At 32.5% G+C, this 288358-nt stretch overlaps 2 protein-coding genes and 1 long non-coding RNA gene across 8 annotated transcripts; 2 read left to right on the forward strand and 1 right to left on the reverse strand.

The window, feature by feature from the left end:
- Window positions 1–10614: 10614 nt before the first annotated feature.
- On the reverse strand, window positions 10615–138649 carry LOC127701136 (adenylate cyclase type 2-like). Of its 5 annotated transcripts, XM_052204929.1 has the most exons (25): window positions 119639–119747; window positions 109918–110091; window positions 108457–108933; window positions 83453–83593; window positions 68337–68687; window positions 56212–56361; window positions 55494–55624; window positions 48897–49011; window positions 46818–46945; window positions 33883–34041; window positions 32761–32902; window positions 31814–31945; window positions 30855–30898; window positions 30480–30569; window positions 29615–29779; window positions 28981–29062; window positions 27041–27172; window positions 24744–24797; window positions 23533–23684; window positions 20800–20869; window positions 20087–20245; window positions 17561–17695; window positions 14661–14871; window positions 12429–12553; window positions 10615–11181 (listed from the first exon to the last, which is right to left on the reverse strand). In XM_052204929.1, exons 3-25 carry the CDS (start codon window positions 108709–108711, stop codon window positions 11065–11067), a joined length of 3240 nt encoding a protein of 1079 aa, XP_052060889.1. In that variant the 5' UTR covers window positions 108712–108933; window positions 109918–110091; window positions 119639–119747; the 3' UTR covers window positions 10615–11064. The 5 variants fall into 5 exon arrangements, with proteins under 5 accessions (XP_052060889.1, XP_052060890.1, XP_052060891.1 ...); XM_052204930.1 differs by lacking the exons at window positions 109918–110091; window positions 119639–119747 and adding an exon at window positions 138524–138649; XM_052204931.1 differs by lacking the exon at window positions 27041–27172 and having other exon boundaries at window positions 119639–119746.
- A 25170-nt stretch (window positions 138650–163819) lies between these two features.
- LOC127701194 (uncharacterized) lies at window positions 163820–176589 on the forward strand. Its single transcript, XR_007981855.1, has 5 exons — window positions 163820–163953; window positions 167047–167173; window positions 171366–171477; window positions 171941–172111; window positions 173998–176589. It is a non-coding gene; the product is annotated as an uncharacterized LOC127701194 (long non-coding RNA).
- A 32266-nt stretch (window positions 176590–208855) lies between these two features.
- On the forward strand, window positions 208856–276511 carry LOC127701160 (uncharacterized). Of its 2 annotated transcripts, XM_052204981.1 has the most exons (4): window positions 208860–208885; window positions 257219–257465; window positions 270906–274804; window positions 274845–276511. In XM_052204981.1, the coding sequence occupies exon 3, from the start codon at window positions 270962–270964 to the stop codon at window positions 272396–272398; it is 1437 nt and encodes a 478-aa protein (XP_052060941.1). In that variant the 5' UTR covers window positions 208860–208885; window positions 257219–257465; window positions 270906–270961; the 3' UTR covers window positions 272399–274804; window positions 274845–276511. The 2 variants fall into 2 exon arrangements, with proteins under 2 accessions (XP_052060942.1, XP_052060941.1); XM_052204982.1 differs by lacking the exon at window positions 257219–257465 and having other exon boundaries at window positions 208856–208885.
- The last annotated feature ends 11847 nt before the right edge of the window (window positions 276512–288358 follow it).

The raw sequence follows: 288358 nt of genomic DNA on the forward strand, positions 1-288358 counted from the left end.
AAAAGTGATATAAATATATAAAATATCAGTTTAATCAGATAAACTCTAATCAACAGTCAAAAAATCAGCCGTAAACAGTAAAATTATATGAATAACATAGTTTTAGTGAAAAAAAGCAACAGTAAATAAGATAACATAGTTTAATAGTATGAAAAATAGTAATTTTTATGTTTAGTACGGACATATTTTAAACTGTTAATTTTTAAGATGAATTAATACACAAACTATTATCCAAATACTGAAATAGTTTAAAAAAAAAATTTTTATTACAGATACTGAACCATACTGTTCCCATATTGTACATGGTGTAGTACCATAGGTTCCATAGTTTTGTGTAACACAGGACCTTTGTACCTTATACATGGTAGGTTTTTGTCTCACCTGCGACAAAAGTTGCAGTATGCAATGACAGGGATTACTATCTGGCGGTGGCAGCAGCAGTGGCATAAACTATTTGTGTAAAGCTTTAGAATTCAGAAGGTAGTTGCCCTTGATGCTGCAGATACCTAATATGTTACAAAGTTTCAGAGTGTTGTATGGTTTTTAGCTCACCGTTCTGCAGGAACTGTGAGATTTAGCCATCACTTGGCATCCGTCATCGTCCGTCTAATGTGTAAACTATTTCAAACATCTTCTCCTCTGAAACTACTAAACCAATTCCAACCAAACTTAAGCTGAATGATCCTTAGGGTATCTAGAATAAAGTTTGTGTTTTATTTTCTGTTTCGTCAAAAAACATGGCCGCCATGGCTAAAAATAGAATGTAGGGGTAAAATGCAGTTTTTGGCTTATATCTAAATATCTAAATAACCAAAGGAGTTAGAACAAATCTGACATGGGGGTTAAATTGTTCATTAGTGAAGTTCTATCAGCCCTTAAAATTTCAGATGAATCTAATAACCCATTGTTGGGTTGCTGCCACTAAATTGGTAATTTTAAGGAAATTTTGCAGTTTTGGTTATTATCTTGAATAGTATTAATGATAAAGATAAACTGTAAGCAGCAAATATGTTCAGCAAAATAAGATCTACAAATAAGTTTATATGACCAAAATTGTCAATTGACCCCTTAAGGAGTATTGCCTTTTGAGGACAATTTTACACAATTTGTTTATCATGTTTTCTAACTTTAAAAAATCTTCTCCTCTGAAACTACTGAACCAATTCCAACCAAACTTAAGCTGAATGATCTTTAGGGTATTTAGAATAGACCTTGTGTTTTATTTTCTGTTTCGTCAAAAAACATGGCTGCAATGGCTAAAAATAGAATGTAGGGGTAAAATGCAGTTTTTGGCTTATATCTAAATATCTAAATAACCAAAGGAGTTAGAACAAATCTGACATGGGGGTTAAATTGTTCATTAGTGAAGTTCTATCAGCCCTTAAAATTTCAGATGAATCTAATAACCCATTGTTGGGTTGCTGCCACTAAATTGGTAATTTTAAGGAAATTTTGCAGTTTTGGTTATTATCTTGAATAGTATTAATGATAAAGATAAACTGTAAGCAGCAAATATGTTCAGCAAAATAAGATCTACAAATAAGTTTATATGACCAAAATTGTCAATTGACCCCTTAAGGAGTATTGCCTTTTGAGGACAATTTTACACAATTTGTTTATCATGTTTTCTAACTTTAAAAAATCTTCTCCTCTGAAACTACTGAACCAATTCCAACCAAACTTAAGCTGAATGATCTTTAGGGTATTTAGAATAGACCTTGTGTTTTATTTTCTGTTTCGTCAAAAAACATGGCTGCAATGGCTAAAATTAGAACATAGGGGTAAAATGCAGTTTTTGGCTAATATATCTCAAACACTTAAGCAATTAGAGCAAATCTGACGAGAGGTTTAAATGTTCATTAGGCCAAGTTCTATCAGCCATGAATTTTCAGACGAATCTAACAGTCCATTGTTGGGTTGCTGCCCCTAAATTGGTAATTTTAAGGAATTTTGCAGTTTTTTGTCTCGCCTTGACGGAGTCAAAAAGCGAGACATAGGTATGCTGTTTACGGCGTCGGCGGCGTCAACAATGTATAAGTTTGTGATTAGGTCTAGTTCATGGTGAACCACTAGTGGTAGGTCAATGATATTTGGTATGCAGTTGTATTAGCATTGGCACATCTCATTACCATAGAGATTATTTGGCCCTGCCCCCTCAGTCAAAGTCTATATTGACTTTGAAACTTTTCATAGTTTACATGTATTAGTTTGTGATAAGGTCAATTTATGGGGAACCACTAGTGGTAGGTCAATGATATTTGGTATGCAGTTGATTAAGCATTGGCATATCTAATTTCCATGGAGATTATTTGGCTCCGCCCCCTTAGTCATGGTCTATAGACTTTGAAAATTTTGCTAAGTTAATATGTATTAGTTTGTGATTAGTTCAGTTAAAGGGGAACCATTAGTGGTAGGCCAATGATGATTGGTGTTCAGTTGTATAAGCATTAGCACATCTCATTTCCATGGAGAATATTTGGCCCCGCCCCCTCAGTCATGGTCTATTTACTTTGAAACTTTTGCTTAGATTACATGTATTAGTTTGTGATTAGATCAGTTTAAGATGAACTGCTAATGTTAACTCAATGATATTTGGTATGCAAATTTATTGGCATTTGCAAGTATCATTTCCATGGAGATTATATAGCCCCACCCCTGATCATGGTTCATTGACTTTGAAACTTTTACATAGTTTACAAGTTAATATTTTGTGTTTAGGTTTGTTTAAAGGGAACGACTTATAATAAGTCAATGGTATTTGGTATGCAGTTGTATTAGCATTGGCACATCTCATTCCATGGAGATTGTTTAGCCATGTACCTTCAGTCATGGTTCATCCACTTTGAATATTTGCATAACTTACATGTTAAAGTATTGCTATTTTAATTTCAACATTTGCATTATCAAAATTACAAAAAGGCGAGACATATCTCTGTGATAACAGTTTATGGTTATTATCTTGAATATTATTAATGATAAAGATAAACTGTGAACAGCAAAAATGTTCAGCAAAATAAGATCTACAAATAAGTTAATATGACCAAAATTGTCAAATGTGTCCTTAAGGAGTTATTGCCCTTTAAAGACAACTTTTCACAATTTGTTCGTCTAGTTTGCTTACTTTGAAAAATCTTCTCCTTTGAAACTGCTGAATCAATTTCAGCCAAACTTGGGCTGAATGAGTTTCAGAGTATCTAGTATAAATTTTGTATTTTATTTTCTTGTATGTCAAGAAACATAGCCACTATGGCTAAAATGGAACATAGGGGTCAAATGTATTTCTTTGCTTTTGAAGAAAATATGACAGATACAAAGAACATTTCAGTGGAATATTTAAGCCACTCATTAATATATATTAAAAAGCAAAAATAATGATTGATGAAAGATTTAAGCAAAAAATTACAGGTGAGCGATTCAGGCTCTTGAGAGCCTCTTGTTGTCCTTGACCTCATTTTCATGGATCAGCAACTGCTTGAATAAAATACAGTTCTTTTGACGTGTGGATTTCTCACTTATTATGAGTAATAGGATAACTATATTTGGTATATGGGTTCCTTGCAACGTTTACATGTCCGTCAGACAGTGTTCAACTGACCTTGGCCTCATTTCATGGAAAAGTGATCAAGGTTAAAGTTATGTGATTAGGTCTGTTTATCGGATACTATAAGCAGTAGGTCAACTTTATTTGGTGTATGGAATGATTGAAAGATGTACATGTCTTTCTGGCAGGTATCATATGACCTTGACCTCATTTTCATGGTTTATTGGACAATGTTAAGTTTTTGTGTTTTGGTCTGTTTTTCGATTACCATAAGAATAAGAATAAGAATAAGAATAAGAATTTTATTAGTTTAAAATCCAAACAATAGGATTGTTACTAAATAAACAAACCAATACAAAACCAAAACAAAACAAACAAACAGACAGACAGACAGGCATATTCATGACAAAACGATAGACATTAAACAATACAAACATGTAGCATTGAAAAAAAAAAAGATTATTAATATTAAGTATTATACTATTTTTGACAGCATGCCTCCTCTATAAAATTATCAATTCAAATATTATGTTTATATATAACATTATAAGTTAAACCACCAATCACACACAGTTCATATACTGACATTATAATTGTTTCTCTCATTATACATTTCACTTATATTGTTAACAATGATAAGTAAAATATCACATTCTTCACAAGAAAATATAAAATCAAATTTGTTTTCTTTACTCATTGAATTAAAACTGGGGACAATACTAGAAATTTCATTAAACATTTTGATCCTAGTTTTATTAATTTCTGTACATGTTATGATAAAATGGTATTCATCTTCCACCTCTTTATGGCATAAAGGACATATTCTATTTTCCAAGGCTGTTTTGTTGTATCTACCGCGTTCATCAGCCAGCATACCATAAGCAATTAAAGTTACGTGATTAGGTCTGTTTATCAGATACTATAAGCAGTAGGTCAATTATATTTAGTGTATGGAATAATTGTTAGGTCACTGGTGTACATGTCTGTCTGACAGGATTTATCTGAGTTTATGTGATACTTTTATCCTTAAATATTAACATAAAATCAATGGTCAGTAAAAAAGGCAAGACAATTCAGCGTGTGCACTCTTGTGCATTCTATTTATATGTGTGTTTTTGTGCTTAACATGTGTCTTAACTATGGCATTGATACATGTTTTATCAAGCTTAGTGTGCAATGTTGCTGTACCCTTTGCTTTATATGTGTACTGATACAATGTTAATGATTTTAATGGAATGACCTGAAGAATATTTGGTAGAATTTAATATTTTAAATATTAAAATTTATGATTTATGATGAAAACAACATTTCTTATGGTTTACATGCATTATATTTCATAAAGCAAAACATGGAAAACTACAGTTTTCCAAAAGGAAGATTTGAGTACTGTATTTTGGATATTGTTATCCAAAATAAATAGAGTTATCTTTCTTTGTACTGAATGATAAAAATTACTAGGCAATAAACAACCTATCCATTGACCTGAGATGTTTATTTTATTATACAACCAAAACAGCCTGGTTACATATAAATATTTTTAGAAGTATTTTTATGCCCCTGCGACAAATTGTCGAGGGGCATATTAACTTACCCCTGTCTGTCCGTTTGTCCATCCAGATTAGGATACATTGTTTGTCCGGCTATCTCCTCCTACAGTTTTGGGGGTACAACTTTAATATTTTGTAGGATGTTCATGCACATAATATAGGTGTGCATAGCCACAGGATTTTGATTTTTTTTTAAATATTCTGAAAATGACAGGTAGTTGGACTTTTTTCCATATCTAGTTAGTTGTTAAGTCTAATTCATATTTTTATGTTTTTATGTTTTGCAGGAAACAAATGGACAATCTTCAGAGTAAAATGCATAGAAAAGAAACACAAAGACAGCCAATGAATGACATAAGGAGAAGCAGTTATGAATTTTGAAATTTGTTTAGAGGAGAGGTCATACACACAGGCACTTGTCTCAGAAAAAAATTTCCTATATACCTTAATATAACAAAAGGTACTTAACTCTCATTTTTGAAAAATTTCACCTGGTCGCGAAATTCCGTTATATTTCGATTTCCCGGTTGTCAACCCCACTAAAACTTGTTATGCCGTAAATTTTAATTGATTTATCTACACAATGGTGTATAACACACGTACCTTTATTGTTGGAATCATTAGTAGCAGGCCTACCCAAGTATGTCAACCGTAATTACACATTTTGGCTTATTGTAACTTTGGCTGTTACTTTTCAAGGAATGTTATGATAACCATTAAATATTGAAAATAAAAACTACAACTTCAAAATTGGTTTAATGCGAATAATATTTCCATGTTTGATGTCAAAAATTTGTGATCTTCTTTTCAATGTTCAAATTTTTATTCTTCCATGCCCAGTACTTCATGATCAAAAATCTTTTTGTCAACTTACAAGTTTTTCGTAGGAGTAGCTAACACTGGGTAGGCTAATTTAGGTGGCTAAGGTTGGTATAGATTAGAAAGAAATGAAGGGAGGGAGAAATAGGAAGAATTGAGAGGGTGAGAGTAAATGAGTGGTATATGTAAAGATGCATGTTCTAGAGGGAGTAAAAGAAAGAATTGAGAGGATGAGTAATATTGAGAGTTGTATATAAAGAAGTAAGTTTTGGAGGGAGTGAAAGCGGGGGAGAACATCAATTTCTTTGTAAGACTTGCTGTACTGGTTTAATGGAAGTGCAGTTTTCTCTTTTCATCATGTAGTTTCTATTTTCTTCAGAAATTTGTTAACATTTCAACTTCTGAAATTACTGCTGTCTAAAAATTTGCAAGTTAACAGCCTTTCTTGTTACTGTTTATGTGCTGCTTATATATAAACATTGTAGCACTTCTCGGTGACTAGATAGGGTTGCAGCTTTCCGTCAATTATAATAGCATCCTCTAACAGTTATATATGTAGTTATAAACACTTACACTTTATGAATGTTTCTTTCCTTCTGAGAAATTTTACTTTCCAGTCTTTTGCTCAATATCTTTTATAACTTTCTTAGTCTTTAGTCTTCTTAGTGCATCTTTGCTGTCAAGTTTATTATTCATTCTTATCATATTGGTTTAATATCTTTGTATCAATGAAAGACTTTTGAAAAGGTTTTTAAGTAATTTGTGGTAATGAAATCCTTGACTAATAATTTAGTAATACAAAGATTATACATTCATTGACATTCAAAACTTCACTACAGACACAGGCATACGAGTTGGAATATATTAATACCGTTACGGTAGATGGTGCCAAAGGAACATCTTCATTCCAAAAAGGACAAGCATTCTGAAAGTATTGCATGGCATACATAGTCCCCTACCGGTTAAATTTTTTTCTATGTCCAAGGACCATTACTCTGCACAAAATCATCAGACCGGAACAAAATTCGAAATTGATCAGTAACTTGTCATGATAAAACTATATACCAATTATCAAATCAAGATTTTCAAGCATGACGAAAAAAAATGTGGAAAACTGATTATTTTAGTGAATTTTCTAAGTCCAAGGACCATAACTCTGCACAAAATCATCAGACCTTAACAAAATTCGAACTTGATCTCTAACTTGTCATGATAAAACAATACACCAAATATAAAATCAATATCTTCAAGGACAAAGAAAAAAAGTGTGGAAAACTGATTTGCCGGACTGACGGATGGACAGACTGACAGACCGACGGAGTGTAAACCTAAAGTCCCCTTCGACTTTGTTGGTAGGGGACTAAAAATTAATAATTAGGAAAGAAAAATCATCCCTTTTGTCTTTAACTGTCATGTAGAGTTTGGCGTGCAAAACTGAAATGTCTTAATCTAGGAAACCAGTTATTGCTGTTTATATTTGATTGATTTAAAGTAAGTTCCTTTAGGTAAATTTCTGCAGTATATTCAGAAAGTTCTTGTTTATTTTACAAAAAAATATCCTCAAGATAAAGATAAGTGTTGTAGAATTTATCCATTAAAAGGAATTTAGACGGGTCTTTACTGAGTTTGGCCATAAACTGTGATTCATATCAGTACAGAAACAAGTCTGCTATTAAAGGGTGCAATTGATATCCATAGGAATACCTACAATATGTCCATAAACTTTATTGCCAAAACTTATATAAAAGTTTTCAAGGAGAAAGTTTACAGCTTTAATCATTTCATCACACCTCCAGGTGCACTCAACTCCAATCTTAATTGACTAGGATTGTCAGTTTTCCTACCAAAGGTCGTGGTTCTCTCCAACTTCCTCCACCAATAATAACTGACCGCCACGAAATAGCACAATAGTGTTGAAAGTGGCTTTACACACCAATCAATCAATCAATCAATCAATCATCACACCTCTAGTAAGTATATCTAATAGAAAAGAATGGACTTTGAGATGAAAAATTTGTAAGTGTCAACATAATTTCAAAATATATAAAAGATAAATGGGAAATGTGTCCATGGGACACAGATGATGCCCCCCCTCCCCCCCCCCCCCCCCTTGCATATCTAATAAAGTTATAAAGGGATAAAACTGAAGAACGGTAAAAGTGACGCTACCCTAATTTGTACTTGATCTGAGTTTTGTGGTCATAAGTATTGTGTATAAGTTTCATAACATTTGGTTGAGGCAAACTAAAGTTAGAGAACGGAAACGAAAAATTCAGCAATTTTTATGTTTATAAAGGGGCATAACTCAAGAACAGTAAAAGCGACACCACCCAATTTCAAACTTGATCTGTATTCTGTGGTAATAAGCATTGTGTATAGGTTTCATAACATTTGGTTGAGGCAAACAAAAGTTAGAGAACGGACGCTGCGGCGGGGGCATAAAAAGAAAGGATACAGGCCTAGGGCAGTCATCCATGACAAAGGAACAGTGCTTTAATTGCTGTTCTTCATCTCAAATTTAGTAAGGCCTTCAACACAAAGCAAAACTAGATATAGAAGATAACCCCAGCAGCCCTGCTGCATGCATAAATATATGTTTGCAAACAACAGATTTAGCAAACAGTGATGCAGAAGTACAACTTGAAATGGTTGTGTCTGTAAGACACGTTTTGATGTCCCAGCCATAGTTGATTTATTCTATAAAGTAGGCCATATACAGTTTTTTTGAGAAAAATCAAAATCCTGTAGACATGCACACCTCCATTATGTGTATAAACATCCTACAAAATATCAAAGCTGTAGCTCCTAAACTGTAGGAGGAGATAGCTGGACAAACCATGTATCTATATCCGGACGGAAAAATAGGGGTAAATTAATATGCCGCTCGACATTTTGTCACTGGTGCATAAAAACTCTCACCTCACTGCAAGTTTAAGACGGCCCCTAGCACCGGTTTGAGCGGAATTCTTTGGTAACTGAGGATTCACTGCACTTTCTTTCTCATTAGAGAAGAAGGTTAAATATGAGTTACAGCAAATAAATTTGCAATCAGATTTTTCAATAACTGACAGACCTATAAGAAGATGTCTGAGTTTTAATGTCAATAGACATTTGGTAGATCTAACCATTTTAAACATTTTTGCTCCTGTCAGATTTTCTCTTTCTAGAGTGGTCTTCAAAATAATGGACAAAACTTGCATTTTACTCCTATTTCCTTGCTCTATTTTTAGCCATGCTGGCCATGTTTGTTGGCAGGCAGGGTACCTGGACACATTTGTTTAACTAGATACCCCATTGATGGTTGTGGCCAAGTTTGGTTAAATTTGGCCCATTAGTTTCAGAGGCGATGATCTTTGTTAAAGTTAACGAACAATGACAACAGACGCCAAGTGATGGCAAAAGCTAACATTGGCCCTATGGGCCAGGTGAGGTACAAAAGGACACACTGTATTCCCCACTGCATATTAAGACTTGAAAACTTCTCAATGTTTACCAGTCCTTCTGTTGACTTTTTGTCCCCTGTGTGTGACACATCAATACTTAAAAAGACTGTTGGACAAAAAAAAATCCGAGTTTGTAGGATGATAATATGTCGTCATATTTTTTTGATCAAGCTGTATTGTCAGTTTGATTTCACAATTTTTATGTGAGTTACGAGACTATGACTATTTTTTGGACTATAAGATCACTAAACCTTGTGAATGCAACTCATCTGAGACCATTTGACAGAAAGCTCTCATGCTTAGTACTATTGTTTACCATCATGTGTAGTTGACCATAAAGTACCACCATTTTGATCTGACCATTTATTACAGGAGTCATGGGACTTAGACCATTTGTTGGGATAATTGTAACAATAACACCTTGTACACAAAATTCCTCCAAGACCATTTTAAAGATAGCTCTAATACTAAGTTGGATTGTTTGACATCATGTGTACTTGACCAAATTATATTGTCATTTTGATTTGACCATTTTAACAAGAGTTTATAAGGGACTTTGAAAATGAAATGTTTTTAACTATTGTACCACAATGACACTTTGTGAACGCTAATCCTCTGCGACAGTTGGACAAAAAGCTCTCATACTTGGCAAGATTATTTGCTATCATATTATGTTGACTATATTATACTGTCATTTTAACCATTTTTACAGGAGTTATGTGACATTTACTTTTTGGGGCAACATTTCTGTGGTGAAAGTAAGACATAGTGATCCTAGATTCAGTTGTCATGACAGGCATAAACAAGAGGTCCCTAAGAGCCTGAATCAGACCTATGATATATATTTTCATGTGACCTTTATTTACTTGGTTATGTAGCTGATTATTTTTGCTATTACCTGTTTTTCTATTATTTTTAAGAATATATCTCTGGAATGACAAACCAGAAAATTATCAAAATCAAAAGCAAAGCCTGCGTTCACCAATCCCAACAACAAGGTAAAGTTTGTAGTAAATTATTACTGTCAATCTTATGTTATATAATATAATATAATGTTGTGTTAAAATTTTATGCATATTGATGTTATTGAGGGAGTGTTGACATGACATGCAGGAGGACAGACAGATGGTCGCATGAGTGAAAAGAGAGTGGTATACCATAAGATGGGCATTTAAGAAATAAGAAGTTACTATCAGTTATGCAAATGTTTTGCTTTTAAATGGCACTCTCTTATGAGTTATTGTCCAAAATAAAAAATACAAAGTATCATTTTTATATTTATCATAAACATTATAAATCATATAAACTTACCAAAAATGTAATTATAAATACATGTACATTGACAAAAGACATGGGCAGTGCTAATATTTAAAAACTACAGTGTTTACTATGTATTGATTTCTATTGACAAAATACTTCACTAGAATTAAGGTCATGATCATCTCTTATAATCTCATGAATTTCCAAAACTAACACAACTATATCAATCTTTTTGCAAGAATCTTACAAAGACATTTACTTAACACGGAATAAGTAGGAAACTTCCAGTGTATTATCACAATATTGTTGTCTCATTTTTACTTTTGAAAGTACATTTACCATATCAACATCTCAACATTTCTTCAGTTCATTGTTCTGACTAGACTCACGACTGGATTTGGAAATCCATTGCATAAAATGATTTATAGATGTCAGACTATTACACTGTAATGCATCAGGATGGGGTAACCATGTATGTGACAACTTCACCCTTTCCTTTCAAAAGTGTCATTCCTTTTAAATGGCAATTAAACCCTGCATCTATTAAAATTTCTGCATTCTTCTCTGTAACCTGAAAGAAGAGATATAAGCAAAATGAAAGCTAAATGATTTACTTAATTTTTTAAGACCATACCTTTTTTTTATAATTCCCTCAGTATGACTTAAAGAAGAAATAAATGCTGTTCGATTCTTTTTTTTTTATTTATAAATATGAAAAATTGTTCAAGAAAAGCTTCCCAAGCGGTCTCCCATTTTTAAAAATTCTGTACTCATCTTCACTTTTAATCAGTTGAACTCAAAATAAAGACAATATCCTGGTGGGGTTCGTGTTGCTCAGTTATTTGTTTTCTATGTTGTTTTATGTACTGTTGTTTGTCTGTTTGTCTTTTTCTTTTTTAGCCATGGCGTCGTCAGTTTATTTTTTCAACTTGTGAGTTTGAATGTCCCTTTGGTATCCTTCACCTCTCTTTCAGGATGTCACTTAAATGACAGCATTGTACAAATGTAGCACCAAACCAAAGCTCAGAATTACATATCTTAAAATCTTTGTATACCATTATTTATTTTATTTTTTAACACTTTATTTCAAAGTTTTCATTTTTGCTTAAATTTACAGGGTCAGATTAGCCAAACAAACTATATCCTTTCAATTGTTTTCTTAGTCAATTTCACCTAACTAGTATTTATTTATAATATATATACAGTCAAACCTGTATTAATCAGTCACTCTTAGGAAGTATCAAAATTGACTCCCTAAGAGAGGTGACCTTTTAAATGAGGTTCCGAAAACAATTCTGATTCCGATATCGCCTGTGGCCAGGATCGGGGCAAATTGTTTCAGTGCTACATCAGTGAAATAAAATATGGGGGATTCAGGCACTGTAAATTTAAAGAAAACATTAAAAAATAAATTAATATTCGTGGAGAATTAAGTCGGTGATACAGTTTTCAATGGAAATGGAAACGAGTGGAACAAGAGGAATTCATAAATTCACCTCCTTTTGGGCAATCTTGGTTACACATGGGTTCTGATTTTCCTTTTGATTTCAATACAGAACACATTTATTTTTTGTCATGATTACTTCGGTAATTAAAAACATTAAAATGACTGTTGTTAAAAGTTGAAATGAAGATTTCGTACAAAAATTAGGTGACTGCTGATTTGAATTAAATCATATAGAGAAATGTTTGGATCTGAAAGTGACCGTTGGAGGCAGGTGACTGCTGAAAAGAGGTGACTGTTAAGGCAGATTTGACTGTAGATATATGATATTTATATACCTCACAAAATTAATATTACTGTGTGAACTTGTTTACCTGTATATTATCTTCTTCACTTGTTGAATCCAATCTGCTTGCTACATTAACAGCATCTCCCCATATGTCATACAATGGCCTTTTAGCACCAATAACACCTGCTGTTACAGGACCAGTGTTTATACCTTAAAAAGACAAATATCTCAGTTTATTGATTATAGCTCCTATAGAAAATAAACTTAAGAGACTTACTGCAAACTTTTTTTATGTATAAATATATTTCAGTCCTTACATCCTGTTGATATCTATATTTTGCCATTACGCAAGGTCATGCTTTTCCAAGACTGCTTATGATCTACATCATTTGGAGGTGTACTGATTGAAGTTTTAGGCTGGGAAAACAGGATATATTTATAAGTTGAATTTGGGCTTTAAAAGAGAGGCTAAAGATAACAAAGTGACATTCAAACTCATAAGTTGAAAATCATCTTCGCTAGACAAGGGTTACGATCCAGTCCCTTCCTCTCCAGCCTTGGCGGATTAAGATAGAATATCGGATCCATGAGATAATGATTTGCATTGGTCGCAGTAATAACTGCCTGCATCCAATCAAAAAGCGCCTTTAAGATGATCATGTGTAAATGTAAACAAGTGCCACATGCTGATTGTGCAACAAGTCTTTACCCCCAAAACATAGGACGATATTTAGTGACAATTTTAAAATTCTTAATCAACTAATTGGAGTTCCTGGGTATGTTTCTTGCGCAAATGTTGGAATGTCGACGTATATTTCCATTACTGCTTCACAAAATTTGTAAGCACTAGACACAACCATTTTTAAACCTCCACATTGAAGAGAGTTCAAGTGCTGCCATCGGTATAAAATAATGCAGTCGGAATGGACGTGACTCTTGTCTACCCGTAGATGGCGCAGCATTATAATCACAAATGTTGGCTTAATCCACCAAAGGTGGAGAGGAGGGGACTGGATCGTAACCTTGGCTAGCAAAGATGGTTGAAAATAAACTGAAAGTATAAACCCAGTGGTAAGTCTAATTCGGTATGTCACATTCAGGGAAAAGGGGACGGGATTGTAGTTACCACAATTGGAACATATCAGTCGTCATCTGTCAAACAGATATTCCATTACAGTCAACCAACTTGTGATGGCGTCCGTAAAATTTGCAAAGGGATGATTTCAACTTCACCACTTGGAATTATTGGTTTCATAGCTATCTTGTAAGCAGCAACCCCTCTATCAAAGAAATCATGATAGGAAATAGAAGTCCTGGAATATCTTATCAACTAGGAGATATATACTCTGTATGCAGGCACCTCTGGAATGTTGCTAAATAAAAATGGAAAGTTCACAAGTGGAAAGCTGAAATCATCTCTTTTGTCATAAAGTTTTGTTTTCAACCGACCATCGTCCTCAATTTCTAGATGTAAGTCAAGATATGCGGCAGAACTGTATCTGTTGTATCAGTTATCTCAAGTTAGATGGGATAGATGTGTTCATCATAGTCACCTAATTTTGAATTATTTAGTGAGAGAACATCATCTATTATAGCAGAAAGTAATGTTAAAGGATACTGCTAACTTCTTTTCTTTCTTCCTAAGAAGTTCCTTTATGAAGTAGCTTTAAGTAACTGAGTACTTTTATGTTAGTTGTTTTTTGTGCTTAATACCAATCTGATAGTCTATGCCCTAACCAATTAATTTCTGATTTATTCTGGGTTTTTTTCTATTGTTGTACTGTTACACCACTCATTTCTTGTTTACTTTTTATTTCCTTACAAATTTAAATCTCCTTTTTTTCATATTAGAACTTTTCTGTAATATCAATACCTATTTAGCATATCTTTCAATGCAATAGAAATGGAACCTTCGGAAAAAGATAAAAAAAATACACAATATTGCTATAAAGACTTCAAAGATGCTCCTCCAAAAAGACAGCTCTTGTAGCTGCTCACCAAACACACAGAAAGACGTGTTACTTTTCATATATATGAATTAAACTCGGTTTATCTTTGATTGACTTATTCACAAAGTTTTATAGACTGGATGAGTTACAGCTTGACATATTGTATAGACACCTATTTATGTTGAATAAAGAACTTTGACCTCCACATGACCTTTGGTCTTTTGTGTTTTTGTGTTGCTGTCTAAGTGACATATACTCCACATGTCTTTTGGTCTTTTGTGTTTTCGTGTTGCTGTCTAAGTGACATATCCTCCACATGTCCTTTTATTAATATTATGATTAGTTGTTTTACAATATGTCTTCTTTACCTGCTCTTAATTTAAACTGATATGTATTAGTTGTAATAGTCTCTAGCTCTGACATCATTTTCAATGCAAACTTGGTCATGGTAACAACATTTGACCTGTGTGAGGATTCTGGATTAGAACTGTGATCTGGTTTTAAGCCTGTCACAGCCATGTATGTACTTCCAATAACTTTGATTTTTTCTACTTTAGAAAACTCTGGCAAAAGTAACATCTGAAATCAAATGGTTTTTCTTTTAAAAAGACTTATTTGAAACATTCAGAAATCGATCAAATGATGACGAAAAAACATCTACCAGTAGTTTTATACTAAATGTAGGAAAATAGGAAAATTATACAATCCATGATCAATAAATTTCTTGAAATACAGTAATATGTCTGCATTCAATATTTCAATTTTTTTTGTATTAGACTGACATGCTGAGAATAATTTTGAACACTAGTTAACAGTTACAGGATAATATGTTTTATAGATTTACCCTTATCCATCATTCCTTCATTCTGTCATGAACAGATATACTGACTTCACATATTGAGCGATTCTATTAAGATGAGTTACAGATCGAGTTTACGTTTGGTTCCTCTACGCTAATTTTTTCCAAAATTACAAGCCATGGACTTTGATAATTATGTGAAAATAACAGTTATCCTACACAGACTTTTTTTTCTAAACGCCTTCACATATTGATCTGATTTTTAGTATGTGAGTCTACCATGATGAGTTACAGAGGGATTTTACGTTTGGTTCCACTCCGCTGATTTTTGCAGAAATTACAGGCTTTGGACTTTGAAAACTTCGTGAAAATAGCAGTTATACAGACTTTCATTCTCAAATTTCCTTTCCTAAAAATGGCTTCAAGTTTTTTTTGGCGAGTGGAGCCATTTGTGTTGTTTCGACACACCTAGTTTAAATTTTGGTTGACATGGGATTGAACTAATGACCACACATTTACATGCCAGTATGCTACCATGATATCACCAAGGCTTTTCATTTAAAATAATAATGATACATGCTTAATATATATTGAAACAAATTAACTGCAGGAGTTTTAACTTGCAGCTGGTTTTTTTTTTTACTTATTTAAATATGATTAGCTCTGGGGCTTTTTTTCATTATTAACTTCATAAAAAAATTCCTAATCTAAGGAACGTTGGATTGTTATTATTCTCGGGGTACTTATTCCTGGATTTTGTGGATACAAGTGAACTATGAAAACACACATTTCTTAAAGGCTTGTATAGACTTAGTAATGCTGTAGAATCTGTTAATATGTAATGATCGCAGAATGAAATATTACTGAAAAAAACAAACAAAAAACAAATGAAAATAAAAAAAGGCAATCAAAAACATTAAGTTGAAGACAAAACACTAAATAAAAATCTAAAAATTGAAGAGATTGAAAGCTTGAAACATGAACCCTCACAACAAACCAGGGGTAAAATCAGACGCCCTTGAAGAATAAATAGTTCCTGTTCCACTTATGGCACCTGTCTTGTTTGCTCCTGGCATGTAAAAACCCTATGATAAATCACATTTGGGGATGTTATAAATGAGGAAAGACAGACTGGATTGTGGGAGCAACAAGTTGATCTCAACTGTGGTCAACTGTTAGGGACAACCAAATCATCTTTAAACTTTCCAAGAGATGGCTTTTAACTTAGCATTAAGAACCCTTGGTTCAATAGCTTCTGTGTAAGCAGCATTAGCATCATCAAGGAAATTATGATAGGATACACAATCCCTGGAATAATGTATCAACTGGGAGGTTAATACTCCCTATGCGCTGTTGGACTGATGTATCTTATAATATAGGAGGAATGTGTCTGAATACACGAATGCCCCCGTTCAAGCTTGCATCTGATGTCACTGCTAGTAAGATTGTGAAAACAAAAAATTTGCAATTTTCTAAGTTATAAAGAGGCATAACTCTAGAAGGGTAAATGACTCACTGCCCAAATTCTACCTCTGTCTGTGAGCTTTGGTTCTTAGCATTGTTTTAGAGTTTCATACAATTTGCATCAGGCAAACTTAAGTTAGAGTGCAGAAACCAAAAAATTTGCAATTTTCCAAGCATAACTCTAGAACGGTAAGTGACCTGCCTGAATTCGAACTCTGTCTACAAGTTTCATTTCTTTGCATTGTGTATGAGTTTCATAAAATTTGCATGAGGCAAACTTATGTTAGAGTGTGGACATGAAAATGGGATGGACAGATGGAAAGACGGAAGGACAGATGGTAAAGGGTAACATTTAATAACCCCTTCCCTTACAGAGGGAGCATAAAAAGACCTAAAGGCTAAACTACACTGAAGAAATAGTAAGACATGAATATTAGTGAACAAAATGTTAGAGAACTGCATTGTACTTTAAATGAAGACTGTAATGGTTAATAGATATTTGATATTTTAACAAGAATGTGTACATAGTATACGAATGCCCCACTCGCACTATCATTTTCTATGTTCAGTGGACCAGGAAATTGTGGTCAAAACTCTAATTTGGCATTAAAATTAGAAAGATCATATCATAGGGAACATGTGTACTAAGTTTCAGGTTGATTGGACTTCAACTTCATCAAAAACTACCTTGACCAAAAACTTTAACCTGAAGCGGGACAGAGGGACAAACTGACGGACGAAGGATAGAAGGAACAGACGCACAAACCAAAAAACATAATGCCCCTCTACTATTGTAGGTGGGGCATAAAAATTTTTAAAAAAATTACACACAAACTGACAGAGTGATTCATATGTTGCTAAGCAGAGTTTTATTACAAATAAAGATTCCAATAATAAACCCGCAAGAGACTTATGGCAACATGTTTCCAATCTATCCACAACTTTACATTGGATGATTGATCTTTATTTCAAACTAAGTAAAGAGTAGATGTATTTAAAGAATACCTGATCAAACTTTGCAATAATATTATTGAGTAGCTCTATACACTGTCTTGCTGCACTTTCTTGGTAGAATTCCTTAAAATTTGGTATGGAGGCAAACATAATACAGACATTTTCATGGCTTTCACTGTATAATTCCTGAGATAAAATAAAATACATTACTGCATTAATTGTGTGCACGAAAAATGTTGTATCTATTGGATATTTCTAAACTGTAACTTTTTCTACTTTTAGTTTTAATAACTTTTAATAGAAAATGATTACTAAAATTTGACAGGTAGAAACTAACATGTTCTTTTTTACTCAAAGACTCAGTCCATAAAGATATGGTTTCAGTTGAAAAAGTTTAGAGTGTTAAAATTTTGTAATTCCACATTCAGATGTATCCAAAGTACAATAATCAATAAGAAGAGTCGGAATATTAATAGCTATAACTTTGCAACTAAATGTTTGGCCCCTAAAATTGCTTAATAGGAAAATTCTTCAATCCTTTCACTATCAAACAAGCACTGGGAATAAAAAGAAGCTCAACAAATCTAGCTGTTAGAAATGAACTAGGATTTCTGTCATTAGAAACTTTTATAAAAACCCAAACCCAAACCATGATGTACCTATCTAGATTAAAAAATGAAAATCTAAACCCACTTCTTAATGAAGCATTTAACCTAACTAAAAATTTAGATACTGAAGGACCATACTCTTTGTATACTTTTGCAAAACTTAACTAATAAACTTGCGATTATACTAAATCCATCAACACCCAATGATATAAAAGCAGTCATTTCTTTTATTAAAGAGTTATATTAGAACTGAGGAAAGGAGAAAAATAACTGTTTTTAACATGTACATTATTGTTGCTGAGTCATTCTTATGTTTGCTTTGTGTCTGTATTGCTATGACCAAAATTGTTGCTTAGATATTTGGAATATGATATCGAACAGTTATTACACTTTTGAAACTGACACTGCGTAACCGAATACTTTTCCATATAAGAGTTATCTCCCCAAACACTGTTTTACTTGTTATTTCTAAAACTTCGCAACCTTACAAGTAACCGACAAATTTATTTTTCCAAATTGCTCGTTATATCCTCAGGATGTTTTGTTTAGTTTTGACCGAAGCTGTATAGAGATTCCATATGAGAGTTATTTCCCCTTTTGTATTTGATATAAATGAAATGTATATGTAACTGGAAAACCATAAGAGATAGAGGCTTAGGGTCTTTTGATTTGAGGTCCTTGGTCCATAAAAATGAAAATGAGGTCAAGGTCAAAGGTCAAGGTCATGTTCAAAATTTTGATTTTGACTTGTTATCACTAATTTTCAGAAATCTTGTAAGATATCGACAAAATATTTTTACAGAATTGTTAGTTGCGGCATTTCGTAACACATAAATTTTAGTTGAAAGGGTACGTAGACATTTAATGGGAGTTTACGCCCCTTTTATATCTAATATTAGTAGTATGGTAATATAACTCATTAACAATATATAGTACAGGCCTAGAGTCTTTTGATTTGAGACCCTTGTTTCAAGACCTTATAATTGGGGTCAAGGTCAAAGTTTGATTTGACGTTCTAGATTTTGACCTTTGCTTTAACTTTTAATTTATACATAATAAACTTATGGGACTTTGTGCATTAAGTTGCAAGTCATATGACCTTGAAGAAAGTAACTGGAAATGATCTTTTGTAAACCGGAAGTAGCCATTTTTTGTACTCATTTAATGTAAAAGTACATAGAACCATATAATTTTGGAATCAGTGTCAAGTAAACTATCAGATGAGACCGAATTTGACATTTTTCAAACCGGAAGTAACAACTTATCTCCCTTATTTCAAACAAAAATGTGTAGAAACCATGTATTTATAAATTCAATGTACAATAAGCTATCATTTGGCACTGAAAATTACATTTCTAACCAAGTTTTATTATTTTTAACGTCAAAATATATTGTATTGGGTGGAAAGACCTTCAATTGTTCTCTGAACAATTGGTTTTTAATTATTATTATAATTCTTTTGGATAAATGAATAGGATGTTAGAATATGGACAGTCTTCAGTACAGAATGTCAGTTGTGATATCACCATAGACTCATATCTTGTGTGAACATCTGAAGGATATTATTTGATAGAAAGATCATTTTTATCTTAGAATTAAATCAACCATAAAAGTGGCATTATCATCCTTTCTTCTTTTTAAGCCAAAATACTATAGTGATGCTTCTCCTAAACTTTACATTTGGGAATAGTTTTTGAAAAACAGCAGCATGGTTATCCAAAACTATTTCATATTCTTTAAGACTGGGTCATAATATATCAGAATCTGTACTTTTATGGTGTTCATTATTGCTGGATAATAAGCTATATTCTAAAACAATTTAGAATAAAGTTTACCATGGGTACTCCCAAATATTTTTGTATGTTCAGATTTTCACATATATATGTATCAAATCTATCAGGAAAAGTAACACACTATCAAATTCTTTTGACTATAGTAGACAGGAGAAAATTTGAAGGAACAGAATTACCTGATCCTTAGCCTGATCAGTTAGAAAATATTCAGCTACATGTGATGGTAGAATATTCTCCAATAACTTCATATTAAGTGAGGCAGAATTCTCCGATAACCTGGCCTCTGTTCTACACTGGTCTTTCAACAGAAAGTTAAGTCTATTCATAAACTCTACCTAAAACAAAATATAAGGTAATGGAGCTGTTGACAAGTTTTCTGTTTGAAAAAAGCATATATATCTTGAAAGAAGGCTAAATTGTGATTTGTAAAGCATTTCTTAATTTTGTTCTTGCTTGGAATTGGAATATGATTCTTGTAACTTTAAATCATCACAAATGGAATTCATTCTGTATGTGGCTGTCCCAAGTCAGGAGCCTGTAATTCTGTGATTGTCATTTGTTGCTGTATATCATATTCATTGTTTTGTACATAAATCAGGCCATTAGTTTTTTTGTTTTTGTTTGGAATTATTTTACATTTGTCATTTTGGGGTTTTTATAGCTTACCATGCGGTATGGGTTTTGCTCATGGGTGAAGACAGTACGGTAACCTATAGTTGTTAACTTCTACATCATTTGGTCTCTGGTGGAGAGTTGTCTAAATGGCAATCATAAACCATCTGATCATTTTTTATATTGTCTAAAAAGGAGCTACTTTTCTGAATTGCACATTTTTATTGAATTAATGAACAAAAGCTTAACATAATGTCATATAAATAAATACACATACCTGTCTACAGAAATATACTAAAGCCACAAACATAACTCCTGTATATACTGAACCCAATACTGACAGAGACCTGCAAATAAAAAAATATCATATACTTTTCCTCCATTAAAAGTTTATCCTGCATGGTGTTATGTCTTCATGGTATTATGTTTACCGAGTATGAGGAAGAAGGAAATAATAAATCATTGGCAGATTAAGAAAAATAAGATTGCTACACTGTAGTTAAATGTCTTTAGCCACTATATATGTACTGTGGAATACAGTTATAAGTTGTGAGCAATAGGCAGAGGATAATCAAGGTCAAATAACTCCAGCAGAAAATGTCTAATCAATTTGACAGAATAGCAGAGTCAACTTCACAAAATAACAAACAACCTTGAATGTTTTTTGGGCAAATGGTCTCAGAGGAATTCTGTTCACAAGGTGCATGTATCGATGTGCTACAATAGTAAATAAAACTGTCAAAGTCCTATGACTCCTGCATACATTGTCAAAATGGCTTGGGAAACAATTAAGTGAGAAAATAAGATAATGAATAATTATACCATTTGCCAAAATTGGTGAAATCAGTGTGAATTTTTACTTTTAAGTAAATGGAGAAATGTAGGGTTATTCTATATGTTATTGCAACCCAACAAATCAAATTAATCAAAGAAGACATTGGTCACCATAAAACCTACAACAATGGACACTCCTATGACAAGCTCCAAATCGTCCTAATTTAGACAAAATAAATAAGTTATAACTATTTGAAACTAACAACAAAATCTCAATAAACAAAATTGACATAGAAACAACAACAACAACTGACTAGATTCCTGACCATTTACAGATACATCATAAATATTTTGCATAAATAAGGGGAAATAATCCTGCAGATACACAGAACTTAAACACTTTAGATGACTTTCAGTTGTGGATTTGATGATTACATATTTATATTTATTACAACATTTTGTACAAGATTTAATAGGACAATAACATGCATGTCCATGCTTTGTTATGGTAGTTACTTAAAGCCTATCTCTGATTTTTATTAACTGAGTCTGTGTGGAACAGGATGTCAAATACTATCCCAGCAAGTCATTAACGATACTTACACAGTACCCTCTGTCTGAAATACTGAGTCTGTGTGGAAAAGGATGTCAAATACTATCACTGCAACAGTCATTAACAATACTCACATTGTACCCTCTGTCTGGAATACTGAGTCTGTATGGAACAGGATGTCAAATACTATCACAGCAACAGTCATTAACAATACTTACATAGTACCCTCTGTCTGGAATACTGAGTCTGTGTGGAACAGGATGTCAAATACTATCACAGCAACAGTCATTAACAATACTTACATAGTACCCTCTGTCTGGAATACTGAGTCTGTGTGGAAAAGGATGTCACATACTATCACAGCAACAGTCATTAACCATACTTACATTGTACCCTCTGTCTGGAATACTGAGTCTGTATGGAACAGGATGTCAAATACTATCACAGTAACAGTCATTAACCATACTTACATTGTACCCTCTGTCTGAAATACTGAGTCTGTGTGTAACAGGATGTCAAAACAGTCATTAACGATACTTACATAGTACCCTCTGTCTAGAATACTGAGTCTGTGTGGAACAGGATGTCAAATACTATCACAGCAACAGTCATTAACCATACTTACATTGTACCCTCTGTCTGGAATACTGAGTCTGTGTTTAACAGGATGTCAAAACAGTCATTAACAATGCTTACATAGTACCCTCTGTCTAGAATACTGAGTCTGTGTGGAACAGGATGTCAAATACTATCACAGCAACAGTCATTAACGATACTTACATAATACCCTCTGTCTGGAATACTGAGTCTGTATGGAACAGGATGTCAAATACTATCACAGCAACAGTCATTAACCATACTTACATTGTACCCTCTGTCTGGAATACTGAGTCTGTGTGTAACAGGATGTCAAAACAGTCATTAACAATGCTTACATAGTACCCTCTGTCTAGAATACTGAGTCTGTATGGAACAGGATGTCAAATAATATCACAGTAACAGTCATTAACCATACTTACATTGTACAACATTTTGTACAAGATTTAATAAGACAATAACATGCATATCCATGCTTTGTTATGGTAGTTACATAAAACCTATCTCTGATTTTTATTAACTGAGTCTGTGTGGAACAGGATGTCAAATACTATCCCAGCAACAGTCATTAACAATACTTACATAGTATCCTCTGTCTGGAATACTGAGTCTGTGAGGAACAGGATGTCAAATACTATCACAGCAACAGTTATTAACAATACTTACATAGTATCCTCTGTCTGGAATACTGAGTCTGTGAGGAACAGGATGTCAAATACTATCACAGCAACAGTCATTAACAATACTTACATAGTATCCTCTGTCTGGAATACTGAGTCTGTGAGGAACAGGATGTCAAATACTATCACAGCAACAGTCATTAACAATACTTACATTGTACCCTCTGTCTGGAATACTGAGTCTGTGTGGAACAGGATGTCAAATACTATCACAGCAACAGTCATTAACAATACTTACATAGTATCCTCTGTCTGGAATACTGAGTCTGTGAGGAACAGGATGTCATATACTATCACAGCAACAGTCATTAACAATAATTACATAGTATCCTCTGTCTGGAATACTGAGTCTGTGAGGAACAGGATGTCAAATACTATCACAGCAACAGTCATTAACAATACTTACATTGTACCCTCTGTCTGGAATACTGAGTCTTTGTGGAACAGGATGTCAAATACTATCACAGCAACAGTCATTAACAATACTTTAACTATGTATTTGATTTGTAGAAATAACACATTGGCTGATAAACTCAGAAAACTGCATAGTACAAAATACTGAAAGAGAATATAGTTCAACAGATTCGATTTCTAATCTGAGTACAATTCATTCAAATATTACAAGAATCGAGGCAATTAAGTTCTGAGGATAATATCTTTTAATGTAGCATTTGAATGTTCATGTCCCCTCTATTTAGTATACATTTGTTTTTAGATTTATGGCTGGGATCTGACAAATACATTGCTTTTCTTCTTAATAGATATCAATGCACAATTTACAATTTTGTAAATGGAAAAATAATTTGACTTCCCAACAAGAAATAACTTCTGTTCTCAAATTTTTTTGCAGCACACGACTCAAAATACTATTGCGGCACACAAGCTTAAGTCACTTATTTTGTATGTCTGTGGCGTATGTTTACAGAGTTTTGGCTGCTGGATCCCAATAATTGTCATATTAACCAATTTTGTCTGTTGGGTTGGTCATCCATTTTTTCAATACAACAAAAGCTACAAAATTATAAAATACTGTTGTACAAGTGAGAGGTTTACTTAGCTACAAAACTAGGTTTAACCCGCTATTTTCTTTGGAAAATACCTGTCCAAAGTTAGGAATATAAGAGTTGTTTTCCGTTCGTGACAGGTTGATATAGCAGAGTGTTTAATTTTGTCTGTCTTTATGGACTTCCTCCTTTTTGAATTTACCTTGGAGTTCAGTATTTTTGTTAATACTTTTTTGCTCATACTTCATACAGACAAAGTTTGTTATTTATGCTGTCGTTTATGGCAAGTTCTCTGGATATATAGTTATAATCACTTTTTTGCATGCCTTTTGGTTCAAAATATCAATTAAATGTTTGGTTGTATAAAGCAGGGTTATTCTGAATCACAAACTTTAAATTCAAAAATGATTTCTGAAAAATCTGAAAATCAGAGGCCAAATATTTACCTCACACTGTGTTAATTGTCCTTTTAAAATTCAAAAGAAAAGTGCAATCATATTTCATGAATTCTAGAAAAATATATATAATTACACACATCAAATATCAGATCTAAAATGCAGAAATATTATGAAAATTAACAAAGTTAACAAAATTGTAAAATAATAAAACTTACAATAGGTTTATTACAACCATCAGGCATCTTGTCTTTAGTCCTGTTACAACTGACCTGTTATACAAAATGCGTAACTAATAATTAATCATATTCATAGGTCAAATATAAAAAAAATGGGTCAAAGTCTTGAATGGCCGGGTTGCAATATTAGTGACTAATTAATGTAAAATGTTTACAATGCAGTTGCAATTACAAAAAGGTCGTAAAGTTTGCTGGATAATAACTAAGGTTGGTAAATTTTGCTGGAAAATAATTAAGATGTAAATTTTGCTAGAAAATAATTAAGGTTGTAAATTTTGCTGGAAAATAACAAAAGTTCACAAGTCTGGAAAATGAGAAAAAATTTCTCAAATATTCAGTAATATGTGCAATCTTCTTGTGAAGTTTCAGGGGTCGGGGTTAAAAACTGTAGGAGGTTTATTAATAAGGTACCACTGATCCATGAAATGAGGTCGAGGTCAGGTGAACCCCATGTAACCCGATATAGTTATCCTATTACTCAGAATAAGTGATTAACTCACATGGCAAAAAAATAAAGTTTTTTTAGGAGTTACTGAACCAAGAAAATGAGGTCAAGGACAATGGCAGAACAAAATTTTGTAAAATTATGCATTTATTTCTTCCCCCTGAATTATAAAGCTTTATACAATAGTTTACATTCAATTATAAAGATATTCAAGGAGGGATATCTCCATACCATAATTTCAAGATGTTAATAATAATACACTTAAAGTATGATATATAAATATTAAACCACCAATTTTAGAGGTTTCCATTCAGTGCCATTACTTTTTAATGGCAGCAACAGGAATTATTAAACTGAAATTGACCAGCACTTTTATGGGATATTTTGGGGTTCAAAACAAAATAGCAACAAACAAAAGTTATTTTTTGCGCAATAAACTCTAATTTTATACAGGATAACATCTTGTCAATTATACATTCAGCTTAAGCTGGCTTTGAGGAAGTAAGTTTGTAAAAATTAATAACTCAATTAAGTATGTTTTATTCCATCAAATCCAAACTTTACCTGTTAAACATCATATTTTTTGATCGAGAGAAGGAAGTATTTTAATAAAAATAAATTGCTTCGCCGAGCGTAGCTGGATACGACCGCAAAGGTCCAACCCTGAAAAGTTGGGGCAAAAATGGACACAATATTCGCGCTTGATACAGGTCTGAATTTGGATTGTAATTCAATATTTGACACATTATAGGTTTCTGACACAGAATAACTGTAGTCAAAGAACTTAGAATTGGTTATATGATTTGAATTTATATTCAATTTTTTGCTTTTGTACAATACACTATGCTGTTGTGAATTAACCCTCCCCCCCCTTTTTAAAAAAAAAAAAAATAAATTTGAAGGATTTTCTTTTTGATTTCTGAAATCTTGAGAAGAAAAAATTGTCCCCCCATCCCCCCCAATTTTTTTTTAACCACCCCCCCCCCCTTTATCCAAAAAAAAATTCTTTCCCTCAGTCATGGTCATAATTTCAATTCAAATTTCCAATGGAGTTTGGAACCATAATAACCCATTAAAATACATCATAAAAGTCTTAAAATAGAAAATGACATACATAATCATAGCTAAAATTAATTTATCTTAATCAGCATTTTTAAAATTATTAAAATAGTAACTTCTAAAAATGAATTGACAGCTAAACACCTCAAGACAATACAATATACATAATTTAAAAGCAGTGTAAGGGAGGTAATTCAAAGTTGTATTTGAATTACCTCCCTTACACTGTAATTTGTACTTACGTAATTGTCCATTAACCAGGACACCCTTGTTTTTTCTCACTTTTTTGCCCCTAATTTCTAAACGGTTTGAGCCATAACCCCCCAAAGCCAATCCTAACCATCCCTTTGTGGTATGGAAACTTGTGGTATAATTTCAGAGAGATCCATACACTGTTCCACAAGTTATTGTCATGAAACTAGAAAAATGCTTATTTGGGCCCCTTTTGGCCCCTAATTCCTAAACTGTTGGGACCATAACCCCCAAAATCAATCCCAACCTTCCTTTTGTGGTTATAAACCTTATGTTAAAATTTCATAGATTATTATTTACTAATACTAAAGTTATTGTTTGGAAACCAAATGTCTTCGGTTGACGACGTGATACCAATATACGACCGCAAAATTTTTTGCAGTCGTATAAAAACAAATTTTAATTGTGAAAAAAATTATGTTAAAAAAACCTGCTTTCAACACAAGAAAAACTGACTTTATAAATCAAGCATATATCAAATTTCTACATGCACACAAATAGAATTCACTGCCACACTTACCAATGGTATCAGTGAACAAATTCCAGTCAAAACAGCACACAGGCATATTGTAAAAATGTGAATAGGTGAACTCAGGAGAAAGTTTTGAGAAATTCTAGAATACCAGGTTGAAAAACTAGATTCTTCAGTGTTCTGCAAAAACAAAATGTTTCAAAAGAACATGTGTTATGAACAAGCAAGTTACCATGCATGCGTGCAAATTTATTAAAAATACAATCATATGAAAGTGCAAAGAATTTTTTTTATTACATATTTGATAAAGATCATACACTATCTTAATCTAAAAATCACCAAAAAATTGTGTTTAATTTATGAAATTATAACTATCTCCAAGTCTGATCAAGTCTATGAATAATGATCCATAATTGACATGTGAGTAACTATTTATCTTTATCATTTTCAACAATATATGCATATATGGAGAGTAACTAAGAAAAAATTGTTAAACATTCCACAGAACAATGTGTATCTCCTGTGACTGCTGCTGTACAATTTTAGGAATGACTGCCTAAAACTAAGTTTATCAGTAATAAACAGAAAGATGAATGAAAAACAAAGGACAAGGTACGATAAGGCCCATTTTTGGCCCCCCTATATTCTCATTTTTTTAATTTTGTTTTGGAAAGCTACTTATCACGTTAAAATATTCCCTTAGGTTTGAAGTTTGTTTGGATGAACTTCAAAACCATTAATTTCAGAAAATGGGTGAGGTGATGTGGGTAAAAGGGCATCAAAACCGCCAAAAGAATTGAAAATTATGATTTTTGGCCATTGTTTCTTAAAATTTAATAGCGTGCGCCTACGTGACCTGGAGAAAATTATGGCGATTTAGACAGCAAAAGCAGTTCTCATGATATTGGAATAAAAAAAATCCTTGGTCACGTTGGCGCAGGCACTATAAAACTAAAAAATCGTTGTACGGAACACCTGCAAAGTGAATAATAATTACAATATTTGAATAATAACAGAAAGTTTACCCCCTCACCTCACCCAATTGTTAAAATTAGTGGTTTTGAAGTTCATCCAAACAAACTTCAACCCTCAGGGAATATTTTAACATAATAAGTATCTTTCCAAAACAGAATTTGAAAAATGAGAAAATAGGGGGGCCAAAAACAGGCCTTATCGTACCTTGTCCTTTTGCTCAAAATGCTATCTTTTGATTATGAAGCAGCTTCTTTCCATGCTTTGAATAATTCCATGAAGGTTTGACAAAGTGATTGATGTCTAACAAAAATGTTAACCAAAGACTGTATAAGTATTAAATGCAAAAATAATCATGACCATTGATAATGGACTTTCCGTTTTGAATATTCCTTGGAGTTAGGTATTTTTGTTATTCTACTTTTTTTTATCAGTAAAATATTGAAAAATTAAACAAAAATCAAATTTTTGCACTGGATGCTGTCTCTTGACCATGATGAAGCATCTGTCCAAGTTTGTAAAATTTATAATAGTCAGACAAACAAATTGATGTCTAAAAAACTTTATCCACAAACTAATGGTAAATGTTGATGATAACGACGACAGGATCTAGGATAGCTATGTTTCCCCTTCCCAACGTTTATCACAGGCAAGAAAAAAATGTAGCTATTGTATGTATCTATTTAAATAGATTTTCCATTTTCTTTTCACAGCACCTTATATATTTCAAAAGTTCAACAAGATATTTCAGTTGTTAAGTAATTGATATATAATTTTACTATAATGAATTCAGCTAAATCTGGTTTTTACTCTAGTAAGCCTTAAATGATTTGTTTTTTAGTTTATTTTGAATTTAAAAACAAAATAATAAGTAACTACAGAAAAAATGTGAGATTTCCAGCGCAGTGAGAAATTGTAGAAAATTAATAAGTGCAATTAATTTTTATCAACTGATTAACATGCACAAAATGTATATTTTTAATGTGTCATTGACAGACAAGTCATGCAGTACTTACAAAATTTTCTCCAAGACTTATAACAATGAGTACTGTGAATACTGTTATACCAATACCAAACATTGCATAGTACTCAAATCCTCTGAAAAAAAAGTCTTTTTATTATTTGATGGTGTATAATGGTACTGTTTTATTAACAACAAAATTCTAGAGCAATAAGTACTGGATATTCCAAATCTGTGAAGACCCAGCTTTATTCTACTCTGTACGATTTTGAACCTAGTTTCAAATGCCATATGCACTTATGAAGCCTAAAGAGGGATAAAGGATAAAAACATTTCAGGTGAAAAACATGATACTGAAAGTTATAATCACGGTTTAAACGAACAGCACTTGCATTGCTTTTCTTCATTTTTAGACAATTGCTGAAATGCTTTACATTCATACTGCTGTACATTGAAATTTTCCATTCTTATGACATAATTCTATGATTTAATCAATATGTTTTTTTCTCTTTAATGTTATATATTATAAATTTTCGATGTGCTAATTTTCATCTTTATTGAAATAAGTAAGAAATGTCTTAACTGATATTTCTTAGAAACATGTCGAAATTTTTGGGTTGATGCAAAAATAAATACAAAAAGTTATATAACTGTCTTGAATTTATACAAGCTATAAAATGTGCAATTACCTGACAGATACAACACCATGAACAATCTGAATACCAACAAAAACACCAAACAACAATATAAGACTGACTTTAAACCATAAATCTGGCTCTTTATTGTACTCTAACTCTAATTCTTTACTGAATCTCATCCACCAAGGGTTGTAATCTTTATTTCCTTCCCAACTACTGAAATTACAATTTGAAATGATTGCTGTGAATTTTGAATAATAAAAAATACCAAAATAATTCATAATACCATATATATCTTTAAAACTACAATATTCTCAAATTTGCAAATTTTTAGACTCAGGTGCACAAGGTCATGTTTTTCTCTTACTGTTAAAGACATTTTTACACTAAATCCATTGGAAGCTGGATGTGTAATGATTGATTTACATTTGTCATTTTGGGGTCTTTTATAGCTTGATATGTGGTATGGGTTTTGCTCATTGTTGAAGGCCATATGGTGTTGTATAGTTGCTAACCTTATACATCATTTTGTGTCTGGCCCGGAATTGTCTCAATGGCAATCATACCACATCTTCTTATTTTTATGACTGATTGTTGGTTGCTTAACATCCAGTGGCAAATATTTTTATGCATGTTCAGTACGAGTATTTTTATGATAAAATATCTTTCATTTGAATTTACCCTAAGAAAGTTTTTGTAAACAAATATAAAGCAGCAATGTCTTAAATCTTCAATGAATTTTAGCAGGCTCAAAGAGTTTAAGTTACAAAGTTTATGCTTACTGCATACTAGTTTTTACCATAAAAAGCCAAATTAGAAATCTGCAGGCCTCTGTCCTCAAGACTGACTACATTTTTAAGTTTTTCCATGGTATGAAAAATACCATCATGAATCTTTGTAAAATTAGAGCACCTACCTTTTCCTTCCAAGAAGTCTTGATTTGTTTTCCAGCTCCATGTTCACTTCTGCATGAAATTTTTTGCCCATTTGAATGATATCTATTTCACTGAAGAATTTAAGAATACAAATAAGTTTAGCAAAAATGTATTTAACAGATTTTTTTCATCACAAAAAAATATCTGATTTCTAAAATGTTGACTGTATTTTTGAAAATATTGTTTTAAATCTTTAAATATTTGGTAAACACAAGCAAACTTGTATTACATGTAATTGCATAAAAAGGCTGAAATAATATGAACCTTAAATATAAAATTACCCAATAAGTCAACCTTCAGATTTATCATTGGTGTTTAAAAATAATTGTTTCAAAAAAGTCAAAACACATGATTACCTAGTTATTTTTGATGAACTGCTCTGAGCCAACTGTCCAGGACTCTGTAAAATACAAGCAGTGGATTATTAAGACAAAAGTAACTACTTAGATTTAGATTGTGAAAAATGTTAGAATTTACAAGACAAAGAGACATGATGTTAAAGTCAATGAGACAGCAAACCAACAATACAAAGTAAATCTCCAGTTTCCTCAGTTAACCCTGTCAACAAACACATCTTACACCCCTGTCCCATTTTTATCTAATAAATATTATATTGAAGAAAAATTAAGATTATCACTTTCTGATCAAAAATTTGATTCCGTTATTGGTCTAGTATTATACATGTCTGATGAAGGTTTTCATGTTGTAAAGTCTGTACCATTTACCATGTAAACCAATATGGCTGTATCAAATCCTCAACCACACATTATGGCAAATATTCCTACCAAGTATAAGAGCTGTCTGTTGAACTCTGTTCAGAGGAGTAGCATTCACTAGGTGTTACAGTTAAAATACCAAAAAAAATGAACAAATTCCCAAAACTTCCCTACACATTCTCATATCAAACTAAGGATATAGTATGGTCAAGAGAATAGGACAACAATATTCCAAAAAGTTTGCAAACAATCTCTGGATATTGATGTATTTCGGATGGACAGATACTAATACCATATCCCCCAAGGTGAGAGCACAGCAAAAATAAATGTTTATGATCAAATTAGTACGGTAAAGGTGGTACGAGGGAGAGAATATGGAGTAATTAATAGAAGGAAGATTATGTCCATTAAATAATAAACATTATAAAAATAAGATGATGTGGTATAATTGACAATGAGACAACTATCCACCAGAGTCTTAAATGACATAGATGACATGCTACAATTTTGTTTAAATTTAAATAAGGATTTGTTTATAACAAGTTTTATTGACCTCAGACTAATACCTGTTGCTATAAATTCTTTCAATAAAGACTAACCATTCTGATTGCCTTTGACACAGCTTTCCATTTAGCAAAAGGTTTCTCTACTTTCCATTGTAATTTAGAGATGAACATTGCCATTTTTACATAACTTCTGAAACTAAACTTTGGTCTATTTTTAGGTATTTCCTGAAAAAATAAAATAAGTGTTGTAAAAGTGTGTCTTTCAATAAGATGCAACTTCAGTGATAATCAAAAAATGACAAAAGTCAAATTAATTGGCATTCTAAAAAACTTCCCCCGAAATAAGCCATGTTTTATTTTACTATTGAAATTTGACTTCAGATTAAGCTGCTGTTATTTTACTGTTGAAATTTGACTTCAGTCTAACTTGCTGTTATTTTAATGTTGTCTTATCATACTTTGGACTTGGCTGCTGCTATTTTACTGATTTTTTACCAACTTGCTTTCATTTTACTGTTGTTTACAGACTTCTGATTTACCTGCTGTTATTTTATTGTTTTTTTTACTAATAATTTCACTCACCTGCTATTTTTTTACTGTTTATTTTACTGAGTCCTCAGTCCTGACTTACATGCTGTTATTCTATTGTTTATTTTACTGACTCCTGACTTACATGTTGTTATTTAATTGTTTATTTTACTGACTCCTGACTTACATGCTGTTATTTAATTGTTTATTTTACTGACTCCTGACTTACATGCTGTTATTTTATTGTTTATTTTACTGACTCCTGACTTACATGCTGTTATTTAATTGTTTATTTTACTGACTCCTGACTTACATGCTGTTATTTTATTGTTTATTTTACTTACATGCTGTTATTTTATTGTTTATTTTACTGACTCCCGACTTACATGTTGTTATTTTATTGTTTATTTTACTGACTCCTGAATTACATGTTGTTATTTTATTGTTTATTTTACTGACTCCTGAATTACATGTTGTTATTTTATTGTTTATTTTACTGACTACTGACATACCTGCTGTTTGACAGATAAGATGAAAGTTTCTATATTTTTCTCCCTCAGATATTCATTCCTTTCCTGACCATCACCATTTTCTACCATAAACTGATGATTATCTCCTAATTGAACCAATACGTTCTTTGTTATATGTACTTTTCTGCAAATGCATTAAAATGAAATAATTATTTATTTTCAACATTGATGTCTTGCTTTGTCTTAGTCATTTTCATGGTTGAAATAATCTGACAGATTGATGTTACTATGTCTCTTTCCTTGGTTGGATGGGAAGATGAGGACTAATAAAATTTAGTAATGTCACTGTCCCAGGAAGAGATGAAGACTGAGGGCATACACATAATAATATTGTCAGAGACAAAAAAAGCAGTATTTCTGATGTTGTCTTTGTTTATTATCATCTATATTTGATTGTGATTAAACTTTCCTTGTACAGTAATGGTTAACACTAAATACTGAATTATGTTACTTACTGCATTATAGCCTCTTAATTTCAAAATATACAATATTGTATATACTATATTTAATTCAGAAATTATTGCAAGCATTTTATTGCAATTTTGACATGACTAACAAAAACTTGAGAATAATAATTGCAATTTCAGGGAAAGTCAAATATAGATATATGTATCAGATATAAGAATGCAAGTTCTCATTATTGCAATACTTATACACAGTCACATTAATAAAAACCTTGCAATAATTTCTGAATTTACAGTATTTAATGCATGAAATATTCATTTTGTAAATCATTTAGCCTACTTTAAGTTTGAGTAGAGGCTATAACAAATATATTAAATAAATAAACATGTATAACAAATGAGATTCAGAAACAAGCAACTATAGTTTCTTAATCTAATTTTTTATTACCAGGAATGTGTATTTCTTATTTCTTAGTGACCAGATAGTTTTTTTGTAATCTAGTCATTTAAGTCCTGTATTGGTAGATACATCTGATTTGCAAGAAAATCTTAATACAAATGTATGTTATTGTCTGCCCCTGAAGATAAAAGATTTTTTTGAGAATGACCAAACTGCTGTATGTAGGTTTATTTTCAAGAAGGCCTTTTAACATTTTTCTCATGAAAAATAAAATTAAAATTAAGATAATAATATGCTTACCCAGGAATTCCACTCGCCTCCATATTGTTAGCTAATGTGACATCGTCAGACCAAACATCATATTGCCATTTATTTAACCCAATGACCCCACTGAGGACTTTACCACTATGTACACCAATTCTCATGTCAACATCAGTCTTTGATTCGTCTCTCACTTCTCTAGATTATAAGATAAGGTATTCAAAGGATTACTTTTAATGAAAACATTCATTTGTTACTTCCAACTAATTGACGATCTTTCCACCTCACATGTCCAAATAATCTAAAAGTTTAATATGAACTTTTATACAGATATGCAAAACTTTATTTTTATTACATGAAATTAACCTTTGTTTAAAAAATGCTCAGAAAATACCTCCTCATATTGCACAGATTCCAAAAATATTTAGTCTGTAGAGCTTTTCTTTGACATCAGCTACTTCCAGTTTCAAAAAGTCACTTCCAGTGTCAGCTGATAGCTTAATTTTCACTTATTCCAAAAATAAATAATTTTCATTTCAAATAAGGGAGATAATTGGCTACTGCAGGTCTACATAATACCCTTCTGGTGTCATATGATAGCATATATTACATTGATTCAAAAAAAAATATGGTTTCTATGTATTTTCCCTTGAAATAAGGGAGATAATTGGCTACTCCGAGTCTACAAAATGCCATTTCCAGTGTCATATGATGCCTTACATTACACTGATTTGAAAAATTTATGTTTTTATATACTTTTGCTAAAAATAAGAAAGATGATGTGCTACTTCAGTTCTACAAAAATGCCACTTCCTGTTCAAATGATAGGTTACTTCACAATTATAAAAACATATGATATCTAGGTACTTCTACATGAAACTTGTGCAAAAATAACTAGTTCCAGTTTACATAATCACACTTCCCATTGACTTTTTCAAGGTTATACATCACCCAACCTAAGACAAAAAACCTTATGGCTTTATTGTGTACCTGTATGAAGTTATAGCAATGGTCAAAATCTAGAACATCAAATTGACCTTTGACCTTGACCTCAATTTTAAGGTCAAAGCTCTCAAATCATAAGACCCTAATTTTCTTAAAGTATGATGAAGAAGTCATTCTACCAAACAGCTTATTTTGAATAAATAAGGGGAGAAAACTTTAAAAAGTCATCAGAGCACATCTACCCAAATTAATTATCAAAAAATGTCTTTTATGGTTTTTGAGGAGTTGTGATAACTAGCAAAGTTCAAAATTTAAAACATTATCTTAACCTTTGACCTGGAACTCAATTTTCTGCCTATAGCCCAAGGACCTCATATAAAAATACTCAATGAAATGAGATGTGCCAATGCAATTACAACTGCATACCAAATATCATTGACCTACCAATAGTGGTCCCCCTTAAACTGACCTAATCATTATCTTTTATGTAAACTAAGCAAAAGATGACCTAATCCTCATCTTTTACATGTAAAGTAAGCAAAAGTTCCAAGACCATGACTAAAGGGCGGGGCCAAATAATATCCATGGAAATGAGATGTGCCATTGTTAATACAACTGCATACCAAGTATCATCGATCTACCACTATTAGCTCCCCATAAACTGAACTAATGACAAACTAATACATTGTTGCTTAGATACTATATAATACATACATTGCCTAATATAAAGTTATCCAAATCTAAAATCAAACCTTCATTAACTGTGATGATTACTGTTTGTTCCATATTCATTTCTATCAAAATTTATAAGTTATATTAATGAAAACTAAAAGGTTATTGGCATAGAAAATGTCATTTTCATTTATAAATACGATACATGTATTAGGTTAATGTCAGATAAATATATACTTTTTAGTAATTTGGGCTTATAGAAACAGGGAAAGGGCAAAGTTTACAAAGCCCTAGAACAGTATAGTGCCGAACACAGAAAAGTTCACATCTTTCAAACATAGTCTACAATTGGCTACAATACAGGCCATTGTGTTTACATAAAAATAATACTTTTTTTTTTATCCCTAAATGAGCCCTTGATTGTGAAGGAAAGTGATTTGATTGTACAAAATTTCACTTAATAACAATATTTAGGAATAATAGACAACAGGAAGTGTTCCAGCTGCAGTTTAAAAAGAGAATATGTTTTTAGTGTATTCTTAAATATCACCTGTATTTGTCCTCTGCTCAAAACAGGAGATTATGCTCACTAAAGCTAGCCTTTCACATGTTTCTTAGCCTCATACAAATACAGCTGACAAAAACACATATTATTCTACCATGCAATTAATTTGATTAATATTGTTGCTTTAACATATTGGTAAATTTGTTTTTATGACAATTGTTTTCATTTCAAAATATTTCATTTTTGGATCGTTCCCCCATTGATACCATGCATATTACGTAATTTTTACAAAGTGAAATTGCACAATCAGCTGATGATCAGTAAGCAGAAAAGAATCACTCATATTAAATGAAAATACATCACTTCAAGTAAAAAATTATTCATTATAACCTAACAATGAATTTTAATAGTAATTAACAATAATAAAACATTGTCTAACATCGTGTTGTAATGTTTTTTCCCCAGCTTCAGCACTGTAGCGAATGATTTGAGTTGGCAGTACTAGTGTTTAAAGCAATAAACATGTAGTGTACAATTATAGCAGAGCAATATCTGTTGGGTTGTAAATGTAAAATAGTACATTCAATTGCAGTATAAATACCCATATATACAGGCAGCAATCATGACTTAAATCGTGCTTCTTGGTATTTGATATAAGATGTTAAGTGCCAACACCAAATCAGCAAGGTAACAAGAAACCAAAAAGATTTATCTTACTTGCCCTCAAGTATTATTTTGTGAAAGTTAATTAAAAATGCCATAATTTTTTTTCTTCTTATAAACATATTACCACATGAAATGGTAAGAAAACATTTGTAAGGGGTTTCACAGAACCCTGTGTCTCACCTGCGATTGCTGCTATCAGTGTAAAAGTGTAATATTGACTTAAAAAATTAGTTCATTTATCAGTAAAATACAGATTTAAAACAAGAATGTGTCCATAGTACACGGATGCCCCACTCGCACTATCATTTTCTATGTTCACTGGACCTTGAAATTGGGGTCAAAACTCTAATTTGGCATTAAAATTAGAAAGATCATATCATAGGGAACATGTGTACTAAGTTTCAAGTTGATTGGACTGCAACTTCATCAAAAACTACCTTGACCAAAAACTTTAACCTGAAGTGGGACAAACGGACTGACGAACGGACACACAGACCTAAAAACATAATGCACCTAGGTGGGGAATAAAAAATTTCAAACTTTTTTCTTTAGATGCTATTTCATGGTCTTGAAGATTAGCTTCTGTTCAAGTTTCATAACAATCCAAGAAGGTTAAAATATTTATCATGTTAAGAAAAATTTAATCCCAGACTGGATGTAAATGTTAACTGTAAAAAACTAAGTCCACCTATCAGAAAAATACTGAAAATGAAAAAAATATATTTTCAAATTTTTGCTTCAGAAATTATCTCTTAATGATAAAAAAAAATCTGCCAAAGTTTCATAAAATTCTATGAAGGTTTGATAATGTAATTGATGTGTAACAAACTCTAGACTGTATCTATTGATTAACTGTAAAAAAAAAACTAAGTCCATTTATCAGTTAAATATGGAACAAGAGTGCACAAGTTAAAATGTCTCACCTGCTTTACTGACCATTGATTTTATGTTGATAGTCCTAAATATAAAGCTTTACTACAAGTATCACATAAACTTAACATGATCCAAGAAAATGAGGTCAAGGTCAGATAAACCAAACCGGAAATACATGTACACCTTACAATCATGCCATACACCAAATATAGTTGACCTATTGCTTATAGTTTCTTAGAAAAGAACTTAACCTGGAAAACTTAACACTGACCAATGAACCATGAAAATGAGGTCAAGGTCAGGTGAACCATGCCAGACAGACATGCACACCTTACAATCAATCTATGCATTAAATATAGTTGACATATATTGCTTATAGTATCTAAGAAACAAACTTAACCATGAAAACTTAACATTGACCAATGAACCATGAAAATGAGGTCAAGGTCAAATGATACCTGCCAGACAGACATATACTAGGGACTCTGGGATTTTTTATAATAAATAAAATACGCAAAAATCATTTATTATTTGGAAATATATATATGTGGTAGAAATATACTAGGACAAGAGTTTTCATTTTCATGTTTGACCTTTGACCCCAAGCATCTGCCTGCTATTCATGAATATATACCTTTTGTCTGCCAACATTCTGAAAAACTTAGTAATATAACTACCGCAGCACACATCATACACAAAATGAGTAGAAAGGATGCAAAAACTAACTATTTTTTTATAGCGTATGACCATTGTAAGTGAAAATCTTATTTCGCACAGGAAAATATGGGAAACTGTACAAGTTAGCACAAAACATTAAAAAACGAAATTTTCAAATGTTTTGAATTTTTAATTTCCATGTACTTACTATTTGACCATATGATTTACACAAATAGTAGTTTCTTGTTTTAGAAGTGTAGCAAGTGTTAAATAAGGCTACCATTGTTGGATGCACAAGTCAGTTTGTCTAGATTGAAATAAACAATTAATTTCTCCATAGGCGACAATGATAGCCTTTTTCGAGATACAGATAAACGAAACCTTGCTAGAATTAAAGAAAAGTTATTAGGACAGTATTTTTTGGTCCAAAAAATATAGGTTCTCGTTGCTTTTCTTAGCGCAATTTGTACTTATCTCCCATGCCAATCAATTTTGCACTTAAAAAAACGCGTCTTATCCTAGCTTTTAAAAGACATCTCAGTTCCGTTAGGGCTAAGGAAAATAATTTATTTGGCCTTTGGTATAATGCAGAATGCACGAAGTCCCTAATAACAAAAAATAACGGGTGCACATATCAACCAATCAGGATTAGCTATACTCTTAATTCTGAATACCATGTTATGCTCATAAAATGGCTGCGTCCATAAAATCTAATGGTGTATTGTAACCTATACGGTATTTAATACTTTCTAGAATCATGCAATTCATAGTTCGTTAGATGCACAAATATATATGCCACACAAAAATCATCTTCAAAACGTTCTGGCATTACTCTCTGAATTTTCACAATTTTTTATCAGAGGTGACCTCAGTCAAAAAATGTGAAAAAAAAAATTCTGATTTTTTGAGTAAATGCGGTACTGCTAAAAAGGGCCTTCAGATAATGTCCACTTTCTCAAATGATTCTTTATAAGTCATCAATACTGATTATATTGATACCAAAACCGATCCAATATGTAACTACTATGGTGAATTTTGAACAACAGTTTTAAATGAAACCATTTTCGTATAAAAGTACATTTTTGAAACAGACTATAGCATTTCAAAATATGAAAAATGTGTAAATATTTGTGTTTAAACATCGAAAACTATACGTTAACTACAAAATGTCATGCCTATTCTAATTTTTATAGTCTGCCATTCGATTGAACATTTCAATGTTTGAAGGGGATCATTTCTGTACATTTTCACTGAATTTGGTAATTTCGATAACAGCACTTGGATCGAGATTGTCATGTTTAAAAATCAATTTGTATGTCCAAACTCTAGACGTGTAAATGCTTTTACAAACAAATCAGCAGAAGTTCAGAAAATGACATATTCTCTCCACAGTAAGTCAAAAGTCGAACCCACCCTTGTTTCTAAGGTAAAACGCAATACAAATATGAAACAGACTATAGCTTAAAAACGAGTTAATCAATAATTCATTTGTCACCAAAAAATACGGTTTCACATCAAATATCAAGTAAAATTACTGTTTTTGACACTTTTTGAGCACTATGATAAAGAAATGTTGACGCTGTATAGATTGAAATAAACAATAAATTTCCCCATAGGCAACAATGATAGCCTTTTTCGAGATACAGACTTTAGAAAGTTGATTTTTTAAACGAAACCTTGCTAGAATTAAAGAAAAGTTATTAGGACAGTATTTTTTGGTCCAAAAAATATAGGTTCGCATTGATTTTCTTAGCGTAATTTGTACTTATCTGCCATGCCTATCAATTTTGCACTTAAAAATACGCGTCTTATCCTAGCGTTTAAAAGACATCTCAGTTCCGTTAGGGCTAAGGAAAATAATTTATTTGGCCTTTGGTATAATGCAGAATGCACGAAGTCCCTAATAACAAAAAATAACGGGTGCACATATCAACCAATCAGGATTAGCTCTGAATTCTGAATACCATGTTATGCTCATAAAATGGCTGCGCCCATAAAATCCTATTTCTACCATTTTTTATTATGATAAAATCAAAGAAAATTATTTTCAATCCACCTTTCAATGTGAAACCCTCTACATCAACCTTAAAGGTTTCCAGATTTCAGACAGTAATAATAAATTAAGCATACAAAATCATAACTTGAAGCAAAGCTGCGTGTCTTTCTTTTTGACGCTTTTGAGTTATAATTAGCAGTGAATATGAAAAACAAATTATGTGCATAATAAATATGATACGTTCCTGGATTTGTGTTTTTAATTATTATTTCTAATTATTTTTGTGGTTACGTTGCTGTCTTGTTACTTTATACATCTCCTTTCATTCATGAGCCAAGATAAAAATTTTATTGACAATTTGTTTCATGTCCAGTGGCAAATATTTCAAACACGTTCAGGATGAGAACAAAATATAAATAGATGTAATAGCTTGGTTCTGTAATAGGGATCGACCGGGGAAAAGGAGGGGAATTTCAACAGTCACCGGCTGAAAATGTGGGTATAATGGATAGGGCATGAATTTTCTCCCTTGCATCAGGCTACCCACGGACCCATAAAAGAGTTGCTGCAAAAATTCTTAACGTGCAGGGAGCGTGGTACTCTCTCTTCACGAGGCCTCAATTCGTCCCTATTCTAACCGGCCGTGGTTGCTTATTCACACATCCTGCACACCCAAACGGATGCTCCACTTTGCCAAGGGTTTTACTTGTGGTCGGAGGAAAACCATATTTCTATACCACCAGTCACCTTTGGGGTTCAAGGATGAAGACATGCTACTGTACATGTCTTGTATGTACAGAAAATGAGAATAACACAGGCCTGTATATACGTAACATATATATGTTCAGGCACTCTTTCATACATGCAATTCAAAATATGGACTTAAAATATGAACAATTTCATTATATGTTATGAATTAATCTAATATAATGTTCAGATATTATTATGTTGGTATCTTCTTCTGAAAAAAATAAAGCTAAATTTCCCTGAATATACTAGACATCCGGACAATTTCCAAAGAGTCTTCATCATTATCAATATTTAGAGTATGGTATCTTCTTGTGTATACTTTGAAGGTCTTAACCACAACATTGTGACATTTCTTTAAAAACATATCACCTAATTATGGGTCATAGCTGCAACTTAGGTAGATTGTTACAAGTATGCACATGTACATTTGTACCACAACAATGAAGAAAATAGCATACTTTACCAAAACCAATAAAATTGAGAATGGAAACGGGGATGGCCATGGAGACAACAACCCGACCAAAGATCAGAAAAAAGCCGAAGACTAACAATGGGTCTTCAACACAGTTAGAAAATCTTGCACCCAGAGGCGGGCTTCAGCTGGCCCCTCAATAATAATGTATAATAGTTCATCGAAAAGGACGCCACACTAAACTCCAAAGTAACGCTCCTTCTTGTATTTCAGATACAAATCATTTTAGTTATTTTAAGGATGTCTTTCAATGCAAAATTTTGAATATCATTTTATAATATTTTTTTTATACATACTGTTTTAAAACTGTCCCCTACAATAATATATAGCACTGAATAACCTTTTGATTTAATAGATAGATATGTGTAAATTTTTTTGTAAAATCTTCAATATGTATTGATTTAGACTCTAGAATACTTCGGATTTGTAACCTCCAAGTAAAAAAACTTTTTAAATAATAAGATGTTATTTTTTTTAAATGTTTAATCGAAATATTACAATGCATGCATTTGAATAAATCCGTATGGTGGTGGATGAAAATGACAACTATTTCACATGAAGGAGTCAAACCAGCTAAGAAACTCTTATTTATCTGTAGATTGATCTTTATACATGACACGATATGTGGTTTATAATTATAATTGGCTTATTGTCCAGTGGCAAACATTTCATATATGCTCAATACGTTAGCAAATCAAATTATTCATGTATTCATGGTCTTCAAAAATAGAAGATCGCGGAATGAAGGGCAGGAAATAAAAACTTCAAACGTTATAGCAGGATTGTTAAGTATGTGTGTGGATTTGCCTTGCAGAAAGATAAATGCTCTCTGCAAACAAGGCTTCAAACAAGGGGGGGGGGGGGATAGTTTATTTTTTTCAACATTTTTTACAAAAACTGGACCATTCTAATTTTTAAAATAGAAAAATTTTACGTCGCTTGTATTGCATATTTTGTTTGAATTCAATTATAATAATATATTTTTTCTTTAAAGGAAAGTGTTAATTGGTTCAGTAAATAAATTATTTATACTTAACTCTTACTATTGCATTACAATTTTATTAAGTGATGTGAATTCAAGTGTACAGAATATCCTGCACAGTACCTCAAACTATTTTTTATAAACAAAGGGAATTAACCCTTATCAGGTATCTATAATGACAATATTTCATGAAGTTAGTTTTCGAGCGAATCTTTGTCGTACTTGTGCAAGTAAATATGTATTCGAATTTATAATCTGATGAATTGACAACAATGGATCGTGAATATTGCAACCATTACGTTCGTCAGTGTAAATTTTTTAGCAGAAATTGAAAGTTTAACTGACTGCATGATGATGTGAACAATGAATTAATCTAACGTTATGGCGCTTTTTTTGGTTCTTTTAATGCTGGACCGTGCCGCCTTTGACACACTGGCGCCTCGTCAATTCGTAACACATTTACATAAACTGGACATTGTTGTAAAGATAATATGTTGTAGATTGCGAGGAGCGATGGATCCTTGAAAAAACATGTGTGAACATTGGGTATCTTTTCGGGGGAAAAATAAAAATTTTGTTGATTTTCTTCAATATTAGACACCTTATTGACGAAATTGGATTAGGATACCTACAAACTTTTACTGTTCTCAACTTCAGGATGATGCATGCACAATTTTGATGTCTGTTTACGATTCTATAAATAGCGCTAGGTCCCGATAGGATATTAAATTGTTGCATATGACAGCGAAAAATAAACGTTGTGGATAATATTACCGATTTTCACATTGTTATGAAATACAGATACAAAAAGGTAAAGTCTATAACTAAAAGAGCTAAAATTCAAGTTTCCTGTGATATTTTATTTTTAACTAACATCGAATGAAAAAGTTGTATTTTATAATCTTTACCAACGTCGATTACACCAATTATGCATTACGGCAGATATGAGTTTATTAACGTGACGTTCCCACAGAGTCCCTACATATACACCTTACAATCTTTCCATGCACCAAATATAGTTGACCTATTGCTTATAGTTTAAGAAAAAAAGACTAAATCATAAAAATTTAACACTGAGCAATGAACCATGAAAATGAGTTCAAGGTCAAATAAAACCTGCCAGACTGACATGTACATCCTAAAATATTTCCATACACCAAATATACTTGATCTATTGCATATAGTATTAAAAAAAAAGACCAAAACACAAAAACTTAACTTTAACCACTGAAACATGAAAATGAGGTCAAGGTCAGATGACACCTGCCAGTTGGACATGTACACCTTACAATCATTCCATGCACCAAATATAGTAGACTTTTTGCTTATAGTATCTGAGATATGGACTTGACCATGAAAACTTAACCTTGTTCACTGATCCATGAAATGAGGTCGAGGTCAGATGAAAACTGTCTGAAAGGCACAAGGACCTTGTAAGGTATGCACATACTAAATATAGTTATCCTATTACTCATAATAAGAGAGAAATTAACATTACAAAAAATCTTAACTTTTTTTTTCAAGTAGTCACTGAACCATGAAAATGATGTCAAGGACAATGGACATATGACAGACGGAAACTTCATAACATAAGGCATCTATATACAAAGTATGAAGCATCCAATAAATATTTTCAAAATTTTTAAAATTTTGCTCTGAATACTGTATTATGGTCATAACTAAGCTTCTGTCCAAATTTCCTAAAATTCGATGAAGGTTTTAGAAAGTGATTGATAACTGAAAAAATACTTTAACCTCAGACTGTATCTACTTGTTAACTGTAAAAAAAAATAAGTCCATTTATCAGTAAAATACCGAAAAAAAATTTGCCCTGGATACTGTCTTTTGGTCATAAACAAGCTTCTGTCCAAATTTCCTAAAATTCCATGAAGGTTTGACAGTTATTAATGACTGAAAAACTTTAACCTCAGACTAAATCTGAACGTTAACTGAAATAAAAAACGAAGTCCATTTATCAGTAAAATCTGGAAAAATGAAAATAAATATTTCCAAAATTTTGCTCTGGATGCTGTATTTTGGTCATGAACAAGCTTCTGTCCAAAATTCCTAAAATTCCATTTAGGTTTGACAAATTTATTGATGTCTAAATAAAACTTTAACCACAGACTGAACCTAAATGTTGAAGCCGCTGACGCTGACGTCGGAATCTAGGATTGCTATATCTCGCTTTTGCGAAATAAATTTTGCAGGCTTGACAAAACCTAAGGATATTCAAAAGTATATTTTGACAGCAGAATATTTGTAAACATTGTGTAAAACCCACTTCAACTTAATTGCCTTTTTACCCTCTGTTTGGTTAGAAATTGAAAGTCTGTTGACAATTAACAACTTCCTTTGAAAACAAAGAGTATCAAATTAGTCTTATCACTATTTTTCCTTTTCAGACAAAATTAATCAATTTATTGTCCGGCTGTCTAAATAATTCATCTATACAGTATTTATGAAAAGCTTAAAACATCAGTACAACTTTTTTCTTCAAAAAGACTTTTTCAATATATTTTGTTCAATTTTTGATCAAAGGGTATCAAATTTATAAGCTTTCAAAATATTGAGTTAAATTTAGTTATTTTCCGACAGAGCTAACAAATTTACAGTTTTTGAAAGCATATCATCTGTTTCGTAATAACTCATAAAATATGATTATATTGAATTTTCTATGAAAAATTATTACTTTTGAAGCAAATAACATTAACCTCCCAAATGATTACACATAATTCAAAATTAATAAGTAATTAGTTTCCATCTGTAATAGATAATAAGTACCAAACTTTCTCACAAATATCTTCACAGAAACTCTTTTTTTCTTCTTCAGTAAATGGAGAGTAATGAAATTGGGAGTGTTCAGTGACAATTCATCTTTTTCTTTTTCTTTCATAGAATTTTGTTTAATTTCCTTCTATTTTAACTAAAGGGTTTTCATGTTCTATGATGTTCATTCATGTTTTCATGTTTCATTATTTTGCATCTGCCGATTTCTAAATAAATGAACACTCTACAAAACTGCAGGAAATTAAGGTAATTTTGACTTATTCATTCAGATTAAATTATAAAACATACAATATCTCAAGAGTTTATATGACAGGAGATATTTATTTTTGTTGAGAAGTAGTTCAAGGATGACAAATTTATATTTGTGAATGATGATTAGGGACTGACTACAGATTTTAGATCTATGATACATACCATAACATACCAAACAATCAGGTTAATTAAGGATTGTCTGGATTTCTAGTTATATAAATAACAAAGTGTAGGGTCAAAGCTCTAGGACTTTTAAGTGAAGGGTCAAGACCTTTATTTTAGTTTTTGGAGTCCAACAAGCCTTTGGAAATTTTCATCTTGCTTGTCGTCGCTATTAACACTGAAGAAAATAGAAAACTTCTATAAAAGTGATGCAATGACTATAGAAGAAAGATTGAGGAAGACTTGTAGAAATCCAAAGAAAAGCTGTGAGTTAATTAGCCTTCAATGCCAACAAACATGACCCCCTTGAATGGTTAGAATTATTGGGTAGCAGTTATTATATCAAACACAGATAAAAATACAAATTAAAAAGTCTTGCCACACTGTTTTACAAAATAGATCTAAGGAAGCCTATGAATCCACCTTGTCCTATTTTCTTTCAAAATTAACATAATATTTCAAATGTAAAAACTGAAAAGTTAGTACTCTGTAATCCAGTGGTAACATTGTTGTTGGTTGCTCTATGCCATAATAGTGTTTGTTTATTATTTTTAGCATAAAGTTACTGTTTTTTTCTTTTTGAATTGTTTCAAATTATGGCATTCGGGGTCCTATCAAAGCTTACTATATGAAATAGGTTTTGCTCATTGTGTCTCAAGGTCATGGGGTGAATGATCAACAGTTGTTTACATCCTCATCCTTTTGTTTCTGTTGGAAAGTTGTCTCAATGGAAATTCATATATCACACCTCCTTATATTTACATAGGTAATTTATTGTGAGAAGCTCCCAAACACAATTATAACCAAGAGCTTCATGACTAGCTAGGCTTTCTGTGTGGCGTCTACTGATTTTCTGTTCAGATTCTAACCCAGTTCAATGTATGGATAGGGATAATTTAAGTCTATAAATGTGTCAAACTTTCATTTACAGCATTTAACATATCACTACCAAAATTTATACATTGAAATCACGAGTAAGGTTAAGTTCAGGCAGTATTCTAGTTGTATTTCAATCTATCATATCTTTAGGGAAAAAGGAAATGTAAGAATAGCATCAGTCAGATATATTTAAAACAAATAAAGTTTGCATCTATGGCAGTATATTATGAAATATTACCTAATATAGCACTTAACATAAACTAACAAAATTTAAGACATAGGTAACTATCTTAGGGCATGTATAATAAATAGAAATGCCAAAATTAACACAATTCAAGCCATAGTTTGCATTTTTGCCATTGTTTATCTTTACCTTATAGCATCTATCATATCTATGCCCAAACTAACACAATTCAGTGCATGGTTTGGGTTAGGTTTTGGTACTCCACATACACATACATAGCAGTCACCAAGAATCTTTATCCTTAAGCACTGGTGTTTCTAAAAAAACACGCAAATTTGTTATTACCTATTAAATTATCAAACACCTACTGCAATTTCTGTAAACAAACATTAGAAGTACAAGTGAGTTTGTTCCTTTTGCCCAAGGAAAATGCAGCAGAATTTTTTTAAAGATAATTTCTTTTGTGAAGGCTTATATGGATAGAAATAAATCATTTTACACATGTAAAATGCTGTTTGACTATTCCATCAATACTTCTAATAACCTAGTCGAGTGTTTACCTTCATTCTTTATGTGTGAAATACAAGCCAGATTTCCTATCATTCATTATACATAAGGGCAAATTGCTTTCATTTCAGCAAGAACAGTTTTCTATTTTGTTTGGTCAAATGATTTGATTCACATGCATACCACCAGTCATTTTCCCACTTTTCAGACCTTTTAATGGTCTTTCATATGGCCAGTTTCATTGTTAAACTAACCATGAATGATTGCTGTTATCTTTTATTACTATGGATTGGGATTATCAATATATTTTGTTGGCTGTGATCATTTCTATCATTGCATCAATACAGCAATGTTCAATACATGCTCTATGATTAATATAACCATGACCAGAGGATCACCATTTCAAAATAACAACAGCAGCAGATTTATCAGAATGTAATTGAAATATACAACAGTATTGACTTTACAGAAAACCCAATATCATTTATAATTTCCTCTTATAAACTGTAAATATTGAAAATTGATATATGTTCACTGCACTCAGAAAGTAAAGATGGGGAAATCAAAGGCACTTTATATGTCATATTATTAAATCTGTTCTAGGAAACACTTTAAAGGTAGTATTGGACTAAACACAACAAAAAATGTATAAAATTTAACACTATGTCAAAAAGTTAGGGGGAGAGTTTGGTGCCTGCAAACACTATAAACCCTACCACATTTTGTATGTGCCTTTCCAAAGTCAGGAGCCTGTAAATCAGAGGTTTTTGCTTTTAGTTGCCTTTAACAGCTTGCTATACTATATAGGCTTTGGTCATTGTTGACTTATAGTTTCTAACTTCTATGTCATTTGGTCTCTGGTGGAGAGTTGTCTCATTTTCAATTATACCACATCTTCTTATTTTTATAGTCATATCATTCTGTTTCCAAATTTGTAGTAAAGTAAACTTCAAGTAAATAAGTATACTTCATCAGACTAACTTCCAGCTACAGGTTGTGCAAAATCAAAGTAATATTTGTCAAAATAAGTTCTCATATGCAGTGGAGAACCCTTTAACAGTTCTGTAATTAAAAGTTATATAAGTTTTCTCCCTCAAATATCCAATTCTTAGATCTAAGTTTTTCATAATCTCAATACTAGCTAAAATGTGAAAATATTTTTTAGAGAAGACAAGAATTTAGATATCTTCTGAGAAATGAAGTCAGAAGATCCAATGAGAATTACAAATGCCCAATGGTATTGCTTAAGTATTAGGAACAGAGTGCCTTATGATTACTCATGTCAAACCAATTTCCACAGGGACCAAAATGACAAAAATGAAAGACTATAAAACAAGGAATTATTTGAATCTGGAATAATTTTGAATTCTGGAAAATTGATTAGAAATGTATGATGAAAACTTACCCAACTAAATAGGGTTAGCCATGCGTGCATGGCTAAGGTTAATTTTACTTTCACTCTCATTTCAGTATGAACTAACTAACCCACCTTAGCCATGCGCGCATGGCTAACCCTATTTAGTTGGGTTAGTTTTCATCATATATTTCTCATCAATTTTCCAGAATTCAAAATTATTCCAGATTCAAATAATTCCTTGTTATAATGAGATTTATATAAAACTGCTAAATTTGTATGCAATTATTTCTAAAACTGTAAAATTAAGTATCCCTTAACACAAGTTGATCTCAAAGTAAAAACAATAAGTTCGAAACTTAATTCAAATTTAAATGAATTGTAATGTAAATAAAAATGTATATTACCTCTGCCAACTGGTCAAATCGTCCAAACAGCCTATTCAGAAGATCAATTAATTCATTTGGACTCTCACATTTTGCTGACAATGGTGTAAAATTAACTATATCAGCATACAGAATACTAAAAAATAGAAATTAGGATATTGATGTAAACTTTAAACATCACAAAACAGGTGATTTTGGCTTTAAGATAATTGTTAAGTATGTGCAACGTTTAAACAAAGATCTTTGAAATGTTATGGATATTCACAGTGAATTTATCTTCGAAAGATAGCATTTTAATTCCAATTTTTTACAAAAAATGACAAAATATGTATATTTTCACACATATTTGTGAGTTGGCAATATTGAGCACATGTCAGTACCATTAAATATATATATGAAATGTGTTGTTCATATTGACAAACATTTAGGAAACTATTTAGTTTGTACTTGCATGTGCTTCATACGGGCGTATTGCGTTTCCGCTAATTTTTCAAAGTTCCAATACTACGTTTCCGGAAACTTAAAGTATACGTTTCCAGAATTTGTATTTATTGCTTTTCTGGAAATGTACCTGGTAGTAAATTATAAATATTTGAATATATATAAAATAAATTATTTATTTTATTATTTTATACAAAAAAGGTTCTGATCTTATATCTACAATATACTAGATATAACCAGTTGACTCTTTATTCAATACATGGGTGTAAAAATGGTTACTACATTCCTCTTGTATTTGTGTTACCCTCACTTAAATCCGAGGAATGTTACATCAAAATGTGGGAATTGCTTATTGATGTGTGCACTACCTGAAGACTTACTCTCCAGCCCGAGGTAGTTCATATTGACTTTGAATGTGCAATGCATACTGCTGTTACAAAACATTTCATGCTGCTACAATCACTGAATCAGTTGTTGCAGGTTTCATTTAAGACAAAGTTGGTGGCGTAAAATTCAGTCGATAGGTCTTAGTGCCGACTACATGCACAAAGATTCGGATTTTGGAAAATGGCTGACACATTTCTTTGGTTTGGCTTACTTGCCAAACAATAAGATTGAAGAATGCTTTGTAGAATTAATAGCAGATGCTTCATCTGACGATAAATGCATGAAGTTTGCAGATTACATATTGGAATTTTATATAGATGGCAATTCGAGATTTCCACCAACCATTTGAGCATCACCTCCTGACCCCGAGGAAAAGAGAACAACGAATGGTGTCGAGTCTTTTCTTGCCCACTTGAACGAGCAGTTTTACGCTAGCCATCCTAACATTTTTGTCTTTGTCGATGTGCTATTAAAACTGCAAACAACATCATACATAAAGATGAGAACTTTTATCTATTAAAGCACCCGTTCGAAAATATGAAAAGGAGAAGATGGACTTCCTTGTTGAACAAAACACAAAACTTGTAAACGGTGAATGTATTACTGTGGACTTTGTACGACGTGTTGGCTACAAATATCCAGCCAGAACTGATTTATGAACTCATGTCAAGATATATCTGATTAGTGCTGATTTTTAAACATACGTTTTAATTCATTTTAATGATGAATTTTACTTGCATGTTATGATGACCTATATTAACTTAATAAATATTTAATTCATTTTCATTATGACTTTGCTTTCGTTCAACAGGTATTCCTTAATCATTTTCCCGGAAAAGTAATAATCTATTTTTTCCGGAATCGTTACTATTTTCCCGGAAAAGTAAGGTATTTATTTCCGGAAACGTAGAATTTTTTTCCCGGAAACGTCATCTTTTTTCCCAGAAAAGTAATGCCAATTTCCGGAAACGTAAAACGCCCCTTCATACCTGTGGGTCCGAAAACTACCTGAAAATTTACCAAAATCTATGCATTTTTCAAGAAAATGAAAAATGCATAGTAGAATACCTTTTCCATGATGACACAACTGCATTTAATGTGACATTTCTGGAAAACTATTTTTAATAATTTTATCACATCAACTTTGAAACAAACATAAATGGATATCTTAAATCAGTTCAAATTTCAGTCACAGACAGGCCAAATGAGGCCCTTATAACACCCTGTCCTTAATTGAAGGAGTGTTTTTTTAAACCTATATGCTTTTTTTATAATCCATGATTTTCTGAATAGGAGAAATAAAATTATACATGTATTGTAAAAATACTGAGTTAGACATGGTGCCATCAATCTATCTCTCATACATTGTAGGAAATTTAAAGAAACTATTAAACTAGATGAAATGAAGCTTGAACTCTGGGTAAGAGTAATAAGCCATTTGTAGATGGACAGTAAAAGACATTTTTAGATACATTCCAATGTTTAGTATAAATTTCAATGACTGTAGGACTGTTTGTTTCCAAGACTTTAACTGAACTTAAAAAGTAAATTGATGAACATAAATGAACATGTTTAGTAAAGTGATATCATGTTATTTATGTTATATTTGTATGAGAGTTACATTTTTTCACCTATAGTATCTGAATTCATGGAAACAGCTTAAATGGCATTGTAAGACAACAGATATCTGTCTAAAAACTCACATTCTAAACCATGTCATAAAAAGCATAAAGTTGTTTCAGGGCTATTGGTATCACTGAATCAAGGATAATTCAAATTATATAGCACCTTTAGTTTGATAATGATCTATGAATGAAGTAACAAAAAATTCTCCAATGAGTGATGGTAATTGTGTCTCAACAGTACTTAACAGCTATATTGCTATACAGATCTATCAGGTTGCAGCTTTGTGATTAAATTGCATCATGTATAATGACCCTAAAACTTATCCTGCACAATATCACTATCATCATTATATACAATCAAGTTTTATTTGCGCAGTTAAGTGCAATAACCTTTTATTATCAAAATCATTAATCACACAAAATAGAGTACACCCTTTCATTTGTATAGGGACGACCTTGGTCAAAACTAATCAACATTCTGTAAAGATATTTAATTATTATATGTTATATTAATCTTAGAAAACTATCTAAGGAAAAGAATGAAAATCACCACTGGGGAAATGTTGGATATATTAGAACTGACTTGGCAGAAAGTTCATTTACGGTGAAAACTAATGTAGCATAACAAACCCTGGAAAATAATGAATATACTATAAATGATTTGATAAGAACAAATTCTCATCATTATTTCAAGCATTTTTTTAAACTTGAGGCAGCATTTTGGCTCTGTGAAGTAAAAAAAACCTTATGATTAAAACCTTTGATCAATTCTGCCTAATGCAATGATGTATTGGATACAAACATTTATGGAGAAACACTCAAACCTTAAATGTATTTTCTGGAGAAACACTTAAACCTTATGGTATGTATTTTCTGGAAAACACTTAAACCTTATGGTATGTATTTTCTGGAGAAACACTTAAACCTTATGGTATGTATTTTCTGGAAAACACTTAAACCTTATGGTATGTATTTTCTGGAAAACACATAAACCTTATGGTATGTATTTTCTGGAGAAACACTTAAACCTTATGGTATGTATTTTCTGGAAAACACTTTAACCTTATGGTATGTATTTTCTGGAGAAACACTCAAACCTTATAGGTATTTTCTGGAGAAACCCTCAAACCTTAAATGTATTTTCGGGAGAAACCCTCAAACCTTAAATGTATTTTCGGGAGAAACCCTCAAACCTTTAATGCATTTTCTGGAGAAACACTCAGATATCAAATGTATTTTCTGAAGAAACACTAAAAACTTCAATGTATTTTCTGGAAAAACACTCAAACCTTAAATGTATTTTCTGAAGAAACACTAAAACCTTAAATGTATTTTCTGGAGAATCACTCAAACTTTAAATATATTTTCTGGAGAAACCCTCAAACCTTAAATGGATTTTCTGGAGAGTCGTTTGTTGATGTGGTTCATAAGTATTTCTCATTTCTTGTTTTTTATACAGATTAGACCGTTGGTTTTCCTGTTTGAATGGTTTTACACTAGTCATTTTTGGGGCCCTTTATAGCTTGCTGTTCGGTGTGAGCTAAGGCTCCATGTTGAAGGCCATACGTTGACCTATAATGGTTTACTTTTACAAATTGTGACTTGGATGGAGAGTTGTCTCATTGGCACTCATCCCTATATATATCTTATATCTATAAACCCTCAAACCTTAAATGTATTTTCTGGAGAAACCCTCAAACCTTAAATGTATTTTCTGTAGATTACAACTGTATCATTTTTATGTCATTATATAAAGCATTAACTAAATGTTAACCAGTAAGTACTCTATTTTTTCAAAAGTTTAAGTATGAATTTATGGCTTAAACTCACTGCTGGCCTTTTTTTTAAAAGAAGATGTGGTATGATTGCCAATGAGACAACTCTCCACCAGACCAAATGACATAGAAGTTTACAACTATAGGTCACCGTTCAGCTTTAAACATTATCCTAACTAAATTTTATTTTTTTGAAATAATTAGATCTATACAAGAGTGAAATTTGATATTGAAAACAAACACAAATTATTTTATGTTATAGTGATGTAAACAGCAGTATTATGTTCTATCACAATAAGCTAATCATAACATGTTAAACAAGGATTCTAACACAGTTAAATGACTATAAATGTAAAGCATCATGACAAATAGTTACACATTTCTTTTTTTAAGTTAAGACTTATAGTCTCGCTGACAACTGTCTGCCATATATCAAAGGATTCCAAAAGGAAAGTTCAAGACAATATTTGAAAAACTTTAGAAAACTTTTCCATCTTGTGTAATATAGACATGTACTTGTATATGTGTTGACTTGATTATAACCATTTACTGTAATTCAGATCTTTAAGCTATAAAATTTACAATCTACATGGATTTTAAAGTTTTCCCCATGCAATAATTTTCCTATAATTCTTTATTCTCTAGTAATTTTCTGCTTTAGTTTTCATGACTTTTTCATTTTTATCTAATGGGGAAATAAATTTGAAATGTGACTACAAATAATCCTGATACAAACTGTTGCAGTAAAGGGCATAAGAATAAAGTCTTTTTGTTGGCAGAATACATTTTTTGACAAAGTTTTCATTGTGCTAGTGAGTGTTACCTAGCATCCTAAGTCACAAATGCTACCTAGCATACTAAGTCACAAATGTTACCTAGCATACTAAGTCACAAATAAGAAGCAAATAATTCATATATCTGTTCTTTATATTTTTGTCTGTTTTGTAAATTCCAACCTTAAATTGTTCAAATTCATCAATACCTCAATACACAATTAACAGTTAAAATGTCTTTAAACAGCCAAATGAAAGTTATTTTTGTATAATATTAGAACATTTTTGTGAGGTTGGTTAAGTATCATGATCATGTGAAAATTTTCTTACAAGTAATTAGTATTGATGTAGTAGAAAGCAATAGATATCAATTTTTTTAGTAGGAATTATGCCAAGTCATAACTTCCTATAATTCATGATAAAAACTGAAGTAAACAAACCAAAAATAAGTTTTTACTTTCCTTTTTAGCTTTATTTATGCTGACTCAGGTTACATTTAATATCATAAATGAACTGTTAACTCAGAAATATGTCTCGCCTGTGTAACATTATCACATTCTTAAAAATTTGTTGACATCAATGCCAGAAACATAATGTTTTAAGTCTTGTTTTCACAACTATTTTAGGTGAGATAAAATGATGGAAAAATAACTTCTTTTTTTTATAACTCTGTGACTTAAGTAAAAGATTATCATACCGATCAGTCAGTGATTTAAGACAAGCTCAAAGAAGTCTCACTATTTTCACTCAATGGACATGGAAAGCAACACAAACTTTTTTATTCAACAGCATAATAAGGTAAAAACTAAAAAACAAACTTATAAAACTCATATAAAAATTTTAACTCAATAATATTTACATTTGAGGGCTGTATAGTAAAAGTGTAATTTTCATAAAATTGTACAGGCTCAATGGCCATAACAAGGTAATAACCCTGATGGACGTTTGGTAGTATGTAGACTCCCTAAAGATGATTCAGGCCAGCTATGATTCAATTAGGAACCAGTTTCAGAGAAGTTTTTTTTATCGCACAGACAATTGGAAGATGGACAAAATGTTTGATATATTTCTGAATTGTTTTTGTAATACAGGAGTGAAGGAATGCCCTTTACTGTTATGCGTCAAACGGTCATTTTTTGCTACCGTTAGCGTCAAATTGATTAAAATTTCACCGTGATTCGTCAAAATTTCCTTATCGTGATTCATCAGAGGTCTCAAATAATTATCGTTACCGTTATTTTTGGAAAAAAATTAACGTGATTCGTCAAAATCAGTTGATTTCTTTATTGTCTAAAAGAAAGTGTACATTTTATCGTCATGCACCAAAAATTACCGTTAACGTCATTTGGCAAGAATTTTTACCATTATTCGTCATGAAGGTACCCCCATTACTACCCTCATACAAAGTGTGTTGTTTTATTTGCTTGTTATTTTGATGCATAAACTTATCACATGTTTTTTTATTTTTGTATTGAGATTTCAGTTTGAATAGTTTTATCATCAATATGCATTTCTTTCTTTTTTCTCACCATTTCTTCATGTAGGTTTTACACAGATATTAACTTCTTTACATGGATTACATATAACAGTACTTCACATTCTTAAATCCACACATACCTAACATCCTGGTAATGTGATTCTACATATAACTCAGGATTTTTATTTGTATGGTTTAACATTTTCTCTGTAATATCCCCTTTCATTTCTTCTACCATATCTCCTGGTATACAACAATTTAACAATTCGTCCTGAAAATATAACACACCGCAACTACTATTAAATGATACAACAATACCCACCCATTTTACCATACGAAAAAATTCAAAAATAAAAATTTTCAATAACCTAAATCTTAATACATATGTATATCATTTTAATGCCTGATATAATAAGGTCTGATAACTGTGACTGTATAGATAGAAGAAGGTGTACTTTTAAACTAGATAGTGCAGGGAATGTTTACTGAGCTAGTAACATCACTATCACTAGGGAGACATTATAAATATAGCCTGTTATAAGTCTTTCATTATTTGCATTGAGTCATATTATCAATGCAGAGGCAGAAGTGCATTATCTATATAGTCATTTATTTTATGAAAAGTTTTGCTTACTAGTATATGGCCACTGTTTTACCATTTATATATTATATTGTATATTTTGGCGGATAAAAAATTATTTGTAGCCCGCCTGGTACATATATAGCTTTGTCTTGTGTTTTATATATGTTTACATTCATTTTTGTCTATGTGTGTTGTCTTGTATGTTATTCATTTTTGGTCAAAATAAAAATTATGTTACAGTTACTTTTCATTTTAAAAGCCTAGTAATTACATACCCTTTGATTATTTTCCCATTCAAGCTTCTTCTTGACCTGGATCATACTCCTTGCTTCCAAGAAAGTGTGTCTGTGATGTAGATCAGTAAGATATTTGTGACCAATTCCCATCATATTAGCACTCAGTAGAATTACAAAGTTTGAAACAAGCTGAAATCATTTCAATAAAAGGATATAAATTCAATTTCAATATTGTACCAATTCAAATCTGTTTATCTTATATATTCTCTTAACTGAACTGAGGGTACGGTAGGTGTCAAACACTAGATAGTCCGACTAGGAAGAAAAAATCTTTCTTCATCATACTATAAAAGGATACCAACAAGAATTTAGTTTTCTGTATAGAAACAGGACCTTACACTTGAGCATTCATACCAAGTATGAAAATGAGTATATCAAATGGTCTCCAAGATTGCAAATTTTTTATAATGGCTAGCATCTAAACAGTACTTCACATAGATATTGAGAAAGATTTAAAATCTTAGAACCTAACCACTTAAGCTTGAAAATGAGGTCAAGGTTAATCAACACCTACTAGTGCAAGGCAGGCAAAATGCACTTTAAAACAAATCTTCATACCTAATATTATTGAACTGTCATGTATGTGTAATGAGAAATATACCTTAGTAGCCAAAGTGCACAAGCTGAAATGTCTTGTCTTGCTTTACTCATTTTATTGAAGTTTATGTTGAGTTTTAAAGATCTTACTACAGGCGCAATGAAACTTAAAATTATCATTAACCCATGAAAATGAGGTGAAGGTCAGATGATCCCAGTAGAACAGATAAGTTCATATTACAATTGCAGTATTACATACACCAAACAAAGTCGACTATAGTATATATCTGAGAAAAGAACCTAATCACAAACACTTAACTTTGATCAATGATCCATATATACTTGACCAACTATTTAAAGTATCTGATAAAAGGACCCACAAACACTTAATGTTGACTTATGAACTATGAAAATGAGGTTAAGGTCTTTAACTTACCCGGTCAGACAGACATGTTAACACTACAATTATTCTAATTTACACCAAATATAGTTGACCAATTAGGTATTTGCAAGTAATTTGTCCATTCACAGGTCTTCCAAAAAGTTGTCAAGCTCATAAAGCTGAGTCTAGAAAAGTTGAAAATAAATTTTACCAGGACTTTTGAATATCTGACGCTCACAAACACCAAATTCTATTAAGGACAAATAATAAGAATATAATAAAAGACAACCACTAACCAACTTCCTTAATTTCTAAAATAAATACTTATTCAAAAACTTGAGGATGAGATTGACGTAAAGATTAACATCTGCATTATTTCCTTACCACAGATAAATATACCAGATAAACAGAAATGTTCAATAACTGAGAGACAGATATGATTTAAAAACCGAAATCTAACAAGATTCATTGTTTGTATAAAAAAAAACATGATTATGTGTCCATAAAAAGCACAATATAAACTTTGTTCTATATCACATCTTTTATTTTTCACATGCTCCATGATTTTTTGTTGATTGTTTTATAAGATCTGTAAACTTTGCCACCAACACTCAAAAGTTAATAAGCAGCCAGAGTTTTTGATCAACTATCACTGATTGTAATAGTTATTGCCAATTATATTTATTATGGATTAAAACTTTAAAGAACCAAAATGCACTTACAATAATACATATTTGAGTCAAAATCAATTATCAGTATGTACTGATTCATATAAGACTCATAAATATTTTTTCTCATAAGATATTTTTGGTAAAAAATGAAAATGAAGTGAGGATCTGTCTTCTGAAAGAAAGGTAAATACTTTTGTCAGAAGCAAAGTCCTTTGAAGAAGATTTCATTGGGGGTTGGTTCCTATATGAGCTTTGTTGTTTTATTTAACATACACTATCACAATATATCATTTTACCATACCATGGCGCGCGGAAGTAGTCAAGGAGACAGTATTAATTGTTTCAGTGGTTGACAGGATACATGTAATCGTTTTCAGCTTCAACTTCAATGTTACTATGCAAGAAAATTTCATAAACAATGATTTTATATATGTTTTTTATTTGGTTTTCACTTTACATAGGGCTTTATCTCTGATGTTATTTCAGTGTGCACAATTCTTATTCTACGTATTTCACCTTTATCGATATTAGGAAAATCTGTTTGGTCGATTGCATATACCATTTTGTTTTAGGGGTGTTCAGATTCAATGTCGAGTTAATGTATATTATTTAGCGTTGTCTGCGAGAAACAAATCATTTCTCTGATAAAGTATCTAAATTCAAATCCAATATAAATATAGTTAACATATATATTTTATTGAACTGTGTAAATTGATCGGAATGCGAATGCTAACATACACCTAAAATTCTTTTTTAGTGTATTCCATTTAACACATGACATTTGCGCGGGAACTTCTTCCATTAACATCGTAATATAATTGACATTTGGATGTAATGTGATATTATTTATTTCTTCTATAGTACATAATTTGACGTCAGGTTTGTACACATTAAGACTCTAGTCAGTGGTGGATCCAGGGACAGGGGATTCCGGAGGTTGAAACCGGGTTGAAAAACCCCCCTTTTTTTATTGACGATCAATGCATTTGAATGGGGATATTTAGTTGGAACTGACCCTTTATCCTGGGTAAGGTTCCTCTTTTTAAAAATAGCTGTATCTGACCCTGCTAGTCTAGTCAGAACCGAATAAGATGAACAGCATATTACAACAAAAAAATTCCCAGAAAGGGGGGGGGGGTCCGTTCGCCAGGATAACATGCTCCCCCTAGGTCCGTTCGCCCAGATTACATGCTCGCCCTAGGTTCGTTCGCCCTATTTTTATTTTGGATATATGTATATGTTATATTCTACAAAAAAAATGTATAGGCAACTCAAGGTAAAAATTTTAAGCAAACAATGTCATGAATGTGGTTGCAGTTATTTTGATTCCAATTCCATAATTAAGGACAGAATATTGAGTTTATTATTTTTATGTGACATCCTATTCAATGTTTTCAAACACAGACATTAAAGTCAATTCACCCAACATGTAAATAGTATATTACTGTGTGCTGTACTGCAGCAGTGTAGGGTCACAATTTACTTCATTAATAAATCCGTGTGCAGTGAATCCTGTTTTCAGACTTTTTTAATTCGCAATATAGTCTCCAAAAACACATTCTATATTATATAATGAATTTATCTGATCAGTCTAACACATTCATTTAAATCAAAAACTTGTAGTAAACAAAGCTCATCATCTATGTGGAGACAGATATCTGAGCAGGGAAATTATAGAACAGCACATTTATATGAATGGGATATGCAAAGTTCAATAAAATTTCAATTCACTGGAGAATACCAGGACATATATATACAAAAATAATAGTTACTAGAAACAATAAGCTGATGGGGATAACTTTTCATTCAATGACATTAAAGGGAGATAAAATTAAAAGAAAAGAATCATTTTTCTTTTCTTTTTCTTCTAGAATAAAGATGTGAAGATATTGTGCTCTTAACCAATAAACAATATGATGGAATGCTTGTTTCATATTAAAGCAATTATTACTGTTATTTTGAAATAGATTTCTTCTTCTTTTATAGGTACAATTTTTGGCTTCAAACGTTTACATGAATGGAATATTAAACTTAAGTCTCTATTAGCAGCCAGCTAAATGGTTCAATTTTGCCAAAATGAGAAAAAGAAAAATTGCTAATACATTATTGTCTTGCAAGACATTAATTTTACCTCATTTGGATAGGAGGATTATAACATTATTGCAAAGCAAATATAGATTTATGAGTTTAAATTGAAATCCTTTATCAAACGCTGATTGACAAAAATATAATTAATAGCAAACATAGTTTGTGCTCAAATTAAAAATTAAATACATTGTAACAGTATAGGTAATGCCAAAAATACATAATAATAACAGTGCATGATTCATCACCTGGCCCTGTTAATTATGTGCTTTTGGCATTACCTAAACTTTTTATTTGTCATAATTTATTTCCGCTGAAATACATTCTGTAATTCAGTGGTTGTCGTTTGTTGCTGTATATATTTTTTTTTTTTTGTTCATTATTTTGTACATAAATCAGGCCGTTAATTTTCTCGTATGAATTGTTTTAAATTTGTCATTTCAGGGCCTTTTATAGCTGGCTATGCAGTATGGGTTTTACTCATTGTTGAAGGCCGTACAGTGACCTATAGTTGTTAATTTCTGTGTCATTTGGTCTCTTGTGGAGAGTTGTCTCATTGGCAATTATACCACATCTTCTTATTTATATTTATATTCATATGGCTTTAACAAACAAAAGCTCCATTGGAGCTGTTGTGTTTAGAGACCTCTTTATGTCAGTATCAAAAAAATATTTTTTGAAAAAACAAATGTATATTATTTTAAAAAAGAATCTTAAGGTAAAATACCTTACTTGTTAAGATATCAAAATTTTTAATGTATTTATAAATCATATCATCCAAAATGTGGCCTCATAATGTATTTTTTTTCGCAAAAAGTGCATGAATGGGTTGAAAGGTATTCTTGCAAGCAAGTTTTGATAGTTGTATGACATATGTGCACCAAAATTCAAAACCATAAGAATCTTTTATCATTGTAGTCTTTGTTAAACAAATGATTGAAAAATAAAGATACAAAAAAAAAATTATACAATGTTGATCCAAGACTAAAATAGATCAGTTTAATTCACAAACTATGTTTATATAATAATGTATATGTTAACTATGTGTTTGATCTGAATTACAAAATATTATTTCTCATGAATGAAAAATGTATGAAACTTAGAAAAAATAGTTTGCTAACAGTTTTATAAAGCTAGTTCAACAACATATGGAACCAAACAAACAATAAAAAAACAGTTACTTATCTGGTATAACATACTATTCTTTTTTTAAATCATATCATCCTATAGTCTTTTTCTAATATCAAATAAAGTAGTTTATTTTGGAAAAGATTTCTTGAAATTAAGTAATATAAACATACACACAATAGACAAAATATGTCTTTTGTTTTGTTTTTTTATTGGATCTCATTGACTTATAACTGGATCTCATTGACTTATAACTGGATCTCATTGACTTATAACTGGATCTCATTGACTTATAACTGGATCTCATTGACTTATAACTCACATCTCCTTTTATTCATATATAATAAAATAAAATTGAGAATGGAAATGGGGAACAACCCGACCAAAGAGCAGATAACAGCTGAAGGCCACCAATGGGTCTTCAACGCAGCGAGAAAATCCCGCACCCGGAGGTGGTCCTCAGCTGGCCCCTAAATAAAATTGTGTACTTGTTCAGTGGAAATCAACGTCACACTAAACTCCAAAACATATATAAGAACTAAAATTAAAAAAAACATACAAGACTAACAAAGGCCAGAGGCTCCTGACTTGGGACAGGCGCAAAAATGGGGCAGGGTTAAACATGTTTTGTGAGATCTCAACCTTCCCCCTATACCTCTAGCCAATGTAGAATAAAGAAACACAAAGCAATACGCACAGTAAAACTCAGTTCAAAAGAAGTATGTCTTAAATTACTATGAATAGTTAATTAACTTTGTACTGTCATCCCCACAATTTTTGTAAATTACAGAAAAATGCTATCTGAATAACATGATGAGCAATTTTCCAACATGTAAATTTTTACAAAATTTAACAAATCTGAATTAAATTTCTGACACAACTATTATTAGTATTAAAATGTTATTAGGACTTATTCTCTTGTCAAATAATTGCCCAGTCAAATGTCATTTCTGTTTCCATTCTGTCTCATTTATACTTGCATTTACAGAACTAAAATTAGTTTGTCCTGAAAGTTGGTAAAAACAACAAAAATGTGATGAAATAAAAAAAAATAATCTGAATACTGCTTATCAATAAAAGGATATGTTAATACACAATGTAATAGGCAATTATTTGACACAAGAATTACTACAGTACAACAATACTAAGAACAATGTACAGAACAACAATACTAAAAACAATGTACAGAACAACAATACTAAGAACAATGTACAGAACAACAATACTAAGAACAATGTACAGAACAACAATACTAAGAACAGTGTACAGAACAACAATGTACAGAACAACAATACTAAGAACAGTGTACAGAACAACAATACTAAGAACAATGTACAGAACAACAATACTAAGAACAATTGTACAGAACAACAATGTACAGAACAACAATACTAAGAACAGTGTACAGAACAACAATGTACAGAACAACAATACTAAGAACAGTGTATAGAACAACAATACTAAGAACAATGTACAGAACAAATATACTAAGAACAGTGTACAGAACAACAATGTACAGAACAACAATACTAAGAACAGTGTACAGAACAACAATACTAAGAACAATGTACAGAACAACAATACTAAGAACAATTGTACAGAACAACAATGTACAGAACAACAATACTAAGAACAGTGTACAGAACAACAATGTACAGAACAACAATACTAAGAACAGTGTACAGAACAACAATACTAAGAACAATGTACAGAACAACAATACTAAGAACAGTGTACAGAACAACAATACTAAGAACAATGTACAGAACAACAATACTAAGAACAATTGTACAGAACAACAATACTAAAAACAATGTACAGAACAACAATACTAAGAACAGTAGAAAAAATTAGTCTAGAAAACTATTGTTTCTTTATCAGTTGCTTGCTTAAAGGGGCATTAGCTATAATTTAGACAAAAAATCAAAATATGATAATTTTTTGTTTCAAACATGTATATAGGCAGAATTGTGAAATAATAATTCTCTATTAGTAGTCAGTTTGGTTTAATTTTATTAAAATAAGCTCAAAAACATAACTGATGTGTTATTGGCTTGTAAGTCAATAATTCAACCTCATTTGAATTTATATTCATGAGACCTTTAATTTCACTCTTGGCTGGAGATGGCTTGCACATGTTCAGTTATCGAAAAAGAAAAAAATGTCAACATTGAAAAGTGAAATAAGGGAGCCATCAGAAGAACCATTTCATTGACTGATTCAGCCCACAAAAAATCATTTTTATACAGATAAAACAATGACTTGCACATTTTTGTAATCTATGACATGAAATCAAACAGACCTCAAGAAATTGTCAGTACATGATTGCATGTGCTTGTCTGTCTATTTATGTATATTTCATGTTATTGGGAGATCATCTCAATGGTTAATTAGACAGTGACTAGTCTAAATTATCTAGTCTAAAGTACAGCATAAAATGCCATACAGTATAAAGAGTCCATGCATTTTTAATTGTTTCTTTTGAACTTTTGTTATTTGGATAATTTTTTATACATTTTAGTATGTTATAAATCAATCAAATATGAAAATTTGAGTTAAATTGGTGATAATGAATTTGACTGCTAATTGCCCCTTTAAGTTCTTTGAGCTAGCTTTCAGTAACTGCAAGCATTCATAATGATATAGTTTTATAATTTAATAGTAGAAATACACTTTATCATCCCTTTAATCATTGGTCTCATTTGATATCATATCATATCACCTTACTTTTGCATATCTTACACTTTATTTTTGACACAAAATGACAGACATTTTCTGAGAGAAATTAAAATTGAGAATTGCATCATTTTGTAACTCCTATCTGATAATAGTTTTGTGTTAATTAAATCTTTTAAAAATTTATGGATCCTTGCCTGAGAATATTGCAATTAAAACTTTATTAGAAAATTTAAATTGAAAACTAAAAGTGTGCAATTAAGCTTATTCTTCAGTAAACTAAATTGAATTAGTCAAACAATCCATTTAAACCTGAATAAATATTTAAGACATTGTAACCAATAGTTTTACTGGAAACTTTTAGAAAAGGTAATCTTTTATTTTCCTATGGACTAACATTACAATTCAGTATTCTTTTTTGTTTCTGAAATTTTATGGCCATATTTTTAGCAATGGAAACATTTTTCAAGCTTTTTATCCTCATCAATCGATACAATAATCCTTATCCCACTACTTAAGTACTTCCTGGGAATGTATGGCATTTCTTAGAGATTAAATAAAAATCAATTAACATCAATCGCAACAATTTGTCTTGTGCAAGCAATGATCTTGGCTCACGAACAGCACATTTCCTTCATTTCATTTAATCATTTGTATTTTTGGTAAGATTCAAAAAATAACTTTTGACTTAAAAGTACTTTGCTAAAGGGGATTAAGTATTTAAAGCATACTTAGGCATTAAAGTTACATCCTATCAGAAGTTGAAAATAGGAGAATTTTTTATAGACCATTTAGAAATATATTTTAGGAGTTGATGGACCTTTATATTTTTCAACAGGAAATTTAATATTTTATCATCAAAAATCTTTTATTTCCATCTTTCATGCAAGAAGTAAATCTTTCATGCAATGCAAAGGCTCATATATATTACATGTATTTTAAAACAAACAATATAACACAAGCAACCAGACAGAGATAGTCTTCGGCTTATCATCTAAAATTTTTACTAATTTGCAAAACTTTAAAAAATCTTTCTAATTCAACCCTTTTTTCAATGGATTGAAGTATTATACATAGTCCCATTTCATTTAATATTCATTCTAATAAAAGAAATATAAGTACTGTATTTGATGAGTTGCAAACATCAACTAGGGATTTACAGAGACAACTGTAAAAATACAGCACTGTTATACCTTAATTATCTGATAAAAGATTAACGAGTATCAAATATAACTGCAATGATTTTTTGTCTCAAAGGAAAACATATAATTTAAGGGCAATTGGTCCTATTATAAACATCAAACGTATTTCAAAATTTCTGTATTTCTAGAAATAAGTGTTGAGTCTGTGTTTTTCAATAAAACACTGGTATGCCTTTTAAAAATATTTTCCTTTCATTGGTCATGCAGCCATAAACATGATTAAAGGGCCATAAATTCAGAAAAATTGCAAAATAACACCAAAGCCTCACCATAGTCAGGGATGGATCCAGAATTTTTTCAAAGGGGTCACAAATACAAACTTTCAAATAGTATCAAATTAGTTTTATATTATTTGATAAATCATCCAAAATATTAATTGAAGTCATGCACCGCATGACACCCTGCTGGATCTGCCTCAGGTTTACTCAAACTGCCTCTCAATGGATGTTGTTGGTTCATGTCTGTCATATTCATTTTTCATAAATTGTACTGTTAAAAATTAGGCTGTTAATTCATGGTTTTCTAGTTTGAATTGTTTTACACTTTGAATTTTGGGACCTTTTATGGCTAACTATACAGTATAGGCTTTTCTCATTGTTGAAGGCAGTAAGGTGACCTATAATTGCTTACATCCACCTCATTTGAACTCTGGTAGATAGTTGTATCATTGGCAATCATACCATATTTCCTTATTTTCATATCAATAAGTAATATATTGTTGTTTGGGGGTGTTTAACATCCTAGTTACACAGCAACTAAAGGCTCTAGAGGGATGGGTATAAATACTGTAATAGATCACAACTCTCAACCTAAACAATGTTTAGAGGATATGTACCTTGTAATTATCTGCTCTCTGGTAAAAAATTATTAAGGATAGTTGTGATTTCTGTTACTTAAGCTTAAATTTTCTTCAATTTTGCCTATTTTTCACTTTAAATTAATCTGACAAAGTTTCCTTGTTAAACCACTTTAAGCATATTGTGGTCAAATTGCTTCATCAAGCCACAACAAATGCTTTCATTTACTGAACACCTTCATCAGACCTTTAAAAAATTATGCTATACTATTTTTCATATTACTTGAATCTAAAGGAGCAAATAAGTCCCATAATGTACTTTCTCTTTTTTTTCTGTCATTGATCAACAAATTTTCTATAGTGCCATATAAATTACTGCTTTGCAGTTAACCACAAGTAATGAATTACAGATTGCAGATTCCTTCATTCTTATCACTGAAACAATTTGAAAAGTGGATTGGAAGCTGATGCTGATCCAGTCATTTTGACCCAAGAACACCATGACATGTTCACATAATTTAAAAAAAAAAAAAGGTGGGTTCCAGCCCCCAGAATACCCCACTGAATCCACCAATGGGAAGCATACAACTACTTCCTTCTTACAATAAAAAAAGTCTATAAAAATGTCCTGTTAAATGTAAGATATTAGAAATGAACATGTGAGGGGTAAACATTAATGAGACAGCAACCAACGCATTGCATTTTGATAGATCAGGGGTTCAATCTAGTATTTTGAATACTCAAGCTTCCCTTTTGTCAAATAAAATCAGGTCAGAAAAGGCATTCATGATTCTAAAAAACTGTATTACATTCATTGGTTGATTGATTGATGTTTAACACTGTTTTCAGCACTATTGTGCTATTTCGTGGCGGTCAGATTTTATTGGTGAAGGAAGCCAGAGTCCCTGGAGAGAACCACCAACCTTCTGTAGGAAAACTGACGATCCTAGTCAATTAAGATTGGGGTCAAGTGCACCTGCCACATCAGAATTCGAACACACAACCTCAGTGTTGACACACTAGTGAAATAGTAGTTCGACTACATGTACCTAGACCACTCGGCCACTGAGGCCCCATAAACTGTCTTACAGAGGACATACAGATTCATTAAAACCATATAACTATAATATATAATATTGTATCAATGAATGTTTGCAGTTACTGAAAGCTAGGTCATTATACTTAATCTGTTGAAACCATGCCTTCTTATACTGTGCTTTCAAATAGGTTTGATACTTGTAAACTATGCAAAAGTTTCAAATCAATGAACCATGATGAGGGTGTGAGGCCATAAAAAGTCTATGGAAATGAGCCTTGCAAATGCTAATACAACTGCACACCAAATATCATTGACTAAACAGTAGTGTTTCATCTAAAACTGATCTATAAATCAAACTTTAACATGCAAACTATGTAGAACATTTATAGTAAATAGACCATGGCTGAGTGGGCGGGATATAATAATCTCCTTGGAAATGAGATGTGCCAATGCTAATACAACTGCATACCAAATATCATTGACCTACTACTAGTGGTTACCCTTTAACTGACCTAATAGAAATTAATATATGTAAACTAACTGACACCCCCCTGAGGTTTACTCAAATGATTGTTTACTTCTACATCATTTGGTCTTTGGGGGAGAGTTGTTTCATTGGCAATTACCTGCATACAAAATATCAATGACCAATCACTAGTGGTTCCCCATAAACTGACTAATCACAAACTAAAACATCGTTGACATCGCCACCCCAGGAAAAGGCAAACCTTAAGTTTTGCAAATTAGACTTTGTCAAGGGGAGACAAAACCTGTCTCATTTTTATTAAGACTTCTTTTTTAGTCTTTTGAACAGAAATCTTAAATTTTATAGCCTTAGAAGAATTTGATATAAAGTTATCTTTATAATGTTTAAAAGTTTTGTCTTATTAAACAAGCAAACTGCATAACAATAAGATATACACATATACAATCCTTCATGCTTGTTTACATTCTTGCAAAAACACCTAATGAAAGGAATTGTATTCTAAGCAGCATACCCCATCATGGATTAGATTCAGTTACTTGTAAAAAAACCAACACATTATTGACCATTCAGCAGTCAACTTTGTCTGACCTAGCTAGACTAATTTCTTGAGGAGTCATTACTACAAAGATCATTATAACAATTATGTGAAAAGTCAACTTGTCAGGATACTTTAGAAAATTTCATTATGAAATTAGCCTTTTCAGGTAGAATTAGTCAATATAGATCAATCATTCTATCTTCTTTATAGTAATTGACTGTACATTTTTCTGTATACAAGTGGAAGCTTTTATGATAGTATGAACCTGAGTTTCATTTATGAGTGTTGCAATCTTATGTTTTTGAACATCTATTCAGTGCTACCTAATCTAGCTATCAAGTTTTTATTTTTCTAATGGTACTAAAGATTCTAAAGACAATGTATTGCTTATATGATATTATAGTGCCCAATATCAAAACTCAAATGTATGAACTGACAGTATATATGATCTATACCATTTGAAGGTAGATACTTACAGTCCATTCTTGGGTGGGATGAAACAACTTCAATGTGTGTGAATGGTTATTTTTTAAGACCATATTATAAAAAAAATGGAATATTACCTCAGCTACCATATTTTCTTTTGGTGATAAAATTCCTGATGTTGTTATCTGTATTACAATGGTCATTCCACCAAAACATAACGATAACATTTTAGACATTGGTAACATCACATGACACATAAAAATCAAGAAAAATGTAACAGCCACATCATCCGTAGTCTGCTTCCGACTTGGTATGTGAAAGTAAATATTGGAAATTGCTAATAATAAAATCCAAATTACTACAGATATCCATGTCGAGAATTTTAAGTATATGGAATTTTTTATCACACACACTAAAATGGTAGCAAGAGAAACTTGTCCAACAATTAGCACTGACTGTGAAATCCTATAGTCTTGGTTACTGAAACTCTGAAATTAGAAAAAAATAATAATTCAATAACTATCAATCTAAATCATGCATATTTAATATAATATTTTGATTTCAAATTTGTTTTTAAACCTGCAACTTGAAGACTACCTCAACACATATTAGTTTGATATTTGATAAACCAAAGACTATATAAAAATAAGGAGATGTGGTATGATTGCCAATGAGACAACTATCCACCCAAGTTCAAATAAAGTGGATGTAAGCAATTATAGGCAACCGTACGGCCTTCAACAATGAGAAAAACCCATACCGTATAGTCAGCTATAAAAGGACCCGATATGAAAAATATGAAACAATTCAATCGAGAAAACTAATGGCCTATTTTATAACAAAACAATTTACGAAAAACAAATACAGACACGAACCAACAACAACCATTGAACTACAGGCTCCTGACTTGGGACAGGAACATAAAAAATGTGACAGGGTTAAACATGTTTGTAAGTGCTCAACTCTCCCCTAACCTGGGACAGTGGTTACAGTACAACACAAGAACAAACTATAAAAATCAATTGAAAATGGCTTCACTCATCAGATCGATACAAAGCAGAAAAACATCTAACAAAAACACAGACCGGACACGGCAGTGTATCTATACATCCCTAACAGCAAAAGACACAAAGTACAGATCTGAGAGTACTCGCAGTTACTGACAGCTAGTTAAAAGCCAATAACAACTAATAAAGAAATCATGTATCTAAGACTAATATATCAATCAGTACACATCCAACATCCAATGGATTTAGTGTAAAGACGTCATTTAACAGTCAGAGAAAAACATGACCTTGTGCAATGGCAAAATATAGGTATTGACAGATTGTAGAACTGTGAAAGTGCATATGTGTACAAAAATACTATTTAGTATGGTTTTAATCTACTGATAACAAAATCAATATTTATACCAATAAAAACAATGTTCAAAGATCTAATTACATTGTTCAATTTGTTGAATTGGTAACCTTTTAGAATAATTTTATCTAAAGGATTGATAAGTTAAATAGGGTTGTATATAAATTTCCAGGCTTGGTAAATAACATCACCGTAAAATTTAGGATGTGCTATTTCGTCTGAAATAAGTTTTTTACAGGTACAGCCAAACTTGCACACCAAATCTTTGTATCTATGGAAGAATTTATTAAAGGTTTTGAGTAATTTGTGGTAACAAAATCCCTGACTTAATAATTTACCAGTAAAACATAGATTAGCATTTAAAAAAAAACAGAACAATGTTTATTTGGTGTTTTTTATGGACACATATTCTGGGGTTTTTTATACAAACAATTACTATGCCTAGTTTTCATATTTCTCACTAGTTTTATCTTTTATTAAACCTTATATACCTATATGGAGTTATTGTCTTTCAGAACCATAGGTAATTCTTTTTCAGAATCAACCCGAACGATACCATGTTTCAATGAAATATGCTCCAAGGCATAAAATAATATCCTATCTGAGGTCATTATTTTCCTGTTTAAAAATGCAATCTATAATTTACCTCAAAATCATATTCGTCTGATAGTTTTTTTGTTGCCGATTTGGGAATTTATTTTTTAAAGTTCAATCAATGATAGGTGTAAAAAAATCATCATTGCCCACATTTTAATTTTAGAAACATATAACGTGAAATTTGTTAATTTATCGCTACAATACAGAAACATTATCATATATGTGAGATGAATTGTAGTGTAGACTTCCATGAAATAAAGCCAGATTTAACATATTCGTGTGTAAGATTTTGAAATTCTTATTGAGGAACACTGAATAGGTTGATTGATTGTTAGTTGCTTAACGTCCAGTGGCAAATATTTAATGCATTTTCAGTGAACTTATACATCTTCGGATTTCAAATGTTGAGCTTTGAGCGTTCCTGATGAAGGTAAATCCAGAAAAGCGCTTCGGACGCAAGAAATTATTAAACGTGTTGTTTTCAATTTTCAGGACGATACACACTGAATAGGAAATCATACTGTGACCTGCATGTATTTATATTCGTCTTCATGTCAGTTCTTAACTTTTTTAAATTTATGTATACCTTTTACTCTATCTAATGATCAACTAATAAAAGAATAATATTCACGAAACTCACAAAAGGGGCGGATGGGGAGGGTATATAGTTATATACTGATTATCTGTTAAAAAAATGTATTGCTATTCAAAAGACAATCTTTCTGAATATTACATTCGATTCATATAAAATTGTTGAAAAAATAACCACTTTTCCGCGGTAGAAATGTCATTAGAAATGGAAAAAAAACATAGTCCCCCCTTTCCAAAAACTAAGTTGGTAGGATAAATTACTTACAATGTGTCTTGTATTTGTCATACACCGTTTTCAAATGGTAACCATTCATTTGTGTCCTTCTTCATGCAGTTACAGTAATATTTTTATTATGTATGGATAATAATTTCAAAGGTTTATATCTAGATTAATTAGTGAGTTTTATTTCACATTCTAAATGAGCCGTAGGGAGTATTTAAAGCTGAACGCATTAGAAAGGAATATCCCACTTGAGTGTGGTCGGTAAAATAGGATGCTAAATTTTGCAAATCTTTACAAAAAATAATATTTTTTTGACGGTATATAAGTCAGATAATACGGTCGGTCTTTCATTTGACCAATCCTGACACCCCGAGGTGTGTTCTACGACAAGAAAAACCTTAAAATATGCATTATCTATAACTAAATAAACTTTAAAAGGTTGCTAGTGATTACCACTTGTTTGGGACAATTAGGCATTCCATTATAACTTATATGCAGCACATGATTGGGGAATTTTCCATTCAAACTGGGAAAGAGTTGTTACTCAGGTAGTTGGGACTGTACATCTCACTGAGTAAGTGGACTAAAAACAAAATCAATACATTTAATCACTAGAGATAAAAACTGCAAAAGAGAGGTATTTAAAAGAAATTGTCTTTATCCAAGGGTCAATTTAACTCAGGCAATAATGTGTAACCAGACCACATGGCAACTTAATCAGCAACTTCTTATAACATTACAAATCAGTGTAATTTTAATTTTGGATATATCTATTTTGATGCAGATACACTAAAATGGAAATTATAGAAAAATGGAATGCTTTTAGTAGATATAAAACAGGAAATTATGAACTCTTTTTGATTGGATCCGGGTTCTGTGTATTCACATTATTTGTATATCTCTCTTTACTATTTTCCAACCCAAATGGTTCACCACAAACAATATTTTTATATGTTATAGTATGGTACCAATATACAAAACATCTAATCAATAGATTTAAGCATTACAGAAAAAGGTGCTGAAAAACTAACAAGTCAATCAATTTCATGTCCAAGAGCCACAATTTCTGCAAAAATCTCTCAACCAAAATTATACCTCAAATCAATCTGTAACTTCTTATGATATTACAATGCATAAAATATCTAATCAACCAAGTCAGGCAGTTACATACAAAAAAATTCTGTGAGTATTGCATGGCAATACATAGTTCCCTACCGGTTAAAAATTCAATGTATTGGAACTAAATTCTAACTTGATCTATATCTTGTCATGGTGTAAACTATATATCAAATATTAAGTCAATATCTTCGAGCATGACGAAAAAAGTGTTTAAAACTGATTATTTAAGTGAATTTTCTAAGTCCAAGGACCATAACTCTGCACAAAATCATCAGACCGAAACAAAATTCAAACTTGATCTGTAACTTGTCATGATAAAACTATTTACCAATTTTCAAATCAATATCTTCAAGCTTGACGAAAAAAAGTGTGGAAAACTGATTATTTGAGTGTATTTTCTAAGTCCAAGGACCATAACTCTGCACAAAATCATCAGACTGGTACAAAATTCAAACTTGAACTGTAACTTGCCATGATAAAACTATATACTAATTATCAAATCAATATCTTCAAGAATGACAAATAAAAAAGCAGAAAACTGATTATTTTAGTGAATTTTCTAAGTCAAAAGACCATAACTCTGCACAAACTCATCAGACTGGAACAAAATTCAAACTTGATCTGTAACTTGTCATGATAAAACAATACACCAAATATCAAATCAATATCTTCAAGCATGAAGAAAAAAAGTGTGGAAAACTGATTATTTGAGTGTATTTTCTAAGTCCAAGGACCAAAACTCTGCATAAAATCATCAGACGGAACAAAATTCAAACTTGAACTGTAACTTGCCATGACAAGAGTGCACACGCTGAAATGTCTCGTCTTCTTTACTAATCATTGATATTATGCTGATAGTCCTAAGTATAATGCTTTATTACAACTGTCACATAAACTTAACATTAACCAAGTAAACTAAACATTGACCAATGAACCATGAAAATGAAGTCAAGGTCAGATGAACCATGCTAGCAGGCATGTACAGCTAACAATTCTTCCATACAACGAATATAGTTGACCTATTGCTTATAGTTTAAGAAAAACAGACCAAAACACAAAAACTTAACACTGAGCAATGAACCTTGAAAATGAGGTCAAGGTAAAAATAAACCTGCGTGACTGACATATACCTGGTAGATCATAAAATATTTCCATACACCAAATATAGTTGAACTATTGCATAAAGTATTAGAAAAAAAGACCAAAACTCAAAAACTTAACTTTGACCACTGAACCATGAAAATGAGGTCAAGGTCAGATGAACCATGCTAGCAGGCATGTACAGCTAACAATTCTTCCATACAACAAATATAGTTGACCTATTGCTTATAGTTTAAGAAAAACAGACCAAAACACAAAAACTTAACACTGAGCAATTAACCTTGAAAATGAGGTCAAGGTCAAATAAAACCTGCGTGACTGACATATAGATCATAAAATATTTCCATACACCAAATATAGTTGAACTATTGCATAAAGTATTAGAAAAAAAGACCAAAACTCAAAAACTTAACTTTGACCACTGAACCATGAAAATGAGGTCAAGGTCAGATGAACCATGCTAGCAGGCATGTACAGCTAACAATTCTTCCATACAACAAATATAGTTGACCTATTGCTTACAGTTTAAGAAAAACAGACCAAAACACAAAAACTTAACACTGAGCAATGAACCTTGAAAATGAGGTCAAGGTCAAATAAAACCTGCGTGACTGACATATAGATCATAAAATATTTCCATACACCAAATATAGTTGAACTATTGCATAAAGTATTAGAAAAAAAGACCAAAACTCAAAAACTTAACTTTGACCACTGAACAATGAAAATGAGGTCAAGGTCAGATGAACCATGCTAGCAGGCATGTACAGCTAACAATTCTTCCATACAACAAATATAGTTGACCTGTTGCTTATAGTTTAAGAAAAACAGACCAAAACACAAAAACTTAACACTGAGCAATGAACCTTGAAAATAAGGTCAAGGTAAAAAAAACCTGCGTGACTGACATATACCTGGTAGATCATAAAATATTTCCATACACCAAATATAGTTGAACTATTGCATAAAGTATTAGAAAAAAAGACCAAAACTCAAAAACTTAACTTTGACCACTGAACCATGAAAATGAGGTCAAGGTCAGATGAACCATGCTAGCAGGCATGTACAGCTAACAATTCTTCCATACAACAAATATAGTTGACCTATTGCTTATAGTTTAAGAAAAACAGACCAAAACACAAAAACTTAACACTGAGCAATGAACCTTGAAAATGAGGTCAAGGTCAAATAAAACTTGCGTGACTGACATATAGATCATAAAATATTTCCATACACCAAATATAGTTGAACTATTGCATAAAGTATTAGAAAAAAAGACCAAAACTCAAAAACTTAACTTTGACCACTGAACAATGAAAATGAAGTCAAGGTCAGATGAACCATGCTAGCAGGCATGTACAGCTAACAATCATTCCATACACCAAATATAGTAAACCTATTGCATACAGTATAAGAAAAACAGACCAAAACACAAAAACTTAACTATAACCACTGAACCATGAAAAAGAGGTCAAGGTCAGATGACACCTGCCAGTTGGACATGTACACCTTACAGTCCTTCCATACACCGCATATACTAGACCTATTGCTTATAGTATCTGAGATATGGACTTGACCACCAAAACTTAACCTTGTTCAATGATCCATGAAATGAGGTCGAGGTCAAGTGAAAACTGTCTGACGGGCATGAGGACCTTGCAAGGTACGCACATACAAAATATAGTTATCCTATTACTTATAATAAGAGAGGATTTAACATTACAAAAAATCTTAACTTTTTTTTCAAGTAGTCACTGAACCATGAAAATGAGGTCAAGGACATTGGACAAGTGACTGACGGAAACTTCGTAACATGAGGCATCCATATACAAAGTATGAAGCATCCAGATCTTCCACCTTCTAAAATATGAAGCTTTTAAGAAGTTAGCTAACGCCGCCGCTGCCGGATCACTATCCCTATGTCGAGCTTTCTGCGACAAAAGTAGCAGGCTCGACAATAAAACTATATACTAATTATCAAATCAATATCTTCAAGAATGACAAAAAAAAAGCAGAAAACTGATTATTTTAGTGAATTTTCTAAGTCAAAGGACCATAACTCTGCACAAACTCATCAGACCAGAACAAAATTCGCACTTGATCTGTAACTTGTCATGATAAAACAATACACCAAATATCAAATCAATATCTTCAAGCATGAAGAAAAAAAGTGTGGAAAACTGATTTGCCCGATTGACGGATGGACAGACAGACAGACGGACGGAATGCAAACCTTAAGTCCCCTTCGACTTCGTTGCTTGGGGAGTAAAAAACAGAATTTGCCTCCCTCCTTTCCACATCTATGATTTGGTTTGATATTTTATTACAGAAACTAGTTACTTCTAAAGTACATTTAATCTGTTTACCTCACACAACAACTTTACTAACATATTACTGCAAAAACTATATGCCAAACTACTGTACTGGAAACCATTCATAAAAACAATAGTTTATATAATGTAGACTGGTAAAACCTTTTTGATCACTATCATTTATCTGTTGTATCAAATTAAAGTGTAAATGTTTTAGCCTACAGGGGATTGTTCCATTACTATTAATGGTTATGTGACCTAATTATTGATAGCCTTTATTTCAAAACTTTCAAAACTTTCAGCTGATATTGATTTAGAATTCATTTCTATTTATTTAAAATAAGTTAAATTAGAAAGAAATTTAATACTGGAGATTAAGTTAAAGCATTATATAAACATAAACACAATATAATTTGAACTGGAAAATTTGTCTCTCAAAAATTGAGTGAAAATTTGGTGTAAGAGTCATGTTAATAAGAAAGAAACCTGTGTTTTAGTCAGCAATAAATAGTTCATTCAAGCAAAAATATGAATAAAAAGAGATGTAGGGTATACATCAATAAGACAGCAAACCCACAACACTAATAACCAACATCTGGAGGGAAACATACTCTTCAACAATAGACAGGTGTGTGTGTATATAATATGTCAAGCTATGAATATTTGCAAATATAACATTTCTGTTCATTGTTAGCAGTAGAAATCGAATACATGTATGTTATTTTCAAAAAGTGTAAAAATCTTTAAAAATGATAAAGCTGGTGGCTGTGACAAAATAGTTAATGAATATATAAAAATTACTGTAACTTATCATATGCCTATGTACACAGCTACTTTTGCATAGGTACTATTTCTGTACCAAAAATCTTAACTACTGGAAATCTACTTTTAATATTCAGTACTATTTTGTTACTTTAAAATTATTGTAATATTTAGGTACCTGTATTTTATAGTACTTGATTTGTACTTGAAATTTAAGTGCTACAGATTTTTGGTTACATCGTTACATTTTCAGCATTTTGAAAGTCTATCTATTTCAAATCTCTTAAAGTTATGATTTTCATACATGGAATATTGTGATCACTGTTGGTATTATTTATGTACCAAAATTTTAGGTACAAATCAAGTACTGTAAAATACAGGTACCTAAATATTACAATAATTTTAAAGTAAAGAACTAGTTCTAAATATTAAAAGTAAATTTCCAGTACTACAGATTTTAAGTACAGAAATAGTACCTATGCAAAAGTAGCAGTGTATGTTAAACTTTTTAATTTAACATTACATACAGGTAAAGTTCCAGAGTTATTGTCTCTTAATTGGTATAATTATGATACTTATTTTTAAAAATAAAGGTTAAAAGGAAGGGAGGTGTAACATTAAACTTATGTTTAGGGAAAACTTTTACATTAATAATAAATGAGAGATTAATTACTTTTTCAGACGAATTTATACTGATATCTAAGTTAAACTTTGTTGATCTAACTTCAAGCAACAAATCAATGTTTGATCACTACAGAAAGATAAAACATATCTCATTACCTATTCATATTCAGTTACAATTTTTCGATGCTGTTATGGCATCTATATTATTATATTATTCAGGTTTGGGAGTTTGAAAATGAACAAAATTTTTTATAAAAATGCATCTGCAGGTCTGTAAAATATTCTTGGGTTTGGAATACATTTTTAGTAGGGGTCCACAAAACTTATGGTTCACATGAAATTAGGTCAAGTTCCTTTAGATATCTCTGTCATTCTTGTGCAGAACTGCATTAAAGCAGGGAGCAAGCAAACTGTCAAATATCCTATTGTAGACCTATGATTAAATTACATGGAGATTGAACCTACGTACCAAATTCAAGTGGATTCAATACTGTAAAATCTATTTTTGATGATATAGGTCTTAGTTTTAAGTGGATGGAATAATATTACAAAGTAGTTGTAAATATTGATTGGTTGAAGAGTATAGTTAAACAGCAATTAATAGATCAGTACTATCAGCATTGGTTATCACAGATACATAACACATCCAGGGGTGGGATACTATGCTTTAACAAACTAGAGCTTTGTTTGGAACTATATATCATGATTATTACACAGGGATGGATATTATATTTTTGAACTCCATATTTGAACTTGAAGTTACTTATTGAGACTGGAAGAAGACACCTGGGATTCTGTATGAAAATAGATGATGTACTTTATGTAATAAGGGAATAGGTGATGAGTTTTATGTATTGTTTACCTGTAAAAATGCTGATATTTCTGATCTTAGATCAATGTTTTAACCAATTGTAATTGTGTAATTTATCCAAGTATGAATAAATTTACTGGTCTGTTTCCTAAATTTATATAACAGCCAAGTGGGCAAGTGCAAAAGAAATAATCAATTTTTGTAAACAAAATTATGAAATACTTCAATTAATACCAAATGTCTTTTAAACAGCCCCCCCCCCCCCCCCCCCAAATGTATTTGTGCTTTGTCTACCCTGTCTCACTATGAATCAGTCTTCACGTTTAGCTACAGGCCCAGCAGCCCAGGCTTGTAAAATTGCTTTCGGGTCTGTAAAAATCATCTCTACAGGCCAACCGAATCTAACTAAAATTTTCAAAAAACTGAGCCTCAGACCTGTAAATTTAAAACTTTATCTTGAAGACTGGTGTATTATCTTATGTTTGTAACTATACTGTTTTCTTTTTGTACACCTGTATGTGTCTGAGGTTATGAATAAAAAATCTTGAATCTTGAATTCTGGGAGGATGAAATTGATTTGGTACAGATAAGCCACCAGTCTGCCAGGCATCCATCATGTTGAACTTCATATTATTGCAATTATCCTGTAAATTCGTACCCCTTTTCATACTTTTACATTAAAAAAAAACATCCAATAGAGTTTATACACTGTTAATAAGGTTTATTCCCGATTGTCCCACTTTTTAAAATTTTAGAGTTCTGATTGTCCAACATGAAAAGTTCTGATTGTCCCACATTATTTTATGAATAAAATGTTCTTAGATAAACAAGGTAACTGTTGTTTGTTTTGCTAAAAAAACAAGAAATAATTATTGCACATTTAATATTAATTTTATAAAAGTATTAAAAAAAATGTTTTTTAAATAATTAGATTAATGCACTTTTGATTAAACAAATATAATATTTCTGATTTATGAAATATATCTACAATGTTACGTTATTCATAAAACAAATGTCAATACCGTAATTTTAATTCCTTTTTCTCTGTAAAGTTTTTAAATAAATTTAGAAATAATGCATGCAATTTCAAAAAAAAGGTATAAACTCATTTACATTCTACACTCTACATGAACTTGTTTACTAGGGAAGTCGGAGGACATTAATACAACATTCTCTGCACTATTGAAGACTGCTTACACCCAACGTCAGATTCACCTGAACCCAACAACTGTCTTTATTGTTACGAAGCTGATGTCTATAATTTTGCCAGATCAGCCTTTCCAAGAATCACTATTAAAGGTTGTTTTTCCAATATTCCCATTGCTTTTGCAGTCAACAGGACTCTTCACCAACTATAAAGTAGAAACAGACTTCCATCAAAAATGAGAAGATGTGGTATGATTGCCAATGAGACAACTCTCCCAAAGAGACCAAATGACACAGAAATTAACAACTATAGGTCACCATACGGCCTTCAACAATTAGCAAAGCTCATACCGCATAGCTATAAAAGACCCCAAAATGGCAAATGTAAAACAATTCAAACGAGAAAACTAATGGCATAATTTATGTACAAAATAATGAACGAAAAATAAATATGTTACACAGCAACAAACGACAACCACTGAATACCAGGCTCCTGACTTGGGACAGGCACATACAGAATTTTGCGGGGTTAAACTTATTTGAAGGCGCCAACCCTCCCAATAACCTGGAACAGTGTTGAAACAGTACAACATAAGAATAAACTATAAAAATCAGTTGAAAAAGGCTTTTCTCATCAGATGGGTACAAACAGAAATACATCTAACAAAAACACAGAGTGGACGTGGACAGCTACTTATGCATCACCACAACAAAGACACTGAGTACTGTAACAGGTCTGAGAGTATTCGCAGTTACTGACAGCTAGTTCAAAGCCAATAAAAACTAATTAAAAAAAATATGCATCTAAGACTAAAATTTTATGACTTCATATTATATTCCGTGTTTGATAATACTATAATTGTACCTACTATGTGCAAAATGAAATATGTAAATATTATTATTTGTTCATGTTTTTTTCATATTTTATAAGTTACATTGTTTAGTGACCTTTAATTAACTGCAACACACTATAAAAACAAATTAATCACTATCAAAACAATTCCCAATTGTCCCACATTTAAACTTCCCAATTGTCCCACAAACATATTCCCGATTGTCCCACAAAATTTCATTACTTTTTTACCTGTAATTTCAAAAAGTGGGACAATCGGGAAGACACCGTTAATAATTATCTTCTAAAAGTTTTCAGAATAATAATAATCAACTTTTACCTATATAGGTTCTCAGAAAGACAATCAACTTTTACCTATATAGGTTCTCAGAAAGACAATCAACTTTTACCTATATAGGTTCTCAGAAAGACAATCAACTTTTACCTATATATAGCTTCTCAGAAAGACAATCATTTTCTGAAACCTGTGGCAAATTTGAGTTTTTGTAGGCTATTTATTATTTTATCTATATATTTCCTAACTTTATTTTTCAAAGAGTTTGACATAGTCAAGATCTAAACAAATTAAATTTGGTTTTAAAATGATTCTCATATATCAAACTATTTATATAGGAAGTTAAATTATATTTGAATGCTTGATAATATATTGCAATGTTTTTCTCTTTTATCAATGATGACATTTGTTAAACTAGCTGTCTTACAAAAATTTGAAATTAATTGTACATTAAAATGACAAGTGTTATTTTTAAAGGCCTGAGAAAAACAGAAGGAGAAAATTTTAATTGAAATTGCATTGGGAAAACTAAAAAAAGAATAAAATTTGAGGAGTTTAATCTCTTTTTTTTATCTTTTATTTAATTTTTAAGTACACATATCCTGAATCCTTCATCCGTTCTTTTAATTCTAATATCCTGTCTGGACAATGGTAAACCTTCCTGGACTAAGTAAACCATCAAAATATTATAATTAGCAGTTATTTTATTATACACTATAGCTACTAACTTTTCACACTTTCTACTTCTTGCTGTAGTAAACAGCCATAATCAGTTGAAAAGACTGTGACTATGTGGCTTTTAAAAAAATATAAGATGTAAGCTTAAGTCAGCTTAAGGAAAATATGAAATAAGATTTTTGTTTTGCATTAAAAAATTGGTTTTAATTGTTAGACATAATGTGCTCTGACATTAAATGACTAGACAGAGTTAACAAGATAATAATTAGTGAAATTGTCCCATGAAATTTGTTCTGACCAGTAAGTAATAATTGTCTGCTGCAAAAAATTTCAAATGAACCATCCAGTGCCTTTTTACAAACTCTGCAAGGTTTGACAACTAGTAAATATAAGAGTTGTAGATGACTATAGAGGTGAGACAAAAGTAAAATGAGATTTTTTTGCACAAAGCAATTAGACTTGATAACTTTTAGAAATTTCAATTTATCTAGAACTTATTACATAAAAAAATTACAGCTGCCATGTAGCAAAAATAAATTGCATTTATAATAATGTCCCAGTATATTAACGATTTTGATCAAGGACAATACAGGAAGGCATATAAAATACCAGTTTGATATTTTTTTAATATTGGCTTCTAATCCCAACAAACAAAAGTTATTGTCTGGAAGTAATTAATTCTGGTGATGTTTCAATTACATTTGGACCTTTCTTCTTGCCAAAGAACAATGATATTGGGTGAGCAATCTTCAGAAATCATAAAGAGTCAACTCATTTCTACTGATTAACCAGCAATTTTAATACCTAAACTCCAGCAACAACTTTTCCCTGCAAACTTGGACCAATATAATGGTTATAAACTTGCTTTTTCCACAACTGTATGTGCTTACCATATACAACTATATTTATATCTAATGTCAAGGGACAAACAGAGCTTATTTCCCTCTAAATATTTATACACTGGGATTACACATGTTTTAAATGAAAAGATAACAATGCATATTTTCAAGTACAACCTGAATTGTCTTTTATCATAAAATGAAAAGGGCTTATTTCAAAACAAAATAAAATTAAACAATCAATATTTTGAATGAATAACTTAAATTTCTAATTCATTCTTTCATCTATGTTGAGACTTTACAAAGAAGAATATATTCATGCTACACTTGATGATTCATGAATATTTTTTTTTTAAAACCCACAGGGAGAAAGACTTCCATTTTCCTTCTAGGGCCCAACCTGCATCAATATGAAAGTATTAATCTTATACATTTCTTAAGAAGATTTAAATGTTTTAAATATTTTCCAGTTAAGTTTCAAGGATCTGGGTTGAAAACTTAAGAAGAATTTTACCAAAAATGTAAGTTTTGTTGAAAAATTAAAAAGTTCTCAAGTCTTGTAAAACACCAAAACATTCCTTAAACAATTCCATAATAGCAGGTGCACAATATAAATATGTATGTATCTTTCTGATAAGTATCTAGGACCAGGAATAATGGACAACTGATTGTCAAACTTGATTACCCAAAATTGGTAAATTCTTTTGAAAACATTGCTAAAATATTACTCAATTCCCTAGTCTTGAAAAATAAGAAACAATTTCACAAAAAATTCTACAATATCTGGTTCACAAATTCAATACTTTTGAAGTCAATCTGTGAAGTGGTGAGGATCTGTGTGGAGAATTGTAGGATGCATTGATTACATAAAATAGGTACCATTCTTTTGTGAATTTTGCTGAAAAATAACTTAGTTCCCAAGTCTGGAATAATAGAGAAATAAATAGAGAATGTGTCAATGGGACACAGATGATGCTCCTGATTTCATATAACATTATAAAGGGGCATAACTAGAAAACTGTAAAAGTGACGCCATCCAAATTCGAACTTGATCTGGGTTTAATGGTAATAAGCATTGTGTATAAGATTAATAACATTTGGGAGAGGTAAACTAAAGTAATAGATCAGAAACGAAAAATTCTGCAATTTTTCCATCTATATAGGGGCATAACTCTAGAACAGTTAAAGGAACGACACCCAAATTCGAACTTGATCTGAGTTTTGTGGTAATAAGAATTGCGTATAAGTTTCATAACATTTGGTTGAGGCAAACTAAAGTTAGAGAACGGAAACGAAAAATTCAGCAATTTTCTATCAATAAAGGGGCATAACTCAAGATCAGTAAAAGTGAAGCAAACCAAGTTCATACTTGATTAGTGTTTTATGGTAATAAGCATTGTGTATAAGTTTAAAAATATTTGGTTGTTGCAAACTAAAGTTAGAGAACGGAAACGAAATATTCAGCAATTTTTCCATAGAACTGTAAAAGTGATGCCACCCAAATTTCAACTTGATCTTTGTTTTGTGGTAATAAGCATTGTGTATAAGTTTCATAACATTTTGGTTGAGACTTATAAAAGAAAGGGAACAAAAATTATTTTTGGGACGTACATAGGTATAGACATACAGACGGACAATGGTAACACTTAATGCCTCCTCCACCATGGCGGGTGCATGATAAAAATCCTGGAACAATTACATAATAGCAGGTGAGAAACTTCAATATATGAGTAATATTTGTGTGAGGTTTCAAAGATGGAAAACTGTACATTTGAAGGTTGAGACCTACTTTTCCATATACACCTGTCCAAAAATCACCATAAGCTGGTTTTTCACTTGTGGGACCCATCCAAAAATAGAGAAGATACTTAGGTATGTACTACCAACTTCTTCATGGATGGATCAAGATTTTAATAATTAAAACAAACATCACATTTTTCTGCACAACTTACACACAAACTCACCTGTACATTAGCTATGTGGTAGATTACAGTTCCAAGTAGTATGGCTACAGCTAAACCAATATATCCAACCACTAAGGGCCTCTGAATTTGTATGATATAATTCTGGTAAATTGGCTCAATCTGTAGAACCTCAAACTTTTTCTGAAAAAGCAAAGATCAAATTAGTGTTAAAATTAATTACCCGGTATTAAGGACAACAAAAATATGTATTTTATATTTTTACAAAAGATCAAGCCATAAAAACAAAAAAAAGTAAATAAGTTTTCTTTATAAAGTAAAGTTTTGATAGTCTTTTCCAAAAGTTTGACTTTGTCAATTTTATCTTGATATCATGCTTTATATTAATTATTTGATGCTGAACTATTATATCATTAAAAATTTCTGTAAATAAAACTTTTAAATAGAAAATACCATACATATTAAAATCAATAGATGATTAAAGTTCAAAATGAAAAAAAAAATATTACCATTTTAAAATGTTAAAAAATATTTCCTTTATCAAAATCACTTGATTCACATTAATTTCAGACAGACCTCTCCAATAATTTGATTGTATCATTTTAATTTATAAATATGACACAATAAATGTTATGGAAAATAAGTACTTAAATCAACTGCTATAAATATTTTTATATTAAATATTTATATTGTAATAAAATGTTTAATACAATCAAATTGATATTCATTAAAGTAAAAAGAGTACTTTTAAAAGCTTCTTACTAAACACCATTCTATGGCAAGCTGTTTTTATATTTATTCAATTTCAAGATATCTTATAAAGTAGACAAGATATCTTATAAAGTATATAAGATATCTTGTATTCTAACTGAGACATCTTATTTAAGGTCAAGTTACAGTAAGTGGGCAGTGTCACAGATTTTGATAAAAATTTTGCATACAACTTTGGCTCCTGGAACTATAACTGAAAATGAAAAAAATAATGTTTTATTTTATATCATTAAAACGGAAATTTATATATCAACCACATATAGTTTTTTAAGAAAAATTTATGTATTAGAAGTTGGAGATTTTAAGATTTTAAGACAAATTTAAGAAGGATTTTCAACGATTTTATGTGCTTTCTATAAAAATGTTCGCCTATTTTGACAAAAATTCAATGAGTAATATTTCAGATAATAAATGAGATAAATGCATTATTTTTTCGATTCTCAGTTATAGTTCAACGAGCCAAAGTGATATGCAAAATTTTGGCAAAATCTGTGACACAGCCCATTTTCTGTTCCTTTACCTTAATTCAAATTAATTATAATTTATTATTAATTTTATAAGATATCTTATAATTTATTATTAACTTTATAAGATATCTTATAATGTTAATAAGATATCTAATAAAGTAAATAAGATATCTTATATCTTTTAAACAAATATTTTATGAAATGTCTTGTATAGTTTATAAGATATCTTTAAAAGTATATAAGATATCTTATTATTATCTCTGTACATTAACCTCAGTTTCAGGTATAGAGATGTGATTTTTTTCTGTGACAAGTGCTTTTGACCATCCACAAGAACTTGCGGTCATCTGATGTTCAGTACTTCAGTACTTTGATTAACTTTATAATTAAGATATCATGAATATGGAATAAACATAAAAACAGCTTGCCATACATATTGTATATTAAAGAAAAACAAAGGATATGGGGTATCCATCCATGATACAAAATCAATAAATACACAACAAAAAAACATACAAAAAGCAAAGGAACAGCACTTTTATTGCTGTTCTTCGTCTCAAAGTCACAGTGAGACCTCAACACTGAGCAAAAAAACTCATACCTCATTGCAAGTTTAAGACGGCCCCTAGCAATTAAACTACCTCTCAAAATCATATTGGAGGAATTGAGATAACAAACAGTGCACCTTGCATTAATTTAAAATGAACAAAAATCTTCAAAGTTCAAACACACACACCTATTTTCACAAAAATTAGAATTTGTACATTATGCACACATATTATTATATAACTACTATTCAACCTATAATGTGTATTGTAAACAAACTTATTTTCGCAACTTACTTGAGGAGAATAATAACATAAATATAAATCATCATGAATATCTAAAACTTGGATCTTCCCTTATATAAATACTTCAATATTAGGAAATCACAAAAAATAAATCATTTGGAAGACAGCTAGAACTTATGTCCTAACTGGAAACAAACTATTAGTGATAAAAAGTTGGTTTACAGTAATTTCTCATTATAAGATCCCCATCTTTTCAAGAAACTTAATTGACCACTGGAGAATAAGGTCAAGGTCACATGACATTTTGGACAGCTATGTACTCCACATTCAACATACCATATACTATCAACTTTCATGGAAAAAGAGACTATTGTAAAAGAAGGGATATAAATAAATACCCAGATAATCTTTCTTTAATGAAGACAATCTTATTAACCACAACTAATCATCCTGAGGGTACATGTATCAAGAAATTGGACCTAATGAACATTTAGAGAGAACTGAATATCATGTGTACATGCATGCATATACAGTGATATTAACAAGAAAGCAAACACTGAAATGTCTTATCTGCTTCACTGATTGTGAGTGAATTTTGTGTTGAAAGTCTTTAAAAAGATAAGGTTTTACTACAGGTATCACAAAAACTTATGTTATCACATTATCAATGATTCATGAAAATGAGGTCAAGGTCAGATGAACCCTGCCAGACAGACAGACATGTACACTTAACAATCATTGCATACACAAATTATAGATGACCTATTTCTGATAGCATCTAAGAAATGGACCTAATAACAACAACTTAACAACTTTGGTCACTAATCCATAAAATGAGGTCAAGGTCAGATGAGTTATTTGCTGACAGATGTGTTTTTTTTATAATTTTATACACCAATTATAGTTGTCCTTTTACTCTTAATGACTGAAAAAAATCCATGATAAAAAAACTATACAATTTAGGATCCCTATGTTTTGCATTCTGTCACATTCATCGCAGGCAAGACAGCAATGTTTTGATTTGATATAAAAATAAGAATTAGTGGTACTATTGCTAATGAGACCAAATGAGGACAAAGCTAGCATTTAAAGGTCACTGTACTCCTTCAACAATGAGCAAAACCCTTAAGAAAATCTAGTTATTTGCAAATTTTTGCTGCTATGTTACCACAACCAGAAACACTACAGGAGGATTTGAGAATGAGAAAAAGGGCACCATATGATCAAAATAGTCCAGAAATTGATTAATTTAATATAAGTTCAGCTACCCATCATTTTGTAAAGAGCTAAAAACATAAAAAAAAAACCAGGACAATATATACACCACTGGCAAGTGGAAAAACATTTCACAGAATAAAAACTTTCTACCTTGAAGAAGCAGAGTGGACTTAACATGTATCCAAACTTTAAAGCAGACAGAGACCTACAGACAGAAATGTGGATTGAAGGAGATGGAAGAACATGGATAGAAAAATATCAAATTTACAAAGTTTAATATGAAGTTAGAACTTATGAATCTATTATGTTTTGAGAATCAAAGTAACTGAATATGTATAATGCTTTTTCAACAGGATTTGACATAGTGTTAATCAAGAATTAAGCTAAATACAGAGAGGCATTCAAACTTAATGGGAAAAAATAGGGGTAATAAACTTCAATTAACTTCATTTTTTACCCAAAACAATCTCTCAAAAAAGGTAGGTGATATTTAAAATCTGTAGATTGGATCTCAACAAGATGTTGATACAAGTGCAGCACAAGTGCAGCAATTTTTCTAGTATAAAAAAATAAGTAAAGTCCTTTTTCATACCTTCCTGGACCCATTTGTTCAAGATCTCCCATAAAATATGATGCTTAAGTTTTTGATTAGAGCATTTCAAATATTGCATTGTTATATATATAGATCACTACTGGTGTACAACTAAAACATAATCAACACAGCTCCCATGTTTCACATTTTGGCAACAATTATGTTTAAATCAGATATTTTCAATTCATTTAAATATATTTCCTGGTATTTATTCTAATTTACATAAAACTTTTAAAACTTTTTGCTGCATCCATAAAGAAATATGATGTGAAATTGTCATGTAGAAAATCATGAATTATTCAAAGGGAAAACAAAAACAAGTCTTTAATAGAAAAAAAATCATGTTTCTCTCAAGAAGTATATATATAACCAAACTGAAATATTTCTTATTCTAATTTCAATCACATAATATCAATTTAATGAAAGCAAATAAATATGTATACATAAATAAATATCTATAAAAAGTTTTAACAACTTACATCCTCTTTTCCATCAACTAAATTACGATACTGTTGTCTACATCCAACCATATTGGGTATTATTGACAAACTCCTATGTTTCAATTAGTTATGAGGAAATCATTGGCCAATACACTATTTATGATTGTATTTCACATGAGAATACTCCACATCAGAAATGGCAACATCAAGCATTCAGTATTGCATAATTATGAACATGTTTAATTAAAAGGTTGTACAAAAAAAATATATAAATTATTTCTTCGTAGATAGACAAGTTTTAAAGTTAAGACATGAAGTGGCTGTAGGGGATACATAAAACTTGTCAGATAAAAGTGGAAAGATTGGCTATGTAAGAGTAAGCACGAAAAGCCAGTAACCAAATTAATTTTTATTGCTACGAACTTGGTGTAGGTGAAAGGAGATGCCATCTGTCATTTTCAATTTTCTTGAACTCATTTCACTTAATTAATTTACTATACTTTACCCAATGTTCAGTTTAACACCATGTAGCAAAAGTTGGTAATTAAAAACCAATTTCTTTATTTTAAATCAAGTTTGGATAACAGTTCTTAAGAAAGGGGAAGATAGACTTTCTTATTTGGAAGACAAGGTTAAGTTTTTTTGCTTCTTATTTTTGTTTTTCTTATCTTCATTCATTCTTTCTCCTTATGTCAGTCATCCTTTTTGATTTTTTTTTCTCTCTCTTTAACTGTATTTTAAATGTTTGGCAAAATTTATATGATTTAAAATTTAAAATTCTTATTTATATACTAATATGAATAACAGATGTATCAGCTAAAAGTCATGAAAAGGCAAACAAACATCACACAGTCATATCATAATTACATAATGTAACAGACAAATTGAAATTGTCTTGCCTATCACATGGGATAAGAATAAGATTGAACAAAGAAACACAGAGTGAGATTTTCTCCTGTACAAATTAAAATGCTTAACATCAAAATAAAAGTAAGGAGATTTGGTATGATGCCAATGGGGTAACTATCCACCAGAGACCAATGATGTAGATATTAGAAACTATACGTCATCATACAGCTTTCCATAATGAGCAAAACCCCAAAAGGCATAGCAAGCTATAAAAGGCCCTGACATAACAAAACATAAAACAATTTAAAACAAGAAAACCAACTGATTGTAAAACAAAACAACCCTCCACTAACCTGGGACAGAGGTAAAATGATCCCAAAAATATTAATGATGATGATGATCCAGGCTTTTAGTATGCTAGTTAGCAAGAAAACAGTTTGCAGAAAGAGGGTCTCTCTTTGCCAGACACATTATTCTGACTCAGAGTCGTCCAGTTTAGCGCTTACTTCTAAATGCAGCCAAAAATATAGACATCTTAGAAATAAACACCATCCTCTGTAAATGTTGAGTATTATCATTATTACTACTAAAACTTAGACAATACATTAAATCAAAATGTGTGGTCTTGATTCTAATGAATAACAGATGCAAATTGGTTCATATATTTATTTTGTGCATTTAATTTTTAAATCACGAACAATTATTTAAAAAGAATTATTACAGAATTATATAAATTTGGCATTTATTTTTCTGAAACTGTACAATTCTTAAATGTAAATACATTATATTATGAAATATGAGTGTGAGTATTAAGCTCATGCGGGAACCACTTATAAAATTTCTTCTGGTAAATTTTGATTTATCCAATTTTTCCCATGTTCTCTTTTTTTTTTTTAAATTGAAAAATCATTTGAAAATACACCATTATCTATGGATTTTAATCAAATGCCTAAAACTGTGGTTTCACTGATGTAACAATTTCATATCTTGTTGCTATGGATGCTATTGTGGTGCATTTGAATTTTTTTATTATCTTAATCTTAAAAGTAAACTTGGACAGATAATTTTATTACATGTATAAAACAAATATATATAAATGTAATTCTACAATGTTTTTTAATGTTTCCAAAGAGAGATAATAGCTGCTATTAAACATTTCATTATCTTTTATAATTGATCTTTTTAAGGTTATGCTTTTTGACAAATTATTTGCAATCAAATATGACATTAATAATGATGTATAACATTTAACAATTATATACAAGAGCTATATATTATATATGCCATTAAAACTATCTTTATATTTCAATAAAATATTTGAAATGGATAGATCTTGGCAGCCATCAGACAAAATGACTGATTGGGGATATCATTGAGGATGTCTGTATGATAATAGTAAGAGGAGATTACTTATAAAATTGGGGACGATTTTAAAATCAATTAGAGTAGGGTCATCTATTAACTAATGTAAATTCAGAAATTATTGCTTGCATTTATTATTGTGATTTTGTCATTTTAGACTAAAATGCGATTTTAATTTTTACGATATTGAGAAAAATCCTTTTTAATTCAAAATGCGAGTTTAAATTATTGGGATTATAACCCTGTCACATTTTTCGCAATAATAAAAACATCTCAATAATTTCTGAATTTACTATTATATTTGGCTATAAAAAAGATTTCTTTTGACAGTCTTTAAATGTGGTATCACAGTTACTTCTAAAGAGTAAAAACTTGGTACTAATACCTACTGTTAGTTTCGAGTTGTTTTCTTAATCTATTCTGCCAACTTGCATAAAGGTGTCAAAGAATAATTTATTGTGCCCACTTGTATAAAGGTCCAAAAGCTTTATTTATGCTAGCAACTTGCATAAAGGTCCCATGCTTAATTTATTCTGACAATTTGTATTAAGGTCCCAAAACTTAATTCATCTGCCAAATTGTATAAAGGTTCAAAAACTTAATCTAATTCTACCAACTTGTATGAAGGTCCCAAAACCTGATCTCTTCTGAAAACTTGTTTTAAAGGTCCCACAACTTGATCTATTCTGGCAACTTGTATAAAGGTCCCAAAACTTGATCTATTTTGAAAACTTGTTTAAAGGTCCAACAACTTGATCTATTCTGGCAACTTGTATAAAGGTCCCAAAACTTTAAACCATTCTGTCAACTTGTATAAAAGTTAAAACACTGTTGTCTGTGAGCTGTGAATCTTTCCTACAGCAAACTTTGCAGATACCACAATAAAAATTTCCAATACATTCTCAGTTAAAATAATTTTATATTAATAATGACCTAGAGGCTCTGAAGGTCTATGAGCATCTTCAACAATAGACACTCTCCAACATTGTAGACTAGAATAGAATTCATAACAAACATATTTTTTTTGTTGATCTTTTATTGCTGATCATTCTTTTTTGTTACATGTTCTCTCTACCTTCTTTAGTTTTGCCAAAAAAACAAAAAAGGGTAAAACAAATTGTTGTTAAATGGCAATCACTCCTAAAAAGAGGTCTACTAAAAGTTTCAGCAAAATTTGACTTATTTGTAGAAATTGTCTTGCTGATTATTTTAGTTTTTTTAAACTGTTCATCTATCCTTTATATTTTTCAAGATAATAGGCAAAACACAAAAAATTGTAAATGAAATTGAAAATAAGGAAAATTCAGAGATAAATCTACGAGTTACTTTAAAAGGAGGAGGTTGATGAAGGGTAAAATTGGCACATACATTTTATTAAATGTATTTCAATCAAGCCAAATAAATAAAATATTACCTAGAAATAGTTGTGATAATAACTTCTTTTTGGCACATCAGATGATAAATTACAAAGTAATGAAATCTTAATTATGCATAACTTGTGTTATGACATCAGTTTTGGTCCAGTTTTCCAATTTATGCATATGAGTTCGAAGCATAATTTAGTTTGGTCCCAACCTCTGATCCAGAAAAGTTTTGTTCATAGGGATTCAATATAAACCTTGGCACCTTTTGGTTACACAACACTTTAAACAGTAGGTTGCGGCCAAGGTTTTCCCAAAACCTTTTAGGCCCAAATAAATGAAAATCAGCATGAAATGTTCTGACTTTGAAGGTACTCTTATGAAGAAATTTGTTACACCTTGAGTTCAGGCTTTAGAAATAGATCCGTTTAAGAACCAAATTGTGGCCTTGTTGATATATTATGATGAAGTTGAAATCCAAGGCCATATTTTGTTATTAAACTTCAAGCAAACCTTGTCCTTTATAATTTAGATTTTGGAACTCTGGAGGCCAAGACACCTTAAACTCATTAGATGGATTTCTTATTTAAAATATCCCTGAAATTACATTTTTAATTTTATTTATTCATGTTCTATAATATATGTGTCCTTTTTAATGTGTTTGTTTCAGGTATTTTAGATGGTCTTTAGACAAATTTCAGACTGGATTGACTTGTTAATAGACTTTTTTCATATTACTGACTTTTGACTCCAGAGTATATAATTTTCGACTAGTTACCTACTCTATGGTAGGCCATTTGGTACTCTATTAAGTGAGAGCAACTCAAAAAAGTAAAATCAAGCTTACAATCGGTGCAATTTGGATTTTGGGGAAAAAATAACTGTTTTCCAATGACTTTGTAGGATATAGAAAACATAAAACAGTTCTGGATTAAAGGAGGGAATAATCCCTCCCCCCATTGCAACACCTGTTCTGCTTTCAATGGACATTTACATTCCAATGCTTCAAACACTTTTATTTCTGGTGTTAAAAATTCCCTCTTCAATGTCAATAAACGAAAAATTCTGTTTTTTTACAAAAAAACTGAATTCAAAAAAGCATGACAGATTATTTCCCTTTGTGCTTTGTTTGCCTCCAATGCATTTTTCTTTTGGCATGGTTTTTAGAATTATTTTTGGCATGGTTTCTGATGTCTACTACTGTCTAGTATAATTTTCTACATGCTGCACCATTTAAATTTCGCTTACAGTGCTGTCATCATATATGATATGCACCCAAGACTTTGACTTACTGTGTGTGGTGATGGAATCAAGTAGACCCTAATGTTTTTCTTGGTTAAATCAAAATAAACATGTCATCTTTTTTATGCTATGTACATTTATATAGATAATTATACAAAAAAAATGTTTAGTGCATTGGAAGGTGACCTATATATGCAATGATTCCCCTTTACCAGTTTAATGCAATGTCAGATATATAGCACCAATTGTTCTGGAGAAGCTATAGTTTCAATTAAATGTATTCTGATAAGTTTTTCAAAGACAGGTACAATACTGATCTTCTTATTATATAAGTTACGTGTAAATTTGTCTTTGAAATTTTCGCCAAATTATATTTATTTTCATTTGAAAGTAAATGACTTTAGTCTCAAGTAGAGCCGTTTTCCAATTGGATGAGTCTATGTCCCAGGTCTATGCAAGGAATTATATTATTAAATTATACGTCATTGGTCTATGACCAACAAGGTGAAGACCTACCACGGGATAACTTAATTGAGATGTTTTCTTCTTTCCATATAGAATTATCTTTTGAGGAAGCATTGCAATCAAAAACAGGAAAGTTTTATTGTAACACACGAAACCGCCGTGGGGATTGCAATTCCGTAAATATTTCCATCAAACGCAGAGATCCGATATAAGATCATATAACCTGGAACATAATATATTGATATACTATTCCAATATATTACAAATTTTTGTAGACAAGGACGAAAAAAATAAGAAAAGTTTCATGCAGTTGGTCAAATAAGTCTTTGGGAGAATCTATATGTATCTATATGTATCTAATTATCTATTCTATATATATATATATATATATATATATGAATATATCATTCTACCCACCCATCTTCATATTTCCGCATGCAAGTCATAGTATTGACTTTTACGTAACATTTCAAGTAAAAACAATATTAACCTGGGTATGGTATGGATAATACTTCCTCCATGCAAAAGGTCGAGTTTCAATTTTAAATAAATCATCAAAGAATCCAGTTTCAGTTCCGTAATCAATTTCAATTTCCTCGTTAATCTTCCGTGTTTTCTTGCTTGTTCCTAATTTTGAATTTTCCACACATATTTCTGGTGCAATTTTATTGATGTCACCGGACCAATGTACTGTTTTTTTGGTCTGTTTTGCAGAGTTCATATTCCAGATTCAAACCTTTAACATTAAACATATCCGCCATTTTCTTTTATAACTTTCATTATTCCCTTTTTCGCTCGTGGCCACAGAATGATAGCAACACAACAAACAACATTCATACCTTTAGGACGAACTTTATAAATCAAATATTTTCAACTAGCGACTCAAAAGTTTAATTTTGATGGTCTGTATTATGCGCTATTATATGTGGTTTTATTGGATTGTCAATAAAAATGTTTAATCTTCTCCCATTTAACTGTATTATACTCTTTGATTTTTAATGTCGATTTTTATTTGTTCGGATATTTTAACACTATCATCCGTTGTCACCAGGAATTTGCAAGTTTCTACATCGCAAACTGAGAATCATCCGATACCGTCCCTAAAATATGCAATCTGGTGTGGGATGGAGATTTCTGAGAATTTATAATACGTTAAAATTCTGGGTTTTTTTTTCCTTCTTACAAATGTATGTATATGGACAGGTCAAATGCAAAAGTTTGTCCTCTTTCACACCTATATATTATTGATAAATATAATGCAATGGATTACCAAAACAATACCACATACTAAACTGCTTGATCCATCCAGTCTGACTAAAATTCAGATTCTCTTTCACTTTTTTTATGCTTGTCACTTTCAGAAGCTTGAATTCCCCCGCACTTTTCAGTCTACTCTTTCGTCACTGTTAAGTCGACGTGATCATTTACAATATGTAAAACATGAGATGAAATTGATGTACAATAACCAGATGTTGCTGAAAAGACTAAGATAATAATGCATTGTGTATATATATAGGATAAAAATCTCTATGTCTTACACTTTATACTATCATTTAACAAACAAACATTCTCCAAGATTACTATAATTTAGACTATCCCCCCTAAATAAAGATAAAGTCCTCATTTATTTTGCATATCCCTACATTTATACCATTATGAGGGAACTTAACCACTTAGGGCAAACCCCATGAAATTGCATACTAGTGATGGATCGCAATCTAATTAAAATATAGATCTCTGAACTCGGTATGAGATCTATATTTTAGACTGTAAAGTGCGGAGGGATTCAAGTTTCTGAAAGTGACAAGCATAAAAAAAATAGAAACAAAATTGTCTAGTCTTATAGTATAGAAGTTAATCAGTGTCCTCTTTCATTTTCATTTCATATTTTCATCTACTTTTTTAGGGGGGAGGGGGGCAATTGTCCCTTGTCCCCTTGCTACCGGCTCCTACACCCCTGCTTAATTTGTTAATAAAGGCTTTGATAATACTTATGCTTTCAATCATATCGTCTTGTGTTTTTTAGGGGGATTAAGGGATATTAACATCTGTTTGCTAATCTATATTTATACGCAACACTTCACAGATCATCGATATTACAGTTTAAGACCTAATGATTTTTGTTTCGCCTACATTTGTCGCAGTATGAGAGACAAAGGATTGCGAAAAGATAAAGATTCATGTTGCTGAAAGTAGAAAACATAGATACTTACTATCTTGTATACAGAAGCATGATTTTGTCAATAGTTACTGTGAATAATAGGTCAACTATATATTTTTGTTGTATGGAATGATTGTAAGGTGTACATGTCTGTCCGGCACTCTGACCTTGACCTTATTTTTATGGTTCATTAGTGAACGTTAAGTTTTCGTGATTAGGTCAGGTTCTCAGATACTATAGGAAACAAGTCAATTATATTTGATAATGGGGTATGATTGTAAGGTGTAAATGTCCGTCAGTCATGGATCATGAGACTTTGGCCTCATTTCAGGGACGTAGCTGTGTCCACTTAATGTGCACGCCCAGAAATTTAGTGGTACATTCTGAAGGCATTTCAAACTTAAATAAAAGACTTATTCAGACATCATTTTCGGCCAAACAAAACACACGATGGACCACAACATAACTGAATATCTTAACCATGTACATTCTCAAAGTCACTTTTTTACACAGACGGCGTCGACGGTTACCAGTTTCTCTAAAAAAAATATAAAGAAGTCTTAGTCCCCGCTGTCACATAATGATACATTTGAAAATTAACACTGTAGTTGAAATCAATTTTTATCTTTTATATAAACGGTAACCCCTTGCTCGTCACGAAAGTAAATAATCACAAAGGTTTCATCTACCAATTCCGTTTACTCAGTGCCGAATTTTAAAAATTTCTAGTTTTAGATGACTTGCTGAAAAAAATGCGAAATAAATGAAATACGGACGGATGGAAGAAAACCAGTATTCCCATATGATACCCACACTATAGGCGGATACACAGTTAAAATTAAACAAAAGAAATGGAACTCTTTGTTGGAGAAGGTAAAAAAAGCCGAATTGGTATATTTGGATTTTTTACACCTGTTTCTATGGGCTTTAAAAGTTTAATAAAAGTGCATAATTTAGGATTTTATGCATCTTATATACGTGTGTTTACTTAAATTATAGTATGGAGCTTCGAGATATTTGTAAACTTTTAAATTAAAGACAAATTTTCATAAAACAGTTGATTGTGGTAGGTGCAAATACAAGTGGATCTTTTTTGTGCATAAGCATAAATTACACCGAAAAAAAATCCACAGAAAGATAATAGATTGATCTTTCTAAAGCATTAAATTGCATCTCTGCCCCTGGCGACAGTTTTTTGGGAAAAAATTCTAAAAATGGGCAATAATTTAATCGAAAAGAGAAAGTCGAGTGCACCTTTTTATGTTCGGTCGTGTTTGAGTTGACTATTCTGTCTTGAAAACGTCTAAAGCAATAATATTTGACATATCATCTCGCTTCAGATTCTATTATTTATATATATTTTAAGCTACAGGTTGATTTAATGACATCAAAAATTTACAGTACTAAAAAATGAAATATATGGGTCAAGTAAAAAATACCTTTGTAATGAGTCATAACAACAGAGTAGGTGTGTTCGAATAACACATTTTTACTAAAAGTACTCGACGACAGACTTTACAAGTGGATCTTAAAAATGCATAACTTAAAAAAAAAACGAAGTGTTATCTAGGGTTATTAGCTAGTCTTCGACCTCTTTAATTTGTTTAGTCTGCCCTTCCACGAAATATTTAATTAGAATTTGTTAAATGTTTTTGAACTTTCGAAAATTCCACCTGACAACCGATCAGACTATAGTTTGAAGTTGACTAAATGCAGAAAAGTACATTAAATGATACTCAATAGCTGGTAGATACATTTGTCTTTTAAAATACAACTGGCATATAAGGATCGTAATGGTGCTATGTTGATAAATTTATCGGTTTCCAAGAGCTAAATTGGCAGCGCGTTATCCGTACAATGGCTTCCATTTTTACGATTGTAAAATTTAGTTGGCGTATTGGGGAGATAATTTTTGACAAAGTAGAATCCTGACTGTATAAGAATACAGTAAATAAGAAATTGAATAGCAATGTATGTGAAAACGCATAACACAGGAATTATGATACCAAATTTCAGTTTGTTCTGATCTTTAGTTCCTGTAAAACGTATTATAAGATTCATACATGACTATTATCTATAATCATGATATATAAGTAAGTACATTGTACATGTATTCTGTAAACAGGAAGCTAGTGAGCAATGAATGTAAACATGCATCACAATATACATCTTGCCCATAGCAATCTTGCTACAAAAGGTTTGAGTTCCATAGATACACAACAATTTTATTTGACGGACGGGCGGAAAGACAGACAGGGTGAAACCAGTATACACAGTTACAAATAAGTTTCAAAATTATCAATATTACGAATGAGTTCGCCAGAAAATATGATTTATTTTCGCATTTCAAATTATTTTGTTGGTTTATGAGTAACATCAATATCTGCATGTAAAGGGAATGTTTAAACATTTTTTTCCCATATTTTACTGATAAATGGACTTAGTTTTTTTACAATTAACATTAAGATACAGTCTTAAGGTTAAAATTTTCTAGTCATCAATCACTTTGTCAAACCTTGTTGAAAGATTTTTTTTGTAAGTTGGACAGAAGCTAAGATCAAAGGACTGAGTTTTTTTGCAGTTTACATGTAGATAAAGCCTCGAGTTAAAGTTTGTTACACATCAATTACTTTGTTGAACCTTCCTGGAATTCTATGAAACTTTGACAGACGTTTTTTAAGATTGAGAGATTATGTCTGAAGCAAAATTTTGAAAGTATATTTTCTCTCCTTTTTTCAATATTTTACTGATAGATGGACTTTTTGACAGATAACTTTTACAGACAGTCTGGGATTAAATACTTTTCTGACATGATAAATTTGAAACCTTCATGTATTGCTATGAAACTTAGACAGAAGATAATCTTTAAGGTCAAGAAATAGCATATAAGGAAAAAGTTAGATTTTTTTTTCTAGTTCAATTCTGTATTTTACTGATAAATGGGCTAACTTTTTACGGTCAACATTGCATATTTACACTGACAGCTGTAATCGCAGGCGAGATACAGGGTTCAGCCGAACCCTTTACGAATGTTATTTCTGTCATGTTGAAAGTTATGCAGTTTATGGCTAGTTACTCAGGAGACTGGACTCAAAAATGAATAGTAATAAATGCTCTATTCAATAAATTTATGAATTTAACCAATCAATATGTTAAAACAAAATTTCTCGGCAAATTTTAGAAGTACACTATGCGGGTCTCCCAACGACCATAATGAGTACTCTTAACTCATGCGATCGGAGCATCAATGACAGCATTGCATGCATCCAACTTATGTGAAATATGGCTTCCATAATAGAGTATCTCTCCTGCATGTAACTACACACACAGAAGGAATCAATACACTATGAATCATTAACATGAACACGATCTTTACTATTTATTTTTTCAGCTAAAATTACACCAATAATAACAACTTCATCATGACATTAACATGAAATAAGATATTAAACACACAATGAATGACTCCAAGTACCCGTCCTCCGTTCCATAGGCTGTTTAATAAAGGAGCATACAAATTTTCACTTGCTGTTTAGCACTGTCACTGACGAAGGCTATTTGTTGAGCCGAAATATTTGTCAACACGATTCTATAACATCATCTAAGTCTTCGTATATTACCATCTTATATTAGTACCGTTGCGCAAATCTTTAGACTTCTATATTTATTTCCTTATCTGCGCAGTATCGTCTATTCTAGACGATCCGGTATATATTAAATTTGCTGGTTAGTCCTTTTTATAGACTTCTATATTTATATATATCACGTCTAGATATTAGTCAATGAATTTCTTACGAGGGCGCTGGGTCGTTATGAAAAACAAACGATACTGTACACAATAGAAAAATAATATATACGCCTCAAAAAGTGTACACAACAACATCAATATTAAAAAAGGAAACAGTAAATACAAGTGTCAATAAATTGATAATGATGATGTGAAATGAATCATATCAATGTATTCTGATTAAACTGAAACGTTTAACGTTTTACAAATCAAAAACCCACGCTTGTATAATTCTAAATTTTCAAAGTTGACGAGAATAGTAATGTGCGATATGACCTGGTACAATTCTAAAATTTCACAGGGGAAGAAAGTTAAGTTATCAAAACAGAGACTGCGTATACATACATCCTCCACGAAAAGCACTGTATGATTTTATAACTGGTATAATCCTAAAATTTCATAGTTGGTGAAGATTAAGTAATTACAACAGAGGCCGCATATTCATACACCCCAAATGAATAGCACTGTTAGTTTGATCTGGTATAATTCTTAAAATTCAAAGTTGACGAAGGTTAAGTAGTCACAACAGAGGCTGCGTATTCATACATCCCAAATGGATAGCACTATGCGATTTGAACTGATATAAATCTAGAATTTCAGAGTTGATGAAGGTAAAGGAGTTACAACAGAGACTGCTTAGTTATATACAACCCAAATGAATAGCACTGCGCAATTAGAACTCTGAACTACACCTTTCATTTATCCCATTTGGTGCCAACGTTTTTAATTTTCTTTTCCAAAATCTTTCCCGAGTGATCCTCTCCTCCCTAGACCAAACAATGGTGTGGTCAATGATGGTAATAGTCAGTCGATTGAGATCTGCCTTAGTGTGGCCAGGGGATCTAAAATGTCGACTGAGAAGATGTCTGGCTTACATTCATAATCACTACGATGGCCGTTCATACGTTTGTGAAATGGCTGTTTTGACTCACCAACATATATACATTTACACTGTAGGAGATACACATTATTTGTAGTTTTGCAATTAACATTGCGAAATATGGTGTATTTCGTACCAGTGGAATGACTGTTAAAAGTCTGGCTATTCAATATTTGCTTGCAAGTCAGAAATCGTTTGATCCAACAAACCTTACATGAGCCCGCTGAAGAAGAGACTGATTTAAAGGATAAATCGGCTCTAACCAGAAAGTCGGTAAGGCTTTTGGGACTACGGAAAGCCAGGACGAATGGCTCCGGAAAGATCTTGGATAGTTTCGGATGTTTTTCGATTTCTTTCCAATTTTCGAGGATAGTATGTTATAATTTGTCAAAAAAAGGATATTAAGTCCGCATAAACGGGACTATTTTGTTGACCTTTTCACTTTATATTGTAAAAGTTTTATCTCGGCTGATGTTGTTAGCACGAGAGGAACATCTATCAATATCTTTTCTTTTGTAGCCCCGATAATTTAGGTATCCGCGAAGCTCTTGTAATTGTTTTTTTCACATGGTATCATTGGTGGAGCAAATTTGCTTTATTTTGATGGCCTGGCTGTAAGGAATGCTCTTTGTGTAGTGTTTTGTTAGGCAACTCAAGGAAGAAAGATATTGGTTTTTGTCTGTAGGTTTACAGTACAGATCTGTAAATATGATTCCATCCTTCACTTTTGTAGAAGTGTTAAGAAATGTGATATTAGAGTCAGAAATTTCACCAGTTGATTTTAATGAGGGATGGGCGTCGTTGAATTTTGAATGAAGGCATTAAGTTCTTGTTCAGTATTAACCCACTTCATGTCAATATCGTCGATGGATCGGAACCAAGAGAGAGGTTGATAAAGAGAAGTATCGAGAATTTGCTGTTCTAGTTTGTCCATAATATATTGGCATAGGACGGGCCATCTTTGTTCCCATTGCTGTTCCATTAACCTGGAGATACATATATGTCGCGTGGGATACTACATATATCTTCCAGTTTCAATAGCAAGGGGATGCCACAAATTTTAAATTTGCATATAAGTTTGCTAGTTCCAATACAAGGGTGTCAAACAGTACTCTTTTCTAAATTAAGTTTTTATATGTTTATATAATATGAGCTTACTATTTTGATCAATAAATGAATTTTATTGTCACATACTCAGATACTTGTTTATGTCTTTGCTCAAGTTCAACTTTGGGTGTGCTAATATTATTATCGGACCTCACACGATTAACATATGAATACCGTGAGTATATACTTTGATCAAAGAGAATACCACTCTTTAAGTTTATCTTACCTCCTATACATTTCTAGGAATATGATTGGTTAAAAGCGTCCGCGTGGAGACCGTGTATATTCCATATTAGATTAGTAGGGAGGCGGGGCTTATTTCAATACACGGTGTCCCTTTATAAAAACAAAACGGTACTGAGAAAAAATCTTAAAGGTTTCAACAGACGAAGAAATTGATGATGAAGATTGAAATAAATTCATAAAACACATTTAAAGCTAACAAGTTGTTATTGTTGGCTTCTGTTTTTGTATGATCAATGGAAGTAGTTTCTTAATGCTAACGGTATTGAAGACTTGCTCATTTTGATAGGTCACTATAGTCTAAATATCACACGTTAAGATAGTCGGTAAGATAAATTCGTTACATAGTGTGCTAGTGACGTAATACGGTATATATGGGGTCAGTAAATTCCATATATACCGTATTAGGTCACTAGCACCAGAGACATATAATACAATTGTATTATATGTCTCTGCTAGCACACTATGTAACTAATAATACCAGCTGCATCTTTGTTCAACATACGACCTTCCTACAAAAGAGACTGTGTTGCAATAAACATCAAAGGGAGAATCTTCCAAATTAAGAATTAGAAGCAATGTTACTGGCACATATCTTTATTCCGAGTGTTTATTTACAAAAGTTATCATTTCAAGAGGACTATTATATATGTATAAAGTTGAGTTTATCCCAATTTGGATTGTTGTACGATCTGTACACATCCTTATGCCAAATTTCCCAATAATAATTAACGGTTAATCGTCTTATCGGGCAATATTTATTAGTTGCACGATCGTGCATTTCAGAATTTCCTATTTTTTTTGTATAGGATCACAAGACATCTTATTCCAAAAACATACAATTTGATAAAGCTTCCACTCTATCTCCCAATGTTATACAAGGTTACCACTAAATGTCTTTATAATGATAAAATGACAATAAAGATTATTATAAAAAAAACATCTCTCAAAACAATTGACATCCCACATTAATCGTTATAGGTGACCCACCTCTTCCTACAAACGCATCCAAAACAGGAACACAAAGATGCTTTAATGCAACTTAACATAAGAAAGACAACCCTATATTGGTTGAAAAATAGCATGCCGTAATTCTACGTGTATGACACCATTGTATTCGTTCAATATCGCAAAGTTAATGAAACCTATTGTTCGAAAAACAGTCTAAATATAGAAAAAAAAGAAGAGAGGATTAAGATCTTTAAAAAAAAGTCTAACCCTGGGAATATTTTTGTGTCTATCCCAAGTCAGTACCATCGTCAGTGGTTGTCTAACGTCATACATAGCTTCATGTTTTTTTCTTTAATTTGAAGAATTCGGTGATGATGACAGGGACTCATTTATTGAAATAAATTGTGTCGATTATGAGTTAATCCCAGAAACCGATTTCAAATAGAGATTCCAAAGTAATTACAAATATGAAATAGAAAAATAGATTTAAAAAAAAACGAATAATAAGTGTAATCTTACTTCGAAACCCCTCGTGGTTTAGAAGTACAAAATATTTTACATTAATAACTTTTAAAAATAAATGACGGCCTATATAAAAAAAACCAGCAACCAACAAGGCACTCTATTAGTAAGACACAAAAGGTTTAATAGATTAAAGCCCTATAGCAAAATTACATTGACATGTTTAAGGAACCAGAAAGAATGCTTCAAAATCAAATAAAATTGAGTAAGGGCTCCCATTGTTACACTCCATTTATCAAAACACAAGTAATAACATATTTAGAAAGTTTTAACATAAATATTCATCTTAACCCACTTTTACAATTGTAGACTCCGAAGGAATATACACTTCGTATACATATATCAACACAATACTGGAGAAGACCATTTAAATTAATAGCATGCTCAGCAAATATTAAACAGCATTCCGAAAGATAAACTTATACTAAACGAAAAACTTGAATAGACGAAAAGGGGAAAATTGTTTTTATATAGCAAGCTTTAACGAACAAACTTTTGGGTAATAACTTGATTTAAGTACACCAACTTTAACCTGTAGAAAAAAAATATCACTAAACTCAGACTCAGTCACCACAAATTTCAAATAGAAAAGGGAAACCATCTTAATATTAAGAATATGCCACAATTGAAATTCATTAGAGGATGAAAGCCCATTCCTACATTTTTTTTTATAAAATTTATTTGGGTTTTTCATCAATCCCCTTAAGTTTCACAACATATTGCCCTGTACTTTTAGAGAAAATTGTTTAAAATTAGCCAATCAGAATAAAATATTAAACAAAATTATAAAAATAACATGAATGTACGTCAAACGCAGAACTGTACTGTGTAACAGTTTATGCAATAAAGCTTCTTTTTATTCCCCTATACCGAAAGCTCTCATGATAAATCTAACGGGCTGATAATGCTAACTACTACTAATGGACCAACGATTAAAAAACTAAGCATAATATTTAGTTAGTAATTGATTACTATACGGACGATATGATACATCCTATTTAAAAACTATACTTTAAACTCAATGGATTAAGTGACTACAGCAACGGAATTATGTACTGGTATGATTCTGTAATATCCACACAAATCTGAATAGTTAACGGAAACCACTAAAACAAGCATTATAAAAAAAACAACAAATGGTTAGGAGTAATGATGCGCTGTTTCACCATGATGAAAGATTTATTTCTACCTTTAAGATATTTCCACCTGCGTTTTCCTGATAAGGCTAAGCTATGAGCTACTGTCATCACTTAAGTCTTTGCGTTTGTTAGAGCCATTTGTTTGATCGATTTTGGTCAAACTAGGCAGATATATTTAATATTCTGAATTACATAATTATATAAATATCAAATGTTGACATTTTTACAATTTTTTTACCTTTTGAGTATGTTTATGAACACTTATTTACCGGTACATATATATGAATAAAGTAGATGTGATGTTTACACGGCGTAAATGAGATAGTAAACCAACGACGCAAATAGCCAAAGACATTATGGTCAACATATAGTCTTCGACAATAGACAGATGTCTCTACCCTATATGAAGCTCTAATTAGTCCTTAGTCTGGAAACGTTGTGAATATATTATTACATATATGCTATTTACGCCAAATTCTAAAAAAATATTGTTTAAGGTAAACTAGATGTCAGTATCGCCAAAAGTAGGCCAATCACATCCGAAAGGAAAATAAGATTTGTAAGTCAGCGACCAATACGCAGGTATATTATACAAAATTCCGCATATGTCCTAAATCCAAAAAACGTGTTTGGCGAAAACTAGGCCAATCTGAACCAAAAATAAAAGTAAAATCTGCAAGCACTGAACACGAGTAATACATTATGCTCTGTCACCTTAGCTGCGAAGACATTTACACATATGACATATGACAACAACATCAATACATTTATTTGACCAAAACGAAAGATTTCCCTCGGAGGACAATTCTTAAACTTGTTAGCTTTACAAATAATATTACCGTAAAATTCTGAATTCGAGATATCACCTTTGGTCAAGTTCCTGCAGGTTAAACATACTTCCACACTAAATCTAGATTTTGTTATAATCTTGTAAAGGTTTTACAAATAATAATTTCATGCTAGAATTTAAGCGCTAAATTATAGTAAAGGTAGCCTAGAATTGTCTTTCGAGGTTCGCCTTCCGACAGTACACTTCCGTTCAGAAGGAAGTACATGTTATGTAGTAAATAGTATATATGATCTGTATGTACTAATGTAAAGATTTTGTTACTCAACTCATATAATACTTTTCTATTGTAGATTGTGTTTATATGTGACGGTAGTTGTCGATGACAGCAAATAGGACATTAATTGTGTTTTATTTGTAATAAAATAAGCTATCTGTTCTGTCGTCCAAATAACGGTGTTGATTTTTCTTTATAAATTATTTATGTCCGTTTGAAGTATTGAATAAGAACAGAAGATATTACGTTCATCGATATCTGAAACGTCATTGCAAATACGCGCATATGGAACCAACTGAGCTATGTTCACTCTACATAAATATAAAATAAAGGAGCAAACGGAACATGACCATCAAAGAAAGGAAGAATGATTGTACTGGACAAACTTTTTTGAAAGAAATTTTACTTGGAAACGGAAATGAAATCGTCGAAAAAATATTCTTGCAAAAGTTACGAAGAACGTTAGCCAGATTGTTTTTGCAGAAAAAAAAGTCCACTTGTTTGATTTGCAATTCAACGCATAGTAGTTTAAGACGGATCTCAAGGTGAAAATATTTTAACAAAGATCAGCATTGTATAATTTGACGTTTGTTTTTCATTTACATTTAAATCAAATGAAGTAACAGTTACAACCGTGAAATTCTACACACTTAGCGTGTATTTTTAAACATGTTTGTTTTTGATTCATTTATTTGATTCTTTGGTTCGTCCTATTCTTACATATAATTGTGAAATTTGGTATATGGATGTGTACAAACCATACTATAATGCAATTGCTAGAGCTAGAAAAAATAATTCTCCTTTGGATAAACATAGTTTTATAGATAAGAGTCCTCCTGAAAAAATTCACAATAAGTTTTGCAAATTTACACTTGGAGTTCAGAAATGTGCTAGTAATATTGCCTCTAGATCTGAATTAGGAAGATTTCCCCTTTTTTGTTTCATTGCCACACATGCAGTCACTTTTATATGAAGACCGACTTTTGAGTGAAAACTCATCTGATTTAGACCCCGTTCACACTAGCATTTTTCTTTAATCGATCTAATTTGAATCGATCTAAATAAAACCAGTTAGTGTTCACATTATCATTAATCATAACGATCTCTATCGGTCTAATCTAAACCAGTGCGTTCACACTACAATTAAAAATGCAATTGATCTGACCTTATTACCCGTAAAACTGTAAACATTGTGTATAAATAGAACTAATTTATCAAATTGATGTGTTGATACACTGATACACACACTTGGAAAAAAAATTGGATGAAGTTATTGTTTCTCTTGAATAACAAGTTCACATTTTGATACTTGTGTTCTTGCAGTTTTCTTTGATTTTGAAACAAAAAAACTGTAGCAACGAAGTGACAACACGACGAAATACTGCGCGGTTCCTGAAAAGAAAAAAAATCAACCAAAAAAAAGAAGACACAGATTTCGCAAATTTATGCTACGGCGAAGACATGTTTTCAGTTTGTCACGTTTTTACGTGCATGTACACAAAGGTCTGTTTACAGAGAAATATGGGTTAAACAACGTAACATTGATATAGTTGTGCCGCTATACATGCGCATACATTATTTTCGATTCAATCGTACATAGTTAAACCGATCTCTGCGTTCACATTTAAAGTAAGATCGGTTCACTTTAGATCGATTCAAACTAAACTACCTCTTTTGGTGTTTTAGTTTAGACCGATTGAAGATCGATTCAACGCGTTCACATTGGCCCTTAAATCGATCTAAAGTGAACCGATCTAGTTTAAATCGATCTAAATGTCCTAGTGTGAACGGGGTCTTACTTAAAGAGTGTTACTCTCTTTCTAAATCACTTCATGATCAAGGTATATATTCATGGTACTCATATGTAAATCATATTAGGTCCGATAATAATATAAGTAAACCCAAAGATGTAACTAAAAACAAAAACGGAGACTGTAAGAATTTCAGTAAAAAATTCTATAAAAATGAATTTCAGCAAAGATATAAAGAAATATTTGACAATAAAATATCATCTCTCGACCAAAATAGCAAACTTCTTCTGTTTAAGCATATAAAAGCTGAATATAAACAAGAATTTTATTTGACATACCCTAATCTTGATACAAGAAAACTTATATGCAAATTTAGAATAAGTGATCATTCCCTCACTATTGAAACTGGAAGATATAAAAATATTCCACGCCCTCAAAGACTTTGTAATAAGTGCAAAGTTATGGATGATGAATCACATTTCTTTTTAATATGTAAAATAAATGATGATTTAAGACATGTCTTTTTTAATGATTTAAAAACTCAATACAAAGATTTTTCTGATAATAAAATGAAATATATACTAAATCCAACCACTAGTCAGCAAGTGAAATCTTTAGGCTCCTTTATTAAACAGTCTATGGAACTGAGGACAGGGGGGCACTTGAGGTCATTTGTTGTGTTTAATGTTTTGGTTTATTTTAATTTTTTATGTAAATTTTAATGTCATCATTATATTGTTGTTATTACATGTAATTGTCATGCCTTTGGCCCTCTTGTGGGTGTAATTTGTGCTTTAATAAATATATATTAAAAATAAATGTGTTCACTTGAACAACATACCTTACTTTTGTCTTATTTCATCTTGAAAGTATAAGGTATTATTTGACAAAGATTATTCAGTTATGGCTTTGGTATCAAACGTTTATATCAGAGACATATATACACATGTATTATTAGTTACATGGTGTGTTAGTGACCTATTACGATATATATGGGGTGAGAGCGAAGCTCGAATCCCCATATGGAATTTACTGACCCCATATATATCGTATTAGGTCACTAGCACACCGTGTAACGAATTTATCTTACCGACTATCTTCCCATGTGGTATTAAGACTAGCGGCCTATCAAAGTGATTTAAAAGACTTCAATTCTTAATTTAAACATGTTTAAGAACCTACTTCCATTTGTTTATACAAAAAACAAATGCCAACAATAACAACGTGTTAGCTTTAAATTTGTTTTATGAATGTATTTCAATCGTTTATTACCAGTTTCTTCGTCTGTTTAAACCTTTCAGATGTCATTTTTGTTTTAAAAGGGAAGTAACCCCTTACTAACCCCATATGGTTGCTAACCGTATATGGTAACTAACCATGTATTTTTTAGGACACCCTATATGAAATATATATGGTCACCACGTGTAGTCGATTAACCAATCATATCCCCATAAATCTATAGAAGGTAAGAGAAGTGTATATATGTCTCTGTTTATATATAGTCAAATAATTTTAGGATGACAAATAGCTGAAAAAAACATACGGAATTAGAATATCAAGAATATGCAAAACAAGATCTATTAGAATATTACTCCACCAGAAAAATTCATAACTTTATTAATTCTGGATTAAAAGAGTTCTTCGTATTAAAAAACGTTCTTCAACTGACGAAGTTTAATTCTGAAATACCCTTCAAACACATGATTGTATTCATTAAACCTGTAATAAAATCCGGGTAGAACAACTTCCTGTGGCTGAATTAGATGTTTTTTCTCAGTCTTCTTCTTGCTACCACTAGAATATTTTATATGTTTTCAACTGTGGTAGTAAGATGAAAATTCTGAGACTGAACATATAAACTTGATTTGACTTGTTCGCCTTACCTTAAGTGTCCATACTGAATGGTCTTGAAGATTTAACATTTGCTTCTTAATATCTCTGGTCTTGCCTGTTTCCACAGCATGTCCATTTTGACCTTTTCTTGCATTAACTGCCTTGTTATATTTCTTCGGAATCGGATTATGATTCAAACAATTACTCCTGGTAACTTTTGGAGAAACTTTATTGCGTGGTTGATTAAATTTAGAACTTCTATTATCCTTGTCATTCTTTGGTAGACAGAGTTCTGCCGGATTCATAACTTTTGTGTCGATCGGATTAAAACAAAAGTTCGTCTTTTGCTTAATTGCACTAAGTCTTTATAGTTTAACATCCACTGCAGTAATATGATTTTTGAAAGACTAAGATCAATTGAATTTTAAAATCTAATATCACACATTTGAATCAAACCTCAGATTCGATCTTTCAATGTTTTCCAATATATAGTAGATGCACTGTGCGAGAAGGCGATCATTGCCACCCTGAAATATAAATGCACAAATACACCCTTTTTATATAATAAAATTCTTGTTTTATGTTTATCTTTATACCTTGTAGTAGTATTAAATTTAAATTAATTATTGAACACCAATTTAAATCCGGAAACAGTCATTTTGATTTTAGAATTAAATACCGGTGTCAATTTTTTTAACCATATTTAGACTTCAATACAATAAACTTTATCTATTATTTACAGCATAAAGTCGATATGTTATTCATCATAGATTTAGTCCTAGACTTCCGTGTAATATATATGATAGCTAGTCTACCTATGATTTTACCTGTGGAGTTTTGAATTTAGCGGGTGAATCTAAACATCAGGTTCAATACTAGAAATGATGTGGAATATAATATCAAACACGAAAATCAAACAAAAAAGCAGCATGCAGTTGTTCTACAACCAGATAAAAAAATTGTAATTATGGGAAAAAAAAATTAAAAATTAACCCCTTAACCTTTTACATCTTGAGCATCTTAGGGTCCTTGGAAAGAATTTGAATAAGATTCGGGAATAATGTGACAAGAACTCAATATCAAAATAAAAAGATGTGGTATGATTGCCAACGAGACAACGCTCCACCAGAGACCAAATGACATAGAAGTAAACTACTATCGGTAACCAATGAGCTAAACCAATACCTCATAGTAAGCTATAAAATGTCTCGAAATGACAAATGTAAAACAGTTCAAACGAGAAAACTAACGGCCTTATTTATGTATAAATCAATAAACGATAAAAAAATGATATACAGCAACAAACGACAACCACTGAATTACAGGCTCATGGCTAGGGACAGGCACATACAGAATGTAGCGGGATTAAACATGCATGCTTATCATGATAATGTCTTTGTATGTGTGTGTGTGTGCGAGTGTGATTTTCTTTCTTTTTTGTACATTTATCAATCTTTTCGTCTTAACCTGCACTTTATGTGCCATATGAATTTGATAAGATGGATACTTACTTCAGTTAATGACTCATTCTAAACCGTGCCACATATATAAATAAGACGTTGAGAAACCAGACGTCAAGATGTTTAGTAAAGTGTTTCTTTTGTCCTGTTTCTCTTTTTTTTCAAACTGAATGGGTATCATACGCTTATATGCCCTCCATTAGCATTAAGAAACACAAATTTCCCCTGCAATATGTATATACCAAGCTTATTAAATGATATGTCTATCACTGACCGACACAAACAAAAGGCATATTCTCATTAATAACAAAATATCTGTATTGTCATGTAAGCAAATTAATTGTTTGTGATAAACACATGCAATATATAAATTCTAATCAGAACAGCACAAATTGTCTTTTTCTATAGATTTGAATATTTTAATTTCACATGGGAAACTCTATACAAAAAATTACGAAAAAAAGAGACAATTTTTCATTCCCTTTTGTTACTTCAACTTTTTACATGGTGATTTTCCTTTAGCCCCTTCTTATGCGGAACGGTATGTATATTTTCCAACTCGTTAAATTTTTCTGTGTCTGAAATGACGTTTTATATTTCAAAGAACTTAATCTATGTTTAACTGGTAAATAATACCACTCTTTAAATTTCGTGCGTCCGAAGTGCTTTTCTGGATTTACTGACCTTCATCAGGAACGCCCAAAACTAAACAAAATGGTAAATGATTAAGTCAAGGATTTTGATACTAGATATTACTGAAAATTTTGCCAAATTCCTTAATAGATATACCAATACTAATTCTGAAATGTTACCAACATAACACCGTATTAAGATCTTTGAATAATGTTTAAATTGGTTGTGTTATTGATAAATGTGCATTGTTATGAAAACTTATATGGTCCTACATTGTACATCCTCTCGATATAATGTACTTATAGTTTGCCATTGCACATGGTCATGTTTTTCTCGGACTGTTGCCATTGCACAAGGTCATGTTTTTCTCGGACTGTTTATGGCGTCGGTACACTAAACCCGTTGGTTATGATTGATTGATTGATTGTTGGTTGCTTTACGCCGCATTAGCACAACAAGGCTATATCGCGGCGAGAGCTAATTCGAATATTTTTTTTACAATTTAAAGCATATTCTTAAAATCAGACAAAAGGCCCTTCAATAAACTAAAATTCTAGATTAAAGCAAATTGATTATTTACAAATAAAAATGAACATTAAGATAACGTGATAAAATTTAAAATCGTTTTAAATATAATAACATTTTTATATTTTAGAATATATTCCAACTTCTAAGAATGAAACAATATTTGTAAATGGAACATTATTAAATAAATCATACATATTATTGACATTGAAATGCTTCTTACGAATATCAGCATTGAAGTCGCCCATAAGTATAAATGGTGAGGGTAATTGATCAGTGAGGTTTTTGAGTTTAGCTTTATCGATAATTGAATTGAGTGGAATATATATAGAACATAATGTAATTGTTTTATCTAATGATAAACGAATTGCAACTGCCTGCAGATCCGTGGTGAGTTGGACTGTGCTATGAATGACGTTGTCCTTCACAAAAATGGATGATCCGCCTGCAGCACGTTCATCTACCTTAGAAAATGTGCTATACATGTTGTATCCTTTTAAAGATACATTGTCACTTTCTTTTAAATGAGTTTCTTGAAGACAAAATGCAGTAGGTAAAAAAGACTGAACTAGAAGCGTTAACTCGAGAAGATTTATTTTAAGACCTCGGCAATTCCATTGGATGATATTAGTCATGTTTTGTTAATAGACGGGCGAATGCTATCGAGTTTTCCAGCATTCTTATTTCGCTCACCCTGAGATTGTAATCTTTCGGGTGGCGGAACACTTTCGATTTCCATTTCTGATTCGTCGTTAAGTGTTGAAAATCTGTTGTGTGAGGAGAGTCGTCGATCTCCAGGACCATGCGCAGCTGGTTTTACTCCGCCTCGACCCCTACCCCGTGACCTCGAATCAGAAGACTTCTGAGAGGATGTATTTGTTGGCTTCTTTGGGACATCCTTCTGTTCTGGAGAACGAAGAGGAGACGGGGCTTTAGAAGACTTTGTACTAGATGCAGAAGTTAAACTAGTTTTATTAGATGCAGATGAAGGAGGACTATTGGAGATGGAAGAATCATCAATGTCACTGGGAAGATCCCAGACAGATTCACCGCCCCAACTGTCTGATTTAACTGTATCTTTTTTATTTGATTTCTTTTTTTCATTTTTTTTAGATGACGACATTGAGCTCTGTAAGGAAGATTGAGTTGACTGAGTACTGGTTTTAGAAGGTGTTGGTTTTCTTGGAATTAATATTTTATCGTTAGGTTCTGTTTCAACAGGCAGCATTGTAAATGTCTCAGCATCAATTGGCCAGGTCATGCGAGTTTGTGTATGCTCGTGACTGAATGAGCGGACAACTTTGCTGGCGTACGATGGTCTGTTCGAAACAAGATCATTCGAAACAGAAGCTATCTGTTTAGCTTCTGGGTAACTGATGTTTCTTTCTGTTTTAATTTTGATAATATTTTTTTCTTTAAGGTAAACAGGGCAGTCCCTAGATGATGAAAAATGGGATTCACCACAGTTTACGCATTTAGAAGATTCAGAGCTACAGGTTGTTCCCTCGTGTCCTTCGTCAGAACACTTGAAGCATCTCTGCGTACCACGACATTGTTTGCTTCCATGACCAAACTTTTGACAAGTGAAGCATCGAATTGGGTTAGGGATAAACCCGTCAACTCTGATTCCGAAGCAACCTAAAATAATAGATGGAGGAGGAGTTGGAGTTCTAAATGTCAAAAGATATGTATTTAATTTGATTATATTTCCATTCTTTTTTATTTGAAATCTAACAACATCAGTTACACCTTGGCTTGAAAGTTCCTCACAGATTTCTTCCACGGTAAGGTCACCAAGGTATTGACTTCTGTCTCGAATGATCCCCTTACAGCTGTTCAAACTGTTGTGAGGAGAGGCAGAAACAGGAAAGTTTGTAATTGTTGTCAGTGTAAGCAAATTTGTTGATTGACTTTTGTTGGAACATTCAACCAACAAATTGCCTGATCTCATTTTTGAAACTTTTTTTACAGTACCAGCAACGCTTTGAATTTGTTTGTGAATCACAAAGGGAGATATTTTGGAAATTGGTTTTTCATCTGTTCCTTTTATTACAATAAATCTGGGCCAACTGTCATCTTCCTGACAGGGCACTGAATCATCACATTTTCTTTTTTTATGTATTAAAGCTGATTTAGAGGGTTGGTTTTGTTGTGCCATAGGAAATGAGAAAGATTCACCATTCTTGTCATCCACCCACCTCGGAGTGCCTACAAGGGCGATGCTGTGTTTCCGTGGCGAGCCGGGGTCAAGTGCTAATGCTGAAAACGAGCTCCAAGTATAACATGTATAACGTAGCTGGTCCCCAAAATTAGCACCCAAGATCCACTGCGGAAAGCACCAGATGTTCCAAGAATGGTATACTCAAGCAGAGCGTATCCATCAAGCGAAATAGAAAGCGTACCACTTGATTGACCCATGAGCCATCGCCTTCTTCAGTTATCCGAAATATAAATAGCTTTATTTAAAACACATGTGTATATCATGAAAATTGTTACAAGAAAGCTTATTGTTGAGGATTAACTGAAGGGCTCGACATGACCAGCCGATTGATCGAACCGGGTCCATCCGACCTCCCGTTTAGATGATATTAGAGCCAAAGCAGCTTATTGAACTATAGTCATGTCCGTCCGGGTATTTTCTGACCGTAAGGAGTCTGGCTACAGCCCTCATCCGCAAGGATCTCGTCAACCACCGACACGGGTAGCAACCCACGGCCAACGGGTTGGAGAGCCTATTTTATTCAAAACATCGGGCAACTCGTACGATGTTCGGATCACTTTAGTCTGGTCTCTACCCTTTGACCTGTCCAGCATGGGTAACCCTACCAGGAGACGAAGCTCCAACTGGCATAGCTCTTGGGGTCACTGAGACACGCAAGCCCCCCGACCACGGCAAGGATAGCGATCCACCGGGGGGCCCGTTGGTTATGTATTGGTTGATACTTTAGTCTAAGAGAACTTCTTTATTTATTGTAATTGGCTTTGACGGTAACTTCGAGTACTCTTAGAATGGTACTTCGTGTCTTTTGTCTTTATGTAACTGTTAATTGTGTTTTTGCTTCGTGCCAATCTAACTAATGTTTACAGTCTGTTCTTATGTTTTGTTGTTACACCACCTTCACATGTTCAACCCAGTCACATTCTTAATAAGCCTGTCCCAAGTCAGGAAACTGTAATTATGTATTAGTGTTGGTTATTGTTGCAGACCGTTTGATCACTATGGCGAATTAACTCATCACACATACCAGGATTTAACCTATTGTTGCATGCTTACTTCACGTCATTTGAACTCATTTTTAACCTTGTAATTGCAAGATATTTAGAAAAGAAAATCAGAAAACTTAAGTCTAGTTCTAATGATTGTTCTATTTATGCAGTCAAGAGTTAATTTTTTTTGTCTTTGGAAAGACACAGATTTATCTTCCCCTTTTTTAACTCCTTAAATATATCAACTCTTAATTACATTTTAGAGGATATGTTCCTCGTTTGGCATAGTTTACAAAGCCGGACTTTTCTATGAACTTTCAAATATCCACCCTTTTCTAGTCTGTGATCACTTATACTGAGTTTGGTGAAACATTTTCTTATAATAAAATGGTGTAGAATTAAGTAAAATTCTTTCTCTTATGGTTGCGGCCTGTTATCTATTTCCGGCATGAAGAGATATTTCTCGTATCACACTGCATGGAGTGTGATACAAAAAAAAATGATACGAAAATCTGCGTTAATTTGATTGGTTTATCCAGCATCATGAGACGATATTACAACATTTCCATTGGCTATGCGTTAGGTCACTGATGACTTTCAAAGGGGGTCTCATTGGTGGTTCTGATCCCGGATCCCGCTTACTGTTTTGTCAGATTCCCGTATCCCGCTTACACTATGTACGTAAGCAATTCTCATTTTTTTTGTAATTTCCCGTGTCCCGCTAGACTTCATTTCCCGTTTTCACGGCACAATAATTTGACTTTCACGTGTCACGCTTACAAAAAATCGGCAATCCCGGGTCACGCTTAGACCCCAATGAGACCCACTTTTGCAACGTCACAGATATGAAACGTCAAGATGCTTTTGGCGCGACAAAGCAAGAAAAAAACTCGACAGCAAGAGGGTTAAGACGATGTACATTTCGTCCATGGCAACGGACATATTTGATTTCTTCAATAATATACAAAACACTCACACTTTTCACCTGAAAATGTTCTTTTTCTCAAATTTTATTATATTCTGAAAAGTTTTAGAATGTCCGATGTTAAAGTTTGACACCGGAACAGGACATATATATGACGTCATACTTGTAGGTGCAAAAGACTATAGATCAACCATACGCGGAATTTTTAATTTTTAAACACGAGAGTTTTGACCATAAGAGAAATAGGTTTAACAACTTGTGAGAATTTAGATATCGCTTGATATCAACTCTCGTTATTTAATTTAAATAGTAAAAATAAACTCGCCCAAGGCTCGTTTATTACTATATCGAAATTAAATAACTCGAGTTGATATCAAGCAGTATCCAATTCTCACTCGTCATGAAACCTATAATTATTGCGACCAGCAGCAGGTTTAATATTTTTATATAAAGATAAAAATTTATTTTCAATTTGAGTTTTAAATTCAACTATTTTCAATATCTTTTAACATTTTTCAATTTTCTATTTGAATCCCTAGATCTACCAGGCAAAATATTCTTGACACATGTATCTCAATAGAAAAATCAAAGACTGAATCAAAATGAATATTCTATTGGCAATCTTCAAAGCTAGAACGTACCCAAACATTTGAAACAGTCTTTTCTATTTCCCAATCTAACAAGGGAGCTCTCATTTGATTTTTAAGGGGGGTGGGGGAGGGTGGGGGGGGGGGGGGGGGGTAGGATGAAATTTGAGTTAAAAAAAAAAAAGGCAGGATGACAATTTATGTAAAAAACGTCAGGATAAACTAATAAAAAAAAGGCAGGACATTTTTTTCATCAAAGCCCCACCCCCACCCGAGACGAGACATTAATCCACTGTAATGTATTTTAGTAGCTCGAATGGAATAGTGACATACATGTACCAGAAAGGGGAAAACAACCACACGATAGAGGTCAAGCGCGTCAAATTAATAAATTATTTCTTTATTTTGTATTTATTTTGTATTTGTAAAGAACATGGATTAACTGTAGGAGAGGATATTTTGTGTAAATTTGTTAAATTGAAGATATGCATAGAATTTTTCAAAGTGCTACTTAACTTCAAAACAAAACACCACGTTAACTGTACTTTTTAAATTGCAAGAGTAGGTGCTCAAAGGGAAAATTTAGCTGCAACACAAACACATTCAATCTTGATTACGTTTACAATTATATAACAAACACTTGATGAAACCTGGCAACTTTACCAAAGATCTTAAATATATCATTGTGCAAAGATATGAAAGTCAAAATATTATGTAATGACATTGTAGGTATAGAATGTTCCTTCTTAATTTATTTAGGAATTTCAAAACAAATATACAAATTCTTCTAATGAGATCGAGTCTTATCCTTTCTGTAGAACTGTAACAATTAAATAATCTGTTAAGCCAGATGGACAGAATGTTTTAGATATTGGCATTGTTTAGAATTAGGTGCACAATTTTTAAGTATACTTCATTCGAAGGTATTTGCTTTACTATCTGTTTTCAAACTTGTTTGTTATTTCTGCAATTAAGAGGTGTTGAAAGCATAGTACAGTGCACTCAATATTGTGTACATATAATATGGGAATAGCACACTAGCGTCGATATATTATGTCCCAATTTCGATGTTCAAAATATTTTTTTCTGCCTTTCTATCTATGGAGAAAAAAGGTGTCAGGAAACTGTGCTGAACTTTCAGCACCCACTTCTAATAATGAGATGGACTTATCAACGGGTTTCTACTAACATATCAAATTTTTGATATATTGTTATATGATATATCAATAATCAGGTGCTATAAGTAATGCAAAAATCCAATATATTAAATGTTGTGAAAAAAAGCAAACAAGAAGATAGATTACAGCCCACGTGCATGTTAGTCTTGCAGAGTGTAAGGCTACATTTTGTCACTCTACAACCCCGAATGTGTATAATGTCATGTTGTAATAATATGTCCTTCGTGCTTTTTTGCATTGTAACTGATTAAATACAATTACTTGTACTCAGAAAATGCATGATTACTGATTACATGTGATAAAATTAAAACAAACTGACAATGTCATGGAAAAAAAACGAAAACGATCAAAAGACAAACAACAGTATAAAACACACAAAATAGGTAACTAAAGACTGAGCAACACACATTCAACCAATATCTGGGGTGATTTCAAAGTTCCGGAAGGGTAGTCAGATACTGCTAAACCAAATACACCCGTCGTGTTGCTCATATAAGTAGAAACCCAGTGATAAGTCTAATTCGGTAGGTCACATTTAAGGAAAAGAGGACGGGATTGTGGTTTCGACATATCATTTGTCATCTGTGAAACAGATTTTACATAACGATCAACCAACATTAATTTTGATGGCGTCCATAAACTTTTCGAAGGGATGATTTCAATTTCACCACTGGAACTCTTGATTTAATAGCTTTCTTTTAAGCATTAGCCCTCTGTCAAGGAAATCATGATAGGAAATGCAAGCTCTGGAATGTCGTATCAACTGGGAAACATATACTCCACATGCAGGAGCTGTTGTAATGTTGCTACATAGAAATGGAAATTTCACAATTGGAAAGCTGAAATCATCTCTTTTGTCGTAAACTTTTGTTATCAACCAACCCTCATTGTCAATTTCTAGATGTAAGTCACGATATGAGGCAGAATGGTTAAATATTGATAATATTATATAAAGAAAAAAGGACTTAAAGGTGTATTCATCATTGTATTATTGACTGATCTATTCAGATAATTATTCTTTACCATATCATATTCATGAGTTATTGCAAATTTTTTGTACATCTGTATTTGTAGATGAGACTTGAAAATGATATGATAATAAAAATATAATACAAAAGAAAGTTATGCGGCATACTTAACTGTATCTGTTGCATGCTTTATTTCAAGTTCCATGGGATAGATGCGTTCAACATAGTCACCAAACTTTGAATTATTTAGTGAGAGGACATCATCTATAAAGCGGAACGTGAAGGAAGTTACTTATTCTATATATATTTTCTTTTCATTCTTTCTAATAGGCTCTTGTATGAAATCCGCCACATATGTCGGCAAGAATAGGAGCACAGTTGCTTCCCATGGGAATTCCGATTGTTTGTTGAAAAACACATCCTCCAAACGTAACAAATATGTTGTCAATTAAGAAATAACGCATCTTGGTATTGTCAGTTACAGAGAATTTTTTCTTTGAATAAGAGTGATTTTTTACAAAGAACGTTTTGTCCTTCCCTAAGACAAGATAATTGTATGTACGTTGGCTATTCCCTTTTTAGAAACAAAGCGGAACAAATTTCTTTCAATTTGCCTTTTGATTTAGAATGGGAAATACTTGTGTAAAGGGTAGAAAAGTCAAATATGTTAATACTATTACAAGAGAAATGAGACTTAGATGGTATGTACTTTAGCAGTTCTTTTGATTTTTTTTATATCCCCATCTGATTCACGCCACGCCTAGAGTAGGTATTTTCACAATAACTCTGAATCCCGATTTTTATTGCTGATAAAATTGATGTTTATAATTTAGAAAGCACTTGGAAGACCCAGCAATATATCGTTTTGTATTGAAGGAAGATCCAGTTCTTTATCTTGGTTAAAATTCAAAAAGAAATTAGAACAGATCATTGATTATTTAGGATTCCCTCCCGGGTAAGTGTCGCGGGGGTATATGTTGTGTTTCCAAGTGAATTGCCAATGCCTAATTCCTTTATCAATTTATAAAACGAATGTTATTTTACAATGGTGCAAATGAAATATTTATTTCTTAGATTTTTCAAATTGGCGCAAATGTAATACACCTGTTGTATTGCCGGATGGGAGATGTACAGGGATGACTATAATGCTATGCCCCCAATCAACCCTTGATGTCCATGAGTAACGAAGAGGTGTACAGAGTTGAAAAAGAACGAGGCAAACTCTCACTTAGTTTTTTCAGTCGAATATAGTTGATGTGTCTGTCCCAGATCCAGAACCTCGGCAGTGGTTGTCTTTAGTCTAGATGGATCCCTTTGTATTTTTTTATAAAGATAAAAAAAGGAAAGATGTATGAAATTTGTACGTTTGTTTTCTTGGCTCGATGTACTAGTATTTTAAATCTATATTCAAGTAAACTGAAAAGCATTTACTTTAGAATGCTATATAGTATCATTTGAATAAAGACACCATCTCCTTGTATAAACTGATTAGAGGGTATAAAGATAATCTGAAACCTTGAAAGTTTTGTACAAAAGGATGGACAAAGGGAAAATTATTCGTACGCACAACCATTCATCTACAACAAATACTACATTTTGATTTTTAAGTCATATTTACTAGATCTTTGATGTTAAGATAATTTCGACATTTGATATAAAAAATTAACAACGTCCGGTTATTCTTTTTTACATTTTATCTATCACCCTAACATACTACTGCTTTCAATACATAATCCTATGCTTACATACCTGTAGTTTCACCTCTACGCATAACCAGCCTTTTCCATGTTTAATCTATCAGTTCTCTGACAAAAAGTTAATTATGCATGATATTGAAAACAGATCCTATTAATTGTTGAACGTCGATACAGAATATAGCATTTCATTTCTGATCAAAATAAACGAGATAGTTTATCCAGCATCCTTTGATAATGGCCTATGACATGCTTACGTCAAGATTTCTCAGTTCAAACTTATTTAAGGAACTACTTAGATTTTTCGAGAATTCATTGATTTGCACGTATTTGTTGGCGTCTAGTAAATCGAAATTTGTAGATTTGTAGACAGGACTAAAGGAACCTCGATCTCTCCCTGAAATCCACATTTTAAAGATTCCAAACTGGCTATAAAATGTTATTGATTACGGCGTATACAGATTTGTAAATAAAATATTGTTTTTAATGCCAAAAGAGGATTCTTTTATGTGTGTGTTTGTCTCAATATACATTGTATGAAGTTAGACAGCCTAGCCTAAATCTAGACATTAAGCTATTCTAAGCAAAAAACATTAGCAGAATTTTCAAATTTTAAGTTTCAAAACATTTCACCATATATATAACTAATATTAGTTGATTGAAGTAGTGGCGTACAGAAAGAACATTATTTCTAAACATTTGAAATAAACTAAAACAGCACAAAAAGGGATCTTAATGATGTTCGCGGCTCTTTTTTTTTAAACTTTTTATCAGATATTCGAAATCCTTTTGTTTTATCCGTGTAGTGCGAACAAAAATTTGCCCGCTAACCCCTACTTTTCTGTTCACAATTTTATTACATATAGTTAAAAAAAAAAAAAAAAAAACATTTTTCAAAATCTTATAAAATCATTGTTATTTTTTTCATAGTTTTTGAAAGAAAAAAGATATTATTCTTAAATAATTTAATTTTGGATGTAACGCGTCTTCTGATTGACTGACGTTGTTTTGTTTATCAGCTCATAGACATAATTTTGTTATGTGACCGTGACGTCATCAACGTTTTTTCATGGTTTACTCCGGTTAAAAATGGAATTTAGAATTAAATTATAAGAAATGACTGTAATATTTTTTCTGTCTATTCAAAATAACATAAAAAATGTGGTGCACACTTTAAAATAACCCGCTACGCGGATTATTCAGTGTGCACCACATTTTTGATGTTATTTCCTCATAGACAGAAAAAATATTACAGTCATTCCTTAAATGTATAAAAAGTCGAGAGAATTATTCGTGTCAAACGTCTCAAAAACAAGGACACGGCTCTTTCATTTATTGCTGCTTTTTTAGTTCTGTTATTTATGTACTATCAATTTATATCCGTTTTTCAAAAAGTTTGTTATTTTGAAACAGAGTAGCGAACATCCTTAATAGCAACTAGCGAAAATGAAAAGACGCAACATTTTCGAAGCATAACTTATTCACAGTCAACACCTAGCGGATTCGATTGAATTGATTTGCCCCTTTAATGGTCCGAGGACACAGTTATCTACCTTCAATTTTCGTTGTCCACAAATGTAGTTCCCTTTAATTTCAGTGTTTTTTTTCTTATTTTTTTTCTTTGTCTTTTTTTGGAATTTTTCATTATTTGTTTGCATTTAGGTGAAAGATAAGACTTCAAATATACTGTCTGGAAAAAATCTTTTTGAAATTTTCTGTAGAAATGAGTGATTTGGTCAGGTAAATAAAGGTGGAATTTCCTCTTCTCGGAAGCTCTCTGGCTTCATCCTTACCGGTGTCCTTATGTTTGGGGTTACCAGGAGAGAATGAGCTGGTAGACTTTTCTGAATTTTTGATATGTTTTGGGATAAAAGTCAAACTTTATGCACACCAAATCTTTTTAGAATAGAGCAGGTGGAATTTTTTTTAATTGCCATTATGTTTTAATAGACAAATAGGGGAAAATAACTGTGTTCTCGGGCCTAATGCTGGTATCAGTCCTGATTTTATAATTTATGTAACGATCTAAACTCAGTAATCGATCAATATCAGTACAAATTGACTTGACGTACTATAGGGCAATGATTGTGGGATCCAGTATCATCCCTATTCCGAAATAATCATATATTTCATATCAAATACTTAATAGGTTGTTATATGATATATCAATAATCAGGTGCAAAGAAATGCAAAAATCCAATAAATTTACTGTTGCGAAAAAAAACTACCAAGAAGATAGATTACAGCCCACGTGCATGTTAGTCTTGCAGAATGTAATTGTACTCACATCACGGAATCGGATCAATTCATTAGCTTACTTAAGTGAAATTTTCGGAACGGAATTATTTGCTCAGTCGTAAAGAAGAATTTTAAGTGTCAACGAATGGTTATACATGGAATACAGGATGAATAAATATTTCCTTCCCTGAAAATCAAAGACACTGTATAACTATATGCAAATGTCAATGTGTAAATATGTCTGAAAATACGTGGATTTTGTTTTATTTTTAATGTAGATTTTGTCGTTGACAATGAGCATGTGTATGTGTGTATCGTTTATTTCCTTCATTTGTTTGTTTCTTCCTGTAAAACGTTCAGAATTCTAATCTACACGTATTTCTACTATTTAATTCATTGTGTATGTTTCGAACAGAATTATTTGTTCATTCCTGTACATCCCAAGCGCTTTTCATGATTTCTAATTATTTGTTCATTCCTGTACATCCCAAGCGCTTTTCATGATTTCTAATTATTTGTTCATTCCTGTACATCCCAAGCACTTTTCATGATTTCTTATTATTTGTTCATTACTGTACATCCCAAGCGCTTTTCATGATTTCTAACTATTTGTTCATTCCTGTACATCCCAAGCACTTTTCATGATTTACTTTCACAAGGAACGCTCAAACCTAAACATTTGAAAACCAGGGATGTATAATTACGTTTATTATACCTCAGTTATCATTTTCTATATAAAATAAGTACACAACATTTTGACTATTTTTCAAATTGCAAGCGTTAATCTATTTGACCGGTCAATAGTTTCCAACTATTGGACCTCGATGAAACTATTTGACCGCAAGCGTCATTATATTTCGCGGAATTTCAAATGCAGCTACGGGATTGGAGGATGTTGAGAATAACGCGGGAGTTGCGACGTCGCGTTTTACCTATTGTATCTAGGGTTGACGTCAGTGCAGGACGTAGCCTTAGCATTCAGAATATATATGAAGTAAACGTTAAACATTATGGTTGTGTTTCTGCTTTTTATATTACGATAGTTGATTTAGACCCGACATTTATTGTGTGTTGTCTCTTTTCAGTTGGAAAGCAGGTCACGGTTTGACCCCAAGTCTATCAGCAACAATAGAGTCACGTGACCGTGAAAATTCAGTAAAACTACAGATGAGACAAACCTCCTTTTTACTCACTAAAATACCACTTTCATGATAAAAACTGTTTGATCAAAATGATGGGCTGAATTTAAATTTAATAAAGCATCTCATTAAGACAAACACTCGATATGAATATCTAGGCAATAGATTTTTGGATACGCAAACGTCAAGTTATTTTCAACACGAAGCGGTGGTTTTTTGACGATCTGTGCAAGTGGTTATCTCCCCTTGATATCACAAGTCAAAGATAAAAACCCAGCAAAATGAATAAAAAGGAGTTTACTTTACAAAAATCAAGAAGAAAATAAAATAAATTCGATTTACAACTATGTTATTATAATAGTAAGAAGAGATACTTCCCTACTTTTCAGAGAAGGATAAGAGGTAAAAATTAAACGACAACAAAATGGTAAAAATTAAGAAATATCACCTAGAATCCTAGCTGAAATAATATAAATTAGCTCTGTCTGATGAAATTTACTTTGTAATTTTTATAATGGGATATGGGATCACTCCTATTAGATTTTTTTTCAAATGCTTCTAACAATGTTTAATGCAATAAAACATATTTTATACAATTTAACTGATGATAATCTTTCTGAAATAAGAATAATAAATAGTACTGGTCATTTATATTTTATATTCTAAAAAGTGGGACCAATAGTCACAATAAGTGTCTTCAAAGTAAAAAAGCCTATGTTTCTTAGTTGAACAATACAGTACTGACTAGATAATATCCTACAGAAAATGGATAAGTTTACAAAAAATATTGACAGAAATTCTTCTGTAAAAAATAATACTAAAAATTATAAGTGACAAAATTTTGAATTTTTGAAAATCATAATTATATTATTGTAAAATTCAATTATTAGATTAGCTAGCAAAGCTAGTAGCATTTGCCAAATTTCTCAGGGTATTTTATAGATTATGAAAGTAAACTTTTTGAAAAAAACAAAATGGGGCTTCTACTGTACTCTCAGGTTGCTATATCAGCTGGTATACATATTTATAAACAAAGTATTGTATATTGTACCTTAATAGTTGGATATTTATATCAGAAATGAAAGTTGGTGGGACAAATCTTGTGCCTTTTACTTATAAATGATCAATGGATTGTTAAATTTGACAAGATTTTGCCATTTGAATAAATTCAATTTTGTAAGAAAACATCCCTAGATCTATGATTTAATTTCTTGTTTGACTTGATAAGCTAGTTTTTGCACTTATTACTGTAGCTTACTTAGTAAAGAGATAACCAAATAAGCAAGGTTTCTAACTTAAAGATATAATTAACTGACCTTGATTTCCTTTTTCATAAGTTTTTTTCCTCCAGGAATTTTCTTTACAAGGCATTTTCTATTGCTATTTTTTGTGCTTTTGTCCATTCATAGGCTATCATTAATTTGTCAGATTTGTATCCAGTATGAATGACATTTTCTAAGACGTACAGTTCAAACGCAATATCAAAAGATGATCTTTGTTTCACTTTTCCAATGTGTAAATTTTCACTATGCACATGACCCTGACACATATTTTGTTAACGTTATATGACGTATGTTGAAAAAAGAAAACAATGTCACCGTCATTTTGTGTAGGGGATCAAGAAAGGTTTTAGTTAGTTTGAAATGGAGGTATCGTATGGAATTGTGAAAAACAACAATTTTAAATCACAATTTCATTTACATCTTTAATAAAATCAGTATTTTAGAGTACTTTGGAAACACAGTTACAGGTACAATGAAACGAGGTTGAACATTCACTGTTTTAAACTAGAAACGCAGCCAAAACAAGCAACAAATTGACATGACTGGTGGTCACTAAAATTGATGTATTACAGTAAAAAATGATGGCTTCAAAATTATGTAGAAATTTGAAATAGGTTACCCGGTTTCATTTAAGATTTTTATCGTTCTTTTCCGTATTTGGATACGCAAATGTCAAGTTATTCAAATTCGATGTTTTTGGCGAACAAAAAAGATGGCTGATAATTTTCAGAACGGACAGGATAAAGAAATAGCAAATAAAAGTTATTTTGAACAATGTTTCTATGTTGTATTGGAACTATATTGCTCACAAAACCTACAAACTTTAAAAATCAATTACAATAAAAGCATGACAAGTTGGAAAAAATAGTTTAAACGTCGATTTTTTAGCCGGTTGATTTGGCGGACTTTTTGACGTCACCGTCGACAGTAGCGCCACCTAATTAATTCCCCCTGCTATTGTTGCTGATAGAGCTTGACGACAACGGACGTTTCCAAGGACTTGCTTTCCAACTGTTTTGGTATAATAAAACACTTACTGACTGGATATTCGTGATATAGTAAGTGTATTGTCCCCTCGGATACAACTATTGCCCTCGGCTACTCCTCAGGGCAATTGTTTCACCTCAGGGACAATAAACTTACTATTCCACTCATATCCAGTCAATAATTATAAAATATTGCTCAACGTTAGGGGTATATTATTCATTTATTTCCCGTGCCGGAGGGAGATATAAAGATTTTTTCACCCAAGAATATTCATATTTCACGAGGGCTCTGCCCGAGGGAAATATGTTTTTTCGAGGGTTATCAAATCTTCATATCTCCCGAGGCAAAGGGAAATGAATGTTTTATTCCACTGCCTATGCTTTGTTTACTATCAATACATTAAAAATATTATTTTGCATATAATTTTTTTTCTTATCCGCTTGTTTTTGTAAGTCAAACTAAACACGACATACGCATTGATAAACAGTAAGGATCAAAATTTAATTATAAGTCTGTTTGTTTTATCGTCTGAAATAAATTTGAGCATGATAATGATTTTTGCTATCGCTATTTTAGGAGAATAAGAAGTTCAAAACGTTATGTACATTAACCGCGCGTAACGTCGCACGAAGTAATCCCGACATTTCAGAGGGGAATATGATCCTCAGAATGGAATATGAAGATTTGTTCAATGACACGTGGGATAGTCTCAACCAATCAAATATCGATTACACTATCAATATGCTTAAACAGTGGAATAACATCATTGACTCTATAGTATATGACCAAAAGGGACATAATAAGAATAACCAAATCCATCTAAGGTCAACTTTTCCAGAGGGAGTTAGAATCTAAGTTTCTTAATTACTTTTCAACAGGGAATTTTAGAATATAATTTGTTATGAATCATGTCAGTACAGAGACTCTTCCTACTTCAAGCTGATACTCTCGGGGATTTACTGTCCACCAGCAGAGATATCGACCCAGTGCTAGTAAATGAAATTAAAACGCTTCGTGCGTCAGATGCGCTTTTCTATATTTACCTTCACCAGGAACACTCAAACTAAAAACATTTCAAAGCTCCCAACAACGGACAAAAACCAACACAGCAAATTAAATCGTATTTGGAGAGGACAGTCACAACTACACATGAAGAAATCTCAAAAGGAAGATATGCACAATAAGTATTTTAAACGCAGCAGGACTTTGGGTTGTTTTAACTTATCTGAAATCATTTCTTTCCTTCGCATGCATTGTCTTTAATCAAACATTTATAACTTACATACAATTCCACTCAAGCCGGTGCTAGGGGCTATCTTAAACTTGCAGTGAACTTACAGTTTTTTTGCTCCGTGTTGAAGGCCTCACTGTTACTTTAAGATGAGAACAGCTATAAAAGCGCTGTTCCTTTGCTTTTTGTGTGTTTTCTGCTGTGTATGTACTGATTTTGTCATGTGTTACTACAGGTTTAACAGAAACGTATCATTTATATTAATAAGCGATGAAAATGAGGTCAAGGTCAGATGAAACTTATCAGACGCACATGAATATCTTACAATCATTCTTAACACCGAGTATACTTTACATATTACGTATAGCATGGATGCACTATATAGATTGTCAATATAGTATTTTCATGCTTTGAAAACGAACGTATTCACGAAAACTTAACATTTATCACTGAACCACGAATCGAGGCCAAGGTCAGATGAAACATGTCTGACAGATATATATATCTTGCTATAAATTTGTATACCAAACAGTTTATCCAATTTTATAATGTCCTCTGAACCATAAATATAAAGAGGTAAAGGAAAGCGAACGCATGTCGGGCGGAAACATCAGACCATGAGGCATATTTATACTAGATTGACTATCGAGTATAAAGCTGTATATATAAAGAACTTACGACACCGCGGGCTTTATGTCTCACGTTTTAATGCAGAAGATACAAAAATGTGAGAAAAAAAGGGAAATTATTTTTATCGTAGTTGCAAGTAGACGAATCGTACAAAAAAAAAATATTCTTTTAAAAAAAATAGTTACTGTCCATCGAGATGAAAATTAAACATCTCTGATCTGGTAAAACTGCAAAACTTAAAGAAACTGTATACACACAGTGGGGTTTTAATTTTCAATTCATATACGAACATTCTAGAATGTGTGAAAGATCTGTGATGAAAACTGTTTAAGTTGTTGATTTCACAAAATGGGTAGAAAACTAACCTAGTTCGAGAATGTTGTAGAAAAGTAATACCATCCCGAAAATCTACAAAGTTCGCCAAATCGAAAATAGCGCGCACATTTTTAAAGTATACACAACCATTCTATAAAATCTGAAGATCTGGTTTGAAATTCGAAGGAACATATGATTACATAAGACAGATATAACCTGGGGATATATTGATAATTTCCAACACGATAGTAATCTTAATATCAATTCGTATTAGAAAAGACACCTCTAGTGTTTAATTTATCTTTATGCAGAAAAAAAATTGGTCTGATGTATTTGTAAAAGTATTAACTTATATGACCAAAACCTAGAGTGACATATATAAAATTTCTAACCAGTTTTAAAATTTCCCTCTAACATTTCAGTTCAGTGACTTTGACATACCATACGGCTAATTAAAATTTTATATCAAAAATAATTATTTAGGATATAAATTTTGCCTGGTCGTAGGATAATAAACGGGCATTTCAAAAATTCAAAAGTTTGATATATCAACATTTAGATAAGCATAAGCACAATCTAAAATTTATTGAATTCCAACCACTTGAAACCGTTCAGAAACAACCAGGAGAATCGCACAAGCAATTTGAAAAATCACGTGAAGTTCGCGAATTATTTTGGATAAAAAGACTTCAAACAGCTTATCCTCTCGGTCTCAATGACAAAATATTAGGACAGGGGAACATATCTAAAACTTCTATCGGTGTCATTAATATTGTCGATAAACGACTTAGAAATAATAGGTATCATGGTAAACGCAAAAACCGTAATCAACGTATACATTATACACTTGCTGATCTGTTATCTATATATATATAATAAAAGAATAATGGCAGACATCAAGTATTATTCAAACTGGATCAGAGATCAATAAGTAAATTATATGCTATTTTTCTGGAGTGTGATAAAATTTCTTTTTTTAGCCCGTTGTATGAATACACCCGTATTATTACAGCCTTTTGTCATCACAGGCTGTTTCCTAGTATCGATAAACCTGAAAATCATAAACGGCATTTTCTTAAATTAAAATATATAATTAGAGGTATTGATTTTATTAACTTATCTAGTATGTTCAATGACTCTACCATCCAAAGCCAAATACCTCCATATTTTGATAATATAGAACCACCTATCATTTCGTATTCTTATAAAAAAAAAACAGCAGAAGTTTGATTTTTATTTATACGTCAGTTACATCAGACGTCAATATAGAAAATAATGTTCCTTCCACTTGAGACTGTGAAACATCTAGTTTTAGGTATGTTCCCTATGGTCATGTCATTACAGGAGACCTCAACATCGTCGAAGACCGTGAAGTCAAAACTTTTCTTAAGAAAGTACCGAAATATCGTCCTCCATCTACAATAGCTTGGAAACAGTGTCTGCCTACTGTAAAAGTTGGTGTAAACGTGAAAAATCTGATAAAAAATCTCTAAACAGTTCTTTGAATAAAATTATGAATACTGTTAATATTCGATTATCTCAATTTGAAAACAATTCTGAAATTAATAATACGGTCCATGATATTCCCATTTCTAGAATAAAAAATAAACTCCAAGTACTCGCAAAGCGGTTTGTGTTCGTACCGGCAGACAAAGCAGCCAATAATGTATAGCGGTGGTGTGACGCATATACTACACGGAAGTTCTCCAAAACGAAATTATCAATTCTTCTACATTCAGGTCCGTACGCTCCACAGAGAGTCAAATTGAAAACAAGCATATCACTGCCACTACCAAGCTTAAAGCCTCTTCCGAACATTTGAAACTCCCTACTATGTACTGGTTACCTAAATTGCACCAAAAAAAAACCATTTAAATTCTGTTTCATCTCCGCGTCTAGTAAGTGTTCTACTACTAATCTATCAGTGCTTCTAACTACCTCCCTTTCTACTATCAAAGAACTTGTTATCAACTTTTGTAATAAAGCTTATGAAAATAATGGTATTAATTATTTTTGGAGTGTTAAAAATTCTTTAGAGGTTTCGGATAAGATACGTGCTTTTGATAGTCCTTTTAATTCTGTTGACAGTTATGATTTTTCTACTCTCTACACTACACTCCCACACAATCTTATCAAGAACAGGTTTTCATATTTATATAATTGAATGGTCTTTTGAGAAATCTCGTTGCAAATTTATTTGCTGTAACTCGTTTAAAGTCTTTTTCTGTAACGAAAAAGGAAAGTATGCTAGATACACTTACTGGAAATGTGAAGATATGATTGAAGCTTTAAATTTTCTCCTGGACAACATATATGTACGTTTCGGCGATAAAGTGTATTGGCAAGTAGTAGGTATTCCTATAGACACTAACTGCGCCCCTTTAATAGCAGATTTATTCCTGTATTGCTATGAATCTCAGTTTATGACCAAACTCAGTAAAGACACGTCATTGGTACATTTGGTTGATACATTCAACAATACCTACCGTTATCTGGATGATATTTTTTCGTTAAATAATCCACAGTTCTTTAAATATACGACCGAAATTTACCCAAAAGAACTTACTTTTATTTAACTAAATCTAACATAAACAGCAGTAGTTGTCCTTTTCTAGATTCAGACATTTCAATTTTTAAAGGGAAACTCCATACTGAAAACTACGGCAAAAGAGACGATTTTCCATTCCCTATTGTTAATTTTCATTTTTTAGAAGGCTCCCTCATACGGTGTTTATATATCCCAACTCGTTCGTTATGCCCGTGTGTGTAGGGATGTCATAGATGTTAACGAACGTAATAAAAAAAAAAGTAAAATCACAAAAATACTGAACTCCGAGGAAAATTCAAAAAGGAAAGTCCCTAATCAAATGGCAAAATCAAAAGTTCAAACACATCAAACGAATGGATAAGAACTGTAATATTCCTGACTTGGTACAGGCAATTTCTTATGTAGAAAATGGTGGATTGAACCTGGTTTTATAGCTAGCTAAACCTCTCACTTGTATGACAGTCGCATCAAATTCCATTATATTGACAACGATGCGCGAACAAAACAAACAGACACAATAGGTAAAAATGTCAAAAATAGGGGTACAGCAGTCAACATTGTGTTATCATCTTAATCACATCACTGTTAAATTATTAAGTCAGGGATTTCGTTACCATAAATTACTTAAAACTTTTACTAAATTCTTCCATAGATACAAAGATTTGATTAGTAAATTGGGCTGTACCTGTAGAAAACTTATTAAAAACGGTATTTCACCTAAATTTTACGGTAATATTGTACTAAAAGCGCGGAAATCACTATGTGATCCGTGTAAACTCATCGAACCTTTAAACAAACTTATTAGTAAAGGTTATCTTACCAATGTTGTAATTAGATCTTTGAATATAGTTTACATTGGCACCAATATCGATTTTGTTATCAGCAAATTAAAACATAACTAAATTTGTATTCTTTTCAAACGGGATGTATAAAGACACACCTACGTTCATTTTTATCTATTAAGAGGTTAACTCCTAACTATCCTAATGCCTGTCGATACATTTATTTTTGGCATTGCACAAGTCATGTGTTCTTTGACAGTCCATGACGTTAAAATACTAAATCCCTGGGATGTGATTTAGTTGATTTTAGTCTCTGATGCATGATTTTTTATAATTAATTGTTTTTGGCTTTTAACTAGCTGTCAGTAACTGCGAGTACTCTCAAATCGTACTTTCTTGTTAATTTGACCTGTTGATACTATTTGTAATGCTTTTTTGTTATTTAATGTTTACTTATTCAGGGTTATATCTGGTCTATATACCAGCTTTGATAAGTGTTTGGTATTACTATAAATTTTCACTTCTTCGAACTATGAACATCAAAATGATTTATTTTGTAAAAATATTTCCTTTCTCCTTTTAAACTGTATACCTAACTACAAAATTATTTTCATTTACCTGTGTATAATATTATTGTAAATGGCGGACTTTTGTTTAAGGTTATTTCTGTTTTTCTGAAATTGTTTAACATTTCACAGCGGTATAATGCTGTCACTTTATTTTTTCTTTAATATTCAACCCTTATTTAATTGATCTTGTATTTACATTGTATCATAGATCAAATTTGTTCGTTCAGTGTATGTTCACTTGTGTTAATATGTCTTTTGATTGAGTTAAGACATTTCAATTGACATTTTATAGTGTGTCTTTCTATGTTGTGATGTTACACTATTGTTTCAGATAAGGGTGAAGGTTTGGTACCATTAAAACGTTTAAACCCGCTGCACTAGTAATTTTTGGGGCCCTTTATAGCTTGTTGTGCGGTGTGAGCCAAGGCTCCGTGTTTGAAGGCCGTACTTCGACCTATAATGGTTTTATTTTTATAAATTGTGACTTGGATGGAGAGTTGTCTCATTGGCACTCATACCACATCTTCTTATATCTATTTTCATAAAATCGGATATAAAACGTCAACTTTTTAAAATGTGGTGCAAAGAAAATGCTCTAAACAATTAGCTGTTTGTTTTTTTTTAATTTTTAATCTCTCTACATGTAGTCAAAATTGACTCTATATGATAATCTTTGCGTATTCAAACAATGAAAATCATTTCTGCGTCACAATGTCAAACTCTGTTGATTTTGACAAAGTTTCTTATAACAAAACAAACCAATAAAAATCCCGAGACACTTCAATCTTGATTATGTTTCTGATTTTGCGAACCTGTATTTACACAACGATGATGATGTACAAGTACAAACTGGAGTAGACAAATAACTGCCAAGATAAACACCTCACTCGACTGTTACGTGTTTTATAGTTGTGTGAAATGAAAGATTAACAGTATTGAGGACAAAACACTTCAGTCTTATAAGTTCAGAACAAATGCACATTCCGGTTTCTAAGACACCATTTGTTGTTTCAAACTGTCAATTTGGTTTTTTATATTGCTCCCATATGTAAATGTTATAGTAAAAATTTGAATACAGTAAGGTCCAGACCCCCCTCACTAGTTCAAATGGCAAAATTCTACGAGTAGAAATTAAAAAAAACTCTAAAAATTCTGAACATTTCAGTATAACTTACTATCAATTTCAGTCGTAAGATTTTTTTGTGAAAAGGTCCCCTGATGTATACTAATGAAAAATTAGTACAAATCGGAATTAAAATATCTACATGTAAAAATTGTGATATTCAGATTAGTACAAGGAGGATCCTGGATTGTACTAGATGTATACCTAAAAAGACTTCAAACAGCTTATCCTCTCGGTCTTAATGACAAAATATTAGGACAGGGGAACATAACTAAAACTTCAATCGATGTCAATAATATTGTCGATAAACGACTTAGAAATAAAAGGTCTCATGGCAAACGCAAAAACCGTAATCAACGTATTAAACATCGTATAAATTACACACTTGCTGATCTGTTATCTATAATAAAAAATAATGGCAGACATCAAGTATTATGCAAACTGGGTCAGATACCAATAAGTAAATTATATGCTATTTTTCTGGAGTGTGATACAATTTCTTTTTTTAGCCCAATGTTGAATACACCCGTATTATTACAGCCTTTTGTCATCATAGGCTATTTCCTAGTATCGATAAACCTGAAAATCATTAAATTAAAATATATAAATAGAGGTATTGATTTTATTAACTTATCTAGTATATTCAATGACTCTACCATCCAAAGCCAAAATACCTCCATATATTGATAATATAGAACCACCTATTATTTCGTATTCTTATAAAAAAAACCAGCAGAAGTTTGATTTTTAATTATACGTAAGTTACATCAGACGTCAATATAGAAAATAATGTTCCTTCCACTTGAGATTGTGAAACATCTAGTTTTAGATATGTTCCCTATGGTCATGTCCTTACAGGAGACCTCAACATCGTCGAAGACCGTGAGGTCATAACTTTTCTTAAGAAAGGACCGAAATATCATCCTCCATCTAAAATAGATTGGAAACAGTGTCGTCAGATCATTAAAGACGCTCTGTCTGTCTACTGTAAAAATTGGTGTAAACGTGAAAAATCTGATAAAAAATCTCTAGACAGTTATTTGAATAAAATTATGAATACTGTTAATATTCGTATATCTCATTTTGAAAACAATTCTGAAATTAGTAATAGGGTCCATGATATTCCCATTTCCAGAATAAAAAATAAACTCCAAGTACTCGCAAAGCGGTTTGTGTTCGTACCGGCAGACAAAGCAGCAAATAATGTAGTGGTGGTGTGACGCATATACTACACGGAAGTTCTCCAAAACGAAATTACAAATTCATCTACATTCAGGTCCGTACGCTCCACAGAGAGTCAAATTGTAAACAAGCATATCACTGCAACTACCCAGCTTAAAGCCTCTTCCGAACATTTGAAAGTCCCTACTATGTACTGGTTACCTAAATTGCACAAAAACCCATTTAAATTCTGTTTCATCTCCGCATCTAGTAAGTGTTCTACTACTAATCTATCAGTGCTTCTAACTACCTCCCTTACTACTATCAAAGAACTTGTTATTAACTTTGTAATAAAGCTTATGAAAATAATGGTATTAATTATTTTTTGGAGTGTTAAAAATTCTTTAGAGGTTTTAGATAAAATACGTGCTTTTGATGGTCATTTTAATTCTGTTGACAGTTATGATTTTTCTACTCTCTATACTACACTTCCACACAATCTTATCAAGAAAAAGTTTTCATATTTAATTAAATGGTCTTTTGAAAAATCTCATTACAAATTTATTTGCTGTAACTCGTTTAAAGCCTTTTTCTGTAACGAAAAAGGAAAGTATGCTAGATACACTTACTGGAAATGTGAAGATATGATTGAAGCTTTAAATTTTCTCCTGGACAACATATATGTACGTTTCGGCGATAGAGTGTATCGACAAGTAGTAGGTATTCCTATGGGCACTAACTGCGCCCCTTTAATAGCAGATTTATTCCTGTATTGCTATGAATCTCAGTTTATGACCAAACTCTGTAAAGACACGTCATTGTTACATTTGGTTGATACATTCAACAATACCTTCCGTTATCTAGATGATATTTTTTCGATAAATAATCCAGAGTTCTCTAAATATACTACCGAAATTTACCCAATAGAACTTACTTTAACTAAATCTAACATAAACAGCAGTAGTTGTCCTTTTCTGGATTTGGACATTTCAATCTCTAAAGGAAAACTCCATACGAAAATTTACGACAAAAGTGACGATTTTTCATTCCATATTGTTAATTTTCCTTTTTTAGACATCGATGTTCCTATGGCTCCATCATACGGTGTATATATATCACAACTCGTTCGTTATGCCCGTGTGTGTAGTGATGTCATAGATTTTAACGAACGTAATCAATGCATCACTGGTAAATGATTAAATCAAGGATTTCGTTACCATAAATTACGTAAAACTTTTGCTAAGTTCTTTCATAGATACAAAGATTTGATTAGTAAATTTGGCTGTACTTGTAGAAAACTGATTAAAAACGGTATTTCACATCCTAAATTTTACGGTAATATTGTACTTAAAGCGCGGAAATCACTATGTGATCCGTGTAAACTCGTCAAACCTTTAAACAAACTTATGAGTAAAGGTTATCTTACCAATGTTGTAATTAGATCTTTGAATATAGTTTACATTGGCACTAATATCGATTTTGTCATCAGCAAATTAAAACATAACTAAATTTGTATTTTTTTCAAGCGGGATGTATAAAGACACACCCACGTTCGTTTAGATCTATAAAAAGGTTAAACTCCTAACTATCCTACTGTCTGTCGATACATTTATTTTTGGCATTGCACTAGTCATGTCTTCTTTGACTGTCCATGACGTTAAAATACTTAATCACTGGGATGTGTTTTAGTTGATTTTAGTCTCTGATGCATGATTTTTTATTATTAATTGTTTTGGCTTTTAACTAGCTGCCAGTAACTGCGAGTACTCTCAAATCGTACTTTCTTGTTTATTTGACCTGTTGATACTAATTGTATTGCTTTTTTGTTATTTAATGTTATTCGGGGTTATATCTGGTCTATATACCAGCTTTGATAAGTGTTTGGTATAACTATAAATTTTCACTTCGTACTACGAACATCAAAATTATTTATTTTGTAAAAATATTTCCTTTCTCTATTGGTACTGTACACGTATACCTAACAACAAAATTATTTTCATTTACCTGTGTTTAAAGTTATTGCAAATGGCTGATATTTTTGTTCGAGCATATTGTTTTTCTTTAACTGTTTAATATTTCTTACCGATATAACATGTTACTTTTATTATTCTTCCTTTAGTTTATTTATTTTGTATTTACATTGTGTCATAGGTCAAATTTATTTGTTCAGTGTATGTTCAATGGTGTTAATATGTCCTTTGATTGAGTTAAGCTATTTCAGTTGATATTTTATAGTGTGTCTTTCTATGTTGTGATGTTGCACTATTGTTTCAGAAAAAGGGTGAAGGTTTGGTACCATTAAAACGTTTAAACCCGCTGCATTTGTTTGCACCTGTCCTAAGTCAGGAATCTGATGTTCAGTAGTTGTCGTGTGTTGATGTGGTTCATAAGTGTTTCTCGTTTCTCGTTTTTTATATAGATTAGACCATTGGTTTTCCCGTTTGAATGGTTTTACACTAGTAATGTTTTGGGGCCCTTTATAGCTTACTGTTCGGTGTGAGCCAAGGCTCCGTGTTGAAGACTGTACTGTGACCTATAATGGTTTACTTTTATAAATTTTGACTTGGATGGAGAGTTGTCTCATTGGCACTCATACCACATCTTCTTATATCTATACAATGTATCATAAAATAAGGGTTCCACGGAACCCTACGTCTCGCCTGCTATTGCTGCTGTAAGAGTAAAAGTGTTATGTTAAAATTGAGAATGGAAATAGGGAATGTGTCAAAGAGACAACAACCCGACCATAGAACAGACAACAGCAGAAGGTCACCAACAGGTCTTCAATGCAGCGAGACTGTTGACTGCCAAAAATTCAGTCATTTTTTCAGTAAAATATGGAAAAATTAAAAATAAGAATAATCACAGACTGTATCTAAATGTTAACTGCAAATGAATTAGTCCATTTGTCAATAAAATACGGATGAATGACAAAAAAATCTAAATTTTGAATTAGCCGATATCTTTTGTTTCTGTCATAGTTTCGTAAAATTACATGACGATTTGACAAAGTTATTGATGTCTGGAGAACTTTAACTTTAGACCGTATATATATATATATATATATCGTAAACTGCAAAAAAAAAACTAAGTCAACTTACCAGTAAACTACGTAGAAATGAAAAAAAAAAATTCAAAATTTTGCTCTGAATACTGTCTTTTTGTCATGCAAAAGCTTCTGTCCAAGTTTCGTACAATTTCATGAAGGTTTGACTAAGTTATTGATGTTTGAAATTCTTTAACCACAGACTGGACCTAAGTATTGACGCCGCTGACGACGAAATGTAGGATCGCTATATATATGTAGGTGTAATACCACCAAATCATTGTACGTCACATCCGGTTGCATACGAAAAAGGGTCGAAAAAAAATATTCACTTGAATTTGACAGTTGTAGGAAATTAATCCTACATTTCATAGCAGTAGAAAATTTCTGAGTCATAAACATATATCTTGGATGTTCAAAGCACCATTATTTTTTTATTTGGTGTTTCTATTGAACATTTTGGAAACTTGACGTTACATGGTTACTAAAGATTGTATACAGGGGAAAAAAGGTGAAAATTTGATTGGTTAACTTCCAGTGATGGTTATTTTCTTATATGCAATGAAATGTTATGTGAAATTTTGTCTCATGCCAAGTATTTCTTTATTTGATAAATTCTGCACAATTTTTTGAAAAGTGCAAATTTAACAAAGACTAATAAGTGGAAAAACAATGGTGGTATTACAGAAGTTAATGTTGATTTTCGTACAATCTGTTTCACCATACTCAGTTCCACTGTCTTTTTATCCCTGTCAGAAGGTGTACATTTTCAAACATTTGAAAAACAGAAAATTCTGTTAGAGTGGTCAGTTAGTTTGTCTCTGTAACTGTACAGACAAATTTAATAAACTTTGTAAAATAAGGATTTTCTACCCCAGGAATATATTACCTTAGCTGTATTTGGAAAAATCTTTGGGAATTTTGGGTCCTCAATGCTTTTCAACTTCGTATTTTATTTGTCCTTTAAATTTTTTTTGATTCGAGTGTCACTGATGAATCCTTTGTAGACGAAACACCCGTCTGGCGTACAAAATTATATCCTTGTATCTATGAGTTTATTTTAAACAATTTAACAAGTGGAATTAATTCGGTCTTTTGAAGTTTTGCCATAAACTGAAGTATCATTTGTAGTTCTATTATAGTTCTATCATAATTGATCTTAGTATGCATTGTAATTCAAATTTCTCCAAACATTTCACATTGGAGAAAAGCCAATTGCTTTGACTTCCTTGACGAAGGAGTCAATCAAAATGAAATATTGCAGTTTGAATCCTGTAACATCACAGTTAAAATTGATAACCTACGTAAACATAATTTCTTATCCATGCCATTTTAAGTTATTCCCGGTTTGGTTAAGTGTGTCGTCATATTCTCTATTGTACACTCTGGAAATCAAAGATTTTATTTTATCAAATCAAGCGTGTTATACCAGACAAAAACTGTTGGAAAGTAACATGTTAGGACCAGAGACTACTTCAAAATATATAAGATCGGTGTGTTTATTATAATAGAGACTGCCACAAGAGGTGCTACCTGATGTTTGAGTGAAATTATCTTGCAAATCAAAGCAAGAAGTTGTAAATTGTTCATTGTTCAATAGCAAAACAAATAATTTCAAAGTTTTCGAAAAGGATGATCAGCTGTCATTTTTTTTTAAATGTACTAAACACATTTGCGTCCATAAAGAGGGGAACTCAGGCCCCTTAAATCCGCCCGTGTTCCATAATGTCCAGTCTAAATAGTTATTGCAAGACAGTCCATGTAACATTGAACTCAGAACAATCTGCTGTGGAATACAATGCAGTTTTGTTAGCAATATGTCAATTCTTTAAAATTTATATAAATCAATAGACAGATAGAAGTTTTAAAACTATTATTGTATACTTACAGCAATGCCGAAAAAATAGATGATACGAAAAGTGCGTTTCCTAGTGCGTCGAATTTGTATCGAAAATATCCCCCAGTGCAGTTTTAATTATAACTCATAGACAATATGTATATAAAATCCATTGAGACTTCTGATCAAATATATTGTTGTTAATGACTAGCTTCTTATAACGGTACATACTTTCCTTGTTATAATTATCAAGTTGATTGAAAGATACATAGCTGTCTAATAATTAGTGATGAGCGAAATATTCGGAATATCTTATCAACTTTACTGTCTTTACGTTCATTAGAACACGAAAAATCCAAGATAAAGCAAAACCATATGTTTTAAGTGACCTCTTTATTCATTTATCAATAATTATATGTATATGTATTTCATAGCTTAATAAAACTGTTTGATATTGTTACAACATTAAAGATTGATGTAGCTCGACTATTCGTAGATTCATTACGTTCATATAAAATTTTTACATATTCTCTGGTTTGTACATTTTAATGTTATAATGTATTTTATTGCATCAATTCAGTGGCCGGCTAGAACGAAATAGAAGGGATATGGTCAATTAATTCACACTATAACTTCCCTACACCCACTTAAAAAAGTCAAAAGCAAATCCTTTCAAAAAAGTCAGGCTCATTTATAGCTGTTCCTTACTTGAATATCAGAACCAGGTCTTAAACACGAAGCAAACGCTCAAACTTCGCCAAACAAGTGTTAGCATCGGTGTTTGTGTATATTCTTTGCTAAGTGTTGATAAAGCTAAATCTGTGCATTGAAGACGCTAGGTAAAATATAACAGATTACAGACTACAACGGACAAGGAATTAAAAATATATTCCCGATTGTCCCACAAAATTTCATTTTTTTTTACCTGTAATTTCAAAAAGTGGAACAATCGGGAAGACACATAAAGAAGATACAGAATTGCTGTCATAATAAATCTACAATCTCACTGTAAAATACAGAAACAATACAAAACTTCAATTACAAAAATCTGTGATATTGCTGCTTATCACATAGACAAGTAAAGGAGTCACGTTAAGATAGATCTGAATTCATTCTAACCAGATTGACAAACTTTATATTTATTGTTTGTTATTACTATCGGTTTCTAAATTAGTTAGACCGCCAGGTGGTCTCGTTGCAAAGTGCTCGGAGGTCATGGTTCCTTGCAATGCCTACATGTCTGTCAGACAGGGTTTACCTGACCTCGACCTCATTTCATGGATCAGTAATCAAGGTTACATGCATGATTAGGTCCGTTTCTCAGATTATATAAGCATTAGGTCAACTATAAGTGATATATGGAATAATTGTAAGGGGTACATGTCAGTGTGGTAGGTTTCATCTGACCTTGACCTCATTTTTGTTATGAGGTCAAGGTCAGATAATACCTGTCGGACAGACATGTACACCTTACAATTGTTCCATACACCAAGCATAGCTGACCTATTGCTATTAGTATTTGGAAAACCGACCAAAACACAAAAACCTAACATTGACCAATGAACCATGAAAATGAGATCAAGGCCAGATGATACCGACTAGACTGACAAGTACGCCTTATATTCATTCCATACACCAAATATAGTTGACCTATTGCTTATAGTACGTGAAAAACAGACAAAAACACAAAAACTAAACATTGACCAATGAACCATGAAAATGAGGTCAAGGTCAGATGAAACCTACCAGACTGACATGTACCCCTTACAATCATTCCATATACCACTTATAGTTGACCTACTGCTTATAGAATCTGAGAAACGGACCTAATCATGTAACTTTAACCTTGATTACTGATCCATGAAATGAGGTCGAAGTCAGGTGAACCCTGTCTGACAGACATGTAGGCATTGCAAGGAACCAATATACAAAATATAATTATCCTACTACTCATAGTAAGTGAGAAATTCACATGACAAAAAACTGTATTTTTTTTTCAAGCAGTCGGCGAACCATGAAAACGAGGTCAAGGACAATGGGCATATGACAGACGGAAACTTCGTAACATAAGGTATCTGCATACAAGATATGAAGCATCCAGGTCTTCTACCTTCTGAAATATAAAGCTTTATAAAAATAGTTTACGCCGCCGCAGCCACCGCCGCCGGATAGTAATACCTATGTCTCGCATAGTGCGACTTTCGTCGCAGGCGAGACAAAAAACTAATAGTTTATCATGACCATCGCGGTACTTAATGAAATCAATTATTCAGAACATTTGTGACTTAACAAGGAATACATTCCAATTTTACCTAAATTAATTAGCACCAAGACACTTTGTCTAGTATCAGATAGGGACGAAATCTTAAGTAAATATAATTTGTAAAGGTTTTTATAGTTGCTATATATAGTTTTGCTCTAATATATGAAAAGAGACAGGAACAGCAGATTTTGAAACTTATGATAAACCATAAAGCAAAATTAATTATTCCTTAAAGATGAAGTTTTGAACAGATATACATGTTATGGAGGGGTATTTGCGAAAAATACCAGTCAAGGGACGGTGAAATTTCCCAAGCCGCTAGGCGAGGGAAATTTGGTCCCAAGACTGGTATTTTTCGCAAATACCCCTCCATAACATGATATATCTGTTTAATTACACCGAATAGATTGTGATTGAAACTGTCTGTACGTGTGAAGGGAAATCGAAGTACCGCGGGAATTATACATGTACTTATATGCGTTAGTGCTGTCTTTTTGTAACGTCATGCCGGTATCTATATGTGTAAACGTCATTGTTATTCGTCATTAAATCGTTCATTTGTATAGACATTTTCCCCCTCTTTATATGTATATTTCTGACAGTTTTCGGTTTAACCCAATCAATAGTGCTTAACCATGTTGTCGGGATAAAGTGAGAAAGGTTCCGAATAATTTTGGCGGGAACAGGCTCGCGAGGGTAAAAAAGGAATATCCAAAATGGCAAATGCCACGGCAGAGAGGGGAATTTGAGGCAAATTCAACGGCAGTGGTGAAAAAACAGGCAAATTCGTTTGAAATGAGGAAAAATGTTAGAATATGCGAAAAATACACTGGCTAACAACCAATCAAAATCCGGCATTCTTATATAAGGTGTAATTAAACAAGATATCACATGACGTCTAATCAAAAAAGGTCTTAAATAAACTTTCTTCTATTTAAATACAGACAGTTCAAAATTATTTCTTAAAAGCCAAACAAAATCTGAGATATAAATAGAGGAGAAGACCACTTATTAAATGATATTAAATGTATCAAATTTTAAAACCATACAGTTAATCTCTAAATCTCGGATAAGTGACCATAACCTAAAAGTTGAAATGGGAAGATATAGAAATATACACAGAAACCAAAGGTCATGTTAATTTTTAAAGAAACTTGATTATGAATAAAATGTTTCGGCTTGTAATTCCAGAATCTCAACTTCTGACAGCAGTAACTGTTGGTGACTTTATAAAGCAATCTTAATGTGGTCCCATTATTCCGACTCCGAGTCGACCAGTCTTTGCCAAGACAATTCAAACGAGAAAACTAACAGCCTGATTTATGTACATAAACTGTTGACACAGAGATATGTCTCACCTGTCGTCATAAATTTCAGAAAATGACAATCAGATGGACAGCAACATTGCGAATTAATTCAAAGTCGTTGGACCATGAACTAGTGGGCAGGGCCTCGAAATGGTCAACAAACTGAGATGTATGGACAGTAATGTAACTTTATAGAAAATTTGGTAATTAATTTCAAGTCACTGGACCACGACCTAGGGGCAGGGCCTCAGAATAGTAATTAAATGATATGAACTGATAGTAATGCAACTTCATACAAACTATTATTGATCTATCACAAAAAGTTCCTATCAAACTAACTTAAGCAGAAAATAAAACATTGAAAATTGCTAAATAATTCAAAGCCAATGAACCTTGACCTAGGCATGGTAATGCAACTTCATACAAACTCAAAACTTAACAATTGTTGACGCCGTCGTCTTCGTCACCATCGTCGTCGCTGCATGGAAAAGTAATCCCTATGTCTCGCTTTCGGCGACCTTCGTCGCAGGCTGGGACTACTAGGTGTTATGGTAGTCTCAGTCGCAGGCGAGACAAAAACAACAAACGAAAAAAACTAATACAATGTATGATGATGATGGATGGCTGTTTAACGTCCAGCGGCAAATTAATATGCATATTCAGGACGAGAACATGTTAATGTAATATGAATATTAACCCTGCTTTGTACTAGAGCGTCATGCTGAGCCGATTTTTTAACGGCACGCTAATTCACAAGGTAACAGTCCGCAGGAAGATATGTAGACCATATTACAAAAGTAAATGTGCCTAGTTATGCTGTCAGTGATCATTATCCTGTTTGCGTAACAAGAAAACTTAACCCAAAAATATCAAAAATGGAGCATTTTCCATAGAATATAGATCATTCAAACAATTTGATAAAGATAAATTTTTTGAAAATTTAACAAATACTCCTTTTCATCTCATTGAATCGATTGGTTGATGAAGCAGCTAATTATTGGTATAATCTATTTCTGAGCACCCTAGACAAGCATGCTCCTAAGAAAATTAAAAGGGTGAAAAATACTCAACAACCAGAGTGGTGGACTTCTGATATAAATAGCGCTAGACACCAAAGAGATTATTTTCATAGAATTGGGGATATATATAATTATAAAATTTGGCGTAATAAGGTTACATTTTTAGTAGAACAGGCAAAGCAAAATTATTTCCAAAATGCTATCTCAAAAAGTAAAGATAATAAAACTATTTGGAAGTATGTCAAAAGTCTAAATCCCCAAAAATTACATAATAATATCACGCATTTGGAATATAAGAATAGTGTAATTCAAAATGATGTTGATATAGCAAATACATTTAATGTGCATTTCACAAATATTGCTGAAGGTATAGTTGATAACAAATTATGTAATAATGATGAAGGTCCAAGTTTCGATGTACTCAACAAATTTGTGAAATCAAAGTTACAAAGGGATAGTGAAAAATTCATTATACCAGAAATGAGTATTTTAGATGTAAAAATGTATTTAAAAAAACTCGACAAGTCTAAAGCAACTGGTTTAGATGATGTTGAACCAAATATTTTGAGTATGTGCAGCGATGTCATTGCACCAGCTTTAACATATTTATTTAATCTAAGCATCAAATGTGGTAAATTTCCAAGTATTTTTAAAACTGCAAGAGTTTGCCTAATTTTTAAAAGTGGCGATGCTTGTAATCCTGATAATTATAGACCAATAGCAGTTTTGCCTTGTCTCTCCAAAATCATAGAACGACATATATAGCTGATAGTTTGTATATATATTTAAATAGTAATGACCTTCTTAATACTACACAGTCAGGTTTCAGACCTAAACATTCGTGCACAACTGCACTTACTAAATTAGTAGATGAATGGTTAGCAAATATAGATAATGGAGAAATAAACGGAGTTATATTTTTAGATTTAAAGAAAGCTTTTGATCTGGTTAATCATATTATTTTATTAAAAAAGCTTGAATATTATAATGTTTCAAACTGTACACTAGACTGGTTTAAGTCATACTTGTTTGAACGAAGTCAACAAGTTAAGTTCAATAACGTCATGTCTAATACTAAATGCATAAAAACTGGTGTACCACAAGGCTCTATCCTTGGCCCTCTGTTATTTATTTTATATATCAATGATTTACCACTGAACATAGAAAATTCATCAATAGATTTATATGCAGATGATTTTACATTACATAGTAAAGGTAATGATGTACTTCAGTTAACTGCTAACCTTCAAAATAATATTCATGTAATTAAAAACTGGTGTTCGCAAAATTGTATGAAACTAAATGCCAAAAAGTGTAAATCAATGATTATTGGTTCAAAACAGAGGCTTTATTCAACTGGGAACAGTTTGGATATCAAAATTTCAGATGAACAAATAGAGAATGTAGATTGTGAAAAACTTCTCGGTTTATATATCGACAAAAACCTAAATTGGAATGAGCAAATAGATAAAATGTCATGTACAATATCAAATAGAATCAATTTATTACAAAAGATAAGAAAATATTAACTTATGCATATACGTATTATTTATTTTAATGCTTATATTCTGCCATTGTTTGATTATTGTTGCAATATATGGGGAAGTTGCTATGAAAGTGGAATAAATAAACTTAATAAGTTATTAAAGAAATCTGCTAGGGTTATAGTAGAAGCTGACATAATGACATCATCCAGTTTGTTGTTTAATAGTTTAAACTGGTTAAATGTGGAAAAACGCATTCAATATCAAAAGGCAATACTTGTATTTAAATCATTAAATGATATGGTTCCAAACTATTTACAAGAAAACTTTCATTTTATTGGTAATCAGAATTATAATTTACGTTCAGCTGATGAAAAACTATTAAATCTTCCGAAACCAAAAACAAACTTTTTAAAGAAAACATTTACATATTCAGGTTCTCAAATATGGAACAGTTTACCAAATGAAATAAAAATGAGTAATACACTTGTATCTTTTAAAACAAAATGTTACAAATTTTTCATCAATTGTGCAAATTAATATGCTTTTTCGTTATTATCTAGATACAATTGTATATTGTGTATAATATATCATTATAATACTGTATGTACTTATAAATATGTTATTATTATTTTGAGGACTCTCAGGAAGATTAGTTTTAACTAATGGGATTATCCTCTTGAAATAAAGATTATTTATTTATTTATTTATTTATTTATGTCACCTTACCCGGACACATTATTCTGACTCCGAGCCGACCAATCTTTGCTCTTACTCCTTAATACTGCATGCTTAGCGGAGAAGCAGCAAATACCAATTTTAAAGGCTTTGGTTTGACCCGGCCAGGATTCGAACCCACGACCTGTTATCTGTTACCTATTCTGTACGAGATTCACTTGTTTTCGAGTATCGAGTTGCGAGTTACAAAAGTCGAGTTGTGAGTTAAAGGTCGAGTTGCGAGTTACGAAAGTCGAGTTGCGAGTTACGAAATTAGATTTGCGTGAAAATGGGGAAAACTATTTTAATTTTTTGGTGTACCTCTTTAGCATTTTTGAATGATGATTGCTTATAGAATTGTATACATTATTGTTGATTCTTTTTGTTGTTTGGACTTCATCTGAGTATCGTGTAAAAAAAATGAATGGATTGCTTACATAATCACTAAGCAAAGTATGGTTATTTTCTGAAGAAATAGATAGCTTTTTGAAATACAGCGGATGGCTTGTAGTTTAATCATTATTAAATTTCATAGCTAGTAGCGTCATATTAAACGTAAAGGGAGATAGCAACTAAATTATAGTACATATATGTAAAAGACCCCTTCTGCAGATTTCGTTAAGGGTTGGCAATTTGGGGCAGCTGCAGAGGCAATATTTGTTAAGGACCCCAAAATTTATTCTTTGGCAGTGACACTCAAATTGTGGACGTTTAAGTTATATATGTCTAAATTGGCTAGAGTTGAAGGGAGAAGGTTGAGCGCTCATAAAACCTGTTTAACCCCGTCGCATTTTTGCGTCTGTCCTAAGTCAGAAACCTCTAGCCTTTGTTGGTCTTGTATATGTTTTTAATTTTGGTTCATCTATATGTTTCGGAGCATAGAATGGCGTCTATTTTCTTGATCTAGTGTACATTGTGTTTCGGGGCCTGCTCGGGGCTGCCTCTGGGTGTAGGTTTTCTCGCTGTGTTGAAGACCCATTGGTGGCCTTGGTTGGCTTGTATATTTTGGTTGGGTTGTTGTCTCTTTGACACATTCTCCGTTTCTATTCTTTATTCTATACATGTAGCTGTCAAAGATACTTTTGTAAAAGAGACAAAAGACGCAGTTTTGGAATTTTTTAACTTCTTTCTAAAAACGGGTTAATCATACAAAAATGTACAATACCCAGCTGTTATCTGAAACTATAACATTTGTATCAAGGCTGCGTGCAGGTAAAAAACTAAACTTGTGACAGACAAGGCTTCCGTGCTCATACCGTAAAAACACACGCCATAACATTCCTTAAAACTGTTCCTTTATTTTTTTTTGTAACAGCGATATAGCTTATTGTAGAATAACGTCTTTCCAAATTAAAAAAAAAAATCCATATTATGATCTCCTATGCCAGAAAGTTACCATAATGCCATAGACAGACATCTATAGCATGCTTATTTTTGCGTTGAAGTATTCAGATATACATACATTGAACAACTCGATTATTAACTATTTGGTATATGTATGCACTCTCCGCTTGGAGTTAAATCACAAAGTCAACAAAGTTTAAAATTATTTAATTTATCACATAAAGCACATAGCATATAACATTTCTGACTAATTCATGAGATATTTTCCTAAATTAAATGTGCAATTGTGCCTATATCAACCTTAACCTTTGCGAAAGACGAAGAGTTAGCACTTGGGATGCTAATGAATATCCTTTATTCAAGCGTCACTGATGAGTCTTGTATAGACGAAACGCGCGTCTGGTGTAGAAAATATTATAAGCCTGGTACCTTTGATAAGTATTTACTTTAGGCCTAACACAGTGCCATATTCTGTGAGAATATAAATATCCCTCAGAATGCCAACAAACTAAAGCCTATGAACCATGACTGAAGGCGCAGGGCAAATGGAGTTCCATGGAGACAAGAAATGCCATTGCTAATACAACTCAATACCAAATACCATTGACTCATCATGAGTTGCTCCCAAAAAAATGGACTAAACAAAAACTTTAACATGTAAACACTACAAACATTTAAAAGTCAATGAGGGGGCAGGACCATATTATCTACATGGAAATGAGATGAGCAAATGCTAATATGATTGCATACCAATATGTTTTTACAGAAAAAGTCTGATCAGATAAAGTATTTTGAGGGAAATATTTCTATTTCTATTTAATAGTCTTCTGTTAAGCAACTCTATAAGAAGAATCTGAAGATGGTTTGTTGCAAAGCAAAATTTATGTTCATCACCTACAAATACTATTTTTCAGTTATAGTTGCTACCTTCTCCAACAAGTTTTACCAAATTTGTAGAAGCTACTTAAGAGATCCAATGTTTTTATGTCGCCTTGAATATTTATCAAAAAAAATTCGGAGCCTGTATAGCTGACAACTAGTATATGGTACGGGTTGTGCTCATTGTTGAAAGCTGTATGGTGAGCTATGTTATAGAGAAAGTCCAAATAACTGTCCATTCCTGGGAAATAATGGAGCAGAGGCCCGTAGGGCCGACGCCCATTATTTCCCAGGAATGGACAGTTATTTGGACTTTCGCTAACTTAAAATACACCTTAAATATTAAAAACGAATCTTCAGATTAAAACATTTTAAAGAATTTTATTTAATTTTGTAATGGTTTTCTTTTCATTTTCCCCGTGTTGTACCCAAGAATCCGCAGGCAAAATTTAAGATCAAGCTGACCATCTAGGTCCGTGTAACACTTATCAATTCAAAAAGTTTTGAAATTTTAGATTTTTGGAATTTTGATCAAAGTTTTAAAATATTAAAATTCCAAATCTTTTTAAAGTTTTGAAATTTTGAAATTTTCCCCAAATAATTAAAATTTTAAAATTCTAAATATCGTTTTTCAATTTGATAGTTTAGATATTTGATCAAACTTTAAAAGTACTAAACTTAACGTGTAGTTTTGATTATTTCGCTTTTTGAAAGTTTGATTTTTAAAATTTTTTGATTATAAACATATCAAAAATAGAAAAGGGGCGAAAAGAGGGGTAAACACGGCTCTGATTATGATCATTCTTAGTTAGGAATAAAAAGCACGAAGTATATCAAATCAGTTTTAATTACAAACTAAATAATTAAAAGAAGAATTCGGATTTTTATAAATCATATTAGACATCACAGTATCCTGAAATTTTTAATGTTGTGCATCTATTTAAAAAATTTTAAACCTATTTAAACCGGCATCAAACAAGTTGATTTACTTTTTAAAAAAAATCTCTAATATTTGGTGTTCCCAGCGCCCAACATTTGGGAGTAACAGTGAAAACTGACCAACTCGCAATAAGCCAAATAGTATTATTCGACTTTTGAGCGTTCCTGATGAAGGTAGATCAAAAAAAAAAAGCGCTTCGGTCGCATGCAATTTTTAACGTTTTCGTTTTCATTTTGTATCGATTGCATGACGATAATATATTGCCTTTTATGATTGATTTCAGTTCCAATAGATATAAGATGTGGTATGAGTGCCAATGAGACAACTCTCCATCCAAGTCACAATTTATAAAAGTAAACCATTATAGGTCAAAGTATGGTCTTCAACATGGAGCCTTGGCTCACACCGAACAGCAAGCTATAAAGGGCCCATAAAATTACTAGTGTTTAACCATTCAAACGGGAAAAACAACTGTCTAATCTATATACAAAACGAGAAACGAGAAAAACTTATGAACCACATCAACAAACGGCAACTACTGAACATCAGATTCCTGACTTAGGACAGGTGCAATAGTGTAACATCACAACATAGAAATACACAAGTATTGATACAGAAGGAATACTTATTTTATGGTGTCGCAATGAAAGTTGTGATAGGCGTGCTTCAGCTAGCCCCTAAACAAAATATTGTACTAGTTCAGTGATAATGGACGTCATACTAAACTCCGAAATATAACAATGAACTTAAATTAAAATCATACAAGACTAAAAAGGCCAGAGGCCCATGAATTGGGACAGGCGCACAAGGGTTAAACATGTTTTGTGAGATCTCAACCCTCCCCTATAACTCTAGCCATGCAATGTAGAAAAAACAAACACATAGCAAAACGCACAGTAAAACGCACTTTACAAGAAGTCCGTGTCCTACGTCAGAATAGGAAACAAAAGAAACTAATCAACATGACAATGATATATAAATTAACAAAGGACTACTAGCAGTTACTGACATGCCAGCTTCAGACCTCAATTAAACTAATTGAAAGATTATGTCTTCATCATATGAATATCAAGCACAATCCATTCCTGTTGTATTTATTGCTAATCTATTATCGTCCTGAACATGCATGAAATATATGCCACTGGCAACCAACAATCGATCGTTTAAAATAGTTCGTTTACATACAAATTACAAAGAAACTTAGGTTTCAACTGCCTCAGGCAAAGTAGCCCTTAGATGGATTTTGATATGGCCAAACACCTTTTCAATTGTTTCGGTTCTTATATTTACTTGACTTCCAATTATTCAGTTTTCAGCGTTCTGTAGGTGAATGCTTTAATTAAAATTCAGCGTTTTACATTGTCCTGGTTTTGGAGAGCAACATTGGTGTATGGCCAAACATTTAAAATCCATCATGCAGACAGCGTGGCACTCTCTTTAAACGCCCCATTCTGACTGGACAGGTACTGTCTTCTTTTACTTTGCTGAAAGTTGATTGTCGTACGATAACTTAAAAATGCACAAATAACAAATACGGAACTATCCCTTAATACAAAAAAAAATCCCGTTTCCTTTTATTTGCTATTTAAAAAAGTGGCGGATTGAGGACCCCTAATCGAGCTTTTTACAAGCATCAGTCCAAACGTTGTCTACAAAATAACCATTTAACTTCAAAGTGGGGGTATGGTTGTTTTGTCGAGGTGAGAATTTTTTTTTCGCGCTAAGCGTTTTTCAACGTAATTAATCAAATTATTTGGTTCATAAGTTAACACTATATGGCATTGGGAAAATCTGGATACAGAATATTTTGTTTGTCCTCTGCTTGTACAGAATATTTTTTCCCCATCAAATTGGGGATCAGAATATTTTTTTAGGAAAAAAGACATACCCCCCCCCCTTTTGAAGTTAAATGATCGTTCCCTGACTAGGCCCCCACCTTTTCAAATTCATTGATCCGCACCTGAAAAATGAACCATTATTGTGGGAGGTCAAATATAATGTCACCTTAGGGACAATATTTATATTTCGGATTCCAAAATAGATTACCATTTATCGCTGATATAAACTTTTAAAAATTAATTTCAATTTTCAAAATGCCGACATCTACAAATGGATAGATGAGCGCTTAATGTACAGCGGAAACTATTACATAAGTATGCAGGCTGAAAATAATGTTAATAGTATACGTTTATATGATATGAATGTGTTCAGCTTTTACAAAACCAGAACGATGAGTTTGATGTTAACGTTTACTTTATTTGGTCTTTTTAATTTTATTTGACTGTATTGGCCTTTTTAGCTTAATTTGATTCGAGCGTCACTGATACGTCTTTTGCAGACGAAACGCGCGTTTTGCGCAAATACAAAATCTACATCCTGGTATCTATCTATGGTGAGTTTATGTAGATACTTTATAACAGTATCCTGGCTCCAAGCTACTAATATTTGGTCTTACTCTTCAATTCAGCGTAAAAAAGATATCAACAACCACCCACATTCGAGGCTAGCACAACGTTCATTGAATTCATTTTTCCTACTGTACCAATACTTAGAACTAAAATCAATGATACAAGGCAAAATATGATCGTCATGCAATCGATAAAAATGAAAACAAAACGTCAAAAATTGCATGTGTCCGAAGCGCTTTTCTGGATCTACCTTTATCAGGAACGCTCAAAGCCGAATATTTGAAGGCCAACAATTTATAAAGAACTGAAATAGTTGATTAAAAGGTTAAAGATGATGGTTCAAAATGTACAAGCAACGATTTCATCTGCCGACATGATTGCAGAAAGTAAAAAGTCGTAGAGCAAAACAAAAAAAATTGAAATCAAATTTGAGATAACACAACGTGTATTGAGCCATTTTATTGCTTAAAGTTCAGTAGAAAATATATATACATACCCAACCTAACCATACTATTTGACCTACTGCGAGTTGGTCAGTTTTCACTGTTACTCCTAAATGAAGGGCGCATGGTAAACCACAAAGTCCTGAATTATTTATCTGAAACGCTATAAAGCTTATGTTAGAGATTTTCAAAACGTAAATCAACTTGTTTGATGCCGGTTTAAATAGGTTTACATATTTTTTTCAATAGATGCAAAACCTTAAAATTTTCAGGATACTGTTATCTCATGTGATGTCCAATTTGTTTTTTAAAAACAACTTCTTCTTTAGATTATTTATTTTGCACTTAAAAATGATTTGCTATATTTCGTGCTTTCTTTTCTAAGGTAAAAATCATCATAATCAGAGCCGTGCGTCTTGTTATAAAATGAATTCTCTTCTTTTGAGAAATATTTATTTTGTTATCCAATTTTTAACCGCTTTCAACTGTCTGCCTCTGGTTTTATTTTATACATTTACTTTTAAGTAACAATAACTTTTCACTTCATTTTGTTTCGCTTCGTTCCGCTTTTATTTTGTTTCGCAGTTTACAGGTATACTTCGTGCTTTTTATTCCTAACTAAGAATGATCATAATCAGAGCCGTGTTTACAGGTACACCTATTTTCGCCCCTTTTCTATTTTTTGATATCTTAATCAAAAATTGAAAAAATCCAACTTTCATAAAGCGAAATAATCAAAACTACACGTTAAGTTTAGTACTTTAAAAGTTTGATCAAATATCTAAACTTTCAAATTTAAAAACGATATTTAGAATTTAAAAATTTTAATTATTTGGTGAAAATTTCGAAATTTCAAAACTTTTAAAAAATTTGGAATTTTGATATTTTTAAACTTTGATCAAAATTCCAAAAATCTAAAATTTGAAAACTTTTTAAAACTTTGAATTGATAAGTGTTACACGGAACCATCTACTCTGACACTTAACGAAGTATTTATGAACAGTAGAATAATTACAATAAAAATATCTTGAACAAAGTTCATTCAGATTAATGTTTTAACAATTAAATTCATTGGATACGCACGTCTTTCTTGTAGTGGGATTGAAAGGATATATATTTGTGTCTTTAAGTGGTATTTCGAGAGAGTAAAACAAGTAGTATATATGCATATATGTTAATGGATTATGTGTGTTTTTCGTTTGATAAATATTGTATGTAGAATCGTCTGAAAAAAGTGAAATGGTACAACTAGAATGAATTTCCAGGTATGTAACACTCTAGTATAGTGTGACAATACATTAAATTCAACCAATCAAGTGGACTACCTGAACACTTTGATGTATGACCTCTCCTTTACATCAATTTCAAAATTCATAAATGCTTCTCCTTATGTCATACTTTGGCTATCTTCATGTTTTCTTTCTATTCGAGTGCCTATTAATAATTTCCTGCAAAACATATAAACATGAAATAGGATTAACAAATAGCAATACTTCAGAAAATATTTATATCTAACCAGGTTGTCTTGGTTGTATAATAAGGTAAACACCTCAAGTCAATGCTAGTAATTTTAATAATAATGACCCTGCAATACAAATACAAATAAACAGTACAAAGAAAGATAACTCTATTCATTTTAGATGACAATAACCAAAATACAGTACTCAAATATTTCCAACTGGAAAACCACAGTTTTTGACTTATAAAACTATATAGGCGAGTGACTTTAACCATAAAATTAAATTTTTAATGCACCCACCTAACACACGGCTAAATTATATATCATTTGAAAGCTACACATCTGTACTATCTGTTTTGCCCGGTCGTAAAAAAATCGTACGGTGCAAATTCCGTCAAATCAAGATCAAAGGCCAAGGACGAATAAGTGCATATTTTCTAAGATTTCAGCTTGATTGCATAATATGACTTTCATATACTAAATTCACATATGCAAACCATTTAAACTTTTAGCAGAGAGATTAACGATCATTAATCAAATGCATTTTAAAATATTTAAAACGTGTTTTTGATAGACAGCACATGTTTCCTGAAATTCGAGTAAAAGTTAACAAAATGTGTAAAAACCCAAATTTTTCTTTCTGATGCAACTGCTGATCACTTAAAACTAAGTAAAACCTTGTAATAACTATCAAAGAAGTTTTTGACATCATAAATTTCCTAAAATTATGCTTACTTCTAATCAAACAGCAAATCATAACAACTCATGCAGTTGCCCAAAATACCGCCATTTGCGAAAAAAACAGCTTTTAAGCACATCTTCCTATTTAAACATTGTATGTGGTCAATATAAGATTTAATAAACAAATTCTTAAGAATCTGAAAAATTTAAAGTAAAAAAATATGTGTGCGAATCATACTATTGCTTGAAATAAAGGGGGCGAAACTAAGAGATTGCAATCTGCATTGTAACTACCAGACTGAAATAAACATCTTTTGACTTTTCTAATTGTTTGATTTGTAGCTTCATTATAAATATTGATGTAGTGAAAAGACCTTTTATTTATTTAATGTGAACCATAAAAAATAAATTGAAAATTTAGACAAAAATAATTAAAAAATAAATTGATGAAAATTGAAATTTAAAAGAATTTAAAAACCAGTAAACACATTATAAAACTTGACTTCTTGATTGCGTTGTTCATTGTTTAAATGCATTAATTCATCAAATAGGAATAATTTTGAAGAAAAAAAATCCATTAATACGCAACGATTCTAGTTACAACTAGACTTTCTGAATAGCTTGAATGACTAGTTCATTTTTCATACGAGGATGACTTCATGCAAGAGCTTCTGATGACGACTGAAAAGAAGCTACCATTATCTTGAAACTTCACTTTCCACTATATAGATGATGTCATCTCGCTGTATAGTGCCAAATTTGTCACAATGTTGGACTCGTATTTTCCATTGAAATTTAAAAAAAAGACTCAACAGATATATAGATATAAGAAGATGTGGTATGAGTGCCAATGAGACAACTCTCCATCCAAGTCAAAATTTATAAAAGTAAACCATTATAGGTCACAGTACGGTCTTCAACACGGAGCCTTGGCTCACACCGAACAGTAAGCTATAAAGGGCCCCAAAAAATTACTAGTGTAAAACCATTCAAACGGGAAAACCAACGGTCTAATCTATATAAAAAACGAGAAACGAGAAACACTTATGAACCACATCAACAAACGACAACTACTGAACATCAGATTCCTGACTTAGGACAGGTGCAAACAAATGCAGCGGGTTTAAACGTTTTAATGGTACCAAACCTTCACCCTTTTTCTGAAACAATAGTGTAACATCACAACATAGAAAGACACACTATAAAATATCAACTGAAATAGCTTAACTCAATCAAAGGACATATTAACACCATTGAACATACACTGAACAAATAAATTTGACCTATGACACAATGTAAATACAAAATAAATAAACTAATTTACTCTACCACTTATCTTGACATCGACGATGAGGGTTGGTTGAGAACAAGTTTTACGACAAAAGAGATGAGCATAAATCAACCCATAAAAACACTCCTTACTAACCAATTATAAACTTTTCATTTCTATGTATCAACATTATAGCAACACTGCATATCTATACTATTAAAGGAGGAGACCGATTTCATTGAGCCTCAACTCCTCTGAAACAATAACCAGTCGGAATAATTATGATATGACGTATTAATGTAGGGTTTTGCATTTCCTAAATTTGTCTTTAAAATTGAGAATGCTCAGTCGACGTACTGCCCGCAAAATTAAATAAAACTCTTTATTTAAACACTTGCCAAATTGTAACGCGATTTCGCGGCATCTTCTTGTGGAGTATATATCTCCAAGTTGATACAATATTCCAGAGCTTGCATTTACTTTCACGATTGTCGTGATAGTGCGTAACTGCTTACAATGAAGATATTAAATAAAGGCAACTATAGTATACCGCTATTCAATAGTCATCAATCGATTTACTAGTAACTGAAACAAATCCGAGTCACAAACCAAAACCGTGGGAAACGCATCAACTATAAGAGGAACACAACGGAATAACAGAAACACTGAACTGCTACAAAAACAAACATTAACATACAAAGAAACAGATTATTCGATACCAACTGCTATATGCCTGACTTGGTACAGGACATTTGAAGAAAAATGGTGGTTTGAACATGGTTTTAAACCAGAGTTGAAATGCAAAGTTGAAATCATCCCTTGAAAATTTTATGGACGCCACTACGAGTTGGTTGACAATTATGAAATATCTGTTTTACCAGATGACGACTGATAAGTTCCAATCGACGTAACCAAAATACCGTCATTTCTGCCTTGAATGTCACCTACCGAATAAGGCTTGGCACCAAGGTAGGAATTACACGAGCCACAAGACGGGTGTCACATGTGGAACATGATCTGCTCACCCTTTTGGAGCCCCTGAGTTCACCCCAAATATTTTTGGGGGGTTTGTGTTACTCAATCTGTAGTTTTATATGTTGTGTTTTGTATACTGTTGCTTGTCTTGTTCGTTTTTTGCCCGGCTTTGTCAGTTCGTTTTCAATTATGAGTTTGCTGTCCCTTTGACGTATTTCGTCACTCTTCAAGTAGTAAAAGTTTTAAAAATTGTAGATCATTGTAGTTAAATGTATCATGATAACGATTTGGTTCTATATATATATATATATCACCGTGAGCAAATTAAGTTATTTTCGCGGATATTTGTCTTATTGCGTTAATCTTCTTCACTTTACTTTGATGCGATTTTTTTGCCGATTTTCATTACTGCAAGTTAATATCTTTAAAGTGAAATAATACCAAAGGGACAATCACCATCTCAAACCATGAATCAAATAAACTTAATTAAAACCATGAACAAAATAAAATCAAAGTCCAAGAGACGAACAACAGTCCACAAAACACAGCACAGCATGAAAACGATCACTGCCTAAAACAGCGAATGATTTTATGAGGTCAGGAAGGTACTCAACTTTTTCATTTTTTTATTTCACAACTGCTTATAGTATTTTACATACACAATGACCTGCATTTGTATTTTAAAAGCTTATGTTGAAAATACTCAATCCTATCTCTATACCTTTGAAACTTGGTTTGTGAGAATAAAGATATATAGAAGCATCTTTTATTTAAATAAATAAAGAGATTAAACTTCTAAACACATTTAATATGTCTAACACGATTTTAAACTAAATAAGAAGCAGCAGCATTTTATGTAGTTCGTATACATCCCGCTTTAGACAACCAAGTGTTTCTAAACAAGGTTACTTATTTCAATGTTGTCTACGATTTAGTCGCAAAGTCATGTTTGCATTTAAACATGATTAAAAAAAGTAAATAAGTTTGACTTCGTAAAAAACATATTTTTACCTCAATTAGCTCGTATATATTCTTTTCGAACTTTAAATACCCCTTCTTTTATTATGGAAAATCATTCTCCTTCCTGATATTGACAATTAGCGATGTGCTATCTTAACATAGAATAACAAAATGATCGCTATTTGCAGATGGCAGATTTTTGGGCAACTGCAAACACTTCAATAGAAGGCTGTTCTATGAACAATGATTAATAATTGCATCTTAAAATTACAAAACAAATATTCCTTGACCTAAAACATATTATTTATCTATTTTTTTAGCATACAAACATCGATCCCCTAAGATATATTTTGCTTTTGGAACAATTTTTCATTTTTTTAGTATTTGTGGTGAATTTCAATTTTCGGGAAATATTGCGCATATAACCTCTTATTTTTTGTTTGATTTGGAAATAATGTATTATGTTATATAAAGTTCATATGATCTTTTGAAAAATTTTATGGTACAAGAATTAGAAAATGGCTTTTTGTTTAGTAATCGCAAAAAATGGAATGTTTTTTCATGACCTTTGACCTTGATTTAACAGAAAATGCATCGTACGATTTTTTTACGACCGGACAAAACAGAAAGTACATATTATTAGCTTTCGAATGATATATAATACAGCCGTGTGTTAGGTGGGTGCATTAAAGTCGTTAACTAAGCGTCTTTTTGAAATAAGTCACTCGCCTATATATACAACAGGTTGGGGGAGATCCTCATAAATGAATACAAAGATAAAGGCCTCCAAAAATCCTACTTATTGACGGCTGTTAACTTTTATCCTGATGATGTTTCAGTCATGGTGTCTTTAGGCAAAATGATGTCCTTTACATGAATGTTTGCGCCATGGCAGAAAATATCTGTAAATCCAAAGTTTATATTTTTATCACTGAAAATTGATACCCGTTTTGGGGTATAATACTCATAAATGAGGATAGTTCACATTTATGAGGATCAACCCCAACTAGTACAAAGGATGTAAACCATGAGCAACATATATCATAGCCATGCTTTAGACACATGTTTAGCACAAAAAACACACATACAAACAGAATACAAAACCTACCGTGCATGGGGTACAAATGTCCTGTATACACAAAACTATCGAACCTATGGTACTACAACATGTACATCATGTACTATATCGGAACAGTATGCAGGGGCGTAGCTACCCGGAGGCACGACAGCACGTGCATCCACGTCGTTTTCACAAAAAAGAGAGAGAGAGAGAGAGAGAGAGAGAGAGAGAGTTATATTACAGATTCTGAACCATACTATGGTTCAGAATCTGTAATAAAAATATGATCACAACTTTTTGTGTTAATAGTTTGTGTATTAAATTATCTAAAAATTTAATAGTCTAAAATATGTCTCAACATACAAATTACTATTTTTGATACCAAAAACTATTTTATCTATTTACTGTTGCTTCTTTTCACTAAAACTGAGTTATTCATATAATTTTATATATATATCAATCAGATTTGTACATTGGATTTCTGTAAGGCACCGGCCATTCATCTTCAAAATGGGGGATTTTTTTTTCCTATTGAGAAAGACATATATATTTTTCAACTCGAACAATACAGAATGAAGATTTTTTGATTTTTTCTTTAAATTAATTTATTTCAATTTTTTTTTTTATTAATTTCGATTTTATCACTTCCCTTCTATAACAATTAAAAAGGGGTATGATTTTCCATAAGTCATTTCGCACCAGGTGCATTATTCAAAAGTCCTTCAATCCTGATTAAAACTCACCGTATCCGATTCACATGTTTACTGTGAGGTTTTAACATTTTACCGTATTTCCGAATATTTCACTTGAACACCTGCAATTTTGCTAGATTTTGGATTTTATTTAGCAATACTCACAGTAAATTATCGAGATGCACATTCTTAACCTAACAAAAATTCTATTGGAAGCAATAACATAAATTGCTCTCAGATACAGCTTAAATTAAGGGGCATTAGCTGTGAAATTCATGTTCACCGATTTAACTCAAATTCTGATATTTGATTTATAACATACCAAAACGTAAAATAGACAATTTACAACGCATGGGTTCGATAATATGTATCATCATTTCGTGTGCATTTTAGTCTAGACGCCATCTAATTAACCATCGAGATGAACTCCGAAGACTGCCGACGGTCATTTAACCCGATATAAACATAAATAGATGGCGAACTCGTGCAATTGGATTTTTCTAGGTCTATTTCAATTCATATTATAGGTCAAAATATATGTTAATCATCGTTTTTACCTGTATAAGAATGAGCTCTTGTGGATCGAATCAGTCAAGCAAATTGTTTACCCTTGTTTCACTTTCAATGTTGACATTCTTTTCCTTTTAATAACTGAACACGCCTAATTCATGCGTAACCCATCTCTAGCTAAGGGTGTTGTATACATAATTTTCGTTATAAATAAGGGTTGCTAGTTAACAGTCTGGTATCTGTATCATTCCGGAATCGGAAAGGGTTATTCCGTATTCGGTTTGATAATTAACTCTCTCTCATTTCTTGTCAATGCGGGTAGCAGACCTTATTTTTATTGAGTGCAAAAAATAAAAAACGATCTTATTCGTTATTATATGTGTCCTTAACATACAAAAGTCCCCCAAAGATACAGAATGGTGGAGGTCCCTTAAAGTAATGAAAATTTGAGACAGTTACAGGGCTGAGATCTGTACAATTTTTTTTCACACGTGGTTCTGGAAAAAAAATTTCAAGGTCGCCATTTTAACATCGTCACCAAATAATATATTTGCCTGTTGGTATGACTCTTAGTAGATTAAGGAGATAGAATATAATACAAACGCCTTGGACACTGGTATTAGATTACGTAAAACCCCTATTGTATTATCTGACAGTAAGGCCAGATATCTCCGTAACGAGGTTATCCGAGGCATTGAAAAGGATATTGTCTGGTGGTTTGAAGGAGGTGCCACAGTAGAAAAACAATTCAGATTTTTACAAGAGAACCTTGAAGTTGAGTTACATCGGCATCCTCGTATTGTACTGTATTTATGGCTGGGTACATGTAATTTGACGGTAAAAGACGGTGATCTGATACAATTAAGATCGACAGACAATTCGTCTGCTAATGAGTTGATAACAAAATTCAGAGAAATTTATGCTTTTATTAGAGGTTTTCCTACCGTAGAACCTGTATTATTGGAGCTACCCCCGTATTCCATTTTTGAATACAACAAATATAAAGGTTGTGAAGATCCTAAATATAAACAAGATGACAAAAAGTTGAATGAGCAATGGGAGTCGTTAACACTTTTGTAAGAGAAACAAATCTCATTTACAGGAAAGAATCACCAAAATTTTCTCTTGATATCGAAAATACGAGAAAAGCTAGGAACAATCATGCTAGATACTCTTTCAGATTAACAACATTCTATAATGACGGTATTCATCCTATCCCAGCTCTTGCGAGACTTTGGTTGTTGAGAATATGTCGACGAATTGTTACCGACTGTGCATAATAAACAGTCAACATTACATGCGCCAATAACTCATTCAACAGCAGTTTAGACCAACATTTAAACTTCCGTTTTCTGGAACTGCTAATATTCAAGAAGTCCCCCCTACACAAATATCATTTCAACCAGAATCTAACGTCGGCGTATCGCTGCCACACACGTTGAATTATAAAATGGAACGTTTGGCTAAGTGCTCCGAGTTTCACGGGTATCCTCAAGATAATGGTAATACGTTTTTGACTGAATTTGAATCTTTCACCACATTGCATGGTTTATCTGAATTTAACCTAACTGACAAGCGCATGCTAGCCGCTTTTCATTTACACCTCAAAGGTCCGGCTTTAACATGGTACAACTCATTAAGCGATGAGAGCAAATCCGACTGGAAAAGTGTCCGTATTCTTTTTAAGTAGAAATTTATGTGGGCATGGGGCTAACGCACTTATGCATAGTGAAATATTCCAGAACCTGAATTTGTCGTCCGGTCAAAGGGTGGAGGATTTTTATTGTCAAATTTATGAAAAGGGTAAATTACTCGCCAAGCCGGAACATGAAATGCTCTCAAAATTTATCAGTGGCTTGCCGGAGCAAATGTCATTTTTTGTTCGCGCAGGAATGCCTCAAGATATGCAAAACGCCCTCGCATCCGCAAAAATGGCAGAAGCCTATGGTTACAGAAAACACGATGATTCTGTTAATGCCGCAGGATTGTTCAAAAACAAATCTCGTGATAATAGAAGAACCGCCGACAATCAAAATACTGAAGTGCGCAATTTGCGACAACAAATTAAGGAGTTAAGCGAGATGGTGAAAGTTCAAAAGGAAATGAAATCCGATAAAAGTTCTCCGCAGGCTCCTACAGCCGCTTCATCTGAAATATCCGAAATGAAGGATAAGATACAGACATTAACGTCTCTTTTATCAGGCATGAATGTGCAGAATAAGCCACAAGCTACAAATGACCGACAACATACGCCTGACGGCAATAATAATTATCCAGCGAATAGCCGACAAGTTACCAATGATCGCAATAACTTTTCCGGACCGTGTTTTAAATGTAAAGGTAGAGGTCACCGACGGCGTGAATGTTATTGGAATGGTATGGGCCAAAATTAGTCGACTGCAAAATGTCAGTTGTGCCAGCAGGAGGGGCATACAGCAAATGTCTGCACAAAGTTTGATTCGGGAAACCGACAGAACCCGGGAGACAGGCACGGTCGTCCGGGATAGATTCCGACAGTGCCTTTATATACTTCAGTTCACAAAAGAAGCTTCAATTTTTGTACATAAATGTGTTTTTCGATCAGCTGAAAGTGGCTGCATTAGTTGACTCGGGCAGTTCTATTAATATCATGTCGAAATCTTTATTTGATTCCGTTTCCAACAAACAAATATTATCATTTGAACAGTTAGATTGTTCCGAAATAAGGTTAGCCAATAATGACACAATTAAAGTAACGGGAACGGCAAAAAATAAATTGTACATAGAGACGCAAGGGGAAATTGATATTGATGTATATATTCTCCCAGTAACTTCACACCCGTTTATTCTAGGGACGGATTATTTGATGAAAAACAATGTTGTGTTAGATTTTAGCAAAATGTCATGTCAATTGAATACCGCAAATGTTCAAACTCATAAGCGACTTAGTCTTGAACCAAATACAGAAACTATTGTTTGGGCTAGGGATCCGAATTACATTACATTGGGATTACAAGGTGTGTGCTCCAAAAGCAAGTTTTCCTGTAGTAAAGGTTTGCTTGTAGCTAAATCTGTTGTTACCGTACCGTACAACAGGAATGTTCCGGTAAAACTTTTAAATCCAACAAGTTAGAATGTCGTTATTCCGAAAGGCCGTACAATAGAAGAATTTAGTGTACTAAATAACGAAAACGAATGTGCATCGTTTTCAGATACTATACCGGAAGTACAGCATGTAGAAGTTTCCGACATTATTGATTCACCTCATTCACAATTTACTCGCTCGAAACCCGACTATTCAAAAGTGAAGTCGCTGTTTACGTTACCAGAAAATTTGCAAGAAACTGAATTAGATGAACTAGCGTGTTTGTTGCATGACAATATTTAGATCTTTTCGTCACGGAAGATAATCCGAATTTAGGCTTCACGTGTGTGGTGGAACATAAGATTTTACTGAAACCGGACGCCGTTTTTTTCTATATTTCGGAACGGGAAAAGTAAGAGTTTGACTAACAATGATTAAGTTCACGTGTTTCTGGTACTCTGTTATATACTAGTAGATTATTTTCCTGTTAAAAAATATGACCTAAACTCTTAAATTAGTCTCTACCATATGGCTAAATATGCACATAGCTGCAGTTGTCTGAAAGTCATAATTGGCGATAAACAAGTAAACGGATGTCAATTCTTTCAAACCTCCACTTAAATCAGTAAAAAATTGTTGCATCTCCATATTGTCGAGACTGAGCAATAATAATCTGAATCAGGCCATAAGAATATTGCACACAGGAATGCGTGAACGTGCTGTTGCTAGACAATTTCACGTCGGAAACTCATCTTACTGTCCTAACAACAACGGTACAGGTACACGGGACTTATTGGTGACCACCCATGACCAGATCAATGTGCAGTGACATCGCCACGTCAATAAAATTTGATTACGCAACCGTCATTTGCGAGACATGTTTACGACCACGTCAACTGCTAATTTATTCGTCGATAAATGTTTCCCACTTACTGAAATGCCAAAGAATCGACTGCAGAAAAACATTTAAAGCCCTAAAGTTTTAACCCCATAATTGCCAAATCACACTGTTATGGATGGTGGATGGGAAGCAGCCAAATTCAGAAGGTATAAAACAGAACTCAAAACATGCCCAACAAAATTGGTTGACCTTTCAGTCAATCGTTTAGGCGTTGGTTACAGACCCTCATTGCTTTCGACGGCGATACATCCATTGATAAGGGGAAACCCAGCTAGGGTTTCAGTGCATTCCACATGATTTGAACATTAAACATGACGTAGTCAGTTCAATTTTCGAACTGCAAACTTTTTAGACAATAAAATAATGAATGAAATTTATGTTTATACGTTTGCCTTACATAAATTGCATATTTGAAAATGAGAATAAAAAGAAAAATCTAGTGTTGCGTTTTTAGAGTCCGTCAGTATATATCATATATAATTCTCGGCAAAGTTGATGTTTTAAGTTTCCCTGTTCCACAGTGGCAATAAAAATGTTCGTTCTTTTGTCTTTTTTGTATCTTTGTCATCTTATTGCACTGGTAGGTATGCGTATATTTTAGTTAGGCACAAAATTATAAAAAAAAATCTGTTTTTGTCCTTATATTTTTGTCCTATTTCCTCTCTACATGCACTTGATTTTATTGGTTGTTCAGAGTTGTTACCTTTTTTCTATGACATCAACTCAAGTATTACTCATCGATTTTCACAACACAATGTAAACAGCATAATGTTTTCCGGGAAAATAGGTATTTCCTATCAATCCTTTTCAAAGGTACTATTCAGGTTCAAACTATAACAAAAACGTAGTTCAGATTATAATGCGACTATGATGCAAAATCGGGGATCAAATTACATGTGTTTATATAAATCATTTTTTTCTTCCTTGTCTGCAATTGAAACATATAGAAAAATAGTTGTTTGTAAATAAACCCCCAATTGTCGTCTAATTGTTAACACTATTGGTGGCCTATATTTAGTTCTTATGGTTCTCCATACGCATGTTCTAATATTTGCATCCGGCTTTGTATATCGGAGAATCAACATTTTGTCTATTACGTTTCTTGGTAAGTTCCATATCATCTATGTATTTGGAAAATTATTATAAGTCTGTTAAAATCTTATGTTAATAATAATCATCCTGATTTGCAGTTTTATTCATGGTTGACCAATTTTAATTAGTTTCTTTGTTTTGATTTTTCAGTCATTAAAGTTATAACATAACTATCATATATCTTAGTATATGATTACTTTATATTTGATTTAAGTTTACTTTGAATAAATAAGTAATACAACATTTGCGTCAATCGATTTTTTATAAATTAATGCGACGGTAAGCAGCTGTAGTGTGTGTATAAATCGATTTTACAAGACTGCTCATGTTAAGTTCGACACGTGACAGCACATTATGACCGTGTAATTGAACGAATCATAAGTAAACAGTTTGATAGGTACAATTCTTCCGTATGTATGTCTAGAAAACTGTGCATGTATACTAGTACTTGTAGCAAAGTAACATATTCTTATTCTTATAATATTTTGAAAGATAGTCTTCACGTTTCGTGGACAGATAAACTATCGCTAATCAAACGGTTAGAGCTTCGGGCGCATGAACATTTATAAAGTGTTGTTTTCATTTTTTTTTATTTGAACACAAAATACAAATACTTTACTGAGGGGGGCAAGAGGGGGTCCATTAACAGGTTAACAATTTTTTATTTTGCTCAAAACAGATCTATAAATTTTAAAATACTGATAACCAATAACAGCAGCAATTTAAATTATCTCAAATGAGAAAAGAGTTAACAGGGGTCATTTTTTCACAATAACAGTTAACAACAATGTCAATTTCAAGAAAACAGATAACAGCTAATTAGCCAATAACATTTAACAGCACATATATTTTCAAATAACAGTTAACAAAAGTTGAAAAATACCTAAAACACCTTAACAGAAAAGATCTTGCCCCTCCCCCTCTTTACTGGCACAAACACAATTACAGTAATTGTCAAAGGCCAGCATATTATGTATTTTATAATTAAGAAGATAAAAGAATAATAAACTTTTACATATAACTTTAAATATTTGATTGTTTCATCATGTACATGCAGAACTCTCAGATCGAATCATATTCCTTTTCCGTTGCATTGAATCGCATAACATTAGTTTAAAATTCAATAAAAATGGTAATAAACTAACAATAACTTTTCTTTCATTTTTATTGGGTCATTTTTAGTGACATTGGTGGTATTGGTCATTACAGTCAATAATCTGTACCGATTGGGAGCTTAATCGATAGTTTGACAGTAAAAGAACAACTAGATATGTATTGCCGAATTTCAAATCTATGTTATTTATATTGTTTGATCCTGTGCGTGAAAAAGTTACTTAAACATTTATGTATACCCAGTTACTATAGTGATCCTTTGTTATAAGTGATTTTCTGGATGACAGAGGCGGATTTAGAGGTTTTTTTTAGGGGGCCCGGGACTCCTCTTTTGTGGAAAAAATTTGGTTGATTATACAAGGAATCACTGAAGCATGACTGGAGCGGGCCCCCTCTTAAGCAGTCAGTGGGCCCCTCTTATGAAAATTTCTGGATCCGCCATTGGGATGAACACTTGTCATAAAGGAAATGGGCACTAAAATTGCAATAGATAGCTAACGCTCGTACTTAATATATATACCGAGTTACTACAGTGATCCTTTGTTATAAGTGATTTTTTAATGAACACTGTCATAAAGGAAATGGGCACTAAAATTGCAAATGATAGCCTAACGCTCGTACTTAATCATGAACATAAAATTCTTTCACACACAAATGTGAATTCATTGTGAAATGTATTCACCGTCTTTAATTACCTGAGGTTTTAAACTACATATGATTTCTTTCAAGTTGATTGCTCTTAAAAAAAATGATTAGATTTTTACCTGTGTTTTACATCGCATGTCTATACAGAGATGAACATTTTGATTAATAAGGGTTTCATATTTCGAATGCTGTCCTGATCATTTCTTATTTTCATCTTGTAGCGTAAAGTATTTTAAAGCTTGGAGCAATGACAGGATAAAGTCTTCCTGGTTTTTTTCTTCTTGACTGCACTTTTGTAAAATTGCCAAATTTACATTTAACAAGGATTTGTATAGTAAGATACTATACAATTCCTTGCTTTTAATAAAATACGCAATATACATGGTTGGTTTGGTTTCTTTTAAAATTACACAAAGATAACAATTTGCTACCGTTCATATAAACTGAATTACAAAAGTAACGCAAAGCCACATTTAATTTCTTTGCAACTTAAAAAATGAAAACAACACGTTATAAATTTCATGCGTCCCAAGCGCTTTTCTGGATTTACCTTCTGAAACAGTTGAAGAGCTATATAACAAAAAAAACTACCCTTAGGATTGAGTTGAAACCTTAGTTTCTTTATAATCTAAAAATTTATAAACGGACAATTTTAAAAAGGTTTATTGTAAATCATGTCAGTACCAAAGTACTGACTACTGAGCTGATGATACCCTTGGGGACTGATAGTCCACCAGCAGAGGTTCGACCAAATTCTAATAAAGGGGCCTCGGTGGCCGAGTGGTTTTAAGTAGTTCATCTACTGTATCACTAGCCTGTCAATACTGGGGTTCACATTTCATTTTAACTCGCAATAGTAATAGTCAGAAATTTTTGAAACAGCGGTTTTGACATCAAGGATGTAACATTCTGTTTCAAAGAATTTTTGATAATATTTCAATTATCAAAACAAGGTTTTTATCCCAGAATGATTTTTTTGTAAAACAACATGTCTAGTTTCTTTGATGTTTGACTCTTCAGTGGCAAGCTCTGGTGCTGTTTTAATTATATTTTTAGCTTTAATAAAGTTTCCAGTAAGCACTTTTTTCAATTTTTAACCAAAATTATGTTAAAATATAAAGTGTCTGCAAAAAGGTGCTGCGTTTCTTGTGTTAGTAAAGTTATTTCGGGTGTAAAGTTTATATTTACAACTCATTAATTTCTATTGAAAGCTTGATTTCCATGGGATACCGTGGTACTAAATATGTGTTTTATAATTTTTAATTCAGTTGTTGTGAAATTGTTTGTAGAGGAAAGAATATATCGTGGTCATACATTCCACGTATTTCATACATATATTCTGTTTCAGACTAGGAAAGATGGGTGGAGGTGTCTTAGTTGGAATCAGTATTGTAGCAGGAGTTTTACTGTTGGTTGGATTAGTCACACCAGGATGGCTTGGACTTGACTTCAAGTCAGGCGAGAATGATGTTTCGGTAAGACTATATTTTTAAACGTCATTAGGTTATCTTTCAGAGTCCATAACTATACCAACAGGTGTCCCGAGTTTCTTGTGCAAATTAAGTTGTCTTGTAATTTGTAGCCGGACACACGGACACCGTGAACATTTCAAGGTATATACTTTTATCGCTATTTTACGAAATTGTCCTTTGATCTTACTGACTGATAATTTCCTTTCTCAGCACAGTAGAGTGATATGAAAAATTATCGCTAGAAACTAGGAGCACAGGTGGCGCTGTCAATGAAATTAACAACGTCGTCATAGGTAAAATAGCGATAAACAGATTATCTCCTATTAAAGGTTTTTCTATACAAACTAATTAATCGTTTCAAAGGTGTAATACATACCTCAGAGTATAGATTTTGTATATAGATACCGGTGTCCTATAGCCATTTCCCCCATGCTTTTTTTTTGACATGTACCCACTCTCCCCCCCCCCCCCACACTCAGCGTGATGGTGGGGGAACCAGGATCAGGCCTGTTCTCCCCCTAGTTACTCGAGAAGCTCATTTCCCCTTGTAGTATCGTCGGCGACGTCAATTGGAAATTAATTATCCATTAAATGATAGTTACCTTTTTGAAATAGTTAACCTTTATCACACATTCATCGTTGACACATAAACATACCAGTGAACATGTTTAAAGACTGATGGACCCATAGACATACTAGTGGACACACACACACAGACTGGTGGATGTGTAGACAAGCTGCATGTGGACATATTAACAGACTGGTGGACTCATAAACAGACTTGTAGATATGTTGACAGACTAGTGGCGGCAATGGACATTTGAGCGCCAAAGTGTATGACATTTGAGCGCCGTAATTTTAGGACATTTGAGCGAAAATAAAAATAAGCATAGGCCATTTGAGCGAAAAAAAAAATTAAGAATGATCAAGGAGTACCTCTTCCGTTCGCCAGATATTATCTGTTACCCCTGCTCACCACGGGGAGGTGGAAGTAGGATTTCGAGCAGGATATAGTTAATAAAATGTGGAGTTTATAACGCACAAAGTTTAAAACATCTTTTAATAGTAAAAAAAACCAAAGCTCTGTCATAAAACTTAAAACTCAGCAATGGCATTATTTAAAAGTCAGTTGGGGCTTGAAATTTATATCCTAGGCTTCCGAAATAAAAATCCCTCGTTATTTCCTGTTAGCAGTGCCGCGAATGAAAGACCCGGAGATTCTGTTCCTTTTCCTTGTCTGTCCGGCTCTGAGGTGCATCAATATTGAAACTCCGAATTTTGATACAGGTCACAGATTGTAATTTGACAAAGGTGTCAAGGAAAGTATAAATTGATGGGTGACTATGATAAAATTGCTCATTATAATGGACATGAAATGATTCGGGTCCATAGTTTGTACGTTTTGACGTAGATGGAACTGCGGCCCAGAGATAAGGGGGAAACAACGATTCGTCTGAGATGTAAGTTTCAGTCAAGTAATCGGCAAAGTCTATACAAGGCTTGTCGGTAGGTAAAACGGTCATGAAATCCTCGATAAATCAGTCTGCTACTTCCTCTGGATCTAAGAAATCTATCCTTAACACTCCATTCAGCCATTTACTGATATCTGAATCTATCTCTTTGTATTGTTGACTTAATCCAACTTTCTGAATTACTCGGGTGTAAAATCAAATAAAATATATTTATTTTAAAAACTTACTCTTTTTTTTTTCTTACTTTTTAAAAATATGTTCTTAACTCGTATAAAAGTATCACAGGAAATTGCGCTCAAACGTCTTATTTGAAAAACCAGGTAAGGTTAATTTTCCGGCGCTAAAAGGTCCTATGATGTCGGCGCTCAAATGACCCAATGTGCATTTTTTATTTTTGCTCAAATGTCCTATGCCCGCCCGACTAGTGAACACATAGCTAGACCGGTGGTTGAACATGCTGACACGTAGATGAACATGCGGACACACACAAACTGGTGGACACGTAGACAGACTTAGCTTGTAAGCATGTAGACAGACTCGTGAGTATATCTAATCGGCAATCCAAGCCAACAAACAGATTATTTGAGCGTTCCAGAGATCAATCATTTCTTAAGAAAATATGGAAAATATATGCATTAAATGGCCGTGAAGTTTTGATGTATATCCATTTTGTAGGGGTGGGGGGGGGGGGGGGGGGGGGTGGGGGGTGGGGGGGATAAGTGGCATGTGGGGAAAAGTGATTGTCAAATTTAGGCGGGGGAAGAATGGCAACGATTCAAATCTGGCATGGGGGAAAAATGGCTATATAGCACCGGATGTAAACATATTATATTTTTTAAACGACCGCAAAATTTTTGATTTTTGCTGTCGTGTAATGTTATGACGTTGTCATCGTCGTCATCCGAAGACACTTGGTTTCCAGACAATAACTTGAGTATAAGTGTATGGATCTCTATGAAATTGTACCTCAAGGTTCCATACCACAAAATGAAGGTTTTGGATTGATTTTGGGGGTTATTATCTTCACTGTTTAGGAATTAGGGGCCAAGAAGAAGCATTTTTCTTGTTTCAGGACAATAACTTGTGTGTAAGTGTATAGAGTTCTATGAAGTTGATCCACAAGGTTCCATACATCAAAAGGAAGGTTGGGATTGTTTTTGGGGGTTATGGCTCAAACCGTTTAGGAATTTGGGGCCAAAAAGGATCCATAAAACTAGGATTTTCTGGTTTCCAGACAATAACGAGTATAAATCTATGGATCTCTCTGAAATTGAACCACAAGGTTCCATACCATAAAAGGAAGGTTGGGATTAATTTTGGGGGTTATGCCCTCAACCGTTTTGAAAAAAGGGCCAACAATACTTTTCTAATACTTTGTATAAAATGCTTATTTTTTTACCAATTTCAATGGGGTTTTTAATTCAAAAGTCTTGATTTCTTTGGGGCTCGTAAATATGCTGAATTTTACTATGTATTAACATTTTGGATTTTGGGCCCCGTTTTTTAAATTGATCCACATTGAGGTTCAAAGGGTCCAGAATTAAACTTTGTTTGATTTCAACTAAGATTGAATTCTTGGGGTTCTTTAAATATGCTAAAACTAACCGTGTATTTAGATTTTGGATTTTGAGTCCCGTTTTCGAATTGGTCCACATTGAGATCCAAAGGGTTAAAAATTAAACTTTGAATGGTATCATCAGAAATTGAATTCTTGGGGTTCTTTGATATGCCGAATCTAACTGTGTATTTAAATTTTTAATTTTGGGTCCCGTTTCAAATTAGTCCACATTAAGGTCCAAAGGGTCTAAAATTAAACTGTTTTGATTTCAGCAAAAAATGAATTATTGGGGTTCTTTGATATCCTGAATCTAACCGTGTATTTAGATTTTGGATTTGGGCCCGGTTTTCGAATTGGTTCACCTTAATGTCCAAATGGTCCAAAATTAAACTTAGTTTCTTTTTAACAAAAAAATGATTTCTTGGGGTTCTTTGTTATGCTGAATCTAAACATGTATTTGTAATTTTTGATTTTGGGCCCAGTTGGTTCAAATCGGGGTCCAAAATTTAACTTTGTTTTATTTCAATAAAAATTAAATATGTATGGTTTTTTGATATCCTGAATCTAACCGTGTATATAGAATTTTGATTTTGGGCCCCGTTATTAAATTGGTCCACATTGAGGTCAAAATGGTCCAAAATTAAAGTTTGTTTGATTTCATCAAAAATTGATTTTGGGGGTTCTTGATAAGCCGAATCTAACATGTATTTAGATTATTATATTGGACCATAATAGGTAAATGTCCAATTTTCAAGTTTTGCCCCTTAACTTGTACCAACTGTTTAGGGTTCGACATCTGCGATCGTTTCAAGCTGCGCCCTGCGGAGCATTTTATTTTCATTATTGAAGGGCCTACGGTTGCCTCTAATTGCTTACATTCACTTCATTTGAACTATGGTGGATAGTTGTCTCATAGGCAATCATACCACATCTTCTTTTTTTTTTTGTAATTTATTATGCATACTCATTCAACAGCATGAGATATGCTTAAGTGAAAATTGGTGTCCTAACTTGTATGATGCGATACAGCAATTTCAAAAGTTGCAACCCCAAATTTATTTTCTGATATGTTGGATATAAAGAATTGAAGTTTGATTGGTTGGTGAGACCATACAATTTACGAAAATTGATACTAAGCTTAAATTAGAAAACTTTTTTTTTTTAGATCAACATGAATATATTTTACAGCAGAGTATGTGTACAGGAATCTGCTATTGACGCTTGTATGACTATGTCAAATGCTGCTGCTATGGAGCGTGCGTCGAGCTCAGTTGACAGTAAGTGTGCTTAAAATATACAGTAACCCTTATAAAAAGTTTTAACAAATGTAGCCTTTATTCTTAATCGAAGTTATAAGTGGTATTTTTGAATGAGAGTTGAAATCAGTGGGAGGATAAACGTGTTATTTTAGGCCTATAATCATAACAAACTATGTGTACTGCACCGTTGTCGGCATTCTGCTAGGAAATGAATGTATTTTATACCCAAGCATAGGAATAATTACATGCTTGTTTCATAGTTTCATAGTTGCATAATATTAAAATTGCATCCTGGGACAATGTATTACATTTATCTATGTGTCTCAGTTGTGTCTAAGTACTTAGTGAAACTTTTATGTTCAACTTTGCATCTCTGCAATAGATACAATTTCTTATATAACAAATTCTTTCTTTTCATTTTACATTATTGGGATAATGAAAAGGTTCTTGATGAATGTTGTTTATTGTTCACTCGTTTCAGGTTTCAGATTTACAGAGTATTTAGTTGAAGCTGTCGGAGCCTTAATTGGCTGTGGTTGTGGAACTATATTAGCCATAATTTATGGTTTAAGTGTTGTGAGAGAACAAGACAGCGTCAGACCTCGATCTAGCAATTTAGCCGTTACCGGACTAGTGCTCTCTATAATAGGAGGTAAGAACGTAATATGTAATAATATCCGAGTGATATAAGCAATATTTTATGTAGAATGAGAAAGGAAGTGATGTATACACTACATTGAAAGTTCGTGATTATAAATTTACCGTGCCAACACTTCTGTGGTTGTTGTCATCAACCTTTCTATTTCAGAAAGTAAATGGCAATAATGGCTATATGAATTTTGCATTGAAACTTGGGGTTTAAAAAAAGATATTAACCTGAGGGTTTTGGTTGATATAAGTAAAACAATTTCGTGGTTTGTTTGTTTTAGTGGTAAAATAACAGAACCCCGACTATTCATCGACGTGTGATACCCATTGTTTCTATGACAGATAATATTCATAACATTTTAAGAGAATGATCTTTGACATTAAAAGAGTCTGAAGTTGATTTTGAGAATTTCATACCTTGTATATAGGTGCTTTATGTTACGAAGTTTCCGTCTGTCATATGTCCATTATGACCTTATTTTCATGGTTTTGCGACTGCCAAATAAATTTCTTACTGAATATGAATACTGGGATAACTGTATGTGGTATTTGCAAGGTACTAAAAATTCATAAATTTTGCGATGTTTTTAATATTGTTAAAATTGCAACTGAATAGTTGTCACAAAATATAAAAATATGTGTATGCAGCATTTCCTAAAATAACAAAAGATTATCTTGCATATTGGTACTAGTTCAACAATTTTAATTATAAATGCGCACAAAAATTTCTTAAATTACAGCATACATGTAAATCACACAGGGTTCACATGACCTTGACCTAATTTCATGGATCAGTGATCAAGGTTAATGTTTGATGGTCAAGTCTGTATCTCAGAAACCATTAGCAATTTGCCAACTGTACCAGTATTTGGTGTATTATATGATTTTAAAGTGTACATTTTCCCTTTCATGTTCCCTGGCAGAGTTCATTTGATATTTTATTGGGTTAAAATCCAGATTACAGGATTGTTACCAAAGACAATAAACATTGGCTATACATAAACATACAAACACATATCTGCCCACATTTAAAAACATTGTATAATATATAAATTTGTATATCCCCTCCATTATTAACAAAAAATATTGTTACATTGATATATATAAACTTATCTCCGCTGAAGAGGTGGTACTAGAAGTTATTTATTACTCAATAAAGCATTTCTAGAATTGTAGATGTCACTTATGAATTTTAAAATTTCTAATTATATCATTCTCACCACACCTATACACAAATTTAAATCTTGATTCATTAGTCATATTTAAAAAAGGGAACTATTTCACTAATTTTGGAAAATAATTGTTCTCTAATTGTATTTAGTTTTCTACATTTTATAGTGAAATGAAAACCATCTTCTACTTCTAAAAGACACAAGGGACAAATTCTTTCTTCTAAAGGACCGTTAGTATATGTCTACCTTGTTCAATTTTAAGAACACTATTACTTATGCGAAATAGGTGATTACGCAGTGGAAATTGATAACAGCTTATGCCCATCAAAACATGTTTGTATAGGCTAGGATACAGTTAGTCCTATCACGAAATGTTTCCATTAAAAAACATTAATATAAAAGAGGTCAGTAATGGGGAAATCAAATTTACGGTAAAAGTAAGTTATTACACAAGTTATCTGCATTGGAAACAATTATTGGGAAATAAGGGGGATGAAAAGCATTTGGGATGTTGGATATAGGGGGTAAGAATGTAGGGATGTGGAATATAAGGGGTCAAAAATGGGGATGTTGGATATAGGGCTTAAAAAAGTGGGATGTGGAAAAAATACAAAAAAAGCTAGATTTGTGTGATGAGCACCCTGTATCACCCCTCGCAAATGTTTGAAACCGAATGCTACCTTTCTCTCATAATAATCCAACATCATATTTTATACAGGTATTTGTGGCGGCATTTTGGTTATCGAATTCATCATTGTACACACTAACTTGGATAGTGTGACTGACACCTTCGGAGAACAACTAGAATCTAGTAACGTTGGATTTGAGAAGTCCTTCCCATACTCACTGGTGATAATGTCCTTTGGTCTGTTCTTTGAGCTCATTGCCGTCATCGTTCACATTGCTTGCATGAGAACTCCGTACAGTGGAGCTCCAAATGGTATCATCCTAACTCCTTCAGTAAACGGACCTACAGCTGTCGTTGTCCAGCACTCGACCGTCTCATCAACTCCTTACGCTAGGTTCGCTTAGAATGAACACTGTGAACTGCATGTTGTTTGACATTAACAAAATTTGATTGCTTACTTATAAACTGTATTATACCAATTTCATTTGACACAAAAAAAAATATGAATCATGAATAGTGAAGTTACATTATGTCTTTTAGTTCAAGTACAAGTTTGGTGTTTTGATTTTTCCTCCTGAAACACGTCAAATATCAAAAGGACCGTTAGAATTATATTGGTACACCTGAAAACAATTTCAACTTAATAAGTCAATTCTAGTTATGAGCCTTATTTCCTGAGAGTCTATAAATCATGATCACATGACGGTACCCTCACAATGGCGGATTTACCGATGACGCACAGTGTGAATGTTATCATATTCACATATCTGAACTACTTAAAATTTCCATGGTGCCCCAAGTCGTACAGGTTCTGGATCCGCCCCATACCTAATAACTCCCGGTGTATAATTTCGTATAAATTGACTTTCGATGTTTAATTCAAGTAGTATGTACTATTTGGAACTATAAATGATGTTATATTTACAAAACAGTAGCGACATGAATGAAATGATTCCACTTGTATTCTGGTGAATGAATAGCGGGTTATCTTATTTAGTGTTTGCTCATAAAACTTGCTTTATATTTGTATTTATATTACATTTTATTTTTCGTAAATCATCAGATAGAAAAATTTTATATTTATATAAGGTCAGTTTTTTTTATTCTGAACCATTATCCTGGTTTTAAAATTTTTTATGGTTAACAGTTTTTTTATGGGTCGGTCTTAACCATGCGGTTGAATGGTTAAAGAACATTTCAACCGTGATAAAAAGCATGGTTTATAGCTTAAACATTTTTCTTCAACCTTTGCGTTTTTTTCTCCCTTTTAACATGTTTATGGTTTAAGCTTAAACATGTTTCATGTTGTTTTTAACCAGTAACTAGTTTGAGTATAAAACAACAGGCCTCAAATGAACCCCTTTGCAAACTCGTAGTCAACTAACTCGTATCGTATCCAATTATTACCAATATGTACCTTTACCAACTGGTACCAAAATTTCATAAGCATTTTTGAAATGGTCGTATATCATCTTACAGAAAAATAAAAAGATAGAATTTCATATACAAGTAATTTGAAGCAATATCAATTTGTTTGGAATGCTGTAATACTTAGTCTTGATGGAAGTTGAGGCAGTTGAGTTTATTTATACTTCTGCAATCATCATCTTCACCAAAATAAAAAAAATATGGCTTTACTGCTGACAAAAAGCTTTGTATGGTAGTCGACCATGGTTTATCGATGTTGCGATGTTGCACATTATGCAGGAAAACTGTCACGTCTCGTTAAGATGTTATACAGTGCAACACATGTGACAACATGAAACATCATCCTTGTCAGGAAAAAGGCAATAATATTTCTTTAATTTTCACTTTTTTAACATAGATATTAAGGCCATTATGTGATTGATTGGTTTGAAACTTTTGAAATTTATTAAAACATTTGTGTTTAATAAAATCATTGGCTCTGAAAATGTAGTATTTATTGCAGTACGTTTTTGTTTCTTATTTATATACAAACAGTAGGGAAAATACAAACCGTGTAAGGTATAATTCTTCATGTTATGCAGGTTTTTTTTGTGTTTAATATATGTGATCATGTCTACTTTTTATTTGTCCTTTGTGCATATATCATCCCATCACTCCCCTCCAACTTCGTTGAAATACCGCATTGTTTTATAATTTAAGATCAGATAAAAAAAGTCACATAGATAATGCATACGAATAATATCTAAAAATTGGAAACTAGTTGGACAAGGTACGAGTTGGTGAAGATAAGATAATAGGAACGATTTTTTGTCGTACATCCCACATTTGGATGTAAAAGAAACTAAATACTTACAAATAAAAATCTATAGGTCATATATAATCTAGATTTTATTAATGTTAAAGAATCTCATTTATAGAGGAGCTTAGTCATTATTATTCCAAAATGCATCATAATATTAAAACTTAGTATTATAGGTTTTTAGGTATAACATTCTATCAACATTTCAGAAACTATATATATAAGGTTTGATATATTACAGCAGTCGAGCAGTAAATGGTGGGGCATTGCTATAAAGAAATTTGGTTTATAAATTAATTCACTGTAAGGATGTAAAGTTATTAAAACACAGGATTTTGTTTTCAGATTTGCGAATTTGAGTAATATAACATACTTCTAACAACGTTTCGTTTATTTTTATTCGGTTATAATTTATGTACATATTTAATGTTGAATAATAAAATAGTTTTATAGTAGTTATTGTTAAAGTGTTTTCTTGTTAGTATACAGAATGATACCAAATACTAGTATTAATGAGTGTCAATAAACCCCAAATGAAAAAAAAATAAAACGGATCAACAAAAGATGTTTCCAGCTTAGAATCAGCACATAGTCTGGACTTGTCATCTGTGACTAGTGTTACACCATGATCATTTGTTTGTGTAACATTAATCTCGTTATCTACCATCAACATCAAATCCGTGAATAAAAAAAGCCTTGCAAGAACAATAACATTTGACGACAAGCACATTATCATATGATTGGATGTGATAGGGTTAAAATAACTTTGTAAGCACTGAACCAAGTCCCTTAATAACAGATAACGCAATAATAACTGTGTAACAGACGACAACTAAATGATTCAATCAGTTTATCTTCGATATATCGAAGAATGCTGGTCAGTACTAGCTGGATACGAGCTCATAGTACTTAATCTGCTGATATAGAAAGCATACACTGTATTGGCTGCACTCTACATTTATATTATATGATATTTGTTACTATTGGAGGATGTATTTTTCAACAGACTATCGGCAGTCCGATGGGAACCAACTGCTCCTTTTCTTGCCGACTTGTTCCTTTGTTCATATGAAGCTGACTTCATTAGGAGGTTCTTAGAGAGGATACAAAGCAGCTATCCTTTAACTACATGCTTCGCTATATAGATGATGTTCTCTCACTAAATAATTTTTAGTTTGGTGACTATGTTTAACGCATTCAACCCATCGAACTTGAAATAACGGATACAGCAGATACAGTTAAGTCTGCCTCATAACTTAACTTATATCTAGATATTGGCAATGAGCGTCGGTTGAGAACAAAACTTTACGACAAGAGATGATTTCACCTTCCTAATTGTGAACTTTCCATTTCTATGTAGCAACATTACAGGAGCGCCTGCATATGGAGTATATATCTCCCAGTTTACACGATATTTCAGAGCTTTTATTTTCTATCATGGTTTCCTTGTTAGAAGGTTGCTGCTTAAAATGAAGCTATTGAACCAAGATCATCCCTTTGAAAATTTTACGGAAGTCATCACGACTTAGTTGGTTGACAGATATGTTCCAATTGTCACCGTTTTTGTACTTAAACGAGCAACACGACGGGGTCACCTTGAGCAAGATTTGCTTATTCATCCGGAGCACCTGAAATCACTGCCGGTATTTGGTGGGGTTCGTGTTGCTCAGTCTTCAGTGTTCTACGTGTTTGCGTACTGTTTATCTTTTCGTTGTTTGTTGTTTTTATACGACCGCAAAAAAATTTTTGTGGTCGTATATTGGTATGACTTCCAGACATAACTTGTGTGTTAGTGTATGGATCTCTCTGACATTGTACCACAAGGTTCCATATCACAAAAGAAATGCTGGGATTGATTTTGGGGGTAATTGCCTCAAAATATTAGGAATTAGGGGCCAAAAAAGGGGCAAAAAAACAAGCATTTTTCTAGTTTCATGACAATAACTTGTGTGTAAGTGCATGGATCTTTCTGAAATTGTACTACAAGGTTCCATATCACAAAGGAAAAGCTGGAATTGAGTTTGGGGGTAATTGCTGAAACGTTTAGGAATTGGGGGCCAAAAAGGGGCCAAAAATAAGCATTTTTCTAGTTTCCAGACAATAACTTGTGTTCAAGTGTATGGATCTCTCTGAAATTGTACTGCAAGGTACCATACCACAAAGGGAAGGCTGGGATTGATGATGGGGGTAATTGCCTCAATATTTTAGGAATTAGGGCCAAAAAGGGGCAAAAAACAAGCATTTTTCTAGTTTCCAGACAATAACTTGTGTTCAAGTGTATGGATCTCTCTGAAATTGTACTGCAAGGTACCATACCACAAAGGGAAGGCTGGGATTGATTTTGGGGGTAATTGCCTCAATATTTTAGGAATTAGGGCCAAAAAGGGGCAAAAAACAAGCATTTTTCTAGTTTCAGGACAATAACTTGTGTGTAAGTGTATGGATCTTTCTGATATTGTACTACAAGGTTCCATATCACAAAGGGAAAGCTGGGTTTGAGTTTGGGGTTAATTGCCCTAATTGTTTAGGAATTTGGGGCCAAAAAGGGGCCAAAAAACACATTTTTCTAGTTTCCAGACAATAACTTGTGTTCAAGTGTATGGATCTCTCTGAAATTGTACTGCAAGGTACCATACCACAAAGGGAAGGCTGGGATTGAGTTTGGGGGTGATGAATCATAAGGGGGTTCAAAAATTTTGGGGGGGGGATTTTTTTTTTTTTTCTTTTAAAATTTTCCATTTTAAGTTGGTTATTTCTGATTTATATTTAAAAGCAAATAATAATGATATGGTAGGAGATACACACCAAACAGGATGTGTAAATTATTATATAAGTATTGTGCAATAGCAAGAAATTTTCAATTGCACGGTATTGCACAATAGCAAGAAATCTTCAATTGCACAGTATTGCGCAATAGCAAGAAATCTTCAATTGCACAGTATTGCGCAATAGCAAGAAATATCCAATAGCACAATATTGCGCAATAGCAAGAAATTATCAATTGTACAGTATTGCGCAATAGCAAGAAATATTTAATTGCACAGTATTGTGCAAAAGAAGATACTTTGTATAAATTGCTTATTTCTTGACCAATTTCAATGGGGTTTTATTCTTGAATTCTTGGGGTTCTTTAATATGCTGAATCTAACCGTGTATTTAGTTTTTGGATTTTGGGCCCCGTTTTTAAATTGGTCCACATTGAGGTCCAAAGGGTCCAAAATTAAACTTTGTTTGATTTCATCAAAAATTGAATTATTGGGGTTCTTTGATATGCCGAATCTAACCATGTTTTTAGATTCTTAATTTTTGGTTCCGTTTTCAAATTGGTCTACATTAAGGTCCAAAGGGTCCAAAATTAAACTTAGTTTGATTTTAACAGAAATTGAATTCTTAGGGTTCTTTGATATGCTGAATCTAAACATGTATTTAGATTTTTGATTATGGGCCCAGTTTTCAAGTTGGTCCAAATCGGGGTCCAAAATTAAACTTTGTTTGATTTCAACAAAAATTGAATATATGGGGTTCTTTGATATGCTGAATCTAACCATGTATTTAGATTTTTGATTTTTGGGCCCCGTTATCAACTTTGTCCACAATGAGGTCAAAAGGGTCCAAAATTAAACTTTGTTTGATTTCATCAAAAATTGAATTCTTGGGGTTCTTTGATATGCTGAATCTAACCATGTATTTAGATTTTGGATATTGGACCATAATAGGTGAATGTCCAATTTAAAATTTTTAAGTTCTTACACCACATTCATTCTGTGTCAGAAACCTATGTTGTGTCAAATATTTAATCACAATCCAAATGCAAAGCTGTATCAAGCTTGAATGTTGTGTCCATACTTGCCCCAACTGTTCAGGGTTCGACCTCTGCGGTCGTATCAAGCTGCGCCCTGCGGAGCATTTTATTTTGACATGGCATTGTCACTTTATTTTCGACTTATGAGTTTGAATATCCCTATTGTATCTTTCGCCTCTTAATTGAGCAAAATTCATACAAGAACGTCATGTACAGAGCATAAAAACAAGATCCTTGACAATCGTTCAAGTGAATTTTCATATTGATATGAGTTCCAGTATGGAATGGAAAAAAAGACGAAAAAAGTTGTTTTAACAGCAAATGTATTGTAATAACAAGAGTAGAGAATAACACAAAAAATTGTAAATGTATATTCTTAACAATTCAGCTCAGTAGTAAGTGCTTGGTACTGACACAATTTATAATATATCTTTCTAAAATTCTCAAGTTGCTAAATTTAAGAATTACTAAGAAAACTAATTTAAAAAAAGTACAACTCCCTCAGGCAAAATGACCTTATAGGTGGATTTTGGAAAATAATTTTGGTCCCTTTTGGTCATATAGCTCTTGGAAGTATTTTTACATGATGGTGATGTTTTGCCTTCAAATTTGGGGTTTGAGTGTGTTCATGGTGAAGTAAATCCAGAAATGCGCGTCATATAAACTTAATTCCAACATTATTAAGTTATTTACATCCCCGTTTAACAAAGTGAGGATAGTGATCGTTGTATCCGTCCGTTCGTCCGTCGGGACCAATTTCTTTTAAACCAAAGAAAGAATTTCAACGAAGCATTCACATAATCTTTATAACGTTATGTACCCCGTAACCAGTAAATGGACATCAATTAAACTTTCACGGATTCTTCATGACATAATGCCATTGTGCACCTTTTTTTGATCAGAATGATGTCGGGTTTCCCATAATAAAACACGGTACTTGTACAAATAAAGTCTCCTGTTATCCCTCTTCCATGTTGAACAAGCGGTAATGTGGATATTTCTTTTTGCGTACCAGTTCATTTTGGGGTCCTCTTCGCGGTCCGCGTTTAAACTATGTCGATTTCTTTGAAAAATTAGAGACAATGATTTAGATTTTAACAACTAAAGTTTCAAGTGTTGGGTGTAAATTTCAGGATAAAAACAATATATGTACATTGTAGGGAAATATAAAATTTATTTGTACTCGCTGCGAAACAGGAGAAAAGCTCGGCGAGCCTCGCTTTTTGTCCTGTTTCTAAAGCTCATACAAATAAATTTTATATTTTCCGACAATGTACATAAATTGTATATTTATGACCACAAAAGGAAGGTTGGGATTGATTTTGGGAGTTTTGGTCCCAACAGTTTAGGAATCAGGGGCTAAAAAAGGGCCCAAATAAGCATTTTTCTTGGTTTTTGCACAATAACTTTAGTATAAGTAAATAGAAATCTATGAAATTTAAACACAAGGTTTATGACCACAAAAGGAAGGTTGGGATTGATTTTGGGAGTTTTGGTCCCAACAGTTTAGGAATTAGGGGCCAAAAGGGTCCAAAATTAAACTTTGTTTGATTTCACCAAAAATTGAACTATTGGGGTTCTTTTATATGCCGAATCTAACCGTGTATTTAGATTCTTAATTTTTGGTCCCGTTTTCAAATTGGTCTACATTAAGGTCCAAAGGGTCCAAAATTAAACTTAGTTTGATTTTAACAAAAAATGAATTCTTGGGGTTCTTTGATATGCTGAATCTAAACATGTACTTAGTTTTTTGATTATGGGCCCAGTTTTCAAGTTGGTCCAAATCGGGGTCCAAAATTAAACTTTGTTTGATTTCAACAAAAATTGAATATATGGGGTTCTTCGATATGCTGAATCTAACCATGTATTTAGATTTTTGATATTTGGGCCCGGTTATCAAATTGGTCCACACTAAGGTTTAAAGGGTCCAAAATTGAACTTTATTTGATTTCATCAAAAATTGAATTCTTGGGGTTCTTTGATATGCAGAATCTAACCATGTATTTAGATTTTGGATATTGGAATACCACAAAGGGATGGTAAGAAATGTCTTTGGGAGTTATGGCTCAAACCGTTAAGGAATAAGGTGCAAAAAAGGGGGAAAAGGGTTTCCAGGTTAATGGACAATTACTGAAGTACAAAACATAATTTAAAAGGCAGTGTAAGGTTGGTAATTGCAACTCATTTGAATATCTCACCTAAACTGCTTTTAAATTATGTATATTGGAAATTTGCCAAAAACTTTATTATTAATAAATTCCATTGGAAATTTGCCAATTACTTTAGTTTAATGAACTTCATTGGAAATTTGCCAATATAAAATGTTGCTGATGAAGCTTTTTTGTTTATCTCACCTAAACTGCTTTTAAATTATGTATATTGGTAATTTGCCAAAAACTTTATTATTAATAAATTCCATTGGAAATTTGTCAATAACTTTAGTTTAATAAACTTCATTGGAAATTTGCCAATATGAAATGTTGCTGATGAGGCTTTTTTGTTTATCTCACCTAAACTGCTTTTAAATTATGTATATTGAAATTTGCCAAAAACTTTATCATTAATAAATTCCATTGGAAATTTGCCAATAACTTTAGTTTAATGAACTTCATTGGAAATTTGCCAATATAAAATGTTGCTGATGAAGCTTTTTTGTTTATCTCACCTAAACTGCTTTTAAATTATGTATATTGGAAATTTGCCAAAAACTTTATTATTGATAAATTCCATTGGAAATTTGTCAATAACTTTAGTTTAATAAACTTCATTGCATTTTTTCTAGTTTCCAGACAATAACTTGTGTGTAAGTGTATGGATCTCTCTAAAATTGTACTACAAGGTTCCATACCACAAAGGGAAGGCTGGGATTGAGTTTGGGGGTATTTACTCCAAGGAGGGGCGGGGGGGGGGGGGGGTGCGAAAAGTTGGGGGGGGGGGGGGGATTTTTTTTCCAATTTTTTGGGGTTCATATTTTTTTTTCTTCAAAGTTTTTGTAATCTTCAATTGCAAAGTATTGCGCAATAGCAAGAAATCTTCAATTGCACAGTATTGCGCAATTTCACAGTATTTTACAATAGCACAATATTGGGCAATAGCAAGAAATCTTCAATTGCACAGTATTGCGCAATTTCACAGTATTTTACAATAGCACAATATTGGGCAATAGCAAGAAATCTTTAATTGCACAGTATTGCGCAATAGCACAGTATTGCGCAACAACACAGTATTGCGCAATAGCACAGTATTGCGCAATAGCATAGTATTGCACAATAGCACAGTATTGCGCAATAGCAAGAAATCTTCAATTACACAGTATTGCGCAATAGCAAGAAATCTTCAATTGCACAGTATTGCGCAATAGCAAGAAATCTTCAATTGCACAGTATTGTGCAATAGCAAGAAATCTTCAATTGAAAATAAATACAAATCTTTTAACCAATTTCAATGGGATTAATTTAAAGTCTTTAATTTTTGGGGGTTCTTACCTTGTATTACTTTTTTGGATATTGGGCCCCATTTTTAAATTGGTCTACATTGAGGTCAAAAGGGTCCAAAATTAAACATCAAAAACTGAATTATTGCGGCTGTATGATATGCTGAATCTTATTCGTAAATTTTACGGACGCCATCACGAGTTGGTTGACCGTTATGGAATAACCGTTTCACAGATGATATCGGATATGTTCCTTATGTCGTAACTACAATACCCTCCCTTTTCACGAATGTGACTTACCGAATTAGACTATTTACCGGATTTGTAATAACATAAGCAACACGACGGGTGCCACATGTGGAGCAGGATCTGCTTACCCTTCCGGAGCACCTGAGATCACCCCCAGTTTTTGGTGGGGTTCGTGTTGCTTAGTCTTTGGTTTTCTATGTTGTGTCATCTGTACTATTATTTGTCTGTTTGTCTTTTTATTTTTGGCCATGGCGTTGTCAGTTTGTTTTCGATCTATGAGTTTGACTGTCCCTCTGGTATCTTTCGTCCCTCTTTTATTGTGCATTTAGATTTTTTATTTTGGGCCCTGTTTTCAAATTAGTCCATATTAAGGTTTGAAGGGTCCAAAATTAAACTTTTGATTGATTTCAACTAAAATTAAATTTTTGGTGTTTTTTTATATGCTGAATCTAACCATGTTGTTAGATTTTGGATATCAGACCATTCTAGGTAAAATGAATGTCCAATTTCAAATTTTTAAGCTCTTTGACCACATTTATTTTGTGTCAGAAACCTTTATTATGTCAAAAATTTTATCACAATCCAAATTGAGACAGTATCAAGCTTGAATATTGTGTCCAAACTTGTCCCAACTGTTCAAGGTTCGACCTCTGCGGTCGTATCAGGCTGCGCTCTGCGAAGCATTTTATTGTTTTGTTTTCATTACTTTTTCAGCAATATTCTGGTCTCAAAGCAAAATATATAGATTCAGTGTAAGACTTTATGTTTGTATTGTCACCAAAAGACCGATATATAGGATAAAGCAAAAATCGTAATTCAAATAGTCAAGTGTGTTGCTGCTGTTTTTTTGTTTGTTTTTTTATTTATTGAGTTTAACATGCTTGCAGAAAAACGTACTATACCTGTCAATTATGTTGTTTTTTTTTCAAATTAAGTTATGAGGGGACTGAGTATCATTGATATTACTATGTGCATTCAGTTTTTATAACACATTTCAATTACAACTTGATGTAGTTCCTAACTGTGATAACAGGGTACACTCAAAGTTTACTCTGAAAAACTGTTCTTAGACCTCATTGCTACATTTTTGTGCAGTTTTAATATATATATACCTGCTGATTAATGTCGGATCTGTCTGTTCGGGTCGTGTATTGTGTTTAGATTAAGGTGTTATATTTTTGTGACTTTAAATTTATTCACAGTTCAATACTTTAAGTACCGCTTAAGTCTACACTAGGGACCGTCTTGACCTTTTTGTAGGATATTACTGATTCGTTCATTGTTGAAGACCCTCCAGCGACTGTCAAGATGAAGAACAGGAAAAAAGCCCTTTTCATTGATAATTTGGTTTTTTTTCTATGTATTGTGTGCGATTTTAACCCATGCACATTTACTCCATATCCCTTTGTTTTCTATTTTAGGGCCTAAACGCAAGTTAAGCCCTTCAATGTAATAGTCATATGGCAATACATTATTTTCTTTTTAAATGATTTGATTCCTGGAGATAGGGTTGTCTCACTTTAATTTAACCCATGTCAGCTTTTTAGTTTTATTTACAGAAAAGAGAGCCAGTTTTATATTCTTTATTATAAAGTTTAATTTCCCATGAAAAAACGACAAATTTTTCTATGCCCGGTAGCATCGTATCTTCTCAAAACATTTTCTCGAACAATATCTGGACATCGGTGGGCATGTAACATTGCCAAACCACATATGACCGTTCACAAATTTTTCTATGCCCGGTAGCATCGTATCTTCTCAAAACATTTTCTCGAACAATATCTGGACCTCGGTGGGCGTGTAACATTGCCAAACCTCATATGAACTTTCACTAGTTATTTTTTTGTAAATTTCCAACATGAGGCATTTGCCTCATTTACCTCAATGTAGTTACGGCCCTGCCTATTGATTTTTGGGGTTTTCCTTACCAAAACATTGACTTTGCCATTGCTTTATGAGCTTACCTGGCTCAAAAGGGCCAATTGAGCTTTTCTCATCACTACGAGTCCGTCGTCCGCCGTCGTCCAATCACGTTTACAAAAATCTTCTCTGAAACTACTATGCTCATTGGTATATTAAGTTTTAAAAATTGCCCGATGACCCCTAGAACATGGGTGTCAAATGCAAGTTTTGTCTATTACTTTGAAAACAGCTATAGATAGAGAAAATCTGGCAGGGGCAGAAATGTTCAGAATGTTGATCCCTACCTATTTATAGAAAGGAAAGGATATGGGGTATCAATCCATGACATCAAATCAGTACATGCACAGCAAAAAAACAAAAAGCAAAGGAACAGCGCTTTTATTGCTGTTATTCATCTCAAAGTTACAGTGAGGCCTTCAACACGGAGCAAAAAAACTCTCACTTCACTGCAAGTTTAAGACGGCCCTTAGCACCGGTTTGAGCGGAATTGTTTCCAACCGACGATCACGACACAACTGTCAATTGAAGAACAAAGCCATCAATAAAATAAATCTGGCATAGAAATCAAATATTTGTCCATTTACGTCTGTCATACACTTATCCGGGAATTACCCTTAACCCGGAAATTTACATTTATCCCATTACCCTTAACAAGGGAACAAACATATTCGGGGATATTCTGTAATATTTTTTCAACAAAGCAAAATTTGTAAAGTTTTTTTTGTTAAATAGATTTACAGTAAACTAATAAGCATTTATCGGTATATAGTATTTCGATAATTTTTTTAAAATGCACAAATATTGAAATTATTCTTATTTGTACATTAAAAAATTGAATTTCATGGAAAGGGAGACAATTGCAACTTATTACTCTTAAACGGAAACGCGTTTACTCTTATCCAGAAAATGTAATGTTTTGTTATAGACTAATTGTCTGAACACAGAAAGGCATATCCAATATTTAATCAACTAAAAATAAATAGATATAAATGAATACAAATCCAAATGCAATTTTATTTCCTCAATAGACTTGTAGCTTTAAAGTCGAAGGTAATTTTATTTTTGTATCATTAAGGAGACAATCATTTGATTTTCCGGGGTGGGGTTTGCAGGAAGATTTTGAAAAATAACATCCTAGCCTGGTAAGAGCCGAAAATAAATAACCTAGCATAAGAAAGGATTTAAATGAATATTCTGTAAATAAACACAAAGTGCAGGAAACAGTTGTGCACAAAAGTGAAAATAAATTTTCGCGCAACAAATGTAAGCGTGCATAACGTTATGATAGATGGAAATGAATAACAATCCGCAAATACAACCACTTAATTTGAACTTTGGAGGATGGTTGTCTCCTTGGCAATCATAACTCACATCTCTTGTTTTTTTTTATCCTAAAGTATTTCAGGACCTTCATAATTCGAATTCAGGATATCCTGAAATATTTCATGACCTTTACAAATAATCGGTAAAAATTGATTTATTTCTAAAGGGTCCTTCAGTATTTAAATTTCAGGATATCTTTAATATATATGGATGAGCGCGATAGTATTATATTTTTTTGTTCGTGTTTTTTATCTTCTTAAAATTCAACCACCATGGCTACCATGTCTAAAGACCGTGTTACCTGAACATAGGAATTATATGAATTAATTGTCTAATATCTAGAAAACCATAATAAATAGAGAAATAAATCATTCGCGCAAAAAATGCTCAGAATATCAATTTTTACTTATTTCCCATTTCCACCAAAATAATTAGATGGCTTCTTTGAATGACTCCTTTCAAGAGTACACCCCCCCCCCCCCCCCCCCCCCCTAAAATGACGACTTTTGACTTATTCGCGATGTTTGCCTTTTATCTCGAAAACTATGATAGGTTGGAACTATAAAATAATCAACAATGCAAGATATATTTTTGACAGGTGAGCGATTCAGGCTATTAGGTATTTATTTAGGTATCTTGTAATTTTAGTTTAATGAATTTAAATTTATAATTTTCCTTTATTTCTCTTTCTCTCATATAGCATGTCTAGTATAAATAGTCAATAAACCCCAAAACAAACATTAGAAGTTTGTGCCTGACCCTGCTTCAAGTAATATCTGAATTATTTTTTGTAACAAACAAATTGTTCCGGCGTGACATTTGTACCGCCGGAACTTATTTCATAGGAAATATATGTTCCACCGGAATTTATATCACAGAAAATTTATACCCGGAATATATATTATAAGGAAATATGTTCCAGCACTGTAAAATTTGTTCCGAATTAATTTGTTTACTAAATGTTAAATAAGTTCCGGGTGTTATAGTATACATGTAACTATGCAATAGATCAAAATATATTTCCCGAGGTATGAAGATCAGCTCATTGTTCTATTGCCCGAAGCCATCAAAATATATTTCCCGAGGTATGAAGATCAGCTCATTGTTCTATTGCCCGAAGCCAACGGCTGAGGGCAATAAAACAATGAGCCGATCTTCATACCGAGGGAAATATATTTTGATCTATTGCACTGTTACACATTCAATAACTGTTTTATTACCTAATACATACTGAGTCAGTTCTAACAAATAGGTCCCTATTCTCAAGTAAATCATTTAAGTCTCCAATATCAACATTTGCAGGGGCCTCGGTGGCCGAGTGGTCTAAGTAGTTACTACTGTAATCACTAGCCAGTCAACACTGAGGTTGTGAGTTCGAACCCCGCTCGTGCGGGTGCACTCGACTCCAATCTTAATTGACTAGGATTGTCAGTTTTCCTATCGAAGGTCGGTGGTTTCCTCCACCAATAAAAACTGGCCGCCACTAAATAGTCCAAAAGCGGTGCTTAAAAGTGGCGTTAAAACACCAAAAATCAAATCAAATCAAATCAACATTTGCAAACCGCTCCATCGCGGAAGTTATTTGCGAACGATCAAAACAATAAACCCAAGAACGTTTAAAAGACCCAATTTGATTGGACAACATGAATACCTTTCAACTAATCAGATTTCAGAATAAGAGGTCATAACAGGTCAGTGCAATAGACTGCACACAGGTGCAATAGAACGATAATTTCCAGTGCAATAGACCATGGAACAAAAAATGGCAGAAAAATAGAAAATAATATAGAAATATTAATAAAACAGTAAAATACTCTTTATCAGGTAATAAATTAACATGATGCATTAACTTTATATCAAGCAAAACATTCTATAGTTGTACCTGACAAATTTAATACTCAACATTGAAGTCTTTAAACAACACGAAAACATTCAAAATAAGGTAAATCTTTTAGAAATTCAAATTACGTAAGCATATATATCATGTATATTGTACGTAGATAATATGATTAAAAAACAAATGCACGACTATGATTAACAACTGTGATAAATATTTAAAACACACGATTTCATTTTTCTACAAATTCTGATATGAAGTAACATATGTTGAATTGCAATATTCATAAATAAATGATTGATCTATAAAAAATTTCGGATGGATTTTTCTTATTCTTCGCTTTTCTGACTCATTAAATTATTTTCATTTGGGTATTTTTTCTTATGGATAATGTAATTAAACATTTTGCTGTACTCCACAGAATCCATATTGGATGTTTACACCTTTTATTTAATTTATTACATGTTTTTATAATGTACTTGAATTATAACTTTAAACTCACTGATAACAATGCTCAGATAACTTGTATAACTAGTGGAACATATTTCACAGACAAGGAACTTATTTCACCAGGTAAGGAACAAATATCACAAACCCAGAACGTATTTCACTAGGCAAGGAACAAATTTCACAAACCCAGAACTTATTTCACCAGGTAAATTGTGGAACTTATTTTATAGAGATGGAACAAATCATATAGAAATTATCTGTGAAAAAAGTTCTCCCAGATTATATTTCCTGTGATATTTGTTCCACTGGAACTTTTTTCACAGGAACAAATTGTGGCTCACATATTCACAACTATTCTATATATTATAGTTAGACTTGGGAGAATAAAAAACTTTAAAATGTTGTAATGACATGTCCATTGAAGAAGACCGTAGATTGAACTTTAGAAGTAAATTGTCACGTTTTGTTTGTTGCTTAATTGGGTTGCTGTCTAAATTAGTTATGTATACTTCACATCTCCTTAAAAATAATTCATAGAAATTAAACATTGCTTAAAATATGTTAGCATACATGTATAATTGCTTTTATCGTCTGAGAGTAGTTTTTTTGTTCTTCTTATATTCCCTTTTAGATTTATTTTTAATCTTCTGTTCTTCAACGTCTGTTATCTTGCTAGGAAGAGCTAGCTAGGTAGATCTAGACAACATCCAACTTAGCCCAACGATCTTGGGGTGTGTGCGGGGGCACTTATTATGTAATGAGTGGAAGGGATGAGTCACTGGGATAGATCACTATTTGAAGCTTCATGATATTGCATGAGGTCGAGAAGTTTAGGTGAAATATAAGACAAGGTTGATGATTGAATCTGAAACTAATCAGATGTCGATATTTTTTTTTACAGATGCAATTAAAATCACCAGAGATTGTGTATATAGGTCTCTAAAATCACTTTCGTGAATGTTTAAGATATTTGTCAAATCTATTTACTAGTATCTCCCCATGAAATAGCGTAACAATGATAGCTATGTGCAGGTATATATACTTATTGTAAATAATATATGATAGCTAGGGTAACTACATGTATGTTCTTTTATCATTCATATAGATATAAAAAGGGTGGGGTATTGGATGTCTCAGCTGCTCACCCCTGCCATAGAAAGGTCGAAGTACCGCCACCCCCGCCCCCTGAGATACAAATTCTCGTGTAAATTGATATTAATCGAAAAGAAATTATTTGATATCTCCGTTTTAAAATGTTTGTGTTGCCTTTAGATTATCTTACTGAGTATAAATAAATATAACCTAAGAAAAAAACATTTTCCTAAAAGTTTTCTTATGTTTTCACGTATAGGGGTAAATTCAGTAAAAAATCTCCCATTGGCTTTAATGCTAATATGTCTTGAATTAAATTTATACCTGATTTACCTTTAGAAATTGGAAGCTTTCATATATCATTCATGAAAGTACAAATGTAGCCCTATCTTTTGCAACAATAAAAACATAGGGTCATGCGGCATTTTTGGGCATTCACATGGCATTGTTTACAAACACTGTAGATTCGCACTTAATTCCTTTACTGACCCCCATTTTTTTTTATTTCTGTCGGATCAGTAATATTTAAATTTGATTTGTGATAATATTTGTGTTGCTGTACTTTCCGATTGAATAATTACTACAAATGTTTAATCACCGGCATAAATGAAATATCGAGTATAAGGTATTGTGGGATCACCTGTGTTAGATTTGTTACAAAAGTATGCACACCTATTCTCTTATCCACAAAGAATGAAGTTTTAAGTTACAAAAGTTTTAATCCTCCCCCTTTTATACCCTCGCAAAATAAAATTATCGTCCCATTGTCATATAAATGTAAGAGTTTGATTTTCAAAATCATAGATTAAATGAGTTATAAGGTTCAGAACAATTACTTATCTAAACTTAAGATATCTTACGAATTTTTCTTCCTCGACAAACCTTTAAGTTTTTTCTTGAACCCTCACACTATATTTTCTGTATTTTCGGTATTTGAAAACATGTCAATATAATCAAATAGGGTAAGTTGGGTTATGGTTGGAGCGGTATAAGTTTTAAAAAATTGTTTCTTGTTTATCTCTTTATCATTTGGATTTAATTATTTTGACATGAAAGAATTTTATATGTTAAAAATATTTCGGCATATTACTTGAACTATGATGATTAAAATTGTGTGTACAAGCTTTTTATCAAATAAAAAATAGCCACAAATAAATAATATATACCTTTTCTTTTTCATTTCTGTGAGTGTTGACATTTTTCATCACAAAAAATAATAAAAAGTTAAACAACATCAATATTGTTGAAAACTTCATCTTGATAACGGACTTCGGAAATAGCGCGAACTAGAGCTGGTTCCTATTTCAAGTTTTCTAAGGGGTAACAGATACATGGGAGACATCATTTTAGATCTCGGCAGCTATGATTCTTATTTCGGTATTAGTTCAATGAATTTGTAACTAAATTAATAGTAAATGCATAAAAAATACAATTAATCAATATAACTTACGATCTCAAATAATAGAACCGCTTGTTAATACTTGTAAGTATATTTTTTTGATAAAAATGAAATTTCCAGGATAAGAGTATTTCGTAAGAGTAAATTATCGGGCTATATGTAATTCCCGAATAAGTGTATAACAAACGTTACCAATCCGTTTATTGATATAAAAACAAATTGCTTTTTGATTGGAATCCTTAAATTGTTATGATAAAATATCGCATTATGATATAATTAACTGGTTTCTTTGCAGTGGCGTAGCTTGACATCTGTTATTACCGAGGCAGGGGGTCAGGGTGGCGCAGCCCCAGAAGCTATCGAGGTTTTGCAATTTCAACAAAAACAATCTATCAAACATAATATCGGCTGTTTCATTTTATTTTATCATAATTATGTTAATATGCCCAACACATATTTATTAACCAGTTTAGTGCATTATGTATGAAACTGCCCCTTTGTTAATAAAAGCAAAACTGGTCCTTTACAGACTAACAGGACATTAATACAGGGCCATTATGAATAATCAGGGCTATTATGAATAAACAGGGCCATTATGAAAAAAACTGGACCATTATGAATAATCAGGGCTATTATGAATAAACAGGGCCATTATGAAAAAAAACTGGACCATTATGAATAATCAGGGCTATTACGGATTTTCAGTTGTTATCAATTTTAATACATTTCTGGGGAAAAGAAACATCAATAAATTGAAAGTTCCCAAGAATTATGACTTATCTCATTTGATCCAGTTGTCAAGTTAATAATTACATAATACATTCCATGATGTGTATCAATTCATTTAATTTTGAGTTTTAAAATCCAGAATGAAATCTTTTATTTTGTATGCCATGAATTCCTTTGGACAGGACAACTATAAATCTATATTTACATTTACATGTTATACCATCACATCACTTTAAAAGTTTCTTTTTAATATTGCATTTGGTATGATTATATATATACAATTTCTCCACAAAAAACTGATTTGGCTTGTTTAAATATTGCACATTGAAGGTTTGGTTAATGAAGTGTTAAGAAATGGGTGTTTTAACATTGACCCTGTTATATGTCCTCGATCAGTAATAATGACCTCGGAGGCTGTAATGTCCCTCGGCATTGCCTCGTGCCATTACAGGCATCCTCGGCCATTATAACAGACCTTGGACATATAAAAGGGCCAATATGAAAACACCCATTAATTAATACTATAGTTATAATATAGATTTATTAGTTGATTACTGGTACTTACGCCATTTTCAATGTTCAGATGAATACATAAATGTTCTCAAAAACATTTATCACTTTTTCAAATTAAATCCTTTCAGTGCACCTACAAGATTTTATATTATTTACAAATAAAAGGAGGCGGATATGGGTATACGTTAATGAGACATCAAGCAAACAATACAACAAAATTAAAAGTCCTCTAGAGGTCGACATACGGTCTCAAACAAAAGTTATAGTCCTTACGATATGTCAAGCTCCGAAGTTACATTTTGCTGTTCTCTTTGTTTGTGAGAGACTGAATACTAATCTTGTGTGGTTTTGAATTACCTAAAGCATGTGTGCATTTGATTAATTTGTGAAATTTAAATACTGAAATTTGTTATAAATTTTATTACAAAAACATTCTCTACGGGAGCAAAGCACCAATTCTTCTATTTCCACTAGCGTCGAACTTGTCCAATACAAGGGCTCGATCAATGTCTTTATTCTTGTGGATGTGCATTAAGGTCAAACCGTTTAATCGATCTTCGGTCATTGTTGTTCATTGCAGGCGACTATATAATATGTCAAGTTCAAAATTGTCCTGGGGCCTCGGTGGCCGAGTGGTCTAAGTAGCTACTATTTTAATCACTAGCCAGTCAACACTGAGGTTGTGAGTTCGAACCCCGCTCCACTCGACTCCAATCTTAATTGACTAGGATTGTCAGTTTTCCTATCGAAGGTCGGTGGTTTTCTCCGGGCACTCCGGCTTCCTCCACCAATAAAAACTGGCCGCCACGAAATAGCCCAAAAGCGGTTCTTAAAAGTGGCGTTAAAACACAAAAAATCAAATCAAATCAAAATTGTCCTGATTCTATAGAAAGAGTATGATTTAAACCAATACTATTTAATCTACGTTCAAAGTTATCCATATAACAAAACACGTGAAGTTAGCACATACGACAACCACTGACAAGGTTACTGACTTGCTAGCAGTAACTGTAAGTCAGCTCAAATATCTAATCAGCCGATATTTTCTAAAGCCGTCGTATACTCTAATATCGGTGGATGTTTCTCACCGTGACATAAGCTTTAACGTCATGCCAGAATGGAGATTGCTCGATAGCCAGAAAAAACCTGTACAGAAATTTCAATGCAGAAAAAACTAACGAAACGATTCAGGTTTATTAAAAAAAATGTGACGCTTCATTTATTCGTTAATTCGTGGGCCACGAATCAAAGAATAGATGGTCATCACAAAACGGCGGACGGATTGAAAAGCAGAATTTCTTGATAAGCTAAATAATCACATGCTATATGTAAAGTGCGCCACGGCACTCTTATTGGTTGTGTTTCGCCCTGATTTTTTTAATTAACAGACATATATAATACTATATATATTTCTGGAATTAATGACTCCTTTAAATATTTTAAATTCCCTGCTAGTGAACAACTATAAATTTGAAATAGTGAGAATAAAACTTGAGAACAACATAATAATTTTCTGTGCATGTTGAATTATGTACATTTCATTTCAATTGGTATCAAAGTCAATGAAACTCTTAGTAATTCCAGTACTACACGTAGGGGAAAATGTCAACACACTTTTAGATGTTACCGGTCATTTATGAGGGTTTTGATGGGAGTCTATAAACATTTATTTTTTTATTCTTTTCGCCCATAATTCAATTTCATTTATATTTTAGCACCTTTTTAAAACCTCTAGTCTTTAAATTGATTTCATGGCATTTTTTATACGACCGCAATTTTTTTGCGGTCGTATATTGTTATGACGTTGGCGTCGTCGACGTCGTCATCGTCGTCCGAAGACACATTGGTTTTCGCACTCTAACTTTAGTTTAAGTGAATGGATCTCTATTAAATTTTACCATAAGGTTCAATACCACAAAAGGAAGGTTGGGATTGATTTTGGGGGTTATGGTACCAACAGTTAAGGAATTAGGGGCCAAAAATGGGCCAAAATAAGCATTTTTGTAACTTCCAGACATAACTTGTGTGTTAGTGTATGGATCTCTGACATCGACCACAAGGTTCCATAGCACAAAGGGAATGCTTGGATTGATTTTAGGGGTAATTGCCTCAAAATTTTCGGAATTAGGGGCCAAAAAAGGGGCAAAAAACAAGCATTTTTCTAGTTTCATGACAATAACTTGTGTGTAAGTCTATGGATCTTTCTGAAATTGTACTACAAGGTTCCACATCACAAAAGAAAAGCTGAAATTGAGTTTGGGGGTAATTGCCCAAAACGTTTAGGAATTTGGGGCCAAAAAGTGGCCAAAAATAAGCATTTTTCTAGTTTCCAGACAATAACTTGTGTTCAAGTGTATAGATCTCTCTGAAATTGTACTGCAAGGTACCATATCACAAAGGGAAGGCCGGGATTGATTTTGGGGGTAAATGCCTCAAAATTTTAGGAATAAGGGACCAAAAAGGGGCAAAAAACAAGCACTTTTCTAGTTTCAGGACAATAACGTGTGTGTAAGTGTTTGGATCTTTATGAAATTGTACTACAAGGTTCCATATCACAAAGGGAAAGCTGGGTTTGAGTTTGGGGGTAATTGGCCAAAACGTTTAGGAATTTGGGGCAAAAAAGGGGCAAAAAAACAAGCATTTTTCTAGTTTCCAGACAATAACTTGTGTTCAAGTGTATGGATCTCTCTGAAATTGTACTGCAAGGTACCATACCACAAAGGGGAGGCTGGGATTGAGTTTGGGGATGATGAATCATAAGGGGGTTAAAAAAATCGGGGGGGGATTTTTTTTTCTTTTTTTTTTCTTTAAAATTTTTTAATATTGAATTGGTTATTTCTGATTTATATATAAAAGCAAATAATAATGATATGGTTTGAATAGGTAAATTAAAAATTTTCAAGTTCTTAGACCACATTCATTCTGTGTCAGAAACCTATGCTGTGTCAAATATTTAATCACAATCCAAATTCAGTGCTGTATCAAGCTTGAATGTTGTGTCCATACTTGCCCCAACTGTTCAGGGTTCGACCTCTGCGGTCGTATCAAGCTGCGCCCAGCGGAGCATTTTATCTGTAATCTGTAAACCGCATTTTTTACCAAAACAACTGCCTCGGTTGCTTCAACGTAAGCTTCGCCAATGATTTGCCATTATTATTAAAATAAGTAAGCTTGCAAAAAAAATAAGTTATTCTCAAATAAATACAACAATTACATAATAATGAATAAATCTAGAATTTTATTTTAAGAAATTAAGCATCATTTAATTTCAATCAGAATCATTTATTAAATTTTCTTTTTTTAGTAGTATTACAAGTATTTTTTCGTCTATTGTTATTTTAGCAGTACAGTTGGGGAGATTGTGTATATTAAACTACTTTTCATAAGTAGGGCCGAGTTGGCAGGACTAAATTCATCGGGATTTTACTCTTTTTAATAAGTGGGGCGAGTTGGCAGGATTATATTCAGCAGGATTTAACTCTTTTCATTAGTGGGACAAGTTTGCAGGCCTAAATTCAGCGGGATGAAACTATTTTTCATTAGTGGGGCAAGTTGGTAAACATGATTGGGGGATTTGGCACTGGGGCGAGTTGTCTACTTTCCATTACAAATATTACCCAGAATGCAATATTATTCCCGGCAAAAAATGTTTGGACTCGATGGTATCTAATATCCGGCACGGTGACGGAACATCAATAGACAGAAAATAGGTAGTTTTCTGTTTATTTATTTGTTATTGTTATGATATCGAAGAATATTTATACATATATAACTGTTTTCTATTGTGAGATGTAATATTTTCTACAACCGTTCTAGATTAACGGAGAAATAAGTAAAAATGCACGTCAAAATGACGAATTGAGTGAACTTTGCCTCGAATTTGTTTAATTTCTCCTAACTCGAATAATTCAAGCCCTTTCTGTGTCCGATTTTCTCCCACACGTTAATGTAGCCTTCGTAAATCAGCGGAATATAACGACTGAATTATTCGGGTTAAATTTCTCCTTAAATTGTTCTTATGGTACGGAAAGAAAAGTACGATAAAAAAAGCCTGATGATATTGACATGGAGATTGCAAAACTAGTCACATAGAGCACCTTAATCCTTGTATTTCTGCGTATGGAACGAAAGAAATGGGTCATGTCAAAATGGAAGCACCCGGTTTTGTCACTGTGTACAACCCGGTTTTGTACTAGATTTCACAAGGCAGAACCCGGTTTTGTCAAAGAAAAAAATGCATAATCGCATAACATGATTAAACTTCAGCAATTAAAAGGAGTTTGGTGGCTGGTTGGAAAACGATTTCTTACAGAGGACAACCTGTTATTCATTTGAATCTGTAAACACTTAATTCCTACTTTATTGGAACAAAAATAATTATAATTTTGCTTTGCATTAAAAAAAAATACTCTAACTGCGAAATAGATAGAAATGAAGGTTAAACCGCAAATTGAGTTTTAAGCTCTCTATATACGTTTTTTGTTTGTATGAATTATGTAAATTTTAGTGTTTAAACTTAAAATTAGAGTTTATGGTCCTAAAAATTGAAGGACGCACATTTGATATGTGATTTTCTTGCACAACAGGATGGTTATCTTTATAAGTATTCCAATCTACCTCGGGGTGTAATATTTCCTATGATCGTTTAAAATAAATCTTCTTAAGGCTAAATGTTCATTATAAGGTATGATAATCAAACAAATGTATATATGCTTGCAGAATCGCCATAGAAAATGAATGTTTATGGTGAGAAAAGGATTACAATAATCATGCATTAAAAATCAAATCTATCTATCCCTAATTGTAACTATAATACTAAGTATAAATTAGTATTATAATAGTCTCAGGCCATCGAGAAAATGCAATAATGATTAGTTTTTTAATAGTTGTATAAATAAACGGTTCTGTTATCTCTCCATTGTGTTATGATTATCGTACATTGACGTTGGTCAATATATTATTGACAATATATAGGGACGGATTCAGGTTTTTTCAAAGTGGGCGTAATTCAAAGAGCTTACATACCGCAGAGCGTAGCGAAGCGAACAATGCTTTGGACGAATTATGCTAAAAAAATCGTAAAATTTTTTTAAAATTTTTTGGGGCCATCAAAGGTGGGGTGGGGGCATGTGACCTATACGCCGCCTGGATTCGCCACTGATGTTATATAACTAAATCGTATACCAACTTAATTTTTTTAAGAAATAAGAAAGCAGGGACACCCGCGAAATTGGATGTATGTGAGTAGGATTATCATGTTTATTCTAAAAATTCACATAGATATTTTGGAATTGTCGGAATGCGAGACCAAGGGATGTAAATTCGTGGCGGCTTGAACTATATGTATGAAGCTACATATGTCATATGTCAGAAGTTAGAAGGCCTGACTGCAACATACCTCGCACACAGATCTTTTATGTAACGATGTTTCTATCTGTCATATGTCCATTGCCCTTGACCTCATTTTCATGGTTCAGCGATTTCCTAACAAAATGAATAGCTGATAATGGTTGATATCTACGATCAAGGTTAACATTTCGTGTTCAATTCCGTATCTCTAATACCATAAGTAATAGGTCAACTATATTTGCTCGTATGGCGCATATGACTATTTAAGTGATCTTGAACTTATTTTCTTGATTAATTGGTAAATGTTAAGTTTTTTTTTTTGGTTGGTGTTAATGATTGTAATGTGTTCATGTCCGTCTGACAGGTTTCATCAGACCTTGACTTTTTTATGGTTCCATGAACAATGTTAATTTTATGAGATACTTTTATTAAATTATTTATCTTACAGACCTTCAAAATAATTTCGATAACGATCATTCCAGCAGTCGCGACATGTCAGTGCGAACAGTCACTCCTGTATAAATAAAACGTAGGGGAAAAAAACGCAATTGAAGTTGTTTTGCCATGTCTGATTAGTTTATCTCGTTCGTGTGAGCCTTAATTATGAAATGTTAGACTTTTTTTTTTAATTCAAGAACGGTGCAATCTTGTTTGGAATTCTTGGTTGGTTTTATCTCACCTGACCCCAAGGGAAAATTGAGCTTTTTTCATCACTTGGCCCCCGTCGCCCGTCGTCTTCCGTTAATTTTTTACATAATCTTCTCCTCTGAAATTACTGGGCTACAATACATTTAACAAACCTTATCCACAATCTTATGTCGGTTTTAAAAGGTCTAACTAACTTATGTTTAACTGTTTTTCATCATCATTGGGATATCTGGTTTAAAAAGTTTTTGATGACCCCCGCTTGTCAACAAAGATGGCCGACATGGCTTAAAATAGAACATAGGGGGATGCACGTTTTGTCAATTATTTGAAAACAGCTATAGATAAAGAAAATTTAACAGGGGCAGATATGTTCATAATGTTGAGCTCTACCTTTTGTCCATACACACCAAAACTCTCACACGAATTCTTATAGAAGTTAATGTCCTTGAATGACAAATTTCTCCTTTTTTTCCATTTCTGTCTATTATCTTGAAATATATAAAAGTTATATAGCAAAAAATGATCAACAAGACAATATATACGAATAAGTCGACTTGGTCGATATCCTTGTAAGAATTATTGACCTTTAATTACGATTTTTACCGTTTATTTGCGTTTTTGCCAATCTTCTTACAAAAATCTTCTCCTCTTTAACAATTTAATTAAACTTGGCCACACGCTTTATTGAGGTATCTGGTTTGAAAACCCACATGATCAGCCATTTGTAAATTTATTTTTTTGTTTCAGGGGTACCAGTGTTAACGTTGTTTTTCATAAAATAAACAAAACCGGGTCATTGTGTAGTAAACAATATTGACAAAACCGGGTGCTTCCATTTTGACATGACCTATTTCTTTCGTTCCATACGCAGAAATACAAGGATTGAGGTGCTCAAAGTTACTAGTTTTGCAATCTCCATGTCAATATCTTTCTTTCCGTACCTTTCTTTCCGTACCATGTGAACAATTTAAGGAGAAATTAAACAAATTCGAGGCAAGGTTCACTCAATTCGTCATTTTGACGTGCATTTTTACTTATTTCTCCGTTAATCTAGAACGGTTGTAGAAAATATTACATCTCACAATAGAAAATAGTTATATATGTATATATATTATTCGATATCATAGAAATAACAAATAAATAAACAGACAACTGCATTTTCTCTGTCTATTGATGTTCCGTCACCGTGCCGGATATTAGATACCATCGAGTCCAAACATTTTTTGCCGGGGTAGTTTAGACACAGTGATCTATATATATAAAATATTGCACATAAAAATTCATTTTTTGAATATATATAATAGAAAAATATTGCGTATATATTTGTAAGTTTTGAACATAAAATTTTATTTTTTGGAATATATATAGAAAAAATATTTGTTTTGAATCAATATATTTTTTTTAATATTGAAACGTTTGACGTGCCATACCCCGCCCCCCAAAAAAACATGAATGGTCGGTACCTTAACCCTGTTTATAGTTCGATGCCATGAGTTTGGATGTGTATATATGAGCGGCTTCGAACGAATCCTTTTATGTTGCGGGTTACTGTCTAGTTAAAGCTTTAAAATAAATATCTCCTTTCATCCATACCGGGTGGGGGGGGGGGGGGGGGGGGGGGGAGGGGGGCTCGGTGGCCGAGTGGTCTAAGTAGTCGAACTACTGTATCACTATCCTGTGAACACTTAGGTTGTGATTTCGAATCCCGCACGTGGCAGGTAAGCTCGACTCCAACCTTAATTAACTAGAATTGTTAGTTTTCCTACCGAAGGTCGATGGTTCTCTCTTGGCACTACAGCTTCCTTCGCCAATAAAAACTGACCGCCACGAAATAGCACAAATTAATCAATCAATCAATCACCCATACCGGTATATTCATGCATGAGTAGAAAATTTTATACTTATTGTTATGAAATACTTTTTAAAATGACTGTGATTTAATTGGTATAGGAAATGAATCAGTAATCGTTCTTATCGTAATCATGTTTATTGACCATAACAACTATGAAAGCGCATCATATAAGGACGTTTTTAATCATATAATGAAGTAAACCGTACCACATCATATAATGTTACAAGCACATAATACAATGAATTAATCACATCATAATATAATATAAGGGAAATGCACATCATATGTAGATATTTGCACATCATAAGTATATTTGCACATCATATATGTACATTTGCACATCATCATAAGGATATTTGCACATCATATAAGTATATTTGCACATCATATAAGTAAATTTGCATATCATTTAAGTATATTTGCACATCATATAAAGATTTATGCACAACATAAAAGTATATTTACACATCATATAAGTATATTTGCACCTCATCTTATTATATTTGCACATCATATAAGGATGTTTGCGCATCAACTAAGGATATTTGCACATCATTATAATGTCAACTGGACACCATACAAAGGTTCTTGCACATCATATAATGACAAGTGCACATAATATAAAGGTAAATGATCCCGGATCCTGCTTATTGTTTTGTCAGAATCCCGTATCTCGCTTATCATTGCAATAATAGCGCTTTTAATATCACGTGTCTCGCCCGACTTCGTTTTCTGTTTCATCGCAATAAAATTAAGTGAGACCCACTATGACTTATATTCTAAAGAAATAATGAAGAACGTCTTCACATAACGAAATTTTTATCTAAACTACATATGATCACAAAAATCGTCGCTAAGTAGCGACGTCGAATATACTGTTACGTAATTACCGTGCTAAACGACGTTAAGACGTTTAACAATTATAAGAAAATGTCTATAATAAAAGAAAGCAATTTACAACATTCTGGGGGCCTCAAAGTCCATCTAGTCCTGTAATCACATCTTATATAACACCTAATTTCCACATTGTTGTTGGTGAATTGTCTATGATAAGTACACCAGAACCGATTTTCACATGTGTATCAATTTTTCCTGTCACAGGTTAAACTCTCTCCGTCCGGTGAGGTATTCAGTTCTGCTTCGATTATTGAAATCGAAATGTTCTATTAAAGTTAGTTTCCGTTGTACTAGTTTATTAGCTTCTTCTGGCGTTATCTTATTGTCCTTTGTGTTTATAAAGTTCTCCGTTGATATTCTCCTCCCTTGTAATAAATGTGACGGTGTCAACGGCTGTGGATCTCGGATATCCTGCGAAATGTACGTTATTGGGCGATCGTTAATAACGCTTTCAATCTCCGTAAGAACTGTTCGTAACATATCCGCATTAACTTGGGATCTTCCCAGAACTAAATTCATCGGGATTTTACTCTTTTTAATAAGTGGGGCGAGTTGGCAGGACTATATTCAGCAGGATTTAACTCTTTTCATTAGTGGGACAAGTTTGCAGGCCTAAATTCAGCGGGATGAAACTATTTTTCATAAGTGGGGCAAGTTGGTTAACATGAATGGGCGATTTGGCAGTGGGGCGAGTTGTCTTCTTTCCATTACAAATATTACCCAGAATGCAATATTATTATATCTATATATTTTTTTTACCACATCTATATATATAAAATATTGCACATAAGAATTCATTTTTTGAATATATATAATAGAAAAATAAAATTTTTATTTTTTGAATATGAATAGAAAAATATTTCATATATATTTGTTAGTTTTGAACATGAATTTTTATTTTTTGAATATAAATAGAAAAATATTGCATATATATTTGTAAGTTTTGAACATAAATTATTTTGGGAATATATGTAGAAAAAATATTGCATCTTTGCAGCATGAACAAGTCCATCTAGTCCTGTAATCACATCTTCTATAACACCTAATTTCCACATTGTTCTTGGTGAATTGTCTATGGTAAGTACAACAGAACCGATTTCAACTTGTGTATCAATTTTTCCTTTCACACGGTGAAACTCTCTCCGTCCGGTGAGGTATTCAGTTCTCCATCGATTATTGAAATCGAAATGTTCTATTAAAGTTAGTTTCCGTTGTACTAGTTTATTAGCTTCTTCTGGCGTTATCTTATTGTCCTCTGTGTTTATATAGTTCTCCGTCGATATTCTCCTCCCTTGTAATAAATGTGACGGCGTCAACGGCTGTGGATCTCGGATATCCTGCGAAATGTACGTTATTGGGCGATCGTTAATAACGCTTTCAATCTCCGTAAGAACTGTTCGTAACATATCCGCATTTACTTGGGATCTTCCCAGAACTTTTTTCAGTGTTGTCTTTGTTATTCCGATCAGTCTCTCCTACCGTTCACCATACCACGGTGCTGCTCTTGGGATAAATTTCCAGTTGATTTGTGTGATCAGCTCTCGATGAATTTGGCATGCCGCTGAAACAAAAGTGGGGGCGTTATCCGAATACACTGTACTAGGGTGTCTTTTACTGCTGACGAAGCGTCTAAATGCTAACATGAAAGCGTTATGTGTCATATCTGGAACGAGTTCTAAATGTGCAGCTCGAAAATATGCACATCTAAATAAACAAATGTACATCTTTTTCAAAATTCCGGTTTCTTTAACATAAAGCGGTCCGGCAAAACCCACACCTGTTGTTGTAAATGGAATTATATCCGTCAATCTTTCTTTAGGAAGTGGGGGTGAATCTGGCTGCATAAACGATTTTCCCATGACTTTACGAAATTGTATGTATTTCTGTATTATATGGTTCACGCACTGACGAATAGACGGTATCTAATAAGACTGTCGGATTTGAGTGACTGTTTGTCCAGATCCTGAATGTAACATTTTCAATTATTATACTTCATGTCAAAATTCCAGATTTTGATTGGTTAATACGAGGGAGACAATTTACTCTATCCCATGGCAAATACTCTATTATCCTTCACGGAGACGCTTGCTCAAGAGTGCGCTTTAATAAATACGGATGATTGTTATGTACAAGACAACATATTTTATTACTTTGAATTTGAAATTTAATAGACAGTAATAACAGAACATTCAGTATAATAAATTAAATAACACATATCTGAGAGGGTGATAGAGCAGATTGGTACCCCTCAAAAAGACATGGTCAACATTGGCTCGCCTCAGTAGACAATGTTTTTTCGGGGTAACAATCTGCTCTATCACCCTCTTAGCTATGTGTTATTTATATAGTGTGCATCCAGTATAATAAGATCAGTAAATGTATGTTTCTTTGGCAAAAGTATTGGAAATTTTGTACAGCTATCCAACGAGGAATTATGTATGCGCCCACCGCATCTTATGATACTTTCATCGTCAATAAATAGGCGTTGTTGTTTCAATAAAGGCAATTCTTTGCTTCCTAAATTACTCGAATTTTTCTCCTTTTCTCCCATAAATCGTTCGTTTTGTACGTCCTCAATCCATAGATGTATTACAAATAGAATTTCTTCGTTAGTAATTCTTTCCTGTGTGTGTGTATGTTTTTTTCTAAGTTGGTATGCTCTGCTGTCTGCATTTTCTCACAAATTTCAAAACATAACTCGTAACTCGCAATATTTTTTTCAATGAAGAAAACCTAGATAAGTCAATTATTTTCGAAATTCCGGGCATCGATTTAGAACCAAATGTCTCTGTGTTATCGTTGTCACATGTTGTCATCAAAAGAGTTGTTTCCTATTTCGGCTGTTGTGTCCATGTAGGCCAACGACTTTCATCTGAGATCCAAGATGGACCTTGCATCCATAATGTTGATGCTTTGAACTGTGAAGCTAATATACCCTGAGTTTGAAGATCGGCTGGGTTCGATTCAGTTGGCACGTATTTCCATTCGCTGTTGATTCTTTAATCTCTTTTGTACGGTTATTTACGAATTAACCGAATGATTTTGAGGACGATATCCAATGAAGAACTATTTGACTATCACTCCATAACACGGTGCGCTCTATTTCTAAGTTATCTGTTAACTGCCTTGCTATACGGACTCCAATGACGGCGGCCATTAACTCCAATTTTGGTAACGTAATTCCTTTGAGTGGCGCAATACGGTTTTTAGCAATGACTAGAGTAGAAGAGTGTCCGTTACATAAATATGCAGAAGCTCCATACGCTCTCTAACTGGCATCTACAAAGATATGTAATGTCACTTTCTGGTTGCCTCCGTTGTCTTTTCCTGTGAAATAATGACGTGAAATCTGTTTGCTGGAAGTAACATCCTGAATTTCATCTCTGATATCACTCCATGTTTTAAGTAAGTTGCGAGGTAACACTTCGTCCCAGTCGTAATTGTCTTTCCATAGGTTTTGTATCAAAAGCTTTGCCCTCACAGTAACTGGTCCAAGAATTCTGAGAGGGTCATAACTTGACGAAGATTGTCGTAAAATTTCTCGCTTTGTTATTTTTGAATTGTTGCTGATTGTTCTTCTATTGAGCAAATGTAAGGATGTCCGACTTCGAATTCCAACGCATACCCAGAATTTTAGTTTCGGTGTCCAAATCTAATACGTTTTCCTGTGCTGCCTTATCGCTGAGTTTCTCACTGTTTGATTTCCATGTTCTGCGATTGAAACCGATGCTACTTAAAAGTTCTCTCGAGTTATTATACAGTTTCAATGCAGCCTTCTCCGTACCTACACTTGTTAAAACATTGTCGACATACAAGTCTCGTTCAAGTATTTTAGATGTAGTACTTGGGTGGATTGATAAATGTGAGCAAGTAGCACCGAATAAAATTACCTTAAATCTGTATGTATCTAGTTCGCTATCGGGGTTGCTAGGATCACTCAGCCATTAAAGTCGTGTCGCATCTCGGTCCTTCTCGTCGAGTCCAATTTGCAGAAAGGCCTTTTCAATGTCAGTAGTAATGGCGTATCTTTCGAATCGAAATCTTGATAGAATATCAGTAAGTTTATTCAACTGTGGAGACAATGAAGATAAACAGTCATTTAAACTGGGTGATTCCGAATTTTGGCGACAGCTACAATCGTAGACTATGCGTATAGGAGTGTTTAACGAATGCTTTTTAACTGGGTGGTGCGGTATGTAGTGGATACGGCTTGTCGTATGGTTTTCCGATGTCTTGATTTTCTCAATAAATCCTCTTTCTTTTTGTTCTTTTATGATTTCTCAATACAGTTTTAACAATTCGGGTTCTTTGGCGAGACGATTTATAACACTAAAAGTTCTTTTCCGGGCTATTATTTCGTTGCTAGGCAACTCCGGGTGGTCAGGTTTCCATGGGAATTTTGCAGTGTACTTGTTCCCTTCGAGATAAATACTAGGCTCTTCGTAATTGATCATTTCGTCTTTTGCAGATTTTTTTGTAATACCACAATTTTCTTCTGTTCCACTGGACTCAATTTCCCAAAACTTGTGTATTTCACATTTTTCATGTCTTTGTGGAGTTGAAATGTTCTTGCGTATGTTTGTATGGGGTGAGCAATCTTTGGAACGATAAGTACATTAATTGGTATTAATTCTGTAGTCTGAGCTCGTAAATAAATAGTAGCCACTTGAAGATGTCGTACCTTCGTATTTGATTCACCAAATCCCGAGACTGTTACTACTTCATTTCTTATGGGTTTCAAGTTTAATTGATCTGCCATATCCTTGGTAATAAAACTGCGTTGTGCACCTTCGTCAAATAGGATGTTTGCTTGACTAAAATGGTTTTCGTCGGACGAGACTGTAACTATTGCGGTTTTCAAAAGTACTTGAGCTCTTACTGTTGTCGCTAATGAGTGCATGCTTGCTACTGTGTGATTGCTGACTGGTTTTCCTGTTTTACAATTGTCCGTTTCTGTTTTTGCTTTGTCTTGCTTATGCTGTTCATTTGTGTTGCAAATACTTGTGTGTTGTCGTTTTCCGCAATTTTTACAGGTTTTCTTCGATTTGCAGTGTGCAATTCTGTGACTTCCCAAACAATTAAAACATAACTGTTTCTCCTTAATTGTGCGCTTTCTGTTATCAACATTTTTTACTATCATGCATGCAGTTGGAGCGTGAATGTCGTCACAATATATACAGGGTTTGCTGGTTAAATTTCTGTTATTTGAATCGTAGTTTAGCTATGTACTCGCTATAAATGCCGATGTAGGTGTATATTCTGATTCTAATTCGTATTAATTTACTGACTGACCTGCTTCTTGGATTGTAATTTCATGCTGAATTGCGACTCGTAGCAACTGTAAATTCCATCTGTCATTTCCATGATTACGTACCATATTTTGTCGGATGTTTCCGGGAATTTTATTTAAGATAATTGGTACTAGAAGGCTCCCGTACGATTCATGTGTCTGTCCCTCGAATATAATTCTCCAAACTGTCGTAAAAGTTCTTTAGCTCTCTAATATTTGCGGATGGATTGGGTAGACTAATAAGGCTTTGCATAAAGGCATTCACAATTTTGTGGGGTTGACCAAATCTCTGTTTCAATACATGTAGGGCTTGAGCGTAATTTGTGTATGTAATTTGTAATCCTGAGATGTACTGGCTTGCTTCTCCGTACAATTGAGACTTTGAATAGTTAAACTTCTGTACGTCGTTTAAGGACAAATTTTCATGTACTGCTGCACAAAAGGAATCCCAAAATGGCTGCTATTTCAATATATTTCCTCCGAACGTAGGTAGGGTAAGCTTTGGTAATTTATGGTACATACTGGAGTTTGAAAATGTAGATCCTGAATGATTTGCTGGCGTGAAACTTAATTGAGTTGGAATTGTTTGGTTGTTTGAAAGTGTAAATTCTGTGGCATGCGGGTTTAATTGTGGTTGTTTCGTAGATGTTGTGATATCTTCTTCCCGGATTACTTTTGCTAATTTTGTTAAAGTAATTTGGATATCAAATTCATACCTGTCGGCCTCTTCTATCTCTTCTTGAATATCCTCTTCCGAAATTTCTTCCACAATTTTATCGTTGAGTTCCGAGATAACTGTTTCCTTCTTCCGTATCATTTTTCTGATTGACATAAGTTCATTCACATTGTATTCCTGTAATATCTCCTCGAAATTTCCGCTTGCTCGCTTTAATTCGTGACGCACCACGATGTCCAGCTCGAATAGCTTTGAGTTTAGAACTCATCGTTCTTTTTGTCACGGCACCAATATGACTTTTATTCTAAAGAAATAATGAAGAACGTCTTCACATAACGAAATCTTTATCTAAACTACATATGATCACAAAAATCGTCGCTAAGTAGTGACGTCGAATATACTGTTACGTAATTACCGCGCTAAACGACGTTAGGCGCTAAACGACTTTAAGACGTTTACCAATTATAAGAAAATGTCTATAATAAAAGAAAGCAATTTACAACACCCACTTTCAACTTTTTTTCTCCTGTGTCCATTTTCTGACACGGGGTCAGTCTTTGTAAAACGAAAGTCCGTTGCTAAACACGTTTAGTCAGGAAACACAGAAAAAAGCCCTAAAAAGTCCGTAACCATTTCGCACCGTAATCTAGAAAAACTGCTGTTATTATTTGATTTATTTAAAGTTAGTTCTTTTTGGTAGATGTCAGCAGTATATTTAGAGAATTCTTTATTATTTAACGAATCAATCACATCAAGATAACGGTAAGTGTTATTGAATTTATTTATTAAATGGAATTCAGACGGTTCTTTACTGAATTTGGACACTTATCTGTCAACCATGAGGTTTTGATTTCGATTCCCGCACGAGGCAGGTCCGATCTTAATTGACTTCGTTAGACTCCGATCTAATTGACCAGTTTTCCTACCAAGGTACGGTGGTTCTCTCCGGCTTCCTCCGCCGATACAGACGATAAAGCCAAGAGTGCGGAAAGTTTCGTTAAACATCAATAATCAATCAATCATAAAGTATTTAAGTTATCCCCCCTTATATGGTTATGATAAATATAAATTGAATCCACCGAAAAGCATTCTATTTTTGTCAAACAGTCGTAATCACAAAACTGCCAGATGATACCTTTATGTAAAATCAATCATACTTGTTTGTCTTCTTATATTGATTAAATCAACACGTTTCAAAAGAATATGAAAAAGAAAAAAAAAAGATAATGTTTCATTGATTTTTGGTCAATGTCATACCTTGGAAGTCTGCAAACATCCCTTTAAAATAGGTAAGACTATTACATATAATATAATATAATAACCGAAAAAATGCATTTGTTTACATTATTTTTACGGCTATTATGAAATACAGATATGACGACTCTTTCCATTTTCCATAACGGTAACAATAACCCCTAAATTGCAATTTTTTTATACGACCGCAAAAATATTTTTTGCGTCGTATAATGCTATGATGTCGTCGTCGTCGTCGGCGGCGTCGTCCGAAGACACATTTGGTTTCCGGACAATAACTTTAGATTAAGTAAATGGATCTCTAAGAAATTTTACCAGAAGGTCCAATACCACAAAAGGGAGATTGGGATTGATTTTGGGTGTTATGGTACCAACAGTTTAGGAATTAGGGGCCAAAAAGAGGCTAAAAACAAGCATTTTTGTAGTTTCCGGACAATAACATGTGTGTAAGTGTATGGATCTCTCTGAAATTGTACCACAATGTTCCATATCACAAAGGGAAGGCTGGGATTAAGTTTGGGGGTAATTGCCCTAAACGTTCAGGAATTAGGGCCAAAAACAAGGGGCCAAAAACAAGCATTTTTCAAGTTTCCAGACAATAACTTGTGTTTAAGTGTATGGATCTCTCTAAAATTGTACAACAAGGTTCCATACAACAAAGGGAAGGCTGGGATTGAGTTTGGGGGTAATTACTCCAAAGGGGGGGGGGGGGGGTGGTTAAAAAAATTGGGGGGATTTTTTTTTTTCCAGTTTGTTTTGGGGGTTCATATTTTTTTTCTTGAAAATTTTTGAAATTTCAAATAATTGCACAGTATTGCGCAAAAGCAAGAAATCTTCAATTGTACAGTATTGCGCAATAGCACAGTATTGGTCAATAGCAAGAAATCTTCAATTGCACAGTACTGTTCATTAGCAAGAAATCTTCAATTGCATAGTATTCCGCAATAGCACAGTACTGCGCAACAGCACAGTATTGCGCAATAGCAAGAAATCTTCAATTGCACAGTATTGCGCAATAGCACAGTATTGCACAATAGCACAGTATTGCGCAATAGCAAGCAATCTTCAATTGCACAGTATTGCGCAATAGCCCAGTATCGCACAACAACACAGTAATGCGCAATAGCAAGAAATTTTTAATTACACAGTATTGCGCAATAGCACAGTTTTGGTCAATAGCACATTATTGAGCAAAAGCAAGAAATCTTCAAATGCACAGTATTGCGCAATGGCACAGTATTGCGCAATAGCAAGAAATCTTCAATTGCACAGTATTGCGCAATAGCACAGTATTACGCAATAACACAGTATTGCGCAATAGCAAAGTATTGCACAATAGCAAGTAATCTTCAATTGCACAGTATTGCGCAATAGCAAGAAATCTTCAGTTGAAAATAAATACAATCTTTTAACCAATTTCAATGGGATTAATTTAAAGTCTTTAATTTTTGGGGGTTCTAACCTTGTATTACTTTTTTGGATATTGGGCCCCATTTTTAAATTGGTCTACATTGAGGTCAAAAGGGTCCAAAATTAAACTTTGTTTGATTTCATCAAAAACCGAATTATTGCGGCTGTATAATATGCTGAATCTTATTGTGCATTTAGATTTTTTATTTTGGGCCCTGTTTTCAAATTAGTCCATATTAAGGTTTGAAGGGTCCAAAATTAAACTTTGTTTGATTTTAACTAAAATTAAATTTTTGTTTTTTTTTATATGCTGAATCTAACCATGTTGTTAGATTTTGGATATCAGACCATTCTAGGTAAATTAAATGTCCCATTTCAAAATTTTAATATCTTTGACCACATTTATTTTGTGTCAGAAACCTATATTATGTCAAATATTTGATCACAATCCCAATTCAGACAGTATCAAGCTTGAATATCGTGTCCAAACTTGCTCCAACTGTTTAGGGTTCGACCTCTGCGGTCGTATCAGGCTGCGCTCAGCGAAGCATTTTATGTTTTTTGAACCTGCAACTTTTGTGCAGATTAAGGCTATCTTTGTATAGAAAGTAAAAAGTGATTCTTTTCTTCAAAATTTATAAAACAAATTAATGGTTACAAAATCAGCCTTTTTACTGAAGTTTTATTCATTAGGAATGTCATTTTCAATTTTCTTCTTTATGAAATTGATTAATAGGGGTCCTTAATTTCTGTGGTCAGTATTTTATACAGTTATGGTCAGCATTTTCATTTGACGTCAAAACGTGTCAGCACAGGAGAACAGTTCCTGAGCAATTTGCACCGATTGAAGAATTAGAAGCTTATGAAACTTGGCCCGTATGCATAAAGCATCTTAACTTAAAGATCCTTAAACTTAGATTTCGCTAAGGATTCCCTTATGTTAGTAAAATTCTGAAGTCGTATGCATAAAATTACTTCACTCATACCAGAAGTCCATTACTAGGGCTATGTTAGCTCATCGCAAGTACTCATCCGTGCAAAAGAGTGTTTTTGGTTATTTTCGTTAATTGAACAATACTTACTTTCATTAATAAGAACTGGGGTTAAGTTGATGTTGATGTGTAACAATTAAAAAAAAAAATGCGTCACCAACTAAAATCTCCAAACAAATACTAAGTTGGTGCATAAGAGAAATGGACAAGCATGGGGAATTTTTTTTAATGCAATTCTTTCCTCTAGAGATGAAAGGGGCTTGGAAGGAATTGGTTGGTTTATTGATGTTTGCTTTACTTCCAGTAGAATATATTATGCATGTTTATGATGAGAACAAATCAACAATAAATACTTATTAGCGTTTTTCCGAATATTTCACTTGAAAGTTATCAATGCCTAAAGATTACTTAAAACTGCAAACATTCTTGCTAGATTTCAGAAAACAAATTGAGCAATTATCTAAAAATGGCGAGAAGGACATTCTTAACAAAACTAAAATTCTATTGGAAGTAATTACATAAATTTTCTTTCAGATACACCATTATTTATTTAGGTTAAAGTCTTCCTTCTGTGCAAGATTATTTGCAACATTTTTGTCAACAGCAATAATTTAATGTAACACGTCTTCTGATTGGCTGAAAGTTTTTTGTCTTTCAGCTCATAGACATAATTTTGTCATGTGACCGTGACGTCATCAACGTTTTTTTTTTCATGATTTACTCCTTAAAAATGGAATTTAGAATTGAATTATAAGGAATGACTGTTATATTTTTTCTGTCTATTTGAAATAACCTAAAAAATGTGGTGCACACTTTTAAATATAAACGCGGGTTGTTCAGTGTGCACCACTCCCTTAAATATATATAGTTATATCAGGAAATTTGAAAACAATTGAATACAGTTTAAGTTTCATGAATATTTTATATAGACTTCGAATTCTACCTACCTACCTACCTAAGTGTTTCCAAACGCAGGAGATCAGTTTGCTCCTCTATATTTGGCTCTGATTCATCATCACTAACTACACTTGTGCTACTTTAGGTGTTATAGGTGTGTTCAGTGTCAAAGTTATATATCATTGGGTGTTCTTTCCAATGCTTGTCTAGACGATTTCCAAAAATCTTTACATTCCTTGCTGTCACTACGATGTCTGGTAGGCTATTCCATACTTCCACTACTCTGTTAGTAAAGTAGTATTTTCTTATGTCTAATCTGCTTCTGTTTTTTACCAATTTCATCGAGTTGCCTCTTGTTGTCGAACTTGTGTTACGAGTGAATAAACCTTCAGTTACTTTTGAGTCATATACCCCTGTTGTTATCTTGTTGGTTTATTGCGTGAACCCCTGAGGGTTCATTGCGTGACCCCCCCCCCCCCCTTGAGGGTTCACGCACATAAATTAGTTAGAAATACAGTCTTTGGAGGAATATTCGGAACCCTAATTATTGTTCATTCGGAACATTTATATTTCTTGTCTGTATTAGCTTCCTGCAATTAAGAGCACCTCCATACGGATCATTTAAGATATATAAAACTTGGCAATAAAGAGCTTTACACAGATCGCTTAACCTCACTTATATGCTATATGGTAATAAAAGATATAGTCGATAATCTACATAGAAAAAAATAGAAATAGATTTCCATACGTATAATTCTTAAAGAATAATAATGATTCAAAACATGGACACATGTACCTCAGTCTTTCAAAAACTCATTGAAATAATTAATGAGGCATTGATTAATGGTCAACTAGTAGGAGACATTAATTAATGTTCCTTACAACTGATCATCAATAAGTGAAACTCTACCACGAGACGCTTTGAGAGATTAAATGATCTAATATAAAACCATTTTTGTAGAGGCATAACTTTTAAGTTCAAGATACAAAAGAATTCATTAATAAAACACACGAGGTAAAAAGGGAATGCATTCTTATTGCCTTTGATGAAAAGTAAATGTACACAAATATGATCATTGATAATTTAAAAGAAACAGTTATCAATGCAGAAGAATTAATTGACACAAAAGAATATCCTTTAAAGATTCTCAACAAAAAAGATTAAACTGCATTTGTTTAATTGATTCTAAGAAACAATAAATTTGAGTTTAATGGAAAGTTATACAAACAAGTTATAGGAGCGCCCCCTTCATAGGTGGTATATTTTCACCATCATGCACATATCTGCATCTGTCTGTCCTATTAATAAATATCTTAGATAAGTTCAAATGGAAAGATAACATCAAATTACACTGTCAATATAGAGATGACGGTTTTATGGTCTTCACATGCAAAATAAAGCAAGTAGAAGATTTTTTTAACGTAGCGAACAAAATTTCCCCTATACTTAAGTTCACATATGAGTTAGTAGGTGGGAGACTTTTGAAAAGGGACCCATGCTTAAAAAGTTAACTTTAAGCAAAAAATCTCAAAACACTGTTAAATTTCTGAATTATAGGCAACAAACATAAGTTAGCATTTCATAATAATCGAATTATCCTGTTACTGATATGATTATATAATATTTGGTAAACTATGCTTGCCAATGAGAGAACTTTTCAATAAACATGGCGTTGAATGTTGAGTCTTAGCAAAGCGAGCTAAATGACATCAAATTGACCAGTGTAGTACAAGATATAAATCAATGGCAATATTTTTATACAAAAAAAAAAACGAAAAATAGACACGATAATAAGCAAACAAAAAAACAGGCCCCGGATTTGGACAGATATATTAAGTATACATGTATAAGCAGCAAATTGAATGTATTAGCTGGATCCAAACCCATTTCTAATGTGGAACGGGATTTTACGGCACAAAATAAAATGGCAAGCAAGTAGATTTTGTCTTATTTGGTAGGACTAAAACTTTCACATTTTATGAAACAAAATATCGTACTTGCTCTGAAATATGTATTTTAAAAAGGAAAAATATATAAAATTACTGAGAGATTCTAGTTGAAATATTACCTCTACCAATAAACACCATAGAAATGTCATCCATTGGTAGTAGTTTGACCTTTCACACTGGAAAAAAAATGAAAGCTAACACCATCCAGAAATGAACTATTGAAATTAAAACATTCCTTATCTCCCTACTTTATATTTAACACCACTCTCAACATGCCATAATTGTCCTTATTTACAATTAAAAGAAAACATTATCCTCCACGTGCACACACATGGTAATGAAAATACTGAGATATAATTTACAATTTAGTTGAAATTATAATTAGCATAAAAAAAGTTCTAAGGTTCACGTATTGACTTTTTTTTTTAAAAAAGGAAACTTGTCTACCATCTGTTGATAATAACAGTCACGTAAACATTCTAAAAAGTTTGTACTAATATTATCTTTAGCAGACCATGTTTCCCAGTTTATGTCAAGAAAACTGAAATCGCCTGTCAAAATCACATGTGAATATGAGTCTTCTAATTTGCCAATTTTCACAAGTAAATCATTTAAATTGCCTTGTGTTGTTCTTCGGAAGAAGATGGGCTCTTATAAATACAACCTATGTTAAAATAGCTTATCGTTATTCACTAGGTTTACCTTTTTACGCAAACATATTCCTTAAATTCGTGCTTAATATCTATCTCAACTGCTTGAAGTTCCTGTTTTACATAAATAATAATTCCACGAAGTAGGTCTTAAAACTTTCTAATTTTGTCCTAGTTAGTGAAACTAATTCAGGGGAAATTTGCATCATATCTTTAGAATAAAACTATATAATTGAAATTTCAACCGATGTCCCCCTTAGAAACAGGATTTTACATGCATAAAAATCAATCTGTCCATTCCTTCATACTGTTTTGTACTAACAGTTACAACTGATACAAGGCGGTGTATTTTAACAATATAACGTTCAATGTTATTTGTGTAATAAGGAAGCGTTTTAGGGCCATCCTTTTTATTATGCCCCACCTACGATAGAAGAGGGGCATTATGTTTTTCGGTCTGTGCGTCCGTTCGTTCGTCCGTCCGTCCGTCCCGCTTCAGGTTAAAGTTTTTGGTCAAGGTAGTTTTTGATGAAGTTGAATTCCAATCAACTTGAAACTTGATACACATGTTCCCTATGATATGATCTTTCTAATTTTAATGACAAATTAGAGTTTTGACCCCAATTTCACGGTCCACTGAACATAGAAAATTATAGGACGAGTGGGGCATCCGTGTACTATTGACACATTCTTGTTTTTTTTTCAAATTGTCGACATTAATCTTGGAATTATCTACTTTAATCTTGGAATTTTCAACTTTAATCATGGAATTTTCAACTTTAATCTTGGAATTATCAACAATAATCTTGGTAAAATGAACATTAATCTAGGAAATTCCAACTTTAATCTTGGAATTACCAACTTCTTTCTTTTAAGTTTCTCATTTTTGATGTAAAGCCAATTGTATTACTTATTTGTCGTAGTTTCTTGTGCATATCTGACCCTGCTTGACTCGCTATCAAATCGCGGGTCACTATTTTCGCGACATCAAATTATGTCTGAATCGACCTTGTGAAACTATAGAGCAAAAAAGTCTTGAAATATAATTATATTTGTTTATAAAGAAATGCTCTAAAGTTAAATTGATAAATCATCAGGTTTTCTCTGTATAAATATCCTACAACCATAGCCTTTGTATGAGATCGATACAATGTTTAATCGACCCAAGAGAAGCATATTGACTGAGGATGAAGTCCGAGGTCGATATGCTTCTCTTGGCCGATATAACCTCGTATTGATCTCAACCAAAGACTACAACTGTTATATTATTAATCAATAACTATTGCATGTAACACTATTATATAGATATAAGAAGATATGGTATGAGTGCCAATGAGACAACTCTCCATGCAAGTCACAATTTGTAAAAGTAAACCATTATAGGTCAAAGTAGGGCCTTCAACACGGAGCATTGGCTCACATCGAACAGCAAGCTATAAAGGGCCCAAAAAATGACTAGTGTAAAACCATTCAAGCAGGAAAACCAACGGTCTAATCTATATAAAAAACGAAAAACGAGAAACACTTATGAACCACATCAACAAACGACAACCATTGAACATCAGGTTCCTGAATTAGGACAGGTGCAAACAAATGCAGCGGGTTTGTTAGTTTTTTTGTTTTTGTTTTTAATGTACTTTTAGTAACATGCTGTATAATCTGTGCATTAAATGGTGCATTCATACCAAGTTTGGTCAACAAAAATTGAAAAAAAAATATATGGTCTGGACACAAATTTACTAGCATAGGGGTCAAATGTCATAGTCTAGGTCACAGTTACCTGATTTTGGTAAGTGAAGCATCGTCTTCCAATAATGCATCTGAATTCAAGGTTTGGTCAACCTAAGTTCTATGGTACAACAGTTATGCTCTGGAAAAGATAAGGTCGCAATGCATTGATTATGGTTTGTAATACATAAGTTTCTTTTGAGGCATCCATAAACCAACTTTGATCAATTTAAGTTCTATGGTACACAAATTCTAGCCCAGGCACATTTCCACTATCATGGGGCTCAAAAGTCAAAGTAAAGGTCACAGTCGCCTGATGATTGTATATGGCAAACTGCCTTTCCATCATGCATCCACATACCAAGTTTGGTCAACCTAAGATCATCCGTACAAAAGTTACAAAATACACTGGACAGAATTCAGACAACTTATTATCAAAATAGGGGTTATAAAGTTTAAGGTCAAGTCACAGTGATCTGATTTTGGTTTACAACACACATTCACCCCATGATGCATCTGTATGTATATAGTTTGGTCAACCTAAGTTCTACGGTTCAAAAGTTATAGAGCGGACACTAACCTGACTAGATCTTATTATCATAGCAGTCAAATGTAAAAAAATAACCTGATTTTTTAAATAACACACCCGATCTCATGGTGCATAGATCGGATAGACAGACGGACGGACAGGCTGACAAATAGTTTTATCATGCCATTTTTATTTAGGGGCCAGCTGAAGCCCGCCTCCGGGTGCCTGATTTTCTCGCTGTGTTGAAGACCCATTGGTGGTCTCGGCTGTTTTCTGCTCTTTGGTCGGGTTGTTGTCTCTTTGACATATTCCCCATTCCCATTCTCAATTTTATTAAGTTTGAATTTTGTTCCGGTTTGATCGATAGTCCGACACTCATAAGTCCGACGCTCATTGGTCCGACACTCATAAGTCCGACACTCATTGGTCCAACGCTCATTAGTTACCAAGTTTCAAGTTGATATGACTACTACATAGACCAAACAACTTTAACCCGATTCGGGACGGACGAACGGACCATCAAACGGACTGACACAAAGACCAGAACACATAATGCCCCTGTACTAACGTAGACAGGGCATTAAAATCAAATGATATAACTCGTGATCCCTGACTACAACTGAAGCAATATGCCCAACCGTTACGTATTTTGGTGGTCAGAATAGATTGGTCACGTCATTACGAACCAATGTACCCATTTATAAGGCGGAAACATGCACAAGAACGTATCAGCAGCTAGTTTAAATGCAAAAAGACAAATAGTTACCGTTATAGCGTTATATATTATAAGTTATCTTGCTTTCACCCAACTTACATGATTATTTAGACAGTGTCGAAAATTGTTGAACGGCGAGGGCGAAAGCCCGAACCGTTCAACAATTTTCTACACTGTCTAAATAATCATGCTAGTTGGGGCAAAGCATGATAACATTTTTGTGCGGTTATGCTAACCGTATTGAGTATATAATTAATGAAACGTTAAACACACACATGTCCTAGATTTCACTTCGCAAAACATTAACGTCAAATATTCACATGTTTACTCCGCCCACTGACCGCGTGTTTGACCCTCACTCTTAATGTGTATGCTCCGCCCACCGATCGCGTAACCTGATGATCTATTGATTTTCCATGTAGCGCATAGTTGATGTGTTTTTATGCCAATTAAAGATGGAGTCTGGTAAAAGACGATTTGTCGATACAAGTGATGAAGAAATCGAACAAAAACGTTTGAAAATGAGTGCTGATAAAACAATAAAGCAGAATATAGCAGCAGCGACTATTTTCCGGGAGTATTTAAAAGAAAAGAAAATGGATCCAGGATTCGAACATTATGACACATTAAACCGGGAGAAAGGAAGAAAGACCATTCACAATTTGTCTTACATTTGTTTTTCTCTCTTTCAATTAAATAAAAAAAAAGTTAAACCTTTCAGATGTAGAGTTCATATAAGAAGGAAATATTCCCTGTGGAACACCCCCACCCCACCCCCTTTTTTTGTGCTCTCTATTTTCAACCCTCTTATCTAATTAAAATTAAAACTTTGATTTCTAACCGATCTATTCATGTACCGGACAGGCAACTTTTTTTTATTTAATAAGAAAATCTACATTGCCGTTATACACATGCATGTTGATTGCTTGGAGTCCCCGCCCGAAAAGAAAGAAATAGTCTAACTCCAAGATACTATATTCCTGAATCACGTGATTTTTACTACGTGGAGCTTAAATTAGAATAAATACCGAATATGGAAAGTGAAACTACAATCCATAACATAAAGTCCGTTGGCAAATAGAAGAAAAAGAAGTTTATTTTTGGCAAAGGGTACCGGGGTAATCCTCTTTGTGTTCAAAATATACATGAAATATTTGCCACTGCCCCTTGTCTCGGTTCTATGAATGTTTACCCTGAGTTTTCTATCTGTTACATGCCAAGAAATCCTCGCTAAAAAGTCCGGTCGACCTCCTACGGCATCCATTAGTAGTTAAAGATTTGATTTCATTCAATAAATTAACTTATGACCCGCGTGTACGTCTCACTTAAAACACAGCCATATACCAAATGGTCAAAATTAATCATCCATGTAATTTGCTCTATGGGATGTTTGCAAAATTTCAACGGAGGCAATTTCTTGGCATGACTAGATGAAGTATTGGGCCATTTCTATATGGATGTGCGTAAAGCTGATGGAAATCGTTTTAAAACAAATTCACTGCAGTGCTTGAGATACTCGTTGAATAGATATTTAAAGGCTCCACCGTACAATAAAAAAATTGACATTGTGAACGATGAAAGTTTTAGCGCTTCCAGAGAAAATTTTAAAGCGGCAATGGCAGAACTAAAACGCATGGGATTAGGAGACGTCGAGCATTATCCGTCTACTGACGAAACTGACAGAAGGAAACTATACACCTCAATATATCTATCACCAACTACACCATTTGGACTTCTAAATAAAGTTCAATTCGATATTCGCTTGTATTTTTGTCGACGGGGAATGGAAAATATGCCATAAATGACAAAATCATCGTTTTCTGTGAAAAAAAGACCCGAAGACGGGGTTAAAATATGTTGTAAAAACTTTAGATGAGCTGACAAAAAACCATCGCAGCAGTGACAAAGAAAAAACTTCAGGGATAATGCCAGAAAATTCCGTATCTGAATATTGCCCCGTGTCCTCCTTTTGAAAAGTTTGTAAATAAATTAAATCCGAAGTGTGACAAACTATGGCAGAGACCGAAAGATCAGTTCTGTGAGGAGGACCCTACATGATATTATAACATTCCTGTGGGCGAAAAAAACGCTTGGCAATTTCATGTCATACCTGAGCAAGAAGTGCAACTTGTCTGAAATCTACATTAACCATTCTATCCGAGCTACCGGGGCTACCGTTCTATCTAAAACTCGTATTGCAATGCACAGATCATGGCCGTAACTGGGCATAAGTCAGTAGCATCCCTTTCTTTGTATCAGCGGGTTGATAATGATGATAAGATACGCATGGGACAGACGTTAACAGAAAGCATCCTTCTAAAGCATTAGCTTTAACTGTTGGTGAAACATCATCGAATATTCGTGCTTTACTGGCCCTTTTTCTTCATTTCTTCCTCTACCGAATATTACAACAGGAAGCACCGCTGTCATGAGTACAGAATGTAGTTCCGTTACTTATAACGTTGGACAAAATACCTTATATACATCTGCTAAGGAATACAAAGCACCGCTTTTGCCATTTAGCGGACCCTTTATTGCCATGCAATACTTTTAAGCCAAAACATTTAAGTACAACCCAACAAGGAAACAGCACACAGTCATTTAATGAATCATTGCAATTAAGGTGTCAATCTAAATGAACTGTTCAATGATTTTACTGAAACTTCCGTAAACATAAATCGTACTACACTTTGTCCACAAGTTTTCAACAACTGTTCCGTAACTATTGTTTATAAAAAGAATGACTTCGTTTTTAGAAGAAGAACTGATCTGATTGTTATAGAACATATTTTTATTTAGAGTTTGGTTTAATGTGCTCGGGAGCATTTCACTTCATTTCATTCCATCTTGTAATATTTTTTTTTTCTTATTTAGATTTTGAAGGGTTTTCTGGACGAAAAACATTTTTTTCCATGTGTTATCACTTATAATTTTGTATGATATATTACAGAGAAGTATAAAAAATATATTTTATTTGAATTGCTCTAGATTGATAACGCCCTGGATTGCGTCATGCATGTATAGATGTCAACCAGTGGAATTTTCCACACCCGGACCGGTTAACAGGTCAACTTGTCTTATGTAGGGCAATACACTAAGGTTATCACAAGACAGCGTGTTCCTTACTTTGTTCTTTTTATAGCACACATGATTTAAGGTCAACAGGTTGAGCACACATGATTAAAGGTCAACATATTATAACGCGATTGCTGGTTGGCTACAGGCACATGTTTTGTAAGAAGTTTTCTTTTTGGGGGCACTTTGACTGGGTTGTGTACAGCGAACATGGTTATTTAGCAGATTGCAAGGCAGCCAGTAGAATTCAAGTTTACAACTGCATAACCGCACAAATGTATATATATAATATATATATATATATATAATTTGTCTAAACAACAGCCCAACAATATTAGAACTGTAAATTTGCGGAAGCAAATTTTTTGTTCTTCCCTGGCCGGGATTTGAACTCATGCTACTGAGGTATCGTAGCACCAAATCGCCTTGCACTATGCCCGACGCGCTAGACCACTCGACCACCTAGGCTGTATAATAATAAAGCGTTCGGTGGCCGGGTGTTACCTTTCCTCGTCAGTTTTACTCTAGTGTCGTAACACAGTACATGATATATAAGGCATGAAGATGGAATTGTTACAGATCAGCTGAATTATCTATTGTAAAGGATCCTACAAATTAATGTAAGATGCAGTCACAGAAATAATTATATTATAAGTACGTCTGAACCAGTGACGACTCTACAACAGATTTTATCCATCGGATCACCAGCAGTGATGGTGATACAAGGCTGAAAATACATTCTGTATATATAATTCGTCTAAACAACAGCCCAACAATGTTAGATCTGTTGCGGAAGCAAATTTTTTGTTCTTCCCTGGCCGGGATTCTAACTCATGATACTGAGATATCGTGGCACCAAATCGCCTTGAACTATCCCCGACGCGCTAGACCACTCAACCACCTAGGCTCTATAATAATAAATAATAACGATACATATACACAATAAATAAATTGTATAAACGCCTAAAAAGTGTACAAAACAACACCAATATTAAAAAATGAAAACATTAAGCGTAATTATCTATAAATATTTCGGATAACAGATATCCTTCATCAGTATAATTATGATGTAAAATGAATCATATCAAACTATTCTGATTTAACTATAACAATCTTGAAATTTATACAATTAAAACAATTAAAACCGAACACAAAAACGCTTGTAAAATGACGTAGGTTATATAGCTATTGACAAAAGAGACTGCATAGATATGCTTCAAATAAAAATAGTAATGTGCGATGTGAACTGATACAATTCTAAAATTGCAAAGGTGACGACAGTAAAGATGTTACAACAACGACTGCGTGGAAATACATTCCCAATGAACAGCACTGACCAATCTAAGCTGGTATATTTCAAATTTGACAACGGTAAAGTAATTACAACAGAGGCTGCGTATTTAAACATCCCAAATGAATAGCAGTTCGATAATGATTAAAAAAAGATGATAATAAATTTTGACAAAGGTTGAGTAATTGAACGTGACTGCGTACTTGTACATCCCAAATGAATAGAACCCTGCGATTTAAACTGGTATAAAACAAGAATTTTAGAGTTGACAAAGGTAAAGAAAAAGCAACAGAGACTGTGTAGTAATATCTAATATAACCCAAATGAAAAGCACTGCGCGAATTAGAACAACACCTTTTCATTTATCCCATTTGTTGCCAAAGTTTTTAATTTTCTTATCCAAAATCTTTCCCGAGTGAGTCTATCCTCCCTAGACCAAGCAGTGTTGTGGTCTATGATTGTAATGGTCAGTCGATTGAGATCTGCCTTAGTGTGGCCAATGGATCTCAAATGTCGACTGAGAGGAAGGTCTGGCTTGCATTCATAGTCGCTACCATAGCCGTTCATTCGTTTGTGAAATGGCTGTTCTGACTCGCCAACATACTGTTTACCACATTTACACTGTAGAAGATACACAGCATTTGTAGTCTTGCAATTAACATTGCAAAATATGGTGTATTCCGTACCAGTGGAGTGATTGTTAAAAGTCTGGGTATTCAGTATTTGTTTGCAAGTCAGACATCGTTTGTTTCCGCATCCCTTGCAAGAACCTGTTTCAGAGAATAAATCAGCTCTCACCAGCAAGTCTTTAAGGCTTTTGGACCTTTGGAAAACCAGTACAGGTGGCTCAGGAAAGATTTTGGATAGTATAGGATGTTTTTCGATTTCTTTCCAATTTTCGTGGATTAGGTGTGATAACTTGCCAAAATTGGGATGGTAAGTCAGCACAAACGGCATTCTCTTGTTGACTTTTTGTCTTTATACTGTAAAATTTCATCTCGGTTGATGTTGTTATCACGAGAGAAACCTTTAGCAATGTCTTTTCTTTTGTAGCCCCGATTTTTTAGGTGACCGCAAAGTTCTTGTAGTCGCCTTTTTGCAGTATCGTTGGTGAAGCAAATCCATTTTATTCGTTTGGCCTTGCTGTAGGGAATGCTCTTGGTGCAATGTTTAGGATGGCAACTCGAAGGAGAAAGATATTGATGTTTGTCTGTGGGCTTGTAATACAGATCTGTTAATATGATTCCATCCTTCACTAGCGTGGCAGTGTCAAGAAATGTGATCTTAGAGTCAAGAGATTTCATAAGTGAATATTACTGAGGGATGAGCATCGTTGGCATGTTGAATGAACAAATTAAGTTGTTGTTCAGTATTATCGCACTTCATGTCAATATCGCCGATGAATCGGAACCAAGAGAGAGAGGTTGATAAAGAGAAGAATTGAGAATTCGCTGTTCTAATTTCCCCATAAAAATATTGGCATAAGACGGGGCCATCTTTGTTCCCATTGCTGTTCCATTAACTTAGAGAAAGTGTTCACCATTGAATGTGAAGTCATTGCATATCAATACCAAAGTTAGAAGCTGGACTAGACATTCAGTAGGTGGATGCAAGGTGTTGCCGGAGCTTTAGACTTCCCTACAGGCTTCAATACCATCGTCATGGAGGATGGGATGTTAGTATAGAGAGAGGTAACATCAAGCGAGACAAGGATCGTTTCAGGTGGGAGAGGGTTCAAGGATTCCATTTTCTTAAGATAGTGTGTTGTGTCTTGTATATAGGATGGTAAAATTTCTACATGTGGTCTTAAATGAAAGTCAATAAATTTTGATATTTTCTCTGTAGGGTGGAAATTGGCAGAAACAATTGGTGTACCTGGATTATTGACTTTATGTATTGTGGGCAGAAGATAGAAGCGCCCCGGCTTTGATTTTTCAGGTTTTAGATATTTAAATGTGTCTTCATCAATATGACCCTGTTCACACATGATTTTCAAATTTGTGGTGATCTCTTTGTTGAATTGAGGGGTGGGGTCAGAGTCTATTTTTTTTTATAAAATCTCTCATCAGAGAGTTGACGTTCTGCCTCTCGAATATAATCACATTTGTCCATGACGACAACAGCGCTGCCTTTGTCTGCTGGTTTTATTATAATGTCGTCTCTGCTTTTAAGCAGCCGCACAGCTTCATTATCTTCAGACGATAAATTGTTGAATGTTTGGGAAGTGGCAGTGGACAGATGTGTTACGTCGGATTTAATTTTGTCAATAATATGTTCTAAAGTAGCACATTTACTGGGTTTAGGAATCCATTAACTTTTTTTCCTGAATCTGGGAGTATCGACATCTTCTTGTTCTTCGTCAGAGTCGAGATCACTTATGTCCCCATCAGAGTTACTTTTTGTGGTGTCCTTAGAAAAGTGTTCCTTTATTCTGAGAGATCTTGCTAATTTGTCTAGGTCATCTTCCAATAGTAAAGTAGCAATTTTGCCGGGCGTGGGACAAAAATTAAGACCTTTTGACAATACTTTAGTCCCGGTCTCTGACAAAGCAACTGAAGACAAATTGACTACAGTGGTTGTAGAGTTCTTACAACTTTGTTTTTTCTCCCGAATCTGCGATTCCGGAATTTTTTTCCGGCTATGATGGTACGATTGAGAGTTAATGTGGTCTGCTCTCTTGTTATAGTGTCTAAAAGTACGCCGTCTCGTTTTATTTTTTAATTGTTTTTGTTGCAATTTCCTGGATTCAATGCGCAAGATGTCTTGGAGGCGGTCGTTGATGGTGAGCAATTCAGGATTTGAGAGTACTTGGCATGATTTGTTGTAAAGATGATTATAATCAAATTGTAAATTTAAATGTTTATGAGACGCTTCAGCGTGAAACAGATCCATCAACTTCAAGGAACTACTGTGGAGAATATAATTCCATCTATTTATATATATATAAAATCCAAGAAATAATTCTTACTGCAGGGGTAAACAACTGATATTTTACTTCTAGCCCATAGTTTATTGTGTTTCTCCGTATACTTATTCTACTTATGATTATTTTTGCGGCTATTTTTTTTTTAAATGTTAAAGAAAAATAGACGCGTATCTAAAGTCTTGTATAGCTTCACGTAGCCTAATATCCATGAAGGGAAAGGGGGCGGGGTAACTTCCTATTAATGGGTATACGTGGATATGCCAAAAATATGACACTACTTTTAATGACACTCTATATTGCTATGAATTGTCTTTTATAACTTTATATTGATTTGGGGTATGTTCTACATACTTTGTACTTTATATCTTATATAAATAAGTTATTGGAAATCTCATAGTAATGGCCAATGGTGGTATTTGAATCAATCAGCTGGGACTTTATATTTACATGAATGTAAAGTCCAAGATTAAAGTTAATAATTCCAAAATTAAAGTTGGAATTCCAAGATTAAAGTTGATAATTCCAAAATTAAAGTTGGAATTTCCAAGTTTAAAGTTTATAATTCGAAGATTAAAGTTGATAATTCCAAGATTTAAGTTGATAATTCCAAGATTAAAGTTGGAAATTCCAAAATTAAAGTTGATAATTCCAAGATTAAAGTCGACAATTTGAAAAAAAAAATAAAAAAAGGATGGCCCTAATACGCTTCCGTAATGTAAGCATGTACGAACAGAGGAAAACTACTCTCTGTTATCTTTTGATTTTTGTTGATTATACGTGATTTTAAGAAAATTACAATGTTCGTTAATATTTAGCAATAAACAAACGAAATATTACTGAGATATAGTTTTTAATCAATTAAATGGTAGTTAATCTATCCATGTTATGCATAAACGCATACTTTCGACTGATTTTACCTATTTTTGAAATTTTAAGGCAGCTCTATAGGTACCTTATACTTAAGTATAATCTTAATCTTTTTCTAAGTACAAATCAAATCAAGTCAAATCAAATCAAATCATTTTATTGGTGTAAAATTCAAATATTGGATTGTTACCAAGACAAACATGACAATATTTACAAACATACAATATTTAAATTAAAGCAACATTCATATTCTATAAGTATATATTTAGATATTTTGGAGGAGGTGATACTTTTGCAAATCAATTTGAAAGTAAAAGCACAATACTCCTAATGCAATTGTTATTAAATATAACATAACAAATATATAAGAAAAATATGAAATACTAGTAATCATAAATTTGTATTACATAATTAGTTTTTCTTATCAGCTAGGCTATTTCTTAATACATATAAATCATTAACTCCTTTAACAATAATTTAAATTACGTCATACTCATTAAATGTAAACATAAATGTAATTTTTCCTCATCAGACATTTTGTAGAAAGATGGAACTATATATGTACATGTATATGGGATTTTATGCATACCACTTAAGTTTTGTGAGCGTGACTTTAAACAACTAAGATTTTACTAAGGAAATACTTAGTTTAATATTTTTTATGCATACCACTTAGGTAAAAATGGCGGAGTTTCCTTAACTTAAGCATTTACTAAGGAAAATTTTAACTTGAGTAGCTTTATGCATACGGGCCCTGACATTTTGAAAAGAAAACAATAAAAAATAGAAAGAGTCATGTATCACAAAACTAAAGCTCTTTCAAGTCACCAATTTTCGGGGTGTTCCGCATAGTCCTAAGCATTTTTCAATTTCCCCCAAAATACTTATTTTCCCCATCTAAGTTTTCGAGTACACCTTTCTGCTCTTGTCACGTGAACTTTCAATATACACGCCAATATTGTCTTTTCGTGTTAAAACAATTAAAGATAAATACTTTTACAAAGTAAAAGATTTTTTTATTTTAATCAACAATATTTTGCTTGCTGTTAACAATTTACTTCACTAGTCCAGCATTCTAGTGAAGGGTCTCTTTATTTTTACAAGAAATCCAGGGTTTCTCTCTGTTTATCAATAATACATTACAATTCATCTAAACTATATTATAAATATTTCATTTTCAATCGTAAATAAATAAGTATATATGAAATTCTTATTTATCAATATGTATTATCTAGCTTGTTTGGAAAGAAAAAGTTTCCGGAAATAGTTCACACTTTCCGTTATCGATTTCCTATTATTGTATTGATATCTCTTCCTGGTTTGGAAATTACCAGTTTTAATAGTGATTTAAATATGATTAATATTATTTATTACTTTATTATTTTATAGGGTTATAAAATAACTGATGAGCAATACTATGAAATTAATTATTTGATTACAATTATAATGTTTTGTATATACAAAAATTATATGTCTGAACAGAAAACAAAATCTTTAGATGTATATTCCGTATTTAAAGCAGAATTCATGTACAGCTACAAAATACAGGCAACTAGTAAACATACTAAGAATAAATGTCTACTTGATAAAGTTGTCAAATTGTTGTTATAATTTTTATGTTTGAAAATGTATAATCTAGCAAAAAAGAAAAGGAAAAGGTTAATAAAATATAAAAATTCTAGATCCGGAACTGATTTAGAGAAATAATTTTACCTATCACCGATAAGCGTGGTGGATAACGAGGGGTATCTGTTATCCTCAGTTTTTTTTATCGTTAAAAAAAGAAAATATTTACATACTAATTTATTTCAGAATCGAAACAAACATATTGAAATTTTTATCCATACATACCTGTGAATAGCTTATATTAATCATATTTAAGTAAAAGATTTTTACTATTTGTTTTACAATTTTGAAAATAGGTCTATTCGATTTTTCTTGTATATGTATTTGCAGTATTCTCGATGTATCAAAATTCAATGTTTATGATATACGTTTGAATTAGTTAGTAACTTAATTTCAAATGTGTAATCTCTGCTGCATATCAATATTATAAAAAATATGTCTGGGGAAAAAATGAAAAACAGTTGAATATCGATGGAGGACGATCGACCTCGAAATTTTCGAGTACCAGATTCACAGTTTTTGGAGTATAACACAAAATCTTGTCTTTGTTTGCAATTCCAGCGACCAATCAAGCTAACGACCACTAAAGTTAACAATGAAAATCAACACGCTAGAGAACCATCCAGAGATATATCTGAAAATCACAAATTGATATTATGTTACAACGTTCTAATAATAACAAATACGTAATATATCGTTTTTAAATGTTTGATTGCCCACAGATGTCTACATTTGCATTAAAAATGAGACGGAAATAAATACATATACTTTTTAGAAAGAAAAAAGTAATTAATTTTGTTTAAGTTTTATTTTGGATTTTAATCTTTCTAACAAATAACGTGAGTAGCGTGCTTGAAGATTTTATATTACATGGCATTATACGTTTTTATTAAATCGAGATATTCGTTCCTTGCCAAAAAGGAAAGAAAAAAAAACAATCAAAAAACAAAAAAGCAAAAACAAAACAAGTTAAAAAAGAATAAAAGTATCTGGAATGTTATTTGTTTGCGGTACTTTCAACTAAGATTTTTAACGTGTAACATTAACTACATACAGTTTAGATGAATTAATAAAAGGCCATCTAAGTACATAACGGATAAACCATGAGTCAGAACAGAATGAAACAATCTCAGTACAGATGTCAATTTACGGTGAGATAAAGAAAGTAGTACATATTCAAACAAAATAGTTCCTACCCATATAGCTATATCTTTGTCAATAAGTAAAATATATGGTTTATTTTGTATCAAATGAAAGCTTAATGACTTGGGATCACTATATGACCCTGTTCAAAGTCTCTTTTGAATAAAAAAAAAGAAATTACAAAGGAGGGCATATTTGCCCTGTTGCTCACATTTTGCTCAGTACCTGATTTTGTACGTCCAAATTTCCGGGAACCAGTGCACACATAAAGGTATGTTTAATTTTTCCAGGTGAAGTAAGGATAATGTATAGTTTGACAACAAATTACTGTCACATTATTTGAACTTGGAGCAATAGTTATTATTTTTACCATACTGGATAAAAGGGCCGGTGCACTTTTCCACCCGGCATTTTCATGAATAAAAGGGCCCGAGACAAGCTTTCAATCCCAATACGAGTGGGTAAAAACTTTGCCGTAGGGAACTCTACACAAAGACTAAAAAATGTGCCCATACCAATAACTGATAGGTAGCTTAGACTTTGGGTAGCCAGTGAAGTCTTCAGGTGCACTTTCCAACCCAGGTATTTATATGAGTTGAAGATATGGATAATAGCTTTCAATCTAATCACCTGTGGTCAAGAACTTTGCCGTAGGGAAACTGGAGGATAGCAATTCCTGCCACCACCCCTGTACTGAAAAATGAGAAATTTGGTATATTGCTGTGAGCTTCCGGTGCACTTTCCCACCTGGGCATTTTCATGAATAAAAGGGCCTTGGACAAGCTTTCAATTCCACTAAAATGAAATACATATATCGATAGGTTAGTTGGAAGAAATTGCTTCTATCAGACATAGACCTGAAATGAAATACTTGTGACAGTTAGTGAGTTGGAAGAAATTTCTTCTATCAGACTTAGACCTTACATTAAGTACATGGAGAAGTTAGTTCGTTGAAAGAAATTTCTTCTATCAAACCAATAAGAAATTCCATGTATGTTTTCGAAGGTTATTAATGTCTTAAAAAGTAATTTAAGAAACTAACTCAAGAGTGTATCATTAATTTATTAATAAAATACGAAAAATGGGGAATCGAAATTTCCATGGAGAAGCTTTTCTCGAAGTTTCACCAAATTTCATAAAGACTTACAAAAGGTAATTGACGTCTAAAAACTTAAAACTTAAACTGTAGCTATGTGTTAAGTTAAAAAAACAAATTGATCCGTTAATCAATAAAATTTGGAAAAATTACCTGGAATACTATAGATGATCATCCTGTCTCGTGGTATCATGCGAGTCTCAAATTCAGAATTATGTTAAGTAACTTCCCCCTTAGAACAAAATCTTTAAAAAGAGTTTAGCGCTGTGTCTCCATTGTTACGTTAAAGCGTTATTTGGGAGTAAATGTTATAAAACTTCATTCATGTAAGGTCCAAGGACATCTTGTGATAATTTCGGCAAAATCTGAATTTTGAATATTCCCTATAAAAACATGTGTTATAATGTTATCATTTATTTCGACCACTAACTGAAATTAATTCCTTTTTTATCTTAATATTTACTTGTAATCACGTCAGATAAATAAAATACCTAAGAATATTACCCACTGAGCTCAGCACCCTGTAGTTCACAATGAAATATCAAAAGCACGGTACTGGGTGTTGTGCTCTATGAAGTACATGATATTCACCGACATCCATCTATGGTAGTTATAATGTTACCCGTTTATCATATTTCTCAAATGTATAGTAGCTTCAATACATTTTAAAATTTCTTGATAACTTTATTGAATTGCAGCAATGGAGTGTATGTGGTAAATTTTGTCATCCACCAATATATGTATCAGACACCGGTTAATTTAGAAACTACACAGATCTCATGTAGCTACATGTAGGACAGTTCATGCACATGAAAAATTTATTTGATTATGTAAATTAAATTAAATATATACATTTGTATTTACAAATATTGCATAAGTCATCCAGATATTATTGAATAAGATATTAGAAAAGGTAAGGTTACAATGTAATTCCTCAATGTTTTTATATACTAGAGCTATTTTCAAACAGTCATTTAATCTTTACCACCATTTAAAAATTGATGAAAATCTAATTTATAATACATTCTTAAAAATGGTTCAAAACTACAATCTTAAAATGTCATCATTGCTCTTAGTTGAGTATTTAATATTTGGAAAAAATGAATAAATGTGACATTCATTACAAAAAAAAATAATTCTATTCGAAGTAAAGTGGTAAATTGTGTTTTTTTTCAAATACGAATAAATATGGGTTGCTGTCTTATTGACATTAATCCAACTCTCATTTTATTCATACTGCTAATACAAAGCGTTACATGCAATTGTCCTCATTAATAAAACTGACCGATGTGAATTGTAGGAATTAAACCTTTTGTGATCCTGCATTGTATAGCCGATGACAAATTACGTAAATTTAAACAAAATTCAAATTGTTAAACAACCTCCGTGATTACGGACATTATGTCTAGGTTAGTCTATGGAAAGGTATATACTATGAAATTTAGAGCGAGGGGCTTGCCCCGAGCTCTTAATTTCATAGTATATATCTTTCCATAGACTATCCAATTTAGCACATATTTACAACTCGAGTAATCTTTTAATTGGTCTATTGATAGTTTATTTTGGCTGACTACTTGTATCACAGGTGTTTGTAAAAAGGAGCTCATTAACGAAGTTTTGTAAATCTACTCACTAGTATTATTGTAAAATATGTGATTTCAAAAGGCCCTTCACTCCAGAATGAAAAGATGGTAGCTGCTGGTGTAAGTATGTATACTGATATAAAGCGGTGTTTTACTATACATGTTCTTCTTACATGGCAAGATGACAAAATAAATTGACCAAAAGCAGGCAATAATTAAATTGCAGTGGAAGCTTTACATGTTTTGAAAACATTTTTTAATTTCACAGTAAAACTAAAGCTATAATAAATTTGAAACATAGAGATAGTTTGTCCCCATAGATATAGTCTAGCAGATAGGCATTAAAAAGCAACTACCAATAGATCAGAGATTATAGGTTTTGTGTTTTCTTTTTTTATTATTTCAAAGTAAAAACTAAAAGATTTATCAGAATATGTTTATATATGTATATAGGTGGCACATTATCTTCAGACATAATCACAGTTTTTCAATTCATGACATCGTCCTGAACATGCATGAAATATTTGCCACTGGACATTAAGCAACCAATAATCAATAAATCAATCAATTCATGACGAAATAGATCACCTTCCTTAAGAAAGTTTATCACCAAGTTGCTTTAATTTTCCTGCACAAGGTTTCATAGTACACAATTTTCTGTGTACAAAGTAATTGCATGGATGATACATTATCATAATTTTAAGATATCGTTGTACTCTAATCAAGGTATAAAGAACCATATGTATTACCCTTTATTTAAATGATAAAATTTGCAATTGTCAAAAACAATTTTTAGATCCAAAGATTTTAATAGCAGGATATTTAAAAATCAACGTGAAAACTAATTACAAACTATTTAATTTAATTTGGAACACAGCATTTTATTTCAAAATAGCCAGTGGCAATTTTTGTTTTAAATATCTTGATTACGATACAATGAAATCTTACCCTTGTGGTCATTCATGCGTAGTTACTTAGTACACAGGAAAAGTATGTACTATGAAAATTAGAAGGCAAATATAAGCAATTTGATTGGACGAGAAGTTGTAAGTATGTGCTAAGAACTTGTACATGTACAGTGATTTAAACGTGTAGAAAGTCATGCTCAATTAATTTTTGACAAAATATTTTCAATGTTCATTTTTCTTAATACAGCTGTCATTACATAAATTGATTAATCAGCATGCGTTCATGTATACGTTTACTTCCTCATAACAATATTATATTTCAACGTTTTTACATCTTAAGTGTCTCTGAGAACAGGTAATGATATTATATTTTCATTTGAACATTGTTTTGTTTTTAAAATTAGAAAATGTAAAGTGTACATATCCTTTGAACGCACCGATCATTCGTATTCTGTCTGTGCAAAGATGGGATGCCTTTTTAAATGAATTATTTGCTTGTCAAACAGTTTTTTTTTATTAAAATGTAAAGTTGTGTGACCCGAAAATACCCGTCCCCAAAATAGGACAAAAAAAATACCATACCTAATTATGTTCAACTACACTTCTTACTGTATGCTGTTTGATGCCAAAATGTAAAGTAAAAGTCATGTGATTTGAAGGTAAATTGCCATACAGATACATATGACCAGTTCCTGGGTATTATTGTGTTACTTACAGTCACGTTATTTGCTTCATAATTGATAGAATTTCTACCAATGATCTAACTTTATTTAAGGCTAGAAATGTTTCCGACGAACTAAGTGCTCCAAATGTTCTAATTCAGATTTGATATTTTAGGTCTAAGTCAGATAGTTTGTTCCCACTTTCTAGTAGCTACATGTTTTTCATTTTAGATCTACATGTAGGTCTGATAGAACACATTTCTCCCAACTTACTAACTGCCACAAGTATTTCATTTTAGGTCTATTTCTGATAGAAGAATTTGTTTTCCAACGAACTAATTGCTTCAAATATTTTATTGTACTTTGATAGAAGAAATTTCTTACGACTTACTAACTGCCACAAATATTACATTTTAGGTCAGGTTTGATAAAGAAATTTTTCCAACGAACAAACAGCTACATGTGTTTCATTTTAGATTAAATTGTAGGTTTGATGGAAGAAATTTATTCCAACGCACTAACGGCTTAGATTAGATATTTCATTTAGATTTAAATCTGATAGAAGAAATTTCTTCCAACGAGCAATCAGCTCGAAGTAATTCATGTTACGTTTAATAAAATGAAATTTCTTCAAACAAAACTAACTGCCATAAGTATTATATTTTAGGCATAAGTCTGATAAAGAGATTTATTTCAATGAACTTACTGTTTCAATGATTTTATTTTTTTGTATCGAATAATAGAAATTCCTTCATTTAAACTGACCTCTCTTTGTACTTCTTCTAAGGTATGAGAGAAGAAATTTGTGTCGTGGAATATTATCATAGTTTAATGCAAGTTTTTAATTTTGTTTCTTACAGAGACGAAATTTCTTCTAACCATTGAAGTTATCAAAAACCGTTTGCAAAAATTAGTAAACAGTTGATGCATTTGGTAATTTTTGCTACATTCATGAATTTTGCATATTTCAGTCCGCAAAGAGGATATTCCTGGATTTTCCTCTTTTATTTTGGACTACATTTTTATATCTTTCAAAAACACTAATGTATCAATTTCATTTCAAAATTTTACGAAAATTATATGAAAACAATGTTAAGCTTTTGTTTACCGATACAGATAGTTTAGTCCGTGACATTAAAAGGGATGATGTTTACAAGGATATATTCCAACATGTTCGAGACGAATTTGATATTTCTAATTAACTTAATAACCAGTGTTACGGCCAGAAATCATCTTTAAATGGTAGCCAACAAAAGACAAAATTCAATGATCAATTTAACAAGATTTATTACTTAGTATACAATTTTACATTAAATATTATTCCCATTGAAATGTCAACTTAACTGTTAAATATATGTCCGATCTTTTGTCTTTTCTTTATCCGGAATTCTTCTCATAACTGTTGCAGTTTCCAAATGTTAATATATCCAATACGTTCACAAACTAGTATGATGTCGTTCGTAAATAAAAGTGTCAATCCAACAACTCAAGAGAACTTCTGAGAATACAAGCATATTAATGTCTGATAAGTCTAATTTCGGTGTCTGTATATATAGTTGTCACGGAAACTTCTAGAACACTGTAGAAGAAAAACTCTTAGAAAACTGTAGAAGGGAAAATTCTATAATACTGTAGAAGTTTAAAGTACACATCGTAGATTATGATCATTCCGGAATTATCATGCAAGTCAAATAGAAGGTTCTAATCATTCCATCAGTATCTATGATTGTTCCACTGATTTCAAAACTGCACAATTATAACATTAGTTTGTAAACAACTATAAACCAATCATATAAACATTATAAGGCCACACAAAACAAATTAGGCCAAGATAAATAAACATGATAATTACAATATCATAACACCATTTATCAGGAACTGAAACTGGTGATAACAAAACGGTAATTGGCATCTTTAAATATGAAAGTGCTGGTAAAATAAAGACTGAGTTTTGTTGGTTTATGGGACAAAAATGTACACCCACATAATAGATGGTGAAATTACGAAGAAGGCAAATAGGTGTTTAGAAAAATGTGATTAGAAAACTATAACTTTTGAAAAATAGAAACAATGTTTAGAATCACAGCAAATCGATAAATATTTTTAAGAACCATCTTCACAATATCTTATTAAGATTAATAAGATTGCTTTGTCGGCTAAAGATGAAATGAGATACATCTCGACCAATAGAATTTATACATTAGCTTATAGTCACTACAAAATAAAAAATATATATATTAAAGAAACACAAATTATAAATGAAAAATAATGATAATGAAAATAAAAAAAAAAAAAAAAAAATTAGTTTAAGAAATAAGCATGATAAGATCAGACGTCTAATATAATGAACTTGGTTATCCAAAGTTTAATCATCTAAATTCTGTAAAAGTTAGCAGGCTTATAGAGGAAGACTATCCTGAATATCCTGAATATATCGAAAAAGCTGATTAATTGATTTGTTTTTTAACTCCAGTAGATTTACGCCATCACAGGTGCATACAACTAGTAGACACGTTAAGTCTTCCAAACAAAATCATATTGCTTTGTGATAGGAATTAAAGTGGATTAAATATACTGACAATTAGTTTTGGAGGTATATTTTCGCAGAGCTTTCCACTAGAAATGACAGGAATGACTCGTATGAAGAGGAGTAATTTTGAAAAGACTTCAACCACGCGTTAGATATGATTAAGTTGGTAATTTAAGGTTTGATCACATAGATGGTGTGCAACATTACATACTCCATTGTACCATCCCTGAACAAGCTGATGGATTGATTCGTGTTTTGATGGCAGTAGATTTTTGCAAATACTACTACTAGATACATCACGTCTACGGGATATTAGTTTACTGACGAGTATATTTGGTTATATGATTTTCTGATGTATTTATGGCGTCCATAGTTTCCCATGAATTCGTGTTTTGGATACCTTTGGCTGTTATGCCTTTTTTATCCTTGGGCGATTTTGCCAACGATATGTGACGAAGACCCCGATGATATTTAGAATAAAATTGTATCTGTCTCAGGAAAAAGCACTAAAATCAAAGAGATCAGCTGCCCAAGTTTCATCCACACACAAACAATCACACGTCGTTTTTTAAACTTACAGTGGACGTGTTTGTGTAACTCTTCAGCTAGTTTATCAGACCATTTTTTTTAAACCAAGTCCAAATCTCATATTGGTTCCAATAAAAGGTTAAACAATACCCCTATCTATTTTGTTCGAACCATAAGATTGTTAATACCATTGAGTTCACTTATTATTTTATTTTTGTCACACATAATTCCGTATAGATGTATTCTCCTTGTGTTTAGAATAACACAGATCATGCCGATGTTCTGTCTGTTCCACTCGGTTGCTTGAAAATGACCTAGGTTTTGGGTGATCACTAGGGGTTTATTTCTTATTTAATTTCGTTCCGGGTCCAGTAATATTATGACCTTGTAAATGTATTTCAATGAGTGAATTATGAATAATCCTATTGATTAACCCGGATCCTTTGATGTCGACAAATTGAAGCTTGCTGAACTCACACTTGGAGCAGATCCCACTCTTTTGATGTCAACCACCGCTGGTCCTTGTTTCCTGAATGATCACCGTCTTTTTTTTGTTTGTTCTACATTTCATGCAATATATCATCATTTGATTTAACTGAATTGACGTGAAAGACATTTCTTAACATGAAAAATCTACACAGAGAAACAACTGCTTTCTCCTACTACAGAAATCAATCAGAGGGTTCATTATTGGGAAATCAAGAAGCAGTGAACAATTAACTCCTTCGATCGGGTTGGTTGGACATGTTTATATACATGAAAATAACTATATCAACCCATCTTACAACTCTTGAGGACTGGTTCCGACGACGCGTTTTTAATCCAGGAAGACACTTAAAATTTTTTTGATGTAAAATTATCGAAATATTCTTTATTAAGCTGAGGACATCCCATGCTTTGCAAATTTTAGGGGGCGCACGCCCGTCACGCCCCCGCCTGAATCCGCCCTTGATTTTGCTACCGGATATGGTGAACAGTATGCATTTACCATCTCCGACACAGTCCAATCGTAGTGATTTCTTTTAACAAAACAACGATGTACCTGATCCACGCGAACTTGATTGTGTTTGATGATTTGATGTTGGGAAATAAAAAAAAAGTGTGAAGATTACTGTGTTTGTTGACGGCACAACAATGTCGACTCCGAATATCACTCACAAAATTGTTTCAAACAGCTCCTACCGACCAAGAATCTAGATCATATTTATCGAGAATACTGTAGTGATATCACCAGAGAAGAGTGTTGGTCAGCTGTGCAATCGATGTTGGTCAGAACCACATCGGTATGTCACCATTAATCTCGCCAGCCAGAAAAGTGCAGACATTGTTTTGATGATTTTCATAAAAGTTTAAATTAAGACTGAATCTAAATCAGAGACAGAAGCAACATCTGGAATATATTTTACACCCTGGAAAGATAGGTGTAATAAGCGCTCAAAGGAATATAACCTCTGATGGATGAAACAGTAGGATAAAGAATATAAGGATAACATAAATGACTGGAGAGAAGTTTGCTATCGGTGTCGTATAGCTAAGTGACAAAGTTAATTGAATCCAAAAAGTGTGTGTGTGTTGGGGGGAGGGGGGGGGGGGGGGGGGGGGTGGGGTGTATGTGCAATAGTGGGAACCCATTGAAATATAAAAAAAGTATCTGTAGTAAGTGCTTTGCTGACAATGCAGACCCTAAACAATTGTCGTGTCAGAAATTGTAGCCGGACCACTTGGTACGATACACCCATCCACTCAAAAGACTGGAAAAGTTATGAGATTGCTATACTAAAGCTTGAGACTTACAACTCTTTCCCAAACACCATCAAGTATTCTCTGGACGAAGATGTGAGTTGGATCACCATTTCATTAAACACTGGTTCTTACGATATCGACATCATCACCAATGAAATCCAACGACATTTACAACTAAGCAAACATAAGTCAAAATTATCATTGATGCCAATAGTAGTTCTCTGAAAGCCACTCTAACTTAGGCCTTAAAAACTATCAAGTAGACTTTAATTCTGACAACACGGTTCGTGAGAAAATAACCAACGCATACAACAAGATAACATAGAAGGTGAACAGATTGGAAACAGACTTAGCATTTTAAAAGTCAACAGTGGAATCTTCGGTGGTAGTTATGTCAATGGATCACAACAACCCACCATCTGCAGATTTTTCTCAATTTTTACATCTACAGGAGCACTTATCTAACTGATTAAGGTGGACATCTTATCACTTTGAGAGGTAAGCAGTTCACCATACGCTTTCGTCTTCGCAAGATACATACATTAATTAACTCAAACGTGGTGGATATGAGTACATGTAGTATTTTGTACAAAAAATAAGGTGAAGGTCTATATCACATATCAGATAACTTACCCACTACCTTTGGAGATGGATTGTATTTAAAAAATGGTAAACAATTCTATGAAGGAATTGGTTTAGTTCTTGGTCCCAATAGTCCTTTCAAAAACATCCTTCTCTTAGGCATGTTCGTCTAGATAGTAAATCAATAGACGAAGTTGATTCTTGAAAGCAATTGTGCAGAAAAACAAAAATGAAATCCACCGAAAATGAGTCGGCATAAGTGCTATGGGCCATTTTAGAGGCCATGCCTACCTCTGCTTTTAGTATAATGGCCCACGTGGAGAATCTTTTAGTTTGGCCAGTCGGCAATAGTAAATTGGACTATGTGACATACCGGGTATCCCCAACCTATGCTAACAAACTCGTACGGGTCTAGGGCATAAGTAGTATGGGCCATTTTAGAGGCCATGGCTACCTCTGACGGCAATGTCCTGATAATGTTGAGTTTAAAGTCTCTGATTGATCTTCTTAGTTTTGAAAAATGATATGTCATGGTAATAGTAACTGATAGTTTTATTTTTTCTGGGTTTTTTTTCATTATCTATAAATCTTCTTGCTTGTCTGATCTGTTTAAAATGAAAGAACAGCGAATCATAGGCGGATTCATACTTTGTTCAATCACCTGTTCAACTTTTGCCGTAGCCATGATCTGTTAATTAGCGCTCTGCTTGAATTCAAGCTAAGTACCTATACAAAGATCAAGACTACATACGGTTACAAAAAATTGAAAACAACACGTTTAATAATTTCATGCGTCCGAAGCGCTTTTCTGGATTTATCTTCATCAGGAACGCTCAAAGCCAAATATTTGAAATCCGAGGATGTATAAGTATCGAAACCGTTGAAAAGCTATATGACAAAAATACCTAAAATAAATAGCCAAATTCATCTAAAGTCAACTTTGCCTGAGGGAGTTGAAACCTTAGTTTCTTAATAATTTCAAAATTTAAAAACGGACAATTTTAGAAAAGTTTGTTAAATCATGTCAGTACCGAAGTACTGACTACTGAGCTGATGATACCCTCGGGGACTGATAGTCCATCAGCAGAGGTATCGACCTAGGGATGTAAAAAATTGAAAACAACACGTTTAATAATTTCATGCGTCCGAAGCGCTTTTCTGGATTTACCTTCACCAGGAACGCTCAAAGCCAAACATTTGAAATCCGAGGATGTATAAGTACCGAAACCGTTGAAGAGCTATATGACAAAAATACCTAAAATAAATAGCCAAATTCACCTAAAGTCAACTGAACAACATAGATGGAACAATTCAAACATAATCCGCTTACACTGCAGTTCAATTATTCAATGGTCTGCAGTCCAAATCACCAACAATTATTGGTATGGCACATTCTCTGTATTTGCGTTCACTTCCTTACTGCAAAGTTTTTACTTACTCCTAGTGGGTTTGAAAGCTTGTCCCCGGCCCTTTTATTCATAAAAATGCCTGGGTGGGAAAGTGCCCTTTTACCCAGTAAAGTAAAAATAATAAGCATTATCCTAATTTTAAATAATGTGACCGGAATTTTATGTCGAATTTTACATTATTCTTATGTCCACCGTACATTCTTTCGGCAAGCCTCACCAGCTCCGAACGGCAAAGTCCGCCACCGGGCATAGCTCAAATGAAAGGTAATAAATCAGAGCAAGACTCACTGAAATATTTTTTGGGGGTTAGAACCTTCTGGGAATTGTAGGGGTTCAAAGTTGATGGTAATTTTTTTTTTACGTGTCCACCGTACATTCTTTCGGCAAGCCTCACCAGCTCCGTACGGCAAAGTTCCCTACCGGACATAGCTCAAATGAAAGGTAATAAATCAGAGCAAGGACCACTGAAATAATGTTTTGGGGGTTAGAACCTTCTGGGAATTGTAGGGGTTCAAATTTGATTTTCAAAGTGTACGTGTTATTTTAAATCAAGTCTTTTTTTCTGTCGATACATTTCTTTTAAGTAAGGATGCATGCCGTACAAAATAGTGCACGTATAATTTCAATTGAAAGTACTTTTCGTCGGCATGAAATGCCCTCCTACATCTTGTTCTCCTGTATGTTTTCATTTTTAGTATAGGAAATAGACATTAAAATTTCCTTTTCTAGAAGATACAGGATATTTGAGGATGCCGAGTGTATGGAAAGCCGGTATATAGTAATTCTATCGCACATAGTATCTTTTTTATTTCGTTTATTTGAAAACTTATACATTGTACAAAGGAACAAGTTAAAGTCAACTCACATTAAATATCTATTTTATGCTCCGCCTACGGCAGTAAAGCGCAAAATATTATCTGGTATGTGTGTTGGCTCGTTTGTCCGTTCATCCGTTCCTCTGTCTGACCGTCCGTCTGTCCATTCATACTGCAATTAGATTGACGTTATAGTCTGATCAACTTGAATCTAAGTACACATGTTCATTCTGATATGATCTTTCTAAATTGAATGCCAAAATTACCGTTTTGACACAAATTTCACGATTCACTGAATATGGAAAATGATTGTGCGAGCAAATTAGCATACTCAAAATATTTTTTTTTTAAATTCAATTTGTTGACTTTTTATTCTCATTTCTGATCCGCCATGAGCTATTACATAGCAACTTTGTGTTTGGTGGATAGACACTCCGTCTTTAATATTTTATTTGCAATAATTGATACCGGTTTACAATCTCGGTTTAGAGTTTGGAAAACACGGAAAACGTAAATAAGACGTCAAAATATGATTATTTTCCCAACTAGTCCCTTTCCCGATGGTGTAAAATCCGGGAAAGGGGCGCACTTTCATTCATATAAATACATATATGATAATATATAGTATGTGTTTGAATGTAGGGGAATAAAAATAGTTCGTTAACAAATACTGTCCTAATAATAGACACAAACAGAATTTCATCAAACATTATACATCTGACACAAGCTTTATAAAGATGTTTTGACTTTTTTCGAATTGCTGGCACCTTATTTTTTAAAGAAACTATACATTTCTTTACTGATTGATATCAATATGCCGGCATTTAGCAAGCAAGTTAGTCGGTGCATTCAGCTACAGACGAGTCATTAGTGTTGTAGTGTCCCCCTTTCACAAATGCTGGACATCACCGTACTGGTAGCTAGATTTTCTTTTTAACATAACGTTGTTTCATAATGTGGTTTTGTGGTTTTCCCAGAAACCACATTATGATTCTTTAACCAGTTGATTCTCATTGTGTTCTTTAGTGGTCGCTAGAATTAGTTGCTAGCTTGAGTCTGGTTTTACTACTAACAACTGTCATCTTAATTGTTGTAAGGGCAAATTTTCAAAAGTTCCATAAAAGACACCGACCATTTATATTTTGTAGGGGAGTTTTCTTATATATATATACATTGTTTAATTTTAAATTTCTTGAATATATAATTTAAAGAATTCTTTGTTTAGAAGGAAAGTGTACAAAATACTTTGTTTGCATGACATGTACATGCGTTTCGAAATAATTTTCTAGTTACTGTATGTTATTGAAATTGCCTGTATTTCTAGTTTAAGTCGGAGAAAAGAATGTTTGTCACGAGAGAAAAACCATGTCCCCTACCAAAAAAGAACGGTTAGTGCTTAAGATATAATTCAATAAAAAAAAATCGCAAAGGGATCGCCGACTTAGAATATTTAGTTCTTTTGTAGGACTTTAAACATCCAAATTACTATTATGGCAGGCTACCAATGTGTGGTAACCAAATACAAATAGTAAAGATAAAAGAAAAACAAATACAACTTTTTATTTTCAAGATAGAAAAATACAAATTTTTATTTTCAAGATAGAAAAATACATTTTTTTATTTTCAAGACAGAAAAATAAAAGATTATTGTTAGTTCTGGTTGGCCTGAATTAAAAGGAATAGGTGAAGGGTAGTGTAGAAGCGGGGTATATTCGACCGACGCCTCTAAGTCTTTTTGTAGTACTTTTTCACGAATAAGACTTTGATATTGTATCAAATAAAATGATACAATTCAATACAAGTAAGACTTGCAATCGCATTAACAGTTACAGCAACACGTGGTTATTTTGTTTTCAAACCCACCTTCTCTGTTTTGAAACTCGCGAGATTGCAATTTGATTTTCTGAAAGGTGGCAGGATTATGAATGATATATAACTTGGGCGGGTAAGAACTAAAAATAAATAACTTTGCACAAGACAGGATAAAAATGAATATCCTGCAGCACAAAAAGGCGGAAAAAATAAGCAAATAAATGATCAATCTGAGAGAAAAAAAATCCTCGTGCACCCCCCCCTCCCCCCCCCCCCCCCCCATCAAATGGTCTGGTCGTCCCTTTATAAAGGTATAGAACTTGACCTACATATTAGGTTGGTTCATTCCTCCTATTCCCACTTTTTATAAATCTGGTATTTAAAATTTTCAAGAATAAGGGTTCTAAATCTGACCCGAATTCTTACAGAGGTATAACTCTCAATTCATGTCTAAGTAAAACATTCACTGCTGTGCTCAATAACAGATTAAATAAATTGTCAGATGAAATAGGCTTAATTACAGGAGCACAGGCTGGGTTCAGAAAAGGGTTTTCTACTATGGATAATATTTTTATTTTACATTCACTTATCTCTATCTATTTTTCATTTGGTAAAAAATTATTTTGCTCGTTCATTGATTTCAAAAGTGCATTTGATACAGTTTGGAGAGCTGGTTTGTGGCAAAAGATGCTACAGTATAATATTCAAGGCAAAATATTGAGAGTTATACACAACATGTATCAGAATATCCAGACATGTATTAGAATGGGAAAGGATATTTCTGCATTTTTTAGTTGTGATATAGGAGTGAAACAAGGGGAGAATTTATCCCCCTTTCTTTTTTCCCTCTTTTTGAATGATCTGGAGAAATTTTTACTAGATAATGATGTAAAAGACCTTGAAAATATATCAGTTAAATGCCAAGAAATCTTATTATGTTATGTAAAAGTCTTTATAATATTATATGCAGATGACACAGTTATTTTATCTGAGTCAGAGGAGGATCTGCAACATGCATTGGCAGTTTTTGAGCAATATTGTAATGAATGGAAACTCACAGTTAATACAAGTAAAACTAAAATTGTAATTTTCAGTAAAAAGAAATACAAGGTTAAACTAGAATTTAAAATTTATGGTAAAAATATTGATGTCTTAGACTCATATACTTATCTGGGTATTGTATTTAATTATAATGGCTCTTTTTGTTCAGCTAGAAAAAAATTATTGGAACAGTCCAATAAAGCATTGTATGCACTATATAGAAAGATAAGAAATATTGCAATTCCCGTAGATATACAGCTAAAGTTATTTGATTGTCTTATTCTACCTATAATGATTTACTCTAGTGAAGTATGGGGATTTGAAAATAAACAGGGACTGGAACGGATGCACTTGCAGTTTTGTAAAAATATTCTGCACGTGAGAAAAAGTACTCCAAATTTTATGGTTTACGGGGAACTTGGTCGTTATCCCATTGATATTACTATTAAACTACGCATGGTTATGTTTTGGAATGATATGCTCTCAAATGAGAATAAATTATCTAATATTTTATATAGACTTATGTTACAACTTCACCAGAGTAAACCCAAACATTTTAAATGGGTTGCGTACATCAAATCCATTCTTGATGAAAGTGGTCTTACTTTTATATGGAATGATCAGATACCTATGAATAGAGAAATGTTGAAATCTCTTGTCAAACAAAAACTTGTGGATCAGTTTATACAACAATGGTTTTCTGTAATTAATAATTCTTCAAGAGGAGAATTCTATGGTAAATTCAAAAATATATTTGAATTAGAACCCTATCTACTACGATTGGGAAATACTGATAGATTGTATATGGCTAAATTTAGATGCTCAAATCTTAAATTCCCAATTGAAACGGGAAGATGGAAAAATATTTTAAAAGAAAATAGGATATGTCATCTATGTAATCAAAATATTGGCGACGAATATCATTATATGAGTGTTTGTTCACATCCTAGTGTGTCACTTCTTAGACAAAATCTCGTACCTAATTATTACTTACAATATCCTTCAAGGCAGAAATTAATCGGTTTACTTTCATTGTGCAACATAAAGGTGTATAGGAAAGTATGTACTTTTCTTAGAAAGATTACTTATTTGTTGTAGATACAATTTTTATACATTATATATATATTTAGGTACTCACAATCACTGAATAAATAGGAAGATATCTGTACAAATGTAATCCTTTAAACTTAATAGGTAATATATATATATATATCTCAATGTCATGAAAATCACGTGCTATTATACATTACTCTGCTGTCGATTTATGTGTATACTTTATCATGTTTTGACCTCTTGTACACGTTTGTGTCTGAGGAAATAAAATATTTTGTCTTTTGGTAAGAAAAGTTAAAATTTCATGTGGGAATAGGAGGAAAACTTGTACAAACAAAGGATTATACTGTATAAACATTGTTTAATCAACTTTTAATTGACCAGTGTTTTTTATGATAGGTAATAGGTAAATTTTGTATGTGTATGAATTCTGTGTTTTTAATTTAGATAAATATGAAAGAAATGGAAACAAATATAGTAAATTATTTTATTTTTTTCATAACACAAATTATGAGGCTGCATTTTTATTAATCTATTGAACGTAAATAGGTGAAAGGCTGCATCACCATACTGTACTGTTGTGACTTCCTCACTGGGCATCTGTCCGTAATCTCTTCTAATCTGTTGTTGATTTCGACATACTTTCGTTTTTGGGCTACTCTCTTCCCACCGGCTGCATATACTGGATCATGGTCAGGGCGTAGCTTCCTCATGTTTCAGTAGTTTTATGAGTTTAAAGATACGGATATGCTGCATTTCGGATGACGACTTCATAGTCCAAGAAGATAGTGGTAGGCTGAAGTTGTAGTTGGTGTTGGTGGCATACATCTTTGAGTAAGTCATGAATCTTGTGTATACTAGTTCGCTCTTGGCTGGAAGTAAACTGTGTACGAATGGATACAGTGCGCCGTCAACCATTACGTGAAATGTGTAAAGTTTGACAAATACCCTTGGACAGGAGTAAAATGTACATTTACCATACTAGTATATGATATCTGCTACTGCTAATGAGTTAGATTCTTTTGAGTTCTGAAGATTATTACACACCAAACTATGCTGTCGTCTGTTAGCAAGAATGGGTAAAACTGGTAGGTTCGTTTTGCGTTTTATGTACATGGAAATCTTGCAAGATGGGAAAGTTTGTTTTTATATTATCTATCATCAATTTATGTGTTCAGATGAAAAAATTTTAGGTTTATAAATTCAATGATTTTTTAATCGTATATTACTTCTGTTTATCTGACTTATTCTTTATTATAAGGTAATTCTTTGAAGAAGAAAAAAACCTTTTACAAATACACAGTGTGTTAATTTTTTTTTTTAAATAATATACTTAAACAGTAAAAAATATGTTTTCTTTTAAAAAATACAGATAAATCTTGGATGATTTTTAATTAACGTTGATTGTTATAAAAACAAATTATTTATCAAAACATCTATTGTTATTTGCATGTGGGAATAGAAGGAATAGTGATTTTTAAAAAGTGGGAATAGGAGGAAGACACCATTAGGTTTTAGTGTTTAATCAACTTGTTAAATAATCTAATCTTTAGCGAGATGCTAAATCAATTTTTTTTTTCATTTAAGGAAAAAATACAACTAAAGCACAAAAGCAGTCCTAAATGTGAAAGGTGCATCCGACTTACTCTTTCACGATAAGAATGTGTCGATTTCAGTATTTTAACCAAACTCTATACAAAATTTTTTTTCAAAGAATTTATGAGAATACACCATCAGGATCTAAACTGATTTTCACCTGCCATTATTAGATTGTATGTGACTTTATTTCTTTAACTTAAAAGATGCATTATAACTTCTACCTCTATTGTATGAATAAGTATACAACATATTAATCATAAAATAGCATTCCAATTGTTCTGTATACAATATTTGCATCCCTTGCATAGCATTCTGCGATATCAATACTTTCTCAAAATGATGTGTTATAAGCATGTTTAAAAAAAAGTTCAAACAGTATAAGTCGCGAGCTTGCACCTTTTATTTTACTTGAAAAGAATTTTTGTTTTTAATAGAAATGTTCTTTTAACTAACATACTGGTTGTAGTTGCAATCAATAATAAGTCAATAATTCGACTATTCAGCAGCAGATTTAAGCATGCAACTATAGGTCACCGTACGGCCTCAACAATGAGAAAATCCCATACCGTATAGTCAGCTATAAAAGGCTCAGACTTTACAAACGAAAATAATAATAATCTGATTTATGACAAAACGATAAACGAAAAACAAATATGACAGACAGCAACCTGCAACAACTACTAATTTACAGGCTACTGAGTAGGGACAGGCGCATATAGAATGTGGCGCGGTTTAACATGCTTGTGAGCGCTCAAATATCCCCTCAGCTTTGACAGTGAACAGCACAACATAAGAACAAACTGATTTTTTTTTAAAGAAAAAGATATTTAACCAGTAATTTATGTAAACTGTGTTTTAAATCCAAAACTATATTTTGTGACCTGGTCCTTGTTGGGCAAACTGAATACCTGTTTAAAGAGAGCATATGGGAAAAAGACATTTTTCAAAGTAAACACTACGATGATGCATGGGATAATCAAAGTGTATGGCGAGCCATTCTTAAGCGTGTATGCAAAAAGATTTCCTGACAAGGTTAATAGAGTTCAAAAATTCGAGTTTACATAACATGTGTATGTAAAATATCATTTGAATTTGCTTGTTAATGACAGCTGTTATCTGACCATACGAGTAACCTGTCAAGGACACAGCAAAAGTGTAAAAAAAAGTTATAAAAAATTTATCAGCTGTTATATATATATATCGTATTCAAATTGTAAACGCTTAATTTACAATTTTTTTCAATACTAAAATTCTATGACTGAGAGAAAAGATAAACTAGTTTTTCATTTGTTAAATGTTTAAAATTAACTACTGTAGCTTGCATCTCATATCTGATGTAAACTCGGATATATAAGAAATATAATGCATAATTAGGTATTTGAACTTATAGCACCATTTCTTGAAAAGGACGGCATATAAATATTTAAAAAAAACTTGCAAGTTGCCATACAGTTAGAAAACAAGTTGCCGTACCGTAAATCTGCAAACACGAGCAAATTGCCGTATACCTTAGGCTTGATTGTTTTTTTTTACCGATATTCTTTAGAAAAACCCTTTTGATAGCGAATTTCAGTAAATATGATGTCACACTATCATTATCTAAAAATTTGTCTTGAAAAAGGAATCGACCTCGAAATTTTCTGGTACCAAGTGCATAGTTTTGGAGTATAACACTAAATCTTGTCTTTGTTTGCTAATTGTTGGCATAAAAAAATAAAGAATTATTTTATCAGAAAATCGGTTCATACACGGTAACTCATCAAAATGGTAGAAATGGTTTAAATTAAAGGATTTCTTACCTTGTTTTTATTTCTCTCTCCTTTCTCCTCGCTCCGTTGGTACCCAATTGCTGGTGGCGATGATACACAGTGATTAGCTTTGTGATTTATTTATATAGTTTTTTACATAAATATCCGTCTATGTTTAGGGGGTGTGCACTTATTATGATATTGCATAGTATTTTCCTTTCTTTAAATTCTTTTAATTCCAGATTTGTTTCTGTACCAAAAAGAAAATAATTGAAAAATTAGTAAAGAATTTTCCTTGATCGGATTTAAGAGTAAATTCCAAAACCACGGTAATTTTCTGTTTTGCTTGGGTTACAGCTTTTTAAAATCGGTGACAAATATGCGGATGACCACTGTGTAGGGTAGTTACCTGAAGAGTAGAGAGCACTAAATTGGAGAGTCTTTGCAGCAGAAGGTTTAACAACAGGAATTTCATGTAGTCCACATACTTTTCCACTTTGCTGTTTCAATGAGATATTGAATCAGAAATTTCTTTAACTGAAATTCTGTAATCTAATTCACTTAAACTTTTGATATTTTTCATATTTTCTACTAAAACGTTTGTCTCAATTAACGTCGATATACGATTTGAAGGTGTTTTATTCAGATATGAAGAAGAAACCATTCATCTGGTTCAACAGATTATGTATTATTGTCGATTCTTTCAATGATTTCAATAGATTCCAGTATTGGTTTGGATCTTTATCTCTTTGTTTAAGTTATGTTACACGGTCTGTTTGAATGAAGTTTTATTTATATTTACGTATCTATAAACTCATCATAGATACAAGGAGTCGGTTTCACAAAAAAACTTACGACTGGGATTGATCGTAAGTCATGATCAATTCAGTATACTTAGTAATACAATTAATCTTAGTCGTATTTTGAAAAACCGACTCCAGAATTTAAATTTTGTACGCAAGACGCGCGTTTCGTCTACAAAAAATCATCAGTGACGCTCGAATCAAAAAGTTTAAAAGGCCAAATGAATTACTTAGTTGAAGAGTATTGAGGAACACAATTCAGAAAGGTTTTTCCAAATACAGCTAAGGTAATCTATTCCTCTGTATTAAAACATTAATAATGAGATTGTGTGGAAATTTCGACAATAATTGTCCTTCGTCTTTACCTTTTGAAGCGGCCACTTATGATAAATTCAAGATCTCTGTTGCTGTACTTTCAGATTCCATAGACTTTTAATGTTCATCAAATTCTTTATTAGCGTTTTACAAGTTGAGTGACAGAGTGCATCTTGAAAATTAAATGCTGAGGATGTAGACCACACAAGGATTTGTATATTACTATACAAATCGTTGGACCACACATAACCACCAGGATTTGTATGCCCCCGTGACAAAATGTCGAGGAGCATATTAGTTTACCCCTGTCCGTCCTTCCGTCCGGATATAGATACATGGTTTGTCTGGCTATCTCCTCCTACAGTTTTTGAGCTACAGCTTTAATATTTTGTAGGATGTTTTTACACATAATAGAGGTGTGCATGTTCACAGGATTTTGATTATTTTCAAATATTCATAAAATGCCAGGCATTTAGACTTCAGTCATTTTTGGTACTAGCTGCATAAAGAGATCATGGTTTGTCCCGGGGCATTTTAGATATTCACAAAAACCGATAGTTGGACTTCAATTTCTTCTCACTTGCTGTAAAAGTGAAAACATGGTTAACTTTGTACTACTATACAGTTTAATGTCCCTAATGCAATAAATAAGATTTTTTAGTATTCAGTCAAATATTTAATCAATACCGGGAAGTTGAACTTGGTACCAAAACTACTAAAACTGGAAAGTTGAAATCTTTTGGCTGGATATTTTTTCCTGCAAGTGTAGACATTCAGAATTAAAAAAAAGATAGATCATCATACATAGTGTTAAATTTATAATTTCTTATGGTCAGGCGGGGACATCATGTCTTACAGACAGTGCAACAATTTCAAGTTGTACTTCAACATCACTGTTTTTCATATGTTGCCAAAATGTAAAAAACAAATCTTTACATTGACAATCAATATGGAAGCGGAGAAACTGGAGACATTTTATCTGTATACAAATAAAGCAAATATCTATTTGTGAACCTGTTACATGTACTTGTACAATACTTTGCTGACTGCAGGACAAAAACAAGTGAGTCATTGTTATAACTAAATTATATGTAATAAAGGCCGTGGATTTTCTGTAAAAATCTTGGCTTGCGTTGCCACAAAATCAACATTTTTTAAAATGCAGTGAAACAATAGATATGATTGCTGTGAATGACGTTTCTCTTTGGTACTTGTACAAAATATCACGTCTCTTTTATTCAGTATTGTTGCTGTTTGATAGTATTGTACTTTGAATAGTTCGCGATACACAGGCTTACAAAATGGGCCAAAAACCTTGACTAAGTTTTTTATTGGCAGTTTGCAAGCATACTTAGGAAAGTGTGCGACATGTGAAGATTGATGGACGGACAGACAGTCAGACGGACAACGGTATACATACAATGTAATACGTCCCGTCTACAAAAGAGCGTAAATAAAAAATAACATATAGACGTTTCGCACAGTGTTGGAACAAATCCCATTTCCAATAATCATTTCTGAAAGCAATCCGGTTTCACACTTTTAAATCTTGTGCGCTTAACTTTTTACCTTTGTGCGCACAACTTTAAGCATAGAAAAAAGTGGGCAAAAAGGCTTATTTATTTATATTTATAACAAGATTAAAAGTTGTGCGCACAAGTTTTAAAGTCACGCGCACAAATTTTATACATTTCATCTTTGGCACTAAAGGGGCTCCGTACTATTTACCTATGAAACAGAAATATGGGGTTAAAAGACACTGACAATTTCATTATCATATAGTTATTACTTTAAAGAAGCATGCGGCAAAATGAGGGGGGTGGGGTGATTATTTCAAAATAAAAGACTGCAAAGAAATAACAAGAAAAAGTATACAGAAAGTGGTCAAAATAGAATGACCAATTGAATGTTGTTTTTGGCGGCAGTGGCGTCAACAATTAGTTAAGAAAAGTGTTCGTGATTAGGTCAGATTAATGGGAACTAATTATGACAGGTCAATCACATTTTATATGTGGTCGTATAAGCATTGGCAAATCTCATTTCCATTGAGATTACATGTCACTGCCCCTCAGTCAAATAATTTCATACTTTAAATGACCAGACTCGAGCTAGCGACCAAGCAAGCTGTCGACCAATTATATCGACCACTAAAGTTAACAATGAGAATCGATGAGTTAGAGAACCATTCAGAGATATGTCGGAAAATAAAAAATTGAGATAATGTTACAACGTTCTACCAATACGCAATTTTTATACGTAATATTTCGCCTCTAAATGTTTAAATAACCTCAGATGTCTACATTTGCGAATTGCGATAAATCTTTGACTGTCCATTGCGTTTAAACACTAAATCCCTGTCTGGGATGTGTTTTAATTCATTTTAGTCTCTGGTGCATGATTTTTTATTATTAATTGTTTTTGGCTTTTAACATAGCTTTCAGTAACTGCGAGTACTCTCAAATCGTACTTTCGTGTTAATTTGACCTGTTGACACAAATTGTAATGCATTTCTGTTATTCAATGTTTACTTATTTTGTGTTATATATCGTCTTACTATTTTTAATATGTACCACCTTTGATAAGTATTTAGTATGACGAAATATATTTTCTATTCTGTACTCGTACTATGAACAACAAATTCATTTTGTAAAAAATTGTTTCTGTACTCCTAACAACAAAAATTATTATATTTAAATTTACCGGTGTACGTTACTTTTTTTAACGCCATTTTGTCCTAGGTTAAAGTTGTCTTTTTTTTATATTTTGTAATAGATCAAACTTATTCGTTCAGTGTATATTTACTTATTTTTGTGTATTGTCTTTTTGATCGAGTTAAGCCATTTCAATTGATATTTTATTATGTGTCTTTTTATGTTGTAATGTTATACCACTGTTTCAGGTTAGGGTGAAGTTTGGCGCCTGTTAAAATGTTTAAACCCGCTGCATTTTTATGCACCTGTCCTAAGTCCGGAGTCTGTTGTTCGGTGGTTGTCGTTTGTTGGTGTGGTTCATAAGTGTTTCTCGTTTTTTATATAGATTAGACCGTTGGTTTTTCTGTTTGAATTGTTTTACACTAGTCTTTTTAGGACCTATAAGCTTGCTGTTCGATGTGAGCCAAGGCTCCGTGTTCAAGGCCGTACTTTGACCTATAATGGTTTACTTTTTACACATTGTGACTTGGATGGATAGTTGTCTCATTGGCACTCATACCACATCTTCTTATTTATATATACTTTTTTTCAGAAGGAAAAAGTAAATTAATTTTGTTTAAGTTTTATTTTGGATTTCAATCTTTGAACAATTTAAGTGAGTAGCTTGCTTGCTCAAGGCTAATGTTCTTAGTCAGTAATTCAATATGTGATGATTTTATATTACATGGCATCTAAAAACTTATACATTTTTAAAAAAAAAATGAGATATTCGTTCCTTGCCAAAAAGGAAAGGAAAAACAAAAACTAACAAAAAAGCAAAAAAAAAACAAAACAAATACTGAAAAACGGATATTTTGGCAGAAGCATATAAAAAAGTTGAGGAAATAAAAGTATCTGGAATGCTATTTGTTTGCGGTACTCGAAACTAAGATTTTTAACGTGTAACAATTACTGCATAGATGAACTAAATACCATCTTAGTACATGACGGCTCAACCATGACTCAAGATTCAGAGGTGTTTTAAATATTTTAGAACAGAATAAAACAATCTTAGAACAGATGTCAATGCAAATATTTGATTAATTCACGGTGAGATATATCAAAAATGAAACTGAACAAGAAAGATGCTATATGTGGTAAAATCAGATAATGGCTTTCTATACCCTCGGCATCCTCAAATGTTGTATATTTCCGCAAAAATCTTTAGGTATGGAACCATTAAAATGGCCGGGTCAAAAAGAACATACAAGAAAGTAAGTCACTCTAAAAAGTTCCCATTGGCGGTAGTGCATTCGCATGCGTAATAATACATAACTTTCTTACCATTTTGTGAAAGGTTCGCACGCAAACGTGATTATTTTTGCGTGCAAGTGTAATGCATCGATGGGAACATTTCAACAAATAGTAACTTTTATTATGTCCCCACCCCCCTGGTGAACAAAATATTAAATAGTTCTGTGTTATAACGTATGCAAATGCACAACTTGCCTTTTAAGAAAATCACCTTGAATAATGTATACCGTAAAAAAACGAGGTCGGTGGCCCTATTGTTATTGGTACCAATTCCGTGCGCAACGTGTTTTTTTTATCTTGTAATTTACATTAATAGTTTTCTTTTTGGCTCTTTCTACACTTTGATTTTTTTTAGAAAGTAAAATTTCCAAACTGACGAATATTAAGAGTATTGGAAATGTTCTCCCCTCTCCTTTTCAACACTACAACTTCACTGAAAATTTTCCACCGCTTATATAATCTAACATCAACATAGAGATTTTAAAGAAACGTTAGAAAAATCTGAAAAGATTTAAAGATAATTTAGAGAACTTTTCCTTTGATTTTACGATCATTATATGCAAATGTTATACATGTATTATTTACGAATGAACATCGGTTTTAATATTTTTTCAAATCTTGCTTAACAAAACTACATTCGGTATTATACGATTTTTACTATAGAATTTTTGTTTTTCACTACATCACCTAGTCCAATTGCTCGTGTAAAAATCGATATTAAATTCATTCCTTTTTTCTGCACAAATTTCCTTTATTTAGAAAAAATATCATAAATAATTAACAAATTAGTTTTAATTTCATCCCTTACTTTCATACATCAAACAACCAAATTAAAAACCCTTAATAAAATTATCTAAATTAAATCTGGGACTATTATGCTAGTATAATAGTCCCAGATTAAATGGTATATTTTGTGTTCATAATAAACAATAGAGGGCTAATTAAGAAACGGGGATTTAAAAAAAAAAACGGTATAGGTACATGGATGTCATCCTGGTTTGCCCACTTTTAATTGCATCTTTATAAAAACATAGGATGTTTTGATGTTTTAACAATTATAGTTTATTTTTGAATTATAGTCATATTTTTTACCTTTATTTTACCTGTAAAATTTCATAAAACAGACTTAATTCTGCTATTAAATCAAGGAAAAAGTGCAAAAATATTTTATATTTTATATTTTTTTCAGCAGGGAATGTATTGAATTTGTCAAATAGGAAAAAAATATAGACAAAAATGTATACAAAAATGTTTATTATTTTGACATTTTATCAACAAATTGTTTTAAGTGTTGGTACATTCTGAAAAAAAAAATAATGAAACTTAAGATTAAAATAAGTGTCATTTAAATTTCGTTTTATTTATTCACCTTATTTTTTGTTTTCAATTTTAATAAATGCACTGTTCTGAAATTTAATATAAAAAATATCCAATTAATTCTAACAAATAAAATACAAATGCTACTGTTCAGTAGCCAAGCTTTACCCATTACTCCTGCAACACATCACTCTACCACCAAAGGTCACTTAACAGACACGTCCCACCCAAGACAACTATCGACATCGACCAGCAGGATGAATGGTGCCTTACAACTACAAGAAAACAGTTCCTTTTAACGACGGACAACATCTACCCACCCATGCTGATCTTCTCAACAACAAACAACTTGACACACCTTGCTGCTGCCAACACGATCTTCTGCGACGGCACATTCTACTCATGTCCAACTCTCTTTCATCAGCTGTACACAGTTCATGCAATGGTAGATTGTTCTATGTTCCCACTAGTGTATGCTCTACAACAAGGAAAAGACGAGGTCATCTATTCACGCTTCTTCAGCCACATACGTTACATCGCTCAACTACATCAGTTACAACTTCAACCAGAAACAGTACTTATTGATAACGAGACAGTAACCAACAACGCAGCACGGACAGTGTTCCCAGGGGTAACCGTTAAAGCTTCTTCTTCCACTTACCCATTGTATTTGGCAAAAGGCACAGAAATGTGGACTACAGTCATACTATAAAGAAAATGAAGACATCACTCGACTTATACGACGAGCCTTAATACTACCTCTTCTTCCACCCCACCTTGTTGAGGATGTATGTCTTACAACTTTAGAAGACATTGGTGAAGCTGACAACATACCCGCTACAACATCATTTACAGATTACGTGACAGAGTTTTTGGGTTGAAGGATACCGCTTTCTATGGAACCACTTCTACACAGAAGGACCCCGAAGGATGGATACAACAAAATAAAGAAGAGACTCCAACATGCCCACCCTAAACATCTACGAGATCATTGAGTTACTGAAGAAGACCCAGTCACTAACAGAATGTACCATTATCCAGTATGCAGCAGGAGGAGCCCGCCCACCAAAAAGACGACGATACAGAGTAATAGACACCAGACTCCAACTATTGAAAGACACATACCAACAAGGACTCATCAACGTAATAGACTACTCTGACGCAGCATCCAATCTTCTTCATTTGAACTGAATGACTTAGTGAAAGATTGTAATTTGTGACTTTGTGAATATAATGTTTTGTGACTTTTGAAATACAAGAGTGCACACACTGAAACGTCTCGCCTTCTTTACTAACCATTGATATTATGTTGATAGTCCTAAATATAAAACTTTACTACAACTATCACATAAACTTAACATGATCCAAGAAAATGAGGTCAAATTCAGATAAAGCAAACGAGAAATACATGTACACCTGACAATCATTCAATTCACTAAATATAGTTGACCTATAGCTATTTGCCAAAGTTTCGAAGATCCAGACTTAACAAAGAAAACTAAACATTGACCAATGAACCATGAAAATGTGGTCAAGGTCAGATGAACTATGCCAGGCAGACATGTACACCTTACATATAATCTATGCATTAAATATAGTTGACTTTTTGCTTAAAGAATCTAAAAAACAAACTTAACCATGAAAATTTAACATTGACCAATGAACCACCAAAATGAGGTCAAAGTCAGATGATACCTGCCAGACAGACATATACAGCTTACAATCCTTCCATACAACAAATATATAGTTGACCTATTGCTTATAGTTTAAGAAAAAAGAACAAAACACAAAAACTTAACACTGAGCAATGAACCGTGAAAATGAGGTCAAGGTCAAATAAAACCTGCGAGACTGACATGCACATCATAAAATATTTCCATACACCAAATATGGTTAACCTATTGCATATAGTATTAGAAAAAAAGCTTAAAACTCAAAAACTTAACTTTGACCACTGAACCATGAAAATGAAGTCAAGGTCAGATGACACCTGACAGTTGGACATATACACCTTACGATCATTCCGTACACCAAATATAGAAGACCTATTGCATACAGTATAAGAAAAACAGATCAAAACACAAAAACTTAACTATAACCACTGAACCATAAAAATGAGGTCAAGGTCAGATGACACCTGCCAGTTGGACATGTACACCTAACAATCCTCCCATACACCAAATATACTAGACCTATTGCTTATAGTATCTGAGATATGGACTTGACCACCAAAACTTAACCTTGTTCACTTATCCATGAAATGAGGTTGAGGTCAAGTGAAAATTGTCTGACGGGCATGAGGACTTTGCAAGGTACGCATATACAAAATATAATTATCTTATTACTCATAACAAGAGAGAAATTAACATCACAAACAATCTTTACTTTTTTTTCAAGTAGTCACTGAACCATGAAAATGAGGTCAAGGACAATGGACATGTGACAGACGGAAACTTCGTAACATAAGTCATCTATATACAAAATATGAAGCATCCAGGTTTTCCACCTTCTAAAATATAAAGCTTTGAAGAAGTTAGTTAACGCTGCCGCCGCCGGATCACTATCCCTATGTCGAGCTTTCTGCGACAAAATTCGCAGGCTTGACAATATATAAAAGATTGTAAAACCATAGTGCTTTATTTATTTCCTTATGCAATGCATGCATAAATTTGATTCATATATTTTATAAATTATGTTTGCAATAAAAGATATATTCATATCATGAAAACTAATGAATTATTAAGACACTTTTATAAATGAATGTCATTGTTTTGTCATTAGTTGTACATGTATTCTAAATGAATCGATTGAATTGATATTAAATTATTGAGAGAAAAATATTTGATTAATTTATTATTTATCTATATAAATGAAATTGGAACTACACAATGAAAAATACCTGAATATATAGAAAACACTGATAAACTATATTCCTAAGTTGGAACAGACTATATAATTGTATGCTCATTAATTTTTTTGTCTTTTTTGTTTTCTTTACTAATAGCTAATTGGTTTAATTAAATGTGGGCAAACCATTATTTAGATTAGTCTACTCTTTAAACATGGTCTTTTATATTTCAGTTGTAAGTTCAAAAGAAAACAGGTATACAGTTTGACAATGTGATATGATCCGTATCCAGTCATTCATACTAAAAATTAGAATGATTGGAATAGCATTCTAGCATATAAATATATATGGTGTACACATAATATTTAAACACTGTCAAGTGAAAATTGACATTCGATTTTGGAAATCGATTTAAACAAGTTTGAACAAAGAGCTAGCGTTTAAAGCTGACCACTGGACGACTTATAGTTTCTTGAGAAGGTAGGACACATTGATTTTTATTGAAAGACATGTAATATGAGATGACAAATGTTGTCAGAATATTACATAGCAATCGAAGAACACAGATATTAAATTATTTATATGAATTTATACATTTGTCTTATCGCAAAAGAGACACTACATTATAATATGGTTTCCTACTGCTTTCTACAAATATACATTTAATTTGCGAATTATTATAGACAACAACGGAGCCTGTATCACCCACAAAGGGTTTCGGTGTATTTTAAAAGGATTAATTAAATATTATGATTGAAAATATTGTATTGATCAGAGAGCATTGGTTAGTTAAAAAATTTATAATGGTCAGTCAAAGGATTAGAATTCACATTCTTACTCTTCATATGATGCACAATCACAAAGAAAACATAAGCAAATTTGTACTTCCTTATTAGCTTACGTTGTTATAATGTCGACGGGTGTGACGATTGACCAGCCACATTTTAAAAGTAGACACATTAGGCTCAGATTATAGGATAAAAATGGAAGTATAATGGGCTCATTATATCTCCTAGGGATGATCATGGAACTTCCATGGGATGATTAAATAATACGAGTTGCGTTCCTTGCAAGGTGATCTTAGAGGAAAGTTTTTAAATAAATCTTTATTGTCATATAAGTACAACATGATACTTGTAACATAATACAAATAATAACAACAACAAAATAAACTGATTTGAATAATTATATAAAAAATAAATAAAATAAATAAAATAAATAATTATTTTATTATAGTGTCACATATTTGATCAGACAATATATATATACAACAATTCATAATAAAAACAGAGATCAAATATCCAGCCTTTGAATAGACTTATGAGACACTTTAAAACATATCAGACAACTGTACATTTATATAAAAAAAAAATATATATATCCTTATAAAATTCAAAAATAATTATTGGTTTATCACATTAAGTAAACTGCTTTTAAAATATTTACTAGTAAAAGTTTCAATTAATATTAGATAGATGATAGATTGATTGTGTTAAGGATCTTTTAAAACTAGGTTATCCTCTAGCTATAATAGCTCTTTAAAATAACCATACACATTTAACTTGATAAGTTTCATAACACCATAAGGTTTCGCCTCCTTGCACAATTTGAATGAAAAAATTATAGTCGTGGTTCAATTCATTATTTTTCTTTTAAACAGGTCGGGTTCACTATATTATACGGGTATACATAATTTAGCATATTAAAGTTCCCGGCCGATATAATTGTTTTTTACATAACACTCAATTTGTTTTGCATTGTCATATAAGTACAACATGATACTTGTAACATAATACAAATAATAACAACAAAAAAATAAACTGATTTGAATACATATATTCCCGAATTTTTATTTATGAAAATAAAAATATTTTACAAAACATCTAAAAATTTATCAGGTTTTTGAATAAAAAAAGGGTGCGAACGTGTAGGGTGCGAACGGACCTAGGGGGCGAACGTGTGGGGTGCGAACGTGTAGGGTGCGAACGTGTATTGGGCGCGAACGGACCCGATACCTATATATATATATGTGTTGTGTATACAAGTTATCATTTTGTACAAATTATAATTTTTACAAAAAAATTGTACAAATTATAATTTGTATTTTGACTTTGTTAAAATTGTAATTTGTACAAATATTCCTTGTACAAATTACAATTTGTACAAAATTTGAATAAATTTCACTTATAATTTGTACAATAATTTATAGTATGGATTTTGTTATAAAAAAGTATTGATACACACAATATAATTTTTTATTCAATGACCACACAATAAACCTAATTTACAAAATACGAAATTAGTTATGTATCATTTGTTTGAGTATGTGAGTGAACTTATGGCATCGGGAATAGCACAACATCTTTTGCGTTTTACATTTACATTTAGAATTGCTGCACACCCCCCCCCCCCCCCCCCCCTTTTTTTTGCATTTACATGAAAGAAACTCCTGACCACCAGTTATTGAAAGCTTTTTAACTGCTTCATGTAGCGAAAGTTGAAGCTCAGGAACCGTTGCTGCGAATAAAGATGTGTTTTTAACAGCTTCAATTTGATTTCTTCACAAATATCCTGTTAAAATTCCTACATCTGTTCCAATGCGGTACCCAAATTCTCCAGATTCAATAATTACACCTAAGATATTTCGAGGATCAGTTGGGGCACGATCATACTGAGGAATTGGTATCATGACATTATCCCCTCAAAGCAAGTTCTGATAATTTCCGTTTTGTTTTCTTGGTTAGATATTCAATCTTGATCTGTTGGCCAGACGCTTCCTGGCACGTATGATTGGTGTTTCAACGTCAGTGTCATCCTGATTGTCACTGGGGCCATTTTCTATTTACACAAATGTCACTGGGGCCAATTTCTATTATACTTCCAGAAATGTCACTGGATATAAAAAAGAAGATGTGGTATGATTGCCAATGGAGTCAATTTTCATTATTCCATCAGAATTGTCACTGGGGCAAATTTTTATTGTACTATCAGAATTAACTGGCATGTATGTATCAATTACATTTCTGTCTCCATCTGGGTATTCTTGTATTTTGCAAATAAGGTTTATTGTGTGGACATTGGATAACAATTCTATAGTGTGTATCAATGCTTTTTTAAAACAAAATCCATACTTTAAATTATTGTACAAGTTATAAGTGAATTTTAGTCACTTTTTGTACAAATTACAATTTGTACAAAGTCAAAATACAAATTATAATTTATTTGTACAATTATTCTGTACCAAATTATAATTTGTACAAAATGATAACTTGTACACAACATATATATATATACAAGCAAAAATAACTAAGAGTATCCCTGTCCTATAAAGAAACCTATTTTTTTCACATGGTTTATATTGAAGGATTTAGCAGGACTGCTTGTTTTTCAGTATCAGACAGATTTGGAAATATAGGATTATCTATTGCGATGTCATTAAAAAGTTTCATACGTAATATATTATTAATTTGACAGTAGAGGAGAAAGTGTTTTTTCCTCTTTTAAGTTTTTACAAGTCAAGCATGTTCTTTGATTTCAGGTATTTTCAGATATTTGCCCTTTTCTATAAGTAAGTTATGGTCACTGATTCTATTTTTTGTAAATAAACGTCTAGTTTCAAAATTTGGATATCTAAGATAAAATTCTTGGTCTTGTTTGACTTAAATGCTTTTATAAAGAAAAAGTTTGTTATTTTCGTTTAAACTGTTTATTCTATTTTCCAGTAATTCTGAATAAAAGTTGCTTGAAATATTCTTAATCTAAGTCTTTAGTTTTTTACTAGTTTCATATTTTGACAGGAAATTATTTTTTGTATATCAATATTTATTTCTTGCGTAGAATCTTTGATGAAAGTGGAGCATGAATATAAACTCCTTGTAAGTCAAGGTGTTTACTTAATGTATAACTTTCTTTTAGCAATGGTTTTATGTTTTCAGTATTTTTTCTATTGGTTGTCTACCAAGTTCAGGTTAACCCATAAATTAGAAGACGTATTTACAGAAATTAACATGAACCTTTTCAAAAGGAGTCTTATCCAAATATTGGAAATTATCTATATCTTTGTTTTGGGATTTGAATTTGCCTTTTGCTTTATAATAAGAATGATATGTATCCATGTATGATATTTCTACGCTGTATGTCAAAATTGGCGTGATAAGAGAATCAAAGATATTACAGGATACATTAACAGAGAAATTTCCCCAAAAGGCTACATGTGATTTTATTGTCTAAATCTGTTAAACTTGCGTTTAGATTTCCATTATTTTTTATTAAGATGCCCAGGAATTTATATTCTGTAACATTATCAATTTTTCATTGTTGAACCTTACTATATATGGTTCCAGTTTTGTAGTTCTTTGTTGAATGATCAATGTGTTTTTTTTCAGTATTTAAACATAACTGCCATTTTTCACAGTAATTTGATAGGTTATTTATACTATTATGAAGACCTTCTTCACTTTCAGATAATATGATAAGGTCATCAGCCAACAAAAGACTTCCTATATCAGAATTTAATATTCTCAGGGGTTTTGAATCTTTATAGTCAAAATTTTCAACTATGTCATTTATAAATAAGTTGAAGAGTTTAGAACTAATATTGTCTCCTTGTTTTACTCCTCGGTCAATGGAAAAGAATCCAGAATGTTTATCATTATATTTCAAAGATGCTTCAGTATGAATAAACTGCTGTTTTATTATTTCAAACATATGTTTTCCCACACCCATTTTAGCTTATTTATAAAGCATTCCAATTCTCCAAAGTGAATCAAAAGCCTTTTTAAGATCTACAAAACACTTTTATTTTTATGAATATATTTATTAATTGAAGTTTTCAGGATAAAAACACTGTCTGCAGTTCTATGATTAACTCTAAATCCAAACTGGGAATTAGTTATTTTTTTTCCATAGTTTTAATCATTTATTTGAGATACTGCTAAATAGTTGGATATACAGTTGATTAAAGAAATTCCTCGATAATTGCTTGGATTACATTTGTCACCTGATATATGTACTATAGTTGTGTATGCAGAATTCCACGAAGTTGGAAAATCATCATGTTTTTAACATTAGATTAAATAATTTAAAGGGGCATTATCTGTCAAATTCATGTTCACCGATTTGAAATTATTTATTGATTGTGTTAAGGATCTTTTAAAACTAGGTTATCCTCTAGCTATAATAGCTCTTTAAAATAACCATACACATTTAACTTGATAAGTTTCATAACAGAATAAGGTTTCGCCTCCTTGCACAATTTGAATGAAAAAATTATAGTCGTGGTTCAATTCATTATTTTTCTTTTAAACAGGTCGGGTTCACTATAAAAATGAAAAATATAATAAAAAATATACCGAACGGCAAGTATAATGCCATGAAGAATAAACAGTTCTTAAACACCCACCCGCTATATCCCCTCATTCTCTTTTAAAAAAATGGAAAATAGTGTATGTCTTAGCATAGATATTTAATATAATCAACATGCTCCTTAATTGATCGCCCTTTCTTAACACTAAGGCTTTCTGAAAATAATTTTGAACTGTCTTAACCTAGCCAACGTCGATTGCGATTTTTTATTTTGTGTCTCATGTAAAATTTTAGTAAATGGTGTTTATTCTATCATACGCCGTACATTTACAGCATTTTCAACCTGGATGACACCATGTGCAATAATTAATGTGTACACATTACTACATATATTTCTTAAAATCCCCGTTGTTCAGCTATAGAAAATCATTATAGGAGTTAGACTTTGTTTTTGGGACGACGGTTTATAGTTACACTTCGAGACGACCCAAGATATAAATGCTACCTGTAAGTGTAATTGTAATCCTAATCGTAGGTGTATGACAGTTTCCGCAAATGTCTAGTAAGTTAACGAATACTTGTTTGTGTCGTAAGAAAATAGTGGTTGAAATATTCGAACAAAAGCCACTAATATTAAGGATTGATCAACAAAGATTTGAGACATTCGTTCACGAGACAGCAACCAAAAGTCACAAAAACTCAAAATATAATTTGTTGCACTTTCTTTCAAATTTCGAGAACGGGAATCTCATGAACTTTTCAGGTATCTTATAAAATTGGGAAAGTAAGTGTCAAATATCCGTGTAACAATCTTTCCTTTTTTGCAAAGAATTTATATAGATTTAATGATATTTAAACTACAATTTATTTTTCTGCTGTCATTGCAAATGTCATTAAAAATATTATCCGAAAACGAATGCTGCAATACCTTAGTCGATCAGAAAGTGTTTTCTAGTGTTACAACATGCACTGACAATTGCACTATCATTTTTTTGTTGTAAATACTCATTGTCTCTGTAACTGTACGTGTAATTAGTTTGTGAGATTATAGTTGTGAGACTTTGAGATAAATAACCAAAAAAAAAAAGCGCGGTTCCTTTTATTTTAATTTTTTTCTTTCGCACGTAGTGAAATGTGCCATGAAATGATAAACCAATCCTTTATTTTCAATACTTTAGCCAAATACACGTGTACGAGTATATGACGTCATTTAACAGGTTTTTTGGGCCCTTTAAAGCTTACTGTTCGGTGTGAGCCAAGGCTCCGTGTTGAAGACCGTACTGTGACCTATAATGGTTTACTTTTATAAATTTTGACTTGGATGGAGAGTTGTCTCATTGGCATTCATACCACATCTTCTTATATCTATTTAAACTACGGAATATAAACCAAGCAAATTGAAGATTATCTTATATACATTACATATATAACATTAGATGAGCAAAATAATAAACAAGAGATTCCGAGATTCTTTACAACCAAATTCCACATGTTAGCCAAACATGCATTGTGGTTATTGTGTCGATTGGTCAATTTGCTACGGACATGTTTACATTTTGTATTTGAGAAATCACTATGTATACTGACGTCAGAATTCTAGTGGTCCCGACCTGTTAAAAGACCAGTATTTTTATCTTTTCAAATGGTCAGTACTTCCACGGTAGGTATGATGTCCGGCTGATATCGTGTTTTTTTTCGAGTGAACACCAGGTTTGTTTTCGAGTGATAATACATCCGATCTGATCTATTTCGATATTTCGCAAGTATGATAGTTTTGTTCGCGACTGTTCATCTTATTCTGAATACTAAACATGTTTTGACCACAAACGACGCACAATGCCTTTCTATTTCACTGAAACGTGCAGCGTTTTACTTTGTCCGGGTTTTTTTTTGAGAGCATCATTTAAAACGTCCCGGTATTTTAACAGATGGTCCGGGTTTTTTTTGTGAAAGAAAATGTGAATAAAAAAAAGTTATTTTTGGCCATAAAAACTTTTTTATAGACATAAGAAGATGTGGTATGAGTGCCAATGAGACAACTCTCCATCCAAGTCAAAATTTATAAAAGTAAACCATAATAGGTCACAGTACGGTCTTCAACACGGAGCCTTGGCTCACACCGAACAGTAAGCTATAAAGGGCCCCAAAAAATTACTAGTGTAAAACCATTCAAACGGGAAAACCAACGGTCTAATCTATATAAAAAACGAGAAACGAGAAACACTTATGAACCACATCAACAAACGACAACTACTGAACATCAGATTCCTGACTTAGGACAGGTGCAAACAAATGCAGCGGGTTTAAACGTTTTAATGGTACCAAACCTTCACCCTTTTTCTGAAACAATAGTGTAACGTCACAACATAGAAAGACACACTATAAAATATCAACTGAAATAGCTTAACTCAATCAAAGGACATATTAACACCATTGAACATACACTGAACTCTAGTTTTTTTACTGTAATTTAGTGAAGGACAATTTATATATTCCCAATAAGTCACAAAAACATATTACTGTGTTGATAAAATTTATCCCTTTTAATTTAAAGCTTACTAGAACACACCCGCGAAATCGCGGGTTTTTAGAGCTTGGTTGAAAGTATGTAAACTGTTGTAGGATGAATTTTTGTAAAAGATTTTATGTCTGGAGATTTTCAGAAAAGGTATCAAACTAAGTCATATGCATTTGGAGACAGGACAATTATTTTAAGCCCTCTCCCTTTTTTCCGAAGACCGTTATTTTTTTGCTCTCTGTTAAATTCCGTGATTTTTGCGTTTCTGTATACTATGAACATACATAATATAAATAAAGTGTATTTGCTATTAAAAAAAAAACTATCAATTCCAAGTTTCTTCTCCACGGCGATCACTGCTATACTATATAGAGAGTCTCTATATATTATAGGATTATAATCATAGTCTACATGCAGAATTACGCGAAAATAATTGTCCTGTCCCCGAGTAATTATGAAAACTATGTTTAAAGAGGGGAGTAAAGGGGGTATCTGCACGGAAGAACGCGAAATAATATTGCCATTTCACGATGAGCGAACAATTAAAAATTTCTTGCACGTTGATCTTTTTATCGATTTCAAGAAACACGGTGAATAACGAACCTTTTTCACGGCTGCACGTGAAATAAAAAGTGGCAAAACACGTTGCACGAAAATATCCCTTCACCCCCTCTTTTAAACGGAAGTTTTGGGTATGACTTAAAAGTCGGTCTGATGACGGAAACAATATCCGGACGCCTTTTTCTTCGTTTTTCTCCCAAAATAACCCAAACTGAATAATCATAAGAATGGATGACAAATGCGACTATGCATGGTACCTATAGGACACAGAGGCATGATGATTAATTTATTGGGGAAGGAAGAGAAGCGACACACAAAATGAGGTCTCCTCGTTTAATAGTATAGATTTTCATTCGTCATAACTCGGCCGATTCCGTACCTCATCTAACATTCGTTATAACTCGGCCGATTCCGTACCTCATCTAACATTCGTTATAACTCGGCCGATTCCGTACCTCAACTAGAAGGAGAGTAGCGGAGTCACCCGAGGATTGCCGATTGTATAGATTTTCTGTCAGTCTGAAAATAAACACAAAACAAACACACACTGAATCCGCACCTGTACTAGTTCTTATCAGAGACATATATACACGTGTATATATGTCTCTGTTCTTATTAACAATATTTGAATTAAATAGAATATATAATAAACAATGAAATAAAAAGTCTACAAGCTTTATTCTGGTGGAAAGGAAGCAGTTATGGTGCTTTATTGCTGCTTTATTGCTGTGTAAGCCCTCTCTATATAGTATAGCAGTGATCGCCGTGGAGAAGAAACTTGGAATTGATAGTTTTTTTTTTAATAGCAAATACACTTTATTTATATTATGTATGTTCATAGTATACAGAAACGCAAAAATCACGGAATTTAACAGAGAGCAAAAAAATAACGGTCTTTGGAAAAAAGGGAGAGGGCTTACACAGCAATAAAGCACCAATAAAAAAAGCTTTACGCAGCTGGAAAATCTCAGTAACCAATGTACCCAAATGTTAGATGAAGATCAAACAATTCCAAAAACAACATTTGAAAATTTATTACAAGAACCTATACATGAACAAGAACAGCTTATCTTTGAAACAGAACAGCCAATAAATGCTGATTTAATTAAAGAACCACAAAATCCTGTGTATGACACACAACTGAAACTGCCTTTATCAGGAAGTAGAGTTTTAATTGCAGGAAGTTCAGTTCTAAAAGGAATAAACCCATCTAAATTAAAAGAGTATATATATGTTCATGTTCACAGAGGAGCAAATGTTCTAGATTTGTACGATGACATAAGAAGTATGGATCTGAGTTCATACAATACAATGATAATTCATGTCGGGGGCAATGATGCAAGCAGCAAAATAAATGTACAACAATTTGTGGACATTTACCAAGAAATTATTAACTATGTAAGAAGTCAAAACTGTCGAGCAATTGTGTCTGGAATATTGCCAAGGATACAATGTGATGTCACTGAATATGACACAATCCTAAAACAAATGTGTCATCATATTGATGTCAAATTTATATCAAATTATGAATCTTTTGTCTACAAGGATGATAATATAGCTAAATCATTTTACACTATAGATGGCATTCATCTAAATAGATATGGAACAATAAAGCTGTTGACAAATGTAAATAAAATAATTAAAGTATTTAAGGGAAAACCACAACAGTATCATTTGAACCAACAAAACAGAAATAGATTCCAAAGTTCCGGTCACCAATATTACACAAACCACTTCAGAAGGAGCCCTATAAAACCAAGATATCAATCACGGAGTAACATGAACACAACAGAAAGCAGAAGAAATTTCAACCATTCAGGAGTCAACACTAAAAACGTAAAGGACAGGAATGATCTCAATATGAACTCTCGTGACTCGTGGGGAAACAATAATGCGCTAAATAGACAAAATGTAGATAGAGCACCATTTTTTGACTTCCATTTACCAAATTCTGTACGTAAGTCAGATTATATTCAGAGGTAGCATTTAGCTTGTTCTAATTTTTCAAACAGATATAATATTTTAAATCTGTTATGTGATGAATGTAGTAGTATACAATGTACATGTAATATAAACAACATTAATAATATTAATTGGGGAAAATCTCAAAAGAGAAATAGAAAGAGTCAAAATAAAACACATAGTTCTGTAAATAGAAGTAGAAATAATGAAGCAAGTTGGTTACTTAAAAAAGGGTTTAAACTAGGTTGTTTAAATATTCAACATTTACAACCCAAAATTGAAGAAATAAAATTCCTATTAAAATATGAACAATTATTTGATATATTTGGTATGGTAGAAACATTTTTAAATGATGAAATTGGTACCGAAACATTACAAATTGAAGGTTACAAAATAGAAAGAAAAGATAGAAACGCTATTAATGATGGCGGAGGTGTGATTGCGTACATACGAAATAGTGTATGTCACCAGAGAAGAATCGATTTAGAAATAGGTAGTATTGAATCTTTATGGATTGAAATTATTTTTCCAAACACAAACTCTATTTTAATAGGCATTTTTTATCGTCCACCGAGTTCATTGCAATCTTGGATTGATTCAGTTGAAAAAGAAATAGAAAAAGCGTTAGCAGAAAATAAAGAAATTATACTTTTAGGAGATTTCAATATAAACTATTCACATATAGATCATACAGTTGTCGGAAATCAAAAATGGAAGGACTGTATTAATTTGTATGGTTTACAACAAATTGTACATAAACCCACAAGAGTAACAGATAAATGTGTAACTACTATAGACCATATTACAGAAGTAAATGTGCCTAGTTATGCTGTCAGTGATCATTATCCTGTTTGCGTAACAAGAAAACTTAACCCAAAAATATTAAAAATGGAGCATTTGTCCATAGAATATAGATCATTCAAACAATTTGATAAAAATAAATTTATTGAAAATTTAACAAATACTCCTTTTCATCTCATTGAATCGATTGGAGATGTTGATGAAGCAGCTAATTATTGGTATAATCTATTTCTGAACACCCTAGACAAGCATGCTCCTAAGAAAATTAAAAGGGTGAAAAATACTCAACAACCAGAGTGGTGGACTTCTGATATAAATAGCGCTAGACACCAAAGAGATTATTTTCATAGAATTGGGGATATATATAATTATAAAATTTGGCGTAATAAGGTCACATTTTTAGTAGAACAGGCAAAGAAAAATTATTTCCAAAATGCTATCTCAAATTGTAAAGATAGTAAAACTATCTGGAAGTATGTCAAAAGTCTAAATCCAAAAAAATTACATAATAATATCACGCATTTGGAATATAAAAATAGTGTAATTCAAAATGATGTTGATATAGCAAATACATTTAATGTGCATTTCACAAATATTGCTGAAGGTATAGTTGATAACAAATTATGTAATAATGATGAAGGTCCAAGTTTCGATGTACTCAACAAATTTGTGAAATCAAAGTTACAAAGGGGTAGTGAAAAATTCATTATACCAGAAATGAGTATTTTAGATGTAAAAATGTATTTAAAAAAACTTGACAAGTCTAAAGCAACTGGTTTAGATGGTGTTGGACCAAATATTTTGAGTATGTGCAGCGATGTCATTGCACCAGCTTTAACATATTTATTTAATCTAAGCATCAAATGTGGTAAATTTCCAAGTATTTTTAAAACTGCAAGAGTTTGCCCAATTTTTAAAAGTGGCGATGCTTGTAATCCTGATAATTATAGACCAATAGCAGTATTGCCATGTCTCTCCAAAATCATAGAACGACATATAGCTGATAGTTTGTATATATATTTAAATAGTAATGACCTTCTTAATACTACACAGTCAGGTTTCAGACCTAAACATTCGTGCACAACTGCAATTACTAAATTAGTAGATGAATGGTTAGCAAATATAGATAAGGGAGAAATAAACGGAGTTATATTTTTAGATTTAAAGAAAGCTTTTGATCTGGTTAATCATATTATTTTATTAAAAAAGCTTGAATATTATAATGTTTCAAACTGTACACTAGACTGGTTTAAGTCATACTTGTTTGAACGAAGTCAACAAGTTAAGGTCAATAACGTCATGTCTAATACTAAATGCATAAAAACTGGTGTACCACAAGGCTCTATCCTTGGCCCTCTGTTATTTATTTTATATATCAATGATTTACCACTGAACATAAAAAATTCATTAATAGATTTATATGCAGATGATTCTACATTACATAGTAAAGGTAATAATGTACTTCAGTTAACTGCTAACCTTCAAAATGATATTCATGTAATTGAAAACTGGTGTTCGCAAAATTGTATGAAACTAAATGCCAAAAAGTGTAAATCAATGATTATTGGTTCAAAACAGAGGCTTTATTCAACTGGGAACAGTTTAGATATCAAAATTTCAGATGAACAAATAGAGAATGTAGATTGTGAAAAACTTCTCGGTTTATATATCGACAAAAACCTAAATTGGAATGAGCAAATAGATAAAATGTCATGTACAATATCAAATAGAATCAATTTATTACAAAAGATAAGAAAATATTTACCTATGCATATACGTATTATTTATTTTAATGCTTATATTCTGCCATTGTTTGATTATTGTTGCAATATATGGGGAAGTTGCTATGAAAGTGGAATAAATAAACTTAATAAGTTATTAAAGAAATCTGCTAGGGTTATAGTAGAAGCTGACATAATGACATCATCCAGTTTGTTGTTTAATAGTTTAAACTGGTTAAATATGGAAAAACGCATTCAATATCAAAAGGCAATACTTGTATTTAAATCATTAAATGATATGGTTCCTAACTATTTACAAGAAAACTTTCATTTTATTGGTAATCAGAATTATAATTTACGTTCGGCTGATGAAAAACTATTAAATCTTCCGAAACCAAACACAAACTTTTTAAAGAAAACATTTACATATTCAGGTTCTCAAATATGGAACAGTTTACCAAATGAAATAAAAATGAGTAATACACTTGTATCTTTTAAAACAAAATGTTACAAATTTTTCATCAATTGTGCAAATTAATATGCTTTTTCATTATTATCTAGATACAATTGTATATTGTGTATAATATATCATTATAATATTGTATGTACTTATAAATATGTTATTATTATTTTGAGGACTCTCAGGAAGATTAGTTTTAACTAATGGGATTATCCTCTCGAAATAAAGATTATTTATTTATTTATTTATTTATTATTTATCAAGTATAACATACCCTTGATCAGGTTCCTTTTCGCAGTAGTAGCATTTGAACATTGCTCTTGTCTTCCATTTCAAGAACGATAAAACAAAATAGCATCAATATAAAAATAAGAAGATGGGACATGATTGCCAATGAGACAACTATCATCCAGAGTTCAAATGAAGTGGATATAATCAATTATACGGCCTCCATCAATGAGATGAGAAAATCCCATGCATATCGTATATTCGGCTATAAAAGGCACTGACATGAAAACTGTAAAACAATTTCAGTAAAGCCTTCTCATCATTTGAATCACTTCTTTTGCTTTAATTACAATTTATATTTTCAGGTGGTGTAATGAGAACATTTATATATTTTTGAAAACTGAAATGACGAACTTCTGATATGGTTCGGAAGAAAAGATCGATCTTCTTTATTTTTTTATTTGCCTTCACCATATTTATAATGGGAATGATGAGGACATCCCCGGAATTTCATTTATACAATCGCCAACTGCTCAAGAGAAGGCTAGAAATTGGCAATGTTCAAAATATTTTTGAAATTTCGCCTGTAGACAACCAATCATCCGTGAGATATAATGTTAAAGATATAAGAAATATAGTTCCTGAAATCAGACCTAGAACAGTGAAAACTCCAGAGATGAAATTATTCAAAAAGGTAAACCACGACGTCATTTTTGGTATACAAAAAAAAAACTGGACTGAATGGGGCGACATACATTGTTCGGGAAATTTTTACAATTTCAAAGGGTCTATGATGTTGATGAAAAATGTCATAATTGATCCTTTAAGGAAAAAGAGTGTTGCGAAAGGTGGCGAAGATATCAAATCAGTCATTGGCCATACGGAGAAGGATGAGGAAGTTACCATGCAAAGTGGATTTTTCAACATTCCTTGTGAAGAGCTTCCGAAAATGACGTTTCGTAAACGATCTCATTTTTACAACTGGTTTTCAGGAATTTCAACACGAAAAGGTAATAATGATGGAAACTCGTATGATTCTACGTTCACTGTGTTAATACGACGAGGAGACTATGCAAATTTATACTGGACATTGATGGAACTTTTCAATACGTATTTAACAATTCGTTTATTTGGTGAAAATCCTAAAACCACAGATGTTATAATAATGGATGCACATCCTGCTGGAAAATTAGACAATTTATGGAGTATACTATTTGGCAACGTATATAGGATAGGACATATGCAGAAAAAAAGTTTTCATAAAAAGCTAGCATGGGTCCTTCCCGATGGCCCAATGTCACAGTATGTACAAAATATTCCATTTGTCGAAGAATTCAAATTTGCCTTGTATCAAGGGGTTCAAAATTCTTCATCTTTATATCACAATTGTACTGATTCTCAAAAAGTCACTTTTATTTTACGAAAAGACTATGTAGCTCATCCTAGAAATCCAAGGGGAAAAGTGCAACGGAAATTATCAAATGAAAAAGAGATTATGGATTATTTAATTAAAAAATTTCCAAATGCTCTCATACATGCAATACAAATAGACCTATTACCAATTGAAGAACAAATAAAATTGATATATGAAACTACTATCTTGGTCGGAATTCACGGTGCCGGTTTAGGACATACTTTATTGTTGCGTTCTGGATCTACCATGATCGAACTTTTTCCATCTTCATACAAACGCTCTCCTAACCCACATTTTCAGCAGTTTGCATATTGGGCAGACGTGCATTATGACCGTTGGTACAGCTCCTCTCCAGCACAAAAGAGCAATGAATGGGTATATGTAGAACCAGAGGTACCATATAAAATTATAAATCACGCTATTGATAGATTTTGTAAACATTAATATTAAATGAATGCTTTGTCATATAAAGGATAAAGTATGGCTACACTTGAAATGTAACAAAGTCTGCAAATTTTAACATGAAAAGACCTGTTAGTCGTATTTGGCTGTTATATTTTTTCAATGTATTGAAGTCACGAATAATCAATTCCATTAAATTAGTTAAAAGAAGTACATGTATATATAACAACGATATTCATCCTATGCAATCCAGCAAATACAAAGACCCTTTTTTTGTGCTTCATTTACAACTGGTAGGTAATGGCTAATTCGTGTATGTGATAAGAGAATACAATTAGTAAATTTTAGTGACGGAAAGATATGGGTCCGCCATAAAATTTCGAATTACAAATATTATAGCAGCAATAACAAAGCAAGCTAGTTAAGAGTATTTTGTGTAGTATTTTTTTGGCTAATAAAACGTATTAATTGATTTCAACACACAAAAACCTATCAAAAGCCTATAATTTATACGCCAGACGCGCGTTTCGACTACATACCGCAAGACTCCTCGTGATGTGTTTCTGGAATACGGGCATTATACGCTGTACTAAGTACGCTTGACACCAAGTGTTTTGAAATAAACATTTTAAAACTTTTAATAACTAAAATTATCGTTAAATCATTGTATGCTCAGAATGACATTATGTTCTGCTCATACATTTTCTGGAAAATAACTCAAATTTTGCCAAAGTCTGTGAAAATTGCAGTTTTGAGTCATCTTTAGGCCTATATAATTCGGTCACATGTTCGAAAATACGCCAAAATATTGTTAATATACCTTTAAGTACACATTAATCTCGGAAACTGTGAATTTCAGTAAAAATTGAAGGACTTTTAGAAAATGACAATCGTGTGAAATAAATTCATGGGAAATCGGCCTCAACTCTGTTGAATAAAATCTTCGCAAATTAAAATCAAATTTTCTATCGAAAGCGACAAATTTTGAGAATTATGCTAAGTTATGTCATAATTGACGTAGTATGACAACATTTTGCCAGCCTGACAGTTATTTATTGGTAAAATCTGATAACTTCATCATCTTGAAGAATGACCAGAATATATGATTGGATAGATTAAAGATTATTATTTTTGTCGCTGGTATATTAAATGATGTATAATTATTTAATATCTTGAATTCAAAAATCTATTAATTTTGAATTATCGACAATATTTAGTTATCTAAATAATATGGTCGAAACTTCTCACCACAATAATTTTCTGTGTCCAATTGATGACTAAGTTATTTTTGTCGTTTGGTAGCTGTCATATTGACTTATTTGACCCACATCTTCTTTTTTTATATATATATATATATATATAATGATTTTATTTTTTTATCAAATTACTGAAAAGCTAGTTGAAGTCACTCAAACTTACTATCAATATATCTTTTTCCTTAAATCATGGAACACATGTTGGTTGTGTTTTTTCTCTACGCTTTTGTGTATTAAAACTTTTTTAAAAATTTAATGTTTAGGTGCCATTGACTGTCAGCTCAATTGTGTCATGTTCAATGTTCCATTATACAAAAAAAATGTGTGTATTAAGAAACTTGGTATTTGTGAAAACTAATGCAGACGTGATTTAGTTATATAAACACATTATTTTGTTATTTGTTTACCTTTACGGAAGCGTATTAGCGCCACACAACTTTTTTTTTTTAATACTCTTCCTATGTTTGCGTTATAACGCAAACCTTTGCGAAATAACGCAAACTTTTGCGTTATATAACGCAAACCTTTGCGATTTAACGCAAACCTTTGCGAAATAACGCAAACCTTAGCGTTATAACGCAAACATTTGCGATATAACGCACACCTTTGCGAAATAACGCAAACATTTGCGATATAACGCACACCTTTGCGTTATAAAGTAAACCTTTGCGAAATAACGCAAACTTTTGCAATATAACGCAAACATTTGCGATATAACGCAAACCTTTTGCGTTATAACGCAAACATCTTGATTTCAATTATTCATTAAGTTTTGTATATATGTCCGTCTGTCATTAATTTCGGTTGTGATTTTAGATAAGAAAAGAACCATAAACACAAGGCCAAATCATTATAATAAATATGCATAGGAATAAGGGAATACATTGAAGTGCCATATACATAAATTAAGAATGATTTGTGCATCAGAAAAGTATATAATTTAACAAGAAAATAGATATGGTATAGGCATATTTTAATTGGAAGAGCAAAAATAATGTCATACAATTGTGAAACTTGCAAGTCAAATAGACAAAATGATCTTTCTGCTTTTAAATGAGTTATTAATAAAGAACCATTTTTTTTTAAATTTTGATGCAAGAAATCGTTTTTTTAAATCTCAGAATATGATAAAGATTCTTTGATAGAAAGTCATAGAATTTTCATTTCGATCTAGTAAAGTTATAACGCAAAGGTTTGCGTTATTTCTCAAAGGTTTGCGTTATAACGCAAAGGTTTGCGTTATTTCTCAAAGGTTTGCGTTATAACGCAAACATTGGAAGAAATATTAAAAAATATTATTACATTGGTTGCAATGAATTACATTGATTTCCCAGTGAAATAAAAACCGATAATTTCACATGTGAAATAAACGTGGTTATTTCACTCCTCTGATGTCATACAACAATAGGCGTTGTCAAGACGTCGATAACGTCGGATCAAAACACAGTTGTGAATGCGTAGAAAAAGATATAGTTCCTTACGTTTTCTACTTTAATTTCATAAAAAAAGCCATTTGCCAATGTAATAAAAAGAATAACTAATCAAAGAATTCAAATATCGAAAAATATTCAACTCGTGACAGAAAAACACTGATAATTAACTCATGCGCTACGCGCATTCGTGAATTAATGTGGTGTTCGGTCACTCGTTGAATATTTTTCTCTATTTGAATTCTTCGATTAGTTATTCTATAAAAGTTGTGTGGCGCTAATACGCTTTCGTATACCTTAACTATGTTTGTTTTGTTCTTTTATAGTATCCGATGTTTATTGTATCCGATCTGACTTGTGTGTGATCTGATTTTAAAATGTGTACTTGTTCGTTTAATCTCATTTACATGTATGTGTCTGAGTGAGTGGAATGTCTTGTCTTGGAAATATCACGAATAAGTAAAGATATAAAAAAAAGTATGTACTGCACAAAAGGTGAGGGAACTTTCAATTGAACACACCCCTAATGTACCGCTGTGGGCCAAGTTCACCTATGCATTTTTAATACTCATTTGTTTTTTATTATTATTACTTGAAAATGGTGCTTCAATGAAAGCAAAAATATCTATGATATTCGAAGTTTACACAAGTCTTTTTTTATATTGTTTTCTCTCATTTTCTTGTTACGTGTTATTGGTACACATATTGATGAAAGGGGACGACCATTTGATATTCGTCTGGGGAGGGGCAGCCCATGATGATTTTATTTTCTGACGGAATAATCAATTTAACCTTTTATGAGTCTCGCTTATATTTTTCAGTTCTTTACAGGCCAGAATAATCATCCCCCACCCAGAATATTAAATGGTCGTCACCTTTAAAAATTACTGCATTCAAAAAGTTATTTATTCTTATTTTCATTGTTTTTCTTATTAAGTTCACTTGTATGCCCTTATTACTACATTTTGTGGGTATCTTTATTCTTAATAAAACATCTTTTTACATAATATCATTTAATTGTCAAAATTAGTCTTCACAGTTTGATGAAAAATATAAATTAACCAATGTAAATCCTATGTCTACATAAATTGTTTACTTGGGGCTGTTAGAACGCTTCCGATTTCAATGGAATATTATACAATTATTTCCCATGCCTGAGGGAGATATGAATTGTTCACCCAAGATTATTCATATTTCACGAGGGCTCTGCCCGAGGGAAATATGAGTTTTCGAGGGTTAACAAATCTTCATATCTCCCGAGGCAAAGGGAAATGAATGTTTTATTCCACTGCCTATGCTTTGTTTACTATCAATACATTAATTATTATTTGCATACATTTTTTTTTCTTATCCGCTTGTTTTTATAACGGTTAAACTAAACATGACATACACATTGATAAACAGTACGGATCAAAAGTTCATTATTAGTCTTTTTGTTTTATCGTCTGAAATAAATTTGAATATGATAATGATTTTTGCTATCACTATTTTAAGAAGAAAAAGAAGTTCAAAACGTTATGTACATTAACCGCGCGTATCGTCGCACGATGTAATCCAGACATTTCAGAGGGGAAATATGATCCTCAGAAGGGAATATGAAGATTTGTTCAATAACACGTGGGATAGTCTCAACCAATCAAATATTGATTAAACTATCAATATGTGTAAACAGTGGAATAATACACAAACAGCTTGATAAATGAATTATATATATGGGTATTGACGATTCACTTGGAAACCCAACATATACCCCCACGACATTTACCAAGCAGGAAATCCTGGATAATTTTAGGTCTGTTCTATGTACCTGTGGAATATCAACCAAATATGAAGCACTGGAACTTCCTTTACTGTATTGTATACTTAAATTACACAAGTTTCCTTACAAACAACGTTACATTGCTGGGTCTTCCAAGTGCTACACGAAACCTCTTTCTTAATTATAACATCGCTTTTGTCAGCAACCAAAGCCGAGCTTCAAAATTATTGTGAAACTACCTATTCTAGAGGCGGCGGGAATCAGATGTGGATACTTAAAACTTCAAAGGATATGTTAGAGTACATTCAAACTAAGACTCCTTCAACTTGCAATATTATTAAAACATTTGACTTTTCTAATCTTTACCCAAGTAATTATCATTCAAAACTGAAAGACAAATAGACTAATTGGTCCTGCTTTGTTTCATTAAGAAATAATGGTCAACGTAGATACAAGTAGTCAAAGGGAGGGATAAACAATTCTTTGTAAAAAATCACCCTGATACAAACAAAAATTTCTCTCAAACTCCGTCATTAAGATGCTGTATTTCTTGATTGACAACATATTTGTTACGTTTGAAGGACGTGTTTTTCAACGAACAATCGGTATTCCCATGGGAACCAACTGTGCCCCTCTTCTAGTCGACTTGTTCTTCTATTCATATTAGACCGACTTCATACAAGAGCTTCTTAGGAAGAATGAAAAGAAGCTAGCATTATCCTTCAACCTAGTTTACCGCTATATAGATGATGTCCTCTCATTGAATAATTCAAGGTTTGGTGACTATGTTCCATCGAATTTGAAATAAAGGATACAACAGATACAATTAAGTATGCTTCATATCTTGACTTGAATCTAGAAATTGAAATGAGGGTCGGTTGAGAACAAAACTTTACGACAAAAGAAATGATTTTAAATTCCTAATTGTGAACTTCTATGTAGAAAAAATTCCAGCAGCGACTGCATATGGAGTATATATCTCCCAGTTGATACGATATTCCAGGGCTTGCATTTCATCATAATATTCTTGATATAGAGTTGCTCTCACAAGAAAGCTATAAGACCAAGCATTCCAAGCAGTGAAGTTGAAATCATCCTTCGAAAATTTTACGTACGCCAACAAGAGTTGGTTGACCGTTATGGAATATTTGTTTCACAGATGACGACGGATATGTTCCAATTGTCGTTCCAAATGTCGTAACCACAATCCCGTCCTCTTTTCCCCGAATGTGACCTATCCATTTTTCTTTGTACTTACATGAGCAACACGAAGATTGTCATTTGTGAAGCAGGATCTGCTAACGCTCAGGAGCAAATGAGATCACACCCGGTTTTTTGTAAGGTTCGTGTTGCTCAGTCTTTAGTTTTCTATATTTTGTTTTGTATACTGTTGTTTGTTTTTGATCTTTTTCTTTTTTTGCCATGGCGTTGACAGTTTATTTTCAACCTGTGAGTTTGAATTTCCCTTTGGTATATTTCGTCTCTCTTTTAAAAGTCTAGCGATTTCATCCTTCACAGGACTTATGGATAATTCATTTTGTTACTTGAGAAAAACATCTCTATTTATACATACTAGTAATCCCATAGTTACCCTCTTTTCAATTAAAATGCAATTATAACAAGACTTACAAGATAATGAGGCCACTAGGATACTTACTTGTTGAAAAATAAGTATCTTTGTATGTATAATTGCAAATGAATTTGTGAATGCGAGAAGCAAGACATGGTCTGGGGGTATTCCCCTGAAATACGTTATTTTTTTACGCATTGATATACGTCATATATATAGTTCCCAGCTTTGTGGTGAAATACGAACGTAGGTACCTCGAGATTGGAGTGATCGATAACCTACTTTGATCTGTAAATTTCCGATTGTGTTTTATTCCCGATCGTAACAAGTCTATATACATTTGCCTGATAATGCATGCAAGCACGCTGCACTAGTAAAAACAGTTAACATTGTCTAACTCTAAGCGAATACCATATGTCCGGATATAGTGATTATGCGAACTGTCAACACTTTTCAGCTCGAACGTAAAACTATTTAGCTCGGCATGTCTAAAACAATTAAGCAGGACTCGTATAAATCATGATTTAGACTACGTGACATTGAAAAGTTGAAACACAACAACAAATTTAAACCAATAATTATTTCAGGATATGGTCTATGAAGCTATAACAGTTCTTCTATGAAATGATCATGCATGTTGATGGTCATTCCAAAATTGGCAGCCAACAGATTATTTTTGATACAATTCGGAATGGCAAATAATATTTTTGCTTCAATTTTCGATAAAACATAACACAGAAAGAAAATTCCCAAATTTTGTTTTTTTTTTTTCATTTTAAAAGCTCATTTTCCCCGCAAATTGTACACCACTTATCAATTTTGAATAGCATAATACACCTAATTTAATCTCGTTCGAGTCCTTGAATCTTGAACTTATTAAGTTTCTTTTATATCAAAAACTATTTTTTTATCGATTTATCGAAAATTCGACCTTGTGAATCACTTTGGAATTCCATATTATACCTAAATAAAATTATTGTTGAAATTCAGCACAGAAAGATAATCATAATTTATAAATTCATAAATAAAAACAATTTTTATACCATATTTTTTCACCAATTTTCACATGTCGCAAATTTGAAATAACCGGAATCAATTATCGTTTTTCATTGAAATCCTTGCTCAAAAAGACATTTAAAAACTAGAAAAAAAAGTTTTCAATAAAAAAGGTTTTTTTTTACCTAAATTGCCCCCACTTTTTTTAACAAAAATGGACAAGGATCTGCCTCTTATAGAAATACTGATATCATACGAGGCACTCTTGACTTATAATACGACATAAACATTTTAACGGACGAACCGACAGACAGTAGTTGCTATAGTGTCCCACGGACTAGTCGGCGTTGTCTTAAAAAAAAACTGACCAAATGTCATTAAACCACCATAGCCCAACATTTTGATTTTCCAACAAAAGTCATGGAAGACGAGTCTTTTGCTGTACCAATTACAATGGTAAATTTTCTTATAATTACAAAACAATTATAACACTTTCAATGATTTTTGCAATGACGCATAAGCGACATCGGATCTTTTTCACGATCATAAAAAAAGTTGATCCGATCTTTCACGATTATAAATATTCCAATTTTATCCCACTTTTTGATAAAGCTACTACAATATAATTTTCAAAGACATCAGAAACATTAAAATAGAACGACATAATTTAGAAAATAGTAATTTAGTCAATCACATGATGAAAAAAATCATGTTTATAAAAAAATAAGGAGATGTGATATGATTGCCAATGAGACAACTATTCACCAAAGTTCAAATATAGTCATCTTCGCAAGCAAGGGTTACGATCCAGTCCCCTCCTCTCCACCCAGATTAATCCTACATTTGTGATTACAATGCTACGCCATCTAACGGTAGATAAAAGTCACGCCCATTCCGACTACATCATTCTCGACCAAGGGCAGCACTTGAAATCTCTTCAGTGTGGAGGTGTAAAAATGGTTGTGTCTAGTGTTTACAAATTTCGTGAAGCAGGAACCGAAAATATAAGTTGACATTCCAACATTTGCGCTAGAAACATACCCAGGAATCATAGGTTTGAACGTTGTTTTCAATTTAGACTTGTATATATATATAATTCGTCTAAACAACAGCCCAACAATGTTAGATCTGTAAATTTGCGGAAGCAAATTTTTAGTTCCTCCCTGGCCGGGGTTCGAACTCGTTCTACTGAGATATCGTGGCACCAAATCGCCTTGCACTATGCCCGACGCGCTAGACCACTCGACCACCTAGGCTCTATAAATAATAAAGCTTTCGGTGGCCGGGTGTTACCTTTCCTCGTCAGTTTTTATCTAGCGTCGTAACACAGTACATGATATATAAGGCATGAACAGATCAGATGAATTATCTAAAGGATCTTACAAATTAATGTAAGATGCAGTCACAGAAATAATTCTATTATAAGTACGTCTGAACCAGTGACGTATATATATATATATATATATATAAAATTGAGAATGGACATAGGGAATGTGTCAAAGAGACAACAACCCGACCATAGAGCAGAGAACAGCCGAAGGCCACCAATGGGTCTTCAATGCAGCGAGAAACTCCCACACCCGGAGGCGTCCTTCAGCTGGCCCCTAAACAAATATGTATACTAGTTCAGTGATAATGGACGTCATACTAAACTCCAAGTTATACACAAGAAACTAAAATTAAAAATGATACAAGACTAACAAAGGCCAGAGGCTCCTGACTTGGGACAGGCGCAAAAATGCGGCGGGGTTAAACATGTTTTTTGAGATCTCAACCCTCCCCCTATACCTCTAGCCAATGTAGAAATAACAAACGTACAACAGTACGCACAGTAAAACTCAGTTTAAGAGAAGTCCGAGTCCGATGTCAGAATAGGAAACAAAAGAAAATAAACAAAATGACAATAATACATAAATAACAACAGACTACTAGCAGTTACTGACATGCCAGCTCCAGACCTCAATTAAACTGATTGAAAGATTATGTCTTCATCATATGAATATCAGGCACAATCCCTCCTGTTAGGGGTTTAGTATTATACCATCATAAAATATATGAGAAGAACATAACCCGTGTCATGCCAACAACTGGTTTTAGAATAAATATGTTTAATTCCGATGCAAAGACCCTATAAGTGAATCAATATTAAAGCCAAAATATGCAATCTTTAATGACCTGACAACAGTATCGTTACTATATCCCTTCTTAATAAGTCTGTTTAAAGGTTTTGTTAGCTTTTGAGGCGAATACTGACATTTTTGTGCTTTGTAAAGAATATTACCATAAAAGATTGGATGTGAAATACCCGAACGTATAAGATGTCTGCATGTTGAGTTATATTTACGAATGATGTCCTTATACCGATGATAAAATTTAGTAAATGTTTTGACTAGTTTATGATATCGAAAACCCTGGTGTAACAATTTTTCAGTAATACATAAATTTCTCTCGCTAAAATCTAATACGTTGTTACATACACGAGCGAATCGTACAAGTTGAGATATATAAACACCATAAGATGGTGACAAGGGAACGTCACCATCTAAAAATGGATAATTAACGATAGGAAATGAAAAATCATCTCTTTTATCATAAATTTTTGTATTAAGCTTCCCGTTAATGATATAGATATCAAGATCGAGGAAAGGACAGTGGTCATTGTTAGTATTAGCTTTATTTAAAGTAAGTTCAACAGAATAAATTTCTTTAGTATACACACTGAAGTCGTCATTATTGAGAGCCAATATATCATCCAAATATCTAAAAGTATTGTTAAATTTTTGTATCAGATGTTGTTTCGATGGGTCTTTGCTGATTTTAGTCATAAATTGTAACTAATAACAATACAAAAACAGGTCCGCAATAAGTGGTGCACAGTTAGTCCCCATTGGAATTCCGATAACTTGACGATATACGGAATCTCCAAAGCGAACAAAAATGTTATCAAGTAAAAATTCAAGGGCAGATATAGTATCAAAGCATGTCCAATTGACATAGCTCTTTTGTTTGTTGCTACTAAAAAATGACCTAAAAGAGTTTGAACATATGTATTCGCATTCCGACTTTTTAAATGCCCATTCAATTAGGTGTGTGAATTTTTTCTTAATAAGAATATGAGGCAAAGTGGTATATAGGGTAGAAAAATCAAAACTTTGAACAGATTCAAAATCACCAATATATGCATGCAATTTATCAAGTACTTCCAACGAGTTTTTGACACTCCAAAAGTAGTTAATTCCACTATTTTCAAAGGCCTTATTTGAACAATTTATTATCAGGTTTTTGATTGTACCAAGTGTACTTGTAAGTAGAATAGACAATTTAGTAGTGGAACAATGACTTGAAGACGAAATAAATCTATATTTGTAAGGTGATTTGTGTAGCTTCGGAAGCCAGTACATAGTTGGGACTTTCATTGTATTTGGTTCTGCTTGTAAAGAAGTAGCTAATAGTTTATGTTTGTTACAGATATCGTTTTCTGAAAATGAAGTCAGTTGGAATGTTGATGAATTCGTGATTTCCTTTTGCAGAACCTCAATGTAAAATCTACGTCAAACTATAATGATATTATTAGCAGCTTTATCAGCCGAGACATAAACAAATTCCTTGGCTAGTTCTTTTAGTTTATGTTTGATACGAGAAATAGGATTTTTATGGTTGTTGTTAAGAGTTAAATGTTTTTTAAAATGTTGTATACGTATATCAACTATCTTCATTACTGAATTAAAAAAAGAGTCCAAAGATTTTTTGTCAGCTTTTCCCGTTTTATCCATTTCAAACAGCAAGCACGGAGTGAGTTGTGGATGATATTACGACACTCATTCCAATTAATAATTGACGGGGGACGATATTTAGGTCCTTTACTGAGGAATGATTTTAACTCTCGGTCGCGAACGATGTTAAGGTCTCCTGTTATAACATGGGAAATGGGACCATAAGTGTATTCGGAATTACTACAATTACATGACGGAGGTGTATTTTCACTGATATTTACATCTTTACAGACTTGGCTATAATTAAACACAAATTTTCGGGTAGATTTTTTGTAAATATAACAAATAAGAGGGAGTTCAGTATTATCAAAATATCCAGGAATTTGTTCTTTAACAGAATGGTCGTTAAAAATACCGGCAATATTTACAAAATCAAAACCTTTATTGACATACTTTATTTTAATAAAATGTTTTTTATGATCTTCGGGGCGATCAATTTTGGGAAACAGTTTAGAATAACAATATGCCATTACAATTTGAACGATTTCATACTTAGGACTGCAATATGAAATTGTGTTGCAATCCTCTAAAATTTTATTTTATTTATTTATAGGTAAAGAACAGAGCTTGGTTAATAGATAATGTCTGCCGTTGTTTTTTGAAATAGAAATTAGGTCCGAAATATTTGTATGGTTGGTCCGAAATTTTCTTTGATTGCGATTTTTTCTACGCCCATGAGAACGGTTTTTACGAACAGTTTTAGAAACTATATCCAAAATGTTAACAGCATCGGTTCTTGATATATTACCAATTCCCATGATATTATCATTAAGACCGAGAGGGTAAACTGTCTGTAATTTTTTAATCCAATTTAATTCAATTATTTTCCGTGATCGTACAAACTTCGAATGAGATTCACCAGGCTGCTTATTTACTACTTCTAAAGGTTGAACTGTTAAATATTTAATAGGATGATTGTGCTTTTTAAGATGTTGATAAATGATACTTTTGAATTTATTGGGTCTTTTAAAACGATACAGGTGTTCTTGCGTGCGTTTAGATAAATATCGTCCAGTTTCACCTACGTACTGAATACCGCATCCCGGTTTGTTTCATGTGAGTAAATAAATAATACTGTTTGTTTTTCAAGTTATATCAGTTTCAAAATTTAAAGGAAATGTGCGACCATTAAACGTAGACCTTACCGTATTGTTGGTGGAAAGACGGGGACATGTAAGTCATTTTTTGGCATGACACTTATCGATAGAAGGGTAACCACGATTTTTATTGTTAAAAATATTAGCGATGGTAGTATTTTTAGATAAGCGATTTTGAAGATTGAGACGTGTAGATACCCTTTGAACGAGTTTAGTATTTAATATTTTTCCATTTCTAAGCTTCATATTTGTTTTTTGTTATGTGGATTTTATTAGAAAGGAGCAAAGACTGGCGTCCAGAATATGAACCAGCACACAATAAATTGAATTATGTGAATATGATAAAACTGTTATATATATATAACATCACTGGAGAGACATTAATTGTTCGACCTGCTAGTCAAATGCGTTTTGTTAAAATATACATTTTCACTCATTTGGTCTTTTGGAAAATGTTGTTTGTGCTGTATTCAGACCCCTCTACCAAGAAATTTGTTTTGCATGCACACGTATAAAAATTGCGGTTTTTATCCAACGCAATCATAGGTTTGAACGTTGTTTCAATTTAGACTTGTTTATATTTTTTCGTTTTGGCTTGTATTATATATACCTTCGGGTTTATATGATCCTTTCATCCTATTTTGACTCTTTCAAAATTCAAGAGTCTATCCTAAATTGAGGTAAATTATATGGCCTTCCAAATACCGTTTCGATTCCTAGCATCACTGAAGAGACATTAATTGTTGAAATCCGGATATGGTGTACAAATTTTTGCACCTCATGTTTGCGGTATGCCATCTTTTCCGCAAGTGTATTGTTTTCTGTTTGGTAATAAATCTATTTTGTTACATCTTGTGATCTGTTTATTTGGCAATCGCCAATGGCAGTCAGCAGGGTTTAAGAACATCAGATGTTCGACCTGCTAGTCATATGCGTTTTGATAAAATATACTTTTTCACTCATTTGGTTTTTGGAAAATGTTGTTTGTGCTGTATTTAGACCCCTCTATCAAGAAATTTGTTTTGCATGCACACGTATAAAAATTGCGGTTTTTATCCAACGCAATCATAGGTTTGAACGTTGTTTTCAATTTAGACTTGTTAATATTTTTTCGTTTGAGCTTGTATTATATTTTCCTTCGGGTTTATATGATCCGTTCATCCTATTTCTAATATTTCGACTCTTCAAAATTCAAGAGTCTATCCTAAATTGAGGTTAATTATATGGCCTTCCATATACCGTTTCGATCCCTAACATCACTGAAGAGACATTAATTGTCGAAATCCGGATATGGTGTACTAATTTTTGCACCTTTTTGTTTGCAGTATACCATCTTTTCCGCAAGTTTATTGTTTTCTGTTTGGTATTAAATTAATAATTTTAAAAGATCCATTTTGTAACATCTTGTGATCCGTTTATTTGGCAATCGCCAATGGCAGTCAGCAGGGTTTAAGAACATCTGTTGTTCGACCTGTTAGTCAAATGCGTTTTGTTAAAATATATATATATATATAAGTACGTCTGATACAGTGCAGGCGATTAGATGTCACGATATCTCAGTAGCATGAGTTCGAATCCCGGCGAGGGAAGAACAAAAAATTTGCGAAAGCAAATTTACAGATCTTACATTGTTGGGCTGATGTTTAGACGAGTTATATATATATACATAAGTATGTTATAACCAGTGGCTGATTATTTTTGTATTTGGATTTTAAGCGCAGGACTTGACGCTTTCTCTGGAAGTGGTGTCGGCATTACCTCGAGTTACAGGTTTCCATGAAATTATTTTTTTATGGTTTTTCCTGGGTGGCATTCATCACTAATGACAGAGATAATAAAAGATTCAAGGAATAGAATCTTTAACATTGTTTCTAAAATATAAACTAAGATGGGCATATCTATTAGTCTAATTTATCACTTTCTATTGATGTATTGTATAAATATGTATCGTCATATAATGTCAGATTATATCATATCAAATGCCGGCTAGTTCGTCCGCACGGCAAATGCAACATACATTAGTTGAGTTATTTTTTAGATTTATATAGTTTTGAAGTACAGTCCAATTTGTATTTGGTATACTGGTCATTCAACATTTTGAGTATGTTTGGTATATCTAGTAGGGTATACTAAATACATACTATTATTTAACACAGGACAACTCGGACCACTTTTAAAATCAGCTCGGACTAGTTTGATAGACAATTCGGTTAACTTATATGGGGCATTGAAGGGGTTTACAGAATATTGAATAAGGACAAAAAGTGCAGAATAAATAATAATCTTTGTTGCAAAATTACACCCATAAGGGTCAAGCAATACAAACAATTACACATTTTAAATACAATGCAATACAATGTAATACAATGCAATATAATAGAACATATTTTAAGAGTTCAATTTTAAATTTATGTAAAAAACACAATCATAAGCTTGTCTGACAAGGGAGAAAAAAAGAAAGAACAGAGAAAAAATAGGTCAAAACATAAAAAATGGAGAAAATCGCGGTGTTAAAATATGATGAAAAGAGAATAATGAGGAAAATAAATAAAGAATAGACGTGAAAAGGTTATAAACAAATAAAGAACAAAGAAACAAATATAAAACAGTTGTAATAAGTGATCTGAATTATCTAACTGGTCCTATAGTTATAATTTTATGTTGGTCTTAGTAGTCTTTGAAGTTAGTAAGAAAGTAAATTGTTAACGATAGTGACGTGTAAATTAACACAAATATATATGTACAAAATATAATCCGAAAATACACAATACCAAATGGATATATACGTCACCTTTTACTTTCCATTCAATATAAATGTTTCAATATCACGTGTCACAGTAATTATGAATTCAAATTCAAGAGAAAGATCATAATTTAAGAATGAGAGTTTTTAAATTTCAGAATTGTTTCTTTACGTATTAAGAATGTTAACTAGAGTAACCTGTTTGTTTTCTACGGAAAAGTGACGCTGCTAAGTATTTAGCTATTTTCCTTGGATGGTTCACCATTAAAAAATGTTAAGTAAGTCTCACAAACAAAGTTTGGAGACTTATTGGTTTTGCTCAGTTATTATTATTATGGCACCCTCAACGGAGTTGGTGTGACAAATTGTTAATCTACGTTTCATTTTTTATTCAATTCTTCCACACTTTTTGTCCGCGCTAGTTCTCGGAATTGAATGGACCAATGTTGATGAAACTATGCTATTATGTTGACCATCATGTGAAGTTGAGCACCTGACTATGGAATATGCAAAATGGCCGCGGTTACCATGGAAACGGCAAAAATGTTTTAAAAAAATCAAAAATATTATTCCTTTGTTATAAGATCCAGCATAATGAAACTTTATGGAAATGTTGCCTGTGATGTGTTGAGTTACCGACAGTAATTAGAAATTCCATAATGGCTGCCTTTGCCATGGAACATGGGGAAAAGTTAAACATTGACCCTATGAGAAAACACATTAAAGCTGCATTTTTTTAAAGAATATTAGATCGAACCCAATGAAACTTTTTAGAAATGAAACATGCTATGGGTCAATGTGGTATTTGCTGCAGGAATTTTGAAATGGCTACCGTTACCATGGGAACAACAAAATGTCGAAAAATTTTAAAATGCACCAAACTTTATGAAACTTCAGAGACATGTTAATGTTAGCTGGCATGTGAAGAATTGATATTTGACTTTGGAATTTTTAAAATGATCGCCGTTACCATGGAAACAGCAAAACTTTGAAAAATTGAAAAATGCTTTAAACATTCTGAAAATTTACAGAAATATGTTTCGTTGTGCATAAATGTCCATTTTCAACATGGCTGCAGTTTATTGGCAATTTGGGAAGGGTGTCATCCGCTATAACTCGCAGTGGCAAATCTAGTTATTATGGCACCCTCAACGGAGTTTGGGTGACAAATTGTTTTTCTACGTTTCTTTTTTTTTTCTTATCTTCTTAACTTATGAGGGTACTGACTCTGTTGTTCCTATGTCAAAAAATTCAGGCGGCCGCGTCCAGGTCTTGCATTCTTTCTTTTTCTTTTCGACTACCATATAAAACGAAACCATGGTATAATTATGGTGTTTGAGTTGTCCTTAACAAGCGTACTATCCTCATCCAAAGATGT

This window comes from Mytilus californianus, unplaced genomic scaffold (genome assembly GCF_021869535.1).
Source record: "Mytilus californianus isolate M0D057914Y unplaced genomic scaffold, xbMytCali1.0.p SCAF_5, whole genome shotgun sequence".
NCBI lineage: Eukaryota > Metazoa > Mollusca > Bivalvia > Mytilida > Mytilidae > Mytilus > Mytilus californianus.

What these genes read in the sequence shown, in the direction of transcription:
- LOC127701136 (XM_052204930.1), bottom strand. Translation starts at nt 108,711, where the DNA reads ATGAATCCGGCAGAACTCTGTCTACCAAAGAATGACAAGGATAATAGA. An exon ending in CATGGTGTTGTATCTGTCAG is followed by an intron (nt 29,063 to 29,614) that starts GTAATTGCACAT and finishes CTTTTTTTTCAG; the next exon opens with AGGATTTGAGTACTATGCAA. An exon ending in TAAGTCTTGGAGAAAATTTT is followed by an intron (nt 27,173 to 28,980) that starts GTAAGTACTGCA and finishes TTGTTTTTGCAG; the next exon opens with AACACTGAAGAATCTAGTTT.
- LOC127701160 (XM_052204982.1), top strand. Translation starts at nt 270,962, where the DNA reads ATGGTTCGGAAGAAAAGATCGATCTTCTTTATTTTTTTATTTGCCTTC.